The sequence below is a fragment of the Leucoraja erinacea genome, chromosome 1 (genome assembly GCF_028641065.1).
Source record: "Leucoraja erinacea ecotype New England chromosome 1, Leri_hhj_1, whole genome shotgun sequence".
Taxonomy (NCBI): Eukaryota; Metazoa; Chordata; class Chondrichthyes; order Rajiformes; family Rajidae; genus Leucoraja; species Leucoraja erinaceus.
This window is the reverse complement of record NC_073377.1, coordinates 128,771,897-129,060,254: the sequence shown is the minus strand read 5'-3', so window position 1 is coordinate 129,060,254 and position 288,358 is coordinate 128,771,897.

Here is a 288,358-nt window from a genome sequence, read left to right as displayed (position 1 = left end):
AGCTCGGGCTGTGGCCAAACTGCCACTTGTCGCCATAGCGGCCCATCGGGGAGATGATTCCTCTGGAGTTGGAGGGGGAGGGGGGTATTGTGCTTTTTGATCGCCCCCTGCTATCCCAGGGACAGGGAGACACAGCGGCTTTTTAGACTGGTGGGCAATCACTTCCAAAGTTCTGCCCACACAGTCAGTACACCTCTCCTACACTGCATTTCATACAAACATTTATTCTGCAAAAAAAACTATACTGAAGACTCAAACTCGCGACCGAGTAACTGCCATGATCGAGGCGCAAACTCGCGACCTAGCTCGGGGATTCAAGAATCCCTGAGCTAGTAGCCCCGCTAGGGTGACATGAGTGCGAGAGGTGATTCAATGCTGCGGGCACATTTACAAATTCAGGAATTCATTCAACACACTGCATTTCATACAGACATTTATTCTGCAAGAAAAAACGACATTGAAGACTCAAACTCGTGACCGAGAAACTGCCAGGATCAAGGCGCAAACTCGATATGAGCCGAGCAGTCTACCACAGAGCCAGCCATTAAAATCTACGCAAAAAAATTTCCATTCCGAAGACCGACAAATTCTGAATTACGAAAAGTGTCTGGTCCCAAGGCTTTCGGATAAAAGTTTGTGCACCTGTCGTAAATCTCCTCTGTACAATGGTGGCCGATTGGGAAAGGGGAGATGCAGCGAGACCTGGGTGTCATGGTACACCAGTCATTGAAGGTAGGCATGCAGGTGCAGCAGGCAGTGAAGAAAGCGAATGGTATGTTGGCTTTCATAGCAAGAGGATTTGAGTATAGGAGCAGGGAGGTTCTACTGCAGTTGTACAGGGTCTTGGTGAGACCACACCTGGAGTATTGCGTGCAGTTTTGGTCTCCAAATCTGAGGAAGGACATTATTGCCATAGAGGGATTGCAGAGAAGGTTCACCAGACTGATTCCTGGGATGTCAGGACTGTCTTATGAAGAAAGACTGGATACACTTGGTTTATACTCTCTAGAATTTAGGAGATTGAGAGGGGATCTTATAGAAACTTACAAAATTCTTAAGGGGTTGGACAGGCTAGATGCAGGAAGATTGTTCATGATGTTGGGGAAGTCCAGGACAAGGGGTCACAGCTTAAGGATAAGGGGGAAATCCTTTAAAACCGAGATGACGAGAACATTCTTCACACAGAGAGTGGTGAATCTCTGGAACTCTCTGCCACAGAGGGTAGTTGAGGCCAGTTCATTGGCTATATTTAAGAGGGAGTTAGATGTGGCCCTTGTGGCCAAGGGGATCAGAGGGTATGGAGAGAAGGCAGGTACGGGATACTGAGTTGGATGATCAGCCATGATCATATTGAATGGCGGTGCAGGCTCGAAGGGCCGAATGGCCTACTCCTGCACCTAATTTCTATGTTTCTATGTTTCTTTTTGTTGACATCCTTCCTATAATTGGGCGACAAAAATTGTACACCATACTGCAGAATTGGCCTCACCAATGCCTTGTACAATTATAACATTACATCCCAACTTCTATACTCAATGCTCTGATTTATAAAGGCGAACATACCAAAAGCTTTCTTTACCACCCTATCTACATGAGATTCCACTTTCAGGGAACTGTGCACAGTTATTCCCAGATCCCTCTGTTCACCTACATTCTTCAATTCCCTACCATTTACCATGTACGTCCTATTTTGATGTGTCCTGCCAAGATGTAGCACCTCGCACTTATCAGCATTAAACTCCATCTGCCATCTTTCAGCCCACTCTTCCAACTGGCATACATCTCACTGCAGACTTTGAAACTCTACTTCATTACCCACAACCCCACCTATCTTAGTATCATCTGCATACTTACTAATCCAATTTACCACACCATCATCCAGATCATTGATATACATGACAAACGACAGTGGACCCAACACAGATTCCTGTGGCACCCCACTCGTCACTGGCCTCCAACCTGACAAACAACCATCCACCATTACTCTCTGGCATCTCCCATTCAGCCACTGTTGAATCCATCTTGCTACTCCACCATTAATACCCAACCATTGAACCTTCTTAACCAACCTTCCATGAGGAACCTTGTCAAAGGCCTTACTGAAGTCCATATACACAACATCCACTGCTTTACCCTCATCAATTTCCCTTCAAAAAATTCAAGAAGATTAGTCAAACATGACCTTCCAGGCACAAATCCATGTTGACTGTTCCTAATCAGACCCTGTTTATCCAGATGCTTATATATATTATCTCTAAGTATTCTTTCCATTAATTTGCCCACCACTGACGTCAAACTAACAGGTCTATAATTGCTAGGTTTACTCTTAGACCCCTTTTTAAACAATGGAACAACATGCGCAGTACGCCAATCCCCCGGCACTATTCCCGTTTCTAATGACACTTGAAATATTTCTGCCATAGCTCCTGCTATTTCTACACTAACTTCCCTCAATGTCCTAGGGAATATCCTGTCCGGATCTGGATACTTATCCACTTTTATATTTCTCCAATGTGTCAGTACTTCCTCTTCTTTGAATCTCATAGTTTCCATAGCTACTCTACTTGTTTCCCTTACCTCACATATTTCAATATCCTTCTCATTGGTGAATACCGAAGAAAATAAATTGTTCAATATCTCCCCCATCTCTTTTGGCTCTGCAGATAGCTGTCCACTCTGACTCTCTAATGGACCAATTTTATCCCTCGTTATCCTTTTGCTATTAATATAGCGGTAGAAACCCTTTGGATTTACTTTTACCTTACTTGCCAAAGCAACCTCATATCTTCTTTTAGCTTTTCTAATTTATTTCTTAAGATTCTTTTTACATTCTTTATACTCCTCAAGCACCTCATTTACTCCATTCTGCCTATAATTATTGTAGATCTCCCTCTTTTTCCGAACCGTGTCCAATTTCCCTTGAAAACCATGGCTCTTTACAATTTTTACGATTTCCTTTCAACCGAACGGACATAAAGATTCTGTACTCTTAAAATGTCACCTTTAAATGTACTCCATTTCTCTTCCACATCTTTCCCATAAAACAAACTGTCCCAATTTACTCCTTGTAAATCCTTTCGCATCTCCTCAAAGTTAGCCTTTCTCCAATCAAAATTCTCAACCCTAGGTCCATTTCTGTCCCTCTCCATAATTATATTGAACAATGGCAGTATAAAGCATTGCCTAATGGTCTAACGTCAGCCCCAAGACTGTTTACACAGATATTAAAACCGGCCTAAGCAATATTAAGAAAGCAAAAGCATATTTTCATGGCCTATCTTGATAATATTTTGATAGTGGGCAAAACCCTGGAATTAGCTAAATCAGCGGTATTAGCTACCAAACATTTGTTTGAAACTCTGGGGTTTGTCATAAATCCAGATAAATCTAAGTTGATGCCATCCTCAACTATGGACTATCTGGGATTCACAATTAACTCTGTCCACATGTCTGTAACGTTGCCAAAAGAAAAATCAGCAGAATTGGTGCAAGCCTGCATCAAATTGATAGTAACCAATCAACCAACTATTCGACAGGTGCCAAGAGTAATTGGGAAATTAATAGCAGCATTTCCAGCTACTCAACTTGGACCTTTGCATTACCAACATTTACAAAGAGAAAAGTTTAATTGGGGAAATTTGTTTTTCTATGCCTTTCCCCCCTTCTGCCTGATCAGTCGGGTCCTACGCAAAATACAGATGGACTCTGCTTCAGGTATTTTGGTAGTACCCAACTGGCCTACAAAGCCATGGTTCCCTGTGGTCCTTGACATGGTCACTGAACCACTCATGACCATTCCCAAAAGACCAGATCTGTTGGTCCACCCTGTTACGGGAAAAAGTCATCTGTGCCATGACAGGATAAGTCTGTTGGGTTGCAGAATTTAAAAATGCCACTATTGGATCTAGGACTATCAAACAGGACCATGGACATGATCACGGCAGCCTACCGACAATCACCCAGTACCTCTCCAGCATCCGGAATTGGGAAGCATACTGCTCGATGACTGGGGTAGCATACAGAACAGCTACAATAATGAACATCCTGGAGTTCCTATCCAGCCTTCACTTCGATGAAGGGCTGTTACAGCACAATTAATAGTGCTAGGAGTGCTCGGTCAGCCTATTTATGGCAGGCACCAGGACAGCAATCCATAGGATCACATCTACTGGTGGCCAAGCTAATGAAAGGTATTTTCAATACCAATCCCACTAGACCAAGGTACACCCAGATCTGGGACATCAGTGTCGTCCTGTTATTACTAAGGGGTTGGTCACCAGCCAGATCCCTGTCTCTGGAACAGCTCACTCTGAAAACTGTAATGCTGATGGCTTTGGTCTCAGCCCAAAGGGTCCAGTCCCTACATTATCTAAGACTGGACAATATGGTCACATCAGCTGACCAAATTACATTCAAAATATTGGAGCTGGTCAAGCAGAACAGACCGGGAACTTCGGGACTGACGTTGGAATTCCGGGCGTACCCACCTGACCCCCGTTTATGTGTCATGTCACATTTGCTGCTGTACCTTAGCACAACGAAAACATTAAGAGGGAGCGAAATGGCACTATGGGTGAGCTTCAAAAAGCCAAAATGGTCGGGTGTCGGTACAATCCATCTACAGATGGCTCAGACAGGTATTGGGAGCTGCTGGGGTGGATACTGACATTTTAAAATCTCACTCCACCAGGGCAGCAGCAACATTGCCGGCCAGGAATATGGAGGTACCAATGGACCATATCCTGGCAACAGCGGGATGGTTCACGGAAAGGACTTTCCAAATATTTAATAACAATCCGATTGCCAAACCTTCGGCAGTGAGTGAAGCATGGACTGTTACATGAAATCACAGAGCTTTAAAATCTTCATGTAGTCACTCACGTGACTCCGAAGTAAAATAGTAAGATTAAACGAGAACTTACCAGTTTGAAGTTTGATCTTTATTTTATGAGGAGTTACGATGAGGGATTACGTGCCTTCCACTCCCGCCCTCAATTATAAAGGTCACCTGGTATCCTAGTTCTTCTTATCTTTACTTTGTTTATTTCAATTACTATTTCTGTGATTCCACACCGCTGCTTTGAAGAATGTCACACATGCGTGCTGGTGGGGTCTTCACGTAATCCCTCATCGTAACTCCTCATAAAATACAGATCAAACTTCAAACTAGTAAGTTCTCATTTAATCTTACTATTAATGACCAAGTCAACCTAAATGAATAATGTTTAAATTGAAAAATGCAAAGTTGCCCTACATACTGAGGAGTTAGTGCAAACTGTATGTCAAATATTAAAATATTTTTGTTTATTTTCATATCAATTATTTCTGTTTTCATTTGTCCCCTCTTAATCTAATCGTTGTGATCCACTTTCCATCTGCACCTTATTCAACTTTAAATTCAACCACTATAATTTGCCCTTTTCCTCCGACCTTCCTCTGCTTCTATCGCAATCATTACAGCACACTGGTTAAAGGCATGCACTGTTGATCCTGTCATCTATTCCGTCTTATCAGCTCTAGTAAACTGTAGAACAAAACAGTTTTAAATTGAAGGTAACTCCCAATACATGCTGCGAAATGCACAGATCCATCAAATTCTGGACTAACCGTTTTGGATTCAATATCATTTTGTTTAGAAAAGACAAAACAAGCCTCCTCTTGCATGACCTGGAATTAATTATACATTGTCAAGTAGATTATCAGAGATGGGGTGTGGCTCATCCTGTATTTATTAACTAACCTACAAACAACCCCCCCCCCCCCTTCTTCATCCCTCTCCCTTCTCTGTACCGCACTTGAATTCACACCTTCCCTCCTCCTCCCCCCCCCCTCCCATCCCACCTATATTCATCCCTCTCGCTTCAAAATGTGGACATCTATCCTTATCTCACACTTTCTGTCATCTTATCTCAGGCATTTGTCCTACCATATTATCATACAGCAAAGTAAAAGATCCACAAACTAAATGTTGTTTGGAAACTATTGGTTTATGTGTCCTTTCAGAAATTGGGACAGAGTGTTTGGGTCTTATTGATTGACATTTTATTCTACATCCCCAACTGACATTGCCAAACATAATCCATCATGGACAAACCTTGAGTGACATTATAGAGTAACTGCCAACTCCTAAAAGGATTACTATTTGTCACTTGTAGTTGCAGTGATGTTTACAAACCAATAGTCACTCATAGGAAGGATGCAGAACTTGAAATGTTTAGTTACATTATTTCTACTAAGTAAGGAATCATATTGTATTATGCACAAGTAAACCATTTGTACCTACTGAGCCGCATCTATCATATTCCAAGAATTCACATAACATACCACATGTCCTGTAAACGATATGTACACCAGAGATGTAAGTTTTAAACTGCAATTAACAAACAGAGTACTGGTAAGAATAAGATGTAATGTATATTACATATTATGGTCTCTCACAAATGAATGTAAGGGGATCACAAAAGGTGTTTTTTAGAACATATACTGTTTTCTGGTTGCAAACCCCCCCCCCCCCCCCCCCCATAAATCTGTAACAAGGTAGGAATGGAATAGTGTATATTTAAACGGCATAGATGTCAGCACACTGTGACATTCATTCAAATGTTCTTTCACCTTCAAGCTCTTCTCCCACATGTGGCAAAAAACCTTAACTCTTAACTTTTAATTGGATGTTTTCTATATCCCCATCCATTTGGAGCCAGTGATGCACCAAACAGCACATTCTTGGCAGAGGGAGCATATCCAGAAACACCAGGTTAGAGATTACCACTAAACTTCAATAGGCAGCATTTTCGGTATGCATATATAATAATCATCAATTCCAAAAATAGCATAAAAAACATCTGCAGTTCAAAATGATCAAGTAGGTTCGAAGATAAATGCAGCTAAGAAAATCTTAAAATAATCAAAGAATTGAAATCTCAAATATCTCCAGATGCATGAAAGTAAATAAGTCTCTTGGACCTGATCAGATATATTCACTGGTTCAATTGTGCTTTATTTGTCACACCTGGTTTCCCTCAGCGCAGAGGGAGAACAAGGAGGGAAGAGACAAAGACTTTAAGACTTTTGCCTTCCATCACAGTGAGGTGCCTGGTGAACTCACTGTGGTGGATGTTAAATTTGTGTTTATTGTGTGTTTTTGTTATTTTTATTATATGTATGACTGCAATGCACGACATTTCGTTCAGACCGAAAGGTCTGAATGACAATAAAGGATACTTTGACTTTGAATTTGACTTTGTATGCAACTGCACAGACATTTTTTTTTGCATATACTGTATAACACCTGCAAACGCCGCCATTTTTGATGCCTTTATTTAAAGTCCAAAGTCAGGTTGGCTCACATGCTCCATGTTGTAATGGAACCGTTCTTGTCAAACGACGTCCCTCTCCATCCCTCGTTCAGCCTTCTTTGTGTCCCAGGGGCCTCTCCTGCAGCTGACCTTGGCAGCACCTGCAGCTGAAGGCGCTGAAGGCATTACCCGAGTTCACCTTCCTACCGCCCCTTGCTCCTCGTGTCCAACGTCTTCAGCTCCCTCTCGATTATGCTGTCTGATGAGGCTGTGGAAATTTAGCAAACAAATTGCAGGAGTCCCGTCTAAGACATGTTAATTATCAATAGGTGAGGGTCTGGAAGACTGAGGGTGGATAATGTAGTGCCTCGATGTAGATGGGCCGCAAAGAAAAACCTGCAAGCTGTAGACCAATAAGCACAGCATTTGTTGTAGGAAAGTTACTGGAATGGATACGATATACATGCATTTGGAAAGACAGGGGTTGATTGGGGATAATTAGTATAGTTTTGTGCTCAAAAGATCTAAAAATTTGAGACCTCATATCTCAAAAATTTGATTGAGTATTTTGAAGAAAAAAACCAAGAAGGATCATGAGAGGAGCACAAATGTGGTCTATAAAGACTTAGCAAGGTATTTGATAAGGTTCCACATGGTAAATGTCCACTGGAAGATTAGAAAGGAAGGGATACACAAAATACTATTTAACTGGATAGAGAATTGGCTTCATGGCAGAAAGATATTGATGGTATAAGGTTATTTTTTACACTTGTGATTAGTGTTGTACCTCAGGGATCGATGCTGGGCCCTTTGCTATTTGTCATCTACAATGATGTGGATGAGTATATATAAGGCATATACATGCCTTATACACTCTCATCCACATTGTTGTCATATGTCATAATATATAAGGAATATAGAAGGCATATAAGAATATGTAAGTGCAGATTACACTAAAGTGGTGGTATTGCAGTGATAGCATCATAGAGTCATACCACACAGAAGCAGAGCCTTCAGCTCAAATAGCCAATGCCAACCAAGATGCCCCATCAATGCTATTCTCACCGACCCACATTTGGCCCATATCCCTCCAAACCATTCCTATACATGTACCTATCCATATGTCTTTATAATGTTGTTATAATACTTGCCTCAACTACCACCTACTCATAGAGTGATGCAAATTGGAGGAGCAGCGCCTCATATTCCGCTTGGGTAGTTTACACCTCAGCAGTATGAATATTAACTTTTCCAATTTACGGTAGTCCTTGTTTAATCCCTCCTTCCCCTCCCTTTCCCAGCTCTCCCACAGCCTACTGTCTCCATCTCTTCATTTCATTTTCCCGCGCCCCAACCCCCACATCAGTCCGAAGAAGGCTCTCGACCTGAAACGTCACAGATTCCTTCGCTCCATAGATGCTGCCTCACCCGCTGAGTTTCTCCAGCATTTTTCTCTACCTTCGATTTTTCCAGCATCCGCAGTTCTTTCTTAAAAAGTGTGGAAGCAGGCACTTCAGCCCAACTTGCCCACACTGGCCAACAATGTCTCATCTACACTAGTCCCACTTGCCTGTACTTGGTACATAACCCTTCAAACCTGTCCTATCCATGTACCTGTCTAACTGTTTCTTAAATGATGGGATAGTCCCAGCCTCAACTATTGCCTCTGGCAGCTTGTTTCATACACCCACCACCCTTTGTGTGAAAATGTTACCCCTCAGATTCCTATTAAATCTTTTCCGCTTCACCTTGAACCTATGTCCTCTGGTCCTCGATTATTCTACTCTGGGCAAGAGACTCTGTGCATTTACCCAATTTATTCCTCTGATGATTTTGTACAACTCTATAAGATCACTCCTCATCCTCCTGTGCTCCATGGAACAGACACAGCCTACTCTACCTCTCCCTGTAGCCCACACCCTCTAGTCCTGGCAACATCCTTGTAAATATTTCCGAACCCTTTCAAGCTTGACAATATCTTCCCTAAAACATGGTGCCCAGAACTGAATACAATATTCTAAATGTGGTCTCACCAACGTCTAATACAACTGCAACATGGCCTCCCAACTTCCATACTCAAAACTCTGACTGTTGAAGGCCAAAATGCCAAAAGCCTTTTTGACCACCTTATGCACCTGCGACTCTACCTTCAAGGAACCATGCGCCTGTACTCCTAGATCCCTCTGCTCTACAACACTACCCAAAGGACTACCATTTACTTTGTAGGTTCTGCCCTTGTTCGACGTCACAAAATACAACACCTCACACTTCTCTGTATTCCATCAACCATTCCTCCGTCCACCTGGCCAATCGATCCAGATCCTGCTGCAATCTTTCACAACTATCTTCACTATCGGCAAATCCACTCACTTTTGTATCATCAGCAAACTTGCTAATCTAAGTGGTCATGACTAAGTGGTCATTAGCAAGGCTAATCTTGCCCTGTATTGCCCTAATTTCCAAATCATTGATGTAGATGACAAACAGTAACAGGCCCAGCACCGAATCCTGAAGCACACCAGTAGTTACAGGCCTCCATTCCGAGAAGCAACCTTCCACCATCACCCTCTGCTTCCTTCCAATGGAGCCTATTTGCTATCCATTCAGCTATCTCTCCTTGGATCCTCTTGCAACTCATTCCATATACCCACATCGTCAGCGGAAATTGTCGCACCTAAGGTTGTAAGTAAATCCTTCCCTTCTCACCTGAAACCCATGCCCTCTGGTTCTAGATTCCACTGCCCTAAGTAAAACATATTTTGTGTATTTTTCCTTTCACCCTTTTTAAACATTTTTTTTTGTATGTTCAAAGTTTGTTTGGAGGTCTAATCTTTTTTGTGGAGGGGGGGGGAGGGGAAAAGTGCATTTCTCAGTCCCTACCTGGTTGGAGATGCAGCTTTTCTCCGGGCCGTGCCTTTGCCCCCTCATCACGGCCTACCACCGGGACTGAGACCGCTGACTCCAGCTATCATTGTGGCGCTTCCAGCCATCGCGACGCTGATTCTGAACACCACGGAGCCTCGGATCTCTCGCTGAGATCGCCAGTGTCAGAGCTCCGACCAGCGTGGCCTGTGGACGTCAGGAGCCGTGGTCTCTGACAGCAAGTGGCCGTTCCAGATGCTCCAAGCCACTGAAGAGTGTTCTCCCGACGCCAAAGCCCCATCAACGGCGAGAGGGCTTGAAAATCGGGCCGCTGTTGCAGCGACTGCTGAGGCCTCAAAAGGCCCGACCATGGGTGAACAAGGGGAAGAGGACTGGACTTTGTGCCTTCCCTCACAGTGGGAATCATTGTGGGGGGATGTTTTTATGTTTTATGTTCAATTCTTTTTTAATGTGATGTCTTACCTTTATTGGTGTGCAGCAAAAAAATCTGAATTTCCCTGTGAAGGGCTTAATAAAGTATTTATCTATCTATCTTATTTATTCCCCTCGTTATCTAATACATCTCGATAAGATCACCCATCATCATTCTGTACTGCAAACTAATAAAATCTTAGTCTACCCAATCTATCCTTATAGCTCATGCCCTTAAGTCCTGGCAACATTCTTGTATGTCTTATTTGCACTATTTCCAATTTAACACCATGTTTCCCATAGATGGTGATCAAAACAGAACCCAATACTCCAAATGCAGCCTCACCAACCGTAACATTACATCCCAATTGCTATACTCAATACCCTGACTGATGAAGGCGAATGTACCTGGAGCCTTCCTGACCACTCTATCTCTGACACCACTTTCAAATAACTTAGTACAGGTACACAACCTTTTATCCGAAAGCCTTGGGACCAGGCACTTCTCGGATTTTGGAATTTTTCGGATTTCGGAATAGAAGATTTTTAGCGTAGATTAGGTAGTTAGTGGGCGGCTTGAAAAGTCCAGAGTGGCTGCCTCCTCCCCGGAGACCGGGGAATCATTGTAAATCATTGATTAAATGTTAGTCAGTTAGTTTGGAGGGATTTTATGTGGGGGGGGGGGGTGAAGGGGGAAACTTTAATTCTTAATCGCCTACCTGGTCGGAGAGGCGGGGAGCGGGCAATGCCTTACCGGGTCGCCGTGCAGTAAGCTCCGGAGCGCTGTGGCCGCCGACTCCCAACATCGCGGAGCTGGGGCTGCGGGCGTCCGGCCGCGGGCGGCGCCTGTTGGAGCTCCGACCCCGGCGAACTCTACCCCTGGCTGCGCGCCACTCCAAATCCAGCGCCGCCCGTGGCCGGACGCCCACAGCCCCAGCTCCGCGAGGTTGGTAGTCGGCGGCCACAGCAACGGGATACCAGCGGGGAGCGGGCAATGCCTTACCTGGTCGCTGTGCGGTAAGCTCCGGAGCGCTGCGGCCGCCGGCTCCCAACATCGCAGAGCTGTGGCCGCTGGCGGCGGTGGATTTGGACGCCGCGCAGCCAGGGGTAGAGTTGCCAGGGTCGGAGCTACAACCGGCGCCGCCTGCGGCCGGTCACCCGCAGCCCCAGCTCCGCGATGTTGGGAGTCGGCGGCAACAGCGCTCTGAAGCTTACTGCACGGCGACCCGGTAAGGCATTGCACGCTCCCCGCCTCTCTGACCACGTAGGGGACTATGAATTAAAGTTTCCCCCTTCACCCCCGCCGCTTCACATAAAAGCCCTCCAAACTAACTGACTAACATTTAAGCAATGATTTACAGATGTTTAAGTGTCTCCCCGGTCTCCAGGGAGGAGGCAGCCGCTACAGTAGTACAGACCTGGGTTGACCGTGGGTCGTTTCGGTCAAGTTTGGCGCCAAACGCGAGCTTTGGTGTGCAGACGACATCCTTGAAAAAATGTCCGGTTTTCGGAGCTTTTCGGTTTCCGGAACTCCGATAAAAGGTTGTGCACCTGTACATGCGTTTCCAGAAACATCTGCTCTACCATATCCCCCAGACCCCTGCCATTCACTGTGAAGTTCTTACCCTGGTTAGACTTCCCAAATTGGAACACCTCACACTTGTATTCATTAAACTTTGTTAACCATTCCTCAGACCACTTGCCCAATAGACCAAGATCATGCTGCAAATTTTGATAACCACCTTCAATATCTACGATACGACCTACTTTAGTTTAATCTGCAAATTACTAATCATGCCTTCCATATTCTCATCCAAATCAAATGATATAAACCACAAACTACAATCGGCTCAGCATCGATCGCTCATCACAGGCTTCCAGTAAAAAAAAAAAAACTACCTGCCACCATCACCCTCTGCTTCGTTCCATTAAGGCAATTTTATATCCCGGCAGCTAGTTCTCATTGGATCCCATGCAAGCTAAACTTCGAGACAGCCTACCATGCAGAATTTGTATCAAATGTCTTGCTGAAAACCATATATACATCTACAGCTCTGTCATCAACCTTTCTGGTTATTTCTTTAAAAACATCTATCAGATTGGTAAGACACAATCTCCAACATACAAAACTATGCTGATTACTCATATCCAGTCCCTGTCTATCCAAATGCATATAGATATCTTTTGAAGTCTGAAAAAGGGTCCCCACCTGAAATGTCATCCTTTTTCTCCAGAGATTTTCCCTGACCCACTGCGTTACTCCAGCAGTTTGTGTCTATCTTTGGTATATACCAGCATCTGCAGATGCTTTCTATGCATATCTTCTCCCTTGGAATCCTTTCCATGGATGTTAGGTACACCGGTCCATAGTTCCCAGGCTTTTCATTGCAACCCTTCTTGAATAGATGCTCAACATTGGCCATCCTGCAGTTATCCAGAATCTCACCCATGTGTAATAATCTATATATTACTAAAAGTCTGATCTTGACCACATCCTGTTGTTCTGTATATTGATTTTAGAAAAAACGCTGCCACTTATGGCTGTGATTTTTGGACATCTTACTCAGAGTCCCTCTCCACTGCGCAGGACAAGAGGATTTTTCCCATCGATAAAAAATAAAAGAGTTATTAATGTTTAATAAATGTTGAGATTCTCTCTCCTAAAAGTTGAGCTTCTCTCTCCTGAAAGCTTTTATATTCTGAAGATAATATAAAACCCTGAAGTGTTGAGTGCCTCAATCAGTCTCTGCAAGATGGGGAAGCGAGAGGGTCACTTCTATCAGTCGAAGCTGTGAATAACACTGAACACATGTCTACTAAATTGTGAGTGGCTTTACTGACCTGTCAGTGCCCTTAATGTGGTTTGAAAATAGAGTTTGGAAATGCTAAAGCTGTGTTGCCTTTGGTTTGGAAATGCTAAATCTGTGTTGCCTAATTAAAGCTGTATTGCCTGATTAAAGTTGCGTTGCCTAATTAAAGTTGCGTTCCCTAATTAAAGATGCCTTGCCTAATTAAAGTTGAAGTTACCTTGCCTAATTAAACTTGACTAGCCCAATTAAAGTTGCCTTGTCTAATTCAAGTTGCCTTACTTAATTAAAGTTGCCTTGCCTTCTACATAATAAAAGTCTTATCTTGACCACTTCTTGTTTGCGCTTTATATTGATTTTAGAGAAAAAATACTACATGTATGGCTGTGATTTTTGGCCATCTTACTTAGTCCCCCTCCGCTCATCAGGCGCCGAGGATTTTTCCCATCAATGAAAAATAAAAGAGTTATTAGTGTTTTAAAAATGTTGAGATTCTCTCTCCTGTCAATAACGCCATGAAGGCCACGCCCCTTCTGGTGGGAGGGGGGGAGGGACTATAAAACCCAGAAGTGTGGGCGTGGCTCAGTCTCTGCAAGATGGAGGAGGGAGAGGTCATGACTCGCTGTCTTAATGACCTTGCACCCTGCTTGAAATGGTTAGAAACTGCAATTGAATTTGGAGGCCTTGCACCCTGCTTGTAATGGAATTTCAAGGAATAACCGTGAGTCAACTGCCAGCTCACCAGCCGTGAGTGAGTGAGCTGCCCACTTAGTGTTTCCTATATGTTAGCTTAGCTCCTTGTGGTCGGTCTGGATGAGTTGGGAAGTAGGACATGTTTCCATTCTGTGTGACTCAATGATACAAATTCTGGTGCTGCCTTTTTCCCAAAGCTTTTCATCAGGGAAATATGGGAGATGCAATGTTGGCATTTAAAAGACTTTTAATCCTTTAAGAGCAAAATTAATATACAGGGAATGGAGTGATATGGAACATGTGCTGGCAGAAGGAATGTTTATATAGGCCTCTTGTTTGGCACAGGGGTTGTAGGCTGAAGGTCCTGTCCCTCTGTTATATTATTATATGTTCTCTGTTTAGCAAGGGCAAAACTAGCCATCAGAAACGAATTTCTGAAGGTCTGAAAAAGGGTCTCGATCTGAAAACGTCACTTATTCCTTTTCTCAAGAGATGCTGCCTGACCCGCTGAGTTACTCCAGCTTTTTGTGTCTATCTTCGGTTTAAACCAGCTTCTACAGCTCCTTCCTACACAATCAGAAATGAAATATGGAATAAAATATTGCGATGATGTAGATTTAAAATGAATGATCACAATATGGTAATCTTAGTTTAGGAGTGTCCCTAAATGATTTGAATTCACATTCTCATGCTTGCATTTCCTTGTCTTTGTTCTATGGACATTTGGTAAAATTATTGAGATTTATGACCTAAATGATAAAAATAATTTGATTATTTTGCATTTCCTAATGGTTGAAGCAATCAATTTTATTTTCTCAGAAGGATAAAACTAATACAAAATTTTCTAAATGGCTGGATGACAGACTTAATGATTGATGCGTTTGTGCCGCTCATTCCCAGAACTGCAAGCAATAAATACAGAATAAGTTTTATGTGTTTGGAGATCATTCACCAAGAATTCTATTGAGAAATGAACAACTATCTCACTATTCCAATGATCAGAAGTCATTAGGCCTGCTTTTAACGAGTGGTGACAAAGTAGTAAGCTGTGAAGTGAACAGATGAATGCACACTCATTCTTACTAGCAGAAAGCTTAAGGGCCTGTCCCACTCGGGCATAATTTGCGTGTCATTTATGCAACATCCTAAAAATTGGTGGGCATGCCGTGACACGCATATGGTGAGGCGTGGTGGCGCATGCAGTGACGTGCGGTAACGCGTGGCGCCACAGGATTTTGTAATGCTGAAAATACTCGAGCGCCACCTGCGTGAAGTATCCCTTGTGCACGCTGACGTACTGATGGCGTACGCTGATGTACTGACGGGGAACGTGTAGCGCGTGGTGACGCATGGTTACGCACAGTGACGCACAAACATTGCCTATGCTAATTTATTATGCTTCACCGTGCATCAACGCCGTAACCATGTGACGCCCGTACACCATCGGTGCGACATTTGTGTGCCATTTGAGCGCCACACCATGTGACCACCCGGGTAAAAAGTGCTCGTAGTTTTGAAAAATTTTCACTGGAAAAATCCTTGCCACGGAGGTTGGACTAAGAACGAATAGAAACATAGAAATAGAAACATAGAAATTAGGTGCAGGAGTAGGCCATTCGGCCCTTCGAGCCTGCACCGCCATTCAATATGATCATGGCTGATCATCCAACTCAGTATCCCGTACCTGCCTTCTCTCCATACCCCCTGATCCCCTTAGCCACAAGGGCCACATCTAACTCCCTCTTAAATATAGCCAATGAACTGGCCTCAACTACCCTCTGTGGCAGAGAGTTCCAGAGATTCACCACTCTGATATTTGCAATGATATTGCAAATGGCTCCCAAAAGAAGCAGGGCCCTCAAGAGCACTTGGCGTGCGACTGTCGTACTGCTAGACGATTTTCGTGCATCAGTACTACCGGCCTTTAGTGTAAATGACACACAAATGATGCCCAAGTGGGACAGGTCCTTTAAAGTATTACAGGCAAAGATCTAATTCTTTTGACTTTAGAGATACAGTGTGGAAACAGGCCCTTCGGCCCATCGTGTCTATGCCGCCCAGCGAGCACCCCATCCACTAACACTATCCTACACACTAGGCTCAATTTACAATTTTACCGTAGCCAATTAATCTACAAACCTGTACATCTTTGGAATGTGGGAGGAAATCAGTGCACCTGGTGAACTTTGTCACAGTGAGAACGTATCGACTCCATACAGTCACCATTCATAGTCAGGATCGCATCCGGGTCCCTGGTACTGTAAAGCAACAAATCTACCACTGCGCCACTACCGGATTAACAGAGAGTGACAGAAATCAAATGGAAAGCTTGCTGAAATTTGCTGTTTCTGACCCTTTTGCCCATTTTCTATCCTGAAAAGTGTGAGGGCATGGTTAATGGAGAGAATAAATTAAACCCTTAAGTCTACAATAATTATAGCATGGATGTGATGCAAGGAGGATGTATTCCAGAAGAATTTGCCTGAACACAACTCCACTCTCTATTTTAGATATAGAACAATGGAATACAGGAACAGGCACACAATGTCTGCACCAAATGTGTTGCCATGTTAATCCCCTCTGTCTCCACATGATCCATGCCCCTCCAATCTTTGCATATCCATGTGGCCATCTAAAGGTATCTTAAAAACATCTATCATAAGCACTTCCATCACTACCCCCTGGCAGTGCATTCCATGCCCCCAGCACCTTCTGTGTAAAGAAAAACCTTGTCCTGCACATCTCCTTTCAACTTTCCGCTCTGACCTTAAAGCTATGCCCTCTCATCTTTGACATTTTCACCCTGGGAAAAAAGTTCTGACTATCAACCAAATCTGCGCCTCTCTTAATGTTACATACTTCTATCAGGTCTCCCTTCACCCTCCGAATTCTCGCTAAAACAATCCAAGTATTTGCAACATTCCTGATAACATTTGCCCTCCAATCCATGCAGCATTCTGTAAACCTCTTCGGCACCTCTCCAAAGCCTCCACAACATATTGAACAGTCAGTTAGAGAGCACTTTGGTATCGGTGACTATAATTCTATTAGTTGTGAAGTAATTGTGGAGAACTATAGGAATGTTTCACAAGTTGTGGAGAACAATAGGACTGTTCCTCCATATATCAATGCTGTTAAAGGTCTTGCCTTTAATGAATACTTTCGCCTTACATTCAACTTCCCAACGTTCAACCCCTCACACTTGTTCGCATTAAATTCCATATCTAAATCTCGCTGTATCGTTTATAAGGCTTCTGCACCGTCTGCAAATATCAATTTTACTTCAGAGTCACATGAGTGACTACGTGAAGAGCCCGCTCAGCACGCATGCGCGGCATTACGTTCAGCAGTGCAACAGCGGCCGCATCAGGAGTCAGGTGCTCCCGCTACAGGTGAAAGAACGGACCGTCAGGTAAGCTCTGAGGTCGGGTTTTCTTTCACAGGAAACCTTCTGCTTTCAGGCAGAGAAGAAAGGCTCATGGACAAACCTGTCCCCCGCTCGACTCCACGGAGGAACGTTCCATCTGGGGGGGGGGGGGGGCAGCAACAAAGCGGTAGGACCACTTACCCGGCGCTCTGCTATTCTCCGACACCGAGCCGAGCCCAGCCCGCTAGCTGGAAGTAAAGCCACGGAAGAGGCGTCCGGCCGGTAGCTTCCGACTTGTCGGACGGGGACATCTCTCCACACGCACGGGGGGAAAGACAGCCGCCTGAAAAGACCTGTTCACCGCTCGACTCCACGGAGGAGCGTTCCATCTGGGGGGGGCAGCAACAACGTGGTAGGACCGGTAACCCAGCATTCCGCTTTTCCCCAACACCGTGCCGAGCCCAGCCCGCTAGTGCCTGAGCAGCGGGCTGGAAGTAAAGCCACGGAAGAGGCGTCCGGCCGGTGGTTTCCGACTTGTCGGACGGGGACGTCTCTCCAGCCGCCCGGGGGAGAGACAGTCGCCTGAGCCGCATGGAGCGGCTCCTGGGGCAGGAGCTCCAGCGTGACGCGCTTCGTGAGGGGCGCTCTCGCAGGGGGAGTTCAGGCACTCCCTCCACAGTGCCTTGTGCACTGCCCATTGCTTCCTCCTTACCCGAGGGTAGCTTTGGTGAACAGGACTGGGCTGGTCAAGAAGAGGGGACAATGGCTGAAGATCTCGGGAGTATGCAAGGGGTGCAGGAACAGGAAGAGCTGCTAGGTGTGGTGGACCGCTACGTGGCAACCCCACGTGCAGGAGACCGTTAAAGGCCAAACTAGTGGCCAGCATTAACCACCTCTCCAACAGGCCCCTACAGGAGAGGTGGTCAATAAGGCTTAGAAAACTGCAGCTGATCCTCAGGCTCCTGACGTCAGCCATCACATCGTTTGCTCGTTCCGTGGACAAATACGGAGATGACCACAACCTTCGTAAACAAATCATAAAACCTGCCATAAAATCCTAAATTTGCGGGGTTGTGCATACCCCAGCCACTGAGCCAGACCCACTGCTCCTTGGCAAAAACCTCACAAAGCATATGAAGGATATGGAAGAGGCTTTAAAAAACTTTCGGTCTCATGAGGGCAGGCCCCGGGACGAGCAAACCAAAAACAATAATTCCTAAGCAGCAGCACCCCATCGCATCCATCAGTCGACGTCTACCATATGGGACTGGTGTAAAGCTCGGGGTCCGAATTCTATCCCCAGAAGTCTTCTTTAGACCAGGGCCCAGAGTGGACCCCATGGAAAATGTGCCACCCCCCAACATCACCGCCACGTCAGATGACGTGCAAGACTCGTTGGACCGGCAGGAAACAGAACAATACCCATAACCATGGAGATAGGTGGGTCTGGTTCCTACCAGCACATAGAAAATAGGTGCTTAATACTAGCAGGGGGCCGATTACACCTGTTTTAAGAAGCACGGGAGTCTATCACGAGTGATCAGTATATACTCAATGGCATTAGTGGATACACAATACAATTCATACTAGAAAAATTGCCATCAGTTCAACATTCACCCCAGAGGGTATTTTCCCTCTCCGTTAACGAAACGAGCTGAACTGGTGAGACTAATTACAAAGGGTATCATGGGAAAACATGAACCCTTGGAATTCGTATCAAATATTGTCACTAAACCCAAAAAAGATGGTGGATGTCGCATCATCATTGACTTAACTTCACTAATAATGTTTGTTAAGTATATACATTTCAAAATGTAAACGGTTGTTACGGCCAAACAACTAATTTCCAAAGGATAGTTCATGACAAGCATTGATCTTAAAGATGTTTACTATTTAGTACCATTCACAAGGATCATCGCAGATACCTGAAATTTACCTGGATGGGGCAGCAATGGCAGTTTAAGGCGTTACCCAATGGTTTCACATCAGTCCAAGATTATTCACCAAGATACTAAAACCAGCTCTGGCTATATTCAGAAGACAAAAACATATTGTCATGGCATATCTTGATGATATCTTAAATAATAGGCAAGACCATGGAATTGACTATGTTAGCTGTATCAGCTACAAAACAGTTATTGGAAACCCTGGGATAGTCTTACATCCAGATAAATCTAAGTTGAAGCCATCCACAATCATGGACTAGGGCTTCACAATTAATTCAGCCTACGTGACTGTAACATTGCCAAGAGACAAAACAATTAAATTGGCACAATCATGCAACAATTTAATGATTTGCACTGTCAAAACTTACAAAGAGCAAAGGTACAGGCACCAAAACGTCATTATGATCGTGTCATAAAGTTACCCACTGAAGCAATATCAGAACTACAGTGGTGGGCAAAAAACGTTTGGCATAGTTTCAGCCCTATTATCATCACTAACCCTACGTTAGTTATCCAAACAGATGCCAGTGCTCAAGGCTGGGGAGCAAGTAACTCTATATCCAGCACAAGTAGTAGATGGACTAATCCAGAGTCATCGTTACCACTTACACTGGGCATTAATTATCTAGAGATGTTGCGTGACTTTTATGGTTTAAAAGCATATGCACAAATATGCATCACTTGCATGTACGGTTACAAATAGATAATACTACGGTGGTGGCCTACAATAACCATATGGGCGGCATAAAATCGATATCATGCGATAAGTTGGTCAACACAATTTGGCAATGGTGTGTCGAATGATATATTTGGCTATCAGCAACTTACCTGACATGTAAGCTAAATACAGTGGCAGACACCAGGTCACGTAAATTTAATGACAACATCGAATGGATGTTAAACCCCAAAAGATTTGCAAAAGTTATCAAACAATCTGGCACGCCAGATATTGATTTATTTGCATCAAGGTTAAATCACCAGGTACCTATGTATGTCGCTTGGGAACCAGACCCTGAGGCATCAGCGGTAGATGTGTCCGTGCTGGATTGGGGAAATTCTTCTCCTATGCATTTCCTCCCTTCTGCCTCATCAGTTGGGGACTACGCACAATACAAATGGACTCTGCTTCAGGTATTTTGATAGTACCCGACTGGCCTACGCAGCCATGGTTCCCAGTAATCCATGACATGGTTGTTGAAACTCCGATGGTATTCCCCAGTGACCCAGAGTTATTAACACCCAATGTCGGGCACAAGCCACCCGTGCCATGAAAAAATCAAACTCCTGGGTTGCAGATTCTGCACAAACCACTTCTGGGACTGGGATTATCAGAACAAACCATCGACACCATGTCAGCATCCCTCCGAACATACACTAAGAAAACAGCACTTGTCCAGCATCAAAAAATGGGAGAAGTACTGCTTGGATACAGGGACCACCTACTCAACCACTACAGTTACCAACGTACTGGAATTCCTGGTGAACCTTCACCACAATGAAGGACTCAGCTACAGAGCCATCAACACAGGAAGTGCCCTGCCTGTCTATTTAAAACGAGCTCCAGGACAACAGGCCATGGGGTCCCACCCGCTGGTGGTCAAACTAATGAAGGGTATTTACAACTCTAACTCCCTAGACCAAGGTACACCCATATATGGGATGTCAGTGTGGTCCTGACATACCTCAGGGGATGGCCACCAGCCAGATCCCTCAATCTGGAACAATCTATGCTCAAAACACTCATGTTGATGACACTTGTAACTGCACAGAGGGTCCAGTCACTACACCTATTGCGACTGGACACCATGCTCACAGCTCCAGACCAGATCTCGGTCATTATCCAGGGACTGATCAAACAGAGCAGACCAGGAACACCTAATCCAGGCGTGGAATTCCGGGCTTACCTGCCTGAACCACAGTTATGTGCTATGACCCACCTACTATCCTACATAGACACAACCAAAAATATTCGAGGGAGATGAAAAGCCTTGTGGGTCAGTCATAAAAAACCTTATGGTCGGGTGATGAGCCAAACCATTGCGAGATGGCTCAAGCAGGTGCTAAAAGCTGCTGGGATAAACATTAACAGGTACAAATCTCATTCCACCAGGGCAGCATCCACGTCGATGGCTAAAAGAATGGACGTGCCTATAGACCACATCCTGGCTACAGCAAGATGATCGGGGGAAAGACTGTTCAGAAATTTTATATTAAGCCATTGGCAAAACCTGTTTTATTTGCAGAAAAGATTTTACAGACTGCAAATATTTAATTTAAGCCCAGGGGAGCAATTTAATTTCTTTGTTGTTATTGTTAAAAAATACCATTGTGTTTTTCTACAAACAGATTCATTGGTTGATTACGATAACACACTTCCTCCCTCAAGGACTTCGGCAGTGCATGAAGTAATACCTGTTACACGGTTTGAAATCACAGAGCTTTGAAGTCTTCACATAGTCACTCATGTGACTCCGAAGTAAAATAGTAAGATTAAACGAGAACTTACCAGTTTGAAGTTTGATCTGTATTTTATGAGGAGTTACAATGAGGGATTACGTGCCCTCCGCTCCCACCCTCAATAATATGGGTCAAACTGATAAACTGATGTCTCCTTTTCTTTACTATGTTTACTTCAATAACTGTGTCTATCTGTGATTCCACACCGCTAATTTGAAGTATGCCGCGCATGCGTGCTGAGCGGGCTCTTCACGTAATCCCTCATCGTAACTCCTCATAAAATACAGATCAAACTTCAAACTGGTAAGTTCTCGTTTAATCATACTATTTTGGTGTCATCTGCAAACCTACTCACCAACTCAACTACATTTTTGTATTAGTTGTTTATACTTCTCTCAAACAACAGAGTTCCAAGCAGAAGATAGAAACAAAATTCTGGAGTAACTCAGCGGACAGGGAGCATCGCTGGAGAGAAGGAATGGGTGACGTTCATGTTGAAACCCTTCTTCAGACTGAAAGTCACAGGAAAGGGAAAAGAGAGATATAGAACAAATGCATGAAAGATATGCAAAAAGGTAATGATGATAAAGGTAACAGGCCATTGTTAGTTGTTTGCTAGGTGAGAACTTGAAGCTGGAGCGACTTGGGTGGGGGAGGGATAGAGAAAGAGGGAATGCATTGGTTACTTGGTTGGAGAATTCAAAATTCATACCAGTGGTTTGTAAGCTGCCCAAATAAATTATGAGATGTTGTTCTTCCAATTTGCGTTTAGCCTCACTCTGACAATGGAGGAGGCTTAAGACAGAAATGTCAGTGTGGGAATGGGAAGGGAAATGAAAGTGTTTGGCAACCAGGAGATCAGGTAGGTCCAGGCGGACTGAATGAAGGTGTTCAGCGAAATGGTCACTGTTCTGAGCAGCGAACAATTTCCTAGCAGAGATCCATGTGGAACACCACTGGTCACAGTCTTTCAGTCATTGCTCTGTGGTGCCCGTCTCATTCATGTCCTCACATTTGAAGGAAGCATGGACGTATAATCTCCTGACTGAGAGTGTGTGGCCACAATAACAAGTGCCTCAAATACAAGCCATTTATAACATGATAAATCATTCAAAACATAACAGAATTTGACAGAGCCATATCTGACATAATTCAGGATTATGTACTTCTCATTAATATATCATCAAACTTTGGTGTACTGCCTTCGGAACAATGTATTCATCTTTCTTTTGAAAAGTAAATTGATGTATCTGTCATGCTATAACAAGCCATTTTATAAAATTTTAATCCTACAACACTTCTCCCATTAGTTTCATGAGTCTCACTTGCACTTTCATTTTGTTCCGTCTGCTTGATGGAACTTTTCACCATCTGTCTTGGTGAAACCAGAGACCATTTCCAATTGGTTTGCAAATATTTATCACTATGAAATCTGGTTTCTGTTTTTATTTAAAAGCAGACTCTGAATGTGAGAGCCGGTGAGTAGGGTGAGCATGTTACAGTGTCCAATTGGGCTTACAAATTCAATGAATGCTCATCTTACTGTGAATGAAGATGGTGAAGGGGTTAGAAGAGGCAAGTGGACACTATTTAGTATTCCAAACTGACAAGATATAATCTTGCGGTCATATGAATTAGCAGCAGTTACATGTCCACTATATCTGTTCAATATTTAGGAAGATGATTCTGAGTGAGCTGTAGGTCAGTGGTAATATTTTTTATTAATAGTCATGTACGCACTATAATTCCTTGGGTATATTGCAATGTGGAAAGGTTTGATCCAAAGTACAAACTGAACTTTGGATTCAGGAGCTGAATATTTTGAAGAGAATCTGAAACCTTTGCAATAAATGGATCAATTTTGTGTCTCTTCATGCAAAAAGAAAGGAGAGCTGTTTGAGGAACTCAATGGGTTAGGCAATATTTACAGAGGAAAATAGACAACCTACATTGTGGTTGAGACATTTCATTTAGCTGAATGAGTACAGGAGAAGCAGCCAGTCTAAATAAATAGTTTAGGACAGGTGTGTGGCAAGAGCTAGTAAGTGAGCATCGATTACATATGAGAAGGAGTTGATGGACAGATGGTAGTCAGGTGGGGAGGGAAGGGTGGAGATCATGAGAGAGTTTGGGAGCTGATAAGTGGAGAAACATTTGGCAGCCATTCCCCTTCCCATTCCAACTCCATACTGTGTATCCTCATCCTCCTTCATTACCAAGGTGAGGCCAAATGCCAAATACAAGAACAACACCTCTTATTCTGCCTCAGTAGTCTACAACCCAATGATATGAACATTGAATTATCCAATTTAAGGTAGCCCATACCCTTACTGTCATTTTTCTCTCCTCCAATCTACCCTAGTGCTAATGCACTACATTATCATACACACCTTTCTTCCTACATTATCCTCTAGCCCACCATCCCCTTGTTTCTTTTCTGTCAAGAAAATCTTTGGTGTTAAAAACATTCCCTGGAATCTTTAGAATTTGTAGACTCCTAAAGAGTGCGTGACAATGGGAAGATGGTGCAGGCAGTGTCACCTGCACCATTTACCTGCACAGGCAGTCACCTCTGCCTGCACCATCTTCTCATTGTCACACACAAAAATACCAATAATTTAAACAGCCTTCTGTAGTCAGAGTAAGGTTAACATTTTCATTTTGTTATTTGGATTCAAACCCGATCCTGGGTTAACTCTCACCATCACCTAATTTCACTGGCCAATCACTTTGATCTGCTGTTTAAATACAAATATTGTTTCAAACATTAGAGAGAATAATTATTTTCAGTTTCCCCCCCTGCAACATAATGGGTCTATGTGTCAATCATGGCTTAGGTTAAATCAAGTAAGAATGCTCAGATGCAATTGAAAGAATCATATTTATAGCATTTACTGTAATTATGATTTTTCATAAACAATGATGCAGGAATTATTTTATCTGTAAATGCCATTAGCTCACCTATTATTGAGAGGCTTGGCATCATCTTAACTAGTTGGCTGCACTTCCTTGGAGACCAGTCTGCAGCTTGCATTCATTATATGAAAGCATCTGCTTTCAGCAAATGCAAATGCTGTTTAAAATTCATTGACAATCTGCGTCAATCATGTTTATTTATTCTGTGCTGACAGTTAGATCTAGCACCCCGCCACTGCCTATTAAAAGCAGTTTAGCTTGATTGGGACGAATGGGGACCTTGACCATAAGACGTAGGAGCAAAATTAGGCCATTGGGCCCACATTCAGATAGCTCCACACTGGAGACAATTGGTCCTTTCTCCCAATCCACAATCACATTGACTTCATCCAGGTACCTTCTCAACTTCTCCACTAAGTTCCTCCCACATCCCAGAGATGAAGGTTGTTAGCATAATTTATTATATATAGAATTATCGCAATGTGGATGAGTGATATAATTAATGGGAATGTGGGGAGAATAGGATGCAGGGAAAATGTGTGTGAATAAATGGGATTGCTCTGTGAAACAGCAATGGGTTGAATGGCCCCTTTCTATGTTGCAAACAAAAGTCGTCAGCTCCGCTTTGTAGACAACTTGGCTGATGGCCCTTCCTGCCAATCTACAATCACATTTGGATGGCATGGTGATGCTGTAGTTACTGGTAGTCCTTACAGCACCAGAGGCCCGGGTTCGATCCTGACTACAGGTGCTTATCTGTACAGAGTTTGAACGTTCTACCCGTGACCTGCGTGGGTTTTCCTGGGTGCTCGGGTTTCCTCCCACACTCCAAAGATGTATAGGTTTGTAGGCTAATTACCTTGTAATTATAAATGATGTCTTGTGCGTAGGATGATGTAAGTGATAATTGCTGGTCAGTGTGGACTCAGTGGGCCGAACGACCTGTTTCCGTTCTGTGTCTCTAAACCAAACTCAACTAAACAAAACGTTAACATCAGCGGGTACAGCAGCATCTATGGAGCGAAGGAAATAGGCAGCGTTTTGGGCCGAAACCCTTCTTCAGACTGATGGGGGTGTGGCGGGGAGAAGGCACCCAGGTACCTTCTCAACTTCTTCTTTGGGTCTGGATTTTCTCTGCTTCCAGAACAATTGGAGTCAGTGCATTGCAGAAAATTTGACTGGATGGAGACCGCTGTAGGGCTGGCACTATGGAGCTGCTTACTGGAGAGTTACAGCTGTGTTCTCTGAGTGGAGCTTTTACATTCTCTTTGTGGGCATGTGGGCTTCCTCCAGGTTCCCCACACATCCCAAAGAGTTGCTGGTTGTTAGCATAATCAAATATATATAAAATTGTCCCAATGTAGTTGACCGATAGAATTAATGGGAAAGTGGGGGGAATAAGAGACTGGGGAAATAAGTATGAATAAATAGGATTGCTCGGTGAGCCAGCAAATACAATGGGTTGAATGGCCCATTTCTATGTTGCAAGGAAATGTGTAGTATTACCAATTCCTGACCCTTTTATCTGTTCCCCCTGATTTCTGGGGTAATTCCTAGACTGGTCAGATAAATGGGGATGCTGTTCAGGTCCCCAATTGCAGCTCCTTCCTTGAAAAGCATGACATTTCAAAACCCAGGTTTACCACACCACCACTTCCCCCTCCCTCCCAACCAATCTCCAAACCAACTTATTTCAGATGTACACTGCAGACTCCAGGAAGCTTTGCAGAATTACCTCCAGTGTCATTAGGTCCTAACTTGCCTCTTCACTTCCCTGCACCACGTGCCATGACCCAGCTGATTCTCGCCCATCACGGCCAACCAGTTAGCCCTACATTGGTAACATGGGAGGACCCACATTTGAGCATTATTGTTCAAGTTCCATTCACCAACAATTTATTGGATTTCCAATCCTTTTTGCTCTTTGAAGCAATATTTGTAATTGTTCATAAATCTTTGGGAATGTTGGTGTATGTTGGTAAAAGTCATGTATAGGAGGGAGGAATTCTCTGAAGGAACTAGATATGCAAAAGCAAGGTGCACAAAAATGCTGGAGAATCTCAGCGGGTGCAACAGCATCTATGGAGCGAAGGAAATAGGCAGCGTTTCGGGCCAAAACCCTTCTTCAGACTGATGGGGGGTGGCGGGGAGAAGAAAGGAATAAGGAGGAGGAGGAGCCCGAGGGCAGGAGGATGGGAGGAGACAGCCCGAGGGCCGAGGAAGGGGAGGAGACAGCAAGGATGCAGGATGCAGACTCCCCAAGCAGAATATGAGGTGCTGTTCCTCCAATTTCCGGTGTTGCTCACTCTGGCCATGGAGAAGACCCAGGACAGAGTGGTCAGATGGGGAATGGGAGGGGGAGTTGAAGTGCTGAGCCACCGGGAGGTCAGGTAGGTTCTTGTGGACCGAGCGGAGGTGTTCGGCGAAACGATCGCCCAGCTTCCGCTTAGTCTCACCAATGTAGATCAGCTGACATCTAGAGCAGCGGATGCAATAGATGAAGTTGGAGGAGATGCAGGTGAACCTCTGTCGCACCTGGTCCTTGAATGGAGTTGAGGGGGGAGGTAAAGGGACAGGTGTTGCATCTCTTGCGGTTGCAACGGAAAGTGCCCGGGGAGGGGGTGGTACGGGAGGGAAGGGAAAGGATGCGATATTCTAACCGACATCCACTATATGCAGGCGATGGACTTCTAACCAACATCCACTATAAACCTACTGACTCCCATGGCTATCTGGAACCTCAAGGTATGAAAAAGCAATGTTGATTTAAACCTCAATCAATCTGAACCTGAAATAGTTCTGAGCCGTGTTATGCTTTTTGCAGTTACTTCAGCTTCAAAGTGGATACAGTTTTCAGGACTTGCCTGGGCAAGAGAATCTGATGCTGTCATGCAGAAAACAATATCAGGACTTCCGGTGGCGCTATGGAGTAGGAGAGACTCGCGCCAACTAGCTCCGGGAAAAAACCCGCTAAAAACGGGGGAAAAAGACAGGTCCTACCTGCTGAAAACAGTACCGATTGTTTGCAGTAAGTTTGTGACGTCATCAGGCACACGACACCGGCAGTATGTCGACACAGCATACTCCCCTCCTAAGGCGAGAAAAACCGGCAAGGCTAAACAGGTAGGCCCAACTGAAGCCTCGGCCTCAGTTTTAACAGCATCCCAAGAAGATATCTCAAAGAAGAAAAAGACTGAAATGGAAGATTTAAAACATTTTCTTGCACAGGAAATCTCTAATTTAATGGAAGAACTAAAAAATCTTAAACAGAACTTCAAGGAAGAGCTGAAATCTTTTAAAAATGAAATTAAAGAACAAATTAAAGAAGAGGTTACAGATACTGTACATGAAGTTCTGGAAGACTGGAAATTAAATATAGAAGAAAATCCGACTCAAAATATTGAAGAAGTAAATGATAAACTGAATTCGATGGAATCTAGATTTGATTCTAAGTTGGAATCTATCCTCCAGACATTAAATCAACACCGAGATTGTAAAAGAACTAGAGGAAATTGCTGAGACAAGCACCGAAACTACAAAAAAATGTATCGCCGAGAACAAACGCCTATCAAAGTTATTGCATCAAATAACCAAAAAATGTACTGACTTGGAGGGACGACATTAAAATGTGGATTGTGGAAATGTCGGAGACCCTATATCTAGATAGAATTAGACTTGTCTTAATGGACAAACAAGAACGTTTTGATAAAATATGGGCTCCATTCATTAATTATCTGACGGGATAGATTGGCCCAGCACGAAAACCCAACTGAAACTTGAACTCAAGATTAGATGAAAAGTCATACTTTATAATCTATGAACCTATCTCCAATGACGTATTATAAGTAATCCATTCCACCTTTTCTGTTTTTAAAAAAAATATTTGTAACTCTTTATTCTCTCTTTCTCTCTTTTTCTATATTAAAAAAAAACACTAGAAGCAGAAGTAATCGACAATTGAAAATTTTAATAATGTATGACTGATGTTAATGAAAAGTTTATTTACTATAATATGTAACTATACTTTATAATGTCTACTTCCAATAAAAATATTATTAAAAAAAAAAAAAAAAAATTTAAAAAAAAAAAAGAAAACAATATCACCATGTACAGTAATTTGTCCAGCATAGATCAGAAACAAACTGCTCTGCATTGAGCTTGTGGGCTTCTGGGCTGTGTTCACAATCACAGTTACAAGCTGGCAGCTGATACATGGCTGGTCCAAGCCAACAGAAAGACTAATTGATGGCCCTGATGTAATCCAGAAATGCAATACTGCTATATGTCAAAGGATTAATCCCCATTCCCCATTAATATTTCTTTTAATTTTATTTCTACTCTGTCATCTTGGCATTGCCAAGAAGAAAAGTGAATCTAAAGCCACTGTGCATAAGCCTCACTTAACATTAAATATTTTGAATGATGCCCATCATTCTCCACTGCTGAAATTCAATAAACTCCAGGCATGAACTAATATAACGGACATTACAGTGGAGAGAAAATGAAATCAGGCCCAGTGTGTCTCCAGCATGTCAAGATTAACAGACAAACAAGGATTCATGGATAAAAAGCTTGGTTCAGTCTTTCCATGGCAAAACAACTTGGGATTGTAGAGCCAATTTAACAAAAAGATGATCTCCAGCAGTGGTGTCAGACATCATTTAAACCCAAGTCATGTATGCAGGTGCTTGATCAGCTGACTGAAAAAGTGGCAGCTTTTAAGAAAATCTTAAAGGGGCAGAGGCTAAAAATACAGAAGTTTCAATTGATTGCTTGTTTAAATTTTACTGCAACACATATAAACATTCAGAGCTCTCCAGACCTTCAGACCTGCTGGTACATTTAACTAACCATTAGTGGACTCAGCTGTTGCTGAAACTGCTATCTTTTCATACACAGCATTGGTCTCTTTATAGTCACTACAGCACATGTGGCAGCAGATCAAAATATTGTAAACATGTTTTTTTTTTCATCAATTTTTCCAGTTCTTTGACCTCTACAAATAAGGCATAGTGGGAATATGTGAGATCACCCCTTTTGAATATAAAGTGAAACGTATTGATTCTCAAAACATGGAGGTTGCTTTATTCTGTCAATTTTACTTCGGAGTCACGTGAGTGACTACGTGAAGAACCCCGCCAGGGGGCATGTGTGCCATATCGCTACACGCATTACGAAACAGTCAGGCGGGGTGAAACGACGTTCCCCCGCAGCGGCAGTTTTAAAAGCCGGAACCTGCAGGTAAGAGATACTCTGAGATCTTTTGTGTGTTCCCATACTGATTTACAGGTGGGGAGTCAATGGACAAGTCCAAGAATACAACGAGGGCTGCGACAAAACAGGCGGGGGAGGACCGCGGAGTTGCGGGCAGCCAGCAGCGGCCAGCGGCACATGAATCGCCCGTAATGGGAACAGCTGTGCCTGACTTCGCCTACCGCGGCCGGGCGGTAAGGCAAAACAAAAAACCAACAAAGTCGTTGACTCAGATCAGTCCGACTTAGAGCAGCCGCGAGCGGCCAGCGACCGTGAGCGCTGGAGCCGGATGGAGCGGTGTGTGGAGCAGTTGCTCCAACGTGACAGGCTCCGGGAGATGGTATCTAGTCACTGTGGGCACTATGTTAAACCCACAGCAGCACCCCTTGTAGGGCTGCACAGTGCATCTCCCTCGTCAGAGGGGAGTACTGGGGGTCAGTTCTGGGCTGATCCTGAAGAGGGGTTTGCAGAAGAGAAATCAAGTGTGCAAGGGGTGCAGGAACGTGAAAATCTACTGGACATGGTGTCCAAATTCATACAGCCATACCAGACTGGCCAAAACCTGGAACAAAAACTAGCTGCCAGTATAGATTATATGTCCTTTAAACAGCTACAGGAACAGGCTGTATTGGACACCACAGCAAGACACTTGGCACAGGGTAACTGTATATCCCTGAATGTTCCTGTTGTAAATAATTGCATATGGAAACATATCGGAGCAGGAGCTAGAGGCATGGATGTCAAACTCCAAAAGGTACTAAAGCTCCTAACAGCGGGAATAACAGCTTTCGCCCGCTGTAGCCTGTACCCTGATGAGCAGGTGGTCAGTGATACTCTCTAGTACAGCTGGTTGGTCAGGATCTGGGGGACAGGTGGGCTTTCTTGAGCCTCCTAAGGAGTAAAGGCTCTGCTGGTGCCTCAGCTTGGAGGGTGTTGAGGAACTTCCTCCGAGATATATCACTCCGAGGAATTTATAGCTGGAGGACCTCAGTCCCCGTTGATGATGGGGGTATGACTTCCTCTGTAGATGAGAAGGACATGTCGCAGGACCAACAGGATGCACTAGTACTGCTTTGCAACATCAGGAAGAGTGCCATCCGACCTGCTCTAAACCCAAAATTCGCAGGTCTGTGCTAACCTGGAAACGTAAAACCACCAATTATACTATTTGGAGGTAACCTATCGAAGCAAGTCAAGGAGCTCGATGAGGAGGCAATAACCCTGGGGCTCATAAAAGCGACTTCATCAAAAACCTACTACAGCCATAAACAGCACCCTTACGCACCCACCAGTAGAACAAGACAAATTGGTGAAAGCTCAAAGGTCCGGTACACCGAACATGGCTTTTTTTAGGCCATGGCCCAGGCCGGCCTTTTTGGAAAATACGCAAACCTCCAACACCAACCCAACCACAAACCCAGACACCGGTGCCTCAACATCAACGAAGGATTTACAAAAAGAAGTAAACCTGCCACTGGTAACTATGGAGGTAGGTGGGTCTGGTTCCTACAAATTGCAGGGGACATGGAGGTTGGGGGGAGATTACACTTCTTTCAAAGAGTAGGAGTAAACGGGTCCTTTTCACAATGGCGGGCAGTGACTAGTGGGGTACCGCAAGGCTCAGTGCTGGGACCCCAGCTATTTACAATATATATTAATGATCTGGATGAGGGAATTGAAGGCAATATCTCCAAGTTTGCGGATGACACTAAGCTGGGTGGCAGTGTTAGCTGTGAGAAAGATGCTAGGAGACTGCAAGGTGACTTGGATAGGCTGGGTGAGTGGGCAAATGTTTGGCAGATGCAGTATAATGTGGATAAATGTGAGGTTATCCATTTTGGTGGCAAAAACAGGCAAGCAGACTTTTATCTAAATGGTGGCCGATTAGGAAAAGGGGAAATGCAGCGAGACCAGGGCGTCATGGTACACCAGTCATTGAAAGAAGGCATGCAGGTGCAGCAGGCAGTGAAGGAAGCAAATGGTGTGTTAGCTTTCATAGCAAAAGGATTTGAGTATAGGAGCAGGGAGGTTCTACTGCAGTTGTACAGGGTCTTGGTGAGACCACACCTGGAGTATTGCGTCCAGTTTTGGTCTCCAAATCTGAGGAAGGACATTATTGCCATAGAGGGAGTGCAGAGAAGGTTCACCAGATTGATTCCTGGGATGTCAGGACTGTCTTATGAAGAAAGACTGGATAGACTTGGTTTATACTCTCTAGAATTTAGGAGATTGAGAGGGGATCTTATAGAAACTTACAAAATTCTTAAGCGGTGGGGCAGGCTAGATGCAGTTAGATTGTTCCCGATGTTGGGGAAGTCCAGGACAAGGGGTCACAGCTTAAGGATAAGGGGGAAATCCTTTAAAACCGAGATGAGAAAAACATTTTTCACACAGAGAGTGGTGAATCTCTGGAACTCTCTGCCACAGAGGGTAGTTGAGGCCAGTTCATTGGCTATATTTAAGAGGGAGTTAGATGTGGCCCTTGTGGCTAAGGGGATCAGAGGGTATGGAGAGAAGGCAGGTACGGGATACTGAGTTGGATGATCAGCCATGATCATATTGAATGGCGGTGCAGGCTCGAAGGGCCGAATGGCCTACTCCTGCACCTAATTTCTATGTTTCTATGTTTCTGGATGCATGGAGTATGTTAACTATATTTTAAGCAGTATCCAGGGATATACCATAGAATTTATACACAAATACAGCGCTCCAGTTCAGCATGTACTGAACCGAATGTTCGTACTTTCAGGTAAAGAAAAATCAGAAGCGCATGATGAACTGGAACGGCGTTACGCAAAAGGGGCAATTGAAAAATCCCACATGAATCGCTAGAATTCATGTCCAATATCTTTACCAAAAACAAAAAAAGATGGTGGTTGTCGCATCATCATAGATTTGACCAAATTGAATACATTTGTACAATATATTCATTTTAAAATGTAAACCTTTGTTACTGCAAAACAATTGATTTCCAAAGGTTACTTCATGGCTAGCATCGATTTAAAAGATGCTTACTATTCAGTGCCTATACGAGGTGACCACAGATGTTACTTAAAATTCAACTGGATGGGACAGTTCTGACAGTATAGAGCGCTGCCAAATGGGTTAACATCAGCCCCCAGGCTGTTCACAAAAATTTTGAAACCAGCCCTAGCGTTTCTACGGAAACAAAAACACATGGTCATGGCATATCTAGACGACATACTTATTGTGGGCATAACTTTGGAATTGGCCAAACAAACCGTCACAGCCACAAAACAGTTATTTGAAAAACTGGGGTTTATTATCTATCCAGTTAAATCTAAATTAACGCCTTCCACTACTATGGACTATTTGGGGTTCACCATTGACTCAGTTCACATGTCGGCGACTTTGCCAAAAGGAAAGGCTATAGACTTAAGAGAGGCTTGCAATAACCTCATTGACATCAGTAAACCGTCCATCAGATTGATAGCAAAAGTAATTGGCAAAATGGTAGCTGCTTTTCCAGCCACACAATTCGGACCTTTACATTACCAAAATTTACAGAGAGCAAAAATACGAGCACTCAAAATTAATGCAGGTCATTTTGACAGACCAATGAAGCTACCAATCAAAGCTATAATGGAACAAAAATGGTGGAAAGATAACATTCGGCTTTGTTTCAATCCAATCATTTTCAGCAACCCTTCTATGGTGCTACAAACTGATGCCAGTGCACTTGGTTGGGGTGCCACCAATTTCATCTCCAACTGTGGAGGTAGATGGACTGCACAGGAGGCATCATTATTACAAACACTGGACATAAACTACCTGGAAATGTTGGGTGCATTCCATGGCCTAAAGTCATATTGTTCTGGGTTATATCACCACCATGTTAGACTACAGATTGACAATACCACCGTGGTAGCATATATCAACCACATGGGTGGAAACAAATCGACATCATGTGACAATCTGGCTAATACAATTTGGCAATGGTGTATCCAGAGACATATTTGGATATCAGCTACTTTCCTACCAGGTAAACTAAATTTAGTGGCAGACACCAGGTCATGCAAATTTAATGAAAACACCGAATGGATGTTGAATAAAAAAGTATTTGCTGATACTACAGCACGGTATGGAACACCAGATATCGATCTATTCGCATCCAGACTTAATCACCAGTTATCAAACTATGTTTCGTGGGAACCAGACCCTGGGGCAGCGGCGACAGATGCATTTTCGCTGCATTGGGGGAAATTGTTTATTTATGCATTCCCTCCTTTCTGCCTCATCAGTCGGGTATTGAGGAAAATACAGCAAGACTCTGCATCTGGTATTTTGGTAGTACCCGATTGGCCTACTCAACCATGGTTCCCTGTGATACTCAACATGGTATTAGAACCATGTATCACCATCCCGAATAGACCAGATTTATTGGTTCATCCCGTAACAAGGGATAGCCACCCAGAGCGTCATTCTGTTGGGACTCACCCCCTGGTAACAAAATTTATGAGGGGAATTTTTAATACCAATCCCACAAGAACCAGGTACTCTCAAATATGGGATGTGAGTATTGTCCTGATGATGCTAAGGAATTGGTCTCCAGCAACAGCTCTGTCCCTACATAGACTGACACTGAAAACAGTCATGCTAATGGCTTTGGTCACGGCACAAAGGGTACAGTCGTTACATAAATTAAGACTGGACAACATGACTTCTTCATCTGGAAATATTACGTTTCATATTTATGAATTAGTTAAGCAGATCAGACAGGGATCAGCAGGCCTCAATATAGAATTTAGGTCTTACCCAATAGATGATCGTCTCTGTATAGTAAGACATTTGTTGTTATACATGGAGAACACGGAAATCATCAGAGGCAATGAGAAGGCACTTTTAATCAGCCACAAGCAACCACACAAAAAAGTGACAGTCCAGACCATCTCAAGATGGCTGAAACAGGTTCTAACACAGGCTGGGGTGGATACTAATAGTTTTAAATCTCATTCCACCAGGGCTGCAGCTACATCGGCAGCTATGCAATTAGATGTACCAATGGACCAAATCCTCAAGACAGCGGGATGGTCAGGGGAAAAAACATTCCAACTATTTTATCATAAACCAGTCATTAAACCTGGAACGTTTGCAGAAACAATTTTAAGTTCTGTAATTTAATTTACCCCATAAATAGGGGCTATAATTTGGTGTTAATAAATTTTTCATGGATTTCAATGTTGGATTCATGTCTAAATTATGTTGACACAATTCCTCCCACAGTCATTAAGGCAGATGTGATGCATGGACTCGTTTCCACGGCATGAAATCACAGAGCTTTGAAATCTTCACGTAGTCACTCACGTGACTCCGAAGTAAAATAGTAAGATTAAACGAGAACTTACCAGTTCGAAGTTTGATTGTTATTCTATGAGGAGTACGTTGAGGAGATACGTGCCCTCCGCTCCCACCCATGATCATATACTCAACTGGTATTTCTTCTCTAATCTTACTATGTTCAGTCATTAGTTATCTGTGATTTCACACCGCTGCTTTGAAGAATGACATGCATGCATCCTGGCGGGGTTCTTCGCGTATTCCCTCAACGTACTCCTCATAAAATAACGATCAAACTTCGAACTGGTAAGTTCTCGTTTAATCTTACTATTATACTCTGACAGGCAGGGTGAGAATGATTAATAGAATGCATAGGGCAAAATAAGTATTTCTTCTATGTTAGTCAACAGAAGAGTGGAACAGTTGCACAGCCTCATCAAAGCCCTGTCTCACGGTAGGAGCTGACCCACGAGGTGCCCCGAGTGAAAGACTCGTGGTTGTGTACGAGATCCCAAGTGTATGATCGTTTAACCGAGTTCCCACGGGTATGACAAGTTTGCCATTTTCTGCAATGTTCCAAGTTCATCTCCCGAGTTAAACCCCCTTTTCACGGGACGACTTGACGCAAGAGTTAACCAAAGTTGAACATCGTGGGAACCTCTTGCGATAACCGTACGGCATTCGTGGACCACCGTGGCGCTAACGGCAGGTACTCGTGTAACTTAGTGACTCGGGAGAAAATTCAAACAAGCTTGAATTTCTCCAAGAGTGACTTGTACACTTGTGATTGAATATTGCAACATTATATGCACGTAGTGGCGAGTGCAATATCTGTACTGACTCTTGCGTGTACCGTGGGAACTCCTGCGAACGGTGAACCCGGAAGCTGGACAGAGGGGACAGAAGGTGAGTAAAAATTGTCTTCTGTGGGATTGAATTTAAAAAATAAAGATTTGAATCCGCATATGGACATCAACTTATTCAGGAGTTATGTTAATGTGATTCAAGCAAATAACTATAATTTTTAAAAGGGACTTTTCTGAAAGGTCCCGCATTTTTATGGTCCGTGAGAATTTTTTCACGTACTTCTTTGAGAGATACAGCTCGGAGTCCTTGCCGACCAGCGATCGATGCCTTTCCGAAGCAGGAGTCGGAACGCTACCAATCAATGTTCTCCAGATACCCGTGTAAAGGAGTGAACTGCACATGCTGGTTTAAAACGAAGACAGACACAAAAAGCTGGAGTAAATAAGCGAGTCAAGCAACATCTCTGGAGAATAATAGGTGATGTTTCGGGAAGAGACACATCTTCAGACTCAATTCCGATTAGGATGTCTGAAGAAGGGTTGCGATTCGAATCGCCACCTAGACTTTTTCTCCAGAGATGCTGCCTGACCCGCTAACTTACTCCAGCTTTTTATGTTTTTCTTCCCAGACCTGACGTACCTGCTGAGTTACACCAACTATGAACATTGAATTATTTAATGTTAGGTCTCCCTCTCCCTCTCCCTCTCCCTCTCCCTCTCCCTCCCTCTCCCTCTCCCTCTCCCTCTCCCTCTCCCTCTCCCTCTCCCTCTCCCTCCCCCCCCCCCCGCCCCCACCAACACGCTTCATTCACATGAATACATGACACACATAATCCTCGCGTGTTGTGAACTTAATGCTGCCTGCCCGCTGAGTTAAAGAGTTCCCACGGTAGACTCACGATACACTAAGGTAAACACACGGGCCACTACATTCTTACAACGAGTTAAAATGTTTCAATTCTTAACCACAAGAATAAATTTGACTCGTGGAAAACTTTAAACATGTTTGATTTTTTTCAAGTTGACAAGTTTCACGGGTACCTGCCGTTAGCGCCACGAGTCTCTAAGTTGCGTCCACGAGTTCCAACATTACAGCTACGTTAATCATACGTTATTACCATGAGTTTTAACTCGGGGTAACTCGTGTGTCAACTCCCACCGTGAGACAGGGGTTTTACAGTGCCAGAGACCTCGGTTCGATCCTGACTACAGGTGCTATCTCTACAGAGATTATACATTCTCACTGTGAATACAGTTTCCACCTATATTAAAGAATTGCAGGTTTGTAAGTTTTTTCTTTTAGCTCTGTGAATTGTCCCTAGTGTGTAGGAGGGAACTAGCTCAGGGGGTCATTGTTAGGCGGCATGGACTCAGTAGGCCGAAGAGCCTGTTGCCACTCTGTAACACTAACACTAAAACTAAAACTAAATTAATCTAAATGATTGCTTCCGATGTTTTCTGTGTCTGTAGCTGGAGATTAATCAATTTCCTAAATGAATAACCCTAACCCTGAACAGTCCAACAGGATGGGTAATGGGTGTCATAATGTTTCAAAACATAGAAACATAGAAGCATAGAAAATAGGTGCAGGAGGAGGCCATTCGGCCCTTCGAGCCAGTACCGCCATTCATTGTGATCATGGCTGATCGTCCCCTATCAATAATCCATGCCTGCGTTCTCCCCATATCCCTTGACTCCACTAGCCCCTAGAGCTCCATCTAACTCTCTCATGAATCCATCCAGTGATTTGGCCTCCACTGGCCTCTGTGGCAGGGAATTCCATAAAATCACAACTCTCTGGGCGTAAAAGTGTTTTCTCACCTCAGTCTTAAATGACCTTCCCTTTATTCTAAGACTGTGTCCCCTGGTTCTGGACTCGCCCAACATTGGGAACATTTTTCCTGCATCTATCTTGTCCAGTCCTTTTATGATTTTATATGTTTCTATAAGATCCCCCCTCATCCTTCCAAACTGCCGTGAACTGCCTAGTCTTTTCAATCTTTCCTCATATGACAGTCCTGCCATCCCAGGGATCAATCTCGTGAACCTACGCTGCACTGCCTCAATCACAAGGATGACCTTCCTCAAATTAGGAGACCAAATCTGTACACAATACTCCACATGTAGTCTCACTAGAGCCCTATACAACTGCAGAAGAACCTCTTTACTCATACACTGAAATCCTGAAGGCCAAAATTCCATTAGCTTTCTTCACCGCCTGCTGTACCTGCACGCCAACTTTCAGTGACCGGTGTACAAGGACTCCCAGGTCTCGCTGTTCCTCCCCCTTACCTAACCTAACCACATTGAGATAATAATCTGCCCCCTTGTTTTTTTGCCGCCAAAGTGGATAGCCTCACATTTATCTATATTATACTGCATCTGCCATGCACCTGTCCACTCACTGAACCTGTCCAGGTCACCCTGCAACCTCCTCTTCACAGTTCACACTGCCACCCAGATTTGTGTCATCTGCAAACTTGCTAATGTTGCTCCTAATTCCCTCTACCAAATCATTAATATATATGGTAAACAGTTGCGGCCCCAACACCGAGCCTTGCTGAACTCCACTTGCCACTGCCTGCCATTCTGAAAAGGACCCGTTCATTCCTACTCCTACCGGTCCGCCAACCAAATTTCTATCCATGTCAACACCCTACCCCCAATACCATGTGCTCTATTTTTAGTCACCATTCTCCCGTGCGGGGCCTTATCAAAGGCTTTCTGAAAGTCTAGATACACTACATCCACTGGCACCCCTTCATCCATTTTACTTGTCACATCCTCAAAAAATTCCAAAAGATTAGTCAAGCATGATTTCCCTTTCATAAATCCATGTTGACTTGAACTAATCATTTTACTGCTATCCAAGTGCCCCATTATTTCCTCTTTAATAATTGACTACAGCATCTTTCCCACCACCGAAGTCAGGCTAACTGGTCTGTAATTCCCCGTTTTCTCTCTCGCTCCTTTCTTGAAAAGTGGGATAACATTAGCTATCCTCCAATCCCCAGGAACTGATGCTGAATCTATTGAACATTGGAAAATGATCACCAATGAGTCAACTATTTCTAGAGCCACCTCTCTGAGGACCCTGGGATGCAGACCATCAGGTCCAGGGGATTTATCATCCTTAGTCCCATTAGCCTACCTAATACTATTTCTCGCCTAATGAAAATTTATGTCAGTTTGTCTACCCCTTAGATCCTCTGTCCTCCAGTACATCTGGGAGATAGTTTGTGTCTTCCTTAGTGAAGATAGATCCGAAGTACCTATTCAACTCTTCTGCCATTTCATTGGTGCCCATAATAACTTCACCCATGTTTGCCTTCAAGGGACCCACATTAGACTTTGCTACTCTTTTTCCCTTAACATATCTAAAGAAGCTTTTACTGTCCTTTATATTCCTGGCCAGCTTCCCCTCGTATTTCATCTTTTCAGCCCGTATTGCCCGTTTTGTTTCCTTCTGTTGTCCTACGAAAGTTTCCCAATCCTCTGGCTTCCGGCTACTCTTTGCTATGTTATACATCTTTTCTTTTAGTTCTATTCTATCCCTAACTTCTCTTGTCAGCCACGGTTGCCTCCTACTCCCCTTAGAATCTTTCTTCCTTTTTGGAATGAAATGATCCTGCGTCCCCCGGATTATGCCCAGAAATTCCTGCCAAAACCTACCCTATTTTTGTTAGCTGAATAGAAACATAGAACATAGAACATAGGTGCAATCGTAGGCCATTCGGCCCTTCAAGCCTGCACCGCCATTCAATATGATCATGGCTGATCATCCAACTCAGTATCCCTTACCTGCCTTTCCTCTCCATACCCCCTGATCCCTTTAGCCACAAGGGCCACATCTAACTCCCACTTAAATATAGCCAATGAACTGTGCCTCAACTACCTTCTGTGGCAGAGAGTTCCAGAGATTCACCACTCTCTGTGTGAAAAATGTTTTTCTCATCTCGGTCCTAAAGGATTTCCTCTCTATCCTTAAGCTGTGAGCCCTTGTCCTGGACTTTCCCAACATCGGGAACAATCTTCCTGCATCTAGCATGTCCAACCGCTTAAAAATTTTGGAAGTTTCTATAAGTTCCCCCATCAATCTCCTAAATTCTAGCGAGTACAAGCCGAGTCTATCCAGTCTTTCCTCATATGAAAGTCCTGACATCCCAGGAATCAGTCTGGTGAACCTTCTCTGCACTCCCTCTATGGCAATAATGTCCTTCCTCAGGTTTGGAGACCAAAACTGTACGCAATACTCCAGGTGCGGTCTCACCAAGACCCTGTACAACTGCAGTAGAACTTCCCTGCTCCTATACTCAAATCCTTTTGCTATGAATGCTAACATACCATTTGCTTCCTTCACTGCCTGCTGCACCTGCATGCCTACTTTCAATGACTGGTCTACCATGACACCCAGGTCTCGTTGCATCTCCCCTTTTCCTAATCGGCCACCATTTAGATAAAAGTTTACTTTCCTGTTTTTGCCACCAAAGTGGATAACCACACATTTATCCACATTATACTGCATCTGCCATGCATTAGCCCACTCACCCAGCCTATCCAAGTCACCTTGCAGCCTCGTAGCATCCTTCTCACAGCTAACACTGCCCCCCAGTTTAGTATCATCCGCAATCTTGGAGATGTTGCATTCAATTCCCTCGTCCAAATCATTAATATATATTGTAAATAGCTGGGATCCCAGCACTGAGCCTTGCGGTACCCCACTAGTCACTGCCTGCCATTCTGAAAAGGACCCGTTTACCCCTACTCTTTACTTCTGAAGATTTCTGGTCCTGACATATTTATTTTGCATAAATCAAACAAATGTAGTTCATAGGTACTCCTAGACTTCCATTGGGGAAAGCACAATTGTAAGAACCACAACCAAACGGTTTGGCCCAGGATTTGTGTTTAATTCTCTCCTATCCATAGTCCTTTTAGAAAATACGAAAAAACATATTAATTATATTTTCAATTGATTGTCTCCAGTAATCCTGCAGAATCCCATCAGTGCACCCTTCTATTAATCTTTCTAAAAAGCTTAACCATTAATTTAGTGCAAGAAGTTCAGATGGAAATATGTACAACAGGTGTCATCCTTTAATTCTATCCTATTGCAGAATAATGTGGCCTTTTTCTAATTGACTCTAATTTCCCAATAATTAAAATAAAATCATCCAGTTCTTTAACTGTTACTTAACGCATTTTGCTACCAGTTACATTGATTCACCATGAGCAATTTCACAGAGGATTTAATAGCTTTCATTTTGTCTAATAATGGCTTAAGGAACTGAAATATTGCTGGAATATTTAGTCTTAGCAATTATTAACAGATCAAACAATTCTTAATAAAATATAAATTCTTTCAAGGTTACTATAGTATGGTATTACACGCAGAATCATGTAACCTGTCACTTTGAAGGCAAAATCCAAACTGTAGATCTTGCTAACACTGACCAAAGCTTCTGTATGAAGGGAGAAAGAGTCAGAACTAATTGGCAAAAAATTAATTCTGAAATCCCAATGGGTTCTGATTTTAATTCTCAGCCAATTTTCAATGAATGAACTCTATTCCAAAATTGAGTTTAGAGTGAATTAATTTTCAGCTCCACAGTTATACTTGGGAAATCACTTATTTCCACAAGTGCCCCTTCTCCTCGACCTTCACCAAATACCAAAGCAGCATTTCGTTAATGGACTTTAGTAGATGGATTCTTCCCCGAAAACTGAAAACTCATAACTGTGCAGGCTGTCTCCAGAGGCACCGTGCTACTCAATGTATTACTGTTGGTTCTATGTGCTCAACTAGTTCTATTAGGCACTGTGACGGGTCTGTCCCACTGCGGCAACCTAATCCGCGAGTTAAGAAGAGTGTCTTCTACCTTCAAGCTCGAGGGCACTCGCCTGGAAAACCTCGAGCTGGATCGACCGTCCGCATTGAAACCACGAGCTGGATCGACCGGCCGCACACACACCCACACACACACAGACACATCGCAAAGGCGGGGGCCGGGGAAAGCGGGGGAGCGCTGTCTGAAATTCATACCCGCGGTGAAGAGGTAAAAGACGGCTGCACAGTGTGCGTTGTCCTTTAGAGAGTGCGGGGGGGGGGGGGGGGGGGGGGGATGGGGGGGGGGGGGGGGGGGGGGGGGGGGGGGAGGGGGGGGGGAAGGAGATGGGGGGGGGAGAAGGGGGGGGGGGGAGAAGGGGGGGAGGGAAGGGGGGGAGGGAGAAGGGGGGGAGGGAGAAGGGGGGGGGAGGGAGAAGGGGGGGAGGGAGAAGGGGGGGAGGGAGAAGGGGGGGGAGGGGGGAAGGGGGGGGGAGGAGAAGGGGGGGGAGAAGGGGGGGGAGGGAGAAGGGGGGAGGGAGAAGGGGGGGAGGGAGAGGGGGGGGGGGGGGGGAGGGGAAGGGGGGGGGAGGGGAGAGGGGGGGGAAGGGGGGGGGGAAGAAGTGGAGACACTTTTAAGGAGTATAATAAGGTTTAGTGGGCGTTTTATCTACTGGTCGGTTTCCCTTGGTCCTGAAAATTCCAATGAACCAATCAAAATGCCCGGTCAACGAAGGAGATTGCCTGCGGCTGCCCTCGACTGCCTGTAACTAAATAGAGACCCCACTCCACTGCACTAAAAAGAACCATGCCGACCAAATTTTACTCACGGAAAATTTTTCAACATGCTGAAAGATTTTCCGCGGCCTCAGCTATAATAATAATAATCTTATTTATATAGCACATTTTCAGTCAACTTGCATTGACCCCAAAGTGCTTCACATAATTACATTACATTACACACAGGCAAAGGTGGGTGAAGTGTCTTGCCCCAAGGACACAACGACAGCTAGGTCGTGAGTATTCCTGTACTTCCCTCGAGCATGAAGGAGAGTTTCAGTGACCTCATAGGACCTCCTAGGACCATGTGTCGACCATGCTGCGAGTTTGCGTCGAGGGCAAACTCGTCTAAACTCGCAGATTAGGTCACTGCAGTGTTGACAGCCCCTTATGACACCATGTTTTGCCCTTCTCAAGGCAACATGTGGGAGATTAGGAAAGAACAGGATACTGGACCTGTTCATATGCCCATGAAGTGTCAACTCAGGGACTCATCTTTCCTGCAGTATCTATGCATTTCTACTTCATCCAGCTATCAACGGAAGGAATGTAGGCCCAAGCACTTTAAGCAGCTCTTCAAGTACCGTATTGGAGATTCTACTGACATGCTCTTCATCATTGCTCAGGATGCAAAAGACCATGAACACATTAAACCAAGAGAGAGTCAAATGTCTGTTTAGGTTTTTCTGAGTTTAGAGATACAGTGCAGGCCCTTCAGCCCACCGAGTCCATGCTGACCAGCAATCCCTGTTACACTAGCACAGCCTTCATACTAGGGACAATTTACAATTTTTACCGAAGCCAAATAACTTACAAACCTGGTCGTCTTTGGAGTTTGGATGGAACCGGAGCACCCAGGGAATACCCAGGCTGTCACGGGAAGAATATATAAACATACAAACTCTGTACAGACAGCACCTATAGTCAGGTTGAACCTGGGTCTCTGGTGCCGGAAAGGCAGCAACTCTACCGCCGCACCACTGTGCCATCTCTGCTGATGAACGCAAGGAAATAATGCTTTAAAGCCAGACATTTCTTGTTTGACTTTCTTGAAAGTGTTTGACTTTGACAAATGAGCTCCACATCTCACCTTTGGCTTGAAGAAACTGATGGTTACTTGATGGCAGAATGTATAGCCTGAAACAGCAGCAAGGGACTGTCTCTTCATCAATTCCTCTGGGCATCTGTAAGCCATGGCTGGAGAATGGGACTCGACGAGAGGAGAGATGGGGTATGGCAGGTATCTCTCAGGATAATTCACACATCTGCCCAAGTAAGCCAATCTTTTAAATGGACCGGACATATGATGGATTGTAGGAAAAAATAGTCACACTCTTGGAGAGCAGATCCATGGCCAACATAAAGAAGGGTAAAGAACATCAGTCATGACATGAAACCTGAATTTAGAGGCAGAGGCTGACATTGTGTTTACTACTTTCTGACATGTGCAATGGGAACACTAAGTTATCCAGGCAGGCTGCATATCAAAAACCCATAAAAAGGATAGGCATCAAACAAACAGAAAAGTAGAGTCACATGCTTAGTCCCAGTTCTCAGAGAAATACTGTAAAATCTTTGCAACTGCTTTAGGGTGCGATTGATTTTCAGAAAGGAAACATTAATGCAACATGTGGTGTGTGATAAAATATGTTATGATAGTATTGATTGCCAAGTATTCTTTAGGACTTAATACCTGTAATTGACACCATTCAATAGTGATGCTACCAGATAATGTGCAATATATTTATTGTGTAGACATTTTGATCTGCAAATATGATATGCTGTGCATGAAAGAGTAGGCAAAAGGCAGTAATTATCAACAATTGATTTAACAAAATAGGAACCAGAGCAGGTTATTTGTTGAAAAGTGTGATGAATATCCCTTTATTCATTTTTGATAAACCACCCACAGCTGTAGTGACGGGATCAAGTGATTTGTAAACATACAATTCCGCTACTGGGAAGGGAAAACAAGTTGTTAAATATAATGAAGCAATATTGATGGAACTCTGCACTTCACAACATCTGCAAGGTGACTTTATGACACTGATCAAGAATTCAGCAACGTATCTGGGGGAATGAGATGCTGTTGCAAAATGTTACAAACAACAAGCGTGAATGCAGTGGCAAATAATCCACAGTCACTAGTAGATGCCTGTATTCAGAATGATCTACGTATTTAAGATAAGAAACTGAGATATCGATACACCACATAATCATGAGAGGAATAGATTGAGTAGTTGCAAGAGTCTCTTGCCCATAGTAGGGGAATCGAGGACCCGATGACATAGGTTCAAGGTGAAGGGGAAAAGATTTAATAGGAATCCGAGGGTAACTTTTTCCACACCAAGGGTGGTGGGTGTATGAAACAAGCTGCCATAGGAGGTAGTTGAGGCAGGGACTATTCCATTATTTAAGAAATGGTTTGTTATATGGATAGTACACAAAAATGCTGGAAAAACTCTGCGGGTGCAGCAAAGGAAATAAGTAACGTTTCGGGCCGAAACCCTTCTTCAGACCTATATGGATAAGACTGGTTTGGAGGGATATGGATCAATCGCAGACAAGTGGGACTAGTGTAGCTGAGACTGTTGGCCCGTGTGGGGAAGTTGAGCCAAAGGACCTGTTTCTACGCTGTCTCACTCTAGAACTATCTATAACAAGGCAAGTGGAAGGGACGTTAGGATGTTAATGGGGTGTAAGGAGGGCAGAAAGAACATTAAAGTCAGAATGCTCTTCTACAAATGCACGGGGCTTTCGGTGAGGAAACACCAAGAGCACTGTTGGCTTTCTTATTTAAAGAACAATGTACTTGCCTCAAACTAGGCCCATGAAGGCTCACTAGATTGATTCCTGGGATTTGAGGAGTTGTCTAATGAAGAAAAACTGAGCAGAATGGGCTGACACTCTCTCTCGAGTTCAGTAGAATGAAAAGTGATCTCTTTGAAAGCCGTACGACTCCGAGGGGTTTATCAAGTCCAATACTGAGAACATGTCACTCCTTTCACAGGAATCTCAGGATTAGAGGTCAATCTAATTAAGACTAGAGTGAAAAAAGAATTCTGCCAGAGGGTTGTGAATTTATGGAAGTCACTAATAGTGCTAAGGATCTTTAATTTTACTCTATACTGAGATGGATATTTGAACAACATGAAAATAAATCAAGGGTTGAGGAGAACAGGCAAAAGATCAAATAAGCCATGATCTTATTGAAAGGTGCAGCGGATTCAAAGGACTAGAGGCCTGTGCCTGGCACTATTGTTTAAGTTATGTAATGCAAAATATGGGTGTCATCATTATTTGGACTATATATCTCAGGGTTGTATACCGCATGGAAACAGATGCTCAGGCCAACAGTACTTGTTCATGCTGACCAAAATGCTTTATCTATGCTAGTCCCATGCCCAAATTTAGCACATATCATTCTAAATCTTTCTTAGCCATGTACCTGTCCAAATGATTTTTATTTGTTCTAATAGTACTTACCTCAACCACCTCCTCTAGGAGCTCATTCCATATGTGTGAAAAGGTTGACCCTCAAATTCCTATTAAATTTTGCCTCTCTCACATTAAACCTACGTCCTCTGGTTGTTGATTTCTCTACCCTGACAAAAATATGTTGTGCAGTTGTAAACTGCTTGTTTCTAAGATTCCCCCTGTCTAGTTACAGTAAAAACACTGAATCAAGCACTTGAAACAACTAAATTTTATTTTAACATAAGCGTGTCACAGTTCAACTACTGTACCAATCCCACCACGGGTTCGATACTCGTGTCTGCCTGTTCAAGCCCTCTAGGCCTCGCTCAGACAGAGACACTCCAGAAGCTCACACAGTGCCAAGTGCTCTCCCAGAAGATCGATGCTGAATCTCGTGGTAGCGGGCTTTTATATGTCCCGGGACCTCGAGGGGCCAAACCATATGGGGTGGTCTCTTAATAACCCAATTACAGATATTGATTAACCTCATACATAACAGACATTTCCCTAACCCAATAATACAACAGCGCAATACATTGTATTCAAACCAGACTTTGTAAGGAAGCCAACTTAGAAACATTTCCCCTGATCTGCAAGAAACCCAGACAAGGCTCAATACCTCATCCAATCAACACTCGACAAAGTAGAACTCTGCAACATTATTTACAATTATTTACAAGGCGTCTGTCTGGTTTGCAGCCATCCAATCCATTCTATGCATTTTTCACATAAGTGACAGGGTTTGCATATGTTCTCCTTCTTTGCATGCAAATTGTATCTAAGCTCCAGACACACTGGCACCTCTTCACAGCTTATCCCAGCTCTGCACAGAGCAACTCCAAATGGAACAAATGTCCCTGCAACCCTGAAGCTTTTACCCCATTTTGAAGTCCTAGTATTTCCAATTTAGCCAGGATTAACATTCCTTTCTTTTTATCATAATGATAACACATCATTAACTTTATTTTGCCTTTCATCACAGTGAGGAATGTGTAGGAGTCACTGTGATGGATATTCATGTTAAAATGTGTTTTTGAGTGTGTTGCTTTAATTGTCTGACTGACCTGGCCAGTGAAATTCCTTGGATGATGGAAAACATACTTGGCGAATAAAATCTGATTCTGATTAATGATAACCAAAATGGCTCAATAATCATCTAACCAGATATACAAGCGTATATATCAGATATATAAGTGTGCTTTACATTTCCCATCTATCAGCAAAACAAGATGATGATGTTTCTTCCCCGAATCTTGTATTCTCAAATCAACTTTTCAATTAGGCAAGGCATTCTCAAACCAATTATTCAATTAGGCAAGGCAACTTTTACATTCTCAAACCAACTTTTCAATTAGGCAAGGCAACTTTTGCATTCTCAAACCAACATTACAATTTGGCAAGGCAACTTTAGCATTCTCAAACCAACTTTTCAATTAGGCAAGGTATTCTCAAATCAACTTTTCAATTAGTCAAGGCAACTTTAGCATTCTCAAACCAACTTTTCAATTAGGCAAGGCAACTTTTGCATTCTCAAACCAATTTTCAATTTGGCAAGGCAAATTTTGCATTCTCAAACCAACGTTTCAATAAGGCAAGGCAACGTTTGCATTCTCAAACCAACTTTTCAATTAGGCAAAGCATTCTCAAACCAAATGTTCAATTAGGCAAGGAATTCTCAAATCAGCTTTCCAATTATGCAAGGCAACTTTAGCCTTCTCAAACCAACTTTTCAATTAGGCAATGCAACTTTAGCATTCTCAGACCTACGTTTCAATTAGGCAAGGCACCTTTAAAATTCTCAAACCAACTTTTCAATTAGGCAAGGCAACTTTAGCATTCTCAAACCAACTTTTCCATTTGGCAAAGCAACTTTTGAATTCTCAAACCAAAAAACACTTTTGCATTTTCAAACCAAAAAACACTTTTGCATTTTTAAACTCCATTTTAAAATCACATTAAAGGCACTGACAGGTCAGTAAAACCACTCATAGTTTAGTAGACATGTGTTCAGTATTCTTCCCAGCTCAGACTGAGAATTGCAAGCTCTCGCTCCCCTCATCTTGCAGAGAACTGAGGCACGTCCACACTTCCGGGTTTTATAGTCGCTCCAGAAGGAGCATGGCCTTCAGGAGAAAAAATCTCAACATTTTTCAAACTTATATTCATCTTTTATTTTTCATCTTCTCTTGGCCTGACCAGCGGATGGGAACTCTGAGTAAGATGGCCAAAAATCACAGCCTTAAGTGGTAGCGTATTTTCTAAAACCAATATACAGTGCAACAGGAAGTGGTCAAGATGGGACTTTTAGTATATAGATGTACCTTCACTCATTGACCCTTTGACTCTACAACACTCCCTGAGACTCTGCCATTTACTGTGAAACATAGAAACTAGGTGCAGGAGTAGGCCATTCTACCGTTCGAGCCTGCACCGCCATTCAATATGATCATGGCTGATCATCCAACTCAGTATCCTGTACCTGCCTTCTCTCCATACCCCCTGATACCTTTAGCCACAAGGGCCACATCTAACTCCCTCTTAAATATAGCCAATGAACTGGCCTCAACTACCTTCTGTGGCTGAGAATTCCAGAGATTCACCACTCTGTGTGAAAAATGTTTTTCTCATCTCGGTCCTAAAAGATTTCCCCCTTATCCTTGAACTGTGACCCCTTGTTCTGGACTTCACAAACATCGGGAACAATCTTCCAGCATCTAGCCTGTCCAACCCCCTAAGAATGTTGTGAGTTTCTATAAGATCCCCCCTCAATCTTCTAAATTCTAGCGAGTACAAGCCGAGTCTATCCAGTCTTTCTTCAAATGAAAGTCCCGACATCCCAGGAATCAGTCTGGTGAACCTTCTCTATACTCCCTCTATGGCAAGAATGTCTTTCCTGAGATTAGGAGACCAAAACTGTACGCAATACTCTAGGTGTGGTCTCGCCAAGACCCTGTACAACTGCAGCAGAACCTCCCTGTTCCTATACTCAAATCCTTTTGCTATGAATGCTAACATACCATTCACTTTCTTCACTGCCTGCTGCACCTGCATGCCTACTTTGAATGACTGGTGTACCATGACACCCAGGTCTTGTTGCATCTCCCCTTTTCCTAATTGGCCACCATTTAGATAATTCTACTTTCCTGTTTTTGCCACCAAAGTGGATAACTTCACATTTATCCACATTATATTGCATCTGTCATGCATTTGCCCACTCACCCAGCCTATCCAAGTCACCTTGCAGCCTCCTAGCATCCTCCTCACAGCTAACACTGCCCCCCAGCTTCGTGTCATCCACAGACTTGGAGATGTTGCATTAAATTCCCTCGTCCAATTCATTAATATATATTGTAAATAGCTGGAAATTCCAAATCTGGAACTGTTGAAATCTTTAATAATGTAAATGGAGCGAGTTCTCCGACACTGAGAATCTCAGGAGTCGCATATTCTTTCAAAGTTGACAAGCTGGTGGATTGGTATTTGCGACTAGCTTTGTAACACAGCTTGCTTGCCAAAATGTTGCACTGTTAAATGAATTCAGAGTTTCTTGTTTCCTTTCAGTACATTATTCATAGAGTTGAGATAAAAGGGAGGTAAAGGCTTCTCAGTTGGTAGCATCCTCACCTCTGAGTCAGAAAAGTTGTGTGCTGACTTCCTGTTGTGGGTTTAATCGCGCAAGTTAGTCTGATACCTCAGAAAAGTGCTGGGGGAGGACAGCGATGACAAATGTGTTTCCTTTTAGATGAGACATCGAACTATCCAAGTCACCTTGCAGCCTCTTAGCATCCTCCTCACAGCTAACACTGCCCCCCAGCTTCGTGTCATCCACAAACTTGGAGATGTTGCATTCAATTCCCTCGTCCAAATCATTAATATATATCGTAAATAGCTGGGGTCCCAGCACTGAGCCTTGCGGTACCCCACTAGTCACTGCCTGCCATTCTGAAAAGGACCCGTTTACTCCCTCTTGGTGACAGCACGGACCGGTGCTGTATAATACATGATCAGTAAGTTTGCAGAGGCAACTAAATGGGGAACTATGGTAGATAGCGAAGATGATTATCAAAAAATGTCAGCAATTTATAATCTACGAACCTATCTCCAATGACATATTATAAGTAATCCATTCCACCTTTTTTGTTTTTTTTGATATTTGTAACTCTTTTTTCTCACTTTCTCTCTTTTTCTATAAAAAAATATACTAGCAGAAGTAATTGACAATTGAACATTTTAATAATGTATGACTGATGTATATGATAAATTTTTTACTAGAATATGTAACTACACTTTATAATATGTCTACTTCTAATTTTTTAAAAAGAAAAAAAAAATGTCAGCAGTATTATTATCAGCTGAGCAAGTGGGCTGAAAAATGGTTAATGGAGTTTAATGCAGATAATGTGTTGCATGTTGGGAAACCAAACAAGGGCAGGACCTTCAAGTGCTCCAGTGTGGGAACAAACTGGAGCACTTGGAAAAAACCCACACAGTCACAGGGAGAACATATAAACTCCATGCAGAGAGCACTCGTAGTCAGGATCGAACTGGGATCTCTGGTCCTGTAAGGCAGCAACTTTATTGTTGCGCCACTGTGCCGCCCCACACTGCCTCACAGGTTGTTATAGAAAAATAAAATAACAGAGAACACATGCAAGATATCAGGAGAGGAGATCAAATCTTTGACAGAGAGAAGGTTGTTAAGCAGCTTCTTCAAAGAATAAAAAAGTGGTTAAGAGGCTTCCAGTAATGTACCCAGCCACAGGACATAATGAAATTAAGTCATAAAGATGTTAAAGATTTAATGTAACAAAATGTTGGACTCAAGCAGGGAATGATTTTTGGCAAGGTTTAGCAACTAATGTATTAGTTAAATATAATTATTTTAATTGCATTGCGTTATGCATGCTATGAGTGAAGGGGGCGCTGTTCTGGCGGCAGCCATGGCAGCAGCGCGTCAGCCTTTCAATTTTATTTTTTATTTTTAGTATGTTTTAAAGTGTGTATTTAGTGGGGTTTTTTGTGTTTTGTGTGGGGGGTGGTGTGGGTGGTGTAAGGGGGAAACCGCTTCGGTCACCTCCTCCATGGAGAGGCGACTTTTTCCAGGTCGCCTCTCCCGTGGCCTACCATCAAGGATCATAGGAGGACGGCCAAACATTTTTGTGCCTTCCACCACAGTGATGAATGCTGTGGTGGATGTTTATGTTACATGTTGTGTCCTGTTTATGCATTTTATTATTTTGTTAACCCATCTTTATGCTTTGTATGGAACTGATTTTTAAATTATGTAAAGCACTTTGGGGTCAATTAAAATTGACTATAAATGTGCTATATAAATAAACTTATTATTATTATATTATTATGATAGCATAGATATTCTCTCTTGGGGCATTTGCCTTTTGAGAAAAATATATGATCTCAAATCTTAGCTCTGCTTTTAAGGCACAGGTAATATGGCAAAGGCAAGCCACTATCAGCTGAAAAATCCATGGCTGTTCTTGCTTGCTTCACTGGAGGTGGGTCCAGCCAAAGCATAGATTGTCTCATGCAACTGTTTGAGCACAGTGGCACAGGTCGTAGAGCTGCTGCCTCACAATGCCAGAGGCTGAGGTTCAATCCTGCCTTAAATGCTCTCTGGGTGGAGTTTGCGACATCGCCCTGTGACCATGTGAGTTTCCACCACATACACCAGTTTCCTTAAACACCCTAATAACATGTGGCTGTATAGGTTAATTTGTCTCTGTAAATTGTCCCTAGTGTGAAGGGAATGGATGCAAAATTGGAGTAACAGAAATAGTCTTGTTTGAATGGATGGTCAATGGCCAACATGGACTCGCTGGACCAAAGGGTCTATTTCCAGGCTGCATCGTTCAATCAGAAAAGCAAATTGGGGACTCTTACTCCAGCATACACCGTGGTTTAATTATTTATTTTTAACGGTGTAGGTATTGCTGGCAATGCCACCAGTTATTCCCCATTTCCCTTACTGGGGTGTTTATAATATATATATACATATATTAGACTAAGTGGGACCCGTTGGGAGGGCTGGTCACACAACACAATATACCACCTTTCCACCAATTTCAATATTACAGGACAGTGGGGGGGGGGGGGGGGGGGGGGGGGGGGGGGGGGGGGGGGGGGGTGCTAGTATGGGTGTGTGAGTCAAAGGGACTGGTTTCCAGAGGGCTAGTAGGGGCATTGTGGGCCAATTGGATTCTTGGGCTGGCAGCTCTATCACTCAGGCCAGGCAGTACAGTCACCCAGGTCTGGCAGTCTGGCAGCCTGGCAGCAGAGAAACTGCCAGGAATTCTGCCCAAAACAGGTGACAGACTCTGTGAGAGAGAAGGGGGAGAGGATGGACTGAATGGATTATTGGGCTGGCAGTTCACTCACGTACAGCTGTTGGACTGGCAGTTCAGTCACTTACAGCTGGTGGGCTGGCAGTTCGGTCACTTACAGCTGGTGGGCTGGCAGTTCACTTACTCACGGCTGGTGGGCTGGCAGTGCAGTCACTCACGGCTGGTGGGTTGGTAGTTCAGTCACTCACAGCTGATGGGCTGGCAGTATCCTTAAAAAAATCGCAAACCATACGTGGGTTTTGAATTACATTTTATCCTATTGAAAAGTGTTTAAGGACAAGGGTGTGTCAGGACATTTTATTATTTGCCAAAATATACATATCAATACCATAATGATCGCAAAGTTACTTTTCCACACACCACTCGTGGGTCCAGAGATTTTTTTAATGATAAATTTAGCTTCAGAAGTGTTTTCTTTTTGCATGTAAAAACCCACTACAGGACCATGGGCGATTTTGAAATTTTACAGCCATTTATCACTTCTGAAACTTTTTAGATACCAAAGGAATCAAGAAAAAACACAAATAATGCCTTACTGTTAATGAAATGCAGTGAGCAAACACGATAATTCCCAATATTTTAAATCTCGATATCTGCACGGCCAATGTTCGCCAGGCACTTTAGCTGTTGTTGACCCTTCAGCTCTCGCTTCTCTTAACCTTCCTTTTTCTTCACTTTTGGAATTCTGAAGTAGGATAGATGTCTCACGCAAGCCAACAAACACATTATCTGAAAGCCCTTTAAAAGCCAAGCCAACTTGGCAAACACGTTGCAAGCAACAAACACATTTTCTGAAGAGCCTTTAAAAGCCAAGACAATTTTGCAAAAACTTTACAACCACATTGAGGGGACTCACCGTGGAGTAGACGTGCGTTCAGTGTTATTTGCAGCTCAGAGAGCCGTGACCTGCTCGCTTGCTCCATTTCACAGAGACTGAGTGAGGCACGACACTTCCGGGTTTTATAGTCCCACCCCCGATTAAAAAGAAAAAACATTAACAACTCTCTAATTTTACATCGATGGGAAAAATCCTCTGGTCCAGTCTGGCGGAGGGGGACACTGAGCGAGGTGGGCAAAAATGACGGGCGTAAGACACGGCGTTCTCTCGGAAATCACGAAACAGGAAGTCGAAAGCGATCAAGATCTTAGTTTTAGTATATACTAGACTAAGTGGGACCCGTTGGGTCCCATGTTCACACGGGAGGGCTGGTCCCCGACGCAATATTCCACCTCTCCAACAATTCCAATATTGGTGGCCAGTGGGGGGGCTTACTGGAGTGCTGGTGTGGGTTCTTGGGGTGGCAGCTCAGTCCCTCAAGCCTGATCTGCTGGCAGCTCACTCATGGCTGGTGGGCTGGCAGTTGTCTCATGACTATTCCTTGAAATTCCATTTCAAGCAGAGTGCAAGTCCACCAAATTCAAATCCATGTTCCTACAATTTCAAGCAGGGTGCAAGTCCACCAAATTCAAATCCATGTTCCTACCATTTCAAGCAGGGTTCAAGACCACCAAATTCAAGTTCAGTTTCTTACCACTATGAGCAGGGTGCAAGGCCACCGAATTCAAGGGCAGTTTCATACCACTTCAAACTGGATCCAATGCTACCAAATACAAGTGCAGTTTCATACCACTTTCAGCAGGGTGCAAGGCCACCAAATTCAGTGCAGTTTTATTCCACTTCAAGCAGTGTCCAAGGCCACCAAATTCAAATGCAGCTTCATACCATTTCATGCAGGGTGAAACCACCATAAAACCACACAAAACACCAAACTCACAGTTCAGTAGACATTCAGTGTGTTCAGTTGATTCACAGCTCAGACAGAGTCATGACCTCTCCCTCCCCCATCATGCAGAGACGGAGCCACACCCACACTTCCGCGTTTTATAACCCCTCCCACTCCCACCGGAAAAGGTGTGGCTTTCAGGGTGTGATTTACAGGAGAGAGATTCTCAACATTTTTTTAAACACTAATAAAACTTTTATTTTTCATTGATGGGAGAATTCTCTGCACCTGCTCAGCGGAGGGGGACTGAGTAAGATGGCCAAAAATCACAGCCGTAAGTGTTTTATCTAAAATCAATATACAGTGCAAACAGGAAGTAAGTGCATTTGCAGTAGTGCCTTTTAACTTCAAGCCAAAGAACCCAAGCCGCCATTTGCAGGAAGTAGTGCCTTTCAACCTCAAGCCAAAGCACCCAAGCCACCATTTGCAGTAAGTAGTTCCTTTCAACTTTAAACCAAAGCTCCCAAGCCACCATTCGCAGTAAGTAGTGACTTTCAACTTCAAGCCAAAGCACCCAAGCCACAAATTTGCAGTAAGTAGTGCCTTTCAAATTCCCTCGCCACCATTTGCAGTGAGTAGTGCCTTTCAGCTTCAAGCAAAATCACATGCCACCATTTGCAGTAAGTAGTGCCTTTCAACTTCAAGCCAAAGCACCCACCACCATGTGCAGTAAGTAGCGCCTTTCAACTTCAAGCAAAGCACCCAAGCCACCATTTGCAGTAAGTAATGCCTTTCAACCTCAAGCCAAAGCACCCAAGCCACCATTTGCGGTAAGTAGTGCCTTTCAACTTCAAGCCAAAGCACCCGCCACCATGTGCAGTAAGTAGCGCCTTTCAACTTCAAGCAAAGCACCCAAGCCACCATTTGCAGTAAGTAATGCCTTTCAACCTCAAGCCAAAGCACCCAAGCCACCATTTGCAGTAAGTAGTGCCTTTCAACTTCAAGCCAAAGCTCCCAAGCCACAATTTGCAGTCAGTAGTGCCTTTTGAATTTTAACCCAAAATTCCCAAGCCACCATTTGCTGTTAATTGTGCATTTCAACTTCAAGCCAAAGCACCCAAGCCACCATTTGCAGTAAGTAGTGCCTTTAAGCTTCATGCCACCATTTGCAGTAAGTAGTGCCTTTCAACCACATGCCACCATTTGCAGTAAGTAGTGCCTTTCAACTTCAAGCCAAGCACCCAAGCCACCATTTGCAGTAAGTGGCGCCTTTCAACTTAAAGCCAAAGCACCCAAGCCACCATTTGCAGTAAGTAGTGCCTTTCAACTTCAAGCCAAAGCATCCAAGCCACCAATTGCAGCAAGTAGTGCCTTTCAACTTCAAGCCAAAGCTCCCAAGCCACCATTTGCAGTAAGTAATGCCTTTCAACTTCAAGCCAAAGCATCCAAGCCACCAATTGCAGCAAGTAGTGCCTTTCAACTTCAAGCCAAAGCTCCCAAGCCACCATTTGCAGTAAGCAGTGCCTTTCAACTTCAAGCAAAGCACCCACGCCACCATTTGCAGTAAGTAATGCATTTCAACTTCAAGCCAAAGCACCAAAACAACCATTTGCAGGCAGTGCCTTTTTACTTCATACCATATTTTCATTTTCAAACCACATTAAGGGTACACAGTTGTGTAGTCATTTGTTCAGTGTTATTCAGAGCTCAGAGCGATGTGACCCTTGGCTTCATCCATCTTGCAGAGACTTTGAGGCACACCACTTACTGGTTTTATAATCCCTCCCGCTCCCTCCAGCAGGGGCAGCAGAGAGAATGGTGATTTTTTAAAACTTCAAGCCAAAGCTCCCAAGCCACAATTTGCTGTTAATTGTGCATTTCAACTTCAAGCCAAAGCACCCAAGCCACCATTTGCAGTAAGTAGTGCCTTTAAACTTCATGCCACCATTTGAAGTAAGTAGTGCCTTTCAACTTCAAGCCAAGCACCCAAGCCACCATTTGCAGTAAGAAATGCCTTTCATCTTCAATTCAAATACCCAAGCCATCATTTGCAGTAAGTAGTGCCTTTCAACTTCAAGCCAAAGCACCCAAGCCACCATTTGCAGTAAGTACTGCCTTTCAACCTCAAGCCAAAGCACCCAAGCCACCATTTGCAGTAAGAAATGCCTTTCATCTTCAAGCCAATTACTCAAGCCACCCTTTGCAGTAAGTAGTGCCTTTCAACTTCAAGCCAAAGCATCCAAGCCACCATGAGCAGTAAGTGGTGCTTTTCAGCTTCAAGCAAAACGCCCAAGCCACCATTTGCAGTGAGTAGTGCCTTTCAACTTCAAGCCAAAACTCCCAACCCACCATTTGCAGTAAGTAGTGGCTTTCAACGCCATGCCACTATTTGCAGTAAGTAATGTCTTTCAACGTCAAGCCAAAGCATCCAAACAACCATTTGCAGGCAGTGCCTTTTTACTTCAAACAAACCATATTTTCATTTTCAAACCACGTTAAGGGTACTCACAGTTGTATAGACATTTGTTTAGTGTTATTCAGAGCTCAGAGTGATGTGACCCTTGGCTTCAACCATCTAGCAGAGAGTGAGCGAGACACACCAATTCCTGGTATTATAGTCCCTCCCCCTCCCTCCAGCAGGTGCAGCAGAGAGAATGGTGATTTTTTTAAACTTCAAGCCAAAGCTCCCAAGCCACCATTTGCAGTAAGTAGTGCATTTTGAACATTAAACCAAAGCTCCCAAGCCACCATTTGCAGTAAATAGTGCCTTTCAACTTCAAGCCAAAACACCCAAGCCAACATTTGCAGTAAGTAGTGCCTTTCAACTTCAAGTCAAAGCTCCCAAGCCACCATTTGCAGTAAGTAGTGCCTTTCAACTTCATGCCACCATTTTCACTAAGTAGTGCCTTTCAACTTCAAGCCAAAGCATCCAAACAATCATTTGCAAGCAGTGCCTTTTTACTTCAAACAAACCATATTTTCATTTTCAAACCACATTGAGGGTACTCACAGTTGTGTAGACATGTGTTCAGTGTTATTCAGAGCTCAGAGAGACGTGACTCTTGGCTTCATCCATATTACAGAGAGTGAGTGAGGCACACCACTTCCTGGTTTTATAGTCCCTCCCCCACCCTCCAGCAGGTGCAGCAGAGAGAATGGTGATTTTTTTAAACTTCAAGCCCAAGCTCCCAAGCCACCATTTGCAGTAAGTCGTGCATTTTGAACATTAAACCAAAGCTCCCAAGCCACCATTTGCAGTAAATAGTGCATTTCAACTTCAAGCCAAAGCACCCAAGCCAACATTTGCGGTAAGTAGTGCCTTTCAACTTCATGCCACCATTTGCAGTAAGTAGTGCCTTTCAACTTCAAGCCAAAGCACCCACACCACCATTTGCAGTAAGAAGTGCCTTTCAACTTCAAGCCAAATCACCCAAGCTATCATTTGCAGTAAGTGGTGCCTTTCAACTTCAAGCCAAAGCACCCAAGCCTCCATTTGCAGTAAGTAGTGCCTTTCAACTTCAAGCAAAGCACCCGCCACCATTTGCAGTAAGTAGTGCCTTTCAACCTCAAGCCAAAGCACCCAAGCCACCATTTGCAGTAAGTAGTGTCTTTGCAGTCTTTCAACTTCAAACAAAGCACCCAAGTCACCATTTGCAGTAAGTAGTGACGTTCAACTTAAAGCCAAAGCACCCAAGCCATCATGTGTAGTAAGTAGTGCCTTTCAACTTCAAGCAGAACACCCAAGCCATCATTTGCAGTAAGTAGTGCCTTTCAACGTCATGCCACCATTTGCAGTAAGTAGTGCCTTTCAACTTCAAGCCAAAGCATCCAAACAACCATTTGCAGGCAGTGCCTTTTTACTTCAGACAAACCATATTTTCATTTTCAAACCAAATTAAGGGTACTCACAGTTGTGTAGACATCTGTTCAGTGTTATTCAGAGCTCAGAGACGTGACCCTTGGCTTCATCCATCTTGCAGAGAATGAGTGAGGCACACCACTTTCTGGTTTAATAGTCCCTCCCCCTCCCTCCAGCAGGGGCAGCAGAGAGAATGGTGAATTTAAAAAAAACATTAATATATCTCTGATTTGTCATCGATGGGAATAATCCTGCGCACCCGTAAGGCGGAGGGGGGCTCTGGGCGAGGTGGCCAAAAATGACGGCAGTAGGTGGTGGCGTTCTGTCAGAAATCACAGCACAGTAGGCAAAAAGCAGTCAAGATCAGAGATTTAGTAATATACTAGACCACCATGTAAGAGGAGAGAAGTGGGAGAGTGGGGAGGAAGGGGTAGAGAGACTGGTGGAAGAGGGACAGAGTGGTAGGGGAAGGGGGTGGGGTAGAGAGGGAAGGGGGTGGGGTAGAGAGAGATGGGTGGCAGAGGGAGAGGGGTGAGGAGAGGGACACATAGAAACATAGAAATTAAGTGCAGGAGTAGGCCATTCGGCCCTTTGAGTCTGCACCGCCATTCAATATGATCTGTTTCCCCAACAGCGTTTGCGGGGGGGAGGGGGGTGGGGAGGGGGAGGGGGGTAGGGGGGCTGCGGCATCGCACTCAAATTAACCACCCCCCAAACTCACAGGTGGGGGGAAGGGGGGGGGGGGGGGGAGAGAAAGGGGAGGGGGGGAGAGAGGGGGGAGGGGGGGGGGTGGAAGAAGAGAGGGGGGGGAAGGGGGGGGAGGGAGTGGAGAGAGGAGGGGGGAGGGGGAAGAGGAAAGAGGGGGAGAGGGGTGGAGGGAGAGACGGGAAAGAGTGGGGAGTGAGAGGGAGGAGGAGAGGGGTAGGGGGGGGGGGGGGGGGGAGAGAGGGAAGGGGGTGGGGGGGGGGGGGAGGAGGGGAAGGGGGGGTGAGGGAGAGAGGGGGAGAGGGGTGAGGAGAGGGAGACATAGAAATTAAGTGCAGTAGTAGGCCATTCGGCCCTTCGAGCCTGCACCACCATTCAATATGATCAAGGATGATCATCCAACTCAGTATCCTGTACCTGCCTTCTCTCCATACCCCCTGATCCCTTTAGCCACAAGGGCCACATCTAACTCCCTCTTAAATATAGCCAATGAACTGGCCTCAACTACCTTCTATGGCAGAGAATTCCAGAGATTCACCACTCTCTGTGTGAAAAATGTTTTTCTCATCTCAGTCATAAAGGATTTCCCCCTTATCCTTAAACTGTGATCCCCTGTTCTGGACTTCCCCAACATCTGGAACAATCTTCCTGCATCTAGCCTGTCCAACCCCTTAAGAATTTTGTAAGTTTCTATAAGATCCCCCCTCAATCTTCTAAAATCTAGCGAGTACAAGCCAAGTCTATCCAGTCTTTCTTCATATGAAAGTCCTGACATCCCAGGAATCAGTCTGGTGAACCTTAACCATGTAACCATATAACAATTACAGCACGGAAACAGGCCATCTCGACCCTTCTAGTCCGTTCCGAACACGTATTCTCCCCTAGTCCCATATACCTGCACTCAGACCATAACCTTCCATTCCTTTCCCGTCCATATAACTATCCAATTTATTTTTAAATTATAAAAACGAACCTGCCTCCACCACCTTCAATGGAAGCTCATTCCACACAGCCACCACTCCCTGAGTAAAGAAGTTCCCCCTCATGTTACACCTAAACTTCTGTCCCTTAATTCTCATGTCATGTCCCCTTGTTTGAATCTTCCCTACTCACAGTGGGAAAAGCTTATCCACGTCAACTCTGTCTATCCCTCTCATCATTTTAAAGACCTCTATCAAGTCCCCCCTTAACCTTCTGCGCTCCAAAGAATAAAGCCCTAACTTGTTCAACCTTTCTCTGTAACTTAGTTGCTGAAACCCAGGCAACATTCTAGTAAATCTCCTCTGTACTCTCTCTATTTTGTTGACATCCTTCCTCTAATTAGGCGACCAAAATTGTACACCATACTCCAGAATTGGCCTCACCAATGCCTTGTACAATTTTAACAGTACATCCCAACTTCTATACTCAATGCTCTGATTTATAAAGGCCAGCACACCAAAAGCTTTCTTTACCACCCTATCTACATGAGATTCCACTTTCAGGGAACTGTGCACAGTTATTCCCAGATCCCTCTGTTCACCTACATTCTTCAATTCCCTACCATTTACCATGTAATTCCCTACCATTTACCATGTAAGAGGAGAGAAGTGGGAGAGTGGGGAGGAAGGGGTAGAGAGACTGGTGGAAGAGGGACAGAGTGGTAGGGGAAGGGGGTGGGGTAGAGAGGGAAGGGGGGGGGGGAGAGAGAGATGGGTGGCAGAGGGAGAGAGAGAGGGACACATAGAAACATAGAAATTAAGTGCAGGAGTTGGCCATTCGGCCCTTCGAGTCTGCACCACCATTCAATATGATCACGGCTGATCATCCAACTCAGTATCCTGTACCTGCCTTCTCTCCATACCCCCTGATCCCTTTAGCCACAAGGGCCACATCTAACTCCCTCTTAAATATAGCCAATGAACTGGCCTCAACTACCCTCTGTGACAGAGAGTTCCAGAGATTCACCACTCTCTGTGTGAAAAATGTTCTTCTCATCTCGGTTTTAAAGGATTTCCCTTTATCCTTAAACTGTGTCCCGCGTGTCCTGGACTTCCCCAACATCTGGAACAATCTTCCTGCATCAGACAAATGCAATTCAGGACTTTTCACTTCACAAGCAAAACCAGAATGACAGTTAGTGAAGAATTTGAATAATCGCTGAGCGTTCTCTATGGCAACAATGTATTTGAACATTGGGCATTGTGACATCACACGATGGAACGTTCACCGGGGCTGTGGCTCCTGCAAAGGCAGATGTAAATGAATCCATTCCGATTGGCCATCTGTGAGCATCGGGCATTGTGACATCACACGATGGAACGTTCACAGGGGGCTGCTTGTGTGGGTGAGAATCCAGTTTCTTTTTGAAATATTGAGGTGGTGGGGGGGGGGGGGGGGGGAAGGATTTGAGTAAAAAAGCGTACTTAAACACGACGAAATGTAATGAGGAGCGGATACTTAGAAAGAAAAGCGAAATCTCTACCGAAATGGAAAAGATGTCGGCGATTCTGCGTCCGGTTTCGGAGTTGCGGAGCATCAAAGGAAGAAACGCGGCCGGGAGCCGTACATGCAAATGGATCCATTCCGATTGGACGTCCGCGAGCATCGGGCATTGTGACATCGCACGGCGGGAATGAATCGAAAGGCAGGCAGGGATCCGTACTGCCGGCAGGCGGACTGATTTGAGTTTTATATATATATATAATATAATATGATATCCATATATATATATATATATATTTTATATTTGGCCCCATTACTGAGGAAGACTGTATAGGCATTTGCATTTCGTTGTCTCTGTACTGTACACTGACAATGACAATTAAAATTGAATCTGAATCTGAATCTGAGAGGGTCCAGAAGAGGCTTTTGAGAATGGTCTCAGGTATGAGTGGGTCAACATATGATGAGCATTTGACGGTGCTGGGCGTCTACTCACTGGAGTTTAGAAGGATAGGGGGAACCTTAATGAACCGTATTGCATAGTGATAGGCCTGGATAGAATGGATGTTTCCACTAGTGAGAGAGTCTAGGACCAGAGGTCATATCTTCGGAATAAAAGGATATTCCTTCAGGAAGGAGATGCGGTGCAATTTATTTAGTCAGAGCATAGTGAATCTGTGCAATTCATTGCCACAGAAATCTGTGGAGGCCAAGCCAATGGATATTTTAAAGGCAGATTATTGATTAAGACATAACAATGGTTATGGAGAGAAGGCAAAAGAATGCGGTTGAGAGAGAAGGATAGATCAGCCATGATTTAATGGCGTAGTAGTAACTGGGCTGAGTGGTCTATTTCTGTTCCTATCAAAATAAATATATATATATATATATATATATATATATATATATATATATATATATATATATATATATAATATAGACATCTATTACCAACCAACTGACTCCTGCAACTATCTCGACTGCTCTTCTTCCCACCCTGATTCCTGCAAAGACTATTCCCTATTCCCAATTCCTCCATTTACGCCGCATCTGGCCTAAGATGAGTTGTTGCATACCAGGACATCTGAGATGTCGTCATTCTTTAGGGTATGGAGGTACCCCTCTCCCACCAGAGATGAGGCCCTCACTCATGTCTCCTTGGTACCCCGTAGCTCCGCCCATGCTCCCCCTCCCCCAGTTGCAACCGAGACCCACTGGTCTTAACCTTTCACCCCATTAGCTGCCGCATACAACGCATAATCCTCCGACATTTTTGCTACCTCCAATGGGATCCCAACACTAGTCAAATCTTTCCAACTCCACCCCTTTCCTCCTTCCGCAGAGACTGTTCCTTCTGCAACTCCCTGATTAACATATCCCTTCCCTCTTAAACCACATCCTCTCCAGGTACCTTCCTCTGCAACTGCAGGAGATGCAACACCTGTCCCTATACCACCTTCCTCGACTGTCCAGGGAACCCAACAGTCCTGTGTTTAAGAAGGAACTGCAGATGCTGGAAAATCGAAGGTACACAAAAATGCTGAAGAAACTCAGTGGGTGCAGCAGCATCTATGGAGCGAAGGAAATAGGCAATGTTTCGGGCCGAAACCCTTCTTCAGATTGCTTACAGAAGGAAACCAACAGTCCTTTTAGTTTAGGCAGAGGCTCACTTGCTCCTTCTCCAAACTCATATACTTTATCTGTTGTTCAAGATGTGGACTCTTATACATCGGCGAGCCCAAACGTAGACTGGGCATCGCTGAGCATCTTCGCTCAGTCCGCCTGAACCAACCTGATCTCCCAGTTGCTAAACACTTGAATTCTCCTTCCCACTCCCACACTTAACTTTCCCTCCTCGATATCCTCCATTGTCAGAGTGAAGGGGCTGTCCCACTGTGACGACCTAATCCACAAGTTCAGAAGAGTGCCTTCGACCTTCAAGCTCGAGGGCACTCGCCTGGAAAACCTCAAGCTGGATCGACCATCAGCAATGAAACCATGAGCTGGATCGACCGACCGCACACACACACACACACACACACAAACACATCGCAAAGACGGAGGCCAAGGAAAGCGGGGTAGCCCTGTCTGAATTCACACCCGCGATGAAGAGGAAGGTAAAAGATGGCTTAAACAGTGTACGGTCCTTCCTTTAGATATAGTGCGGGGGGGGGGGGGGGGGTGCGGGGGGAGAAAAGGGGAGAGAAGAGGAGAGAAGTAGAGAGAAGGGATGAGAAGGAGAGGGAAGGGGAGAGTAGTGGAGAGAAGTGGAGAGAATTTTGCTGGCCCTCCCCTCCGCTCTGGATCACTTGGACAACAAAAACTCAAATGGCGATTCCAGTGGCGCCATGCTTTGCTAGCAGTCGCAAATTTTCTAGCTCCGCTGAAAAAAATCGCGATTTTTCGCGTTAAAATTGGGTCTGGAGGTCGGGACCATTTTTAAAAACTTACCGGAGCCTCATGTCGCTGTGCTGATGACGTCATCAGTAAGCGCCATGAATTTAATGGAGGGAAAGTCATTTTAAATGAAAAACGCGTCTCCAGGTCAGAGCCCACAGGGGAAAGTTACAAAACAACTGCTGAAGACACAGAAACCTCAAGAAACTGCAGAACTGACCTCTGGAGGGGTCTCTGGAATGGCTACACGATCTAAGACTGAGAAGGCCACAAAAGAGAAAACCGAAATGGAGGAGATAAAGAACTCAGTAAGAGATTTGAAAAATGACATTGCAGCTGGAAACTTAAACTTGATGGAAAACATGCAATCCATTAATGCCGGTAATGAAAAAAATACTTGCGGGCATTGGTGCTCTGCAAAAAAGAGTTGAGGATGTGCACGAAGAACTAACGGGGAGAATTAATAAGGTGGAGGAAGAGTCCACAAAGAAGTTTGAGGCTGTGCATGAAACTATTTCCGCAAATGTAACTGCAGTGAAAGATATGGAAGTTGTTGTGGAACAGATGGCCGGAGATATGCAGGCGATGAAGTTAGAATTAGACAGCTTCAAGAGCCAACTTACAAAAGTCTCTGATAAATGTGTTGACCTAGAAGCTCGCTCAAGACGTCAAAATATACGAATACGTGGAGTAAAAGAGACAATGCCTGTGATTTCACTGCCAATCTAATCAAACACATACTCAAGCTACCTGAGGCACCTGTAATTGAAGTAGCACATCGACTACCCAGATTTAAACGAAGATCTCAAGGAGACCAAGACTATCCACGACAGATCATAGTCAAACTTCGGGATATCTCAACAGTGGAAGAGCTGATGAAAAAAATTAAATACGGAGAGAAGATGATGTACAGAAATGATTCTATTAAACTCCTACGGGACTACCCTTACGAGATTGTGCAAAAGAGAAGAAAGTTCTCACAGACAAGAGAAGCTCTTTACGGTGTCAAGGATGTCATATGCGGAGTGTTTTATCTGGCCAGGATGCGTATTACTTTCATGGGAGTTTCAAAAACATTCACTAATTCGGTAGAATCTCTTAAATATACTCAAGAAATCGTGGCCAGGGTAGGAACAAAAGAAGATTAATCACGCCACCAAGATATTATGAACAAATTAATTTGCTTATTCCCCCAACGAGAATATTAGAAGAAAAGTGAAAAAACACCAATCATTAAAAATTATTAAACGCAACAGATTTTCCATGAGATGTGTCTAGACATTATTATTTCCCCTCGAACATTGTGGAATCTAACTCAAGGACACTTTGTGTTCAAACGAGGAAAGACTGATAAACATGGGAGTGACAATCTGCTGAGCTGAAAGTGGAAAACATTACAAGGCTTACATAGTTTTACAAAATATAGAGAATTAATAATAATAAATAACTAACAATACTAATATAGAAACAGTAATGGAAACTGATAAAAAATTACCTGCTATATAACGCAGACAACACTCTAACCACATGTGTTCCGCAGCCTGAGTGGGGAGTAAAAGAGACTCAGGCACCTGGCATAATTCCAGGTGCCTGACTCTGGTTAACCCTTTCACCGAACAGCTCACTATTAACAAAGCTAAAACCAATTATAAATAGTTAATAGATAAAGAGTGAGGAATGTATGTAATTGAATACATGATTAGATTTGATAAGTCGGAATGAAACATATATATATATACTGCAACTGGGTGAAATAGAACTGATTTGGAAATGGTACCGACCCCCTAGGTTTTGGGTAATAAAGGCAGCGGGGCTAACCTCATAACATCTACACCGGAAGCAGTATCGATGTCGAATCCCACAGACGAGTGGGACACTCACTACGGTGTCGGAAACTCAGACACTGTAAATTTACTTGATCTTTTTTTTTTAAATCACAATATTTCACATCTATGTGTTTTTTTTTACAAGGACAATGGCAGAGGTGAACTACCAAGGAAGTCTATAATATAAATGCCCCCCAAATAACCAGAGTCCTAAGGTATGGATGCACCGCAATAAATAAGGTCATTAAAATTGATAAAAATGCATGACGACAATCAAAAGAAAATGGGAGGAATATTAGAAGAAAAGTGAAAAAACCTATGTAGTTGGAATATAAGGGGTATTAATGAACCTATTAAAAGGGGCAAGATACTAGCTCAGTTGAAATCATACAACACGGTCATTTTGTTTCTACAGGAAACGCATCTTAAACATCAAGATCAGACGAGACTGAGGGCGAACTGGATAGGCAAAACATTTCATTCTTCATTCAATTCCAAATCTAGAGGTACTGCAATCATTATTCGTAAAGGAATTCCATTTAAATCAAAGAATACTATTTCAGATAAGGAAGGGAGATACCTTATAGTATCTGGAGAGATCAATACTACGCCAATTACGTTGGTACACATATATGCGCCCAATTTTGATAACCCTCAATTTTTCAATAACATTCTGAATATAATTGCAGAATTTAATTATCAAAATGTTATAATTGGAGGAGGCTTTAACTGTGTTTTAGACCCTTATCTGATAAATCGATGCAAAAACAAAAAGGTAATATGAAATCTCAAACCAGTGAGCTCTTAAATACATATATGAAAAACACAAATATAGCAGATGTTTGGAGGATTGCAAACCCGACGGGAAGGGATTATTCATTTTATCCAACGGTACACAAAACATACTAACGTATAGATTATTTCCTAGTGGATACAAAATTAATTCCACATACTATGAACCCTAAATACCACATTAATGCGATCTCAGACCACTCTCCGTTAACTTTTGTTTTAAAATTAGAAGGAATGTCTATGAATAAATCGTTCTGGAGGTTTAACTAGCAAATTTTAAAAGACCCACAAGGGAGTATATATATAAAAAAAACAGATGGACCTATTTTTTGAGATAAATGATACACCAGATATATCCCCCATGCTATTATGGGAATCCTTCAAAGCATTTATTAGAGGAGTCATTATTTCATTTCAAGCTTTTCAAAATAAAAAGAATAAGAATGAACAAAGACATGTAGAAGAACAAATAAAACAATTAGATACAGATAATGCTAAAGATCCAACTATGGATAAACATAATAAAATTCTACTATTGAAATTCAAGCTAAATAAATTATTGTCAGAGAAAGTTATAACACTATTTCAAATTACAAAACAAGAACACTTCGAATTCGGGGACAAACCCCACAAACTTCTAGCACGCCAATTGAAAAAACAGGAAAAAGAGAATGCAATACTAAAGATTAAATCAGATAGAGGGGAATTATTAACATTAACCAAGGATATCAATAAAAGATTTGCTCAATTTTACCAGAATCTATACACATCTAAAACGTCAATAGACAATAATAAAGTTTCAGAATTTCTGGATAATTGTAACCTCCCACAATTAGAATTGAGGGAACAAGAGGGACTGGGAGCACAAATTACTTCTAAGGAGATAGAAGACACAATAAATACACTAATGAACGGAAAAACACCAGGACCAGACGGATTCAGTAATGAATTTTATAAAGCTTTTTACGACATAGTTACCCCACGATTACAGAAAATGTATACATATGCTTTTAAAGAGCAAAGCTTACCTGAAACATTAGCAGAATCAACGATCACATTAATACTTAAAAAATATAAAAATATAGAAGAACCAGGATCATATAGAGCTATTGCTTTGTTAAATACGGATCAAAAAATAATAGCAAAAACACTAGCCAGAAGACTGAGCAGGTAGTCAATAGTCTATTTATTAGTCAATAGTCTATTTATTTGTCATTTGGACCCCTGGAGGTCCAAATGAAATGCCGTTTCTCAGCCATACATTACACACAAATAAACCCCAGACACAACATAATTACATTTTACATAAACATCCATCACATAGCTGTGATGGAAGGCCAAAAAAAACTTATCTCTCCACTGCACTCTCCCCCCCCCCCCCCCCGATGTCAGAGTCAAAGTCAAAGCCCCCGGCTGGCGATGGCGATTGTCCCGCGGCCATTGAAGCCACGCCGGGTGGTGCGAGGTCGCACACCGGGTCTTGGTGTTAAAGACCCTGGTGTGCGCTCGCATAGTCCCGCGGCCTATCCAAATCGCGCGGGGCAGTAATGTTAGGCCCCGCTCCAGGAGCTCTTCGACCCCGCAACTCGGGCGGGAGAAGTCGCCGTTGCAGGAGCCCCGAAAAGCGGTCTCCCTCCAGGGATCCGCGGGCTCCCGGTGCCGCCATCCGCAGACCCGCAGTAGCAGCCTCCGACTCAGCAGCAGCAGCGGCAGCAGCAGCAGCGGCAGCAGCAGCAGCAGCAGCAGCAGCGCTCCTCCACCGCTCCACCCGCTCCGGTCTCGGCCAGCTCCGCGACGGCGACGGTGAGTCGTAGCACCAGAGTCCCCGGCTTCTTCCTGTTGGAGGCCGCTCCTCGTTGCGGCCCCAACGACAACTGAGACCCGACGAGAAAAGGTCGGGTCTCCAGTGCAGGGAGAGATTCAAAAGTTCCCCCCCCCCTCCCACCCCCCCACACACACACCCCAACATAAAATAACAAAAACTACATAAAAACACAGACAAAAAATAATACAAACGCGGACAGGCTGCAGAGGCCGCTGCTGACCAGAGTCGCGCCGCCTACCGGACTGTCCAGTGAGATGTTAGTAGACTAATAAATGAGGATCAAACAGGATTTATACCTGAGACACTCATTCAATAATTTGAGATGCTTGCTTAACATAATGCACTCGCATAAATCTCATGACCAAGAGTTATCTATCATCTCACTGGACGCAGAAAAAGCATTTGATCAAGTAGAATGGGATTATATAATTAAAGTATTGCAAAAATTCCAATTGGGAGAGAACTTCATCGCATGGATAAAACTATTATATAACAAACCTACGGCTAGAATACTAACTAATAATATACTATCCTCAAAATGTGAATTATCAAGGGGCAATAACAAGGATGTTCGCTATCACCGCTGTTATTCGCTCTGGTAATTGAACCCCTTGCTGAAATAATAAGAACACACCCGGATATTTATGGTTATAATACAAAATATTCAAATAACAAAATATCCTTATACGCCGATGATGTACTACTGTACATCACAAAACCACAAATTAGTATACCAAACATATTAAATTTAATTGAGGACTTTGGATCCTTCTCAGGATATAGAATAAATTGGAACAAAAGTGAAATTATGTTGATAAAACCAAAAGACTCAACACACCTCCGGAAATTCCCCATTAAAATAGCCACAGAAAAATTAAAATATCTGGGAATTGAAATTACTAGAAACTACCATGATATGTTTAAAGCCAATTATGATCCCTTACTTAAGATACTAAATAATTTGATTAAATTCTGGAAAACACTGCCGATGTCCCTAATAGGCAGAATAAACGCTATAAAAATGATCTTCTTACCACAAATCCTATACCTATTTCAATCAATACCTATATATCTCCCAAAAATGTTTTTCAAAAAATTGGACTCAGACATTACAAATTTTATATGGGATTATAAATCCCATAGAATACAAAGAGCACACCTTAATAAACGAAAAGAGTTGGGGGGTCTAGCGCTCCCTAATTTTATGTATTATAATTGGGCAGTAAACATTAAAAATATGATTCACCTGCTGGACAACTCTGCCCAGCAGGTGGACTGGATTGTAATAGAAAGAGGGGACTGCTCTCCGTGTAATATAGGAGCGACTCTCCTCTCACCAATATATTTGAATAACAAAAATTATAATAAAAATCCAATTATACATAGCACAATTAGAACATGGAAACAAATAAAACAGAATCTAAAATTAAGAAACCTCTCTCTTTTAATACCAATAGTTAATAATCCATCGTTTAAACCATCAATTATAGGCAAATCATTTATACAATGGGAAAGAATGGGAATCAAAACACTCGAAGATCTATATGAATTGGGAAAATTACTATCATTTCAACAACTACAACTGAAATATAATTTGAAAAATAATCAATATTTTAAATATCTTCAAATTCGTGATTATCTGAAAAAATATACAAAAGGCTATCATAATATGCCTACCGACTTACTGGATGAAGCAATGAAGACAAAGGCGGAATCAGCTAATCTAATATTGTACCTATATAACATCATCTTAAACATAGAAATACCCACAACTGATGGAATTAGAAGAGACTGGGAACAAGAATTAGCTATAAAAATTTCAAAAGAGAGCTGGGATAATCATTTACTACAGGTGCATAAATGTTCGATCAACGTACGACATACTCTCATCCAATTCAAAACACTACATAGACTATATTATTCAAAAACTAAAATAAATAAATTCTTCCCTAATGTCTCACCCATCTGTGATAAATGTCTGTGTCAAGAAGCTACCATAGCGCATTCTTTTGTTTTTTTGTACAAAAATCCAAAAATTCTGTTATGAAATATTTGATATCTTTACAAAATTAATCAAAATGAAACTGGTACCAAAACCAGAATGGATCATTTTTGGAATATCGGAAGGTAACCCTGAACTAAACGTGTTTCTGAAGAATTTACTCAATTACGGGCTAATAATGGGAAAAAAGCTCATACTTAAATTCTGGAAAAATATGTTTGAAACACTACATCTGGAAAGATGAGATTCCTCTTAGCAGGTAAAGCAGACCAATTCCAAAAGACGTGGTCTACGTTTTTGGAACTATTACAAGCATGAGGTGCAATAGTAATTTTAAAAATAAATAAATAAATAAATAAATAAATGGTATCAGGATCTGGCAAAAAACAAAAACAGATTTGGTTGGTAGTCCCCTTTCTGCAGAGTTTAATGTTATAATAGAGCGATTGTTTCTACTTTCTTTTTCCTTCTTTTCTAGGGTCTACTTTCTTTCTTTACTTCCTTCTCCAACTTCTTTTCTAAGTGCTTTCTTTTCCCAACAGTCTCTTGCACCTTCACGACTCTTGCACACTTTCATTACTTCCTTTACTTCTATCTTTTTCTTAAAGCTCAAAAAATGAAGCGGTATTAAGACATATGTGTTGTGTATTATTGTAACTTACCTTACATCTAATAAAAATAAATTAAAAAAAATAAAAATAAATAAATAACTCATATGGCATCGATTACAGCTTGGCATTTAACACAATCATCCCCTCCAAGCTGGTTACCAAACTCGCAGATCTGGGTCTCTGCGCATCCCTCTGCGATTGTATCCTCGTCTTCCTCATTCACAGACCACAGTCTGTTCGTATTGGTGGAAATGTGTCAGCCCCGATAACAATCAGCACGGGTGCACCTCAAGGCTGCGTGCTCAGCCCCCTGCTGTACTCACGCTATACTCATGACTATGTAGCCAGTCACAGTGCGAACTCCATCATCAAGTTCGCTGACGACACCACTGTTGTGGGACGTATCACTGATGGGGATGAGCCAGAGTGTAGAAGAGTGATCGAGCAACTGTCCATATGGTGCCAGCGCAATAACCTGGCCCTCAACACCAGCAAAACCAAGGAACTGATTGTGGATTTTGGAAGTAGTAGTAGGGGGACCCACAGCCCCATTTATATCAAGTTGAAAGGGTCAAGAGCTTCAAATTCCTGGGTGTGCACATCTCTGAAGATCTTTCCTGGTCCGAGAACACTAATGCAATTATCAAGAAAGCTCATCAGCGCCTCTACTTCCTGAGATGATTACGGAGAGTCGGTTTGTCAAGGAAGACTCTCTCTAACTTCTACAGGTGCACAGTAGAGAGAATGCTGACCGGTTGCATCATGGCTTGGTTCGGCAATTTGAGCGCCCTGGAGAGCAATATACTGCCCAGGCCACCATCGGCTCTGACCTTCCTTCCAACGAGGGGATTTATCGCAGTCGCTGCCTCAAAAAGGCTGGCAGTATCATCAAAGACCCACACCATCCTGGCCACACACTCATCTCCCTGCTACCTTCAGGTAGAAGGTACAGGAGCCTGAAGACTGCAACAACCAGGTTCAGGAATACCTATTTCCCCACAGCCATCAGGCTATTAAACCTGGCTCGGACAAAACTCTGATTATTAATAACCCATTTTCTGTTATTTGCACTTAATCAGTTTATTTATTCATGTGTGCATATATTTATATTATGGTATATGGACACACTTATCTGTTTTGTAGTAAATGCCTACTATGTTCTGTGTGCTGAAGCAAAGCAAGAATTTCATTGTCCTATACAGGGACACATGACAATAAACTCACTTGAACTTCAACTTGAGAAGGGGAGAGAAGGAGAGAGAAGGGGAGAGAAGGGGAGAGAGGGGGAGGGGGAGGGGTAGGAGTGGAGACAGTTTTAAGAAGTCAGACAATGTTTAATAAAGTTTAGCAGGCATTTTACTTACCGGTCGGTTTTCCTTGGTCCTGAAAACTCCAATGAGCCAATTAAAATGCCCGGTCAGCGAAGGAGATTGCCTATGGCTGCCCTCGACTGCCTGTAACTACATAGCGACTCCACTTCACTGCACCACATGTTAAAAAGAACCATGCCGACCAATTTTTACTCGCGGAACCCTTTTCAACACGCTGAAAATTTTTCTGCGGAAACTTCCATCAAGCATGAAGGAGAGTTCCATTGACCTCATAGGACTTCCTAGGACCACGTGTCCACCATGCTGCGAGTTTGAGTCGAGAGCAAACTCTTCTAAACTCACAGACTAGGTCGCCGCAGTGCGACAGCTCCTTGAGGCTAAACTCAAATTGCAGGAAAAGCATCTCATTGGCAGCTTACACCTTAATTGTATGAATATTGATTCCTCTAACTTCAGGTAACCCCGGCATTCCCTCTCTTTCTATCCCTCCCCCACCCAAGTTGCGCCAGTTTCTTGTTTTCACCCAACAAACCGCTAGCAATGATCATCGTTACTTTTTTGCATATCCTTCATTCATTGTTCTTTATCTCTCTACATCATTGTCTATATCTCTCATTTCCCTTTTCCCTAACTAGTCTGAAGTAGGGACTCAACCTAAAATGTCACACATTCCTCCTCTCCAGAGATGCCTGTTCCTGCTGAGTTACTCCAGCTTTTTGTGTCTATCTTCGGTTTAAACTGGCATCTGCTGTTCCTTGAATAGATATATAGTAAATTCCAGACAATTCATGAAGAGCTTTTGAAAAAATTGCATATGGTTCATTTAAACTCCTTCTCTTGTTTGTGATGTTGCTGCATGCAAGATTTTCATTGTACCCATACCTCAAACTAATTATGCGTATGGCAATAATCTCAACTTGACTTCTATTGCATTCTTAATGGCAGTCCATCTGTTCCCTATTCCCTATCACCCCCAATCCTCTATATCTATTCGCACACACGTGATGATGACGCGCTTCGACACAGGCTGCGGGGGGGGGGGGGGGGGGGGGGGGGGGGGGGGGGGGGGCTGGGCAAAGGCATATGTAAATGGATCCATTTAGGGGGGAGGCGGAAGAGTGGGATGGGAGGGGGAGAGAGGGGTAGGGGGGGGGGGATAGGGGAGGGAGAGAAGAGGAGGGTAAAGAGAGAAGGAGGGGGGAGGGAGAGGGGGGGGAGAGGGTTGAGGGGGGAGAGAGGGGGCAGGGGGAGAGAGGAGGGGGAGAGAGGAGTAGGGGAGAGAGAGAGGGGGGGAGAGGGAGGGAGGGGGGAGGGGGGGGGGGAGAAGGGGAGGGAGGAGAGGGGGGAGAGGGAGGGAGGGGGTAAGGAGGGAGGAAGAGAGGGAAGTGCCCCCCCAAGGGGGGAGGTCCAGAGAGGGAGGGCCAGAGAGAGGAAGAGAGGGGGGGGAGGAGGAGAGGGGGGGAGCAGAGGAGGGAGAGAGAGAGAGAGATGAGAAGGAGGGGGAGAGGAGGATAGGAGAAGAATGAGAGGGGAGAAGAGAGAGGGAGGGAGAAGGAGGGGAGGAGAGAGAGAGAGAGGGGAGGAGTGAAGAAAGAGAGAGAAGGAGGAGGAGGAGAGGGGAAGGGAGAGAGGCGAGGGAGGAGAGGAGAGGGGAGGGAGGAGGGGAGAGGAAGAGGAGGAGAGGGAGGGGGAGGAGGGGGAGAGAGCAGGAGGGAGGGAGGAGAGAGGGAGGGGAGAAGAGAGGGGAAGGGACGAGATCGAGGGGAGCTGGGAGGAGAGGAGGGGGTATCCCATTAAAGGTAGAGAGAAGAGGAGGAAGAGAGAGAGGGAGAGAGGAGAGGGGAGTGACTCTCTCGAGAGAGAGGGGGAGGAGAGAGGGATAGAGGGGGGGAGAAGAGGGGAGAGAGAGAGGAGGAGGGTGAGGGAGAGGAGAGGGGAGAGGGAAAGGGGAGAGAGGGAGGGTAGACTAAGGGGGAGAGAGGAGGGCAGAGGGGGAAGAGTTGGAAGGCTGGTGAAGGAAGAGAGAGAGGAGGAAACTGAGAGGGGGAGGGGGAGAGTGTGAGTAGAAGAGCGAGAGCTTGAGAAGAGAGGAGAGAAAGGGAGAAGAGGGAGGGAGAGAAGGAGGGAGAGGGAAGGAGAGAGGGAGAGAGAGGGAACAGGGAAGACGGCTGGAGAGGAGAAGAATGGTGGAGAGAGTCAGGGGAGAGAAGAGGGTAGAAAGGGAGGGAGGAGAAGAAGAGGCGAGGGGGAAGAGAGAGGGAGAAGGAAGAGGGGAGAGAGGAGGTAGAGAGAAGAAGGTGAGGGGCGGGAGATATGAGAGGAGAGGGAGAGGGAGGGAGAGGGGTTTGGAAGGTTGAGGGGAAGAGGGGGAGGAGAGGGAGAGAGGGTGAGGAGGGAGATAGAGAAGATGAGAGAGAGAGGAGAGGGGGGGGTGGAGAGAGAGGTGGGGAGAGTGGGGGGGAGAGGAGAGTTGGGAAGAGGAGAGAGGGAGAGAGAGGAGGGAGGAGAGGGGGGGGGGAGAAGGAGGGGGAGGAGGAGAGGAATGAAGGGGGTGGGGGGGAGAAGAGAGGGTTGAGAGAAGGAGGGAAAGAGAGAGGAGAGGAGGGGGAGATAAGGAGGGGGAGAGGAAGGGGACTGAGAGGGAGGAGAGGGAGGGGGAGGAGGGGAGAGGGAGGAAGAGAGGGGAGAGAGAGGAGGAGGGGAGGAGAGGGGGGAGTGAAGAGAGAGGAGTGGAGAGGGAGGGGGGAGAGGGGAGGGAGAGGGGAGGAAGAGGGATGGAGGGAGGGAGAGGGAGAGAGAGGAGGGGAGAAGAGAGGGGAAGGAGGAGATAGAGGCAGAGGAAGGGAGGGGGAGGAGGATGAAGAAGGAGAGAGAGTAAGAGATAAGAGAGAGGAGGGAGAGGAGAGGGGAAGAGGGAGGAGAGGAGAGGAGGGATGGAGAAGAGAAGGGAGGAAGGAGGGGAGAGAGAGAGGGAGAGAGAGGGAGAAGGAGAGAGGAGAGAGAGAGGGAGAGAGAGGGAGAGGGGGATATATGTATATATATATATAGAGAGGGGAAGAGGGAGGGAGAGAGGGAGGGGAAGAGAGGAGATGGGGAGGGGGAAGGAATGGAGGGGGAGAGGAGAGGAAGAGAGAGAGGGAGAGAAAGGTGGAGAGAAAGGGGAGAAGAGGAAAGGAGAGGGGAGGGGAGAGAGAGGGGGGGAGAGGGGGAGGGATGGGGGGAGGAGAAGGTGGTGGGGGGAGGGGGGGGGAGAGAGGGAGGAGGAGAGGGGGAAAGGGAGATAGAGAGGGGAAGAAGATGGGGGAGAGAGATCAGAGAAAGAGAGGAGGGGGGAGAGAAGGGTGGAGGGGGAGGAGAGTGAAAGAGGAAGGGGAGGGAGAGAGGAGAGAGGGAGAAGGGGGGCGGGAAGAGAGAGAGGAAGAGAGAGGAGGAGGAGAGAGGGAGAGGGAAAAAAGGGGAGGGGGAGGAGGGAGGGGAGCGGGAAGAGGGAGAGGGAGAAGTGGGGGAGAGAAGGGAGAGGGAAAGAGGAAGAAGGGGAAGGGGAGAGAGAGAGGGGGGGGAAGAGAGGGTGGGAGAGAGGAGGGGGAGGGGGAGGGAGAGGGGAAAGAAGAGGGGGAGGGGGGAGGGAAGAAGAGAGGAGGAGAGGGGGGGGGGGAGAGGGGAAGAGAGAGGTGAGGGGGGGAGAGAGAGTGGGGCAGAGAAGGGAAGAGAGGGGAAGAGAGAAGGGGAGAAAAAAGAGATAGAGGAGAGAGGGATAGGAAGAAGAGGGGGGGAGAGTCTTCAGAGGAGAGGGGGGAGAGGGGGGAGAGGGGGAGAGAGAGAATGAGAGAGAGAGGACGGGGGGGGGGGAGAGGGAAGGGGGGTTCAAGAGAGGGAGGGGGAGAGAGAGAGAGGGAGAGAGAGAGGGGAGAGAGGGAGAGAGAGGGGAGAGAGAGGAAGAGGGGAGGAGAGGGGGAGAGGAGAGAGGGGGGGGAGGAGGAAAAGAGGAAAGAGAGGGGGGAGAGTGGGATGAGAGAGAGGGGGAGAGGAGAAATCTCTAAGAGGGAGAGAGGGGGGAGTGATGGGAGAGAGGCAGGGGGGGAGGGAGAGGGGGGGAGGGGAGGAGAGAGGGGGTGGAAGAGAGAGGAGAGAGGAGAGAGGGGAGGGAGAGGGGAGAGGGAGAGGGTGAGAGAGGGGGGGAGGGAGAGAGGGGGAGGGGTGGGAATGGAGGGGGAGGAGAGGGATGAGAAGGAATGGGAGAGGGAGAGGGAGCGGGAGGGGGAAGGAGGAAGAGGGAGGGGGAGGGGAGGGGGAGGGGAGAAGGAGGAGGGGGGAAGAGGGAGAGGAGAGGAGGAGGAACAGGGGGAGGGAGGGAGGGGGAGAGGGGGGAGAAATACGTGGATGTATATTGATGCATGTCATATATGTTTTAGACTTTCGCAATGTAACAATGTTTTTTTATCATGCCGATAACGTGTGAAGAGTTGAATTGAAATTGATAGGGGAGAGGGAGAGAGAGAGAGGGAGGGGAGGGGGGGGGAGGATAGAGAGGGGGAGGAGAGTGTGGGGAGGGGAGAGGGAGGGGGGGGGGGACAGAGAGGGGGGGGGGAGGGAGGAGATTTTGGGGGGGTGGGGAGGGGGAGGGAGGGGAGGGGAGGAAGAGGTGGGGGGAGGGGAGGGGGGGGGGAAGGGGGGGGGGGATGGGGGAGGAGAGAGGTAGGAGAAATAGTGGGGAGGGGAGGGAGGGGGAAGAGTGTGGAGAGTGGACGGGGGAGGGGTAGGGGGAGTCCATCTGTTCCCCATTCCCTATCACCCCCAATCCTTTTTCTCTATTCCCACACACGTGATGACGCACTTCGACACAGGCTACGGGGGTCTGGGGCTGGGGCTGGTGCAAAGGCATATGTAAATGAATCCATTCCAATTGGACATCTGTGAGCATTGGGCATTGTGACATCACACAATGCCAGGCAGAAAAACACACACACACCCAGCCACAGAGGATAGATAGATAGATAGATAGATAGATAGATAGATAGATAGATAGATAGATAGATAGATAGATAGATAGATAGATAGATAGATAGATAGATAGATAGATAGATAGATAGATAGATAGATAGATAGATAGATAGATAGATAGTGATAAATGTCTTTCTCAAAATGCCAAGATTACGCACTCATTTGTCTCTTGTTCAAAACTTTATAAATTTTGGTGTGATACATTTGATATATTCTCAAAGCTATTTAAGACAAAAATGGAACCTAACACTGACATGATTATATTTGGAGTAAGTGGAGATGGGAACAAATTAAATACACGCCAAAACTCATTTTTTCAATTATGGGTTAATAACAGCAAAAAAAATTATACTTAAATTTTGGAAAAATGCTAATATACCAACATTTGAAATGTGGATCAGTAATATGCTGGACACAGCACATTTGGAAGAAATGAGACTCCTCCTAATAGACAAACAAGACCTATTCTTAAGGAGTTGGTCCCCATTTATTGATTTAGTTGATTCATGTGGTGACATAGTATCATGAAAACCAACAGTTTCAGGTATGGGTGAAAGATGATTTAGAATATTTAAAAAAAAAAATCTCACTGTGGCAATGGAATAATCTCCCTCCTGCTTTCCTTCTTCACTTATTCCTTCTCTTTCACTTTCTCTTTATTGGTTTTTCACCCACGCTCATTAATCTATTCTTCACTTCTCACAACCTCTTTTTCTTCTCTCCTTTCTCACTTCTCTCTTTTATAAAAAAAGGGAAGTTGTACAGAGAATGTAATATGTTAACATCGTTTTTGTACCAATGCATTGTACTCATTTCTAATAAATAAATTAAAAAAAGAAAAAAATAAATTAAAAAAAAAAGATAGATAGATAGAATAGATAGATAGATTACTTGGCAGACCATCTTGGAACTGAAAGTACCAATAGATTGATGCTGAAATTCCTCAGCCTGAATGTTTATTACAGATTTGGTCCTTTGGACAGTTGATTCCTTTCCTTTATACTGGCTCAAAGGCAAGTTTTACTCAGTCAGAAGGTTTCCCTTTAATCTTGTGCTGGAACCACTTCAATTTTTTCTAATTACGATGGTAATAAATGAACATGTTTGACTGCAGATGCTGACCCGTAGACAAAGATTCTCTTAACTCTTTGATAAATCTTATCCATAATGCATTTAGATGCCCAATAATGCAACTTTCAAAGGCGATCCTTATATAACTGTCATTGTAAAGAAGATAAATAACAATAAATTCTGCAAGAAAATGTATCACTATTTATACCCCACCCCCTTATCATATCTAATTACATAGAGCTGGAGCTGCTGGAGGATTATTGCATGAATACTTTTATAACAGCTTAGCTTAGTGTAAACATTATATCCGCCAGCCAGATTTATCTCCTTACTGAAAAATGTACGCTGAATCCACACTGCTCCATTGCCACAAAAGGATATGCTAATTCTACATCTTCATTCCAACATGTTTACCCTTGCAGTTACTAAAGAAATCAGTCATTTGTTTAGGTAACGGGAAAGTTAAACTATGATTGAGTTATATTCCCCTGAAGGAAACCACTGATATCAGATTCCACTGTGCTGAAGGCAGGATCTAGTCAAATACAATCAATCCTTTCCCACAAGGGAAAGACATCAAGTTGTACTGCTGAATATCCGATTTCAACAAAAAAATGTGTCTTACTTAATTTAAAAGTACAAAATAAATGTGGTTTTAATTAAGCGACATCTTTGTGTTTTTGAGGAGTTTTTTGAAGCAACACTCAGTCTTGCAAGCACAATTCTAACTGAGCCAGTCAGCAGCCAGGTATTTACCTATTTGTGGTATTTTTGGATGTTAGTTGCCTTGATTTAACGTTGTAATTAAGACTCATTTCCATCATGTAAAATAAAAAGTTGGAAATAATAATATCTATTGGTTTATTTTCTTTCATAAGTACACACCATTCAAAAGTCAGGGTATCATACATCAGAGAGGTGGGATCCCGTCACAACTGTCCATACCACCCATAATGCTCCAACTAAGCCAGTCCCATTTGCCTGCATTTGGTCCATATCACTCAAAACCTTTCCTATCCATGTGCATGTCCAAATGTCTTATAAATCATAGGGGGCGCTGCCCTGTGCATGGCTGCCCAGTCAGCAGCTGTCTGTCTCTTCATCTTTTTATTTTTTATTTTAGTTAGTCAAGTGTTTTGTTTGGAGGGGTAGACTTTTTATGTGGGGGGTGGGTGGGGGGGGGGGGGGGGGGGGGGGGGGGGGGGAAGGGGGAAACTACCTTTCAGGGTCCCTACCTAGTCGGAGAGGCAGCTTTTCTCCGGGGCTGCAGCTTCGACCCGTCCTCGTGGCCTACCAGCGGCCTGGAGCGGCGTTTCCTGTCGGGGACCGCCCAGAACCTTGGCTTCGGCGGCGGCACAGCGCTGGAGCGCTATCGCGGAGCGGGCGATGCCTTGCCCAGGTCGTCGCGCTGGAGCTCCGGTGAGCTGAGGATCGCTGGGGAAAACATCGCAGAGCTGCGGGACTGTGGAGCGACCAGCTGCGGGCAGCGGCGCTGAACTTTACGCCGGGAGCCTGGGATCTCTAGATGAGATCACCAGTTGTGGAGCTCCAACCGGCGCGGCCTTGTTGGCTTCCGAAGCCACGGCCTCCAGTGCGGAAGCGGCCATTCCATGGTTCCCAGGCCGCTGGGAGGACTCTCCCGACGCCGGAGCAACATCACCCGGCGAGAACGGCCTGGAACATCGGGCCTCCGTAGAGGCAACTGTGGAGGCCTCAATGGGCCCGACTATGTGTGAACTGGGGTTGGGGACTGGACTGTGTGCCTTCCCTCATGGTGGGAGCCATTGTGAGGGGATGTTCTTTGTGTTTAAGACTCTTATTGGTGTTATGTCTGTTTTTTTTTGTGTGCTGCAAAATGGCAAGAAGCATTTCACTTCACTACACCTGGGTGTATGTGAATGTGACTAATAAAATACCTTTGATACCTTTGAAATGCTGTTGCTATACCTGCTCGATTGATTCCTCCAGCAGTTCACTCCATATACCCACCATATAACCTGTGTAAAAAAATTTCCTCTAAGATTCCTGTCAAATCTTTCCCCTCTCTATTTAAACCTATGCCCTCCAGTTCTTGATTCGCCCACCTGGGAAACAGGCACTGTACATTCATCCTATTTATTCCCCTTGGAAGTTTATATGCCTCCACAAGATTACCCTTCAGCCTCCTGCACTCCAATGAATAAAGTGCTTGCCTGCCCAATCTCTCCTTATAGCTTGGGCCCTCGAGTCCTTGTAACATCCATATAACTTTTATCTGCACCTTTTCATTCTTAATGGCATCTTCCTATACCAGGGTGACCAAAACTGAACAAAATACTTTATTTTTGACCTCACCAACATCACATCTCATCCAGACCAGAAATGCAACCTACCCAAGTTTTCCAGGGATGCTGCCAGACAATGACCAAGATGATCCCTGGTCAATTGGAGGAGCAGCACTTCATATTTCCCTTGGGCAGTTTTCACTCCAGAGAATTTTAGGTAGTCCTTACTTTCTCCTCCCCTTCTCTGCTCCCCTCAGCCCTCTTCCTTTCTTTCTTCCACCTGCCCTCCCACCCTCGCTTCAGTCTAAAGAAGGGTTCCGACCCAAAACGTTGCCTATTTCCTTTGCTCTATAGATGCTGCATCACCCTCTGATTTTCTCCAGCATTTTTGTCTACCTTTGATTTTCCAGCATCTGCAGTTCCTTCTTAAACATGCTGCCTGACCTGCTGAGTTACTCCAGCATTCTGTGGCATAACGTTCAAACTCCTATTCTCAGTTCCCTGACTGTTGAAGGCCAAAAAGCCAAAAGTCTTTTTCACCACCCTCTCTACCTCTATTGACACTTTCAAGAACTAACTACATATTCCTAGATCAATCTGTTCTACAACACTTGCCATTGTGCTATCATTCATTATGAAGGTCCTGCCCTGGGTCACTTCCCAAATTGCACTTAACACTTCTCTGAATTGAATTCCATTAGCCACTCCATGGCCCACTTGCTGATCATGATCTTGATTACCATCTTCACTGTCTACGATACCATGTATTTTAGGTTACGAATCAGGTCTTGTAGATTCTCATCCAAATTGTTGATAAACAGCAATGGGCCCACCACTGATCCCTGAGGAACACCTCCAGTTCGAAAAGCAAACTTCCATCACTCTAGTTAGCTAGCTCTCCCTCTCTGCTATCTAACCTTCCAAAATAACCTACCATGCGGAACCTTATAAAATTCCTTGCTGAAGACTATATAGAGTATGTTTATGACCCTCCCCTCATCCACCTTCGTGGTTACCTCTTCAAACAACTCAAGTTTGTGAGACACAATGTCCCATGTGCACAACCCTGCTGACTATCTTTAATCACCCCTTGTCTTTCCAAATGCATGTATATCTTATCCCTCAGAATCCCCTTTCCCACCATAGATTTTAGGCTCACTGGTCTATATTTTCTGAGATTTTCTTTGCAGCCCTTCTTAAATGGAGGCACATTAGCCATTCAGCACCTCGTCCTTCCAGCAACTCCCCCGTGTCTAACGATGAATCATATATCATTATGATTTTAATTATTGCCTATTTTATGTCCAATTGAATCAATTTAATAATTTTCAAAATTGTTTCTCTTAAATTCCTTTCAATAAAACAATGTTCATTGAATGAATGCAAATCAATTTTAAGATACAGTGGCTTGGATTTTATTAGGCCTCACCATCACCTCTGCTGCAAACTGCTGGTACTTACCTAGAAAATAACAGCTAGATTCGGAGTTATATCTTAGTTTAGTTTAGAGATATAGTAAATTTCTTGATTAGTACAGATGTCAGAGGTCATGGGAACAAGGCAGAAGAATGGGGTTAAGAGGGAGAGATAGATCAGCCATGATTGAATGGCGGAGTAGACTTGATAGGCCAAATGGCATTATTATACTCCTGTGGCGCCACCCGCCACAATGCAAACTCGCGGCAGTTGGGGGTAGGGTCACGTGACTGGGTAATGGCGGGAAGGAGTTGTCACTAGGTATAGGGGTGTGCCCTAATATATATAATGAACCCCAGATCAACCTTCCCCCATTCACGTGTGTGTTCTCTTTGCTTTGTATCCATTGTGTCATTTCATCGGCTTTGTGTATTGCGCACCCAGGAGAGATGCTGGACATGCTGCTTACAAATTCAAACAAGTGCGCTCAAATTGAAATCCCACATTAACCATGTTCCCGAATGTAAGAACGATTTATACATGTAATACATGATATACATTTATACATGGTTAATTAACTGGTGGCATTATTTCCCTGTCCTAACGGCCTTTGTTTTAGCCGGTGATTATATCTATTCCATCCCTCCCTCGCAAAGATGTGGGATTTCAATTTGAGCGCACTTGTTTGAATAGTTGAAAGCGGCATGTCCAACTTCTCTCGTGGGCGCACAATACACAAAGCCGATGAAATTACACAACTGTCTCACCAAAGATACACACAAAATGCTGGAGTGACTCAGCTGAAGAGGCAGCATCTCTGGAGAGAAGGAATGGGTGGCGTTTTGGGTCGAGACCCTTCAGACGCACTCTGAAGAATGGTCTCGGCACGAAATGTCACCCATTCCTTCTCTCCAGAGATGCTGCCTGTTTTGTGCATGGGAGCTTGGGTGCGTTCCGCAAATACCGTGACGTTAACATATAAACCGTCTGTCCCCGCGGCCGGGGTGAATAACCCTGGTGTGGGTGTCAAAGACCGGGGGTCGGAGGGGGGAGGGGGGTGAATCACCCTGGTGTGGAGGTTGGGGTCCGATGGTGGTGCATCACGGTCAGTGACTGTGGGACGCTCCCATGGGTGTAGACGGAGGAGAGAGAGAAAGGGGAAAGGAGAGAGAGGGAGAGAGAGTGGGGGGGGGGGGGGCATGGGACAGAGAAGGGGGAGAGAGAACGAAGGGGGAGAGAGAGGGGGAGAGAGAGAGAGAGAGAGAGAGGGGAGAGAGAGGAGGAGAGAGAAGGGAGAGAGAAGGGAGAGAGAGGAGGGAGAGAGAAGGGGGGAGATGGGAGCGTCGGGTTAATTTTCCCACCCAAGCCATAGGTGACTGGGCAATCTGAACCCAAGCACCAAGTTGAAAGCGGCCGAAGGTGTGCATTCCTCGGGACAGCCCCCAGTCTCCCACGGCCCCCACTCTCCCACGGCTGTGGGTCGGGTGGAGCGGAGGTTTTGGGCAATGTTCATGCCTTCATGGTGATGTGATGGACCAATCACTGACAAGTCCCTTCCCCCCGGCAACTGAAAAGTCCATTATAGGACTTTTCAATTGATCGGTCCTTTGGCCTGTAGGCACCGCGACCTTTCAGGTAGGTGGCATATCGACTGAGCGGCCATTCGGTAAGTTTGCTTCTAGGCGACGCAGCCTTTCGGTTCATAGGCGTTTGGGCGTCCCGCCCTTTTGGTTAGTTTACATTTAGGCGTCCCATCTTTTCGGTTAGTAGGCATTTCGTCTTCGGGCTCTTTTGGTTCATTCGAGTTTCGGCCTCGTTTCTATTCGGTTCGTTGGCTTTGGCTTCTTTGCTTCGGCCTCTTGTCTGTCGGCACCGCATCCGAGTACCCTGAAAAACTCTTTCCAGTTATTTGATCAGTCAGGTGAAACCTAAGCCAACTACATACTCTCTGTGTGGTGTTTGCACATTCTGCCTATTACTCTGTGTGATCTAATTTCCTCCCACATGCCAAAGACGTATGAGTTTTTAGGTTTAAGAAGGAACTGCAGATGCTGGAGAATCGAAGGTACACAAAAAAGCTGGAGAAACTCAGCTGGTGCAGCAGCATCTATGGAGCGGAGGAAATAGGCAACGTTTCGGGCCGTCTGAAGAAGGGTTTCGGCCCGAAACGTTGCCTATTTCCTTCGCTCCATAGATGCTGCTGCACCCGCTGAGTTTCTCCAGCTTTTTTGTGTACCTTTGAGTTTTTAGGTTATTTGGCCTCTGTAAATTGCCCCTTAGTGTGTAGGGCGTGTAGGATTGTCTCTGGAGTGTAGGATTAATCCGGTTTCAAAATTAGATAAGCTGCATTGTTCTTGAACAGAGGTGCAAGCTTGGCGGAAAGGGTTGTGATGGTAGGCACCATAGGGTGGACACATAGTGTGTTCCATATGTCTTTACTTATTTGGTTTTGAGCATAGTAGAATGTATCAGACCAGATTTGCAATCTATCAAGCTCCTTTGTAATTCAGCAACTGTATTATCTCATCCTTTGGCATTTTCCAATAGGGTGGGATTACAACCTCCTCAAAAGGAGGGCAGTTTAGTTGAGAGATACCGCATGGTCAGTCTGAAGAAGGGTCTCGACCCGAAACATCGCCTATTCCTTCGCTCAATAGATGCTGCCTCACCCGCTGAGTTTCTCCAACATTTTTGTCTACCTTCAATTTTTCCATCATCTTCAGTTCTTTCATAAACACAAAGATCTAAATCACTGTACACATTTGTAAATGTACAGTGACATTTTGCTGGATGGAGAGAGGAAAACTGATAATTGTTCTACATCTACATTAGCGTAAGCAAGGATTTCTCCTGAGCAAAGCTTTTGACAGAATTTATATCTGGGATTCCCCTTGTTTCACAATGTTGCCAAATGGAAGAGGGAAAGCAAAAACTGATTTTTTTGTTTCTTATTTTACCTTCACGAACTTTAAAAAAAAAGCCACACTGATTTGCCAAGAATAAAGAAGAGCAGCAAAATGTGAGGAATGGTTCAGAAGAGTGAGCAAGAAGTTGGAAATAATTGTTAGGGATAGATTGTTAACTGTATATCAAATTCATGTTTGTTGGTAGGTTTGAACATTATTAACAGTTGTTTGTGTCATTGTCATGGAAACCATTAATTAATATTACTAATTCTTAAAATAATTAAATTATGCAGTGTTTATAAAAAAAACATCATCACATCACACCACCCGTTACTGGATCCCTTTCAACCGCATCAACTTTCATGACTTTGTGTCAAAGACAAACATTTCCCTTCTTGGCTTATTTACATCATTGCCCCACCTTGGATTTTCAACCAAGTCTTGTATTGTAGCAGATTGGTCTCTTGCTACCTCATCCTTAGACCTTCTTCCAGATTCACGGATAGCACAACAATTGCCATCTGCAGTTCCATAGAGGATCCCCCTTTGTCTTCTGTGCCATTATGTAGTGGATAATTAGTCCATCTACCTTGTTGCCCATTTTGTATATCGCAGGTACATGATGGCTTATTTCCTGCATGTAATAATGTTTGTTTTAGATATAATTTACTTAACTTGCTATATGCTACAAGTCATAATCTGACATGGGAAATTTTAGTAAGTCCTAGGAGCAGCAACTCATGTATTAATCTCAATACCCTAATTAAGACAAGGTACTGTAAGTAAATTGTCTAATTGCAGTGTTGCTTCAGAATAATGATATCCCTTACAAAATAGACAAAAATACAACTGAACATACATCATAATAACATGAACCAGTCCCAATACTCAAGGAGAAATATAAACCTTACAATCAAACGACATCTTATCCAGATTTTAAAAAGCTCCCAGTAGAAAATTTGTTAAATATGCTTTGGTGCTTGCAAACAGAAATATATCAAACTTATTTACAGCTGAAGAGATTTCCTAGACTTCCTTCCATCTCACTTTTATTAATAAATCAGCCTAATTTTCCTTATATTCTATGTTTAGGGCAGAATAGATTATTTTATTATTTTGCCCTTTATAGTTTCTGAGTCTCTTTTGTGAGGTTTAAGGTCCCTCACTATCTCATCTTTAATGTTGGTTGATTATTATACTATGTAGCCATGTGAGCCAAAATCTATAATCATCATATGAACTCCCTTCTCAAAGTGTTAGTTTAGTTATGAAATTTCAATTTCTTCCACAAAATATCACTCTCACTGTATGAGAAAATGTCGCGTTAGCATTAGAACAGTAAATTATAACCTTTTCAAGATCCAGATGAGAGGATTGCCAATAAAATCTCCAGCATCATACATCTGTGTTCTTTAACCTCTGACAATTAAATTGAAAGAATCAAACATAGTACTTCATACTTACATGAAGAAAAATAACGTGTTCTTTTCCTCATCAGAATTGACCTTTATTGAATTACATCTCATGGATACCAGTTACATCTTGTAACTTGGTTTACATGACTATCAACAGTAATTCAAATGCACAGTCACCACCGCTGAGATTGTTCTCACCCTCAATGGCTTTTAATGCATGTCCTTTCAACAGAGGTCACTTCACAGTCATTGAGACTGGAAAATCTGGCTCATTGTGTCCTTCCAAACAGATGACTAGATGTTGTAGATTCATAGGATTATGCAGCATGGAGACTGTTTATTTTAGCGCAATTCATCCACACTCACAAGGAGCATCCTTCTGATTTCCATTCCATGTCCCCCACTTGGCCCATAACCTCTTGTGCCTCCACAATTCAAGTGCCATGTAGATACTAAAATATTGTCAACAACCCAGCTTCAACCATTCTCTCAGTCAGTTCATTCTACATATTTAACACTCCCTGGGTGAAGAAGGTTCCCCTCTTATCCCCAATAAATATCTTCCCCCTACCCTACATTGATGTCCTCTACCGATATGGGGTTGTTTCAGTAGTCCACTATATCTATACCCCTCACAATTTTACATGCCTCAAACTTGTCCCCTCTTAATCTCCTCCAGGGTGAATAGGCGTAACATCTCTAGTTTATTCTCGTAACTGAACTGCTACATTCCAGGCAGAATCTACTCTCTCCAGTGTTATCACATCCTTCCTCCGGAATCTTGACAAGATACGCACTCCAGCAGAGGTCTGACTAAAGTTATATAAAATCGCAGCATAATTTCCCTAATTCAATGATTAATAAAGGCAGTATCTCGTATAACTTCATAACCACTACGTGGCCACCTTCAAGGATTTATGGATGTATTCTGAGGACCTGCCTTTCTTCAATATTGCCTGTGACCCTATTATTCGTGGTGGATGTCTTCGCCTCATTAGTGTTCCCAAAGTGAATCATATCAGATTTGTCCTGATTAAACTCCATCTGCCACGTTCAACCCATTACACTTTTGCTATCTCTATGCAGCCTAAGACTACTTTCAACTCTATCAGTAACTCTGCCAATCTTTGTGTCATCCACAAACTGATTGTGCCTACCATATCCATCTCTAAGTCATTCATTACAATATATATTACAGACAGCAGAGGTCCCAACATCAATCTTTGTGGGATGCCAATAATCATGGGCATCCTATCTCAAAAACAAATCTCTATCATAGAACATAGAAAATAGGTGCAGGAGGCCATTCGGCCCATCGATCCAGCACCGCCATTCATTGTGATCATGGCCGATTGTCCCGTATCAATAACCCGTGCCTGCCTTCTCCCCATATCCCTTGACACCACTAGCCCCTAGAGCTCTATCTAACTCTCTCTTAAATCCATCCAGTGATTTAGCCTCCACTGCCCTCTGTGGCAGGGAATTCCATAAATTCACAACTCTCTGGGTGAAAAAGTTTTTTCTCACCTCAGTCGTAATTGACCTCCCCTTTATTCTAAGACTGTGGCCCCTGGTTCTGGACTCGCCCAACATTGGGAACATTTTTCCTGAATCTAGCTTGTCCAGTCCTTTTATAATTTTATATGTTTCTATTAGATTTCCCCTCATCCTTCTAAACTCCAGTGAATACAAGCCTAGTCTTTTCAATCTTTCCTCATATGACAGTCCAGCCATCCCAGGGATCAATTTCGTGAACCTACGCTGCACTGCCTCAATCGCAAGGATGTCCTTCCTTAAATTAGGAGACCAAAACTGTACACAATACTTCAGATGTGGTCTCACCAGAGTCCTATACAACTGCAGAAGAACCTCTTTACTCCTATACTGAAATCCTCTTGTTATGAAGTCCAACATTCCATTAGTTTTCTTCACTGCCTGCTGTACCTGCATGCCAACTTTCAGGACCGGTGTACAAGAACACCCAGGTCTCGCTGTACCTCCCCCTTACCTAACCTAACCTAACCCCATTGAGATAATAATCTCCCCCTTGTTTTTGCCGCCAAAGTGGATAGCCTCACATTTATCTATATTATACTGCATCTGCCACCATCTGCCCACTCACTCAATCTGTCCAGGTCACCTTGCAACCTCCGAACATCCTCTTCACAGTTCACACTGCCACCCAGCTTTGTGTCATCCGCAAACTTGCTAGTGTTGCTCCTAATTCCCTCTTCCAAATCATTAATATATGGTAAACAGTTGCGGCCCCAGCACCGAGACTTGCGGCACTCCACTCGCCACTGCCTGCCATTCCGTTCACTACTAACGTTCACGTTTGCTTCCGGTTTGCCAACCAATTTTCTATCCATGTCAACACCCTACCCCCAAAACCATGTGCTCTAATTTTAGTCACCAGCCTCCCGTGCGGGACCTTATCAAAGGCTTTCTGAAAGACTAGATATACCACATCCACTGGCACCCCTTCATCCATTTTACTTGTCACATCCTCAAAAAATTCCAGAAGATTAGTCAAGCACGAATTCCCTTTCATAAATCCATGTTGACTTGGACTGATCCTTTTACTGCTATCCAAATGCCCCATTATTACCTCATCACCTTTTGTCTCCTAGTGCCAGGCTAATTTTGGATTCAGTTTGTTAACTTGCTCTTGATCCCATTGGCCATAATCTTTTGAACCACTTTCCTATGTGGGACTTTAACAAAGGCCTCACCGAAGTGCTTGGAAATCATGTCAACTGCTCGCATTAATACATTTGTTATTCTTCAAAGAATTCAACCACATTTTTCAGACGGGATCTGACCATGACAAAGCCTTGTTGGCTGTGTTTGAATTGGTTCAGCCTTTCTATGTGATCAATAAACCTCTTCCTCAGAATTATCTCCAATGTCTTCCGTGCCTAAGCTGACAAGTCTATAGTTACCACACCTTAGGGGGGGGGGGGGGGGGGGGGGGGGGGGGGAGCATGTGTCCTGTTCTCCAGTCATCTGGTACCTCACTTGTCTGGTACACACCAGAGACTGAACTTGGTTCCTTGATTTCTACGTGGCACTTGTATAAAAACAATGGATTTTCAGGAGCACCAGGAAGTGCCCATCATCCCACTCTTACGGCCCCTCGGACCATCAGTTATTGCAGATTTTAAGATCATTTAAAAGAAAGGGTGCATTCTTGATCCTCTCAGGTGAAAAATGTGACCACTGATTCTCAAAACACTGTCTATACCTCAGAGCTCTTGCAGTGCCTCATGTTATTCAAGGGTTTCATTAAATATAATGTTTCCCTTTTTCCCTCTCACTGTGTTCACATTAATGAAATAAATGATCTGAAGTGTGACTGATTGCTGCCTTCTGAATTATTCAGATATTGTACATTCATTATGAACTTGATATGGACGAATAGGATACCCTGCCACATTCCTATTTCCTAGTCAGCTCAGCGACAATTTTAATCATGGAAATCTGTCAAATTCCTGAATGAGTTTAATCAAGAGAAGATATATATTCTTTGAATAAATATATAGATTTGCATCTCTGACAGATATCACTTTACTAATAATTTTCAAAAGAATAATGACAACAATTTTGGTTTATAGCACGTTAGATGCTAATACTGAAAACATTTTTCAATTCCCCATGTGGAAGTACTGACAAGCTCATTCAATGTAGGAAAACAGCTCTTAACTGAAATACATGTCTCAGATTGATATTCTATAAGCATTTTTTTTAATGTACTGGGTTTAGTGGGGGGTCATTCATTGTGCTGTTTATAATATATTTTTGTTTAATATTGCAGAGAATGTTCATCACATTGCAGGATTACTGATCCAAGCAGCAAGATAGAAAATATCACACCTCCTCCTGTATTCTTTTGCCACTATCATCACAGATATCTTGAGGTGCACCAATGATTTTTTTTATGTCCAATTCTTTTACAGCTACATTATGTAATTTGAACAATGTATATGTCTGTCAATTCAAGACAACATTGACAAAAATATAAAAGTGCCGGAAAGCTTCTATCTGACGATGGCTTATCACTACTTTAAAAAAATAGTTGATAACATCAGTAACTCGAACTGAAAGTATTGATTTGAAGAAAGGAAAAAATAATCCTGAGCTAAAAGAAATACCAAGCATGAAATTTGTCTTCCCCGCAACACAACGTGGTCCATTGCTTTTGTATAAAATTAACTGCTCAAGACTCGGGTCTCATTGTTCCTACATCCATAAGGAAAGTAAGAATGAAAGGCAATAACTTTATGCCTTGGAATGCAGGAGGTTGAGGGGTGATCTTGTAGAGGCGTATAAAATCTTATGAAGGTGTGATCTTATGGATGTCACACTTGCCACACCTCCAGACATTTGAGGCTCTTTCCACACTCCTCCACTGAGCTTTTTGGAGTTTCACCTGCATTTAATCTGCTCCCCGAATCTTCCACTTGGTATAAATACCTGAGATCATCACCAATTGGGTGCTGACCAACATGTTCTGCATTGTGTTGATTTGATAGCAGTTATGAGATTTGTTGGTTCCAGGTCTATATCTTTTGGTTTTTCTTCAGTACTTCTCGGTGACCCTGCATTTGAGTACTTTCCATTTCTGAGCCTTCTGACAGATTTTTCGGCCAGCATAGACTCGGCAGGCAATTCTGGTCAACTCGACGAGAGTTTGGATGCCCCCTGTTCCAGGACTGAAGAGATATTGGATCATATTTACAAAGCTGTTCAACACAAAGGCTCCACTCTTGGCACCCATGAGGTTCGAATTGACCAACTTACTGGTCGAATGGGCCGACTTACGTATACCGTCGAGCAGTTAACAACCAGTGTCAACCAGGTCCTGGTACACCTCGCACCGCTGCCAATTCCTCCTGTCTCCGCAAATGCCTCTCTGCCTTTGTCCACTTCCAGCCCATTCTGGAACCAGTTCTTCCCACCATGGAGAGGCAACATGGCAATCCTTTTAGCTCCGGGTCATTCCTATCCCAGTGCTCCTTGGTTTTTGAGCTACCATTGTCCCGCTTCTGCGCTGAAAGCTCCAAAGTAGCCTATGACATCTACTTGCTGTCAGGATGTGCTTCATCCTGAGGTACAGCTGCCTGGGAGAGACAGGTAGACTTCTGCAAGGACTTTGTCTGTTTGGCAGCAGAGCTGAGAAAGATTTTCGACCACCCTTTGGTCGGAAGGGAGGCAGCCCAGAGGATCCTGCATCTCCACCAGGGGATATGTTCTGTTGCCGATTACGCTATTGATTTACGGACCACCGCTTTAGAGTGGGGTTGGTGTGATACCGCTCTGCTCAGCATCTTCATCCATGGCCTCAAAGAGAACCTGAAGGATGAGTTGGCCTCTCGGGAGCTTTGCTCGGATCCGGATGCGCTGATTAATTTAACCATCCAGTAGATAACCGGCTCCGAGAGTGAAAGCGAGATAAGCTATCAGCAGCTCTCAAACAATGTCCTTGCCCATCACACCTCTTTTGCCACAGTGAGCCGATTGTCTCACTTCCCTCGGGAGGCAGACGCCCCACACAGCCCGGTCCTGAGCCAGTGGAGGGGGAACCTTTGCAGATTGGCCGCAACATGCTGAGCAAGGCCGAACACCAGAGACGCATACGAGAGAGGTGTTGTCCCTACTGTGGAGGTCCCAGACACTTCATCGCTGCTTGTCCGGTAAAAGCCAATGCTCCCCAGCAAGAGAGGGATTATGGGTGAGCAAGGTTTATTTCCCTCTTATTTCCACCAGACTCATTCTGATTACGGTACGCTTTGGAGACAAGCTATCAAAACTTGATCCTCTGATTGACTCAGGGGAAGATGATAGCTTCACTTTTGGAAATTTCTGATTCCCACCGTTAAAGTAGAAGAGCCCCACCAGGCCAGTGCACTTGATAGAAGAATAATTGGGATGGCTTCACTTTCTACTCTCCCTCTGGAACTTTGTGTCAATGGGAACCACCTAGAGAGAATTCAGTTGCTCCTGCTAAATTTACCTGGTGTCCCTGTCGATCTGGGTCGACCTTGGCTGACTACTCACAACCACACCCTAAACTGGTCCATTGGCAAGGTCTCCACTGGTGGGGAGGATCGTCACGTTAATTGTCTTCCCCTCACCTCTGTGTCTGTTGCTCCTAGTGACAAAATACCATCCAAGTCTCATGATCTGAAAAAGGACTTCTGCAAGTTTCGAGCCACCTGTTTACCTCCTCACTGCCCTTATGATTGTGCCATTGACAAATTATGCGGAACTTCTCCACCTCTGTACTCGCTCTGTGCTCCGTGACTAACACCATGGAGAGATACATTTCGGAGTCTCTGGCAGCTGGTTTAATTTGTCCATCCTCCTCAACCGCCAGAGCGTGATTTTTCTTTGTGAGTAAGAAGGATGGCGACCTTCGCCCTTGCATTGACTATCGAGGCCTGAATAACATCACTGTCAAAATCCATTACTCATGGCCACTCATCTCCTCTGTCTTCAACTGCCTGCAGCATGCCACCATGTTCACCAAGCTGTATCTACGCAATACCTACCATTTGGTTCACATCAAGGAAGCAGATGAGTGGAAGTCAGCCTTCAACACACATAGCGGACCGGCTGTTTTCGTCAACGCAGAGCAGTGCGAGTTCCCCAGCCCACGGTGTGTCTGTCTCCTTCTGCAGTGGCTATGGGAGAACCGGCTGTTCGTCAATGCAGAGCAGTGTGAGTTCCCCAGCCCACGGTGTCCTTCCTGGGATACATCCTCTCTGGCCATGTCGAGATGGATCCAGGATAGGTGAGAGCAGTGGTAGGATTGGCCTGAGTCTACCAGTCGGAAGGATCTACAACGCTTCCTCGGCTTTGCCAATTTGTACCGCCACTTTATCTGCAACTACAGCATCTTGGCTGCTCCTCTCACGTCTACCTCCTTCAAGTTTGCCTGGTCCCCTGCTGCTGAGAGGGCATTCCAGGACCTTAAGCAATGCTTCACTACCGCCCTCCATCCTGGAGCATCCTGACCTGCCCATCAGTTTGAGGTGGAGATTGACGCCTCTGATGTTGGAGATAGGGCGGTGTTTTCCCAATGCTCCTCCTAGGACCAGAAGATGCTTCCCTGTGCCTTCGCCTCTCCCCGGCTGAGAGGAATGATGACATCGGCAACAGAGAGCTGCTGGCAGTGAATCTGGCGTTGGTGGAGTGGAGGCATTGGTTGGAGGGCACTGAGCAGCCATTCCATGTCTGGACGGACCACAAGAACCTGGAGTACCTGCATTTGGCGAAGGGGCTCAACCCCCGTCAAGCCTGGTGGGCCCTGTTTTTCATCCGGTTTAACTTCACGTTGTCATACCGACCTGGGTCCAAGGATGTCAAGCCCAAATCCCTTTCCCGCCAGAGCCGTTCTGACCAGGACAACCATTCCCACTAACCTATTCTGCCTCCCACCTGCCTGGCGCGCTCCATCACCTGGGAGATCAAGACCACAGTTCGCAATACCCAGCTTCATCACCCCGTTGCTGGTTCTGGACCCCCAATAAGTTATTTGGCCCGGTCTCTGCCTGCTCTGAAGTACTCCAGAGGGCTCATTCCTCTAATCTCGCCTATCATCCTTGCGCCAGCCACACCCTCTACCTGCTGCGCCAGACCACCATGGAGATCGACACCCGGTCTTATGTCTCCACCTGCTCTGCCTATGCACAGAATAAGACGTCCCGTCAGCCTCCCTCTGGTCTCTTTCATCCCCTGCCTGTTCCCCGCCATCCCTGGTCCCACATCATCCTGGACTTCTTCACCAGCTTGCCTCCGTCCAAGAGTAATATGATTATTCTCACCATTTTTTCACAGCTGCTCATTTCCTTCCATTTCCTAAGCTTCAATCAAACAACACCCTGTCTCAAGGCAGAACCATTCAGAAGCTACGTGTTTTCAAACTTCCGTACCTTCTGCCATACGAGAGCAGGGAGAAGAAGGATAGACCAGGGTGGGACAAGTCTTTGATTATGTTGAAGTAAGATTATGTTGAAGAATGTCTGAAGAAAGGTCTTGACCCGAAATGTCGCCCATTCCTTCCCTCCATGGATGCTGCCTCACCCTGCTGAGTTAATTCAGCACTTTGTGTCCATCTTTGATTATGTTGGCTGTTTTTCTGAGGCATCATGTAGTGTAGATGGAGTTAGTGATGGTAAGTCAAGTCTGTGTTAACAAGAGCTTGGTCTGTCTTTAGTTGGTGCATAAAGGGAGTATTAATCCAGTGTATCTAAATGGTAATCTCATCCAATAAACTGTTGTTGGGTATCATAGGCAAAGGTACATGGCCATGGCATTAATTGCCCATTTTATTTTTTTTCTAAAAAGATGGTATTAAGCTTTTTATTTCAAACTGATGCAGTATTATGCTGGTAAACCAATGGTATATATATATTAATAGCAAAAGGATAACGAGGGATAAAGTTGGTCCATTAGAGAGTCAGAGGGACAGCTATCTGCAGAGCCAAAAGAGATGGGGGAGATATTGAACAATTTATTTTCTTCGGTATTCACCAAGGAGAAGGATATTGAATTATGTGTGGTAAGGGAAACAAGTAGAGTAGCTATGGAAACTATGAGGATCAAAGAAGAGGAAGTACTGACACTTTTCAGAAATATAAAAGTGGATAAGTCTCCAGGTCCAGACAGGATATTCCCTAGGACATTGAGGGAAGTTAGTGTAGAAATAGCATATGGGCTATGACATAAATATTTCAAATGTCATTAGAAACGGGAATAGTGCCGGAGGATTGGCGTACTGCGCATGTTGTTCCATTGTTTAAAAAGGGGTCTAAGAGTAAACCTAGCAATTATAGACCTGTTAGTTTGACGTCAGTGGTGGGCAAATTAATGGAAAGGATACTTAGAGATAATATATATAAGCATCTGGATAAACAGGGTCTGATTACGAACAGTCAACATGGATTTGTGCCTGGAAGGTCATGTTTGACTAATCTTCTTGAATTTTTTGAAGAGGTTACTCAGGAAATTGACAGTGGATGCTGTATACAGGGACTTCAGTAAAGCCTTTGACAAGGTTCCTCACGGAAGTTTGGTTAAGAAGGTTCAATGGTTGGGGATTAATGGAGGAGTAGCAAGAGGATTCAACAGTGGCTGAATGGGAGATGCCAGAGAGTAATGGTGGATAGTTGTTTGTCACGTTGGAGGCCAGTGACTAGTGGGGTGCCACAGGGATCTGTGTTGCGTCCACTGTTGTTTGTCATGTACATCAATGATCTGGATGATGGTGTGGTAAATTGGATTAATAAGTATGCAGATGATACTAAGATAAGTGGGGTTGTGGATAATGAAGTAGATTTTCAAAGTCTACAGAGAGATTTATGCCAGTTGGAAGAGTGGGCTGAAAGATGGCAGATGGAGTTTAATGCTGATAAGTGTGAGGTGCTACATCTTGGCAGGACAAATCAAAATAGGATGTACATGGTAAATGGTAGGGAATTGAAGAATGCAGGTGAACAGAGGGATCTGGGAATAACTGTGCACAGTTCCCTGAAAGTGGAATCTCATGTAGATAGGGTGGTAAAGAAAGCTTTTGGTGTGCTGGCCTTTACAAATCAGAGCATTGAGTATAGAAGTTGGGATGTAATGTTAAAATTGTACAAGGCATTGGTGAGGCCAATTTTGGAGTATGGTGTACAATTTTGGTCACCTAATTATAGGAAGGATGTCAACAACATCCTTGCGGCGTGACTCTCGTCAGCAGCGGCCTCTGCAGCCCGTCCGCGTTTTATTATTTTCTGTCTATGTTTCTATGTAGTTTTTGTTATTTTTTGTTGGGGTGTGTGTGTGGGGGTGGGGTGGGAGGGAGGGGGAAAACTTTTAAATCTCTCCCTGCACGGGAGACCTGACCTTTTCTCGTCGGGCCTCCGTTATCGTTGGGGCTGCAATGAGGAGCGGCCTCCAACGTTGCGGGGCTGGCCGAGTCCGGAGCGGGTGGGAGGAGGAGCGCTGCTGCTGCTGCTGCTGGCTGCTGCGGCCCGACCCGACGGGAGAGTCGGTGGCTTTAACTGCAGGTCTGTGGACGGCGGCACCGGGAGCCCGCGGGTCCCTGGAGGGAGACCACTTTTTCAGGGCTCTCGCAACGGCGACTTCTCCCGCCCGAGTTGCGGGGTCGAAGAGCTCCTGGAGCGGGGCCTGACATCACCGCCCCGCGCGGTTTGGAATGGCAGCGGGACTCTGTGAGCGCACGCCGGGGGCTCCAACATCAAGACCCGGTGTGCGACCTCGCACCACCCGGCGTGGCTTTAATGGCCGCGGGACAGTCGCCATAGCGAGGGGGGGGCTTTGACTTTGAGGCTGACATCGGGGGTGGGGGGAGAGTGCAGTGGAGAGATAAGTTTATTTGGCCTTCCATCACAGCAATGTGATGGATGTTTATGTAAATTGTGTTGTGTCTTTGGTCTATTTGTTTGTAATGTATGGCTGCAGAAACGGCATTTCGTTTGGACCTCAAGGGGTCCAAATTACAATTAAATGTATCTTGTATCTTGTATCTTGTAACAAAATAGAGAGAGTACAGAGGAGATTTACCAGAATGTTGCCTGGGTTTCATCAACTAAGTTACAGAGAAAGGTTGAACAAGTTAGGGCTTTATTCTTTGGAGCGCAGAAGGTTAAGGGGGACTTGATAGAGGTCTTTAAAATGATGAGAGGGATAGACAGAGTTGACGTGGATAAGCTTTTCCCACAGAGAGTAGGGAAGATTCAAACAAGGGGACATGACTTGAGAATTAAGGGACAGAAGTTTAGGGGTAACATGAGGGGGAACTTCTTTACTCAGAGAGTGGTGGCTGTGTGGAATGAGCTTTCAGTGAAGGTGGTGGAGGCAGGTTCATTTTTATCATTTAAAAATAAATTGGATAGTTATATGGACGGGAAAGGTATGGAGGGTTATGTTCTGAACGCAGGTGTATGGGACTAGGGGAGAATACATGTTCGGCACGGACTAGAAGGGTCGAGATGGCCTGTTTCTGTGCTGTAATTGTTATATGGTTATATGGTTATACCCAAGCTCTTTAAGGTGTGACATTCCCAGGTATTGGCCTAGCAGAATGAATAAAGGTGTAACCTTAGTTTAGACGAAATGTTATAGGAATTGACTAATCTTCTGGAATTTTTTTGAAGATGTGACAAGTAAAATGGAAGAAGGGGTGCCAGTAGATGTAGTGTATCTAGACTTTCAGAAAGCCTTTGATAAGGGCCCGCACGGGAGACTGGTGACTAAAATTAGAGCACATGGTATTGGAGGTAGGGTGTTGACAAGGATAGAAAATTGGTTGGCAGACCGGAAGCAAAGTGTAGGAGTGAACGGGTCCTTTTCAGAATGGCAGGCAGTGGCGAGTGGAGTGCCGCGAGGCTCGGTGTTGGGGCCGCAACTATTTACCATATATATTAATGATTTGGAAGAGGGAATTATGAGCAACACTAGCAAATTTGCGGATGACACAAAGCTGGGTGGCAGTGTGAACTGTGAAGAGGATGTTAGGAGGTTGCAGGGTGACCTGGACAGGTTGAGTGAGAGGGAAGATGTGTGGCAGATGCAGTATAATATAGATAAATGTGAGGATATCCACTTTTGCGGCAAAAACAAGGGGGAAGATTATTATCTCAATGAGGTTAGGTTAGGTAAGGGGGAAGTACAACGAGACCTGGGTGTCCTTCTACACCGGTCACTGAAAGTTGGCGTGCAGGTACAGCAGGCGGTGAAGAAAGCTAATGGAATGTTGGCCTTCATAACAAGAACATTTCAGTATAGGAGTAAAGAGGTTCTTCTGCAGTTGTATAGGGTTCTGGTGAGACCACATCTGGAATATTGTGTACAGTTTTGGTCTCCTAATTTGAGGAAGGACATCCTTATGATTGAAGCAGTGCAGCGTAGGTTCACGAGATTGATCCCTGGGATGGTTGGACTGTCATATGATGAAACACTGAAAAGACTAGTCTTGCATTCACTGGAGTTTAGAAGAATGAGGGTGGATCTTATAGAACCATATAAAATTATAAAAGGACTGGACAAGCTAGGAAAAAATGTTCCCAATGTTGGGTGAGTCCAGAACCAGGGGCCACAGTGTTAGAAGGTCATTTAAGACTGAGGTGAGAACAAACTTTTTCACCCAGAGAGTTGTGAATTTATGGAATTCCATTCCACAGAGAGCAGTGGAGGCCAAGTCACTGGATGGATTTAAGAGAGAGTTAGATAGAGCTCTAGGGGCTAGTGGAGTCAAGGGATATTGGGAGAAGGCAGGCACGGATTAATGATAGGGGACTATCAGCCATGATCATAATGAATGGTGGTGCTGGCTTGAAGGGCCGAATGGTCTCCTCCTGCAACTATTTTCTATGTTTCTATGATTTGCAGTGGAGGTTTGAAGTGATGGCGCTTCTGTGCATTTGCATTATATATGTGTGTGTGTGTGTTGTGTGTGTGTGTGTTCGCGCGTGTGTGTGTGTGTGTGTGTGTGTGACACACTGTGTGTGGGTGTGTGTGTGTGTGTGTGTGTGTGTGTGTGTGTGTGTGTGTGTGTGTGTGTGTGTGTGTGTATGTATATGTGTATTTATATATATCTCGCAAGAATTTAGGAGATTGAGGGGGGATCTTATAGAAACTTACAAAATTCTTAAGGGGTTCTCTGCCACAGAAGGTAGTTGAGGCCAGTTCATTGGCTATATTTAAGAGGGTGTTAGATGTGGCCCTTGTGGCTAAAGAGATCAGGGGGTATGGAGAGAAGGCACGTATGGGATACTGAGTTGGATGATCAGCCATGATCATATTGAATGGCGGCAGGCTCTAAGGGCCGAATAGCCTACTCCTGCACCTATTTTCTATGTATCTATGTACCATATATATTTGTGTGTGTACAATACATGTATAAATATATATGTATATGATATACATGCATACACTATATATACACACATGTACATAGCAATGTTACAAAATTTTAAGATTTTTAAAATCAAGCCTGAAATTTATCCCATCAGATAAAGCATAAAATGAAGTTTAATTTGACACCTAATTAACTTTCATATCTTCAGTATTAAAAAAGTTATGGCCATTTTCATACTCGGAAATTAGCATCTTGTTCCCTAATACTTTTCCATTGACTTAACACAAAAGCTGAGATCGAGGACAGTCAAAAGCCCAGAACTTTCTTAAAAATCAAGAGAACTGAATGACATTTTCAGTTATTATAGATTGATGCATTCTGAAACAAATATAAACTATCTTACTTGGATGACCTGAAATTAAAGCATATAATAGTAAGATTAAACGAGAACTTACCAGTTTGAAGTTTGATCTGTATTTTATGAGGAGTTACGATGAGGGTTTACGTGAAGAAGCCCGTCCCAGGACGCGTTGCGGCATACTTCAAAGCAGCGGTGTGGAATCACAGATAGACACAAGTATTTGAAGTAACATAGTAAAGAACAAAGAGACATCAATTATCAGTTTGATCCATGTAATGAGGGTGGGAGCGGAGGGCACGTAAACCCTCATCGTAACTCCTCATAAAATACAGATCAAACTTCAAACTGGTAAGTTCTCGTTTAATCTTACTATTTTACTTCGGAGTCACGTGAGTGATTCCGTGAAGATTTCAAAGCTCTGTGATTTCAAACCGTGTAACAGTTTTACTACACTCACTGCCGAAGTCTTTGAGGGAGGAAGTGTGTATCGTAACCAACCAATGATTCTGTTATAGCAAACCCAATGGTATTTTACAATAGACACTGAAGAAATTTAAATGCTCCCTTTGGCTAATTTGAATATTTGCAGATTGGAATCTTTCCTGCAAATGAAAAAAAAGGTTTTGTCAACAGTTTATAATAAATTATTTCTCTGAACGTTTTACCCCCACTATTCTGCTGGAGACAGGATGTGGTTTATAGGTACGTCCATTCTTTTGCCGTTGACGTGGAAGCTTCTCCTGTGGGATGACAACTTTGACATGTTAGTTTTATCCCAGGAGCTTTAACCTGCTTGAGCCATTTCAAAAAAGGCTTGTTACCCGACCACAAGGTTTTTTGTGACCAACCCACAAGGCTTTTCATCTCCCTCGCATAATTAGGTTGTGTCTATGTAAGGTAAAAAAGGGTCTTGGTACATTACCGTGTTTTCTGGCGGGTAAGCCCGGATTTTATGACTGGATAAGGTATTCCTGGTCTGGTTTGACCATTCCCTGGACAAATGATAGAGATCTGGTCTGAAGCTGTGAGCATGGTGTCCAGTTGAAATAGGAGTAGTGACTGGACCCTCTGTGCTGCTCAGTGTGCCTTTTAACATATGTTTTTAGTGCATAGAAGGTTTATGTTTATGCTCTGGCTGGTGAGTATCCCCTGAAGTATGGTTAACAATTGTGACATCCCAACATATGGGTGGACTAGGTCTAGGGTTTTAGAGTTTAATACCTTTCAAATTTACCCCCAGCCAGTGACCCCATACCTGTTGTCCTGTAGCTGTTTCGAAAAGAACAGTCAGGGCAATTCTAGCTGTGTTGATGGTACTGTAGCCAAATCCTTCATCTTGATGATGGTTCTCCAGGAATTCCAGTTTGTAGTACCTGTATCGGATGAGTAGGTTTTCCCTGTATCCTTGCAGCACTTCTGTTGATGCTGGACAAGTGTTGTAGTCCAGTGAATGTTCAAAAGGATGCTGACATGGTGTTGATTGTTCAGTATAACAATCCCAGTCCCAGAGGCTTGCGCAGAATCTGCAGCTCAGGAGCTTATTTTCTCATGGCACAGTTGATTTGTGCCCGGCTCCGATTGTTAATAATCCTGGGTACTGGAAAAACTCCATGCAAGTTCCAACAATCATGTCATAGCGTAAGTTCTGAAACAGAATCCTTTTGTACTGTGCGTTGTTCTCGATTGGTGAGGCAGAAGGGAAAGAAATACATAGAATTAATTTCACCAATGCAACATGAACGCATTTGTCTATCAATATTATAAATATATTGTTGAATGACAACATGACCTATAGGTCAGAAAAGTTAATATATATAGCTGACAAGCTTTCTGCTGGAACTATCTGTCCCAGAGAAATTTTTTTATATATATGAGGATTTCACTGCCCCAGGGTCTGGTTTCCCCCTGCGACATACATAGGACATCCCCGAACCCCTGGTGATATAGCATTGATGCAAATAATCGATATCAGATTCACATTCCATTTTAATTGTCATTGTCAGTGTGCAGTACAGAGACAATGAAATGCATCGTATAGTTTGATAGTTTTGTTAAACTTTATATGAAAACATCTACTTGATGTTGTCCTTAATTTTATGTGACCTGGTGTCTGTCACTGTATTTTGCTTACCAGGCAGGTAAGTTGTTGATAGTCCAATACCTCTATGGATATACCATTGCCAAATTGTTTTGACCAACTTGTCATATGATACCGACTTTATGCTGCCATATGGTTAATATAGGCCACCTCCATAGTGTAGTCTATTTATACCCATACATGCAAGTGCTTAAACTCATAAATTTCACCCGAGCATTTTTTAGATACTTAATGCCCAGTGTAAGTGGTAACCCCACCACTGTCTTTCTGATATTATTTCAGTCGGTAACTTCATGAGATGCTCAATGACAACCTATATGTTGTTTTTGATACTAACATCTGAATCATGTAGACAGAAAATGGTACAATTTTCCCCCAATTACTCTGTTATTTGTCGAGTAGTTGGTAGTTTGACCATTAATTTGTTCCTTGTTTGTGCCAATTCAACTATGTTGTCTCTTGGCAACATTATAGTTACGTGGACTGAATTAATATGAAAGCCAAGATAGCCCAAGAAAGCGCTCTATATGCTGGTAGGAACCAGACCCACCTACCTCCATGGTTATTGGCGGGGTTGTGATTTTTTCTTTTTGAGTGTTCTTCCCTGTCGACGTGCTGGCGATGTTGGGGGGAGGCGCATTTTCCAGGGGGTCCGCTGCAGGCCCTGACCTAAAAAAGGTCTCTGGGGATAGTGCGGCCCACAGCTTTGACCAGTCGGATGTTCGGGCCGCCGACTGGTAGATACAGTGGTGTGCTGCCGCCTGGGTGGAATGAAGAGCTTTGGTATGTTCACTGCCGGTGGTGCCCTCATGAGGCTAAAGGTCTTGGACGCCTCCTCCATCTCTTTGAGCTGTTTGTTCAAGTCCTTCCCAAATAAGAATGAGTCGGTCTCTACTGATGGAGTTTTGCATAAACCTGCAAATTTAGGATTGAGGGCCGGCTTGATGTTGTCTCTTCTTAGGTTATTCAACTCATATTGTGTCGTGCACATGAGTGCCAGGACATCCTGTTGGTGAGTGGTCATCTCTACGGTCTCGACTCCCCGCGCATAGGCTGTTATAGCCGCCGTGAGGAGGCGAAGTATGCGCTGTAGTTTGACCTCCTGTCTCCGAATCTGTCCCTGCAGAGGTTTGTTGGAGAGATGATTTATGCTGGCAGCCATCCTTGGCTCCAGCGGTGCTCCAACCCGTGGGGTAGCGACAAAGCGGCTTACAACCCCTAGCAGCTCTTCCTGCACACCCTGCTCTCTTTCGGCTCCTTCCGCCTGCCCCATACTCAGACCAGCCTGCCCCTGGTCACCAATGCTAACCTCCCATTCCTGGTCCGAGGTCGCAAAGGGAGGTGCCGGACTCAGCACCATGGAGGGGGCGCCTGTCCTGTCTGTCCGAGAGCGCTGCTGCTCTCGGTAGACCATCCCCTCCAATAGCTGCTGGATGCAGCTTAGGCGGCTGTCTCTCCCCCGCTTTGGGGTGGACATTTCCCCACCTCCGACGAGTCGGAGACGACCGGCCGTTTGGCTTCCTAGCCCCTTTCCCAGTCCGCCGTGTAGGCTCTGGCGAGACTGGCTTGGCTCGGTCTCAGGGATAGCGAAAACGCTCTGCGAGCGACGCTGCCGCCGGTTGCTGCCCCGCTGGTAGAGTTGGAGCGGGGCAGTACCTCTTTGCGAGTTTTGCGTTGTGTTCCTGAACTATGTAATAAAACACAACTGCAACCTTACCTTTGGAATTCCCAAGAGCTGCTCCTGTAGTTCAGGCGGCAGTCTCTCCTCCTCCTGGGTGGAGAGACTTCCCAGTCCGATGTTGGCTCCACCGCCGGGTTTTACACACATCCAGCCCGTTGCTCAGGCGCTAGCGGGCTGGCTTGGTCCCGGTGTCGGGTTTGTGGACCGCCCCCTAAGCGGTCCTACCGCCTGTTGCTGCCCAAAGACGTCGTTTCGTCGGGCAGCTTTTCTCGTTTCTGCGGGAGCCCTGTCTCCCACGCTGCCGCTTGGCCTGCTGAAACGTAATGCCGCAACGCGTCCTGGGACGGGCTTCTTCACGGAATCACTCACGTGACTCCGAAGTAAAATTAGTTAATTTCCTAATTGTAGTTAATTACAAAATTGACCGTTGTGACGGAAATAGTAATAAACGCCCAGACTGCCTTGAAAATTCAAAATTGTGATATTCTCAAGATCAAAAGTTTAATATTATAGTATTATATGCTGTAAATCCATAACAGATAGGTAAATAACTAAAAATGTCCAGCAAATAGGCCAAGTATTTATGGAGAAGATCAGTTGCTAGCTGGTACATTGGCATATCATAATCTGTAGCATCATCATACTCCTCAGATTGTAACCAATAAGCAACTCTGTACACCTTGTTTTTCCTCAACTTTTCAATTTTGACATTGTAAATCACATGTTTTTGCTCTTCAAACCACACATGACATGCCTTTCAGCCCACTACTTTCCCATTAAGAATGTCCCATAGATTCAATTTCTTAAGAAAAGGATATTTAAAAAAAAAGAACCTAAGTATCCAAATAACATACTAATTCCATTCACACAAGAATTCACAATATAACATGATTTTTAAATCTCACTGCCATGAATTTATATGCCAGATGGAAGGAATTTAATGTTTAATTCCCATAAATTAATCTAGAAACATCCACTCAATATAATTTTTTTTTTTTTTTTTGCACAATACATGGGACTAAAACTGATATTTAGTATAAAAATATTGACTATGGGTAGACATAACACACAATATAGAAGATTTAGATGTTCTTATGACATGATTGTCCAAAAAAAAAGAGCATTTAAATAATCTTACGAGTGGGTTTTTCTAGAATGCGATCGATTCGAACGTTGCATTTGCGGTGAATTTGAACCCCATATTGGCAGGAAAAACACTGTTGGTTCGTATGGGGCCCAAATTACATTTTCACATCGTAAAATTTGATTAAAGCCATCCCAAGAAACAAGTTTATATGTAAAATATACGACTTACATTTTGTTTTGGCCCGTTCATGCGATCCGTCACGCTGTAGGCGTTGAGGGCTTTAGAAGTCGCTTGTTATTTTAATGTAATTATTAAATTGTCCCGCGACTAAATTAAAAAAAAAAAATGGAAGTCCGATCGATTATTCTTCAGCAGCTGGCAGCCTGAGGAAGTCTGCCTCCTCCCCCCCCCATCAAAGGCGTCAAAGTCGCGCACACGGCATATATATATATATATATATATATATATGTGTGTGTGTATATATTTATATCTAAGAGACTGACACTCTCTCACACTCACACTCTCTCTCACACACTCTCTCTCTCTCTCACACAATTTAGCTCATATATATGGATTGCCCAGCAAAGTAAATTATCTGATTCAGCATTTTGAACATCAGAATTCTAGACACCTATATTTTGTGATGGAGGAATGGTGCTCTGGGACTTCATTCAGTTTCAATAGCTGAATGGCGGAAATTTTATTTGGAAACTTTAGTCATAATTTAGTCTAACATTAAAAAAAGTTGCACTAAATAAAGCTGCCAAAGATAAAACACTACCATTAATTGTTTGGAAAAAAAATGGATTTGCATTAATTCTGCAAATAATTTGGGACGGCAGACTATACGACACAAATTCTCCTAAAATGCATGCATTGAATTGAATTGAATACCTTTATTGTCATTCAGACCTTGCGGTCTGAACAAAATTTTGTGCCTGCAGTCATACATACAATCATACAATAATAAACAACAATAAACACAAATTAACATCCACCACAGTGTATCCTCCAAGCACCTCCTCACTGTGGTGGAGGCAAAAATCTTAGGGTTACTGCCTCTTCCCTCCTCTTCTCCCTCTGCGCTGAGGTGATTCCCCACCGGGCGATGGCATAAACAGTCCCGCGGCTCACCGAACCCCGCAAACGGGCCGGCTCAAACACCATGGCCCGGGGTGGTCGAAGCTGCCGCCCTCCAGTCCAGCGGACTCGGCCGCTGGCCCGCAGCTGAACCCAGGACTCAGGTCACCGCCGCCAGAACGCCGTCCCAGCCACCGGAGCACCGTTCCAGCCCCAAGCCGGATCGCCCTCACATGAGTGCCGTTCCTCCCTCGAGCTGGGCCACTCCGATGGGAGTGCCATTTCACCTCGGGCTGAGCCACTCCGAAGGGAGTGCCGTTTCACCCTCGGGCTGGGCCACTCCGACGGGAGTGCCGTTCCACCTCGGGCTGGCCACTCCGATGGGAGTGCCGTTCCACCCTCAAGTTGGGCCACTCCGACGGAAGCGCCACAGCCCCTCATGGGAGAGTCTCAGCCCCTCGCCAGGCCGCCCGCACGGGAGCATCTCAGCCCCTCACGGGAGCGCAGTTCCAGCCCCGAGCTGGGCCGCCTTCAGGGGAGCGAGCCCAGGGCGAGTCCTGTCAGGCTGCCTCCAGAGCCTCGAGGTCGCTAGCTCCGCCATTAGGCCTCAGTGCAGACGGAGGCAGAGGAGGGGGATATGACAAAAAAGTCGTATTCCCCCGAAGGGAGAGACAGCAAGCCCCTTTTAAATCCGCCACCCCTGTTTCAACCCCCCACTTGTCACATGTGACAATAAAGTATTCAATTCAATTCAATTCAATTCAATTCAATTCAATTATTGTCCATACCTTTACGAGTCCTTGGCTCTTTAGTTATCTCCCCAGACCTAACCTTGTCACTCTTTTTTTAAGAACTTGCATAAAAACCTATCTCTTTAATTAAGAATGTAATCATCTCTTCTCAAGTCATCATCTATTATGTGTTAATTTTATCTCATTACTCTACTGCAAAGCACCCTTTTAATGTTTTAAATCCTTTGTGTCAATGCATGCTCTCAATCTCTCTTTGCAGTCCAGTTTATTCTATCTGATCTTTACTAATACTGCACTTTTCAGAGACTGGATTAGATCAGTTTATTGTCATATATACCAGGGTGGAATAAATTGTCTTGGTAACATGAAGCTGACAGAGTAAACAATTTCATAGTATGCATACAGCAATGATAAGTACAACATACAAAATACAAAAATGAATGCAAAGCAGAAGAATCCAAATTGTGCAATCTATATAACTAAAATTTGCACCTTGACCACTTCCTGTCTGCGTTGTATATTGATTAAAGAAAAAAACACTACCCTATATCACTGATTTTTGGCCATCTTACTCACAGTCCACCTCCACTGAGACAGCCCCAAGGACTTTTCCCATTGATTAAAAATAAAAAAGTTATGAGTGTTTAAAACATCTTGAGATCAGCTGATTGGTCTCCTCGCCTGTCAATGACCACAATCACCAGTTAACACCTCTTCCGGGGGGGGGGGGGGGGGGGGGGGGGGGGGGGGGGGGGACAGGACTATAAAACCCTGGATGCCTGGACGTCAGTTAGTCACTCTGGAAGATTGTGAGGGATAGTCCACGACTGTGATTCTAAGCTGTGAATAAACTGAACTGTGAGTCTGCAATGTACTTGTAATAAATGATTTGTTAGGAGGTTGAAATGCTATGAAATTGAATTTGCAGGCCTGCACTCTACTTCAAATGCTATGAGATTGGATTTACTGGCCTGCACTCTGCTTGAAATGCCATGAAATTGAATTTTCTGGCCTGCACTCTGTTTGAAATGCTATGAAATTGACTTTGCTGGCCTGCACTCTGCTTGAAATGCTATGAAATTGAATTTGCTGCCTCTGCTGAATGCTGAGCAGAGTGCAGTGTATGGCCAGGTGTGCAACTCATTGAAAAGGAATCTCTCTTCAATGTTTTTCATTGATTGACCAGGAGGAACAGGTAAAACATATTTCACCAATTTGATCCTCTCCAAAGTTAGAGGTCAAGGTGCTGTGGCTATTGTTGTATCATCCTCTGGGATAGCAGCCTGGTGGAAGAACTGCTCATTCTCGATTCAAGATACCCATCCAAGTGGACGAGGATACATTCTGCGATATTGAGAAGAACTCTAAGACCACACATTTGATGAGGCAAGTGAAACTCATTGTTTGGGATGAATGTCCAATGATTAGGAGAGAAAGCTTTGAAGTGGTGGACAGAACTGCTCAAGATGTACGCAGCAATGCTAAGCCTTTTGGTGGCATTCTTATCATTTGTTGTGGCGATTTTCGACAACTCCTTCCTGTGTCAAAAGGGGAAATGATGCTGATGTTGAAAATGCCTTGTGGAAACTTTTCACCAAGTTTCAATTGCAGACAAATATGCGATTGACAGGGTGACTATCCTCAATTTTTCTTGAAAGTTGGAGAAGACGACATTTTAAAGAATGAAGATGATGAAATTGAAATGCCACAAGACATGCATCCATCAGCAAAAACACTGGAGGGTTGTATTGATTTAATCTATCCCACATTTGATAATCCTGCAGAATTATTCTCCAACAATTGTATCTTGGTCCCGCACAACAATACAATGATAAGGATCAATTCCATATAACCATATAACAATAACAATTACAGCACGGAAACAGGCCATCTCGACCCTTCTAGTCCGTGCCGAACACGTATTCTCCCCTACGCCCATATACCTGCACTCAGACCATAACCCCCCATTCCTTTCCTATCCATATAACTATCCAATGTATTTTTAAATTATAAAAATGAACCTGCCTCCACCACCTTCACTGGAAGCTCATTCCACACAGCCACCACTCTCTGAGTAAAGAAGTTCCCCCTCATGTTACCCCTAAACTTCTGTCCCTTAATTCTCAAGTCATGTCCCCTTGTTTGAATCTTCCCTACTCTCAGTAGGAAAAGCTTATCCACGTCAACTCTGTCTATCCCTCTCATCATTTTAAAGACCTCTATCAAGTCCCCCCTTAACCTTCTGCGCTCCAAAGAATAAAGCCCTAACTTGTTCAACCTTTCTCTGTAACTTAGTTGCTGAAACCCAGGCAACATTCTAGTAAATTTCCTCTGTACTCTCCCTATTTTGTTGACATCCTTCCTATAATTAGGCGACCAAAATTGTACACCATACTCCAGAATTGGCCTCACCAATGCCTTGTACAATTTTAACATTACATCCCAACTTCTATACTTAATGCTCTGATTTATAAAGGCCAGCACACCAAAAGCTTTCTTTACCACCCTATCTACATGAGATTCCACTTTCAGGGAACTGTGCACAGTTATTCCCAGATCCCTCTGTTCACCTGCATTCTTCAATTCCCTACCATTTACCATGTACATCCTATTTTGATTTGTCCTGCCAAGGTGTAGCACCTCACACTTATCAGCATTAAACTCCATCTGCCATCTTTCAGCCCACTCTTCCAACTGGCATAAATCTCTCTGTAGACTTTGAAAATCTACTTCATAATCCACAACCCCACCCATCTTAGTATCATTTGCATACTTACTAATCCAATTTACCACACCATCATCCAGATCATTGATGTACATGACAAACAACAGTGGACCATACACAGATTCCTGTGGCACCCCACTAGTCACTGGGCTCCAACCTGACAAACAACCATCCACCATTACTCTCTGGCATCTCCCATTCAGTCACTGTTGAATCCATCTTGCTACTCCACCATTAATACCCAACAATTGAACTTCTTAACCAACCTTCCGTGAGGGACCTTGTCAAAGGCCTTACTGAAGTCCATATATGCAACATCCACTGCTTTACCCTCATCAATTTATCGAGTAACCTCTTCAAAAAATTCAAGAAGATTAGTCAAACATGATCTTCCAGGCACAAATCCATGTCCATGTCCATACACAAATCCAGGCACAATTCAACATGCATCAGACTCTTCTCTGGAATCATTAAGGAGTACTTTTCTTTCAATGCTGTCTCTGAAGAACTCATGCTACTCACTTCCAAACAGAATTCTACGATTCATTCGAGATCTCTGCATTACCACCGCACAAATTGGAGTTGAAAAAAGGATCTCCAATCATATTAATGAGAAACTTGGAAATACCAACGCTATGCAATGGAGCGATGATGATTGTGGAAAAGCTACACAATCATCTGATCATTGCTAGAATCAATATGGGAGCCTTCAAAGATTACTTTGTTCTCATTCCTTTGATAGCTCCTAATTTAACAGAGGGTGAAGACATTCCTCTTCAGCGGACTCAATTCCCCATTCAATCAAGTTTTGCTCTGACGATCCATAAAGGTCAAGGACAAACAATGCAGAAGGTGTTGATCTACCTCGGCAAACCATTATTTCAGCATGGACAACTATATGTAGCCCTTAGCCGAGGAAAGATGAAGGAAAATGTCAAAGTTTTCCCGAAGGATGGAACATCGACCAAGAATGTTGTTGTCATTAAGAGTGTGCTTCGTTGAATGATTACTTTTGAGGTAAATTCTCAGATTTTCTTTGTTAAAATTTGATCGCTCAATCTCTCTATATTAAAATTGTCCCTTTTTTTAATCAACAAAGAATCATCAAGAGGCAGTGAGCAGCAGAACAGAACAAGAGACACCACAAGAAAGAACCGAATTTAATAAATCTCCTCTTTAACTTTTAAATAGTTGTTACATTTTAAGTCATTCACATTTTAAACTTTAATAAATCCTTTTTCCACTTACCATGCCTGAGTGTTCTGCATCACAATGGGAACCTAATAGGCAGGAATGGCTGCACTGTTGGAGAGCCACTAAGAGTGCATAGGGGGGGGGGGGGGGGGGGGGGGGCGTTGAAGGGAGATGGACTGAATGCGTGGGGGAGGAGGGGAATGGCAAGGAGCAGAGTGGGGGGTGAAGGGAGGAGGGGTGACACTGCCAGCCCACCAGCCGTAAGTCTCTGAACTGCCAGCCCACCAGCCATGAGGAAATGAACTGCCAGCCCACCCACCGTAAGTCACTGGACTGCCAGCCCACCAGCCATGAGGAAGATAACTGCCAGCCCACCAGCTGTAAGTGACTGAAGCGCCAGCCCACCAGCCATGACTTAGTGAACTGCCAGCCCACCAGCCATGACTCACTGAACTGCAAGTCCAAGAAACCATTCAGTCCACAATGTCCATACCAGCCCTCTGGAAACCATTCCCTTCAACCCATAACACCCATACTAGTGCTCCAGAGATCCACACAAGGATAGACTTTCCTCTTTCATTGCTGTGATCTGAAAACAAAGATGAAAATGTGTAAAATTGATTCTCCACCCTCTCCCCCTTCTCTCTCACAGAGTCTGTCACCTGTTTTGTGCAGAGTTTCTGGCAGCTTCTGAGCTGCCAGCCCACCAGGCCTGTTACTGAGCTGTCAGCCTGCCAGGCCTGAGTGACTGAGCTGCCAGGCCACAGTGACTGAGCTGCAGCCCAAGAATCCATTTGACCCACAATAGCCATCTGGATACCAGTCCCTTGGCCCACAACACCCATGCTGACACTCCAGAAACCCACCCCCCTCCCCCACTGTCCAGCTATTTTTGGAATTGGTGGAGAGGTGAAATATTGCGTTGGGGGACCAGCCCTCCAGTGTGAAGCTGGGGCCCAACGGATCCCACTTAGTCCAGTAATATATATAAAAGTGAAAGACCGGAACAACCAAATTACACGGAGTTAAGAATAAGGATTCATGGCAGCACCTCTGGGGATGGTATGTGAAGAGTTGATTCATTCAGGAATTGGATAACAAGAGGGGAGAAGCTATTTTAAGTTTTGATTCTTCAAGATTTTCATGCTCCTGTTTCTTCTCCCAGAAGTTGGTGGTGAGAGAAAAGGGAATGTTCAAGGTGACAGGCATCCTTGACCATACTTCCAGCCTTTTTGAAGCAGAACACCATGATGAAGGAGTGGAGGAAGGAAGAAACAAACCTGTGGTGGACTGGGTCGTATTCAACATCCTCTGTAGTTTTAGGCAGAGCAGAGTATTTGCCAAACTGAGATGCATCCCATCGGAATGCATTATTTGCACATTTGTAACAATGAAATAATCTTTGTGGACATACTGCATCTTCTCAGATGTCTAAGAAAGTAAAGATGCTAAAGACTTTTCTTGATCAGTGTGAAGGAGCCTGGTTAGATTGCTGTTAATATGAATGCAGAGGATCTTGAAGCTGTCCACCATTTCTACAACAGCCCCATCAAAGCAAGCTTGTGTTCATCTCCCTTGCTTTCCAAGGTCAACAAACAACTATTCCATCTTACTGACATTAAAGGCTAGGTTGTTGTCCATGACGCAAGCTTCTTGGTCACTTTCCTATAGGTCTGGGTGATAATAGTGATATTATTAGTGAACTTCAAAATTGAGTTGGCATTGTACTTGGCCATGTAGTCATGGGTATACAAGGAGCAGAGCAGGAGACTGAGCACACAACCCAAAAGGATGACAATGTTGAGGATCAGGGTAGAGGAAATGCAATGACAAATTAATGACAGAGGTTTGCCAATCACAAATCCCCAAACCAGTTGCAGATGGAGGCCCCAAGGTGTATGGTTTAGAGATTATCTTATTTGGAATAATGTTTTTAATGATTGAATTGGAGTCAATTAATAGAATCCTAACATCAGTATTCTTATTGCCATAGTGATCCATGGTTGAATGTACTGTGTTGCATACTTGGGAAACTTTTTTTTTCTGTAGGTGAATTGCAGTGGGTCTCAATTGCCTTGAAGACTGGCACAAATGTGGATCATTATCAATCTTTGAAAGTATGTACTTATGGTTGATAGTCTCTTCCATTTACTCCATTTACACCTCACGCTGCCTCGGCAAGGCCAGCAGCAGAATCAACCTCTCTGATGACCCATGGACTATCTGTGATCAGACTTTGCTGGCATTACATTGCACTAAATGTTATTCACTTATCATGTATCTATACACTGTAAATGGCTCAACTGCAATCATATATTGTCTTTCCGCTGACTGAATAAATGCAACAAAAGCTTTTCACTGTACCTCGGTACACGTGACAATAAACTGAACTAAACTGAACCAAACTGTAAAATGCACTAAGCTCATCAGGTGGAGATCCATCATTACCAGAGATCACCCCCGATTTCAGCTTGCAACCCGTGATACCACAGCTGCCTGGCATCCATTTGATTAAATAAATCCTCCAGTTTATTTCAGAAAACTCTCTTGGCCTCATCCCTGATAGCTATGCTGAGATCATACTTAGTTGCATTCTCAGTGCGGAATCATCCTTCTTGATAGCCTTGGATCTTGTGATGTCTGTGATGTATTTGCAATCAATGTAACAGAAACTCGTGCATGAGCCTCGTGACTGAGGTCAAGTGACCTTCAAGATAAAAGGCACTGATTGCAGAATAAACGGGCTCTTGCTCTGGAACACAAACCCGGTGTGGACCTGTCCTTTGTGCTAGTCACAACTAAGCCTTACATCAGATGAGAATACCTTACATGGTGTCAGAAGAAAAAGAAAAAAAGGGAAAGAAAGTAGAGGAGAGCAAGCCTCAAGCCTCCATGGAAGAGAAGTAGTAGAGGAAGGTTCAAATAGGACAGTGGAGCCACTACCGGCGTCGAACAAGACCGACGAAACAGAGTGAGCCCGACAGGAAGGAGTGTCAGCCCGGTCGTGAAAGCCCCGACGCAGGGGAATGAAGTAAAGAGGAAGGTAAGCAACCAGCAGTATCGGAGGTCTGGAGTGGCTAGCGGTGGAGCGAGGTGCAGTCACGATGCAGGGGAACGGTCCCGAAAAGCAGCGGGCCCGGCCCCAAGAAAAAACGCCGCGAACGGGGTGTAGGGTAAAAACGGCCGTGAACGTACCCATCCCCGACAACCAGTCCTGACGCCCGGCGCAGGGGAGAGAGTTGTTACCCTGAAGAGAGGTGCAGTCCCGACGCAGGGGAGAGAGGTGTTACCCTGACGAGAGGTGCAGTCCCGACGCAGGGGAGCGAGGTGTAGCCCTTACGAGAGGTGCAGTCCCGACGCAGGGGAGCGAGGTGCAGCCCCGACAAGAGGTGCAGTCCCAACGGGAGAAGTAGCGACTGGCATGGCAGCAACCAGGTGAGCCCGAGAGCCAACGATGGGCAGAGAAGCGGGACCTGCAGAGAGGTGCAGTCCCAACAGAAGATGCGAAGAGCAAAGACACAGACACAGGTGGAAGTGCTGTAGAAGTGCTGTAAAAGAAATTATATTGAAATGCTGTATGACATGCTGTAAGAAATGGGTCTTTCCCAATTGGGTTTTGTTTACCTGATATATACAGCCTCGGTACTCTTGCTCTTTTCCACAGATATGTACTGCCTCGGTTCTTTTGGACGTAAAAATAATACAGAACCGTGTGATCAGTTCGCTTTTTTCGACAGAAATTCACTGCACTTGGTACTGTTGTGATAAAAGATCATTCCTTCCATAAGAAGGGGAGATTATTTTGTTCTTTACTACTGATATACACTACCACTGTACTGTGAGTTAAAAGACTGCATTTGGTACTCTTGTAATAAAAGGAACATTCTTTCCAGGAGAAAGGGGGAATGTAAGAACAAATGTAAGAATACTATAGAACGGGGTTCTATTAGTTATTAGTGTTCAGTCTGCACAGGTAATTCGGGTGTACTAATTGGGGGGCAATCAATGTTTTGTCTTGAACATGCAGTTCATTATCTTTTCTCTTCTCCCTCATCGAGGCCAAACTAAGTTTGTGTCTGTTAATTGGGTTTTTTCAACAGCTGCAGGTGATCACCGCAGTTCATTATCTCTTCTCTTCTCCCTCATCGAGGTGATCAACCAAACTAAGTATGAGTCTGGTTGATGGAATAAAAGGGGAACCCCGTTTGGCAGTGTATAAAAAAAACCCTCGATAGCCGTGGATGGACCATCAGTAGTCAGATGCCCAGATGGGAGAAACCTGGACAGAGGAGCTGGTCTTCCAGAATCCAGCAGTAGTCTCCCAGAAGGGTCTTTAAGTAGGAGAAACCTAGTCAGAGGAGCCAGTCTCCCAGGGTTGAGAAATGGCCAGAGGAGCCCGTCTCCTAGATGCCAGAATAAGTCCCCAGAAGCCTAGCTAGACGAGAAGTGGGAGCCAGTCTCCCAGTCGCAGCAGAAGGCAATTGAGAGAGGCCCTTTGCTAGAGTGTAATATAAAGTGGATATCAGGGGAGATGATAAACAAAGTGAAAAGGGGGAGATGTATGATCTGTAAAATGAAGAGGGAGATATAAAAGTAAAGAGGGAGATGTATGATCTGTAAAATGAAGAGGGAGATATAACGTTATGTAATAAATGTAATATGTATATCATGTAAATACAAGTGCCTGTAACATCTTAAAAGTAAAGAGGGAGATGTGATGTCTGTGATGTCTTTGCAATCAATGTATGAGCCCCGTGACTGAGGTCAAGTGACCTTCAAGATAAAAGGCAGTGATTGCAGAATAAACGGGCTCTTGCTCTGGAACACAAACCCGGTGTGGACCTGTCCTTTGTGCTAGTCACAACTAAGCCTTACCTTACAGATCTGGAATTCAATCGAGAATGTGGCTTGATATTCATCCTAGGTTTCTACTTAGGATTAACCATAGTTGTCTTTGTTGGGATGTAGTTTCCACTACGTTTCTTGATTAAACTGATGACAACAGAGGTACGTATATTCATTCTGGCTGAATGAAGTGGTCACGCACATGTTCCTGTCTCAAGGCAGTCCTGAAGTTCAACCCTCTGCCTGCACTGGTCACTGCTGGATTATTCTCTTCATTGGTGTTTCGCGTTTCAGTCTCTGGCTTTAAGAGAGCGGAAGCAATACCAACAGACAATCAGATTAGCTGAAATGTGGGCTAGAGATCAAGCCTCTGGCATAATTGATCATGGTGCATCAGTGATCAAGAGTATTAATGCTGCTAGATGGGGCAGGAGACACGCAGATGGTATTTGGGAAGTATGTCCCTGAAATGAGCTTGATTGAATTAACCAACAATGATGAACATGGCATCAGGATTTGTTTTCTCAAGAAAGTTGACATCAGAGTATATAACCCAATGCCACCTTATTGTTAGCCTGGAGTGATATGTAGACTGTCAATTATTACCATTTTCCCCATCCTTTTTATTTTGTTTGCTGATTATGGTTGCTAAAAGCAAAATACATTGATGAAATTTGTTTAAATAAATCTGTTTCTCTTAGAAGAACATACTGGCAAGCTGGAAATGGAATGGCTGATAACAGCTATGGAATTAAATAATGAAAACATCTGACTGCTGTTAATTTTATTAGAAAAGCAACCAGGGTGCAGTGTGAAATGGTCGCACACTCATTCTAAAGAAGGGTTTCGGCCCGAAACGTCGCCTAGTTCCTTCGCTCCATAGATGCTGCTGCACCCGCTGATTTTCACCAGCATTTTTTTGTGTGCCTTCGATCTTCCAGCATCTGCAGTTCCTTCTTGAACACAGCACACTCATTGTGCTTTGACTGCTTAAGAACAATCTCAAATCTACTGTTTTTGTTATTGCACATCATTTACATTGTTATTAGTAATTTTCAATTCAAAAGGCATTCATAGTAGGTTTATTAGGTTAACTGATGAGCCTTCCCGAGGTGTTGTGGGCCTAAGTCAATGAAACAACAGTGAAAGGTGGTGCCCACTTGATAACCCCAATGATATATTCTTGCATATATCATTAGGGCTATCTTGTTTTAGCTTGTTAACATGTAGGTAGCTGTTTATTGCATATGGAGTTAGTATTCTCCTTCTTATTAGTTGGTATATTCAGTTTAGATAGTACTTTGGCTTTGGGCTTGGTTTCCTTAGCTGAGCGCTTATCCTGGTGATATAGCATGTTTTAATTGTAATTTCATTGTGGTTATTTGTGTTTTCTAAACGTCCAATCCAATCATATAGAGCCACATAGATTTATAGCACTCTACAGGGACATCAAAGGGGGGGTTTTGGCAATCCTAAGGGAGTGTTACAGTAAATCTGTTTTCCTAAGGAGAACAGATGTCAAGATAATATCCAGTTCAGACAACAGGGAACCAATCAAGGTATTTGACGGGAAATCTCCAAGGAATATTGAATAGAACATTATAGTGATGAAGAGAATAGTAATTAATTTGCACAGTGAAGTGGGGAAAACTTACTTACAGCAAGTTTAACATCTCAGATTTTTTTTTAGCAAGAAAGTTAAGTTCAGAATTACTTGTTATTCAGTGGGAAGCCAACTTCTAATTTGATTATTCCTGTATCTTATTAGGATTCTGTATTTGATTTATGTTGATTAAATAAATGCTAGTTAGAATTTCTAGTGCTGCTATGATCAATGACGATTCATTTTTTGACCTGAAAACATTTTCAAAGATATTATATGCACATACTGTATACATTTAAACTTATGTGACTGAAATCAGCAATGTCATTTTGCACTGTAACCGTGCTATCTGTCGATCATTTTTTTGGGATACATGCATCCCTAGACATTCAAAGTCACTGTGTTCCCACTAGTTCTCATTACTTTCCAACAATTATTTTTTGCTAGCAAGCTTCTTTATGAATATCCCATCATTCTCTCAGGTAGCTAGTTGTTTGAGCATATCTTAAATAATTTACTTGCATGATTGTTTATTTTGTAAATATTAAGCCCACAGAAGATCAACAAAGCCACTTCAAATCATAGTCATTGTCTCAATGCTGTACACTAATTAATGGGGACAAACCACAAATACATATTGGGAAGGCTTATAATTGGCACCGCTCTGAGTTGATTTAGTGGTTGGCTTATAGGTTTCACTGCCCATATTAAGTGGCTATGTCAAATGGGCCACTAGTTTGTTTAAATCAACTGATACCATGTTAAACATTTTCGTTTTATGCTTTGCTTTGATTCACATTGAAGCTCCCGGAAGAGGAATAGGTCGTCTGTCAGAGATTACAGTGGAGATCCATGGAGTTCCTATGAACCTGTGGAACATTCCTGCTTCTCGAAACACAAGAGGAACCTTAAACAAATAATTTAGAAAATACTAAACCAGACCGCAATCGCACATATATTTTTCTGAGGCAGAGCAGAGACAAAGTGCATTAATTTAACCTACGGTGTAAAGGTGCGCAACCCAAAATGTCTTAATTAAACTGTAGTTTAGGTATCTATTTTAGGCTCATTCTTGTCAAGTTGCAGAAAGATAAAATCTATCCTATTAATTGCTATGCTATGCTATCCTATTAACAACCACACACAGACACCCTCTTTCTCTCACACACACACACATTCACACACACACACACACACACACACACTGACAGCCACCCTCCATCTCACACACACACACACAAACACTGACTCACACACACTGACTCACACACACGCACACAACACACACACAACATATATATATATAAATGACAGTAAAACTCTCTTGAATCTACTCACGCAGCTGAGCACAGCCTTTTCACTGAGTGGGACTTCCGGAATGAGCAGGACATCCGGAGAGTGCGGGACATCCGGAGTGTGCGGGACCGAGCACAGCGCGGGCCAACGATTCAATCCATTCCATTTCAAGTCAAGCATAGTGCACGGCCGACATCTCAAACCATTCCATTTCAAGTCAAGCACAGTACAGGGCCTACAACTCAAATCATTCCATTTCAAGTCAAGCAAAGTGCAGGGCCAATAACTCAATCCATTCCATTTCAAGTCTAGCACAGTGCATGGCTAACAACTCAATCCATTCCATTTCAATTCAAGTGCAGTGAAGGGCCAAAAACTCAATCCATTCCATTTCAAGTCAAGCACAGTGCAGGGCCAACAACTCAATCCATTCAATTTCAATTCAATTGCAGTGCAGTGCCAACAACTCAATCCATTCCATTTCAAATCAAGCGCAGTGCAGTGCCAACAATTCAATCCATTCTATTTCAAGTCAAGCACAGTGCAGAGCCAACAATTCAATCCATTTAATTTCAAGTCAAGCACAGTGCAGGGCCAACAATTCAATCAATTTCATATCAAGTCAAGCACAGTGCAGGGCCAACAATCCATTTCATTTCAATCAAGCACAGTGCAGGGCCAACAATTCATTTCATTTCAAGTCAAGCACAGTGCAGGGCCAACAATTCAATTCATTTCAAGTCAAGCACAGTGTAGGGCCAACAAACCAGGAACATGTGGGAAGGCATCCGGGCCATAACAAACTACAAGGCCCTTCAGATGTCTTGTAAGGATGACACAGACTTTCTAAATTAACTAAATAATCATTTTGGCAGGTTTGAGGCACTGAACACCACTACAGTGAGGAAATTAGAGCCACAACCAGGAGAACAACACTGTCTTTTGAAACTGCTGAAGTCCGCAGAATCCTGGAGGGCATTGACCAGCGAAAGGCAGCCGGACCGGATAACATACCGGGGCGTCTGCTTAAGGGATGTGCCGACCAGCTGGCTCTGGTTCTGACAGACATTTTTAACATCTCCCTGAACCAGGCCATTGTTCCATCATGTTTCAAGACAGCCACCATCATACCAGTTCCCAAAAAGTCTACAATAACCTGCCTGAATGATTATCGCCCCGTTGCACTCACACCAATAATGAAGTGCTTTGAGAGGCTTATTAAGCAGCACATGGTCTCTAAATTCCCCTCCAGTTTTGACCCGTTCCAGTTTGCTTATCGCCCGAACCGCTCCACAGAGGATGCTATCTCCTCTGCAGTCCACCTGAGCCTACAACACCTGGAGGAGAGGAACACCCATGTGCGAATGCTGTTTGTTGATTTCAGCTCAGCATTTAACACAATAATCCCCCAGCATCTGGTGAGCAAACTGGCACCCTTAGGATTCAATACCAGACTATGCAACTGGATCCTGAATTTCCTTTCTGAAAGACCCCAGTCTGTGCGGGTGGGGAAGAACACCTCCTCGGTCATCACACTGAGCACCGGCTCCCCTCAGGGCTGTGTCCTGAGTCCGCTGCTCTTTACATTGATGACATATGACTGTGTCGCCAGGTCCACTACTAACCATATCATTAAATACGCGGATGACACAACAGCAGTGGGCCTCATCCGCAATAACGACGACCAGGCATATAGAGAGGAGGTGGAACAGCTGGTGAGCTTGTGCAGCAGGAACAACCTTCTCATAAATGTGAACAAAACCAAGGAGATTGTCGTCGATTTCAGAAGGAAAATTCAGCCCAGTCACACTCCACTTTGCATCAACAACAGCAGTGGAACAGGTGAAAAGCATCAAGTTCCTGGGGGTGCATATAACGGACACCTTAAACTGGTCCACAAACATTACATCTCTGGCAAAACGGGCACAGCAGCGGTTGTACTTCCTCCGCAGGTTGAGAAGTTTACACCTCCACCCTCACATCCCCGCCACTTTCTACAGAAGCACAATTGAGTCGGTCATGACCAGCTGCATCTCTACGTGGTGCGGCAGCTGTACAGCTGCGGACTGGAAGTGCCTTCAGAGAGTGGTGAGGACAACGGAAAAAATCATTGGGACTTCTCTTCCTTCCATCATGGACATGGGGTACAAGCGCTGTCTGATTAGAGCTAAGGGCCAGAGCCCCCCCACACCCACAATTTGGACTGTTTATACTGCTTAACTCTGGGAGGAGGTACCGCAGCATGAAGAGCGGGCCAACCAGGTTCTGCAACAGCTTCATCCCCCAGGCCATAAGATTACTGAACAATCAACAAAACCGAGGCTAGAACTTTTTAAATATCGACACTTTTTAAAAACTTTTAATATATATTTATTTTGCAGAACCATGCACATGAGGCATGTTTATGGATGCACCTAGCACTTTTTACTATTACCTGACTTTGGAGAGTCAAATGTAACGAAATTTAGTTCAAGGTGCACTGTGTCTAGATGTATATCTGAATGACAATAAAGTTTTCATTCATTCAAATCAATTCATTTCAAGTCAAGCACAGAGCAGGGCCAACAATTCAATTCATTTCAAGCATAGTGCACGGCTAATAATTCAGTTCACTCACGGGGCAGTCACAGTTCAATTCATTCACGGGGCAGGCACAGCTCAATTCACTCACAGGGCAGGCACAGCTGAGTTCACTCACGGGGCAGGCACAGCTCAGTTCAATCAGCATGGAGCAGGCACAGTTCGATTCACTCATGAGGCAGGCACAGCTCAGTTCAATCAGCATGGGGCAGACGCAGCTCAATTCACTCACGAGGAAGGGCACAGCTCAATTCACTTATGGGGCAGGCACAGCTCTATTCACTCACGGGTACATTTAAGACACTTTTGTATATGAAGGGAATGGAGTGATATGGACCTTGCGCCGGTTGATAAGAGATGATCTTGGCATCATGTTCGGCACAGACATTGTGGGCCGAAGGGCCAGTCGAATACTTTGCTGTTCTCTGTTCTATATATTGAATTGAATAACCTTTAATAATCCTTTACAGGAAATTACAGTGCCACAACAGCTTCAAGACATACATAACACCACACATTTACACAGATAGCTTCAATACTTAATAAGTTAAAATACAATGAATGAATACTAAAAAAAATCCAAAATTATTTTTGTGCATTATAAAACCGTATAGCAGCAGGTATACAAGACTTCCTATATCTCTCCGTTTTGCACATTGGTGCAATCAGTCTCTGACTGAAGATGCTGCACTTGATCACCTTCAGGGCGTGGAGTGGGTGAGTGGGGTTGGTCATTATTGAACCTAGTTTGTTCAGAGTTCTGGCCTCTGCCACCTGCTGGACCGTTAGTTGCTCAGCCCCAACCACTGAGTCTCTAGCATATGCCTCTAGCAACATCTCCAGACACAGCATGGAGACTCTGAGATAGATATCATATTTATAGTGTGTTAACACATCTCTTTTTCTACTTGTGTAACAATGCACTCACAAATTTATTTTATGCACGCGGTGGGTAATGCCAAAGGAAAACCAATTCTCCCTCATATTAACTTTCCAGAAAGATAAATCACGTAGGACATTAATCTTAATACAGAATTGTATACCCAATCTCAGCTATCTAAGCCACACATATTTGCATTCAAAAGCTGATAGAATGGAATATAATTTCTCACAAAAATTAAACAACAAATATATCATCTGTCCCAGCAGGCTGAGTGTTTGTCTGGAACTTGAAACAGATGAAAGTTTTTTCATCCCTGCCAAACATGAATAAATGGGAAAAACAAGTTAAAATAGTAAGATTAAACGAGAACTTACCAGTTCGAAGTTTGATCTGTATTTTATGAGGAGTAACGTTGAGGGAATACATGAAGAGCCCGCTAGTACGCTTGCGTGTCATTCTTCAAAGCAGCGGAGTGAATCACAGATACCTGTAATGACTTAAGAATAGTAAGATTAGAGAAAAGATACCAGTCGTGTTTATGATCAAGGATGGGAGTGGAGGGCATGTATTCCCTCAACGTTACTCCTCATAAAATACAGATCAAACTTCGAACTGGTAAGTTCTCGTTTAATCTTACTATTTTACTTCGGAGTCACGTGAGGGACTCCATGAAGATTTCAAAGCTCTGTGATTCAAGCCGTGGAACGAGTCCATCATCACGTCTGCCTTGGTTTTGGGGAGAATAGTGATAACATATTAAACATCAATATGATATATATAAATATCCATAAAGTTAATAATAATTGATAGCCCCTGTTTTTTTTGGGGTAAATTATGGTATAGAAACTTAACAATGTTTCTGAAAAAATTCCAGTTTCCATTACTGGTTTGTTATAATCTTTAGAATGTTCTTTCCGATGGCCATCCTGCAGTCCTGAGGATTTTATCCATAGGAAACCTCCAATTTAAATGCTGCCGACGTTGCTGCAGCCTGATGGAGTGAGATTTTAACCCAGTTAGTGTTTACACCAACTTTGGTCAATACTATGTTAGCCATTTAGCTGGCCTGGCCTGTTATTCTTTAATGAGGCTGTCTGTAGTTGATGAAAAGTTCCTCTTCTGTGCCACTGATGGTCTTGGTTTGTTCCATGTATATTTGTAGATGTCTCACAACAGTCAATCATCTGTAGGGTAGGCTCTAAAAATGTTATGTTAAGGCCCGCTGACCCCTGTCTGTTTTGTTCCCTAATTCCTGAATATAGAAGTGTAAGTTGCCAGGTGAACTGGTCTAGTTATCCAGCCTTAATTTGGTAGCGACTGAGTCCTTAGTGCCGTGACCTAAGCCATCAGCATGATAGTTTTGAAAAAATGTCAAAACCTGTAATGACAGCGCTGTGGCTGGAGCCCAGTTCTTTAACAACGTTAAGACGATGCTGATGTCCCATATTTGGGAATACTCGGTCTTTGGGGAATTCCCATAAAATTGTCATCGATAAGCTGTTGTTCCGTTCTCTTGCAATAGGTAAGTAGATGGACCACTTCTGGCACAGTTGACGTCACTAATACTAAGCCCCCGTCGGTTAACAAAGCTGCCAAACAGGCTGGATGATGTATTATGGTTGCAACACATCTCCCATTAGTTTATGTATATTAGACACTGTCTTTAGGTTGATTGTCTGTGGCCCGCTGTGATCATGTCCATTGCTCTGGCCGTCAGTCCTAGATGTAATAGCAGCGCTTTCAGACTCTACGATTTAAGCGATTTATATGTTCATGGCACGGGTGGTTTTCCCCATTCTTCATCGTCTGTTTAGGATGGTGCTGCATGGTTCTAATCTCATTCCCAGTACCGCCGAGAATCATGGTTGGGTAGGTCAGTGGGGTACTATTAAAAACACCCCTACGGATGAGGTTGCCAAATTGTGTTGGCCAGATTGTTACATGATGTAGATTCCCTTTCACCCATGTGCTACCACAGTTGATATGTGCTACCACAGTAGTATTGTTAATTTATAATCTAATAACCTGTTTAACATATTCCAGAGCAACATGACTTTAGGCCATGAAAAAACACCCAACATTTCCAGGTAGTTATGCCCAGTGTTAGTAATAATGATGCTTCCTGTGTATTCCATCTTCCTCCACAGCTGGAGATGGAATTGGTAACACACCATCCTAGTGCATACCATGCATATGTAGGACCATAGACTGGTTGCTGACAATGATAGGATTGGAGCAATGCCCAATGTTATCTTTCCACCATTTAGTTCCAATATGGCTTCTGTATGGCTTCATCATTCTATCGAAATGATCACCATTAATTGTAAGAGCTCATATTTTGGCCCTCTGTAAATCTTTATAATGTAAGGGTTTGAATTATGTGGCTGGAAACCCATATTCCCAGTACCACCTGTTGCCAAAATTCTTGCTACCAGTCTGATGGATGGTTTATCCTGATGTCAATGATTTTGCTGTATGCCTTTGTTAAGGTTGTAACCTCTGTTGGCAAAGTTACTGACATGAGGAACTGAGTTATTTGTGAACCCCAAATAATCCCTTTAGTTTGAAGGCTTTAATTTTTATTTAATTGGATTGATAACGAATCCTAGTTTCCAATAATTTGTTAAGCAGTAACAAAGGTATCTATTTTGTCAGATCTATGATGATGCGATTACCATCATCTTTTTGTTTTGATAGATATATTGGACACGAATTTTAATGGTTCGTGTTGAGTTTTCTCAATTACACCTTTTATGTAAAGCCGTTTCAGTTCAGCTTGCGCTTTTGATTTCCTTTATCAGAAACACGAACATTTGGTTCAGTATATGCTGAACTGGAGGGCTGTACTTGTGTATAAACTCTGTTGTATATCCCTGGATACTGCTTAAGATGTAGGTATTGGTTTTTATCATGCTCCATGCATTCAGAAGAGAGTGTATCTCCACCCAAATCTCCGTGCCCACTGTTTGTAGGGAACCAGACCCACCTACCTCCATGTTACTAGTGGCAGGTTTACCTTTTTGTAGGTTCTTCGCTGTTGTTGTAGCGCTTGGTCTGGATTTGCAGTTTGGTTGGCGTTGGAGGTCCCGCATCTTCTAGGAAGGCCGGCCTGGGCCATGGCCTTAAAAAGACTCATGTTTTGAGTACCGGTCCTTCGAGCTTTCACCAGTTCTCTGGTGGGTGCTTGGGGGTGCCAGTAGGTTCGCTTGTTCCTGCACCCCCTGCACTCTTGTCTTTTCTTCTGCGGACCCCTCTTCCAGGTCAGCCCAGAACTGACCCGCAGTGCTCCCCTCTGATGGGGTAGAAGCACTGTGCAGCCCTCAAAGAGGTACTGCTGTGGGTTTATCATAGGGCCCACAGTGACCCGACTCCATCTCCCGGAGTCTGTCACGTTGGAGCAAGGCTCCATACACCGCTTCTTCCCGCTCCAGCGCTCTCGGGCACTGGCCGCCGGCGGTTATGCAAAGTCGGACCCCTCTGAGTCCACGACCTTGTTTGTTTTGTGTCTAGCCTTACCGCTCGGCCGCATGGATCTGGCCGGTGCGGGGGCGACATCGGGCACAGCTGATCCCACTACGGGTGATCCAAGTGCCGCTGGCTGCTGCTGGCTGCCCGCTGCTCCACGGTCCTCCTTCTCCAGCTTTGTCCTTCCTTCCGTGGAGTGAATATGGCTGGTGTGGAGGACATCTGGCATAGCTGATTCTATCTAGCCCACCAGCTTTGTCGCAGCCCGTTGTTTCTGCACCTGCAATCACCATAGAAATGTAACAAAAAAACGCAGCTCTTACCTGCAGGTCCAAGTTGTTGCTAGGGGTGAGCGTCGTTCCACCCGTCTGCTGCCGTTATTGACTGGTCAAATCAACGGCTCTATTTGAATGGTCTCCCGCCCGGCCGTGGTGTTCTGGCTGGTGCGGGACCAGGTCAGCACTGCTCGCCTTATAACGAGAGTTAAACGTGCCTATGGCGGCTGCTGCTGCCGGCTGCCTCTGTCTTCCCCAGCCAGCTTTACTAGCAGCACTATGGACAGTCCTTTGTCCAGCTTCCCCTCCTGTACAGACCCAGTGTGGGGAAACAGTTTTCTTTTTTGCTCCCTCTCCCGCCCGTTGCGGGAGCGAGTCGGGAGCGAAAGTTGGGCACAGCTATTCCTATTACGGGAGCCAACTCCGGTCGCAGCTGTTGTCCCCTGTTGCGCTTACTCCACCTGGCTTAGCCACGGCAGGAGCGCAATCTCATATTGTCCCCTAATTTTTAAAAAGGGGGCAGAGCACTAATACAACCTACTGTTGTGTAGGTTATTGGCTCCGTTTTTCTCCACCCGTATGGGGTGAAGTTGGCACTCGCTCCCGTTTATGGGAGATAGTGGTGCCGACGTCCGTTGCTGGCTGCCTGCTGCTGTTCAGCGGCAGCTCGGCAGTCTTCCTGGAAACAAGAAGAAAAGGTAAGGAAATTTCTTACCTGTTCCGCAGCCCCAGACCCATGTAGCGTCGGTCCTTGGCTGTTGTCCGAGTTGTCGGACTGACGGCTCCGGAGTACTTCCTTGTCGGCGTTTTCTCCCGGAGCTGAAGTCCATTTTATCCCCTAATTTTAAAAGGGGGCAGAGCACTAATACAACCCACTGTTTTGTGGGTTGTTGGCTCTGTTTTTCTCCACCCCGTATGGGGTGAAGTTGGCACTCGCTCCCGTTATGGGAGACAGTGGTGCCGACTTCCGTTGCTGGCTGCCTGCTGCTGTTCAGCGGCAGCTCGGCAGCCTTCCTGCAAACAAGAAGAAAGGTAAGGAAATTTCTTACCTGTTCCGCAGCCCCAGGCCCATGTAGCGTCGGTCTTTGGGGCTGTTGTCCGAGTTGTCGGACTGTCGGCTCCGGAGTACTCCCTTGTCGGCGTTCTCTTCCCGGAGCTGAAGTCGCACGAACTCCCGCTAAGGGAGACTGTCGTGCCACCAGCCGTTGCTGGCCGCCTGCTGCTTGCAGACTCCTCCCCTGCCAGCTTTCAACAGCCTTCTGTAGAAAAAAGGTAAGTATGGAAACGATGTTCCCTTACCTTACTGTTGCAGGTTCGAAACCCTGCCGTTTGGGAGGAACGTCCTTCCTCCCGACAATGACGAGTTGCAATGCGTGTAGCGTAATGACACGCAAGCGTACTAGCGGGCTCTTCATGGAGTCCCTCACGTGACTCCGAAGTAAAATAGAAATGGTGTTGTCTATTAAGATGTGCCAGCAGTTTGTATGGTTAAGGCAGTAACCAAACTAAAGAGAAGGTGAGGAAAGGTATCATTGTCCCAAAGTATTTTGTTTAATTTTTGTCCACATTGCACGGCAGAGAGAAACTGAGACTATACTGAATTTCGATTTCAAGAAAATATCTTTCCAGTTACTTTGAGCTCATTAGATGCACATATATCAGGTGCCGCCTTCCAGATTATCAGCTGCTATTACTCAGAAAATAGTTACCATTTGGCTTGTGTTGTGCAGAAAAGTCTGGACAATGGAGTCATGTCATAATGAACATAAGAACCAAAATGAATACTTCAATGTGAGTTAATGTTTTTCTGGATGCTCTATACACAATGTCCACTTGCTGAAACCATGCCAATTGTGTCTGGCTGGATTATTATTTAAATATTGTACCATTTAAGTATAATTTTCAAAGATACAAAAGCAAGATACATATGGGAATATATTAACGTATAAAAAGGTTTATGTTCTGCCTGTGTTTAACTACAGAAATGAACTTTGAGGGGTGTATCACAGGGAAGGCAAAAGATTCTGGGCTTAGAATCGGTTAAGCACAATGGTGTATAAAAACATAAATTGTTAAAGGTATTCAACAGTTCATGATGCCTCAGGAAGGCAGCCAACATTATCAAGGACTGTTCCCATCACGTTCATTCCTCGTTCTCCTCACTTCCATTGGGTTGAAGCTTGAAAGTGCTAGGCTACAGACCAATTCTCCTCTACCTCATTGCTGACATGGACTTTATCTTTGGAACAGATAGGTGAGAACTGTATTCTGCACTGTATCTTACCCTTCACTCTATCTATAGTACTCTCTAAAGTAGTAAACACTGCCCAGTCCATCATCGGCTCTGACCTTCCTTCCATCGAGGGGATTTATCGCAGTCGCTGCCTCAAAAAGGCTGGCAGTATCATCAAAGACCCACACCATCCTGGCCACACACTCATCTCCCTGCTACCTTCAGGTAGAAGGTACAGGAGGAGCCTGAAGACTGCAACAACCAGGTTCAGGAATAGCTACTTCCCCACAGCCATCAGGCTGTTAAACCTGGCTCGGACAAAATTCTGATAATTAATAACCCATTTTCTGTTATTTGCACTTTATCAGTTTATTTATTCATGTGTGTATATGTTTATATCATGGTATATGGACACACGTATCTGTTTTGTAGTAAATGCCTACTATGTTCTGTGTGCTGAAGCAAAGCAATAATTTCATTGTCCTATACAGGGGCACATGCCAATAAACTCACTTGATCTTGAACTTGAACTTGAACTTGAACTTGAATCTAATTGTATTGGATAGCATAGAAACCAATGCTTTTTACTGTACTTCAGTACACGTGACAGCAATAAACCTAAAGAGTTTGGATAGTATCAGTGGAGATGGAACATAGGATTGCTCTGTTTCTCTCTCAACAGATGTTTTCTCACCTGGCAGTATTGCCAACATTTTATGCAACATTTCCAGCTCCTGTAGTTTTATGCTTTTCTGTGTACTTAATAGATGTCACATAGAATTCTCTAAGACATCGTTTCTATTCTTGTTTGCTCTTCCCTGCTGGGTCAAGTGTTTGGGAAGCAATGACATCACTCTTAACTGTGGTATAATTTCCATCAGCAGAACTTCAATGAGTAAGTTTTCCTCAGTTTCTCGACAAGCAAGATATTCAGCGTACATGCCAAGAACATTTTTTTAAATGTCAGGTAGGAATGGATGATGTGCACTTTGAAGGAAGGCTGCATTTTCTCTTCAGGAAGTAACAATGTTATAGACGATAGACAATAGGTGCAGGAGTAGGCCATTCGGCCCTTCCAGCCAGCACCACCATTCAATGTGATCATGGCTGATCATCCCCAATCAGTAGCCCATTCCTGCCTTCACTCCATATCCCCTGATTCCACTATCTTTAAGAGCCCTATCTAGCTCTCTCTTGAAAGTATCCAGAGAACCAGCATCCACTGCCCTCTGAGGCAGAGAATTACAACTCTCTGTGTGAAACAGTGTTTCCTCATCTCCGTTCTAAATGGCTTACACCTTATTCTTAAACTGTGGCCCTGGTTCTGGACTCCTCCAACATCGGGAACATGTTTCCTGCCTCTAGCGTGTCCAAACCCTTAATAATCTTATATGTTTCAATAAGAACCTCTCTCATCCTTCTGAATTCCAGAGTATACAAGCCCAGCCACTCCATTCTCTCAGCATATGACAGTACTGTCATCTAGGGATTAATCTTGTAAACCTACGCTGCACTCCCTCAATAGCAAGAAAGTCCTTCCTCAAATTAGAAAACCAAAACTGCACACAATACTCCAGGTGTGGTCTCACTAGGGCTCTGTATAACTGCAGAAGGACCTCTTTGCTCCTATACCCAACTCCTCTTGTTATGAAGGCCAACATGCCATTTGTTCTTCACTGCCTGCTGTACCTACATGCTTACTTTCAGTGACCTATAAACAAGAACCCCCAGATCCCGTTGTACTTCCCCTTTTCCCAACTTTACACCTTTTATAATAATAACCTGCCTTCCTGTTTTTGCTACCAAAGTGGATAACCTCACATTTATCCACATTAAACTACATCTGCCATGCATCTGCCCACTCACCCAACATGTCCAAGTCACCCTGCATTCTCATAGCATCATCCTCACAGTTCACACTGCCATCCAGCTTTGTGTCAACTGCAAATGTGTTAATGTTACTTTGAATCCCTTCATTTAAATCATTGACATATTGTAAATAGCCACAGTCCCAGCACCGAGCCTTGCGGTACCCCACTAGTCACTGCCTGCCATTCTGAAAGGGACCCGTTAATCCTTACTCTTTGTTTTCTCTCTGCCAACTAATTTTACCGGAGTCATGTGAGTGATTCCGTAAACAACCCGTCCAGTACGCATGCGCGGCATTACGTTTCAGCAGGCAACAGCGGCAGGCGGGAGTCAGGCGCTCCCGCTACAACCTGAAAGACGAAGCTTTAGGTAAGTACTTACCTTCACTTTAACAGCCCCTCGCGTCTGTTTGTTCCCCGTTGGACTGCGGTCCACGGACAGGGAGCTGTGCCGGTGCCACTCCACACGCAAGCGGCCCCCTTGGACTCCGGGGAAGGAGTGTTCCGTTCGCGGAAGGGGGGAAAGACGCCACCAGGACCGCACACGCTGCGGTCCACGGACAGGGAGCTGTGCCGGTGCCGGTGCCACTCCACACAGGGGCGGCAACGGTGAGAGAGAGACCTGTCCCCGCTCGAGCCCATTCTCGCGGGGGCAGCAACGAGGGAGACCTGTCCCCGCACGACTCACCTTTATCCAGGGGGCAACAACGGTGCAGTCCTGCCCCCGCTCGACTCCACGGAAGACCGTTCCATCACGGGGGCAGCATCACCGCGGCAGGACCGCTAACCAGCGCTCCGCTCCCGACACTGCGCCAAGCCCAGCCCGTCAGCGCCTCACAGCGGGCTGGGAAGAACGCCACGGAGGCGTCGGGCCGGTGGTTCCGACTCGTAGGACGGGACGTCTTCCACCCCCAGGTGGAAAGACAGCCGCCTGCACCTGCCCGCTCGACCACGGAGGAGCGTCTTCATTGCGGGGACAGCAACAGGCGGTAGGACCGCTTACCGGGCGGTCCGCTACCCCGACACCACGACCGAGCCCAGCCCCGCTAGTGCCTGAGCAGCGGGCTGGATGTATATGCAAGAACCGGCCGGTGGTTCCGACATCGGACGGGGACGTCTCTCCACCCAGGAGGGGGAGAGACAGCCGCCTGAGCTGCAGGAGCGGCTCTTGGAGCAGCAGCTCCAGCGAGATGCGCCCCAGGAGGGGTGCTCTCGCAGAGGGAGGTCAGGCACTCCCTCCACAGTGTTTCTGCACTGTCCATTGCTTCCCCCTTCCCAGAGGATAGCTTTGGTGACCAGGGCTGGGCTGGTCAAGAACAGGGGCAATGGCTGAAGATCTCGGGAGTATGCAAGGGTGCAGGAACAGGAAGAGCTGCTAGGTGTAGTGGACAGCTACGTGGGAACCCCTCGTGAAGGAGAGGACTAATACGGAGAGACCACAACCTTAGTAAACAAGTCACAAGACCTGCCACAAAAATCTTACAAACCATATGAAGAACATGCACAAGGTTTACAAAACTTTCAGTTCATGAGGACAGGGCCGGGACGAGTAACCAAAAACAGTAATTCCTATACAGCAGCACCCTATCGCATCCATCAGTCAACGTCTACCATATCGGACTGATGAAAGCTTGGAGCCGCATCTATCCCCGAAAGTCTTCCTTAGACCAGGGCCCGGAGCGGACCCCCTGGAAAATGTGCCACCCCCCAACATCACCGTCACGTCAGACGACGTGCAACATTCATTGGACCATAGGAAACAGAAGAATACCCACAACCATGGAGGTAGGTGGGTCTGGTCTTTCCAGTGTACAGAGCAATACTAACATGGGAGTCTATCACGAGTGATAGTATATACTCAATGGCATTAGTGAATACAATTCATACTAGAAAAATCCACCAGGTCAACATTCACCCCAGAGGGTTTTCCCCCCCTCTTTGTTAAAGAAAGGGACATCATGGGGAAACTTGAACCCTTGCAAATATATTCACTAAACCCAAAAAAGATGGTGGATGTCGTATCATCATTGACTTTATTTCACTAAATATGTCTGTTAAGTATATACATTTCAAAATGGAACGGTTGTTACTGCCAAACAACCAAATTCCATAGAATACTTTATGGCAAGCATTCATCTTAAAGATGTTTACCATTTAGTATCATTCACTAGGATCATCGCAGATACCTGAAATTTATCTGGATGGCGCAGCTATAGCAGTCTAAAGTGTTATCCAATGGGCTCACATCAGCCCAAGAGAGTTGGCCAGACATTAAAACCAGCTCTGGCAATATTCAGAAGACAAAAACATATTGTCATGGCATGTCTTGGTGATATCCTATATGGTAGGTAAGGCCATGAATTTGATTTTGTTAACTGTTTAACTAACAAACAGTGATTCGGAACCCTGGGGTTTGTCTTGCATCCAGATAAATCTAAGTTGAAGCCATCCTCTTTTTTGGACTATCTTGGGCTTCATAATTAATTCAGTCTACGTGACTATAATGTTGCCAAGAGACAACATAGTTGAATTGGCATAAACGTGCAACAAATTAATGGTCAACAAACTACCAACTACTCGACAAGTAACAGAGTAATTGGGAAAATGGTAGCATTTCTGGCTACATAATTCGGACCTTAGTATCAAAAACGACATACAGGTCGTCATTGAGCGTCTCATGAAGTTACCCACTGAAGTAATATCAGAACGACAGTGGTGGGGTTACCACTTACACTGGGCATTAATTATCCAAAAATGTTTGGGTGAATTTTATGGATTTAAAGCACTTGCATGTACGGTTATAAATAGACTATACTACGGTGGTGGCCTACATTAACCATATGGGCGGCATAAAGTCGGTATCATGCGACAAGTTGGTCAACACAATTTGGCAATGGTGTGTCCAAAGACGTATTAGACTATCAGCAACTTACCTGCCAGGTAAGCTAAATACAGTGACAGACACCAGGTCACATAAATTTAATGACAACATCGATTAGATGTTTTTATAAAAAAGTTTCACTAAAGCTATCAAGCTATATGGCACGCCAGATATCGATTATTTGCATCAAGGCTAAATCACCAGGTACCTATGTATGTCGCTTGGGAACCAGACCCTGAGGCAGCAGCAGCAAATGCGTTCGCGCTGGATTGGGGAAATTATTTTTCTATGTATTTCCTCCCTTCTGCCTCATCAGTCGGGGACTACGCACAATACAAATGGACTCTGCTTCAGGTATTTTTGATAGTACCTGACTGGCCTACGCAGCCATGGTTCCCAATACTCCATGACATGGTTGTTGAAACTTCGATGGTATTCCCCAGTGACCCAGAATTATTAACACTCGGAGTCGGGCACAAGCCATCCGTGCCATGGGAAAATCAAGCTCCTGGGTTGCAGATTCTGCACAAACCACTTCTGGGACTGGGATTATCATAACAAACTGTCAACACCATGTCAGCAGCCCTCTGAACATCCACTGAACTACAGCACTTGTCCAGCATCAATATATGGGAGAAGTACTGCTTGGATACAGGGACCACCTACTCAACCGCTACAGTTACTACGTATTGGAATTCCTGGTGAACCTTCACCATGATGAAGGATTCGGCTACAGTACCATCAACACAGCTAGAATTGCCCTTCCTGTCTTTTCAAAACCAGCTCCAGGACAACAGGCCATGGGGTCCCACTGGCTGGTGGTAAATCTACGAAGGGTATTACAACTCTAAACCCCTAGACCAGGTACACCCATATATGGGATGTCAGTGTGGTCCTGCCATACCTCAGGGGATGCCCACCAGCCAGATCCCTCAACCTGAACCATCTATGCTCTAAACACACATGTTGATGGCACTTGTAGCTGCACAGAGGGTCCAGTCACTACTCCTATTGCAACTGGACACCATGCTCACAGCTCCAGACCAGATCTCTATCATTGTCCAGGGAATGGTCAAACAGAGCAGACCAGGAACACCTAATCCAGTCGTGGAATCCGGGCTTACCCGCCAGAAACACGGTAATGTGCCATGACCCTATTATCCTACATAGACACAACCTAAATATTCGAGGGAGATGAAAAGCCTTGTGGGTCAGTCACAAAAAACCTTGTGGTCGGGTAACGAGCCATTTTGGGATGGCTCAAGCAGGTACTAAAGCTGCTGGGATAAAACTAACATGTACAAAGTTCATTCCACAGGACAAGCTTCCACGTCAACGGCAAAAAGAATGGACGTGCCTATAAACCACATCCTGGCTACAGCAGGATGGTGGGGGTAAAACGTTCAGAAAAATTTATTATAAGCTGTTGACAAAACCTGTTTTATTTGCAGGAAAGATTCCAGTCTGCAAATATTTAAATTAAGCCCAGGGGAGCATTTTAAATTTCTTCGTTGTTATTGTAAAAAATACCATTGTGTTTTTTCTACAAACAGATGCATTGGTTGATTACGATAACACACTTCCTCCCTCAAAGACTTTGGCAGTGATGTAGTAATAACTGTTACCCGGTTTGAAATCACAGAGCTTTGAAATCTTCATGGAATCACTCACGTGACTCCGAAGTAAAATAGTAAGATTAAACGAGAACTTACCAGTTTGAAGTTTGATCTGTATTTTATGAGGAGTTACGATGAGGGATTACGTGCCCTCCGCTCCCACCCTCATTAATATGGGTCAAATTCATAAACTGATGTCTCCTTATCTTTACTATGTTTACTTCAATAACTGTGTCTATCTGTGATTCCACACCGCTGCTTTGAAGTATGCCGCGCATGCGTACTGGACGGGTTCTTCACGTAATCCCTCATCGTAACTCCTCATAAAATACAGATCAAACTTCAAACTGGTAAATTCTCGTTTAATCTTACTATTTTCTATCCATGTCAGCACTCTACCCCCAATACCATGTGCCCTAATTTTGCCCACTAATCTCCTATATGGGATCTTATCAAATTCTTTCTGAAAGTCCAGGTACACTACATCCACTTGCTCTCCCTTGTCCATTTTCCTAGTTACATCCTCAGAAAATTCCAGAAGATTAGTAAAGCTTGAACTCCCCTTTGTAAATCCATGCTGACTAGGACCGATACTGTTACTGCTATCCAAATGTGCCGCTTTTTCATCTTTTATGATTGACTCCAGCATCTTCCCCACCACCGATGTCAGGCTAACTGGTCTATGATTCCCTGTTTTCTCTCCAGCCTTTCTTAAAAAGTGAGATAACATTAGCTACCCTCCAATCCACAGGAACTGATCCTGAGTCTACAAAACATTGGAAATGATCACCAATGTGTCCACGATTTCTAGAGCCACTTCCTTAAGTACCCTGGGATGCAGACCATCAGGCCCTGGGGATTTATTTGCAGGAACCAAACACCACAAAGCAGTGAGAATACAGGTTTACATTATTGTGTGGTACAATCATATGATATGATATAAGTGTCAGTATTCAGGATTACTTAGGCAACTATTTTTTTTTAGATCACCACTGCTTATTCATACTTTAAATTAATCTTTAAAAATCTGGATGTCATAGAGCTATAGTCATAGAGTCATACAGCGAGGAAACAGGCCCTTCAGCCCAACATGTCCCATCTACACTAGTCCTACCTACCTGCATTTGGTCCATATCTCTCTAAATACATCCTATCCATGTATCTGTCTAAAAGTTTCTTAAACTTTAGAAGAAAAATGCAATGGTTAATATTGACCAAGAAACTGTCAGATTATCTAACAATTTTCATTTATTAACATTTGAGAAGAAAACATTGAGCATAGGCAAGCTGGTTGATATTCTCTCCCAATCCAGACTTTCTCTCAGGTTCAACAATCTGGTTTCAGAAGAAAGATTGGGGGTCTGGGTTGACTTTGAGCAGAAACTCAGGGTAGAAGGTATGGTCTGACATGATTCAGCCCAACATGTACCTTTCCTACATTGTCTGATATTAAAACTATAGCTAGACAGCTATTACTGTGACTATCAATATTAATGGAATTAATTAAATCGCTTGATCCCTGGAGAGCAAATGGATTTGCAAATCGAGTGAGAATACAAATAGTTTGACTGGTCAAAAAGGGAATTAAGTTGTTAGTCTGTCAACTCATATAAATTCTTAAAATTGTTCAAATCAAAAATATCAATAGACTAAGTGCATCTTCACACTGTCTTGTGCAGTGGTCTTCAGGTGCTGTCTGGACAGAGTTTGTACGTGCTCCCTGTGGCCTGCATGGATTTTCTCCAGGAGCTCCGGTTTTCTCCCACACTCCAAAGACATACAGGCGTGTAGGCCAATTTGCTTGGTAAAACTGTAAATTGTACCTAGTGTGTGTAGCATAGTGTTAGTGTGCAGGGATTGCTGGTTGGCGCAGTGGGTTGAATGGCCTGTTTCCACACTGGATCTCTAAACTAAACCAAACTAAAGTCAAGCTTTCAGACCGAATCAATGAAGTATCAATTAAACGAGAACGTTAAATGTTTAAGTATTGTGCTCTTATATTTAAGGTAGTTGACAGGTGCCTACAATCACTTTATATACTCTTTTAAGAATCTGTCCATCTTTGACCATTTGTTGACGACAAGTGCTTAACTCACTATCATATTTACACATGACTCCTGCAAACCCAACCTTCATCTATACCAATAATGAACACTCCATAATATCTTACAGACATTTTCCTATTTGAAACAAAGACTCAAAAAGCTTTATTCAAACACCTCCAGGACAAAGTTCCTTATTTCGTGAGGATACCTGCCAAGTAATCCATGCAATTCGAAGGGGAAAAACATTGATAATTCAATGAATACTAATTTTGTTATTGGGACGACATCAGCACTATTACACAGCACAATTAAAAGAATGTTAATGCATTTATCACTGTAGTGATGCAACTCCTCAAAAAGAAGCATGCCATTAATCAACTGTTCAATATGTTCAAACAGGAAGGTTATATGTTAGTTAAGAATTGACACGTTGAGTCCATTCTCTCTATCATTCAGTGATTTTTCATTATCCACTTTTCTCTTCTTTAAAATGACTTCTTTAAAAAGCCACATGGAATTACACATTTTCTAATTATCAGTGAAGATGTGAATGATTAGAACATCACAGATGCTTATATGTTTGATCTGTAGAGTGAAAATAATCAAAAACTAAAATACATTTTAACATTTTTGGTAGTCAAGGAAACGTATTGTCAAGATGGGAGGAATGGGATAATGGGATAACTTGTATGGCCCCCTTTATTCTTGACACCATTTCACAGCTTAGAATTGTCACATGTTTTGTTATGCAACATTAACAAGAGGAGTGTTATAACAAGTGGAGTTGAGTATAAGTGCAAAGAGGTCCTTCTGCAGTTGTACAGGACCTTAGTGAGACCACTGCAGTATTGTGTGCAATTTTGCTCTCCAAATTTGAGGAAGGACATTCTTGCTATTGAGGGAGTGCAGTGTAGGTTTACAAGGTTAATTCCCTGGATGGCGGGACAATCATATGCTGAAAGAACGGAGTGGCTGGGCTTCTATACTCTGAAATTTAGAAGGATGAGAGGGAATCTTATTGATTATTAAGGGTTTGGACACGCTAGACGCAGGAAATGTTCCCGATGTTGGGGGAGTCCGGAACCAGGGCCCACAGTTTAAGAATAAGGGGTAAGCCATTTAGAATAGAGATGAGGAAACACTTTTTCACACAGAGAGTTGTGAGTCTGTGGAATTCTCTGCCTCAGAGCGCGGTGGAGGCCGGCTCTCTGGATACTCTCAAGAGAGAGCTAGATAGGGCTCTTGAAGGTAGCGGATCCACGGGATATGGGGTGTAAGCAGGAACGGGGTACTGATTGTGGATGATCAGCCATGATCACATTGAATGGCGGTGCTGGCCTGAAGGGTCGAATTGCCTACTCCTGCACCTATTGCCTATTGTCTATTGTCTATAAGATGAAGCTGTGAGGTGTTCCCAAGGACACATCCTGAAGTAAACACCACATTTTCTGGAAGTCCTTTAATTCTGTGAAAGTTGTACTTTGGTCTAACAAGGACTTGTTAACCTTCCGTTGTTAGGAGGGATCTGCAGATGCTGGTTTATACTGCAGATAGACACAAATGCTGGAGTAACTCAGCGGGTCAGGCAGCATCTCTGGAGAAAAGGAATAGGTGATGTTTCGGTTCGGAAGCCATCTTCAGATTTTGTCTTTGGCCTTCTATACTGTTCCAATGAAATCTAACATTAACTCAGGGAATTACATCAGTGTTAATGTAAGGTCATGCACCTGTGACAAACATCTAAGTTTTCCCCCTCATCAGATGCTGCCTGAGTATCCTCAACATTTTCTACTTGAATTTCTGGGACATCACTATGTGTTCTTTTCAATTTGCAAAAGGTAACATAAAATCACAGTTATACAGTACGGAAACATGACCTTCATGTCGACTTGTCCATGCTGACCAAGATTCCCCATCTACACAAGTCTCACCTGCCCTTGTTTGGCCCATATCCTCTCCATGTATGTGTCCCAATGTCTATTGAATGTTGTAATAGTCTCTGCCTCAACTACTTCCTATGGCACCAACACATAACTTACACTGGAGAGTGCAAAGGAAACTAAGGTTCTCTTTATGAAGATACATTCTTGCGTTTTCTTTGCTGTTGTAAGCCAAGAAGGATGAGAATCAACATGTTTCTGCTCATCAATAGGCTTTCTGTTAATATAGTGTATACATTTCCTGGCAACAACCCTGGAATCTTAATCAATCACAGGGGATAACTTTGCACAATGACAGGAATAACAGTGGAATAATAACTGGATAACTTTTCAGAGGAATCCTTTCCCTTCAGTTAACGTAAAATAATGACACCGCAAATTGATAATACACACATAGGTGCAAAATGTGCCACTTTCCATCAAATTTCCCAATGTATTCTTAAATGTTGATCTCTAATCTCAAACGTGTAGTCAAATCTAAATGGTGGGTTTAACAAATCAAACGTTTCTTCGCATAGTCACAAGATGACTATGTGACTATGCAAAGAAACTTGCCCATCCTGCACAAAATGGATATAGATCTTTTTTTCTACATTCATCACAGGAGAACAAGACAAATGCTATGATTTCAAAAATCTGCAATTCATTCTTCAAGGTCAGTAAAAGGATTGGCCAAATGTTCTTGTCACCAAATCCAAGTTGATGAGGCATTTTCTAACTTTGTGCATTTGGTGAGTCCCTCACAGTAGCTGCACGGTCTGAAATGTTGGACCTTGATGCTATCATTTTAAAGAAAATTAAACTGTTTCAGTAGGGCAAATATGAATTATAAGACCTTGCTTTCAACTAAGACATTTTAAACGGCAACTTATGAATTTGTAAATGTTGTCCCTCAGGTTTGGTACCAGGAGCTTATTAACTCCAGTATCACAAACATTACCTTCTATGATTTGAACTGATTCAGAATATAGTGTAATGAATTGCAAATGAGGACCATATAATTTTTGTACTTGGATGAATTGAATTAATGAAACAGAACCGTAGATGGGTGCAAGTTTGTTTGGTATGTAAATTTCAAATATTCTTTGATATTCAGCAGGACATCTGACATTTGCAGAAATGTTAGTTGTTAGTTGACAAACTATAAAATTGATTATTTTTGGTAAATTATTCTGCACTACAAGCGTACTTGGTCATGGTCCAAACTGTTTGATTTTTGCAGAAGAAGAGTTCATTTTCCCTCAAGATTAGATTGTGAGATCTATGTCAAATGTTAAAACTTTTCAGAAACATCATATAATGTTTAGTTTCTACCCTCTATGGGGGAGGCTGGGATGGTGTAGGGTAGTCAAATCAGTTGAAAAATCTGTTCACCTTAGCAGCACCTTATCATAGGCCTTCTGAAAATACGAGTACACAAACTGTAAATAAGTCTAAATTGTCTTTCTTGCTTCGCCCCATGGCGATATTACACGTTCCCATAATTTTGTTTGCAACAAATCTTCTCAAATGTTGTTCATTTATAACTTTGCAGCTCCCTTACTTTTTTTTCTGTTCTTTTTTTAATACAGCAGGTTCATGTACAGTACCAGGAGAAAAATGCTTATTAATGTTGTAGGTTGAAGTTTGACAGCTAATCAATAATATCCAGACCAGCTGAGAGGAACACTTTGATGATATGTACCCTCACATTAGAAAATTGCAGTGTGGCTCATTAACCAGGCCTCACTACACAGTGCAACAAATCCATGATGTCCCATTTGTTCAAAGAACAAATGCAACCACTGTCTCCTGTGTGAATGTGACTTAACTCTGTCCAATATTCACATTACATATGGAAGCTGAAAGCTGGATTAATCTTCGACCAATTTTTTGCTGGATGCTTATGTATGTCCCTGGCACAATTTCATGCCACACCATGCAGTGTAAAGATCTGAAGAATTTTGGTGCTTGGAATTACAAAGATTTCCTTGACTTGAGCTTACTACGTGATGGATAGAGTGACATCCACATACAGCAGGTGATTAGAGTCAGCCGTCTCCCTTTCGTACCCTACCAGACTGATTCCTGGGATGTCAGGACTGTCTTATGAAGAAAGACTGGATAGACTTGGTTTATAATCTCTAGAATTTAGGAGATTGAGAGGGGATCTTATAGAAACTTACAAAATTCTTAAGGGGTTGGACAGGCTAGATGCAGGAAGATTGTTCCAGATGTTGGGGAAGTCCAGGACAAGGGGTCACAGATTAAGGATAAGGGGGAAATCCTTTAAAACCGAGATGAGAAGAACTTTTTTCACACAGAGAGTGGTGAATCTCTGGAACTCTCTGCCACAGAGGGTAGTTGAGGCCAGTTCATTGGCTATATTTAAGAGTGAGTTAGATGTGGCCCTTCTGGCTAAGGGGATCAGGGGGTATGGAGAGAAGGCAGGTACGGGATACTGAGTTGGATGATCAGCCATGATCATATTGAATGGCGGTGCAGGCTCGAAGGGCCGAATGGCCCTACTCCTGCACCTAATTTCTATGTTTCTATGTTTCTATGTACTTCTAAAGTATGGGCTTTGTCACTGACCAAGGGATGATCTTGTATAACACAAGCACCATCGGAGGCAGTTTGGATTTAGATTACTACTAGACTAAGTGGGTCCCTTTGGAAAGCCTGGTCCCTCAACACTACCCATTCCCCAACACAATATTCCAGCACTCACCCTTTCCTCCAATGCAACCCTTCCCCAACGCAATATTCCACCACTCACCCATAGCCCCTAACTGCGCAGACGCGGCTCATTTACCCTTAGCCCCCAGTACTACGCTATTTATAAGATCCCTATCTAGCTCTCTCTTGAAAGCATTCAGAGAACCTACCTCCACCGCCCTCTGAGGCAGAGAATTCCACAGACTCACCACTCTCTGTGAGAAAAAAGTGATTCCTCGTCTCCATTCTAAATGGCTTACTCCTTATTCTTAAACGGTGGCCCCAGGTTCTGGACTCCCTCAACATCGGGAACATGTTTCCTGCCTCTAGCGTGTCCAAACCTTTAACAATCTTATATGTTTCAATGAGATACCCTCTCATCCTTCTAAACTCCAGCGTGTACAAGCCCAGCTGCTCCATTCTTTCAGCATATGACAGTCCCCCACCCCGGGAATTAACCTTGTAAACCTATGCTGCACTCCCTCAATAACAAGAATGTCCTTCCTCAAATTAGGGGACCAAAACTGTACACAATACTCCAGGTGTGGTCACACTAGGGCTCTGTACAACTGCAGAAGGACCTCTTTGCTCCTATATTCGATTCCTCTTGTTATAAAGGCCAACGTGCCATTCGCTTTCTTCACCGCCTGCTGTACCTGCATGCTTACTTTCATAGACTGATATACAAGGACCTCCAGGTCCCGTTGTTCTTCCCCTTTTCCCAACTTGATGCCATTTAGACAGTAATCTGCCTTCCTGTTTTGGCTACCAAAGTAGATAACCTCACATTTATCCGCATTAAACTTCATCTGTAATGCATCGGCCCACTCCCCCAACCAGTCCAAGTCACCCTGCACTCTCATAGCATCCTCCTCGCAGTTCACACTGTCACCCACTTTGTGTCATCGGCAAATTTACTAATGTAACTTTGAATCCCTTCATCCAAATCATTGATGTATATTGTAAATAGCTGCGGTCCCAGCACCGAGCCGTGCTGTACCCCACTAGTCACTGCCTACCATTCAGAAAGGGACCCGTAAATCACAACTCTTTTTTTTTCTGTCTGGCAGCAACTTCCCTATCCATGTCAGCACTCTCCGCCCAATACCATGTGCCCTAATTTTGCCCACTAATCTCATATGTGGGACCTTATTAAATGCATTCTGAGTCCAGGTAAGTGGCGGGAGGGGGGGGTGGGTGGGGGTGTGTTGCGGGGTGGGAGTGGAGGTATTAATGCGTTGCATCTCTTGTTGTGTTCTGTAGCCGGTGAAGGGGATCGGCTTCAGGCGGGGGCTGTCGGGGGGTGGTGGGGGGGGGGGGGGGGAGAGTGTCCTGCAGCTGGTGGATGGAGACAGATTCAGGCTGGGGCTGTCGGGAGTCGGTAGGGAGGGGGGATGGTCCTGCAGTCGGGGCATGGGGGCAGTTCCAGGCGGGGGTGTCGGTGGCCGGAGGGGGGGGGGGGGGGGGGGGGAGTGTCCGGCAGCCAGGGGAGGATATCTGGTGGGCTAGTACAGGTGTTGTGGTCCGAAGGGACTGGTTTCACGAGGGCTTGAACCGATATTATGGGCCAAAGGGACATTTCTTGGGCTAGTACAGGCGTTGTGGGCTGGAGGGACTTTTTCCTGAAGGGCTAGTAGAACGGTGGGCCGAATTGACTTTTATTGGGCTAGTATGGGTGTTGTGGGCCAAATGGACTGCAGCAGGTGGAGATGGCTTCAGGCGGAGGTGGGGGGAGGGGGGGGGGGAGCATCTTGCAGCCCGGGGAGAAAGGATGGCTTTGTGTGGGGGCTGTCGGAGCCGGTGGGGGAGTGGAGAGCATCCGGCAGCACAGGGAGGGGGGGGGGGGGGGGGCGGGGCGTTGGGGGGGGGGGGGGGGGGGGGGGGGGATGTGGTGAGAGCGAGTGACCTGCAGCTGGGGGAGGGGCATCCTGCAGCCGGGGGGATGGTAACAGCTTCAGGCGGGGGCTGTCGGGCCGGTGAGGTGGGGGGGGAGTGTCCTATAGCTGGGGGAGGGCAACAGCTTCAGGAGGGGGCTGCCAGGTTACGGGGAGGGTGGGGGGGAAGCGTCCTACAGCCAGGGAGGGGGGGGCGGCTTCATGCGGAGGCTGTCAGGGGCCGGCGGGGGCGAGCGACGTGCAGCCGGGTGAGAGGGGGGCAGTGTCTCCTGCAGCGGGGATGGCTACGGTTTCAGGAGGGGGCTGCCGGGGGCTGTGGAGAACATCCTCCAGCGGGGGGAGGGGGACAGCTTCAGGCGGGGGCTGTCATTGCGAGACATACAGCCCGGGAGGGAGGCAGCTTCAGGCTGGGGCTGTTGGTAGCTGGTTGCGGGGGGAGGGGAATGTCCTGCAGCCGGGGGGAAGGCGCCTGTTCGCGCCAGTGCCCAGCCCCACCAGCGCCCGGCTCCCTCAATCCCCTACTCACACTCCTCACTTCCCCAGGATCTCGATGTTGCAGCAGTCGGTCTTGCAGTCTGCCAGGCTCTGGGCCGCTCCAGGCAGCTTCGAGACAGGCGGCTTCGGGGCAGGCGGCTTCAGACCAGCTTCTGGACTCAGCCCGGCCTCTGGGGCTTTATTCCCTTCACCCAGGGATTGACAGCGGGTGCTGGAGCGGGCATTGCCATCCCGGCGACTGACAGGAGAGAAGACCAATCTGCTGATATTACAATTTTAAACCTTCATAACTTGTAATATTCCAATGATCGGAACAAAACTTGGTGCACTTGTAGTACAGGAGAACGTTGAGTAATGTGCCAAAAAAAGCGTAGGGCTATCTGGTACAGGTTTTGCACAAATGAAAATAAAACGCAAACCGGAAAAGGACAAGATGAGAGTTTTAATTAAGGATAGAAGATAGATAGATAGATAGATAGATAGATAGATAGATAGATAGATAGATAGATAGATAGATAGATAGATAGATAGATAGATAGATAGATAGATAGCTAGATAGATAGATAGATAGATAGATAGATAGATAGATAGATAGATGTACTGTATACAAGTGTAAAAAAGCGTGGTTTGATGGTATCTTGTATTCATTTATTTGTGGCTAGACTTCAGGCCACTCTCTCCCACTTGCTACAGCTGAAACTTAGTTTTGAGTCTCTATTCTTCAACGCCCTCCACAAAACTCTTTGCTTCTACCAACTTAATGATTAACTTTCCCACTTTTGTTGCATGGTTTGATGTCATTTACTTTTGTGAAACACCTTCAATCATTTAAGACACTATGTAAGCATGCTGGCGCCGTACATGGCAGCCGTGCTAACAGCCTGTCTCGTCTTTTCCTTCTTTTGCTGTTTTGATCTGTGTTTACTGTGTTTACTTGTATGTTTTTATTTCATTTTAGTTTTTGTATTATGTGGAGGGGTTTGGGGGAAAACATTTTTTAATCTCTTTCCTCAACGGAAATGCGACTTTTTCATCATATCTCCGTCTGCAATGCAGCTTTAACTGGCGGTCCCTTTGTTAGAGATCAACTGGCAAGCTTGTTGATTTGTAGTCTTTGTAATAATAATGGCCTCACACCATGTCAGGTTATATAGAATTTATTAGGAACAAGCAACACAAGTTCTCACTTACGAGTTCACTTTAAGACTAACGGAATGCAGCAGACCGCGATGCTAACCAGCTAGCGGGTGTAACTACAAATGCATGACTCATAGCATGAGCTACTAATCTACAGAGTTCCAACCGCAGGAGCTTCGACTGCCCCGATCATGGTTGCTTCGATCGCCCTGATGTGGGAGCTTCGATCGCCGACTGTGGGAGCTTTGATTGCCCCAACTGTGGAAGTTTCGATTGCCCCGACCGCGGGAGAAAAGGAGGAAAGAAGGTATAAAGTTATTTGCCTTCCATCATAGTGGGGAATGTGAGGTCGCCGAAAAAACAAGATGGACGTGCTGCCTGCACTGGTGAGGACTCGGAGTGGGTGCCATGCTCTCGGTGTTTTGCATGGACATGGCTCCATGTGGACATCCAGGAGTCTTGTGCGAGTGTGGATGGCTTTCTGACTGTTCGGTTGGACAGGGACTGCAGAGTGAGTGACAGCAGACGGTACAATTCTGGTCACATCATGGTGAAGGAGCGTGTGTGGCCTGGACATTGAACTGATGGCTGTGGGTCTCTGCTCATACTGTGTGTCCTGGGGATTCTCACACACTGTTGTGGTTGCTGATTAAGTCGTTATTTATTTTTTATGTGGTTATGTACCTTGTTGCTTTTTTGTATAACTGTTGGCAAATTAAATTCCTTGTATGTTTACATATTTTACTAATAAATTAATTACAATTACAATCAATTACAATAAATGCAAATTGTCATGTTATATTCAAGATTTTATTTGGGAGCTTATAACCTTAAAGTAACGTTATGGCATAGACATGCAGTTACAAAGCACTAATAATTTCAATGCCTTGCATCTGATTAAATTGCACTTCACTGAAAATTCAACCAGCTACTTCAAGTCTCAAACCCCATTCACTCTGATGGCACAATTTCCTTTGGTGAGATGCCCTTGAAATAGAGTCCAATTTCTCCAGAACAATCATGTTTTCAAAATACTGCATGATCTTCAATAGGCCTATCTGATGATGACAGGCACATACTCAGCGAGTTGATAGATCTGTTTCATTGCTGTTGATCTCTATGGTTCTATGACTCAATTTCATACGTTCATGTTAATAAGTTGTAAGAGCAGAATTAGGCCATTAAGCCAATCAAGTTTACTCCGCCATTCAATCATCTATATTACCCTTTCAACCCCATTCTCCTGCCTTCTCCCCATAATCCCTGACACTAATACTAATCAAGAATCTATCAATATCTGCCTTAAAATATATCCATTAACTTGGTCTCTACAGCCTCCTGTCGCAATGAATTCCACAGACTCACCACCCTCTGACTAAAGAAATTCCTCGATATCTCCTTTCTAAAGGTACGTAATTTATTCCGAGGCTTTGGCCTCTTGTCCCAGACTCGCTATTGGAAACATCCTCTCTATATCCACTCAATCCAGCCCTTTCATTATTCAGTAAGTTTCGATGAGGTCCTCTCATTCTACTAAACTCCTGAAAATACAGTCCCAGTGATGTCAAATATTAATCATATGTTAACCTAATAATTCCTGTGATCATTCTCAGATAGGGAGTAGTAAGGAATAGTTCATCCTCAAAAATCAGATAAATTCTCAGGGCTCCAGGTTTCCTCCACCAGTATACGATTTCTGGACCGACTCCTTCAACCACTCCCACCATGGTTCCCAACTGCTGAGTACTATTCCCCCAAAGAATCTGGTATTTTGGAACTACTACACTCAGCCCCAACCTCTCACCACCCAATCTCCAGGTACCTCCACATCTCCAAGCTCAAAATCTCTAATGAAATCAGGTTAAGACCAATGAGTGGTAACCAATGCAGTGGAATTAAATTATATTAACATTTCTACAGTTTGCACACAACTAAGGCAATTTCTGGCATGCCTATTCATCACCTTTAATTCCACCAATAAACATGCATGTGAAATCTCAGTCTATGTCCCTCAGTGGCATGTATTCAAGAATTATCGAATACTAGCTCACCTCATATTATTATTATGATTAAGTGATGCTTCAGAGAGAGATTATTTTATTCATCAATTGCATGGCATAACATTTCAACAGAACAAATTTTATTTCGGGTCCCAAGACAAGTTGTCAGCTGGATAATAAAATAATGTTTTCTTATGGCTCATCTTTTATAGTTCAGCTTGAATGATCTGAAATTCCATTACTAAATGCTGGAAAGTAAATCCCATCCTGTCATACATTGGCCTGGAATTCGGAGTGTGGTATTCTCTCCAAGAAGATATGCAGGAACTGGATAAACACATAGTGTTTTACTGCACCAAACAAATTGCAATTTGAATTAAGTTACATTAAATTAATTATTTGCGTTTATTTGGACTGTTTTTAAATAAGGTCTGAAGGTTATTGGTGTTTTAAAGTAGCAATGCCTCAGGATTCGTCACCTGAGGCTTAGTCTCTGCTTGTGGTCCATTTAACCTTGCGGGACACCCTGGATACTTGATCCCACAGGTCTACAGAAGATGGGCACTGATTTGGAAAAAAATGTAGAAGTCCAAGTGTAGATTGTGGGTTGGTTTGAGTGGAATCTGTCTTGCTGTTAATCTTTGTATATTCAAGAAATAAATATTATATTAATTTACATTATCGCTGATGTATGCATATTAATATATGCATATTAAGCCAATAACATTTAAATCGATTATATGAAAGCATAGCAAAAGGATTTTACATAAAAATATTTCAATACAAACAAGATAATGAAATAAAATCCCAGAATCACTATTTGCTGAACATTAAAAATAATAATCCTGATGCATCTTCGGGGCTATGGTTTCCATCTGTTGATTTCTACTCTTTTGTTTCTACTGAAGTTAATCACAATTAACAATGTTGGACCAAAAGAAAGACTTGCCCCTATTAGCATCTCAGCTGATTGTTTACCGCAAATGATACCCAATCAAAGCACAGAAAGCTCCCACAAACATCATGAATTGTCCTGTCACCAGCAACACCAACATTTATTTAGACACAAAATGCGGGAACTCAGCGGGAATGGCAGCATTTCTGGATACAAGGTATTTGTGACATTTCGGGTCAAGACACTTCTTCATCTGCAGTTCATTCCTAAACCAACATTTATTTCATGGTTCCAGATGCTGTTGAATCAAACGGCATGCTGGACAATATCAGAGGGCAGTTGAAAGTCAGCACATTGCCGTGCGTTTAGAGTTTCACATCAGTCCAGTCAGACAGATATCTTTTCTCAAGAGACATGAGTAAAGCAAATTAATTTTTCCAACAATCCGGTAGTTTTGTGGACATCATCAATAATATCAGCCTTTTCATTCTGAAATTTATGGAATTGGAATGCATGATGCTTGGTGATGACTGCAGGATTCTGGATGACTGGATGACAATATTTTCATACAACTTGACCACCCTTGGCACTACATTCAGGAAACGATGTACTTTAGACTTTATTTTAGACATACAGAAAGGAAACAGCCCTTTCGGCCCACCATGTTCACACTAACCAGTGATCTCCATACTAATGTACACACACAACAGACATTTTTTACAACTTACCAAAGCCAATTAACCAACAAACCCATACATCTTTGGAATGTGGGAGCAAATCAGAGCACCCGGAGAAAGCCCATGCAATCACAGGGAGAATATATAAACTCCGTACAGACAGCAGCTGAGGTCAGGATCGAACCTGGGCCTCTGACCAGAGCCTCAATATTATTTGTCATCCAGTTCCTGGAGCATTAAGCTGCCAATTCTGTCCCTCCCTTAGTCATGCTTCTATCATGGTTATAATATCTCAGTGCCATGTACCTATCCATGCCATCCATCTTACTTGTCTGGATACTTGCATTTAAATAAAAACAATTTAATTCTATGGTCTTTCCATGCTACCTACCATGCCGGTCTTATCTATTGAACTTGCTCATAATTGACTTCTGTAGTAACAACTCACCATCCTGGAGCCCTGTTTGCGGCCACAGAATCTCCTGCCTGTCCCTGAAACTATTAAGTCTTCAATCACTATAGCCATGTCCAATTTCATCCTTCTCTACTGAGCTTCTGAGCTAGTCTTGGTGCCACAGACCTGGCTGTTTTCTCCATTATCCCCCAATGATCCCTAAAAAGTATACTCGTTTTTGAGGTGAATGTCCAGGGTCAAAAGAAACCTCTCCACATAACGGATCTCAATATAGTGAATCATGGTTATAGCGGACCGAGGCTCCCGTTGCACCGCCCTCTCTCTTCCGCCAGGTTTCACCATGAAGGTATATACAAACTCCGCACAGACAGCACTTGGGTCTTTGGCGGTGTAAGCAATGGATCTACTAGCTGCATCACTATCTATGAACGTGCCTCTGCAAATCTTCTATCAATGAAACTGAGTTCAGTTTCTCTTGACAAGCTAAAATGCTGTTTATTATAATCCACCCCTGTTCATTATAATCCATCTAACAGCATGGATTGGAGTGTCCTTTCCCAGAGTCAGGCCCAAGAGCTTCAGCAGCGGGTGCAGTGCAAACCTTTCCATTGCAGAGCGGGTGAACCCTTGCCGGGGGTTGCCATAAAGGAGGGCTCTGATCGCTGGCCTGGTGACTTCGGCACCAAGCGGCTGTGGTCTGCGGAGCTTCTCACCGTGGACGGGGTGTGGACTTACTATCCGTAGTGTGGCATCCTTGCAGGGGATCGCCAGAGATGAGCTCCAACAACCGGCCTGCGGCCTATAACATCCTGAAGCCACTGTCTCTGGTAGGAAAGTGCCGATTCGGGCATTCCAAGCCGCGGAATGTGTTCGATCGTCCCGACGTCAGAGTTTAGATCATCCCAAGGAGAGGGCCTGTACATCGGGCCGTCCATAGCAGCGACTATGGAGCGTTCATGGCCTCGACTACGGATGAACAAAGGAGGATAAACTTTATTGCCTTCCACCACCGCGAAGAATGTTGTGGTAGATGTTTGTGTTAAATTCTTTTGTGTACCATGTGTTCTTTTTTTAAGTGTATCGCTGCTGGCAAATTTATTTCACTGCACCTCCAGGTGCATGTGACGAATAAATTTGACTTTGACTTTGACCCCGCCGGACATGAATAAAAGGGCTTTCTCACCGTGCGACCTGACGCAAGGCTTAACACGAGTTTAACATCGTTGGAACCTCCTGCGATAACGGTACAGCATTCGTGGACCACCGAGGACCTCCGTGGCGCTAATGGCAGGTAGTCGTGTAACTTTGTACGGTCGGGAGAAAATTCAAACATTTTTGAATTTCTCCAAGAGTGACTTGAGCACTTTTTGGTGAGCGTTGCAACATTGTATGAACGCAGATGCCAGTGCGATATCCGTGCGATAACCGTAATGACTCTTGCAGGTACCATGGGAACTCCTGCGAACGGTAAACCCGGAAGCTTGACAGAGGGGACATAAGGTGAGTAAAAAAGGTGGTCTCAATATCGCCAATGGACCATGTGTCCATCGAGGACGTCCCACCTAATTGTCATTGTTTGGGAATCCTTTTCACAGTAAAAGACTTGCAGAGATGCCTCTCAGAAAAGCGCAAAGAAAGTGGTCAAAGAAAGTCAGAAAGTTTTTAGCCATGCAGGTAAATGAGGAGGAGACTCAGCAAGAGAGACAGGTGGAGAGGCAAGAGGAGATGCCAGAGATACCACTGCCTGTGGGCTCCTTGGAGCAGGGAGAGGGTGATCAAGGTGGATTTGAGATTGCCTCCCCAGTAGCTGTTGCCTCCCCAATAGCCTCAGCAGACGATAACATAAAGGGAAGATGGCAGAAGGTAAGGCTATATAACTTCAACAGGGAACAAGAGGGGGAACTGGTGGAGTGGTACCAATGCAATGAGATTCTCTATGACAAATCCAGAGAGGATTATAGAAATAGGGAGAGAAAGCGCAACCTGCTGGAGACGAAGGCTGCGGAGTATCCCGGGTGCTCATGTGAGTATCTATAACAATATATTAGTTTATGTACAGGAGACCAATTCAATGTTATCCATGATTTAAAAACATACAATGCTACAGATGTAAAAGTGCTGCTTTTGCAGTTACCTTTAATTTATCTTATAAGTCTGTCTGTTCCCTGCAGCTGCAATGTAAAAGTAGTGGCAGACAGCTTTTACACCCTCTTTGTTTGAAGTAGGAATCATGTCTCTAAGAGCCATAAAATAAATTAACAACCAATAAAATAACAACCAGCCTGTACTCGAACCAACTTTGTATAGGCATGTCTGCAAATGAGCCAATTCTACGAACGGAGGATATTTATATATTGTGTGAAAAAAAGTGACATCATTTGTGCCACATGATTAACTACACTACAGTCCACGATGTTCATTCACGATTAACGTGAAAGATCGGGAGATGGACAAGTCACTCGCACAAATGACAGAATTGCCAAGTACCGTGGGAACTCTTTATCTACCCCCGGTTATATCGTGCGGAACTCGTGCTGGACCACGACCACTTCACTCTGGTGACATCTTGCGTCAGGTCGCACCATGAGAACCGGCCATAAGGAAATTAAAGAAAGTGGGGTTAAAATAATTTTAAATTATTAATTTGGGACAAGAAAAGACAATTTGATTAATAAGCTTGACCTGCTATTCAATATGATCATAGGTAACTATAACTCAATCCCGACACAGACAATCTAACTATAACCACATCGTCACATTCTTACCTATCCGTCATTTCACACCAGTCCTTATCAAAAATCTCTCAATTTTTTAATTATTCCAATATTGTGCTTTTTGAGCACCTTCAAGGAAGAAAATCCTGAGAAAAAACAATATGCCTCATCATTGGATGTCCACCTTATTTTTTATATTTTTAGTTCTACGAGAGGAAATATCATCTCCATATCCAACCTGTCAAGACCCATCAGGATTTAAAGATTCAATCAATATTTCCTTGTATTTTTCTAAACTTTGGCAGATAAAAGCCCAGTGTGTCCAGTCTTTCTTTATAAGGCAACCTTCACATTCTAGGTTTCACTCAAGTAAACCTTCCCTGAATTGTTTCCAAACCTTTAATATCCTTCCATAAATAAGGGTGCCAACATTGTACCACACCCCAGATGTAGTCTCATTAATGGCTAAATCAACTGCAACATAACCTCCTTCCTTTTGTAGCCATTCATCTAGCAATAAATAACATTATGTTACTTTTTTCTAATTCATTGCTCTACCTACATACCAGTCAAGTCATGCATTAGAACACCCAGATCCCTCTGTAAGTTAGTTCTCCAGTCCCTCCCCATTAAGATAGTATACTTATTTTTCTTGTCAAAAGGGAAAATTTCATATTTCCGCACATCATGTTCAGATTCGGTTTCTACTGAATGCTATTTTACTACCACAAAATTCACTATTCTAAATATGTGCATACTCTTCAACAAATGCATGTTGTGGGTACAGCATGTATAATTACCTAAAGAGCATTGCATGTATTCATCAAAGCTGCTCCAACACCAGCTCCTCAATCCATGATCGACGCAATCATAGTTGTTGTCTAATAAAAAGGAATAGCAGATGCTGGTTTATACCAAAGAGAGACACAAAATGCTGGTGTAACTCAGCGGGTCAGGCAGTATCTCTGGAGAAAATGGATAGGTGACGTTTCGGGTTGGAGCCTTCTTCAGACTGATTGTGTGGGGGTGGGGGTTCGATATATAAATGAGTGTGTGTTTGTGTTTATATTTATATACACATACATATGCGCACAGACACACACATATATATACATATATATATATTTATATATATACATATACATATATATATACATACACACATATATATACACATATATATATATACATATATATATACACACACAAATATATACACACACATACACACACACACATACACACATATATATATATATATATATATATATATATATATATATATATATACACATCTTCTATTATATTACTAAAAGTCTCATCTTGACCACTTCCTGTCTACGTTGTAAATAAATTTTCAAAAAAAACGCTACACTATATTGCAATGGTTTCTTCGCCACATTACTCACCGTCTTCCTCTCCTCCAACTGCCCCAAGGTTTTTTCCGATTGGTGAAATAATAAAACATATATGAATGTTTAAAAATGGTCTTCTAGCCTGTCAGTCATATTATAATGGTAACGCCCCTTCCGGGGGGCCAGAAAAATAAATCCCCTGAGTCCTGACGTGAGTCAGTCATCCCAGAAGACCGTGATTGAGAGTCCAGAACTGTGAGTCTATGCCGTGAGTGAGCTGAATTGTGAGTCTACTCGATGCATGAAGTGAATAGTTGGTCTGCAGTGTGCTGCTTGAACTGAATTGAAGGTTTGGTCTGCACTGTGCTGCTTGAACTGAATTGAAGGGTTGGTCAGCACGATGCTGCTTGAACTGAATTGAAGGAGGACTTCCAGTGGCGCTATGCAGGGGTAAAGCCACATGCCAGCTAGCTCCGAGAAAACCCGACTAAAAGGGGAGAAAATCGGGACGGGCCTGTTGAAACTTACCGGCTGCTTGAGGGGTGCGTGACGTCATCAGAACGCGACTCTGGCTGTTTAAATGTCGGTAAGGTGCACACCCCCGCGGAAAAACATTACAAGATGAACAGGCCCGACTGAAGCCTTGGCCTCAATTTCAGCGCCAGCCCAAGAAGAAGCTTCTATACAGCTTCCAATGTTAAAGTAAAAAAAAGTCGGAATAGAGGAATTTCAAAATATAGTTGGGGAAGAACTTTCAACTATGAAGGAGGAATTGAAGAATTTGAAGGCAGAAATATCAACTAGCATCAGTAAAGAAATGTCATCATTAGTGAAAGAAGGATTGAAGGAACAATTGTCATATTTTCTCCGGGAAGGACTATCCACTGTGAAGGACAAAATATTTGGAAGAATGGACGAACACATGGTGGAGTTAAATTCTAATCTTTCAAAACTTGAAATTCGAATTTAATAGCAAGTTTGATCCTATTATCGTTACGGTGAAGCAACATGGTGAGGCTATATGTGAATTGGAAACACTAGCTGAGTCAAGTGCTGATACAACAACAATGGTATTAACAGAGACTCAGTGCCTATCTAAGTTATTAAGTAAAGTTACTGAAGAATATATTGATTTAGAGGGATGCTCTAAACGTTAGAACTTAAGGATTGCTGGACTTACAGAGGGCAGAGAGAAAGATAAAAACATCTGTGATTTTATTGCTGAACTTCTACAGCACACTTTACAACTGGATGCAAAACCTCTGCTGGACTGAGCACACAGAGCATTGAGAGCTCGACCGAATGCTGACGCTGCCCCAAGACATCTGATATTGAAGGTGCACTACGAGCGTGTTTTAGAAGAATTAGCACCAACAGAAATTTAACATTCCAAGGCAATAACATTTGTATTTTCAGAGATTACCCTGCTGAGGTTGTTAACAGAAGAGCACTTTTTAATGACACAAGAGCAATTCTCAGGAAGATACAAAACCTAAGATTTGGACTGCTGTACCCTGCCGAGTTGCGAGCCACCTACACGAATACATTAACCTTCTTTACTGATCACAAGAAAGCACTCAAATTCGCTCGGAAGACAGAAAAATCCTTGGCTGGATATCGTCCTATGGCTTTAATAGCCGGCAGAGAATAGACTGGACTTTAAGTTATTATAACCTAAGATCTAACTTGGCAGAACAAGTTAATTTGCTATTAATTATTATTAACTATTACCAGTAAAAATTTATCATAAATTACTATAAATAAGAAATGTAAGCAATACTTGAGTTATGTTTATCTTTAACATTTAACTAACAATTTTTTAAGATAAAAAATGTCCTTCTGTTGGATTAATTTCACTTGGACCTGTCCTGTTTGCCTCCCCTTTTTTTAATATCATTTTATATTGGAAATGTTTTGGGTTTTTTTAAACCGGAGTTAGTGTTATTTTTTACAAAAGCTACGGAAGTCGGCAGATTTTTTGCCACATTAGGGTGGCTCTCACTAACTGTAGATGTAGTTTTAGTTGTTTTTATTACTTTTCCAGCACCCTTTTAATTATCTTTTTTTAGGAGACACTTTCGGGAGAAAGATCAAATACATCCAAAACCCATCCATCCTACAGTCAGGTGAAATGCCGTGTTAAACCATTTACTTTTCTACAGACTATTTAACCCATAAGATTCAAGACACTACTTTGAAAATTGGGGTTTACCATTCAAACATATCTCATCTATCATTGATACTGAAGGTAGATATGTTATATTAGTGGGTGAATTGCACTCAACAAGATTGATATTGGTTAATATCTATACACCAAACTTTGATAACCCATTATTTTTTAAGAAAATATTTAATACTATCCCAGAATTCGGACAGTATAATTTGATAATCGGCGGAGATTTAAATTGTACATCAGATCCCTATTTGGACAGATCGTCAACTCAAAATAAAATCAAATCCAAGACGTGTGAACTATTAAATTCATATATAAACACTGCCAATATTAAAGATGTTTGGAGAATTGAAAATCCCTCGGGGCGAGAGTGTTCATTTTATTCTCCAGTGCACAAAATTTACTCAAGAATTGATTATTTCTTAGTGGATTCCAAACTTATTCCCTACACGTATAACTCAAAATATCATAACATTAATATTTCCGAACATTCTCCCTTAACTTTTATGGTAAAAGTACAAGGAATATCGGAGAAGCAGACACACTGGAAATTCAATCCACAAATTCTATAATGACAGGGCATGTTATGACTACCTCAACACGCAGATCAAAATGTTTTTTCAGATGAATGACCTTCCAGAAACATCTGCTTCCCTTTTATGGGAAACATTTAAAACATTTGTCAGAGGGTGTCTTATTTCATTTCAAGCTTCTCAAAACAAGAAGCATCGTGCTGAACAACATGAAATAGAAAGAGAGATAAGACAGTTAGACACATAAAATGCGATCGCTCCTTCTATGATAAAACATAACAAAATTGCTGCTCTCAAATATAGGTTAAACTATATACTCTCAGCTCAAATTTTAAGGCTATTCCAGCATACTAAACAAATACACTTTAAATTTGGCGATAAACCACATAAATTGTTGGTGCGTCAATTCTGTAAATTAGAGGACGAACGAACAATCTACAAAATCAGATCAGAGAAGGGAGATTTTCTCACACTACCTAAGGACATTAATGATAGATTCTTGCAATTTTTCCAGACACTATACTCAGCAAAAACAACAGCTCAGTGAACATGCAACATTTTCTGCAGAAATGCAACCTCTCAGGTTTAAATGAGAGAGATAGACTTATTGGGCGCAGACCATTAACATATTGAAGAAACTATCAGATCTCTGAAAAATGGGAAGACCCCTGGCTCCGACGGTATGAACAATGAATTTCATTTAAAAAAAATGAGTGGCCTGGTCGCCCCACGTTTACAGGCTCTATATAGTTACGCTTTTAAACAACAGATATTGCCACAAACTCTGACTGAATCAACAATAACACTTATTCCAAAAAATGATAAGGATCTTGAAGACCCAGGCTCATAGAGAGCCATAGCCCTTTAAAACACTAATCAGAAGATACTAGCCAAAATGTTAGCTCACAGACTAAGTTTGGTGATCCACAAGTTAATACATCCCGACCAATCAGGTTTTATCCCAAAACAATATTCATTCTATAATCTAAGACATTTGTTTAATATAATATATTCAAATGGAATATTAAATGAAGATTTATCAATCATTTCATTAGATGCTGAAAAAGCATTTCATCAGGTGGAATGGCCCTACTTCTTTTCGGTGATGGAAAAATTTAATCTCGGTGAAACTTCTGTTCATGGGTGAAACTCCTATATACAAACCCAACAACTAGAATATTGACAAATAAAATGTTGTCACCTAAATTTAATTTATCAAGAGGGTGTAGAAGGATGTCCACTTTCCCCGCTCTTATTTGCCCTTGTCAGAAAACCACTCGCAGAGAGCATTAGATCCCACTCAGAAATTCATGGGTATAACACTAAACATACAGTTAATAAAATGTCTTTATATGCAGACGATGTATTATTATACATCACAAACCCAGAAATTAGCTTTTCGAGTTTCTCATAAGTCAATTTGGTTCATTCTCGTGATATAGAATTAATTGGAATAAAAGCAAAATTATGCTAATAATGGAACAAAACCTGCTTATACTTCAACAGTATCCTTTTAAAATTGCCTACGCAAAATTTAAATACCTTGGAATCTATGTGACCAAGAAATATACTTCTTTATTCAAATCCAATATTCCCCCTCTACTTACTAAATTACACAGAAATATCCAATATTGGAAAACATCCATTTCGTTAGTTGGTTGAATTAATGCTATAAAGATGATTTTTCTCCCACAATTATTATACTTATTCCAATCAATTCCGATATATCTCCCAAAATAATTCTTCAAAAAAATTGATTCAATTGTTACAAATTTTATCTGGGACAGAATAAATAAAAAAAAAACACTTATGCAAGTCCAAAGTTAATGGAGGATTAGCTCTACCAAACTTTCTATTTTATTACTGGGCAGTTAATATTAAAAATATAACCTTCTGGCTGGATGACATTGATCAACAGCCAGACTGGCTAAAGATGGAGAAGGAAGACTGCTTACCTTTTGAAATAGGCTCGATTCTTTTAGCTCCGATTAATTTGAATAAAAAAACATACGGAGGAAATCCGATTATACATAGTGCTATACTTATGTGGAAACAATTAAAACCCACTCTAAAATTGAGTAATTTATCGCTTTTTCTTCCGATTGCAAATAACCCTTCTTTTAAAACGTCTATTTTAGATAGAGGATTTGTCCAATGGTAAACCCATGTAATTAAAATGGTGGGAGACCTTTATCAAAAAGGCATTTCCCTCTCATTTCAGGAACTACAGCAGAAATACAAGTTACACGCTAATAATTTTTTTAGAAATTTGCAACTTAGAGACTATGTAAAACTATACACACAAGACTATAGATGTAAGGGTTCAGAAAACCTTGATGATTGTTTGAATAGACATCCCAATACAAATAAATTGATATCATATATCTATAAGATCCTCGTAGATACTGAGGTTTCGTCTTCAGAATCATACAGACGAGCAAGGGAGAACGAGTTGGCTCAACCCATAATAAAAGACACATGGGATGAAAGCTTACAATATATAAATCACTGTTCGTTAAATGCTAGACACTCGTTAACCATATAACCATATAACAATTACAGCACGGAAACTGGCCATCTCGGCCCTACAAGTCCATGCCGAACAACGTTTTTTCCCTTAGTCCCACCTGCCTGCACTCATACCATAACCCTCCATTCCCTTCTCGTCCATATGCCTATCCAATTTATTTTTAAATGATACCAACGAACCTGCCTCCACCACTTCCACTGGAAGCTCATTCCACACCGCTACCACTCTCTGAGTAAAGAAGTTCCCCCTCATGTTACCCCTAAACTTCTGTCCCTTAATTCTGAAGTCATGTCCTCTTGTTTGAATCTTCCCTATTCTCAAAGGGAAAAGCTTGTCCACATCAACTCTGTCTATCCCTCTCATCATTTTAAAGACCTCTATCAAGTCCCCCCTTAACCTTCTGCGCTCCAGAGAATAAAGACCTAACTTATTCAACCTATCTCTGTAACTTAGTTGTTGAAACCCAGGCAACATTCTAGTAAATCTCTTCTGTACTCTCTCTATTTTGTTGACATCCTTCCTATAATTGGGCGACCAAAATTGTACACCATACTCCAGATTTGGTCTCACCAATGCCTTGTAACATTTTAACATTACATCCCAGCTTTTATACTCAATGCTCTGATTTATAAAGGCTAGCATACCAAAAGCGTTCTTTACCACCCTATCTATATGAGATTCCACCTTCAAGGAACTATGCACGGTTATTCCCAGATCCCTCTGTTCAACTGTAATCCTTGATACAATTTAAAATACTATATAGATTACATTATTTTAAGGCAAAATTAAATAGGATTTTTCCAAATATTTCCCCTCTCTGTGATAAATGTCAATTTCTAGAAGCCAAATTAACGCACACCTTTGTAGTATAAAAATTCAAAATTTTTGGGCGGACGTTTTAAAAATTATTTCTCAAGTTATCAATATCCAACTGGACCCAGATCCAAAATTAATAATATTAGGATTATCAACACATAGCACAAACTTTACGATAAGTCAGAGACAATTTCTTGATTACAGTCTAATAACTATGATAAAATTAATACTAACATTTTAGAAAAACCAGCAGCCCCCACAATTAAAATGTGGATTACGGAAATTAATGAGACCTTGCATTAGAAAAAAATAAGATTTGTTTTAATTGACAAACCAGAATTATTTGTTAGAATATTGAATGTATTGAATTCTTGATAAAAGTGAATTTGTTTAACACAAAATCAGGGTTGAAACCAGAGTTTGGGTTTGGATGAAAAGTTATACTCAACATTTCCTGGATTTTGGCCACAATCGTGTCATTGTTAGTTTCCTATTTTGTCCCGTTTTTCCCTCTATTAGATTTTAGTTTCTCTCATCTTTTTCTCTCTTTATCTTTATACTTAAAAAAAAAATGTTTAAACTGAAGCTATATAAGAAATGTAACAAAGGGGACTATGAAGGCATGAGAGGGGAGCTGGCCAAGGTAGACTGGAAAGGGATCCTGGCAGGAATGATGGTGGAACAGCAATGGCAGGAATTTCTGGGCATAATCTGGAAGACACAGGATCATTTCATTCCAAAAAGGAAGAAAGATTCTAAGGGGAGTAGGAGACAACCGTGGCTGACAAGAGAAGTTAGGGATAGAATAAAACTAAAAGAAAAGATGTATAACACAGCAAAGAGTAGCCGGAAGCCAGAGGATTGGGAAACTTTCATAGGACTACAGAAGGAAACAAAACGGGCAATACGGGCTGAAATGATGAAATACGAGGGGAAGCTGGCTAGGAATATAAAGAAGGACAGTAAAAGCTTCTTTAGATATGTTAAAGGAAAAAGAGTAGCAAAGTCAAATGTGGGTCCCTTGAAGGTCGACACAGGTGAAATTATTATGGGCAACAAGGAAATGGCAGAAGAGTTGAATAGGGCCCGGATCTGTCTTCACTAAGGAAGACACAAACAATCTCCGAGATGTACTGGAGGACAGAGGATATCAGGGCAGAGGAACTGAAATAAATTTTCATTAAGCGAGAAATAGTATTGGGTAAGCTAATTGGACTGAAGGATAATAAATCCCCTGGATCTGATGGTCTGTATCCCAGTGTCCTCAGGGAGGTGGCTCTAAAAATAGTGGACGCATTGGTGATCATTTTCCAATTTTCAATAGATTCAGGATCTGTTCCAGTGGAATGGAGGATAGCTAATGTTATCCCACTTTTCAAGAAAGGAGCGAGAGAGAAAACGGGGAATTACAGACCAGTTAGCCTGAATTTGGTGGTGGGAAAGATGCTGGAGTCAATTATTAAAGAGGTAATAATGGGGCATTTGGATAGCAGTAAAAGGATTAGTCCAAGTCAACATGGATTTATGAAAGGGAAATCATGCTTGACTAATCTTTTGGAATTTTTTGAGGATGTGACAAGTAAAATGAATGAAGGGGTGCCAGTGGATGTAGTGTATCTAGACTTTCAGAAAGCCTTTGATAAGGTCCCGCACGGGAGACTGGTGACTAAAATTAGAGCACATGGTATTGGGTCTAGGGTGTTGACATGGATAGAAAATTGGTTGGCAGACCAAAAGCAAAGAGTAGGAGTGAACGTGTCCTTTTCAGAATGGCAGGCAGTGACGAGTGGAATGCCGCAAGGCCGCAACTATTTACCATATATATTAATTATTTGGAAGAGGGAATTAGGAGCAACACTAGCAAGTTTGCAGATGACACAAAGTTGGATGGCAGTGTGAACTGTGAAGAGGATGTTAGGAGGTTGCAGGGTGACCTGGACAGGTTGAGTGAGTGGGCAGATGCGTGGCAGATGCAGTATAATATAGATAAATGTGAGGTTATCCACTTTGGCGGCAAAACAAGGGGGTAGATTATTATCTCAATGGGGTTAGGTTAGGTAAGGGGCAGGTACAGTGAGACCTGAGTGTCCTTGTACACCGGTCACTGAAAGTTGGCATGCAGGTACAGCAGGCAGTGAAGAAATGTTGGCCTTCATTACAAGAGGATTTCAGTATAGGAGTAAAGAGGTTCTTCTGCAGTTGTATAGGGCTCTGGTGAGACCACATCTGGAGTATTGTGTACAGTTTTGGTCTCCTAATTTGAGGAAGGACATCCTTGTTTTTGAGGCAGTGCAGCATACGTTCACGAGATTGATCCCTGGGATGGCGGGACTGTCATATGATGAAAGATTGAAAAGACTAGGGTTGTATTCACTGGAGTTTAGAAGGATGAGGGGGTATCTTATAGAAACATATAAAATTATAAAATGACTGGTCAAGCTGATGCAGGAAAAATGTTCCCAATGTTGGGCAAGTCCAGAACCAGGGGCCACAGTCTTAGAATAAAGTGTAGATAGAGCTCTAGGGGCAAGTGGAGTCAAGGGATATGGGGAGAAGGCAGGCACGGGTTATTGATAGAGGACGATCAGCCATGATCACAATGAATGGCGGTGCTGGCTCAAAGGGCCGAAAGGCCTCCTCCTGCACCTATTTTCTATGTTTCTATGTTTCTTTGTAATTGAAGAGTTGGTCTGCACTGTGCTGCTTGAACTGAATTGAAGAGTTGGTCTGCACTGTGTTGCTTGAATTGAATGTCGCACCCATTCTGGAAGTCCCACTCAGGAGAGAGGCTGCGCTCAGCCACGTGAATAGATTCAAGAGAGTTTTACTGTCATACAGTGGCTTGCAAAAGTATTCATACCCCTTGAACTTTTCCACATTTTGTCACGTTACAACCACAAATGTAAATGTATTTTATTGGGATTTTATGTGATAGACCAACACAAAGTGGTGCATAATTGTGAAGTGGAAGGAAAATGATACATGGTTTTCAATTTTTTTTACAAATCAAAAACTGAAAAGTGTGGTGTGCAAAATATTCAGCCCCCCTGAGTCAATACTTTGTAGAACCACCCTTCACTGCAATTACAGCTCCAAGTCTTTTGGGGGTATGTCTCTACCAGCTTTGCACATCTAGAGACTGAAATTTTTGCCCATTATTCATTGCAAAATAGCTCAAGCTCAGTCAGATTAGATGGAGAGCATCTGTGAACAGCGATTTTCAAGTCTTGACAGAGATTCTCAATTGGATTAAGTCTAGACTTTGACTGGGCCATTCTAACACATGAATATGCTTTGATCCAAACCATTCCATTGTAGCTCTGGGTGTATGTTTAGGGTCGTTGTCCTCCTGGAAGATGAACCTCTGCCCCAGCTCAAGTCTTTTGCAGACTCTAACAGGTTTTCTTCCAAGATTGCCCTGTATTTGGCTCCATCCATCTTCCCATCAACTCTGACCAGCTTCCTTGTCCCTGCTGAAGAAAAGCATCCCCACAGCATGATGCTCCCACCACCATGTTTCACAGTGGAGATGGTGTGTTCAGGGTGATGTGCAGTGTTAGTTTTCCACCACACATAGCGTTTTGCATTTAGGCCAACAACTTCAATTTTGGTCTCATCTGACCAGAGCACCTTCCTCCACATGTTTGCTGTGTCCCTCACATGGCTTGTGGCAAACTGCAAACGGGACTTCTTATGGCTTTTTTTCAACAATGTCTTTCTTCTTGCCACTCTTCCATAAAGGTCCGATTTGTGGAGTGCACGACTAATAATTGTCCTGTGGACAGATTCTCCGACCTGAGCTGTGGATCTATGCAGCTCCTCCAGAGTTACCATGGGCCTCTTGGCTGCTTCTCTGATCAATGCTTTCCTTGCCCGGCCTGTCAGTTTAGGTGGCCGGCCATGTCTTGGTAGGTTTGCAGTTGTGCCATACTCTTTCCATTTTCGGATGATGGATTGAACAGTGCTCCGTGTGATGTTCAAAGCTTGGGATATTTTCTTATAACCTAACCCTGCTTTAAACTTCTCCACAACTTGATCCCTGAACTGTCTGGTGTGTTCCTTGGGTTTCATGATGCTGTTTGTTCACTAATGTTCTCTAATAAACCTCTGAGGCCATCACAGAACAGCTGTATTTTTACTGAGATTAGATTACACACAAGTGGACTCTATTTAGTAATTAGGTGACTTCTGAAGGCAATTGGTTGCACTGGATTTTATTTAGAGGTATCAGAGTAAAGGGGGCTGAATACTTTTGCACGCCACACTTTTCAGTTTTTTATTTGTAAAAACAATTGAAAACCATGCATCATTTTCCTTCCACTTCACAATTATGTGCCACTTTGTGTTGGTCTATCACATAAAATCCCAATAAAATATATTTACGTTTGTGGTTGTAACGTGACAAAATGTGGAAAAGTTCAAGGGGTATGAATACTTTTGCACGCCACTGTTTATGTGGTGTATGAGTGTGTGAGAGTTTGTGATGGATGGTGTGAGTGTGTGCGTGGGAGATGGTATGTGTGTGAGATGGAGGGTGTGTGTGTGTGTGAGAGATAGAGGGTGTGTATGTGAGGCTGTATGTGAGATGGAGGGTGTGTGTGTGATGGAGTGTGTGTGTGTTTGTATGTGTGTGAGATGGATTGTGTGTGTGTAATGGAGGGTGTGTGTGTGATGGAGGAAGTTTGTGTGTGAGCCCAACAGCCGTGAGTGTGTCAACTGCCAGCCCACCAGCCGTAAGTGTGTCAACTACCTACCAACAGCCATGAGTGAGTCAACTGCCAGCCCACCAACCATGAGTGAGTCAACTGCCAGCTGACCAGCCATGTGTGAGTCAACTGCCAGCCCACGAGCCACGAGTGAGTCAACTGCCAGCCTACCAGCCGTGAGTCAACTGCCAGCACCCCAGCCATAAGTGAGTCAACTTCCTGCCCACCAGCCGTGAGTGAGTAGGCTGCCAGCCCACCAGCCGTGAGTGAGTCGGCTGCCAGCCCACCAGGCCCCTGAGTGACTGAGCTGCCACCCGTCAGGCCCAAGTGACTGAGCTGCCAGCCCCCAGGCCCGAGTGACTGAGCAGCCAGCCCACCAGGCCTGAGTGACTGAGCTGTCCTCTAGGAAACCAGTCTATACTAGCCCTGTGGAAACCTGTCCCTTTGGCCCACGACATCCATACTAGCGCTCCAGAAAGCCCACTGCCCCCCCCCCCCCCCCCCCCCCCCCCCCCCCCCCCCCCCCCCCCCCCCCCCCACCACTGGCCACAATACAATATTGGAATTGATGGAGAGATGGAATATTGCATTGGGGGACCAGCCTTCTCATTTGAACATGGGACCCAACGGGTTCCACTTAGTCTAGTATATATATAAAAGGGAAAGTTTTAATAACAACCTGATTGGAAACTTTTCAACTCAAAGGGTGGTGGGTATATGGAATCAGCTAATTTGCTGCCAGTGGTTGTTGTTGAAATAGGTACAATAACAACATTTAAAATACACTTGGACAGGTACATGGATAGGAAAGGTTATGAGAAATGGACCAAATATGGACAAATGGGACGAGCTTAGGTGGGTCATCTTTGCTGGCATACATTGGCCGGTATGGACAAGTTGGGCTGCAGGGCATTTTTTGTCATTCTGTATGGTACTATGAATACTTAGGATCAGAGCAGTAGGAGCATAAGAGTCTTGTTAGTACTTGCTAATTCCCCTGCAGGTCATAAACTATATCGACTCAGGAATATATAGCTACATGTAATGTGATACTACACCAGAGATTTAAGAAGGGCAACAAGAAATGCTGAACTTGCCAGTACCTCCACATCAGGTTAATCAATTAAAGAAAAACAATTTTCCCTTGAGAGAGGGTTGAGAATCTAGTCATCGTTCCAGTCACTTATATTTGGATTGAAACATTCTTACTCAAAGGCAATCTTCCTCCCACACATTGGAACACACTGCTGTGACCATCACCTCCAGGGTGGCCTCAGAGAACTTGAAGGCCGGCATCAGAAACATTTTCTATGAATAAATCTTCTAGCCGAACTCATTCAAAGGGAAACGCAAGAGAAAAGCTTTCAAGATGTTGCTGTGAAAAGGCAGCTGGACTTCCTCAGAGATTCACTTCAGAGCCTACACATGAAATGGGATATTATTTGAATAACATTCTCCTCAGCTGAAGCACCCGTGAGAATAGTGCTACAAGAGATTCAATGACTTGACAAGGGCAGAAGGGTAATGCTTCAGTTCTCTCCCTTTTCTTCCTTCAACTATCCAACTGCTCCGACCTATTATAATCGTCAACCACACTTGGTTTCGGAAAGATTGGAAAGTAAAAGGGAGTAAAATAGATTTATACAAAAAAGGAGCTTTGTGCAATCTCAGGGTAGCGCAAGAAGCTAACAAAAATCAATGAGATACTTTTGAAGTGCAGTCACCATATCACACAAGAAACGTGATACAAATTTGTTTATCATAGCAATGCGATAATTAAAAACATTGATTTGTGGGGCAGGAGATAAATATTTGCCAGAAATCTGAAGCTAACTCCACTGCTGACCTTTGAGACCACATCAAGCAATATTTCTGTTCATCTGTGGAAGAGGCAGAGGTTCTGTTCTGTCTGATGTGAACGTTACTGTGCTAGAGAAACAGACTGGAATTTCATGTTCAAATCTCTCAAGTAGCTCTTGAACTCAAAGCCGTCTGACTCAGTGCCAAGATTATGACCAACAGAAACACTGAACCAAAACAATACAGCAGCACACTTTCAATTTAACAAAGGTTTTGCACTCTAGAACTGCCAAGGGGGTATTGAAGTGAGCCGACATTGCCAATTGTATCCTGATCAGCATGAAAGCAGCCGATTTGCACAACTTTCAATATGGGCTAGAAACAAAATTATTCTCATTTGTTGAAGCTAGTTTTACAAATCCTAACCATTTTTTAAATTACCTTCATACAGGTTTCTTTATATTTAATACTATCTTTGAAAAGCAATGACATTAAAAAAAACAATTTGCAGGCTTGTTTTGGAATCTGTAGTAGATGAAAAGAGAGTCAAGAGTGAGTCAATTGAGAGTGTTTTTATTGGCAAATGTCCCAAAACAGAACAATTAAATTATTGCATGCAGGCCAAATGCTGAGGCTAGAGACTTAGGATTTTACTTCGGAGTCACGTGAGTGACTACATGAAGAAGGTCGTCAAGGCGCCTGCGCATTATTTTCTTTACATCTGATGTGTGTGCAACGGTTAAGGTGTGCTGCTCCTGCCAGCAGTAAGTTTAAACCTGCAAGGTAAGTTTAAAACTTATTTCTAGGTTTGTTTTTTGTATTGCAGGAAGCTATTTATAGTTTGCCTGCTGGATTTGGGGCGAGTCGGACGGTTATAGACTGTGGGGAGTCTCGGTCTGGACCGCGGAAGCGCGGGTAGCTGGCGGCCGTTGGGTTCGCTTCCCAAGTCGCTGACAAGGAGGTCAGCGACACCCAGGAGGGGAGTGCGAGTGGTGGTTCCCCAGGAAAGGGGGTAGACCAAGAGAAAGTTGATCTCGCTACCCCAGTAGCGACAATGGGGTCAGCAGCTCCCACACCACCATGGTTCCCCAGTAAACGGGTAAAACCAGCAGAAAACCGGTCTCCCTACCCGAGTCGCTGAGAGTGGGGTCAGTGGCTCCCAAACCGCAATGGTGCCCCAGAGACGGGGTCAAACCACGAGGAAGCCGGTCAGGCCTTGGGACTCGGGCGAGTCAGGCCAGGACGGTTCCCCTCTTTCAATGGGTATGTCTGCGGATCCCTTAACGCACATGGAGCACCTGATGGAGAGGTGCCCCATAATGATATACTCCAAAGGAGGGAGTTATCAGCCCGGGTATTATGGAGAACCCGCAGGCAGCGGCACCTGTTTCTGGGCTACACAATGTCTCCCTCTCTGAGGAGGGGAGCATTCAGGGTCAGTTTCAGTCCGACTATGAGCAAAAGTCCTGATATAGGTCCGTAGGAGGGGCCATGTCAGCGCAGGTATCCTCAGGGGCCTGCGGCAGCACCTGTTTTCAGGGCTGCCTACGAATCTCCCTCTCTGTGGAGGGGAGTGTGAGGAAATACTCGCAAGCAAAGGGATTACTGCCAGAAGAATTGGTTCCAGCCGTTGGCAGGAAACCCGGAAGGGGCCAGAGTTTCCACTCACGCTACAAGTGCCAGCAGTGAACAGCGCTATCATGGGTGACATGGAGGAAATGAAACCAGCCGCCGATTGTCTTCAGGTAAGAGGTATCCAACAGGTATACCTGGATGAGGAAGGTAAAGCTGGTGGACTGATCAAGGTACAAACGTTCATCGTATCGGCGACGACACACCCCACGCCTCATCGGCAGTAAGCAGTTCACCGAAACTGGTGGCAGCTTGAAAGCTGGACAGAAGCCTTTCAGGCCAATGTTAAAACTGGTCTCAGGAAATATGGAATCAACATACACTACCAGGGCCGTTGAGCTTTCCATAGACCACCGGTAACCATGGAGGTAGGTGGGTCTGGTTTTTCCGAAACATGGGGTAAGTGGAGCATTTACAAGTTGGTAATATTTACAATTGCTTTTGTACAAAAGAAAATGATAATATGAGATTGGGATATGATTGCACAGTATACAAAGGTACCAAGCTTGGTTTGGAATTGGGGCCAGAGTTGTCTTTCGAGGCAGGCTCAGTATTACGGCCAGGATTGCCTTCTGAGACAAGCTCAGGAATTGGCCAGAGTTGTCTTTCGAGGCAGACTCAGAATTATGGCCGGAGTAGCCTTTCAAGGCAGGCCCAGTATTATGGCCAGAGTTGGCATTCTAGGCAGGCACAGAATTATGGCAGGCGTGGCCTGTTCATTGTGAAAGATGGAGGATGTCGGTTCATAATTGATTTAACTTGCATGTGCAACATAGATTTTTCAGTATATGAAACGTTGTAACTGTCTAACAAACTGATTTCCTTAGGATCTTTATGACATGCATCGATTTCAAAGGCATACTATTAAGGTCCCATTCACAGGGATCCCAGGAGACATTTGGTATTCATCAAATTCATCATAACAGTTAATGCGTTGCAAATGGGTTACTTCAGCTCCCAGGTCATCTACCAAATTACTAAACCGTTGCTGGGACTGCTCAGAGCTCAAAAACACTTGTTATGGCTTATCTGGATGATATTCTAAACACTGTGTTCAACTGTTCCAGGCGCAACTAGATTTGAGAAATTGAGGTTTCCTCATCCATCCAGTTGATACCAACTACATTTATTGATTATTTGGTTTTACCTTTAAATATGAATTTATCTGTGACTAGCCCTGGGGCAGGAGATTGGAATCAATAGAAGCCTGTAACAACCTTGTTATCAAGCAGTCTTCTATTCATCAAGTGTAATTGGTGGCAATTTAGCAGCTGTGTATCAGCTGTGTAATTGGGCCTTGCATATCAGAACTTACAATGTGCAATGTAGTAATCTCTCAAGGGCCATATAGGTAATAGTTAACAGACCTATGCTTTTTCCAGCTGAAACCACCAAAGTCACAATGGTGGACAAACAATATTCAGCATTACTCCAGCAGTTTTGGTCAATAAATCGTCAGTTATATTACAGACTAATGCTAGTGCTCAAGATGGAAAATTATGAATGTCATCTCTAGTTACGGAGGCGGATGGGATTTGCATGAATTACCCATTCTTCAGTTATTGGTATCAACTACCAATAGACATTAGGTGCATACTATGGGTTAAAGGGTCATTGTGCGGATATGCATGATCTGCATGCTCAGTTCCAGGTTGATACACTGTGGTGAAGGCATATGTTGCTCACATGGGTGCTATCAAGTCAAAGTATCCTGTCATAATTCACACAACCTTATTTGACGCTGCTGTATCATCGCGTAAAATCAATGACAACACAGAATGGATGTTGGATCACAAAATACTTTATGACATTATGGCTCGATGGAACACCGAATATCGATATGTTTGCATCCAGGCCCATTCACCAGTTGTAAAGACATGTGGCATCACAGTGACGAGAGATACATTCTCGCTACACGGGGGAGGAAAAGTTTATTTTATGACGTTGCTCCGTTTTGCCTCATCAGTCGGGTATTGCAATAAAGTCAGCAAGATCCCGCTTCAGGTTTTCGTACTGTCTATCTGGCCTATGTAGCCATAATTTCCCGCAAATGTTGGGAATTATAGTATAACCTTATAGGGGTTTTCTAAACATAAAACTTTGCTGGTTCAGCCTGGGACTCGGGGAACCAGCCTCTGCATGATTAATCAATTCATTGCCTTATAGAATCTGAGAAGACAGGTCCTGCGGCTTAGGTTGTCAGACCAATCCATGTTTGTGCTCACTGCAGAGTGCAGGGATAGCACCAATAATGCAGGACATTTCCTCTTTAGGAGATGGGTAGCGTTCTGTTTAAATGCTATGTTACATATAATGCGACACGGACACTGATGTCTTAGAGTTCATTTTCAATGGGCCCTTGTCAATAAATTAAGTTATAGTCCCAGTAACTGTGCCCAACGTGCTTTCTCATCATTTTTGCTGCAGCGAACAGGCCCCTCACCCTCTGATATCCAGTTTATTAAGGATATCTTTACACTAGTTCTCCCAGACCCAAGTACGGAAGTATGGGATCTTGACATTGTGTTAACACGACTTCACCAGGGGGCTCACGCTATATCCCTATCTTTGGCTCAGCTCTCATAAGGTAGTTATCCCCTTGGCGCTGTTCTCAGCGTAACGGGTCTAGTCATTACAATTTGCAACTGGACAGGATGGTTATACCTGCTAACAATATAATATTTCATGTTTACGATTTAGTTAAGCAGGGCAGCCCAGGGGCGTCAGGTCTCAAACTAGATCTCATGGCATACCCCATGCCATGGCCAAACGTCGCCCGGCATGGCTTAAACGGCCACAGGACTTACCATCACCTGCCGGGGGCTTTAACATCGGAGCCCCAGTTTGCCTCGATGCTGCAGTTGGAGAAGAACAAAGGGAAGAGACAAAGACTTTGCCTTCCATCACAGTGAGGAGGTACTGGAGATTCACTGTGATGTATGTTTATGTAAACTGTGTTAAGTGTTGGTCTTGGGGTTTTTTTGTAATGTAAAAAAACTGTAGAAATGAAATTTTGTTCAAACCAAGGTTTGAATGACAATAAGTAGCATTCCATTCCATTTCATCCATTCCATTCCATGCACCTTCGGTTGTGTGTGGTCACTCATTTACAACATTACGTCAAGATCATCTAGAGCCTTAGAGGCTCTGATTCTAACATGTTTGTTAGTTACCAAATAAATAAATAAATAAATAAACCTCATAAGAAGGTATCAGTTCAGACCATCTCCAGGTGGTTAAAATGGGCTTTTGGCTTATACATGAGTAGATACAAATTTTCTAATCTTACTCCACCAGGGCTGCTACAACATCACGGCATGAAATCGCAGAGCTTCAAAATCTTCAAGTAGTCACTGACGTGACTACGAAGTAAAATAGTAAGATTAAACGAGAACTTACCAGTTTGAAGTTTGATCTTTATTTTATGAGGAGTTATGATGAGCAATTACGTGCCCACCGCTCCCAACACTCGTAACATAAAGATCTTCTGGAAGTTCTAGTCATCTTTAATCTTACTATGTTAGTTCAACAACTGTTATCTGTGATTTCACACCATTGCTTTGAAGATTGATGCTCATGCGCCTTGACGGCCTTCTTCACGTAATCGCTCATCGTAACTCCACATAAAATAAAGATCAAACTTCAAACTGGTAAGTTCTCGTTTAATCTTACTATCTCAGTGCAATGATAATAGCACCTGCAGTGCATTCGGAGGTTCTTCACCAATTTTAACTCCATTCCTTATCTGTACAGGGCATCAGGTAAGTTATTGGACTCAAAATGCTGGAGTAACTCCAAATCAACGTTTCAGGTCAAAACATTTCTTCATTTGGAGAATGGTCTTGACCCGAAATATCACATATTCCTTCTCTCCAGAGATGCTGCCGGTCCCGTTGAGTTACTCCAGCATTTTGTGTCTATCTTCAGTTTAAACCAGCATCTGCAGTTCCTTCCCACACAGGTAAATAAGAGAGGAGTTATGAATATTGTGCAGATATGAGCTCTTTTTCCATTTTTGGCTCAGAATGATTACAACATGTTTAAACATAATAGAAACACTCAGTAGGTCAAGCAGCATTTGTAGTAAGAGAAACAAAATCAGCATTTCCATCATTTTCTGTCGTGTTTTTCTTTATGACCTGTCTGAACTACTGTGCATTTCCAGCAATCCAAATAAACTTCCTTATTTCAGATTTCTACTACCTGCAGAATTGTTTTGATTTTAACTGGATAGGATAGGGTTGGAGGGATATGGACCAAGCACAGGTAGGTGGGACTAGTGTAACTGGGACATGTTGGCCGGTGTGAGCAAGTTGGACTAAAGAGCCTGTTTCCACGCTGTATCACTCTATGACTCTATGACTAATGTTTAAACACTATCTTATTTGTTGATGGCCACTGGTTAGTTCACTGTGAACACTGGTGACCCAGGTTGCGACAGGTCTGGTAACCATTTACCGTTGCACAGCATACTTCCGAGAGGACGCTTAAATAGATATTAGGCCTGCCATGGATATAAGTCAAATAAGTTATTGTCCATTTAAGTTGGGGTGTGTTCTGCTTGAATATGGCCCTACGCAACATGACTTGGAACATACCCTTTGTAGTATCGCACTGAGTCCCACAAAACTAATAAGTTCGTCCCTATTTTCCTCCCAAGAAAATGGGGTCGAAACAGAAAACAATTTCTCACTTGATCTAATGGACAAGGTATGATTCTTTATTAAAATGGATGTTGAAATACAATTGATCTGGTTAAGATTTACTGTAGCGCACATTGAAGATCAATAACAAATGATTACGATTGGATAATTAGGACTGGTATGTAAATGTTGCATGAATTCCAAAATTAAATGACAGGTTTAGAATCACCCTTTTTTTAAACATATTTTAAATAACACGTATTATGGTTGCAATTAAAATTATAATAAGGCTTGTGACAGCTTAAAGTGATGCTAATATTTGGCTATAAGGAATTACTATCATCACAGCAGAATAATATTGTTAGGTGAATCTCAGGAGGAATTTAGAGTGGTTGGTAGAGTTGTCGTGGAATTGCTTGAAAATTAAGTGCCCAGGATACATATGTTATTTCAGAATATTTTTCAACCCATTACCCAATTAACAAAATGTTGGAAAGCTGGAACAATGGTACGATGGCCTTCTGTGCTGGAATAACTAGATGATTCTAATGATTCTATGAAACCCTATTCCAAAAAAATATATATATTTCCTATGTAACTGAGTGACAATTTTTCTGAGCTGCACAATCATCCATCCTCTTAGATCATGGTGACAAAATTTGCTCTTTGGATTTCAAAAATTAGAACTCAAGTTCCCTACCAAAACCAATGTCAAAAGGTAAAAACCACCTTCAAACACTTAAGAGCAAACTTCATCAAATTTGAAAACAAATTAAATCATTTATTGAAATAAATTTTCTATAGGCACATTTATAAATTGTAGGTCTGACCCCAAATTCCTATACAGGTGCACAACCTTTTATCCGGTGTTCCGGAAACCGAAAAACTCCCAAAACCGGCCATTTTTTCCAGGATGTCGTCTGCACAACAAAACTCGCGTTTGGCGCCAAACTTGACCCGAAACGACCCATGGTCAACCCAGGTCTGCACTACTGTAGCGGCTGCCTCCTCCCCGGAGACCGGAGAGACACTTAAACATCTGTAAATCATTGCTTAAATGTTAGTCAGTTAGTTTGGAGGGCTTTTATGTGAAGGGGGGGTTGAAGGGGTAAACTTTAATTCTTAGTCCCCTACCAGGTCGGAGAGACGGGGAGCGGTCAATGCCTTACCGGGTCGCCGTGCAGTAAGCTCCGCAGCGCTGTGGCCGCCAACTCCCAGCTGGGGCTGCGGGCGGCGCCGGTTGTAGCTCCGACCCCGGCAACTCTACCCCTGGCTGCGAGGCACTCCAAATCCACCGCCGCCCACGGCCAGACGCCCGCAGCCCCCGCTCCGCCAATGTTGGGATTCGGCGGCGTCGCAGCGCTGGGATACCAGCGGGAAGTGGGCAATGCCTTACCGGGTCGCTGTGCGGTAAGCTCCAGGGCGCTGAGGCCGCCTTCTCCCAACATTCGCGGAGCTGGGGCTGCAGGCGTCCGGCCGCAGGCGACGCTGAATTTGGAGCGCCGCACAGCCAGGGGTAGAGTTGCCGGGGTCGGAGCTGCAACAGGCGCCGCCCGCGGCCAGACGGAGCCCCCAGCTCCGCGATGTTGGGAGTCGCCGACCAGGTAGGGGACTAAGAATTAAAGTTTCCCCCTTCACACACCCACCCCACCACCACCACCACCACCACATAAAATCCCTCCAATCTAACTGACTAACATTTATGCAATGATTTACAATGATTCCCCGGTCTCCGGGGAGGAGGCAGTCGCTCCAGACTTTTCAAGCCGCCCGCGCTACCTACCTAATCTACGCTAAAAATCTCCCATTCGGAAATCCGAAAATGTCCGAAATCCGACAAGTGTCTGGTCCCAAGGCTTTCGGATAAAAGGTTGTGCACCTGTATAACCATATAACCATATATAACAATTACAGCACGGAAACAGGCCATCTCGACCCTTCTAGTCCGTGCCGAACACGTATTATCCCCTAGTCCCATATACCTGCATTCAGACCATAACCCTCCATTCCTTTCTCGTCCATATAACTATCCAATTTATTTTTAAATGATAAAAAACGAACCTGCCTCCACCACCTTCACTGGAAGCTCATTCCACACAGCCACCACTCTCTGAGTAAAGAACCACTCTCTGAGTAAAGAGAGTGTATAAACAAAGTATATAAACTCCCCATTTATATACTTTGCAACAAAAACTTTATTTGTATTATGTATTAAACCTATAAAAAACACTGGCTAATTAAACTCCTACTCCTCATTATAAAAAACACTGGATAAGCTGGATAAGCAGCTCCTTCTATGGTTCAGACTCCAAATAGAGCAAGAAAGGGCAGATGGTGGATCAGAAAGCAGTCAAATGGATTTAGCAGTTGTGAGATAACTGCATAGTGTCTTAGTTGAGCAGCAAGGCCTTAATTATCTTTATTGAACAAGAGATAGGGGATAGCTATTTCAGTTGAAGATTTTATTTCCTTTTGTGAGGTGAAATCAGCCGTCAACAATTTCAAGAGGTTGATGTAGTTATAAATTATCAGCTCATTTAATGACCTGATCTTTAGTCAATAAATCTCAGGTTGAATCAAGTCTTTCCCACCAAGGTCATCAGTTGCAACCTCTGCAGCACGACTGTGTTAAATCTTATACACTGACTAGTAATCACTCTCTAAGTTGATCTGGAAGCACCAATGAGTCTCAGAATTAGAACAGCTGAACACCTTTTTCTTCTAATCTCATCGGAAAAGGAAACATGTACAAAGACATGAGGTAGAACAACTGAAAGCCTAAAATAGACATTATGACATGGGGGACATGAAACATCATTCGCATCTATCAATTTGCAATAAGTTGGTCTCATTACATGAATATCAAAACTGCTCAACATGTTTAATTTCAGACTACTATGGGATAGATATTCTGCTTATTTGGTGATTTTCATCCCAGACTCTCTTTCAATATCCTATGACATTTACAATTGATTCTAATATATACAATAACAATGTCTCCATGGGCTTCTGGGAAATTACATTTTATTTTATTATGAACAGGTATTTAATTCTCTCTTTTGGGCATCCAAAGCACTTGCATTTATCAGTCAGTTTAGTTTATTGTCACATGTACAGTGAACAGCTTTTGTTGTGTGCTATCCAGTCAGCAGAAAGACAATACATGATTACAATTGAACTATTTACAGTGTATAGATTAAGAAAAGTTGCTGTAGGAATAAAGATTTAAGAGTGTGGAGTGATTGTATTATGAGTTTGTAGATCTGTTTCTGTGGCTAGCACACACATAGCCACCTGGGTTGGACACCATCTTGGTAGAATCTACTTCCTGTTCCCAAGAGAGCCTAAAGCCTGAATTATAGTGACTGTTTCAACAAAGGAAATCTTTACACAGCAAGATTCCACAAACAGCAACATTTCAATGATCAGATAAGCCTTGCAATGATATTGGTTGAGGATGAGTTGTTAATTGGTAACATCATAGCTCCAGTTTGGTGTACACAACCTGAAAAACAGTAACTGGGTCACTGATTGATGGCTCATGTAAAAGCCAGATGATGTTGGAGTCCTTTTGTAGTGCTCAAGTGGATCGTAGTGCACAAATGGATCATAGTGCTCAAGTGTCTAAAGTTGGATCTCAATCCCCAACTCTGTGATCCAAAGACAATAATGCTACCAGTTGAGCTATGGAAGATTATATGTGGATCACAATGGAATATATGTAGGCGTTTATCATTTTTATCCTGAAAATACAGTGGAACACTAAGTAAAGGAAGTTGAACATGGACAAAGCTTAGTGCATCTCAGCCTGCATCAAACTTTCTATTGGAAATACAATATAATTGTATCTGCTAGTAAAGAGAGCACCAGTGATCCCAAAACAACCAAACAATTATGCCATCTACAGCATCAGGAGTGGTTTTAAGATTGAGAACTACAGGATATCCAACAGATGCAGACAAAATGCTTCACTCAAGTCTCACTATATGTTCTCATCTCCTCTAAAGTAAAGGCCCTGTCCCACTTTCCCGAGTTACTCACAAACTCTCCTGAGTTTTCCCCTTGATTTGAACTCAGGGAATGTCAGAAGCGAGCTCGTAGGAGGCCATAGCAGTCCGTAGATGTTTTGTAGCGGCTCGTAATGCCAGCCGTGGGAACTTGGGATATCAGGTAAGTCGGGACATTTTTTCAACTTCGAAAAATGTTCACGAGTTAAAAAAATAGGCCCGAGTACCTACGAATGGCTATTACCATAATTCTTCGAGTTCGAATCAAGTGGAAAACTCGGGAGAGTTCGTGAGTAACTCGGGAAAGTGGGACAGGGGTTTAATTCACAAAGCATTTCTTAAAAATAAATGTTTTCCAACTAAAATCATATTTAAATGTAATACAACAATTTTATTGTCCGTTCTGACACCACATTGTGTAAGGCCTAACACCTGGAGATTGTACTTTCTTTTGGATAAGTTATGCCTTACCATACAGCTACCTGAAAAGCTGGCCCTCCTCTATCTTGGCTACATACAATGTGACCTCCTCTATCTTGGCCACATACTCTGGCCTCTGACTTAGAAATGTTTGGCCACAAAATGCTCTATTACCTGAAGATTGCTTGAGCTGTAATCTCAAACTTTTCAATCCCTCCAAACAATTGGGGTAATCACACTAGATATTATAATGGTCTATATTAAGGTAACTTTCTTCTCTATCCAAAAGAGCAATTTCATAAAAGAAAGAAACAAAAGAGGCATTCAAATGTAATACTGTAATTATCTTTATAGTTTCATATGTTCATTCAGTTTCCTAGCAATGCTCTATTTTAGTGTAATTGAAGCCACTGAATGGCTAACACGCAATATAGCTGTGAATGGTGGTGCATAATTACAGTAGAAGAGAGATGTTAGAAGCCAGCTTTTTCAAAGGAAAGTTTTAGAGAATCCTATTGTGATTTTACAAAACGCAATGTATTGATATAAGTAATTTACTGAAAACTCCTCACACAAACTCTTGACACAGTGGCATGTTGATTGAATCCTCCCCCTACCCCGATGTCCCCCAAAGTCTGCTGGATCTCTTAGTTGCTAACCATTTAAATTCTGATTCCCATGCCAACCCTTCGCCAGGTACTTACCCCATGCAACAGCAGAAGATGTAAAACCTGTCCCTATGCCTCTTTCCTCACATTTATCAATGGATTCCTGCTGACCATCCAGGTGAGACAGCTTCACAAGCACCTCATCTGGCCTCATCTACTGCTTCCGGTGTTCCTGATGTGGCCTCATTTACACAAGAGAGACCAAGCATAGACGAGGCAATGTTTTGTCTGCCGAGGTCCATTAGGCCTCCTGGCTGCAAATCATTTTAACTCCCCTTCCCATTCCCGTATTGTCTTTTATGTCCTATGCCTCCACCATTGCCAGATTGAGGCAACATGCAAACTGGAGGAACAGTACCTCTTATTCAACAGGATGAACATTTTAATTCTCTAATTTTAGGTAGCTAAACTACAATCTACACCCTCCCCCCACCCCCGCCCCCCCCACATTCTCCCCTCTCTTTTACCCACCCCCTAATCTACACTGTGAATCACCTAGACCTGCACCCATTTCTCCCCTCTCACCACCTCCTCCCCTTTCCTTTGCATCAATATTAATTCCTTCGCACTTCTTCCCATCTTATCTCACACTTTATGACTTTACATCTTCAGCCATTATCCAACCATCTGCTTATTAATTGCATCCCACCACTTACCTGTATCCACCTAATGCCAGCCCGGCTTTACCCTGACCCTCTCTTTTCCAGCTATCTATCCTCACCACCACAATCAGTCGGAAGAAGGGTCCTGACCCAAAATATTACCAATCCATACTCTCCAGAGATGCTGCCTTACCTGCTGAATTACTCTAGCACTTGTCTTTAAAAAAAACCCAGCATCTGCAATTCCTTGTTTCTCCATTTTTCTATCCTGGGCTTCTTTCTTTGCCAGAGTGAGGCCGGACACAAGCGAAGGGATCTGTATTTCGTATTCCACTTGGAGAGCTTTCAGCCCAATGGTATGAACAACGAATTCTCCAAATTTATGTAATTAATGAACAACTAACAACTACCCCCCCCCCCCCCCTTTTCTTCTCCATACCCCAATTTCTCCCACTATCCTGCCCCACTTTCCCTTACCCCCAACTACTTCCACATATCTGGTCCCACATTTCACAAATCTTCTCTCCTTATCTCGCAGCCTCTGGTCTCCTTTTCTTCTCTGATCTTTGTCCACCCATCTGTCAATCTACCCCCTAAACTGTACCCACGTCACTTATAGACACAAAGTGCTGGAGTAGCTCAGCTGGTCAGGCAGCATCCCTGGAGAACATTGGTTGTTGACGTTTCATGTCGGAATCCTTCTTCAGACTGATTGTGGGGGCTGGGGGATAGAGAAAGGTGGAAAAGAGGAGGGATAGGACAAAATGTAGCACGTCATAGGTGAACACAAGAGTGGGAGTTTTTGATAGGGAGATGGGTAGACAAAGGCCAGAGGTAAAGAAGCAGAAGATATGAGACTAAAGGATTGAAGAGTTGCATATTGTGAAGCCAGAGGAAGAAATGTAGGTGGAGTGAAGAAATAGGATTGTTAGGCCTTTGGTGTTCTACATCGACGAGACCAAGCATTAACTCGGCGACCATTACACAAAACACTTGCACTCGGTCCGCCAAGGCCAACTGGATTTCTTTGTTGTTAACCATTTTAACTTCCCTTCCCATTCCCACACTGACCTTTCTGTCCTGGGCCTCGCCCATTACCAGAATGGGGCCACATGCAAACTAATGAAAACAGCACCTCAAAGTTCACTTGGGTAGTTTGCAAATCAACAACATGAAAATTGAATTTTCCAATTTTAGGTAACCTCTATAAATCCCCTCGTCATTGCCCCTTTTATCCCCCACACAACCTTTTCTCCTCCCTCCCCACTCTCCTGTACCCCACCTAGGCTTGCATCTATTTCTCCCCTCCCCTTGCCCCTCCCCGTCTACCAACATTCCTTCCTCTTTACAATTTGTATTTCTTCAATTCTTTTGTCTCACAACTTTTGCTTTAAAAAAAATCACTAGCCATCTGCCTAATAAAACCCCCCTCCCCATCTGTGTTCTCTTATAACCTGCTACACTTTGCCTTGTTCCTGTTTTGCTCAATTAGTCCAGCACTTGGTGTCTTTTTTTGTGAACCAGCATCTCCAGTACCTTGTTTCTCCACCTGTCACTTGCCTGCCTTTGTTCCGCCACTACCTCTCTTCCAGGTTTCTCCCCTCCACTAGACTGAAGAAGGTTACTGACCCAAAACTTTGCCTGTCCTTGTCTGACCTGATGAGTTCCTTCAGCGCTTTTTTACTTTTTGCTCAAAATATCAGCATCTGGAGTTCCTTGCGTCTACTAAAAATAACACCACCTTTTAGTGAATATGACCATTTAACTGATTCACTGAGCTCTGAAACAAATGACAGCAATTGACACTCTGCAACAAACAGTTTCAAATCCCTGGGGCACAATGAATTATACTTATCCAAAGTAAAAATGCATTGCTGTGGCTAGTCATGACAGTAAAAAGATTTCACTGCAGAAAATTCAATGAATATATTCTACATTCTATTAGAGAAATAATTTGTAGTTCACTATGCAAAGTACAGAATATCTATCATGAAAGCCTTAACTGTGTATATTCAAAAAGTGGAGACCATCCAATAAATTAAATTACAACTATTTATGTAACTATAACTAACGTACGCCCTTTCACTATCCAAATTACCACGACTGTTAAAGTAATGGTTATAGAAGCTGCTCTCTGCCATTCACGGATCCTTGTGCCAATGAGACCATTGGTTAAAATGTTCCTTTGCCTCTCTGAATAAAACAAGTGAAGCAGATATGGAAACCCTCAGGAGAACAGCATTTGACTATTCAATGTCAATTCCACCACCCAGAGGTTGCAGCCAGAACTGCCTTGTTTAATTTGTTTGATTATTTTCTCCTTTCCCTTTCAGTTGTAAGTGTGAGAAACCCTTTTCAGTATTCCTCAAACCAATGCAATCCCTTTCATGCTTACTGCATGCCAGTTCCCCTCTTTGTTGATTAATTGGCACGGCACTCAAGTTTATAAACACTGATACTCTAACTTATTTTAAATGGCTCTCCATCTCTAGGCAGGTTGTCAGAATTGTTTACACAATGATACATTTTAGTTATAATTTAAGCACATGGCTTTAATGTTAACTTATCTAAAATTAAACATTTTAAATGCGCTCCCAAAATGCTGTGCATATGCATGTCACTTTTATTGTTAAGTACTGCAACACATAATTAATCAACTCACATGGCGAAACTGAGGCTTGATTTAAAGGTGACAGCTTCTTGCTTGTGTGTGTTTTCAGATATATGTGGGATGTTGCATTTTAAGAGGTCAAACCAGAACAAGTCTTTCAGAGTCAATGGTAGGGCTCTTGGGACTGTTGTAGACCAGAGCAACCTAGGAGTACAAGTACATATTTTTCTGAAAGTGGCATTACACGTAAACTGAGGTGGTGAAGAAGGTGTTGGCATGCAGGAGTACAGGAGATGGGGCATTATGTTACAGTTGTAGAAGGTCATACTTGCAGTTTTATATACAATGTTGATCACTCTGCTGTAGGAAAGATGTCATTGAGCTGGAAAGAGTGTAAAGTAGATGTTGTCCAGACTCAAGATCTTGAGCTGTAGGGATACACAAAAAGCTGGAGTAACTCAGTGGGTCAGGCAGCATCTCTGGAGGAAATGAATGGTGACATTTCGGGTCAAGTGCCTGTTTCAGACTGAGACTCTGGGGGAAGGGACATGAGTGATATAGGACAAATGAATGGAAGATATGCAAAAAGCAATGATAATTGAAGAAAGGTGGATCCACAATGGTCCATTGTTGACTGTGGGATAGGTGATAAGGAGTTATACAGACATTGGTTAGTATATAATTATATTTTTTAGAGCACAGGAACCTTAATGGTGACCTTTTAGAGTTGTATAAAATCATGAGGGGCATAAATAAGTTGAAAGTGCACAAGCTTTTTTGAAGGGAAGTGGAATCAAAAACTGGAGGCACAGAACAAAGGTAAGAGTGAAAAATATAATAGTGCCCAGAGGTGAACATTTTTCACATCGTGGCCATATATGCAATGAGGTGCCAGAGAAAGTGGTTGAGGCAGTTAAAAGGCATTTGGACAGGTACGTGGATAGGAAAGGTTTAAAGGAATCTTTGCCTAGTACGGACAAATAGGACTGACTAATGCACACCATTCGGCCAAATTCATGGATGAATTGGGCCGAAAGGTGTGTTTCCAAACTGTATTTCTCTAAATCTATGACTCTAAGTCTTCTTCTTTGAACCAGCACAATACAACACCATGATCACTTTCATGGTCTATGTTAGGACTCTCTATTTCCAAATGTTGGAATTCCCCAAAGAGTGATATGTGAGCAAGACTCTTCTGTGATGATCTCAGGAAGAAACCCCAATGCATAAATGCAATTAAATAAAACTACATATAACCATATAACAATTACAGCACGGAAACAGGCCATCTCGGCCCTACAAGTCCGTGCCGAACAACTTTTTTCCCTTAGTCCTACCTGCCTGCACTCATACCATAACCCTCCATTACCTTCTCATCCATATGCCTATCCAATTTATTTTTAAATTATACCAACGAACCTGCCTCCACCACCTTCCACTGTAAGCTCATTCCACACCGCTACCACTCTCTGAGTAAAGAAGTACCCCCTCATGTTACCCCTAAACTTCTGTCCCTTAATTCTGAAGTCATGTCCTCTTGTTTGAATCTTCCCTATTCTCAAAGGGAAAAGCTGATCTACATCAACTCTGTCTATCCCTCTCATCATTTTAAAAACCTCTATCAAGTCCCCCCTTAACCTTCTGTGCTCCAGAGAATAAAGACCTAACTTATTCAACCTTTCTCTGTAACTTAGTTCTGAAACCCAGGCAACATTCTAGTAAATCTCCTCTGTACTGTCTCTATTTTGTTGACATCCTTCCTATAATTGGGCGACCAAAATTGTACACCATACTCCAGATTTGGTCTCACCAATGCCTTGTACAATTTTAACATTACATCCCAGCTTCTATACTCAATGCTCTGATTTATAAAGGCTAGCACACCAAAAGCTTTCTTTACCACCCTACCTATATGAGATTCCACCTTCAAGGAACTATGCACGGTTATTCCCAGATCCCTCTGTTCAACTGTATTCTTCAATTCCCTACGATTTACCATGTACGTCCTATTGTGATTTGTCCTGCCAAGGTGTAGCACCTCACATTTATCAGCATTAAACTCCATCTGCCATCTTTCAGCCCATTCTTCCAAATGGCCTGAATCACTCTGTAGACTTTGGAAATCCTCTTCATTATCCACAACACCCGTTATCTTGGTATCATCTGCATACTTACTAATCCAATTTACCACACCTTCATCCAGATCATTGATGTACATGAGAAACAACAAAGGACTCAACATTGATCCTTGAGGCACCCCACTAGTCACCTGCCTCCAACCCGACAAACAACCATCCACCATTACCCTCTGACTTCTCCCATTCAGCCACTGTTGAATCCATCTTGCTACTCCTGCATTTATACCCAGCAGTTGAACCTTCTTAACCAACCTTCCATGAGGAACCTTGTAAAAGGCCTTACTAAAGTCCATATAGACAACATCCACTGCTTTACCCTCGTCAATTTCCCTAGTAACCTCTTCAAAAAATTCAAGAAGATTAGTCAAACATGACCTTCCAGGCACAAATCCATGCTGACTGTTCCTAATCAGACCCTGTTTATCCAGATGCTTATATATGTTATCTCTAAGTATCTTTTCCATTAATTTGCCCACCACTGAAGTCAAACTACCAGGCCTATAATTGGTAGGTTTACTCTTAGAACCTTTTTAAACAATGGATCAACATGCGCAGTACGCCAATCCTCGGGGACTATTCCCGTTTCTAATGACATTTGAAAAATTTCTGTCATAGCCCCGGCTATTTCTACACTAATTTCCCTCAATGTCCTAGGGAATATCCTGTCAGGACCTGGAGACTTATCCACTTTTATATTTTTCAGTTGCTGGAAAGCTGAAATAAAAGAACAAAACATAGGTAGGCCTGTCAGCGTCTGTGGAAAGAGAAACAATTACCACAGTTCAATGATTCAACTCCATTACAGTTTATCAGAAATGGGAGAGAGAGAGTAAACAACAATTTTAGAGACGAGAGATGGGGAGTGGGTGCTGGAAATGGGTGGAACAAAATGATTTATCCAGAGAGGGTGAGACTGGATGATATAGTTACCACAGGCGCAGCCTGATCTGTAGAGTATTTCCGGTATTTTCTCCTTTTACCTCAATGTACAAATAGTGATTGGTTTCACAAATCTTCTTTCTACATGATGCCATTGAACCAAGGTGAATTGTGATTGATAACTTTTTAAATACTTTAAAAAAAGCACATTTTGGAAACAAAACTAAGTATTGATAGGTAGCAAAACAGCTAACTGGTCTAAGGATTTGAACCATTTTTACAGGGGAGTGGTTTGAGGGTAGAGTGATAGCTATTCATAATGTCATGGTCTCGTGCAGGGAGATGGTACAGCACCCATTGTACACTTTGTTCTGTCATCAACCCTGAGAAGTTACCTCCGTTTTTTTTTTTTCTCTATAGGTGTTGTCTGGCCTGCTGAATGTTTCTGCCGTTTTCTATTTTTATTTTTGCATTTCCACCATCTGTAGACTTTTGCTTTTCTTGTTGATAGTTTTGAATTAGGCAAAGGTATTTAAGAGTTGGATGACAAGAAGGTGCAAAACAACTGTAATTTAAATGAATGTCAAAGACCCAAAAGTGCTGCCTGTGAGCTGGGGTTCCTATGTTGCTCTTTCCACTGCTGGCAAAAGTAAAGTGGAGACCTGACCTGACCAGAGAATATGTTGTAGGCATTCCTCAATTTACAAAAGGGTTGCATTAATTGAAAACACCTTATTAAGTGAAATGTTGTAAATCAAGGAAGCCTTGGGAAATGTATTATGGGTATTTTGTACCCATAATGTTATCCTTTGGGAAAAGAGTGTTGTGATGTTTCTTATACCAAAACATAGATTTGTAAATTGAGGATATGCACTACAAACTGAAAATGGCATTGGAGCAAAAATCTGGAAATCAAATATTTATAAACTCATTAACATTGATATTTGTATACAATATTTGACAGAGGTAGAGTAATGGAGTGATACAGCATGGACACAGGTCCTTCAGCCTAATTCATCCATGGTAATCAAGATGCTGATCTGAGATAGTCCCACTTGCCTGCATTTAGCCCATACCTCTCCAAACCTTTTCTATCCATATACCAGTGAAAATGCCTTGTAAACATTGTAATTGTACAGTTTCTTCTGGCATTTTGTTTCATACATGCACCATCCTCTGTGTGAAAAGGTTAGCACGCTGGTCCCTTTTATAATGTTCCCCTTTTACCTTAATTCTATGGCTTAGAATCCCCTACCCTGGTAAATAAATTATATTTATTCACATTATCTACACCGCTCATGCTTTTATATACCTCAGTAAGGTTACTTCCCTGCCTCTTACTCTCTGGAGATAGAGCTCCCTGCCTATCTTGCCTCTCCTTGTAATTCTGGCTATCCACTCATGGTAATATCTTTGTGAATCTTCTTTGCACTCTTTCCAGTTTAATGACATCCTTCCTGTAGCTAGGTGACCAGAACTGTACACAATACTCCAAGTGTGGTCTCAGCAATGACTAGTGCAGTTGCAACCTGACAACCCAACTATTGTACTCAGAAGTCACACCAATGAAGTCTACCTGTGTTGCCGTTTTCAGGGATCTATGTATAACCATATAACCATATAACAATTACAGCATGGAAACAGGCCATCTCGACCCTTCTAGTCCGTGCCGAACACGTATTCTCCCCGTCCCATATACCTGCGCTCAGACCATAACCCTCCATTCCTTTCCCATCCATATAACTATCCAATTTATTTTTAAATTATAAAAACGAACCTGCCTCCACCACCTTCACTGGAAGCTCATTCCACACAGCCACCACTCTCTGAGCAAAGAAGTTCCCCCTCATGTTACCCCTAAACTTCTGTCCCTTAATTCTCAAGTCATGTCCCCTTGTTTGAATCTTCCCTACTCTCAGTGGGAAAACCTTATCCATGTCAACTCTGTCTATCCCTCTCATCATTTTAAAGACCTCTATCAAGTCCCCCCTTAACCTTCTGCGCTACAAAGAATAAAGCCCTAACTTGTTCAACCTTTCTCAATAACTTAGTTGCTGAAACCCAGGCAACATTCTAGAAAATCTCCTCTGTATTCTCTCTATTTTGCTGACATCCTTCCTATAATTAGGCGACCAAAATTGTACACCATACTCCAGAATTGGCCTCACCAATGCCTTGTACAATTTTAACATTACATCCCAACTTCTATACTCAATGCTCTGATTTATAAAGGCCAGCACAGCAAAAGCTTTCTTTACCACCCTTACTACATGAGATTCCACTTTCAGGGAACTGTGCAGTTATTCCCAGATCCCTCTGTTCACCTGCATTCTTCAATTCCCTACCATTTAACATGTACGTCCTATTTTGATTTGTCCTGCCAAGATGTAGCACCTCACACTTATCAGCATTAAACTCCATCTGCCGTCTTTCAGCCCACTCTTCCAACTGGCATAAATCTCTCTGTAGACTTTGAAAATCTACTTCATTATCCACAACCCCACCTATCTTAGTATCATCTGTATACGTACTAATCCAATTTACCACACCATCATCCAGATCATTGATGTACATGACAAACAATAGTGGACCCAACACAGATCCCTGTGGGACCCCACTAGTCACTGGCCGCCAACCTGACAAACAACCATCCACCATTACTCTTTGGCATCTCCCATTCAGCCACTGTTGAATACATCTTGCTACTCCACCATTAATATCCAACAATTGAACCTTCTTAACCAACCTTCCATGAGGAACCTTGTCAAAGGCCTTACTGAAGTCCATATATACAACATCCACTGCTTTACCCTCATCAATTTCCCGAGTAACCTCTTCAAAAAAAAGTGTACTTGTACCTTTACATCCCACTGTTCAACAACACTCTCCAGAGCTTCACCATATAACACGTAAGCCCTAACTTGGTTAAACTTACCGAAGTGAAGCACCTCACACTTGTCTGAGTTAAATTCTATCAGCCATTCCTTGGTCCACTTCCCCAGTTCATCTAAATCCTGTTGAAATCTTGCATAGCCTCTTCACAGTTCACTACACCACCAGTTTTGGGATCACCCGCCAAATTAATAACCTTGTTAACAATATTGTTATCAAAATTGTTAATATAAATGACAAAGAATGGACCCAGCACTGATTCCTGTGACACACCATTGGTCCTTTCCCTCCAATCTGAAATACAATCCTTCACCACCACCCTCTGACTCCTTTCACCAAGCCAATAATTTTATCCCATTGGCTAGCTCACCCTGGATCCAATGTGATCTAAACTTCCAGACTAGCCTACCATGCAGAAACTTGTCACAGGCCTTACTAAGTTCCAAATAGACAACATTTACCAGATACTGCTCATCAATCCCCTTTATCACCTCTTCAATAACTTTAAACAAATTTGTGAGATGTGATTTCCCATGTACATGCCATGCTGACAATCTCTAATCAATCCTTATCTTCCCATATTCCATTAGATCCTCCTCTCCGAGTCCCCTCCAGTACATTTTCCACACTGGTATGCACACTGTCCTGTAGTTCCCAGACTTGTCCTTGTAGTCCATCATAAACAAAGTGACACCATTAGCCACCCTGCCTTCTTACCTTACCTCACCCTTGGCTACAGATGATGCAAATATCTCTGCCAGGATCACTGCAATTTCGTCATTAGCTTTCTACAATGTCCTTGAATCCACTTGAACTGACCCAGGGGATTTATCTACTTTGACATGCCTTAATGCTGCCAACACCTCCATCGTAATGTGGATATGATCCAAAGCATTACTCTTCATTTCCTTTAATGCTTAGCTACTATGACCTTCTTCATGGTAAATGAAGGGGAGACATATTCATTTAACACCTTGCTCATCTACTGTGGCTCCACACATATCGACTACATTGATTCTTAAGAGGACTTATTCTGTCCTTAGTTACCCTTTTACTCTTAAGGGCCTGTCCCACTTTCATGACCTAATTCATGACCTCTGCCAAGTTTGCCTTTGACTCATATTCGCAGCATGGTCGTCATAAGGTCTTAGGAGGTCGTAGGAGGTCGTAGGTAGGTCGTAGCAGGCCGTGATGTTAGTCGTAGGTATTCGTGGCATAAAGTAGGTCGGGGCGTTTTTTCCAGCCACATGGAAAATGTCCACAAGTAAAAATGGTCGTGAATTAGGTCGTGAAAGTGGGACAGGCCCTTCAATAGGTGAAGAATCTTTTAAGATTCTCCATTACCTCATCTACCAAAGCTATCCTAAAGGGGTTGTCCCATTTGGGCAACCTAATTGGTGAGTTTAGAAGAGTTTAGGAGAATTTGAAAAAATGTCATATTGAAGACCTCTTTCGACTATGCAGAAGACCTCCTTCGACCTTCTTCGACTATGTTGAAGACCAGCTTCGACTAGCTATGACTCAGGAAAATTGAACACCGAATAGTGGAAAATGAAAACGACCTCCTTCGATCTCCTTCGACTTCCCTTCGACCTCCCTACTTCCCTTCAACTATGATGAAGACTATCTACGACTACCTTTAACTACCCTCGATTACCTATGACTAACATGCCGACCTACGACCGACTACGACTAAACCTACGAGTAAAGAAAGTATAGATTTTTTCCATGGCTATCTTTTTTTACTTGCGGGCATTTTTCAACGTTGAAAAATACGCTGCAACCTAGCTGAGGCCTCGAGTACATAGGGACTACTCTCGAGCACGAAGGAGAGTTACAAAGACCTCCTACGATCTTGTATTGACCATGCTGCGAGTATGAGTCGAGGGCAAACTCACTAGAACTCGCGGATTAGGTCGCCCAAGTGGGACAGCCCCTTAAGTCTTTTTCACAAGGCATGAGACATGAGCAGCTCTTTGTGATGGTAGCTGGACCACATACTTGCAGTCACAGTGATAGGTAAACTTGGATGTTTCTCTTTCCTCGTTTATTCCTACATTATGTTCAATCCCTTCTGAGAAATATGCCTTAATCAGCTGTAGAAGAGAAACTAGGTCTCTTTTGGTTACTGTGAGCCTATGATTAGAGCTGTTAAAAATTAAAAATAGTCCTGATAAGCTAAATGGAGTCAAATTATCATAGGTAACTGCTAATCTGTTTCCAAGAGACATAAATTATTACCAAAAGAGTCAGCCATTTTACACAGAGGTTTGTTAGGATAAGCAATGGTGGACAGCAGAAGCAATAACGTGTATTAGAATCCATTATAGCTTTAAAACAGGAGCTGGATACATATTTTAAAGAAAATAAAGAATAGAAAAAAGGCAGACAAATGGCCTAACCCATTCAGAGTTGGTACAGAAGTGAGAGAGCAAGTTAAGTCCTTGTAGCAAAAAGTCACTAGCTTCTTTATTAGGTACTAAATCACAGACATGGTCTGAAGAAAAAATATGAATTCCCTGAAGTTTTATCATCAATGTAATTATCATTTTGTATTTTCCTACAAACTGAAAGGCCATTTTAACCCATTAATTCTGCCAGCTCACAGAGCAATCCCACCCTCTCACTAAATTTCCCCAGAACCTATTCAACTCACATTCTACCACTTGACTACATGTAAGGGGCAATTTACAGCAGCCCATAAAACTGCCAATGCTCATATCTTTAGGAGATGGGAGCAAAACAGAGCACCATGAGAAAATAGTCATTAAGGGAAGAAGCAAACTCGATGCAGACAGCACCTGAATGTCACGATCTAATCCAGGCCATGGAGTTATGAGACAGAACTTTACTAGCTACATTGCAGTGCTGCCCCATGAATTAAAGCATCTCCAATGAGCCTGCACCTACATACATGACATGTCATTAGTAAACATATGAATCAAGAGACTTTTGGTGTAAAGGTCAGATGTTTGGACACTGTGTTTGCTATTTGGAGATGTTTAATGCTTTTGCACATACATCCGCTACAAATCACATCAGAATTAGTGACAGTGTTAGGATACATGTAGCTAGCGCACACTGCAGTTATGAAGAGCAGGATCATCATGATACCTTTCACCATAACATCATGATTCTTTCTTATGTCCTCTCCAAATCACACACCGCTGAAATACACAGACTACCCGACAGCCACTATTACCCAGTCACGAGTGAAGAGTTTGGGAAGAAATAGTGAAGAACAAAGGAGGAAAACGTGTGAGTTACAGATATTAGAGCAAATGAGCTAAAGCTTGGTAAAAGTAAACGGTTTTAAGGAGTATTCTCATGGTTAGATAGAGAGATTGAAAAATAGATAGAGGATATCAAGACAGAGATAGACTAAAGATAGAAATACAGACAGGGATAGAGATAGAGATAGAGATGAATGAATTAGAGAGAGGAGATGTTAAGAGAAAATAGCCATTTTGACAAGGGAGGATGTACCTAGTGCCAAGAATGGTTTTCTGGGGGTCGGGGATGGAAGAGTGTCATCCAGTGAGGCTAAATAGGGAACGTAGACAAAAGTGAATTATCATATTTCAAAGGATTATATTGTTGGTCCACCAATAGTCAGTGGGAATTAGGAGAGAGCAGATAGCTGTAAGATTAGTAGTGTAGCTTTAGGTTAAGGGGGGGACCTGATAGAGGTATTTAAAATTATGAGAGGGATAGACAGAGTTGATGTGGACAAGCTTTCCCCTTTGAGAATAGGGAAGATTCAAACAAGAGGATATGACTTCAGAATGAAGGGACAGAAGTTTAGTGGTAACATGAGGGGGAACTTCTTTACTCAGAGAGTGGTAGCGGTGTGGAATGAGCTTCCAGTGGAAGTGGTGGCGGCAGGTTCGTTGGTATCATTTAAAAATAAATTGGATAGGCATATGGATGAGAAGGGAATGGAGGGTTATGGTATGAGTGCAGGCAGGTGGGACTAAGGGAAAAAAGTTGTTCGGCACGGACTTGTAGGGCCGAGATGGCCTGTTCCCGTGCTGTAATTATTATATGGTTGTTATATGGTTTAGTGGGAGATTTTAACTTCCCTAATATAGGCTAGGTCACCATAGTGCAAACGGTTTGGACAAAGTGGAATTTGTTAAATATGTCAAACGTACCATCCTTAATCAATGCACAGAATGCAGTACGAAAGAGGGTGCAAAGTGGAATGCCTAAGAGAATGAGTTAGGGCAAGTGTCTGTCATATTAGTGAGAGAGGACTTTCGACCACACAGCCAAAATACTACTGGGTTTAGTATATTATGGAAAAAAGATACAACAAATCTATAAGTTAATGTTCTAAATTGGGGCAAGGCCAATTTTGGAGGCATTTGACATGTATTTGCGCAAATCAATGGCTATTGGCTGCGACTATTTGCAAAGGGATGTCAGGTAAGTGGGAAGCATTTAAAAGTATGATGGCAGGATTTCAGGGACACTATGTTCTTATTGAGGTGAAGGGCAAGGCTGGCAAATTTAGGAAATTCCAGATAACGAGATGTTAAGGGTCTGGTCAAACAAGTAAGGAGGTATACATCAGGATTATGCAGTTATTTTAGTTTAGTTTAGTTTAGAGATACAATGCACAATCAGACCCTTCAGCCCACTGAAACTGTTCTGACCAACAATCCTTGTGCATACACACGCGAAGGACAATACTACATTTACACCAAGCCAATTAACCTACAAACCTATAGGTCTTTGGATTGCGGGAGGAAACTGATTGTCGGAGGAAACCCATGCAGCCCATGGGGAGAACGTACAAACTCCATAGAGACCTCACCCGTAGACAGGCAGAAGCTCAACCACTAGCCATTGTGCAGTTAGCGCCGTGATTCCCTTGACGAGCACAAGAAATGTAGGAGAACTCTTAAGAGGGAAATCAAGAGGGTAAACAGCGGGCAAGAGTTGGATCTGGAAGGAAAATCCCAAGAGATTCTACAGGTATATTAAGTGCAAAAGGGTAGCGAAGGAGTGTACAGGTCCCCTTAAAGCTCAGCATGACCAACAGTGTGTGGAGAAACAGGACATGGGTGAGAATTTTAATCAATATTTCCCATTAACTTTTAACGTGGAGAAAATCAGGAAAGTTAAAGAATTAGCTGTTCTTTAGCTAAGATCATTCCTGTTATAGTGAAGGGCAAGACAGGCAAACATAAGGAGGCTTGGCTGACAAGGGAAATTGAGGCATTGTTCAAGAATAAGGAGGACTCATGGGACAGATATAGGCATCTGGGATCAAGTGCATCCTTGGAGGAGTTTTGAAAACTTGTTCTTGTTCGTCCTTCGTAGTCGAAGAAGACCATGACTTCAGTGTTTTTGTTTGTGGGTCCGGATGTGACTGATGAGACCGATCCGGGCCCGGAAGGTTCGCTGGCATATGGGACAGTTGGGTGGGTGCTGCAGTAGAAGTTGAAGTGCTCGAGTCTTGTGGCGCGCGTTTCCTCTGAGCTTCCGCTGTGCGCTTCTTCTCAGCTGCACGCGCTCCTGTGATGATCCTGCTTCGCCCAGTTGGGTGGTACGGGTCCTGAAGTCATGACTTATGCTTGACTTGGATTAAAGTGAGGGAGAGTTGTGCAAATTGTCAGCCTCACTCTCTCGTCCCGGCCTATCTGTATCCGGTGGCAAGACATAGGTCAGGATGCGGTGGATGGCCACCAGTGTCTACGTCGACATTGTGCCCTAATTCTGCTCCACAATGCTTTGCTGGGTCCACCTTCCTATCCGTTGGACTACCAAATGGTGGTCTCCTCTATGTATTCCACCGGATCCAGTATTCACCTTTCCTGAATAAGGTAATACCCACAAGGCAGTGGACGTTTGCATTTCGTGTTTTCCTTCACCCCTCCAGGGTGCTATATGGAGGATGACTGTGCGTGACTTTGTTTAACGTGGGGAGACTGGTGCACAGGCAGTCCTTGACAGATCTGGGTCAGGATCCAGTGACATGAAGTCCAAGATGATCGGAGACCCTTTTCAGCTGCAGCCTTCATCTGCCTTCCCAGCCTTTGTGACGCTCCACAATGAGCAGCCATCATCCTCTGCCTGTTCCACCTTTGAGGTCTTGGTTGTATTGCACTATGCCAGAGACCACCCCCTCGACTTAATGCCACTGGTGGCCCTACCAGGTGCATTGCTCCAGACTGCATCGCTCTCAGGATCTCAGGTCCACATAGGTTTCTCCACCACTACAAGGTGACAATCCATGGAGATAGGAGTAAAATGCAACACCTCACATTTTAGAAAACTAAGGAGTAAACTAAAGCAGGAAATCAGAAGGGCATAAAGGGAGCAGGAGATAGCTCTGGCAGATAGCATTAAGGACAACCCCAAGAGATTTTATGAATACATAAAGCGAAAAAGAGTAATTAGAGAGAGAGTGGGACCCCCCAGGAATCAAGGCGGCACCTCTGTGCTGAGCCACAGGCGATGGGCAAAGTCCTCAATAAGTATTACAATAACAAGGACCCAAGCAGTCGTTCCAGGTGCGACAGAGGTTTACCTGCATCTCTTCCAACCTCATCTATTGCGTCCGCTGCTCTAGATGCCAGCAGATCTATATCGGTGAGACCAAGCGGAGGTTGGGCGATCGTTTCGCCGAACACCTCCGCTCGGTCCGCAATAACCAAGCTGACCTCCCGGTGGCTCAGCACTTCAACTCCCCCTCCCACTCCGCCTCCGACCTCTCTGTCCTGGGTCTCCTCCATGGCCACAGCGAGCAGCACCGGAAATTGGAGGAACAGCACCTCATATTCCGTTTGGGGAGTCTACACCCCCGGGGCATGAACATCGAATTCTCCCAATTCTGTTAGTCCTTGCTGTCTCCTCCCCTTCCTCAGCTCCCCTGCTGTCTCCTCCCACCCTCCAGCCTTCTGGCTACTCCTCCTTTTCCCTTTCTTGTCCCCACCCACCCCCACCCCCGATCAGTCTGAAGAAGGGTTTCGGCCCGAAACGTTGCCTATTTCCTTCGCTCCATAGATGCTGCTGCACCCGCTGAGTTTCTCCAGCTTTTCTGTGTAACCTCCTCAATAAGTATTTCTCTTCTGTATTTACCGAAGAGAAAGACAGGAGGACAGAGGAACTTGGGGCAGTAAATGGAAGTGTTTTGAGAGCAGTCAGTGTTATGGTTAAAGAGGTGCTGAAGATACTATTGTGTATGAAGGTAGACAAATATAGTTTTTGAGTTTTTGAAGACATGTCCAAGAAGGGGGCAGAGCTGTAGATGTTCTATACAGTATATGGACCAGCAAAGCATCAACAAGGTTCCGCAAGGTAGGCTCCTCTGGAAGTTTAGATCGCATGGGATCCAAGGAGAGATAGTTGAATGGATAGAAAATTGGCTTCATGGAAGGAAGCAGAGGCTGATGGTGGAGGGTTGCTTCTTGGACTGGAGACGTGTAACTAGTGGTGTTCCTCAGGTTTCAGTGCTGGACCCATTGCTGTTTGACATCTATATCAATGATATGGATGAGAACATACATGGCAAGATTAGCAAGTTTGCTGATGATACAAAAGTGAGTGGTTTTCAGATAGGTTGTGAAAAAATGCAGCAGGATCTTGATCGATTGGCCAGGTGGGCTGAGGAACGGTTGATGGAATTTAATCCAGAGAAATGTGAGGTGTTGCATATTAGGAAGTCTGACGGGCAGGACCTACACAGTGAATGTTAGGGATCTGTGGAGTGTTGTAGAGCAGTGGGATCTAGGAAAGCAGGTGCATGATTCCTTGAAGGTGGAGTCACAGGTAGATAAGGTGGTCAAAAAGGTGTTTGGCACATTGAACTTCAGCAGTCAGAGTATTGAGTGTAAAGGTTGGGAGGTCATGTTGCAATTGTATAAGACGTTGGTGAGGCTGCATTTAGAGTATTGTGTTCCATTCTGGGCACTATGTTATAGGAAAGATGTTGTCAAGCTGAAAAGGGTACAGTAGGAATCTGAGGAGTAACTTTTGCACACAAAGGGTGGTGGGAACAAGCTGCCAGAAGAGGTAGTTGAGGCTGGGATTATCCCAACATTTAAGAAACAGTTGGACAGTTACATGGATAGGACAGGTTTGGAGGTATATGGACCAAACGCGGGCAGGTGGGACTTGTGTAGCGAGGACGTGTTAGCCAATGTGGGCAAGTTGGGTTCAAGGGCCTGTTTCTATGCTGTATCATTCAATGACTATAATTGGGATGTCTTTGACTATATATCAATTACCAAATAGGAGATAATATCAGTTGTAAAGCACATTAAGTGGGATGAATCCCCAGGGCCTGAACAAAAACACCATCAGACATGAGAAGTGAGAGTAGAAAGTGGAGGTCTGTTGCAGAGATATTTGCATTGACTTTAGCACAGATGAAGCTCCGTAAGGCAAGATCTCAAAGTGTTCCAGATATCTATTGTGCCTTTTTCTGCAGGATCAACCAGCCGCCTTCTTGGATTGAAGCAATCAACTTGGGATGCGTATTTTGAATAATATTAATAACTGCTGAATAACCGTTGATAACTACTAATAATGATGTGGTAACTACTGAGGTAAAACACTCAACGGATGAGTAATACTGACATAATTTATGCATTTTTTAAGTTAAATATATTAAATGTTTATATCAACTTAAAAGAAATACACATTTAATATGTTTGATTTTTTTTAATGCTTAAATTATACCAGTATTACTCATCTGTTGAGTAATAAGCTTGATGAATAAGCTTGCTTTTAAAAGACTGCTAGTAAGACTTCTAGTAATAAGACTGCTATTACTAAAGGTAAACATTAATGTTTCATAATTTTGGTGGTTAAATCCACAATTCAGCTGCAATTTTATTTTTGGTTCATCTTGTAGTTTAGGAAGCACCTTATATGTATATACTTATATCTATCTATCTATCTATCTATCTATCTATCTATCTATCTATCTTGAAAGCTCTGTCTGTGTGTGTGTGTGTGTGTGTGTGTGTGTGTGTGATTTTGCTTTTGAAACATATTTCCTCGAAAACCAGATGCAAAAACGCAGAGATTTTTACATATTCGGAAGGGATTTAACATGAGTTCAGAAATACACTCCTTTATTATTCAATTACTTCCCCAAATGTTGAATAAAATTGTTCACAAAACTCAATTTTTAAAATATAATTGCCACTTGCCAGCTGCTGACGTCACAATGCCAACATGCCCACAAATCGAGGCCCACCTGCCTTCTGGCCCCGCCCCCCGCTGTGGACTAAAGCATTGTTTATTTATTTTTTTCATAGCATTGAATTTTATTCTTTCTCTGTGTCTGTGTCCCTCTCCGTTTCTGTGTCCCTCTCAGCATTCTGCAGATCGGGAGGTCACTGGAGATCACAGCAGGTTACAGCTGGTCACTGGAAGCCACCGGCTTGCTCCTTAGCGGTTTTAAACAGCTGGTGTCCGAGGCCCACACTGCGCACTGTAAAACGGCAGTTATCAATGGTTGCGGGAGTCGTCGTGAGGCCGAGTTACGTCACACCCCCGACGCGCGCTGGCATTTGGATCTCCCTCTCCCCTCTCCCTCTCCGCCCCCTGATCCTCCCACCCCCTGTCTCACCCCCATCCCCTCTCCCCCCATCCCTTTCCATAGGGTACGTTACTCCACGCACCCTCCCAGTTCTTCAAAAGGCGCAGAAAGAACGAGAATGTTCTGCAGCAAAGATCCTATAGCTGCGCTCCGCGATAGTATCTTTGTTCTGCAGATCCGGAGGTGAGCGTCGCTCACGTGCTGAAGGAGGTTCTCCTTACTGTCTGTGTGCTGCTTGTGAAGCCATGCCCCTTCCCTCTCCCGCCCGCCCGCTCAGCCGCAAGTTTCCAGCTTTTCACAGCCCACTCACTCGCTCGGCTCTCCTCCACTTACCCCGCGTGTGTGTGTGTGTGTCTCTCTCTCTCTCTCTCTCTCTCTCTCTCTCTCTCTCTCTCTCTCTCTCTCCCTCTCTCTCTCTCCCTCTCCCCTCCCACCCTTAAACCCTCCGCTCCACCCCCTTCCCCACTCCCCTCTACCCATCTACCCCTCCCCCTGCCCTCCCCTCCCCCCACCCCCCCCTCACCTCTCCCCCTCACTTCCATCCTCTCCCCCCTCTCCTCCCCCCCCCCCCTTCCCTCTCTCCTCCCCCCTCCCTTCCCTCCTCTCACCCCCCCTTCTCTCTGGATAGACTCGGCTTGTATTCACTAGAATTTAGAAGATTGAGGGGGGTTCTTATAGAAACTTACATAATTCTTAAGGGGTTTGACAGGCTAGATGCAGGAAGATTGATCCCGATGTTGGGGAATTCCAGAACAAGGGGCCACAGTTTAAGGATAAGGGGGAAATCTTTTAGGACCGAGATGAGGAAAGCATTTTTCACACAGAGAGTGGTGAATCTCTGGAATTCTCTGCCACAGAAGGTAGTTGAGGCTAGTTCATTGGCTATATTTAAGAGGGAGTTAGATGTGGCCCTTGTGGCTAAAGGGATCAGGGGATCTGGAGAGAAGGCAGGTACAGGATACTGAGTTGGATGATCAGCCATGATCATATTGTATGGTAGTGCAGGCTCGAAGGGCCGAATGGCCTACTCCTGCACCTATTTTCTATGTTTCTATGTTTCTCTCCCTCTCTCACCCCGCACTCTTCCCTTCTCTCTCTCTCCTCCCCTCTCTCTCTCTCTCTCCTCCCCTCTCACCCCCTCTCTTAATAATAATAATAATGCATTTTATTTGCTGGCGCCTTTCTGGACACCCAAGGACACCTTACAGGACATAAAATCACAATGCATTTATCAATATTAAAATCAAGTTGATTAAAAACAAAAATTAAAAAAAAATTAAAAAATACACAAAACATTTTAAGTCATTAAAATCAGGGTGAACATGGTGGAAGTTATGTTGGGTATGCTAATCTAAACAGGTGTGTTTTGAGTTGTGATTTGAATTGATCGATAGTGTCCAGGTGACGGATGGGAGGTGGGAGAGTGTTCCAGAGATGTGGGGCAGAGCAGCTGAAGGCTCTGGCACCCATGGTGCTGAGTCTAAATGTGGGGACAGTTAAAATTGCAGCTGAGGAGGAACAAAGTGACTGGGAAATAGTGTATGGTAGCAGCAGGTCAGAGACGTATTGGGGAGCAAGGTGGGCTGCAGAGTTCTGAAAGCATTGGAGGCGATGAAGATGTTTATTGGAGGTGCAAGTGAGGAGGGTGTTGCAATAATCGATGCGGGATGTGACCAGAGCGTGGATGAGGACTTTTGTATTGTCTTTGGAGAGGGAGGGGCGGAGTCTGGAGATGTTGCGGAGATGAAAGTATGCAGAGCGTGTGATATTGCTGATGTGGGGGCCAAAGGAAAGTGTACTATCCAGAATGACGCCGAGACTTTTGACATGGGAGGAGGTGGGTATGGGTGAGCCATCAACTGAAATGGTGAACGGGTGGGTTTTGGAGAGTGTGGACTTACCCCTCCGCCACCCTCCCCCCTCCTCCCTCTCCTACACCCCCTAGCCTCCAACCCCCTCTCCCTCTGTCTCTGCCCCTCTCTTGCTGTCTCTGCCCCTCTCTCTGTCTCTGCCCCCTCTCTCTCTGCCTTCACTCTCTATCCCCCCCTCCCTCTCAAGACATGCCTGCGAGTTGGGGGCTATGCATCAGTGGATAGGGCGGAAAGGAGCAAATTAATAATATTAATATAATATCAGGGGGGGGGGGGGTAGTTAGTGTGTGTGACCCACATGTCGCCCCCCCCCCCCCCCCCCCTGGGGGGATGGACCCAATGGGTCCCCCTTTTTCTAGTAACAAATATAACCATAGCCGGACAGTGTAGAAGGAAATTGAGCATTAAGCTTTGAAAGAACACTGTCATGTTGTTTATCAATTAAAGGCAGTAGGTATAGAACCAAGTCAGCATTTTTGTTTTGATCGAAGCTCGCTAAGTGCTTTCTAAATTGGATCTCTAAAAATGCATCTCTACCTACTCAACACATTATAAACAGGCTCATGTCCAAATATGTGAGATCTACATTGACAAGCAAAAGCAATGTCATATGGTGCTCTGTTAGTTCCCTGTACACGTTTATGATGTAATGCACAAGGGACCCATTTTATTTGAATGACACAATGAAGGTGTTTTGCACAAAACTCACGCAAGTAACAAAGATATCAAACGACTGTTTTAATAAAAAATGATAATTAATGACTCACCAGTGCCTGCTATGAATATAAAAGGTGCTCAGCAACTGTACCAATTAGCAAACCTGAGAATGCATAGCCAACATTAAATTATGAATTCAGAGGATGCTAGCCTTGTTGTTTTATCCATAAATTGTTATGCATATTACGCAGATGTTTCTTTTCTTATCTTTATCGTGCATTTTTTATTCATCATCAAAATTAGCGTTACAACTGCCAAACAATGTACCATTTGTTCCCTAATTTAGTTTTTCTTTTGTCAACCTCTTGACTGTCCACATTTGGACCTGACTGGAATTTTCAACGAACATCTTCAACGGCTTGTTCAAACAAGAATCCACCTGGTTAGAATACCGTAATTAATACTTACCAAATTCGGAGCATACAGAACTGTGATATAATGAAGCCTTTCATTCAACATCCATTATAACATTTACATTTGACATAAAGCATCACAAAGAAATGAGAAAGCAGTCAGGCAGAATTCTAATTAACTAAGTTACTGCACCTTCATTGTGGTTTCATCTCATATAGAATAATCTAATACATAGATCTCAGCAAAATGCTTCCCCAGTAGCATATTTTGGTTAATTGCATTAGCATTCCTTGAGTGAAGTTTCTTGTGAAAACACTTTTTATGAAATCTAACATTCATTGAAAGCTCCATCAGAACAAAAACTTTAGACTTTAGAGATACAATGTAGAAACAGGCCCTTCAGCTCACTGAGTCCGTGCCGACTAGCCATCACCCCATACACTTGCACTATCCTACACATAGGGGACAATTTATAATTTTTACCGGCCAATTAGCCGACAAACCTGTACATCTTTGGAGTGTGGGAGGAATCCAGAGCACCCGGGAAAATGTCAGATGATTACAGCAAGAACATACAAACTCTGTATCGAACCCGGGTCTCTTGCATTGTAAGGCAGTAACTCTACTGCTGCGCCACTGTGCCGCCCCCAAAATTAAAGCCAAACCATAAAATGTCCATAAGTGATAATTATAGTACATAAAATAAACCCAGCTTCCTTGTTCATAAAGTGAGAGGGTTACATGAGAACCAGGCAGCAATTCACAAATGAATAACCAGCAAAATAATGTCACCCTTTAAAATTCCAGAAGAATGCTTTGAATGAAATCATAATGGAAAGAGTGCATTTGGTTGACTGTGACAAATTAGTTCAGGAACATTTGTTGCCACATCCACTCTCCTTTGGATTTGTAGTTTCATTCCCATCTGGACTTGCAGCTCCACAATGGAACAATGTCTACATAAGTATAGCCCAGCTGTCATAGAAACATATAAATTAGGTGCAGGAGTAGGCCATTCGGCCCTTCGAGCCTGCACCGCCATTCAATATGATCATGGCTGATCATCCAACTCAGTATCCCGTACCTGCCTTCTCTCCATACCCTCTGATCCCCTTAGCCACAAGGGCCACATCTAACTCCCTCTTAAATATAGCCAATGAACTGGCCTCGACTACCCTCTGCGGCAGAGAGTTCCAGAGATTCACCACTGTGTGAAAAAAGTTCTTCTCATCTCGGTTTTAAAGGATTTCCTCCTTATCCTTAAGATGTGACCCCTTGTCCTGGACTTCCCCAACATCGGGAGCAATCTTCCTGCATCTAGCCTGTCCAACCCCTTAAGAATTTTGTAAGTTTCTATAAGATCCCCTTTCAATCTCCTAAATTCTAGAGAGTATAAACCAAGTCTATCCAGTCTTTCTTCATAAGACAGTCCTGACATCCCAGGAATCAGTCTGGTGAACCTTCTCTGCACTCCCTCTATGGCAATAATGTCCTTCCTCAGATTTGGAGACCCAAACTGTACGCAATACTCCAGGTGTGGTCTCACCAAGACCCTGTACAACTGCAGTAGAACCTCCCTGCTCCTATACTCAAATCCTTTTGCTATGAAAGCTAACATACCATTCGCTTTCTTCACTGCCTGCTTCACATGCATGCCTACTTTCAATGACTGGTGTACCATGACACCCAGGTCTCGTTGCATCTCCCCTTTTCCTAGTCGGCCACCATTTAGATAATAGTCTGCTTTCCTGTTTTTGCCACCAAAATGGATAATCTCACATTTATCCACATTATACTGCATCTGCCAAATATTTGCCCACTCACCAAGCCTATCCAAGTCACCTTGCAGTCTCCTAGCATCCTCCTCACAGCTAACACTGCCCCTCAGCTTAGTGTCATCCGCAAACTTGGAGATATTGCCTTCAATTCCCTCATCCAGGTCATTAATATATATTGTAAATAGCTGGGGTCCCAGCACTGAGCCTTGCGGTACCCCACTAGTCACTGCCTGCCATTCTGAAAAAGACCCGTTTACTCCTACTGTTTGCTTCCTGTTTGCCAGCCAGTTCTCTATCCACATCAATACTGAACCCCCAATGCCGTGTACTTTAAGTTTGTATACTAATCTCTTATGTGGGACCTTGTCGAAAGCCTTCTGGAAGTCCAGATACACCACATCCACTGGTTCTCCCCTATCCACGCTACTAGTTACATAACCATATAACATAAATATAACCATATAACAATTACAGCACGGAAACAGGCCCTCTCGACCCTTCTAGTCCGTGCCAAACACATAATCTCCCCTAGTCCCATATACTTGCGCTCAGACCATAACCCTCCATTCCCTTCCCATCCATGTAACTATCCAATTTATTTTTAAATGATAAAAACGAACCTGCCTCCACCACCTTCACTGGAAGCTCATTCCACACAGCTACCACTCTCTGAGTAAAGAAGTTCCCCCTCATGTTACCCGTAAACTTCAGTCCCTTAATTCTCAAGTCATGTCCCCTTGTTTGAATCTTCCCTACACTCAGTGGGAAAAGCTTTTCCACGTCAACTCTGTCTATCCCTCTCATCATTTTAAAAACCTCTATCGTCAAAGGGGAGATTATGTGTTCGGCACGGACTAGAAGGGTCGAGATGGCCTGTTTCCGTGCTGTAATTGTTATTTTTTTTTTTTGAAAATATTTTTTATTGGAGATAGGTACATAACCTATTACATCATTACTGTCTTACATTTTAAAATTGATAATATTGTCAGTTATTATTACATTGTCTCCAATACTTTTTGCCTTTTTCTTCATTTTTTTTTAAACTAGATAGAACTAAAGAGATAGATGAAGTAAAGGAAGAAAAGAAAGGAAAGAAAAACAAAAACAAAAAAACAAAAAAAAAAAACAAAAAAAAAAAAAAAAAGGAAAAAGATAGTTAAAGAAGAATGGAAAAATTTATTAAAATAAAAAACATCGTTCGAGATATGTTCGTACATTTCAGAGTATAGCATTTCATCCAATCTTTAGCCCGAGTGCTAGTCAGGTTCCTGTGCTGAACTATTCTGACCCTTTAAGTAATCAATAAAAGGAGACCATGTTCCAACGAATAATTCCTGTTTGTCCAACAGGGAAAATCTGATTCTTTCCACGTTTAAGGTCTCCGTCATTTCTATAATCCACATTTTGATTGTGGGGGCCGTAGGGCCTTTCCAAAATTTTAGAATTAATTTTTTTCCTGTTATTAAACTATAATCAATAAAGTTTCTTTGTGTTATTCTAAATGTTTGATTTAATTCTAATATTCCGAGTATTATTAATTTTGGATCTGGTTCCAATTGTGTGTTGGTTACTTTAGATATTATACTAAAAATATTTACCCAGAATTTTTTAATTTTTGTACAGTTTGCAAACATATGCAATAATGTAGCTTCTAAATGTTGACATTTATCACATACAGGTGAAATATGTTGAAAAATTTTATGTAGTTTTGTTTTTGAATAATGTAACCTATGTATTACTTTAAATTGTATTAGAGAATGTCTGGCGTTTAGTGAACACTGATGTATGTGTTGCAAACTTTCTTCCCAAGTATCTTTCGTTATTACTTGATTTAATTCTTTTTCCCATGTTTGTCTGTGTAAGTCCGTCGAAGGAATGTCACTGTCTAATAAGATATTATATATATAAGATATTAATTTTTCTGTATTAGGATGTTTGTTCCAACATTCATCAAGAATTTCTGAGTTTCTAATTCGAAAATTTTGCGAGTTCGATTTTACATAATTTCTAAGTTGAAGATATCTGAAATAATCATTTCCTCGAAGTCCATAAACCTGTTGCAACTCCTGAAATGTCAGAAAAGTGCCTTCCTTGTAAAGTTGTCCCATATTTTTAATTCCATAATTCTTCCATTGTGTAAAACCCCTGTCTAACCATGAAGGCTTAAACAAAAGATTATTCACAATTGGAAGAAAAAGTGATGTTATCTAATTTTAATGTCTTTTTTAATTGTTTCCAAATTCGTATAGCACTAAATATTATAGGGTTTTCCCTATAAATTTTTTTGTTTAATTTAGACGTAGCAAATAATATCGAACCGATATCAAAAGGTAGACAATCTTCCTTTTCCATTTTTAACCAGTCTGGTTGATGATCTATTTCTTCCAACCAGAAATTCATATTTTTAATATTAACTGCCCAGAAATAAAACAAAAAGTTAGGTAAAACCAAGCCTCCATTTCTTTTTGATTTACACAGGTGTCTTTTGTTTATCCTATGATTCTTATAATCCCAGATAAAATCATTAACAATAGAGTCCAACTTTTTAAAAAAGTTTTTTGCCAGGTATATCGGAATCGTCTGAAAAAGGTATAATATTTGTGGTAAAAAAATCATTTTTATGGCATTAATTTTGCCAACCATTGAGATAGGTAGTGTTTTCCAGTATTGGATATTCTTATGTAGTTTGTTCAGTAATGGGGGGGAAATTTGCTTTAAATAATGATGTATATATCTTAGTTACATAAATACCTAGATATTTAAATTTTTCATTTACTATTTTAAATGGAAATTGTTGTATTATCTGTTTGTTATGTTCCCTTATTGGCATAATTTCACTTTTATTCCAATTTATTCTGTATCCTGAAAGTGAACCGAATTGGTTTATTAGCTTTAATAAGTTTGGGATACTAATTTCTGGTTTTGTAATGTAAATTAATACGTCATCTGCGTATAGAGAAATTTTATTCACTGTGTCCTTAGTGTTATACCCATGTATTTCCGGATGCCCCCTAATTCTTTCTGCCAATGGCTCAATAGCAAGCGCAAATAATAATGGAGATAACGGGCATCCTTGTCTACAACCTCTAGATAGGCTAAATTTAGATGACAACCTTTGGTTAGTAAATATTCTAGTCGTGGGATTTGTATATAACAGTTTTATCCATGTACAGAATTTCTCCCCTAGTTGCATCTTTTCCATCACCGAAAATAAATAAGGCCATTCGACCTGATCAAATGCTTTTTCAGCGTCAAATGAGATTATTGCTAATCTTCATTAATAATTCTCTTGGAATATATAATATTAAATAATCTTCTTAGATTATAATATGAGTACCGTTTCTGAATAAAGCCTGTTTGGTCAGGGTGTATTAATTTATTCATCACTGTACTTAATCTATGCGCTAGTATTTTAGTTAATATATTCTGGTCTGTATTCAGAAGTGCAATTGCTCTGTATGATCCCAGGTCTTCCAGATCTTTATCAGCTTTAGGAATAAGTGTTATTATAGATTCATTTAAAGTGTCTGGAAGTTTCTGTTGAGTATAGATATACTCGTACAGTCTTTGTAAACGTGGGCAAAGCAAATCATAAATTTTTTTGTAAAATTCGGAACCTAAACCATCTGGTCCTACTGCTTTACCATTTTTTAGTGAGCCAATAGACTCCTCAATATCCTTTATCGTAATCTCCTTTTCTAATAGTTCTCTATCGTTTGAATCTAAACCTTTTAGATTACATTTTATTAAAAAATCTGCTATTCCTTCTGACTGTGCTACGGTTTTAGTTGAATAAAGGTTATGATAGTATTGGAGAAATCTATCATTTATATCCTTGGGCATTTTTAATAATTCTCCTGTCTCTGTTCTAATTTTATGAATTATTTTTTCCCCTTCCATTTTTCGTAACTGGCGTGCTAATAGTTTTTGTGGTTTGTCTCCAAATTCAAAATGTATTTGTTTGGTTTTTTGATAAAGTTTTATTACTTGTTCTGAATACATTTTATTTAATTTATATTTCAATACAGCAATTTTATTATGTTTTAACGTAGATGGTATTCTCGCATTTTCTATATCTAGTTGCTTGATTTCACTTTCCAATGTTTGTTGTTTAATCCTGTTTTCTTTATTATAAAATGCTTGAGCAGAAATTAATGCACCTCGAACATACGCTTTGAACGTTTCCCACATAAGAGAAATAGGTGTGTCAGGGTTGTCATTTACCTCAAAAAATATTTGAATCTGTTTAATAATATATTCCTGGCATGATCTTTCGTTCAAAATGTGTGGGTTAAATCTCCAATATGCTTGTTTCTTGGACATTCCATTTAATTTAATCATGAATGTTACAGGTGCGTGATCTGAGATTATAATGTTATGGTATTTTGAATTATAAATAAATGGGATAAACGTAGAGTCAACTAAAAAATAATCTATTCTTGAGTATGTTTTGTGTACTGGTGAGTAAAATGAATATTCCCGTCCAGTTGGGTTTTCTATTCTCCAGACATCCTTAATATTAGTGGTATTAATAAATGAATTTAAAAATACACTTGATTGAGATGTTGCTTTTTTTTGCCTTGATGATCTATCTAAGTATGAGTCTAATGTACAATTGAAGTCTCCTCCAATTATTAATTTATATTGTGTGAATTCCGGAATTTTATTAAATGTTTTATTAAAAAACGTGGGGTTATCAAAATTAGGCCCATAAACATTAAGAAGGATCAATTTTTCTCCATTTAACTCTCCAACTAATATAATATATCTACCATCAATATCCACTATTGTTGAAGAGTTCGTAAAAGGTATTCCTTTACGAATTACTATTGCAACTCCTCTGGACTTGTGGGAAAAGGAGGAATGATATGATTCAGCAACCCACTTAGCTTTAAGTCTATGTTGAGATTCCTTTTTAAGGTATGTTTCTTGAAGAAATATTATATCTGTTTTGATTAAATTTAGATGTGCCAAAACTTTACTTCTCTTAATTGGTTCATTGATTCCCTTGACATTCCAACTACAAAATGTTATTCCCTGACCCCTTCTTGTCATGTTAACATCTTGCATATTGCTTCTAAGGTGGTCTATAACCGAGCAGAAGGTACAACACATAGAACCTGACCCTGCTCCCGAACCTCAAATAGATGAATTTAAAATCATATACATCGCTCTTCCGAACACATCTCCTTGTATTAGTCTTATTTTTCCATTCAAACATTGTTATAAAAATATTTAAAGTGAGAAAAGTGATAGAGTTGACTAATGTAGGGTGAAGGAAAAAGAACTACATCTACAATTAGTGTAGTTAGTGATAGCCACACTAACGTGGCTAGAATTCTAAAGACTTCCGTAGCCTTTGTAAGAAAAATAAATTCCCAGCTCCGTGCCTGAAGAAAAAAAAAAAAAAGATTATTTCTAACATTCAAATAACTTCTTTGGGAGTAACAAACTTATTTACCTAGCCATACATACACACACACAATATATATACATACATATATATATATATATATATATATATATACATATACATATACATATATATATATATATATATATATATATATATACACACATATATGTATATATATATACCCATATGTATACATACATAAACACGTAACCCTGCAGAAAGGTTCAAGAACAGCAAAATAATTTTAAATTGAAAAATAAAGAGAAAAACCATCAAATTTTATTATGATATAGGTTAATTTACCTCTTACATATCTTCCTATATAATATAAGTATGTAATTCATTTCTACGTTAATCGAAGACTATTAATTATTAATCATTGTTATCAATCATATACAGTATTAACTTTTTATAAGAAATGTTAATGTTAATAATTTTAGTGGAAATATGGATATTTAATAAGTATTAGTTGTTACATATATAGTTAGATATGAATATACATATAATAACAATGATTAGTAAACAAAAAAACAAAAACAAAAAAAAACCCCAAAAAATGTTTTTTTTTTGAAAAAAAAAAAATTACAAAGATCACGGTTTTATCCAATGTCCTCCATCGATTTCGGTTTCCGAGTGTCCTTAAAGCTCTTGAAAGAATTTTAAAGGTCCTTTTAGATCTGGCCGTCCTGTTAGTCCTTGACTCCTAAGGAGTAATGTAAATTCTTCAGTCTATGGTCATGTTACCGACTTCTTTGGCATATTCCAGTGCTTTTTCGTGGTCTGTAAAAAGAGCTCCTTGGACTTGTAGGAGACTCTTAGTCTTGCGGGATAAAGCAAGCTGTATCTCAAATCAGGTACATTCTTCAATATTCTTTTTGTCTCAGTGAACAGCGCTCTTTTCTTGAAGACTTCTGCCGGGTAATCTCGGTAAATACTGAATCTCACACCTTCAAAGAGGAGCTGTCCGCCTCGAACAATTTTCTTCATTATATCGTCAAATTCATGATCCAGTTGCACTTTTACGATAATTTGTCTTGGATGGGCATCATCTTGTGTACGACGTCGCTGCGCTCTATGAGCTCGACCGAGTGAAGGTTTGTGATCCAATTTTAAGGCTTTTTGTAATAGGTCTGCCACAAAATCCCGAGTGCCCATTTCCCTCTCACTTCCTTCTTTCACCCCTACAATTCTTAAATTCTTACATCTTTGACGCCCCTCCAAATCGGTACATTTATCACTTAATTTGATCACCATATTGGAGAGGCGTTGGTTTTCAGTAAGGAGTCGACTTACAGTTTCCGCACTTGTCGTCGCCCATTTCTCAAGTTCGGTTATCGCTATTCTATGTTGATCAAGTTCGTGATGAATGGGGTCCACCTCCGTTTTAACCTTCATTTCCACCGAAACGAGCATGGCTTCCAGCACTTCCATCTGATCCTTGACCTCTTCCTCCCTCGTCCTCTTCCAGATTTCCAGCATTTGTTGAACGGTAGCATGCATTTCTGCTTTAAAATCTACCTTAAAAGCGTCAAGTACCTTTTTAAAATTCTCTCCGAAGGTTTTCATTTCGGCAGCGAGAAAGGTTTTAAGATCCTCCATTTCAGACGTTTTCTGTTTCGTTTTCTTTGGAGGGTCTTCCTGGGCCATCGTTGTAACTGAGGCCGAGGCCTCTGTAGGGCCTTCCTCTTCCATCTGGGGTTTACCTTTAACCGTTTTTTTTTGTATTCCACGGGGGGGGGGGGGGGGGGGGGGGGGGGGTAGACCGCCAGATCTAAAAGGACCTTTAAAGTTCTTTCAAGAGCTTTAAGGACATTCGGAAACCGAAATCGATGGAGGACATTGGATAAAAACCGTGATCTTTGTAATTTTTTTTTTCAAAAAAAAAACATTTTTTGGGGTTTTTTTTTTGTTTTGTTTTTTTTTTTGTTTACTAATCATTGTTATTATATGTATATTTTTTAAACAATAAAGCCCTAACTTGTTCAACCTTTCTCTGTAATTTAGTTGCTGAAACCCAGGCAACATTCTAGTAAATCTCTCTATTTTGTTGACATCCTTCCTATAATTAGGCGACCAAAATTGTACACCATACTCTAGAATTGGCCTCACCAATGCCATGTACAATTTTAACATTACATCCCAACTTCTATACTCAATGCTCTAATTTATAAAGGCCAGCACACCAAAAGCTTTCTTTACCACCCTATCTATATGAGATTTCCCCTTTCAGGGAACTGTGCACAGTTATTCCCAGATCCCTCTGTTCACCTACATTCTTCAATTCCCTACCATTTACCATGTACGTCCTATTTTGATTTGTCCTGCCAAGATGTAGCACCTCACACTTATCAGCATTAAACTCCATCTGCCATCTTTCAGCCCACTCTCCCAACTGGCATAAATCTCTCTGTAGACTTTGAAACTCTACTTCATTACCCGCAACCCCACCTATCTTAGTATCATCTGCATACTTACTAATCCAATTTACCACACCATCATCCAAATCATTGATGTACATGACAAACAACAGTGGACCCAACACAGATCCCTGTGGCACCCCACTCGTCATTGGCCTCCAACCTGATAAACAACCATCCACCATTACTCTCTGCCATCTCCCATACAGCCACTGTTGAATCCATCTTGCTACTCCACCATTAATACCCAACCATTGAACCTTCTTAACCAACCTTCCATGAGGAACCTTGTCAAAGGCCTTACTGAAGTCCATATACACAACATCCACTGCTTTACCCTCATCAATTTCCAGAGTAACATCTTCAAAAAATTCAAGAAGATTAGTTAAACATGACCTTCCAGGCACAAATCCATGTTGACTGCTCCTAATCAGACCCTGTTTATCCAGATGCTTATATATATTATCTCTAAGTATTCTTTCCATTAATTTTCCCACCACGGACGTCAAACTGACAGGTCTATAATTGCTAGGTTTACTCTTAGACCCCTTTTTAAACAATGGAACAACATGCGCAGTACGCCAATCCTCCGGCACTACTCCCGTTTCTAATGACATTTGAAATATTTCTGCCATAGCCCTTGCTATTTCTACACTAACTTCCCTCAATGTCCTAGGGAATATCCTGTCCGGACCTGGAGACTTATCCACTTTTATATTTCTCAAAAGTGTCAGTACTTCCTCTTCTTTGATCCTCCTAGTTTCCATAGCTACTCTACTTGTTCCCCTTACCTCACATAATTCAATATCCTTCTCCTTGGTGAATACCGAAGAAAAGAAACTGTTCAATATCTCCCCCATCTCTTTTGGCTCTGCAGATAGTTGTCCACTCTGACTCTCTAATGGACCAATTTTATCTCTCGTTATCCTTTTGCTATTAATATAGCGGTAGAAACCCTTCGGATTTACTTTTACCTTACTTGCCAAAGCAACCTCATATCTTCTTTTAGCTTTTCTAATTTATTTCTTAAGATTCTTTTTACATTCTTTATACTCCTCAAGCACCTCATTTACTCCATGCTGCCTATAATTATTGTAGATCTCCCTCTTTTTCCGAACCAAGTGTCCAATTTCCCTTGAAAACCATGGCTCTTTACAATTTTTACGATTTCCTTTCAACCGAACAGGGACATAAAGATTCTGTACTCTTAAAATTTCACCTTTAAATGTACTCCATTTCTCTTCCACATCTTTCCCATAAAACAAACTGTCCTAATTTACTCCTTTTAAATCCTTTTGCATCTCCTCAAAGTTAGCCTTTCTCCAATCAAAAATCTCAACCCTAGGTCCAGTTTTGTCCCTCTCCATAATTATATTGAAACTAATGGTATTGTGATCACTGGACACGAACTGTTCCCCAACGCATACCTCTGCCACCTGACCCATCTCATTTCCTAACAGGAGGTCCAGTACCGCCCCTTCTCTAGTAGGTACTTCTATGTATTGTTGCAAAAAACTATCCTGCACACATTTTACAAACTCCAACCCATCCAGCCCATTTACAGAATGTGTTTCCCAGTCTATGTGTGGAAAATTGAAATCTCCCACAACATATCTGCAATCTCCTTACATATTTGCTCTTCCAATTCTCGCTCCCCATTTGGCGGTCTATAATACACCCCTATAAGTTTTGCTAACCCTTTCCCATTTCTCAGTTCCACCCAAATAACCTCCCTAGACGAGCCCTCTTATCTATCCTGCCAAAGCACTGCTGTAATATCTTCCCTGATAAGCAATGCAACACCTCCACCTCTTGCCCCTCCAATTCTATCACACCTGAAGCAACAAAATCCTGGAATATTTTGTTTCCAATCACAGCCCTCCTGCAACCATGTTTCACTGATCGCCACAACATCATACTTCCTCGTGTCAATCCAGGCTCTAAGTTCATCCACTTTTCTTACAATGCTCCTAGCATTAAAATACACACATTTAAGAAACCCACCCTCTCTTATTCTCTGATTACTTTCTTTTTCTTCTCTCTCCCCTACATTTTGGGTCAGAGTGCTACCATTCTCTGCCCCCTGCTTCACACACTGACTGCTAGCTTTCCCAATTTGAGTCCCTCCCCCCAACCATACTAGTTTAAAGTCTCCCCAGTTGCCTTTGCAAATCTCCCCGCCAGGATATTGGTCCCCCTTGAGTTCAAGTGCAACCCGTCCTTTCTGTACAGGTAGCACCTTCCCCAAAAGAGGTCCCAATGATCCAGAAACTTGAATCCATACCCACTGCACCAGTCCCTCATCCACGCATTTATCCTCCACCTCGCTCCATTCCTACTCTCACTGTCGCGTGGCACAGGCAGTAATCCTGAGATTGTTACCTTTCCAGTCCTTCTCCTTAACTCTCTACCTAACTCCCTAAATTCTTCTTTCAGGACCTCTTCTCTTTTTTTAGCTATGTCGTTGGTACCTATATGCACCACAACCTCAGGCTCCTCTCTCTCCCATTTCAGGATTTCTTGGACACGTTCAGACACATCCCTGACCCTGGCACCAGGGAGGCAAACTACCATCCGGGTCTCCTTTCTGCGTCCACAGAATCGCCTATCCGACCCCCTGACTATAGAGTCCCCTATTACAATTGCCCTCCTCTTCTTTTCCTTACCCTTCTGAGCAACAGGACCGGTCTTTCTGCCAGAGGCCTGGCCGCTGTCGCTGTCGCATCCTCGAAAAATTCTATAAGATTCGTCAGACACGATTTACCTTTCGTAAATCCATGCTGACTTTGTCCAATGATTTCACCACTTTCCAAATGTGCTGTTATCCCATCTTTAATAACTGACTCTAGCAGTTTCCCCACTACCAATGTTAGACTAACTGGTCTGTAATTCCCCGTTTTCTCTCTCCCTCCCTTCTTAAAAAGTGGGGTTACGTTTGCTACTCGCCAATCCTCAGGAACTACTCCAGAATCTAAAGAGTTTTGAAAGATTATTACTAATGCATCCACTATTTCCGGAGCTACTTCCGTAAGTACTCTGGGATGCAGCCTATCTGGCCCTGGGGATTTATCGGCCTTTAATCTATCCAATTTATCCAACACCATTTCCCGGCTAACCTTGATTTCACTCAATTCCTCCAACTCCTTTGACCCGCGGTCCCCTGCTATTTCCGGTAAATTATTTATGTCTTCCTTAGTGAAGACGGAACCAAAGTAGTTATTCAATTGGTCCGCCATATCCTTGTTACCCATGATCAACTCACCTGTTTCTGACTGCAAGGGACCTACATTTGTTTTAACTAATCTCTTTCTTTTCACATATCTATAAAAACTTTTGCAGTCAGTTTTTATGTTCCCTGCCAGTATTCTTTCATAATCTATTTTCCCTTTCCTAATTAAGCCCTTTGTCCTCCTCTGCTGGTCTCTGAATTTCTCCCAGTCCTCCGGTATGCTGCTTTTTCTGGCTAATTTGTACGCATCATCCTTCGCTTTGATACTATCCCCGATTTCCCTTGTTATCCACGGATATACTACCTTCCCTGATTTATTATTTTGCCAAACTGGGATGAACAATTTTTGTAGTTCATCCATGCAGTCTTTAAATGTCTTCCATTGCATATCCACCGTCAACCCTTTTAGAATTAATTGCCAGTCAATCTTGGCCAATTCACGTCTCACACCCTCAAAGTTACCTTTCTTTAAGTTCAGAACCATTGTTTCTGAATTAACAATGTCACTCTCCATCCTAATGAAGAACTCAACCATATTATGGTCACTCTTGCCCAAGGGGGCACGTACAACAAGACTGCTAACTAACCCTTCCTCATTACTCAATACCCAGTCTAAAATAGCCTGCTCTCTCGTTGGTTCCTCTACATGTTGATTTAGATAACTATCCCGCATACATTCCAAGAAATCCTCTTCCTCAGCACCCCTGCCAATTTGATTCACCCAATCTATATGTAGATTGAAGTCACCCATTATAACTGTTTTGCCTTTGTCGCACGCAATTCTAATTTCCTGTTTGATAGCATCTCCAACTTCACTACTACTGTTAGGTGGCCTGTACACAACACCCACCAGCATTTTCTGCCCCTTAGTGTTTCGCAGCTCTACCCATACCGGTTCCACATCCTCCAAACTAATGTCCTTCCTTTCCATTACGTTAATCTCCTCTCTAACCAGCAACGCTACCCCACCTCCGTTTCCTTTCTCTCTATCCCTCCTGAATATTGAATATCCCTGGATGTTCAGCTCCCAGCCTCGGTCATCCTGGAGCCATGTCTCCGTGATCCCAACTATATCATAGTCATTAATAGCTATCTGCACATTCAACTCATCCACCTTATTACAAATGCTCCTTGCATTGAGACACAAAGCCTTCAGGCTTGTTTTTACAACACTCTTAACCCTTATACAATTATGTTGAAAAGTGGCCCTTTTTGATTTTTGCCCTGGTTTTGTCTGCCTGCCACTTGTACTTTTCACCTTGCTACCTATTGCTTCTACCCTCATTTTACTCCCCTCTGTCTCTACGCTCACAAATTTAAGAAACCCTTTCCCTTTAACTCCATCCTCCACTATCCCATTCGACACCCCACCCCCCTTATTCAGTTTAAAACCACCCGTGTAGCAGTGGCAAACCTGCCTGCCAGAATGCTGGTCCCACACCTGTTAAGATGCAATCCGTCCCTTTTGTACAGTTCCCTCTTACCCCAAAACAAATCCCAGTGATCCAAGAATCTAAATCCCTGCCCCGTGCACCAGTTCCTCAGCCACACGTTCAGGTCCCATATCTCCCTGTTCCTGCTCTCGCCAGCACGAGGAACTGGAAGCAAACCGGAGATAACAACCCTGGAGGTCCTGCTTTTCAGCATTTTTCCGAGCTCTCTGAAGTCACGCTGCAGAATATTCATCCCCTTCTTTCCGACATCGTTTGTGCCGACATGCACTAGCACTCCCGGATGTTCACCTTCGCACTTGAGGATTTTCTGCACTCTGTCCGTGACATCCTGGATCCTGGCACCAGGAAGGCAGCACACCATCCCCGCATCTCGTCTGTTGCCGCAGAAACCCCTGTCCGTACCTCTCACAATGGAGTCTCCCATTACAATGGTCTTGCCTGCCTTAGGCCTTTTTGGTTTTGGCTCAACAGCCCTATTCACATCGCAAGCCAGTTCGCCGCTCAGTGTAAACATGTCTTCTGTCCCAACAGCTTCTAAGCAGGTGAACCTGTTCACAAGAGGTACAACACCCGGGGATGTTGGCATTCCATGCTTCCTTCCCTTTCTCACTGTCTCCCACCTTCTCTCTTCCAGTACTTTAGGTGTAACAATCGTACTGTAGGACTTGTCGAGGAACGACTCCGTTTCTCGGACGAACTGGAGGTCATCCACTTGCTTCTCCAGTTCCCCAACACGGCCCTTCAGGAGCTCTACCTGGATGCACTTCTCGCATTTGTAGCAGCCAGAGGCACCAGCGGTGTCCTTGACCTCCCACATACTGCAAGCATCACACTGAATCAGCTTGCCTGACATCTCCTTCTTTCGTCTCTACCTCTCAAGCGTATTGCCTGGTCTCCTCTTGTCAGCCTACTCGCCGAAGACTCTCGAGCCACAGACAATTCAATTCAATTCAATTTATTTGTCATTTGGACCCCTTGAGGTCCAAACGAAATGACGTTTCTGCAGCCATACATTACAAACAAATAGACCCAAGACACAACATAATTTACATATGGAAGGCCAAAATACTTATCTCTCCACTGCACACTTCCACCCCCCCCCCCCCCGATGTCAGAGTCAAAGTGAAAGCCCCCGGCTGGCGATGGTGATTGTCCCGCGGCCATTAAAGCCACGCCGGGTCGTACAAGGTCGCACACCAGGTCTTGATGTTGGAGCCCCCGGTGTGCGCTCGCAGAGTCCCACGGCCATTCCAAGCCGCGCGGGGCGGTGCTGTGAGGCCCCGCTCCAGGAGCTCTTCAACCCCGCAACTCGGGCAGGAGAAGTCACCGTTGCAGGAGCCCTGAAAAGCGGTCTCCCTCCAGGGACCCACGGGCTCCCGGTGCCACCGTCCGCCAGACCCGCAGTTGCAGCCTCCGAATCGGGCCGCAGCAGCGCTCCACCACCACTCCACCCGGGACTCGGCCAGCTCCGCGACGGTGAGGTGAGTCGTCGGCACCAGAGCCCCCGGTCTTCTCCTGTTGGAGGACGCTCCTCGTTGCAGCCCCAACGACAACGGAGACCCGACAAAGAAAAGGTCGGGTCTCCCATGCAGGGAGAGATTAAAAGTTACCCCCTCCCACCCCACCCCCCCACACACACACACACCCCAACAAAAAATAACAAAAACGACATAAAAACATAGACAAAAAATAATAAAAACGCAGACGGACTGCAGAGGCCGCTGCTGACGATAGTCGCGCCGCCTACCTACCGACTCACACTTTACTCACAGGGTACTCCCCTCACTAGGGCACTCCCCTCACTGCCGTTCGCTAAGAGCCGTCTTGCTTAAATTGACTGATAGATTGCCTGATTTACCAATTTACAACCCAAATTCCTCAGTTTTCAACTGCTTTTCACCCCTCTGACTCGCTTCTCTCCTCCCACTTGGGCTAGAGCCAATCAGTCGTTTCTCTTGCTAATCTCCTGCTGCTCCCAAATCTACAGCAGTTCTGAGTAAAGCCTGAATGTCCTTGGCCTCTACTTGAACTGTTTTCACCCCTCTGACTCGCTTCTCTCCTCCCACTTGGGCTAGAGCCAATCAGTCGTATCTCTTGCTAATCTCCTGCTGCTCCCAAATCTACAGCAGGTCTGAGAGTCTTGTTACTGACTGGCAGATGTAGGTGAGGAATGTTGTAGATGAATCTGTTTGTCATTCCAGAAATACCCTGCCATGGTCTGAGGTCAGTAACAAACCCTTTTATGCCAATCATTTTATAATCCAAATCCCTTGACATTACTGGAGCAGCTAAAAATATAGGGTAAAGGGGCTGTCCCACGTTCCCGAGTTATTCACGACTTGTTAACACCTGTGCATACATTTCAAACAAAGATTAAGAAATTGAATTCAATCGATGCACAACAATAAATAAAATACTGGATCTATGCAAATGAACTTCCCTTATATAACAAAAACCTTAAATAAAGCATGCAATTCCTTCGGTTAACATATAGACATCAACAGTCACATTATAAACGATGAGCAAGAAAACTCTGTTGTATTTGCTTAACAATAGTGATCAAAATTACACATGACTTGAAAGTGAACCACTTGTAATTATCTTAGGTGTGAAAAAATTCCATCAATTCCCCAGAAGTTTCCTTTGTTCTCAATGTCAATCATTAGCAATCGCTGTTTAGCGATCCTGTTTCTTAAAAAAGCAATTCCAACAATGGTACCTTCCAGAATGCAAAAGTGGGCAATTTTGCTGTCATTATATGTTTGAATATAATTTTCCAAAGCTAAATATGCTAGCTGATTCTCCGTTCAGATTATACATGAATCACTTGATACTGATTTTATTTTCAAAATGCAACTTGAGGATGAGGATACTCTAGAATTGGATGGTTGATGTACAGAGAGACCTTGGGGTATAAATTCATAGTTTTCTGAAAATGATCACACAAGTGGTGAGAATGGTGGAGCAGACCCGATGGGGCGAATGGCCTTATTCTGCTCTTATGCCTTATGGATCATAAAACCGTTAGATATAAAAGCAGAATTAGACCATTTGGCCCATCTGCCATTTGATCATGGTTGATCTAATTTTCCTCCTCAACCTCATTCTCCTACCAACCTACTCCTAACCTTTTATGCACTTACTAATCACATGCCTACTAACCTCCGATTTAAAAAATACCCAGTGACTTGTCTCCATTTCTGTCTGCGGCAGTGAATTCCACAGATTCAACACCCGCTGGCTAAATAAATTCCTTCTCATTTCCCTTCTAAAGGTACATACCCTCTGGTCCAAGACTCTCCATTAGTGGAAACATCCTCTTCACGTCCACTCTATCTACGCCTTTTATGATTAATTTTAATGAGATCCTCCTTCATCTTTCCAAACTCCAGCGAGTAATGGCCCAGAGCGTTCATAAGCTCCTCATCCATTAAGCCAGTCAACTACAGGATAGGAGAGTGCAGAATACATTTGGTATATTTGCCTTCATAGGCTGAGATATTGGGTACAAGAGTTGGGACATCATGTAACAACTGTACAAAATTTTGGTTAAGCTACACGTGGTAAAGCCTCTGATCTGCTTGTGCAATATACACATACTTAACTTTTTTTCTAGATCATTATATTGTTTACAGTGTACTATGTTTACATATTGTGTTGTGCTGCTGCAAGTAAGGGTTTCATTGTTCTATCTGGAACACATGACAATTAAACTCATTTGACTCTTGACAATCATGGTATTTATGGGGAAAGATTAATTTAGTTCCCCGTCTATTGTGACACCTAGGAAGTTACTGGTGTGGCATTTGACAAAGTTTTGGTTAAATTGGTGGAAATCATTCCAATGAATCTAAAGAATAAGTGGTTAACTTTCTCTTGTTGGAGATGTTCATTATCAAGAGGTTTTGTGATGTAAATATTACTAGTCATTTATCACTCCACATTTCTAAATCTTGCTCAGTGCAGACAAAATGTTTCAATTGTTGAGATGCTCTGAATAGAATTGAACACTGTGAAATCATTAGCAATAATCCAACTTCTAACATTATAAAGAACGATCATTGATACCACATTTTTTGCAAGTAGAATATTTAAGGGCCTGTCCCACTTTCCCGAGTTATTCACAAATTCTCCCGAGTTTTCAAACTCGCAGAATGTTCTTAACGAGTCCGTAGGAGGTCGTAGGAGTCCGTGGATATATCGTAGCGGCTCGTTATGCCAGCCGTAGGTACTCGGGGCTAATAATTTACTCATGGACATTTTTCATCATGCTGAAAAAACGTCCCGACTTACCTGATGCCCAGAGTACCTACGGCTGGCACGAGAGAATTCGGGAATAACTCAGGGGAATAGGCAGGAATCGAATAATATTCGATCATTCTAAGAAAAAAACAAACTCTCAAAAGCTAGCTTTCATGAAAGAACCAACTTAGCTTTCAGCAATTTTCAATCTATTGTTACTGGTACACTACCGATTTTTCCAGCAGCTGGTGGTCCGGCACCTACTTTAATCCAGACAAAATGACAAGAGCGCACTTGAAATCCGCCCCCCATAAGTCACCCCGAAAATGCGGCACCTAGACCGATCTCGATCACACTGCACACTGATCGACGGGTCAAATTTGTTCTCTGTAGTCGAGGCTCTGGCCCACTGGCCCAGCCAGAGTCGGCAGATCTGTGCCCATAGCTGACTTCCCAGAGCGACTTTGCGGGACGGTATCTTGGCTCCACAGCTGGCTAAGCGGACTGTTCCAGTACCGAAGGACCCCTCTCGGAGGCTGTGACCCCTGTCGGTCTGGCAAAATGGATAATCCTGAAAAGTTCTGGAACCAAGGATGCCAGAAAATCGGTGGTGGACCTGTATCTATTTTCGGTCTATACAAAGGCGCACTGGAACTTTTTCATCTTCAGGGCTGTCAAATACATAAGTGTAATTGTAACTTTAAGAACTGATTTAATAGTATGACAATGACACATTGTTCTACCAGGCTCAGCTGTGCAGTTAAAAGCAGAGCCTTTGATAATAAATATCCTTAATTGAAGGATATTCAAATAGCTTCACAAAGGAGTCCACGGGCAGTACATTGGTGACTAGAATAGGATATTGCATAACAATGATCTATTGTATGTTCAAAAAAATGAAGAATGGGTCTCTTTAAATAGAGCAGTAGTGATAGAAACATAGTTATATCTCTGCAAGAGATCTCACACATTCTTCCCTCACTTCCCATAAGGTCTGAGGATGTTTTGTTCAGCCCCTGGGGATTTATCCCACTTAATTACAACTGCTAATATCTCCTATTTGGTAATTGGTATATTGTCCAACACATCGCAATTATAGAGATAGAGTCATTGAGTGATACAGCATAGAAGCAGGCTCTTCGACCCAACTTTCACACACTAGCCAACATGTCCCAGCTACACTAGTTCCACCTGCTTGCTGATGCCAAACCTGTTTGGTGCCAAACCTGTCCTATCCATGTACCTGTCTAACTGTTTCATAAACATTGGGATAGTCCCAGCCTCAACAACATCCTCTGGCAGCTTGTTCCATACATCCACCACCCTTTGTGTGAAAAAGTTGCTCCTCAGATTCCTATTAAATGTTTCCCTTTCACCTTAGCGGGTCCTTTTCAGAATGGCACACTAATGGGGTGCTGCAAGGCTCAGTGCTGGGACCCCAGTTATTTCCAATATATAGTAATGACTTAGAAGAAGGAATTAAATGTAAAATCTCCAGGTTTGCGGATGTCACAAAGCTGGGTGGCAGTGTGAGCTGCAAGGAGGATACTCCAAGACTTGGATAGGTTGGGTGAGTGGGCAGATGCATGGCAGATGCAGTATAACGTGGATACATGTGAGGTTATCCACTTTGGTGGCAAGAACACAAAGACAAATTATTATCTGAATGGTGTCAGATTAGGAAAAGGGGTGGTGCAACAAGACCTGGGTGTCGTTGTACATCAATCACTGAAAGTAAACATGCAGGTACAGCAGGCAGTGAAGACAATAAATGGCGTGTTGACCTTCACAGTGACAGGATTTGAGTATAGGAGCAAGAAGGTCCTACTGCAATTGCACAGGACCCTGGGTAGACAGCACGTGGAGTATTGTGTGCAGTTTTGGACTCCTAATTTGAGGAAGGACATTCTTGCTATTGAGTGAGTGCAGCGTAGGTTCACCAGGTTAATTCCCAGGATGATGAAAGAATGGATCGACTGGGCTTATATTCACTCGAATTTAGAGGATATGAGAGAGGATCTTACAGAAACATATAAAATTCTTGATGGATTGGACAGGCTGGATGCAGGAATAATGTTCCCGATGTTGGGGGAGTCCAGAACCAGGGGTCACAGATTAAGAATAAGGACTGAGATGAGGAAAATATTTTTCTCTGTCACAGAAGGTAATTCTAGAGAATTCAAGAGAGAATTAGAAAAAGCTTTTAGGGCTACCGGAATCAAGGGATATGGGGAGAAAGTGGGAACGGGGTACTGATTTTGGATGATCAGCCATGATGATATTGAATGGTGGTGCTGGCTCAAAGTGCCAAATGGCCTACTCCCGCACTTGTTTTCTATGTTTCTATGTTTCTAAACCTGTGACCTCAAGTTCTTGATTCCCCTACACTGGGCAAGAGACTCAGTGCATGTACCCAATCTATTCCTCTCATGATTTTATGATGGCAGGCATTGGAAGTGTTCGATATGCTGGGCACTTGAAGGGGAATGAGCAGCCTCAAGAGTTCTCGGAAAAAGGTATAGGAGCCTGAAAACTGAAGTCCAGTTAAGGAGCAGCTTCTTTCCTACAACCATCAGGCTATTAAACTCTGCAGCCTCCAAATAGGCTTTGAACTAGGGGGACATTATTTTTGATTTTGCACTTCTATTGTCTATTTATTTGTATGTTTGTTTTCTTACATATACTGAATTTTATTTTTGTTTATTATAGTGTTTACAGAGTACTATCTTTACATAACTGTTGTGCTGCGACCAATAAGAATTTCATTGTTCCGTTTTGGGACATAAGACAATAAAACACTCTTGACTCTTGACTCATACTCAGCCATTCACCCTGTACATGGAATGAGTGGAAATGTCCCTAAGGACCAACAATATTATTGAGGAGAAAGAAAAGTGATGATATACATGGAGAGAGTGACAAAACTGTTGCTGGTGATGGCTAAATATACGTGAGCAAAGAACAAACTGCTGGAGTAACTCAACGGGACTTGCAACATCAGTGGAAGGAAATGGGCAAACAATGGTTCAAGTTAGGTCCCTCCAGAGATGCTGCCTGACCCGCTGAGTTCTTCCAGTAATATGTTTTTTGATCAGGATTCCAGCAAATGCAGTTACTTTTATCTCCTTTGAAAACACGTGACATTTTTGAGATCACAAACCACATATAAGGTCTTACATCCTTAGAAGTAATGTCGGGTATGTCTCCAACAACTCTCAACAACTTCTACAGATGTGCCATAGAAAGCATTTTATCGGGATACATCACAGCAGGGTTTGGGAACAGCTCCATCCATGACTACAAGAAATTGTAGAGGATTGTGGACACAGCCCATACCATCACACAAACCAACCTACTTTCCATTGACTCTATTTACACTTTACGGTACCTGGGCAAGGCCACCAGCATAATTAATTAAATGATTCTCACCCCAGTCACTCCCTCGTCTCCCTTCTCCCATCAGGTAAGTCGTACAGTAGTGTGAAAACGCACACTTCCAGATTCAGTGACAGGTTCTTCCCAGCTGTTATCAGGCAACTGAACCATCCTATCAACAACTAAAGAGTGGTGCTCAGCAACTATCTACATCATTGGAGACCCTCAAACTATCTTTAATACGACTTTGCTGGACTTTATCTTGCACTAAACATTATTCCCTTTATCATGTATCATTTATACACTGTGAATACTTCAATTTTAATCTTTTACAGTCTTTCCGCTGACTGGATAGCATGCAACAAAAGCTATTCACTTTACCTCGGAACAATTAATTAGACTAAACTAAACATGGAGACATACTGAATGCTTTGTAGGGACATTTTAATCCAATGGTTTTGGAGATTTTCAAGAGCAACAGGTGTAGAAAGCACAACAAGGGAAGAGAAGAAAGGATTGGTGAATGTCTGAATAAGATAAATGTTATGGAAAAAATAATAATTTCCTGACCTTTCTGGACTTGCATAAACCAATCACTTATCACTGGAGTATTGCGTGCAGTTTTGGTCTCCAAATCTGAGGAAAGACATTCTTGCCCTAGAGGGAGTACAGAGAAGGTTAACCAGACTGATTCCTGGGATGTCAGGACTTTCATGTGAAGAAAGACTGGATAGACTCGGCTTGTACTCACTAGAATTTAGAAGGTTGAGTGGGGATCTTATAGAAACTTACAAAATTCTTAAGGGGTTGGACAGGCTAGATGCAGGAAGATTATTCCCGATGTTGGGGAAGTCCAGAACAAGGGGTCACAGTTTAAGGTTAAGGGGGAAATCTTTTAGGACCGAGATGAGAAAACCATTTTTCACACAGAGTGGTGAATCTCTGGAATTCTCTGCCACAGAAGGTAGTTGAGGCCAGTTCATTGGCTATATTTAAGATGGAGTAAAGGGCCTGTCCCACGAGCATGCAACTCCATGCGGCAAGCACGACCTAAAGGGCTTGTCCCACGTTCATGTTACTGCATACGGCGAGCGCGACCAAACCGGAAGCGAGGGCCGCGCAAAGGTCGAGTGAGTGACATGAAGTTCGAGCGAAGTCCATGGGAAGTTCACGCGTGACTTACGGCATTGAGGCGGTGTGTACGGCATCGAGGCGGCTGCGGGCCTGCAGGCCATTGCCGCGCGGAATTTTTTAACACGATCATTTTATCGGAGCCCTGCGCGATGTCGGGACTAGCTCCGCACAACTCCTTACGGCTCCGGCGATCGAAGTGGGACCGGCCCCGTGAGGCCGTACGGCTCAAGCGACCACGTTAGGTCGCGCTTGCCACATGGAGTCGCATGCTAGTGGGACAGACCCTTTAGATGTGGTCCTTGTGGCTAAAGGGATCAGGGGGTATGGAAAGAAGGCAGGTACAGGATACTGAGTTGGATGATCAGCCATGATCATATTGAATTGCGGTGCGGGCTCGAAGTGCCGAATGGCCTACTGCTTCACCTATTTATATGTTTCTCTGTTTCTATGTGCGGAGTGACAATTGAGAGACAAATATCCCACCCTCCCTCATGTAATGCCTCTACCAGTTCCTCCATTTCTGTTATGTTTGCTCCAAAAATGGGACTTTCTTTGATATCTCTGAAATTTCTTCCATCTTTCCAAACTCTGGCTTCCCCTTGTACCAATTAAGGTACAGTGAAACTAGAATTTCACTGGAAATTCTTCACTCTTCAACTGGAAAAGTTAACCTCCCCACAGGTGTGGCCTCGCCTGCTCAATATTTCCAGTATATTTTGCTATTATCCTTTGAAGTGGGGTGATAATGACAGTGAATAATATTAACAAATGAAATATTTATAGAGACATAAAGAGAATACCAAAGATGTCCTTTATGTCATTCAGTGCTAAACGTACAGGTGATAGACCTGGTGTAAGGCTGTAATTTGTCAATTTGGTCACTTGTCAAAATATGAAGAGTTTTTTGCATCAGTTGGCTGTGGAAGGATATAAGGTGTTTATTAAAAATATGCCGGTGGAGGTATTTGCATGATTGAGAGATAGATTTCAAAGCAACTTAAAAAATTAACTGAGAAATAAACTTGTGTGAGATGCTCTGGGCCAGTGGAAGAAAATTTATTTTGAATTGGTTGAATCAAATGTATCCCTTGTTTGGCAATTTTCAGAGCAATGGATCTGTTTACAAAATAAAAATGCCGTCAATTTAGATGAAGTGTTTGGAACGTTGTGAAAGGGAGAGTTCACAGAAGCCTCTGGACAAATGCCAAGTCACTACAAAAGTCTTCAGACAAGAGAAATCCAATCAGGCTGCCACCCAACACCAAGTCAGTGTACAAGTATTAGCAAAATCCTGCCTCTGTCTTCACCTTCAACTACCACCACCACCACCACCATCCTTCCACTTGTCACCCATCTGCCTCTGTCTCCCAATTCTACCCTCCTCTCCTCTACATAGCTCCATCTGCACATCATCCCGCACCTCTGCTCAGTTTAGACAGAGAGAGGTGAATCAGTGGAACTCATTGCCACAGAAGGATGTGGAGGCCAAGACAATGGATATTTTTAAGGCAGAGAGATAGATTATTGATTAGTACAGGTGTCAGGGTTTACGGGGAGAAGGCAGGTGAATGGGACTAGGAGGGAGAGATAGATCATCCATGATTGAATGGCGGAGAAGACTTGATGGGCTGAATGGCCTAATTCTGCTCCTATTACTTATGAACATATAAGCTTATTAACATGAAGTTCATCTATCACCTACCAGCCCCCTGTCTTATCCCCTCCATCATTCCTCTTTATACCAGCTACATGCTCTCTTCACTTGAAATCCTGGTGCAGGGTCTGAACCCGAAAGGTCAACAATTATTTTCCCTGCGCAGGTTCTGCTTAATCCGCTGAGCTTCCCCAACAGTTAGGGCAGCACAGTGGCGCATTGGTTGAGTTGCTGCTTTACAGCACCAGAGACCCAGGTTCAATCCTGACTACATGACTGTATGGAGTTTATACGTTCTCCGTGTGACCAGATGGCTTTTCTACGGGTCCTCTGGTTTCCTCACACATTCCAAAGATGTACGAGTTGATAGGTTAATTGGCTTCTGTAAATTGTAAATTGCCCCTAGTGTGTATTAGAGGGCGAGTGTGCAGGACGATCGCTGGTCGGCATGCACTCGGTGTGCCGACGGGACTTTACGCTACATCTCTAAAATCTAAAGTTTGCTTTTTGGTGAGTGTATTTACTATAAAGCACCACTTGCCGTCTAATTCCCTGCAATTCTAGTTAGCTGGTTTCACCAAGTCAATTCCACTCAAATCATCATCATAGCCTTGGATCATTTAGACTTCTGGACTAAATTCCAGAGTGAGGTGAATGTGAGTGTCCTTCATATTAAGGCAGCATTTGACTGACTGTGGTAATATACATCCCTGGTAAAACTAATACCTGGGAATATCCAGGAGAAAACAGACATCCAGCTTACTCTAAGAGCAATTTTGATAGCTTTGAGTGTGGCTAATGTGCCTTATTTAAATAGGAGTACAAGGGGAAGTCAGGGAACTACAGGCTTGAGAGCCTAACATCAGTGATAGATAAATTACTGGAGGGGATTTGTTGGGATAGTATATTCCAACATCTGCAAAAGGCAGGGACTGTGTAGGGGTTGTCAGCATAGCTTAGTGTGTGGAAAATCAAGAGTCAAGTCAAGAGAGTCAAGAGTCAATTTAATTGTCATTTGGACCCCTAGAGGTCCAAACGAAATGCCGTTTCTGCAGCCATACATTACACACAAATAGACCCAGACACAACATAATTACATTTTACATAAACATCCATCACATAGCTGTGATGGAAGGCCAAAAAAAAACTTATCTCTCCACTGCACTCTCCCCCCCCCCGATGTCAGAGTCAAAGTCAAAGCCCCCGGCTGGCGATGGCGATTGTCCCGCGGCCATTGAAGCCACGCCGGGTGGTGCGAGGTCGCACACCGGGTCTTGGTGTTGGAGCCCCCGGTGTGCGCTCGTAAAGTCCCGCGGCCGTTCCAGCCGCGCGGGGCAATGGTGTTCGCCGTTGCAGGAGCCCCGAAAAGCGGTCTCTCTCCAGGAATCCGCGGGCTCCCGGCGCCGCTGTCCGCAGACCCGCAGCAGCAGCCTCCGACTCAGCAGCAGCCTCCGACTCAGCAGCAGCAGCAGCAGCAGCAGCAGCAGCAGCGCTCCTCCACCGCTCCAACCGCTCCGGACTCGGCCAGCCCCGCGACGGCGACGGTGAGTAGCACCTGAGTCCCCGGCTTCTTCCTGTTGGAGGCCGCTCCTCGTTGCGGCCCTCAACGACAACGGAAACCCGACGAGAAAAAGGTCGGGTCTCCAGTGCAGGGAGAGATTTAAAAAGTCCCCCCCCCCCCCCCCCCCCCCCCCCCCCCCCCCCCCCCACACACACACCCCCAACAAAAAATAACAAAAACTACATTAAAAAACACAGACAGAAAATAATAAAAACGTGAAAATATGTCTCATGAAATCAGGATATGAAATAGAATGCATTACCTCCTGGCCTACTGAGTTCCTCCAGCACTTTGCTTTTGGTTCAATATTCCAGCATCAAAGTTGTGAAGAGAATAATGTTAAAACATCAACTGCAGAACAGTGTGAGACCTGATATGCCTGAGGCCTCTTTGAATTAGTGCCTGAAGCGGCTATTTCAGAGTTGACACGTCCAACTAAAGTGAAGAGTTCACTTCCTAAGAGATGAAACAATCGAGTCAATTTATTGTCAATTGAGATGTTCTTGTTGGACAACAGTGTTTTGAAACATGGAATCAGTATGTCCACGTGAATATTGAATACATCCTTTCAAGTGAATGTCAACAGAATTGGAAGTTCAAAGTAATCGGCCATAACTAGTTAACGTAAGTGTCTGCCATTGTGATGTACCACCCATTGCTTCAGTCCTCAGACTTTCAAAACTTTGCCTTAATATGTCTGAAGGGAGAAAGCTGAACTGCTTGTCATGCATGCCCTTGTCCATAATGGAGGGATCTATAGCTGTATCAATTTGCATCTCAAATGGATTTCCATCAATCAGGTCTGTAAGTATTGTCATCACACCAGACAGTTGTGTGGAGGATATATGTGATACAAAATAAATGTGGTGTTATCTGCAGTAACTATATGTTAATACCGTACTTGTGATTTCTAATGAGCAATGAGTTATTTGTGCTGACATTGTATGTGGGACACCAATCTTGTCAGTTGTTTTTCATTTTACAAACGACTGTTATATGCCCTTTCCCCTGAGTGGAATACATTCAGACTCTTTAAATAATCTTTTGAGTGGGGAATGACCATTGGTACATCTGTAACAAACACCAGTCTCACTTGCGGTTCCAACGTTGTCTTTGTTTTGGAAGCAAAGCTTTGGTAATTATCAAGTAGTAGAAACAAGGAACTATGGTGGAGAACATGGATAGGTGACGTTTTAGGTCAAGACCCTTCTTCTGAAGTCTGAAGAAGGGCCTCGAACTGAAACGTCACATATCTATGTACTACAGAGATGCAGCCTGACCTGCTGTTACTCCAGCACTTTGTGTTCTTTGGGCATTGCCTTTTACCTACAGACTATTGTTGATGTTTTAGCTGGCACAGAATGGATTTGTATTCCAGATTGTCATCTCCATTGTCATCATGATCCTATGTGGCAAAATTAAACATAAGGCTCTTAGTGCATAATAGAAACATAGAAACATTGAAACATAGAAAATAGGTGCAGGAAGAGGCCATTCGGCACTTCGAGCCAGCACCGCATTCATAGTGATCATGGCTGATCGTCCCCAATCAATAACCCGTGCCTGCCTTCTCTCCATATCCCTTGACACCCCTAGCCCCTAGAGATCTATCTAACTCTCACATAAATCCATCCAATGATTAGGACTCCACTACCATCTGTGGCAGGGAATTCAATAAATTCACAACTCTCTGGGTGAAAAACGTTTTTTCTCACCTCAGTCTTAAATGACCTCCCCTTTATTCTAAGACTGTGGCCCCTGGTTCTGGACTCGCCCGACATTGGGGACATTTTTCCTGCATCTAGCTTGTCCAGTCCTTTTATAATTGTATATGTTTCTATAAGAGCCCCCTCATCCTTCTAAACTCCAGTGAATACAAGCCTAGTCTTTTCAATCTTTCCTCATATGACAGTCCCGCCATACCAGGGATCAATCTTGTGAACCTACGTTGCACTGCTTCAATCACAAGGATGTTCTTCCTCAAATTAGGAGACCAAAACTGTACACAATACTCCAGATGTGGTCTCACCAGAGCCCTATACAACTGCAGAAGAACCTCTTTACTCCTACAGTGCATTCAGAAAGTATTCAGACTCCTTCACTTTTTCCACATTTTGTTAGGTTACAGCCTTATTCTAAAATTGATTGAATTCATTTTTTTTATCAGCAATCTGCAAACAATAGCCCACAATAAAAAAGCGAAAACAGGTGTTTAGAAATTTTTGCAAAGTAATTAAAAATAAATAACTGAAATATCACATTTACATAAGTATTCAGACCCTTTACTCAATACTTTATTGAGGCACCTTTGGCAGTGATCACAGCCTCAAGTCTTCTTGGGTATGACACTGCAAGTTTGGCATACCTGTATTTGGATAATTTCTCCCATTCTTCTCTGCAGATCCTCTCAAGCTCTGTCAGGTTGGTTGGGGAGTGTCGATGCACAGCTATTTTAAGGTCCCTCCAGACATATTCGATCGGGTTCAAGTCCAGGCTCTGGCTGGGCCACTCAAGGACATTCACAGACTTGTCACGAAGCCACTCCTGCATTGTTTTGGCTGTGTGCATAGGGTCGTTGTCCTGTTGGAAGGTCAACCTCCGCCCCAGTCTGAGGTCCTGAATGCTCTGGAGCAGGTTTTCATCAAGGATCTCTCTGTACTTTGCTCCATTCATCTTTCCACCGATCCTGACTAGTCTCCCAGTTCCTGCTACTGAAAAACATCCCCACAGCATGATGCTGCCACCACCATGCTTCACCGTAGGTATGGTATTGGCCAGGCGTTGAGCGGTGCCTGGTTTCCTCCAGACGTGACACTTGGCATTCAGGCCAAAGAGTTCAATCTTGGTTTCATCAGGCCAGAGAATCTTTTTTGGGTGCCTTTTGGCAAACTCCAAGCGGGCTGTCATGTGCCTTTTACTGAGGAGTGGCTTCCGTCTGGCCACTCTACAATACAGGCCTGATTGGTGGAGTGCTGCAGATATAGTTGTCCTTCTGGAAGTTTCTCCCATTTCCACAGAGGAACTCTGGAGCTCTTTGTCAGAGTGACCATCAGGTTCTTGGTTACTTCCCTGACCAAGGCCCTTCTCCCCCGATTGCTCAGTTTGGCTGGGCGGGCAGCTCTATGAAGAGTCCTGGTGGTTTCAAAGTTATTCTATTTAAGAATGATGGAGGCCACTGTGCTCTCCGGGACCTGCAATGATGCAAAAAATGTTTTATACCCTTCCCCAGATCTGTGTCTCGACACAATCCTGTCTCGGCGGTCCACAGATTCCTTCGTCTTCAAGGCTTGGTTTTTGCTCTGACATGCACTGTCAACTGTGGGACCTTATATAGACAGGTGTGTGCCTTTCCAAATGATGTACAATCAATTTAATTTACCACTTGTGGACTCCAATCAGGTTGCAGAAACATCTCAAGTATAATCAATGGAAACAGGATGCACCGAAGCTCAATTTTGAGTGTCATAGCAAAGGGTCTGAATACTTATGTAAATGTGATATTTTAATTATTTATTTTTAATTATTTTGCAAAAATTATTAAACAGCTGTTTTCGCTTTTATATTATGAGGTAATGTGTGTAGATTGTTGATTTTAAAAAAATGAATGTAATCAATTTTAAAATAAGGCTGTAACGTAACAAAATGTGGAAAAAGTGAAGGGGTCTGAATACTTTCTGAATGCACGTATACTGAAATCCTCTTGTTATGAAGGCCAACATTCCATTAGCTTTCTTCACTGCCTGCTGTACCTGTAAGCCAACTTTCAGTGGCCGGTGTACAAGGACGCCCAGGTCTCGCTGCACCTCCCCCTTACCTAACCTAACCCCGTTGAGATAATAATCTGCCCCCTTGTTTTTGCCGCCAAAGTGGATAACCTCACATTTATCTATATTATACTGCATCTGCCACGCATCAGCCCACTCACTCAACCTGTCCAGGTCACCCTGCAACCTCCTAACATCCTCTTCACAGCTCACACTGCCACCCAGCTTTGTGTCATTCGCAGACTTGCTACTGTTGCTCCTAATTCCCTCTTCCAAATCATTAATATATATGGTAAACAGTTGCGGCCCCAACACCGAGCCTTGCGGCACTCCACTCGCCACAACCTGCCATTCTGAAAATGACCCGTTCACTCCTACTCTTAATGGTTCAGGTTGATTATTTTATATCTCAATAGTCAACAGAGTCAAGAGTGTTTTATTGTCATATGTCCCAGATAGGACAATGAAATTATTGCTTGCTACAGCACAAGAGAATATGTAAACATATGTAAAGGCTGCTTTATCAAAGGGAGCTGAGGGAATGCTCTGTGTTCTGTTCCACAGAGACATGGCTCACACCTAGCTCCTCAGACTCAGCGGTCCAGCCTGAAGGGCCCTCCATCACCATATGGACCGTACCCTGGCATCCGGGAAAGGGAGTGGAGTCTGCCTCATGGTCAACTCTGCATGGTGCTCAGACGTGGCAGTCCTGTCCAACTCCTGCTCTCCGCACCTGGAACATCTGGCGGTGAAGTGCCGTCCCTACTACCTCCCAAGGGAATTCACCTCCATTATCCTGACCGCGGTCTACATCCCACCCCAGGCAGACGTCCGTCTGGCACTGGAGGAGCTGCACGCCGTGGTCAACAAACACCAGACGTCTTACCCGAGGCATTCACCACCATTGCTGGGGACTTCAATAAGGCAAACCTAAAGAAATTACTCCCTTACTTCCACCAACATATCTCCTGCTGCACCAGAGGACTAAACACCCTCGACCACTGCTACACCACCATCACAAATGCCTATCGCTCTATCGCTCGCACTCACTTCGGTAAATCCGACCAAACCGCGGTGCTGCTTCTTCCTGCCTACAGGCAGCGATTGAACAGCGCACCCCCAAAGTTGAGGACAGTACAGAGCTGGTTATGCGGGGGTGGGGGGGGCAGTGGAACAACTCCAGGAATGTTTTGATTCTGTAGACTCGGCAAAGTTCAAGAATTCGGCAACGGACTTGAGCGAATACGCCACAGTCGTTACAGACTTCGTAAAGAAATATGTGGAGGACTGCATCCCTACAAAAACCTTCCGAGTGTTTCCCAATCAGAAACCTTGGATGAAATTTGAGATCCGCACTCTTCTGAAGTCCAGACACAGGGCATTCACGTCCGATGATACAGTGGCCTACAAGAAGTCCAGATACGACCTTGGTAAGGCCATCAAAAAGGCCAAAAGGGACTTCTGCTCCAAACTGGAGGATGAGACAGATGTTCGTCAGCTGTGGCGGGGCCTGAATGCAATCACCTCCGACAAGGCGAAACCAGGAGGCAGCTCGAATGTCAGCGAAACATCACTCCCTGACGAGCTCAATGCGTTCTACGCACGCTTTGATAGGGAGAATACTGATGTGCCTTTCCGAGCCCCCATTCACTGTGATTGTATTTCAGTCTCAGTCACAGAAGCCGACGTCAGGAAATCCTTCATAGCGGTGAACCCCCGAAAACCGCCTGGACCTGATGGTAAACCCGGTCGTGTTCTAAAAACCTGTGCGAACCAACTGGCTGGAGTTTTTATGGACATTTTCAACCTCTCACTTCTGAGGTCTGAGGTCCCCACCTGCTTTAAAAAAGCATCAATTATACCAGTGCCCAAGAAGAGTAAGGTGACGTGCCTCAATGACTATCGACCAGTGGCGCTAACGCCGGTGGTGATGAAGTGCTTTGAGAACAAATCAACTCCTACCTCGACAAAAACCTGGACCCACTGCAGTTCGCTTACCGCCACAACAGATCAACGGTGGATGCGATCTCGCTGGCCCTCCACTCCGCTCTGGATCACTTGGACAACAAAAACTCATATGTCAGGCTGTTATTCATTGATTACAGCTCGGCATTTAACACAATCATCCCCTCCAAGCTGGTTACCAAACTCGCAGAACTGGGTCTCTATGCATCCCTCTGAAATTGGATCCTCGACTTCCTCATTCACAGACCACAGTCTGTTCGTATTGGTGGAAATGTGTCAGCTTCGATAACAATCAGCACGGGAGCACCTCAAGGCTGCCTGCTCAGCCCCCTGCTGTACTCACTCTATACTCATGACTATGTAGCCAGTCACAGTGCGAACTCCATCATCAAATTCGCTGACGACACCACTGTTGTGGGACGTATCACTGATGGGGATGAGTCAGAGTATAGAAGAGAGATCGAGCAATTGTCCATATGGTGCCAGCGCAATAACCTGGCCCTCAACACCAGCAAAACCAAGGAACTGATTGTGGACTTTGAAAGGAGTAGGAGGGGGACCCACAGCCCCATTTATATCAACAGGTCGATGGTTGAAAGGGTCAAGAGCTTCATATTCCTGGGCGTGCACATCTCTGAAGATCTTTCCTGGTCTGAGAACACTAATGCAATTATCAAGAAAGCTCATCAGCACCTCTACTTCCTGAGAAGATTACGGAGAGTTGGTTTGTCAAGGAAGGACTTTCTCTAACTTCTACAGGTGCACAGTAGAGAGCATGCTGACCGGTTGCATTGTGGCTTGGTTCGGCAATTTGAGCGCCCTGGAGAGGAAAAGACTACAAAAAGTAGTAAACACTGCCCAGTCCATCATCGGCTCTGACCTTCCTTCCATCGAGGGGAGTTATCACAGTCGCTGCCTCAAAAAGGCTGGCAGTATCATCAAAGACCCACACCATCCTGGCCACACACTCATCTCCCTGCTACCTTCAGGTAGAAGGTACAGTAGCCTGAAGACTGCAACAACCAGGTTCAGGAATAGCTACTTCCCCACAGCCATTAAACCTGGCTCGGACAAAACTCTGATTATTAATAAACCATTATCTGGTATTTGCACTTTCTCAGTTTATTTATTCATGTGTGTATATATTTATATTATGGTATATGGACACACTTATCTGTTTTGTAGTAAATGCCTACTATGTTCTGTGTGCTGAAGCAAAGCAAGAATTTCATTGTCCTAAACAAGGACATGACAATAAACTCACTTGAACTTGAACTTGAAACATAGTACATAACGGGTGAACAAAAGTTCAGTGTGTATATATACACATACACACATTCTCAATAAATAAACAAATATAATGCAATAATAATAATAGTCTGTTGTAGTTCAGAGCGTATTTGTTGTTGTGTTTAATAGCCTGATGGCTGTAGGGAAGAAGCTGTTCCTGAACCTGGACCTTACAGTTTTCAGGATCATGTACCTTCTTCCCGATGGCAATGGTGAAATGAGTGTGTGGCTAGGATGGTGTGGGTTTTTGAGGATGTTGGCTGCATTTTTGAGGCAGCGACTTCTATCGATCCCTTCGATGGTGGGGAGGTCAGAGCCGGTGATGGACTGGGCAGTGGTCACAACATTTTGCAGTCTTTTCCGCTCCTGGATGTTCAAGTTGCAGAACCAGGTCACGATGCAATCAGTCAGTATGCTCTCTACTGTGCACCTGTAGAAGTTCAGGAGAATCTTCTTTGACATACGGAATCTCCGTAGTCTTCTCAGGAAGTAGGGGCGCTGATGTGCTTTCTTTATAATTGCATCAGTGTGCTGGGTCCAGGAAAGATCTTCGGAAATATGCACGCCCAGGAATTTGATTTTGACCCTCTCCACCATCGACCCATTGATATATACAGGATTGGGGGTCCTCATCCTTCCCTTTCCAAACTCCACAATCACTTCCTTCGTTTCTCTAATAGGTCCCTAAGACCTTACATAAATAAGGCCCCTAAGCCCTTACATAAACTTGCTACTGAGGCACAATGTAATATCTTTCCAAAGTTATGATACCTTAATTGGTTTCTAAGTGCGATGATTTAACTACTAGTTTCTCTCATTTTTTTTTGGATATGTCAAATAATGGAGGTAACTCAAATGGCTGAGGGCTGCAATACTCTTCCCTGCTTCAAAGTACCTTTGCAAATAAGACCTTTAAATTTCAATGGTGCGATTAAGATGATGTATGCATTACACCAGAACTGAATTCTTAAAGTAATCTTGCTTCTTTATGTTGCCTCTTCCAGCTCAAGGATAATATTGGCCTCAAAAAATATCTTTACACTCAATGAAGTATATGACAATGAGGCCTGTATTGTACATGAACAGCCACTTTTCTTCTTTTATTATTAAAATGGTCTTGGAGAGCTCAAGCTTCTTAAGAATTTGCACTTTAACTTTCACCATGTTTCATTACATGCAAACACATGATACATTTTCTTTAATTTTACCTCATAGGTGGGTTGCAGTAGCTATAAGAACAAGTGTGGTCTGAAAAACAGAAGCAGTTACCGGAAGTATTCCGACTCCCGGGGGACCTGTGCAAATGAACTCAGAGCCTGCGGTCAGACGTTTGAAACTGAGGGGCTACTTTCTTCAGTCATGTAAACATACAGATGGAAACATGCCTTTTGGCCTACCAAGTCCATACTAACCGTCAAACTAATCACTTTCATTAATCTTATAGGAACCCCATTTTTGATTTATCTGCATTCCCCTCAATTCCTCCCAGATCTTACCACTCATACCAAGGGCAATTGATAGTAGTCAATTAACCTACCAACCTGTATGACTTTCTGATTTTGTTTTAGCCTGCAGCAACAGAATTTTCACAGTGTACATGCAATATGTTTGTAGTGTGGGTTGTTAAAGGTGATTTTTTTCCTGGATAATTATTTTTAGTATTTTACTTAAGGTGGGCCAAAAAGCCCATTTCCACGCTGCAAGGCAGCAAATTTCTGCCTAATATTTGGTACAATTATACTCAATGAAATATGAATAAGTAGATTTAATGGCTGGATAGTATTGAAATGAAAACAAAATGTTCACAACTAATAATGCAAATCAATTGGTTTGCAAACAAAACAAATTAATATGGGGTGGCATAGTGGCGCAGTAGTAGTAGTTACTGCCTAGCAGCGCTAGAGATCTGGATTCGATCCTGTGTGCAGTCTGTAGAGAGTTTGTACGTTCTCCCTGTGACCATGCGGGTTTTTGTTGGGTGCTCTGGTTTTCTCCCACTCTCCAAGGACGTACAGGTTCGTTGGTTAGTTGGCTTCTGTAAATTGTAAATTTTCCCTAGTGTGTTGGATGGTGCGAATGTATGGGTGATTGCTGGTCGGCGTGGACTTGGTGGACTGGTGGTCTGATTCTGCGCTGTATATCTAAAGTCTAAACTCTAACATAAAGTATGTATGTTTGTACATTTATGGGCCTTCTTTCTGTTCAGCATCATGTTTTGCTTTGTACATTCAGCATGAGGAAATTATATCAATGAAATGTTTTATTCAAAACTCAAAACATGCAGAACTTTAATTTAAATTGATTATTCAACCCTTTACGTGCCCCTGGCATGCCTTCTTGTACATATGATCATACATTATGGGTATTGTATCTTTGGTTGAAACTTGATGTACACTTCCAGCCTGCCATATTAGATCAGGGCTTCTGCCTGGAATCATTGTAAAATTTGCCACATAACATTTTCCTTTGGGATTGCAAATATCAACTGGAACTTGATCGTTGAAGTGAATGAGCAGTGTTGATTGGGTTGGAAAGGAAGGAAAAGAAATGGAATTGGTCACACAGGCAATTCCAAGATTTAAACACTTTTTGGTCAGTAAAGATTAGTTAAATTGGTGAAAATTTTTATGGATGACAGTCACTGTTACATCAGAGATAATTGAAAACACTTTTTTTTTTCTGAAATCGCATCTTATCTTGTTCTTAGTACGACCTAGAAAGCAATATATTATTTTTAAGGTGTAGTCACTATTGCAATGTAGACGGGAGCAGCAGTAATGGTTTTTGTCTGAGTCTTCATTAACAGGATGTGGGTGTTGATAAGAGCAGGATTTTATTGCTTATCATATTCCATCACATGGAATAAGTGCAGAAACAAAGAACTGCTGATAGACACAAAGTGCTAGAGTAACACTGTGGGTCAGGCAGCATCTCTGGAAAAAAAAGATGGGTGATGTTTTGGGTTGGGACCCTTCTTCAGAATGAAACTAGATAATGGGGGGGGGGGGGGGGTGGGGTGGGGGGGGGGACTGGCCACAAATTACCTCAGGCAGGGCGTTGCCTGATAGGTCCATTGTTTCAGGCCATTCCTGGCCTGAGCCATTATCTTCTTCTGTCTGTCACAAGCAACATTACCTTAACATTTGTATGTATCCGAGACAAATATTGAAAGTTAACTTTCCAGCGGGAGACTGCATGGAAATTGCATCCATATCACTTCTGAACATTTAGCAGAAAGAAGAATTAAAATAATAAATGCCCATTTGATTGATGAATTATGAAGGCAGGAAAGAACTGATTAGAAGTGAAAATGACAGGATTTAGTAAAGTGGGAAAAAATAATTGATGGGTGTTTTCTACAGATATAACTTTCATGGGTCTCACTCGAGATGCAAAGTGAACAATTCTTCATTATAACATCTTGTCAAGGTAATTAACAAAAGTTTCAAGTATTTTTGTGACATCTTCTCCATACATATAATGTCCATTCCAACCTGGAGTTTAAACTTCCTGTTTGTATGTCTGACAGATCTGTATGTAGTTTCTGAAATCACCTGATAGTAGATATGTGAAATGATTCCTTGCTTTCTCTCATATATAAATCCAGTATTTTGATCTTTCTCACTGCAGCACAGATGAAATCAGAAACATTCTGTGGTTTGATATATTGTGCAGAAAATTGTAACTGATTGTGGTTACTTCCAATATTTACCACCCCACCCCCTCCCCCGTTCTATGGTGTATATTTATTTTGAAATAGTGTCTATGGAACCTAGAACAGTGAAACACAAGAACAGGCCCTTCAGCCCACAATGTCCACGCTAAAAATGATCTCCTCTGCCTGCATGTAATCCATATTCATTCCCTGCATATCCACGTGCTTATCCAAAACTCAAAGAAAGTAATTATTGCGTAATTGCGAGTTTATGTACAGGGACATATCTATCCATGCACTGTATATTTGTATTTATACTTATGCATTTTAAACATGTATGTCATGTTTTATACTTTGGCAATATAACAATGTTTTTTTTTATCATGCCAATAAAGTTTTTTAATTGAATTGAAAATTGAATTGAATTATAATATTGTAAGTGAAAATATAACTTAATCATGTCAACCACTAACACAGCTAACATGCAAAGTTTCCAGTTGTGCTTTTACCTATCAAAAAAAAAGAATAATTTGGCACCAGCGGTCAACAACTTAATTGCAATAAGAGCCAAAGTGCTGATTTGTCTCACCTATATGGGTTACTCACAAAAAATGTATTTTAACCATGGAAAAACAAATATTGATATTTTTAGTCACTTACTCGAGAATACAACTGCCAGAATGTATTAACACCTAGTTTCTATTCAGGTTGCTATAAAAAAAAACAACAATCTTATGATTATGTTACGTAAATGCAGAGAACTATAACCTGCTTTATTATGTGTGTTGACAGCATAATTTATCAGCATGCTTCAAATCATTTTTTAGACCCCTTGTTCGTGATCCAACGGCATCTTATTATTAATTCCCAAATATTTCTGCTTAATGAGTTGAATTATGTTTCAATTGGGTTTTTTTTTTAAACACCAATTTGTTTTGTGAAAATGCAAATAATAATTGCATTGAACTTCAGGGCTCTCCCAGTGGTTTTGGGAAATTAAATAACATGAACATTGGTGGTGTTGGTGTGATTAGTATCAATATCTGCAGTAAACTACAGTAATAATTCCTGCCGTCAGTTTAAATTCCTATCCAGTACCATCTCACTACATCAAGGACACTGTCTCTTTCCCAACGTCAAGTAGATCCTACTTCCCCACCCATTTCCCATCCCAACTATCACACCATCCGGATGGTGGAGGATCGCAACACCTTCCAGGAGCTCATAGTTGTGATTTTTACTTCATTGAATGCATGTACCGACAAGCAAGACAAGCACTAGGCTGGGAATATTGTAAAAAAAAATTCTGATTGTATCATGTTAATTTGGAGTCTGCAGAACATTCCTTGGGTGAGCTGGCGGGATGGTTGCCAGATTCTGACACATGTTTCAATGACGGAGGGGTTGGTTTCATTTCAACGATAAATCCATTCACTCCGAGATGAAGAGTTCTGCGATTAGTTAGTAAAAATCGCGTTTTAGCGGACCTGGCTGTGGGCAGATTCCCAATGACGATTCAGGTAGGTTTTGTAACATACCTACCTTCCAGGAGCTCATAGTTTGTGATTTTTACTTCATGTACCGCAAGCAAGACAACAAGCATCATGGACAACCAAGCATAAAACCACACACCATTCACACGATTTTTAATTTAAAATCTATCAACAATTCATTTACAGACTACCTTACCAAAACATCGCCCTTTGTGTCCTCCAGAGCAGTTGCCTGACCCATTGAGTTACTCCAGCACTTTGTATTTGTTCCAGGAGCCGTTCTTCACACTTGTCTGTGGAGTGGGTCTCTGGAGGCCCTGCAACAACCGGACGATCGCGTGGATTGGGCACCACCGGATGCCCCATACTGGCTGTGCTTGAGGATCGGATGTGATCTGTAAAAACACAGAGCGGCAGAGCTGCAGTGGAGAATACCAACAATATCGCCGGGCCAGGCTGACCCCTGCAGCACCGACCCAGTGCTGCCACCAGAAAAACGGGCCTTTAAGATAAAATTCTATTTTAAGAATTTGAAACATGAAGGGCACAAGATGGTGCCAGAAAAATGATGCCTCTTTGCACACTTCCTCAGTGATGTCTACTATTTTAACACTGCAATCGTACGATTTATGATTGTGCTTATGTGCAGTATAATTTTACTGAATTGTATGCAAAACAAATAATTTTACTGGATCTACGTGCATCTGGCAATATTGAACCAAACACAGAAAATGCTACAATTAGTTGCTTATCAATTTTTACAAATAATTCCTCATTTAAATTATTGTCACTTCTGCCTATTCCCACTCAATGCCGTTTGCGAGTTAATTTTTTATGCTGTAGACATTTATTTGACGTTTAAAAACTGGATTAGTTTACCTTGTGTAAAATCCCAATTTGGTTATTTTCTCAGCAGCATATTTAATAAAATATTGTATTATATCAAATATCAAATTTGGCTTTCTGATTAAAAACATTTTTACTCATTTGTGCAATTTTTGATCTGAACATTATTCTTTAAAGGGATTCATTCATCTTTAAGGAACCCTTTCAGAAAGGAATAAACACCACTCACCAATCAAACAATCTTAGAATAAAGAATAACAATAAGAACAACTGATCTTTGCCCTTTGTGATATCTTGCTCCCGAAGCAAGAATTAGCTGAAAATATCGTGATATGCTTATGGATAATAAATATTAATTTTTAGCTAAAGTCCAATATTGTCTTCCATGAAGTGCATTATAACATTTTACTTGCCTCAATGTCATGTGTGTTTATTATTTTTTTAAGAATAGTAAATCGGTCACTTGGCTTAATGAAATCCTTGGAGTAGCTCAGCGTAACAAGTAGCATCTCTGGAAAGAAGGAATGGGTGACGTTTCAAGTCAAGACCCTTCTTCAGACTGCTCAGTCTGAAGAAGAGTCTCGACCCAAACCGTCACCCATTACATCTCTCCAGAGATGCTGCCTGACCCGCTAAGTTACTCCAGCATCTTGTGTCTATTTCCAGTGTAAATCAGCAACTGCAGTTCCTTCCTACACATTAATTAAAATCTTGTTGTGTATGGGTGAGCTTAAGAATTGTGGTTACTTCACACCCATTTTCAGTGTAATAAATATGCTTTGATATATTATATGGCACAGCCAGGTATTTCGTCTGACAGAGATCAGGCCCATGGTTCATTTTCATTTTCAACTGTCCTACAAAAATGCTGCCTTGCTAATATAAGCACAAGATGTCTACCATTACTGGCTTGTATAACATGCTGCTTTCCTTATTTGCTTTATATTGGGTTGCTGCTGACATGAAGTCAATCATTTCTCTATCGATAAACATATGTCTTTTGGTCTTACCCCCGTCCCCCAATACAAATTGTGCTGCTCCTGTGATCAGCAAATATTATCTTGAGACACATTACACTCTGCAGTATGGTGATTATCTCCTTATCTTTCAGGAAATCTGACACTGCTTTGTCTTTCGCTGTCTGCAGTGATCACAAGAACATATAGGGTTTTTAACCAGACAAATACAAAGTTCCACCCTATTGCCAATTGGCTTTGGTTCCTTGAATGAAGAAAGTTGATTGTATTTCCAAGTGCCGGCACAACATCAACCGTCTCAACTTCCCTAACTCGCCTCATACACTCTAATCTCACCTTGTCTGAACGCACAGCCCTCCGCACACTTACCAGCAAAGCCAACGATGTTTTTAAACCCGCCGACAAGGGAGGTGCTGTTGTAGTCTGGTGGGACGACCTCTACCATGCTGAGACAAGGTGCCAGCCCTTGGACACCTCCTCATACCTTCCCCTTGATCATGACCCCACAGATGAACACCAGCCCATTATCTCCCAAACTCGCCTCTGGTGAGCACCTCTCCCAATGTCCAACCTAACCATTCCCCAGCCCCTCACTGCCCACTTCCAATTCTGGTCTCCATAAGGGTCTTTACCTGAAATGTCATCTATCCATTTCTCTAGAGATGTTGCCTGACCTGTTGAGTTATGCCAGCACTTTGTGGTATTTTGTGTATTAACTAGCATTTGTAGTTTCACTTTTCTATATTCTAAGATAATTCCTTGTTGATTCAAATGAATCCAAAGATGAAAATATTCCACTGTATATGGTGTAATTTAAGAAAAGGCAATAAATTATTGCAAATTTAAATTGTTCATAAAAGTCCTATTAGATTATTAATCAGTTTAGATTGTAAATTCACCTATTTTATGCTTTCTAGAAAAATAACCTGAAATGTTTCAGAAACATTCAGAAATGGTAAAGATAATAGGCAGCTAAGTTAATGAGTCATTAAAAGGTAATGTTGATTCAGATTGATTTAATAAACATTAAAATATTCAATATTGCATACTTTAAGACTTTAACTATATCAGTGAGAAGAGGAAGGTAGGAAAACAGTGGCAGAATTTTGGGGAAGAGATTCCAGGAAATAGAAATTAGATGCTTTAGACTTGGTTTGAAATAATTGTTTAAATCAAGGTGGCTCTAGTCAAGGTAATGTAAGGTAAAGTAAGGTAATGTAATGTCAAGGTGATGTAAAAGTGAATTGTCTATTGAATGAGATAGTGGGTTAAGGTTCAGATTCAGATTCAGATTCAGATTCAAGTTTAATTGTCATTGTCAGTGTACAGTACAGAGACAACGAAATGCATTTAGCATCTCCCTTGAAGAGCGACATAGCAAACGATTTGAATTAAAAAAAATAATAAGTGTTATAGGCCGGTTTAGAGATCTTTTACTGAATTGAAGTGGAATATAGTCAGTTGAGTTTATAACGGATTAAGTTATAAACGTTCACCTGAAAACCAAGGAGAAGAAAAGAATAACACGACGGTCAATCCCCAATGTCACAAAGCCACCAGCAGTATAGTAATCTCCTGTGAAAGTGAAAAAAGCAATGAATTCTGTACAGTCAAAACATTGTTCTACCTCTTGGGTGAACATAACATATATCATGGCTCCATTTTACTTCGGAGTCACGTGAGTGACTACGTGAAGACCCTGTCAGAACGCATGAGCGACATATCGTCTCACTCATTGCACAGCGACGGGCGGGGAAGTGCTCTCCCGCGGCAACGCTTAAAAACGGGACCTACAGGTAAGTTTCTCTTATTCTGAGGTCATATTTCTTTCCCTTGTTGTGATTTGTGTTATAGCAACAATGGACAAGGGGAAGAAGGCAAAGAGGGTTGTGTCGGGGGCGACCGGCGGCACCTGGACCGCAGTCTGTGCGGTACACAGTCACCGACGTTAATCCTGCTCACCAGAGTCCAGTGCCGCGAGCTGCACAGCCCGAACCAGCGCAGCGGGCTGGAGGCAAAGCTAAGCAGAAGTCGGACCGGCCCGTTGACTCGCATGAGTCGGGCCAGGAGGACGTGCTGCCCGAGAGCAGTGGAGGTGACCGCCTTTCCCGCATGGAGTGGTTGATGGGGTAAATGCTGCTCCAATGCAAGCTCACTATGGGAGTCTTTGCACTCCCCATAACAGCACCTTATCCAGGGCTGTCCAATGCATCTTCCTCGACAGAGTGGAGCATTGCGGGCCAGGGCTGGGCTGGTCCTGAAGAAGGGGACATGGCTGAAGAACCCGACAGTGTGCTGGGGGTGCCTAAAGAGCTGCTGGGAGTGATCACCATATTTGCAGTACCACCGCAATCGGAACAACCATTGCAGACCAAACTGGCGGCCAGCATCGACTACCTGTCCTTCCATCCTCTGCAGGAACCGGTAGTTAACGAAACCACGGAGAAGTATATGCCTCCTGAGAAATGTATTTTGTTAAATGTACCTGCAGTCAACAGTGCGATCTGGGGATACATTGGGACTGGCATAAGAGCCCAGGAGGTCAAACAACAGAAGATTCTAAAGCTTCTGACATCGGGCATAACATAGTTCGCTCGTTCTGTCGATGGTACTGAGATGACAGACGCTCAGTAGGACACACTGGCATTGCTCTGCAATATCCAGTATAAAATCAATTGCTTAAGGAAGAGCACAATAAAACCTGCATTAAACCCCAAATTTGCAGGGTTGTGTAAAACAGCTACAACACAACCACAGATACTGCTGATTGGGGGAAACTTGTCTAAACAAGTAAAAGAGCTCGATGAAGTGTCTAAAGCCGTCGGGCTCATCAGGGTGTCATCAGGAACGAGCAAGACCGCACACCCCAGACGGCAGCACCCCTATGCATCCACCAGCAGGCATCGACACCAGGATGCTGGTGAAAGCATGAGGGCCACGCAGCAACCACAAAGGTCTTTTTTAGGCCAAGGCCCAGAGCGACCCTCATGGAAAATGAACCAACCCCGCACTCCGGTGCCTCGTCAGCAGAAGAGGTAGAAGCCAAAGAAGTGAATGTACCACTGGTAACCATGGAGGTAGGTGGGTCTGGTTCCTTCCAGAACATAAAAGGTGTAGAACCTGTACTAACAGGGGGAAGGTTACACTTGTTTTGGGAAGCATGGAGGTCTATTACCACTGATAAATATATACTACAAAGTGTTCAGGGATACGAAATTGATTTCATCCAAAAAGGTATGCCACCAGTTCAACATGTGCCTAACCGTAAGTTTGTACTCTCACAACATCAGAAGTAGGAAGGACATGCAGAACTAGTGAGATAGTGTAATAGAGAGGTCGGCACATGACTCTCTAGAATTTGTATCCAATATATTTACGAAAACCAAAAAAGATGGTGGATGTCGCATCATTATTATAACCATATAACAATTACAGCACGGAAACAGGCCACCTCGACCCTTCTAGTCCGTGCCGAACACATAATCTCCCCTAGTCCCATATACCTGCGCTCAGATCATAACCCTCCATTCCCTTCCCATCCATATAACTATCCAATTTATTTTTAAATGATAAAAACGAACCTGCCTCCACCACCTTCACTGGAAGCTCATTCCACACAGCTACCACTCTCTGAGTAAAGAAGTTCCCCCTCATGTTACCCCTAAACTTCAGTCCCTTAATTCTCCTGTCATGTCCCCTTGTTTGAATCTTCCCTACTCTCAGTGGGAAAAGCTTTTCCACGTCAACTCTGTCTATCCCTCTCATCATTTTAAAAACCTCTATCAAGTCCCCCCTTAACCTTCTGCGCTCCAAAGAATAAAGGCCTAACTTGTTCAACCTTTCTGTGTAACTTAGTTGCTGAAACCCAGGCAACATTCTAGTAAATCTCCCCTGTAATCTCTCTATTTTGTTGACATCCTTCCTATAATTAGGCGACCAAAATTGTACACCATACTCCAGAATTGGCCTCACCAATGCCTTGTACAATTTTAACATTACATCCCAACTTCTATACTCAATGCTCTGATTTATAAAGGCCAGCACACCAAAAAGCTTTCTTTACCATCCTATCTACATGAGATTCCACTTTCAGGGAACTGTGCACAGTTGACTTAACAAAACTGAATACTTTTGTAAAGTATACTCATTTCAAAATGCAAACATTTGTTACTGCTAAACAATTAGTTTCTGAGGGATACTTCATGGCATGCATCGATCTAAAAGATGCATACTATTCAGTACCCATACATAGGGATCATCGTCAATACCTAAAATTTAACTGGATGGGACAAGAATGGCAGTATAAAATGTTGCCTAATGTGTTAACATCAGCCCCAAGACTATTTGCCAAGATATTAAAACCGGCCTTGGCAATACTTAGGAAACAAAAACATATTGTCATGGCATATCTTGATGATATATTAATTGTGGGAAAAACACTGGAACTAGCTAAATCAGCAGTTTTAGCTACCAAACATTTGTTTGAAACACTAGGTTTTATCATCCATCCAGATAAATCTAAGTTGATGCCATCCACAACTATGGATTATCTGGGATTCACAATTAACACTATCCACATGTCTGTAACATTGCCAAAGAATAAAGCAGCAGACTTGGTGGAAGCCTGCAACAAATTTGTTGTTACTAATCAACCATCCATTCGACAGGTGGCAAGGGTAATTGGGAAGCTATTAGCAGCATTTCCAGCTACTCAATTTGGACCTTTGCATTATCAAAATCTACAATGGCAAAGGTGCAAGCACTAAAACAACATGCAGGACATTTTGATCGACCTATGCAGTTACCAGCCAAAGCAATTTTGGAGTTACAATGATGGAAGAAAAATATTTGGCATAGTTCCAGCCCCATCATTATTAGTAACCAGTCATTCACGTTACAAACGGATGCCAGCGCTCATGGCTGGGGAGCTACTAACACTATATCCAGTACTGGGTGTAGATGGAACATACAGGTACCATTGTTACTACAAACACTGGGTATAAACTATTTAGAGATGTTGGGTGTGTTTCATGGACTAAAAGCCTACTGTTCAACAATGCACAATCTGCATGTCCACTTACAAATTGATAATATCACTGTGGTGGCATAAATTAATCATATGGGTGGGATAAAATCGATATCATGTGGCAATCTGGCCAATTCAATCTGGCAATGGTGTGTCAATAGACATATTTGGCTATCAGCAACTTACCTACCAGGTAAGGCCAATACAATGGCAGACACCAGGTCACGAAAACTTAATGACAGCACCGAAAGGATGTTGGACCACAAAGTATTTGCTGATATTACTATGCGATATGGTACACCAGATATTGATCTCTTTGCATCTAGAATCAATCACCAGTTACCAACATATGTCGCTTGAGAACCAGACCCTGGGGCAACAGCGATGGACGCTTTCTCGCTGAATTGGGGAAAATTGTTTTTCTATGCTTTTCCCCCCTTCTGCCTCATCAGTCGGGTCCTACGCAAAATACAAATGGACTCAGCATCAGGTATTTTGGTAGTACCCGATTGACCTACACAGCCATGGTTCCCTGTGGTCCTTGACATGGTCTCTGAACCATATATGTCCATCACTAAACTACCAGATCTCTTGGTCCATCCTGTAACTGGTGAGAGTCATCCGTGCCATGACAAGATCAATTTGTTGGTTTGCAGAATCTAAAAAGACCATTGCTGGATCTCGGATCCTGCGGACAGGACCATGAACATGATCACGGCGGCCTATCGAGAGCCAACAAAGAAGCAGTACCTCTCCAGTATAAGAAAATGGAAATTGTTTTGCTCAAGGACTGGTGGAGCGTATAATACAGCTACAGTCACCAATGTCCTGAAATTCCTGTCCAGTCTTCATTTTGATGAAGGATTGAGCTACAGCGCTATCAATTGCGCTATGAGTGCTCTGTCAGCATACTTGTGGCAGGCACCAGGACAGCATTCCATGGGGTCCCACCCTCTAGTTGCCAAACTCATGAGGGGTATTTACAACACTAACCCTCCTAGAGCGAGGTACTCCCAGATTTGGGATGTCAGTGTTGTACTAACATTGCTAAGGGGTTGGTCACCAGCAATGTCCCTGTCCCTAGAAAAGCTCACATTAAAAACAGTAATGCTGATGGCACTGGTCTCAGCTAAAAAGGTCCAGTCCCTACATAAACTGAGACTGGACAATATGATGATATCAACAGACAAGATAAACTTTCGGGTCTTGGAGTTGGTTAAACAAAATAGACCAGGAACATCAGGACTGAATTTGGAATTCCGGGCATACCCATCTGCTGCCCGACTGTGTCTAGTGACACACCTTCTGCTATACCTTAAGTCTACTAAAACCGTAAGAGGTAGTGAATTGGCTCTATGGGTCAGCTATAAACAGCCTCGTGTCCAGGTATCAGCTCAGACCATCTCTAGATGGCTCAGACAGGTTTTGGGAGCTACTGGGGTGGATACTGACATTTTTTAATCTCATTCCACCAGGGCAGCAGCAACAACGGCAGCTAGAGGCATGGGAGTGCCTATGGACCATATCCTGGCAACATCAGGATGGTCTAGAGAGAAGACCTTCCAACTCTTTTATAATAAACCGATCGCCAAACCTGTGGTGTTTGCAGAAACAATTTTAAATTCTGCAATATAATTTAGCCCAAGGGAGCATTATTTTTTTGTTAAAATAAATTGTTATTGTTTGAATTTTGATTCATGTCTGAATATGATAACATACTTTCTCCCTTGGATGACTACGGCAGTGAGTGAAGCATGGACTCGTTCCACGGCATGAAATCACAGATCTTTAAAATCTTCAATTAGTCACTCACGTGACTCCGAAGTAAAATTGTAAGATTAAACGAGAACTTATCAGTTTGAAGTTTAATTTTTATTTTATGAGGAGTTACGTCGAGGGATTACATGCCCTCCACGCCCACCCTCCATTACAAAGGTCAACTGGCATTCTAGTTCTTCTTATCTTACTATGTTTATTTCACATACCGTTGCCTGTGATTTCACACCGCTGCTTTGAAGAATGTCGCGCATGCGTGCTGGCGGGGTCTTCACGTAATCCCTCGACATAACTCCTCAAAATAAAGATCAAACTTCAAACTGGTAAGCTCGTTTAATCTTACTATTTTAAATGGGTGCAGTTGAGTTCTCCCTAATGTCCTTCTCAATATTTATCTATATTACTAAAACTCTGTTCTTGACCGTTTTGGCTTTCTGTGCTGCGGTTTCCAAGAGTACGCCGCCACCTACGGCCGTCATTTTTGGTCACCTCGCTCAGAGCCCCCCTCCGCCACATGTGTGCCGAGGATTTTTCCCGTCGATGAAAATTGACAGAGATATTAATGTTTTTACAACATTCCCCATTCTCTCTGCTGCCCCCGCTGGAGGGAGAGGGAGGGAATATAAAACCAGGAAGTGGTGTGCCTCAATCAGTCTCTGCAAGTGGTGTGCCTCAATCAGTCTCTGCAAGTGGTGTGCCTCAATCAGAGCTTTGAATGACACTGACAAATGTCTACAGCACTGTGAGTACCCTTAATTTGGTTTGAAAATGAAAATATGGTTAGAGTTAAAAAAGCACTGTCTGCAAATGGTTGTTTGGGTTTGGGTTTGGGTTTGGGTTGAAGTAAAAAGGCACGCTCTCCCCCCCCCCCTATTCCCTCTCTCTTTGTCTTTCTCCTCTCCTCCCCCTCTCCTCCTCCTCTCCTCCTCCTCTCTCCTCTCCCCCTCTCATCTCCCCCCCTCGCCTCTTCCCTCCCTCTCCCTCTCCCCCCTCTTTCTCCCTCCCCTCCTTCCTCCCCCCCCCTCCCCTCCCTCCCCCCCTCTCCTCCCCCCCTCCCCCCCCCCCCCTCTCCTCCCCCCCCTCCTCGCTCCTCCCTCCCCATCTCCTCCTCCCCCCCCCTCCTCCTCCCCCTCCTCCTCCCCCCTCCTCCCCCTCCCCCCCCCTCCTCCTCCCCCCTCTCCCCCTCCCCCTCTCCTCCTCCCCCCCTCCCTCCCCCCCTCCCCCATCCCCCCGCTCTCCCCCCCCCCCCCCCCCCCCCCCCCCCCCTCCCCCTCCACCCCCCCCCCCCCCCCCCCCACCGTCCCTCCCCTAAACCCCCCCCTCCCCTCAACACACCCCCCCTACCCCCTCCCTGCTCCCCACCTCTCCCCGCCCCTCATCTCACCCCCTCTCTCAGCACCCCATCTCTCCCCCCTCTCTCCCCCCTCTCTCTCTCTCCCCCTCTCTCCCCCCCCCTCTCTCTCTCCTCCCCCCTTAACGTGAGTGCGGGGGGGGGGGGGGTAGTTAGTGTGTGATGCTGCATGCCGCCCCCCCCCCCCCCCCCCCCCCACAACCGCACGCTGGGGAAACAGACCCAACGGGTCTGCACTTGGTCTAGTTCCTTGATAAAATTTAATTAAACAGATTATCTTGCTAGTAACAGATTGCTATTTGTAGGTACTTGGGTAAATTGTTTGTTTATAGGTTGGATATTACAACATGGATTATATTTCACAGTACTTCAATAAATAGCAGAGAAATGGTTTAGGAATACCCAAAAGCTGTGAGAGATATCTTATAAATGCTACTCTTTCTCTCAGTTAGAAATGTCCTCTTTAAAGACTTGCAGTGTTAGCATTGTCTTTAAACAAATTAGAACATTTTCTAAAGTTGATGACCCTCTGCAAAATAATAACTCTTTGACATCAAATCAAGATTAAACGAATGTCCACTGGAATTCACTGACCTAGTTATTTCCAATTCAGTCCAGTACTGTCATTATTTTGAAGACCACAATAAAATCTCTCTAAACCCTACAATTTTCAACCATGAAATGACTCGAGCTCTCTAAACCTATTAAGGCATCTAAAGGCTTTTAACATGTGGATCAATTTAGTGGCCTTTCATAAATTTAATTTCAAAGCTTTTATAACATGCAAAGTATGTTAACTTTTATTTTGTAGCTAGCGTACTAATGAGGAAGATTAGAGTTTAATGAAGGCAAGAGGTGATTTTTGTATAATATTCCTTCTACAAAACTGGGGAGTGGAGCCACTTTCACTTTTTCATATGGTTTTAATTGTCTTCTTTCTGTATGCATTTACAATACAATGACTATCACACCAAAAGCAATTCTTCTCCAGATGTTCCAACAAAGATCTATCATAATTCAGGATTTTTTGTTAACCTTTTCCATAACTAGAAGTATGCTTACACAGTAAGTTTTTATTTATTGACATCTTACACAGCTTCTGTGTATTACCTTGATTGTAAATCAAGTTAAAGTGTGGGAATTTTTAATTAATTTAGGATTAATAATAACTCAAGAGGCAGTACCTGGGGAGATATTTACAGATCAAATTATTGGCCTAAAATGGTGACCATTGCTCTTACCGCACGTAATGCCTGTACTGCTGAATAACTCTATTCATGTTTCAGATTTCCAGCACTTGCAAATATTAACCAAACTACCATGGAGTGTATCTGGTGAAACTGGACTTCTTGGCCACTTCATGCACTGCATGATTTAAATTCACTGTAGATTAAGATCAAGTGCGTGCATGTAAGAGGGGAACTGAACTCATAGAGTCACCAAGTTATACAGAATGGAAACAGGTTCTTCTGCCCAACTGATCCATGCTGACCTACTTCCCTTCTTCAGCTAGTCCTATTTGTCAGCACATGGCCCATATCGCTTTAAAACGTTCGTATCTATGAAGCTGTCCAATGGCTTTTTTAATGTTGCAGTTGTGCTCACCTCTCCCACTTCCTCCAGAAGTGTGTTTCATATACCCACTAACTCGATGTAAAAAATCTGCCCCTCAGATCCCCCCCTTCGCACCTCAAATCAGGTTTTAAATTCCCCTACACCGAATAAAATACTGTGACCATTCACCTTATCTATGCCCCTTTACCTTACTCAAATCCTTGCTATAATAGGGCAACCAGAACCACACACACTATTCCAGGTGTGTTCTCAGCAACATCCTATAAAGATGTAAAATGGCATCCCAACTCTTGTACTAAATGCCCCATGTGATGGAGACAAGAGCATCTTCTTTACCGGTGTCACCAAATTCAGGAAAATTGATACTTGTGCCATGAGGTCTCTCTATTCTACCACTTTCCCCACTCGTTTTACTGTATACATAAGTTCCCCCTTGTTTTAAAGGCATAATTTTGCACTTGCTTAAGTTCAATTGGCATTCCTTTGCACATGTTTCCAGTTGACAACTAAATCATATTCCTGAAACATAATTTTGCATGGACAAAGTCATGCTGACCATATCTTGATAAGTGTTTGCCTTTACAAATACAGATAGATCCTATAGCTCAGAATCCCCTCTTGTAACTTCCCCACCACTGATGTTAGACTCACTAGCATGAATTTCCATGGCTTGTCTTTTTAAAATAAAGGTACAGCATTAGTCAACCTTTGCCTGTATGGTTCAGGAAGAGATGATAATCTCTGTCAAGGTCCTACATGATTGCATGAGTTTCTGGGGTCCTGGTATTTACTTAGATAGTGGAATCTGAATTACCTAAGAAAGCTACATTTCACAGCAAGTGATGCCACCTCCTCCTTCCTTCCCCTCACGATAAAATAAACTTATTCAGCAACATCAGTCAGTGGTAATGAGAAAAATAATTGGGTTGCATGCAGAGAAATGAGGTTAAAAAATGAGAAGAAATTGCTTGTTGATTAGAAGAACAAAAGATATGTGCCATCAGTACATAAATATGTGGATCCAGATCTTTATCAAAAGGAAAGGTGGTTGCAATGCATGAAGGACTCATGCATACACAGTACATTGTCTAATATTGTGTAGTAGCTGGCAGTTCAATTGGCAGTGCCTAGTATGCCCTATTCGGATGATAGCTCAAAGCTGCATATTTGATAGTAACCAACTTAATTTGATGAGGAATAAACCATCCATGAATGACAATGGTGGGACTGTTACTCAATCCCTGGTAATCAAATTGCATTACATGTTACTCCAGTGCTTCAGTCCCGAAATGGTTTTTTTTTGCTTGTTGAGTACTGCAAAGACGAATTTTGAGCTTTTACAGATGAATCCAAAATCCAATTACACCTGAGCGCTCATCAGTCCATGTCAACACAGTAACTGAAAGGAACATCCTTGGAGTTCAATTAGGATGCTATTTTTACGCATCAATACATTGATTTCATAAATGGAATAAAGCCACCAGCTTTCTTCCTAATAATATTCATGCACAACAAAGCAATCTAATTCTGAGCTTAAGTGGATACCTGTCAAACAATGTTTCACATCCTACAACATATAACACAGGGCATTTTAAAAGAAAAGCACATTAACAGACATGCGCATTTGATATAATGTTAAGGAGAAAAAACTAGGAGCAATTGCTGATTGATATTACAATATCCTGCTGGAAAAAAGGAAACAATAAATAAAAGCTGAAAATGCTGAAAAACATTTGCCAGGTAGTATCAGTTTACCTCTCCACAGATGCTGTCTGATCTGCTGAATGTTATCAACATATTCTTTCATTTCAGATTTTGAGCATCTGCTGTTCTTTGGTGTTAATGATAAAATAATCATATTAAATGCATATAGAGAAATCCAACTAATGAAGTGGATGTGCCGTGGTCCTTCAGACTGAAGAAGAGTCTCGACCCGAAATGTCACCCATTCCTTCTCTCCAGAAATGCTGCCTGTCCCGCTGAGTTACTCCAGATTTTTGTGTCTATCTTCGCATTTAATCTAATCACCAGATTAATCCTTTTGAATCCTGTGGGCTTTGTTGTACAAGGAGTAATATAGCAAATTATGTGTTTACTCTGTCAAATTTAGGCAATTGAGAAATGATCTCAGTGAAGCCTGCAGCATTTGTAAGGGCCCAAACACAGCAAGTGCAGTTGATGACTTCCCTGGCTGTGGACCAGGGATCTAAGTTTCAAAGGTTAAACTTTTCATGACAGAGATGAAAGGCTGTTTCTTTCCTCAGAGATGTTGCAATGTGGAGACGCAGTAATTGACTATAATCAATCTAGATTACTAGATAGTAAAATAATCAAGGAATAAAGGGTTAAGTAAAGAATAGGGTACTATTCTTATTCACAGTGTACTATGTTTACATATTCTGTTGTGCTGCAGCAAGTAAGAATGTCATTGTTCTGCGACATATGACAATAAAACACTCTTGACTAATATCAAATGCCGCTGAATGGAGCAGTCACTGGCTGTGGCTGAAGAGAAAAGATGCTGTCTGGGCTGCCACGTGACCATCTAGAGGCTAACCACAAGACACACACCCAGGTCTGAACACCCTGCGGTGGGCCTGCCTCGACCGATAAAAGGCCGAAACACCCAGTGACGTTGAGGTACACAACTGAAGATGTGCCTGATGGTTAGCAAAATCACCTAGTGGTCATCCCCAAGAATGTCAATTGTAGTGAAAAATCTTAGGAATTGTAACATCCAGTCCTACTAATCAATCAGCTGATCTTACTGAATGGTGGATCAGATGCAAAGGGATAAATAGCCTATCCTGTTTATGTTTCTTATGTCTAAATGTTAATTGCAACAAAATATCCATCAATTCCTTTTGTCCTCATTTTTATTCAAATAACCCTAGAAGTATAACTTCACCCATCTCTGTGGTAGCAAATTCCACATATTAACCATACCCTGATGATTTTTCCTGAACACTATGTTAGATCTTTGAACCCAAAGTCTGTTCTGCATGCACTCTATTCTTAATCTTCAAGTTTTTTTTTAGACTTCTCCACAATATTTTCTTTTCGACAGTTGCGACACTTATGAGCAGCACAGTAGCACAGTCGATAGAACTGCTGCCTCACAATGGCAGATACCTGGGTTTGATACTGATTTTGGGTGCTGTTTGTGTGGAGTTCACACATTCTCTCAGTCACACGTGGGTTTCCATTGGGTTCTCCAGTTTTTTTAGATTTTAGACTTTAGAGATGCAACATGGAACCTGGCCCTTCAGCCCACTGAATCCATGCCAACCAGCCATCACCCTGGACATTAGCACTATCCTACACGTTCGGGGAAATTTACAATGAACATAAACCAATTAACTTACAAACCTGTACATCTTTAGAATGTTGGAGGAAGCTGGAGTAAGAAAACCAACGTAGTCACAGTGGGAACGTACAAACTACGTACAGACATACAGACAGCACCCATAGTCGGAATCAAACCCAGGTTTCTGGCGCTATAAGGCAACAACTCTACCGCTGTGCCACCTTGCCATCCAAATCCTTCCACATCCTAAACATGTGTGGATTTTCAGGTAAATACCACTGTAAATTCCCCCTAATGTGATGGGAGTAGATGCGAAACTGGGATAATATAGAACTAGCGTAAACATATGATTGATAGTTGGTAGACACAACGCTGGAGTAACTCAGCGAGACAGGCAGCATCTCTGGAGAGAAGGAAGGGGTGACGTTTTGGGTCGAGACCCTTCTTCAGTTAGTTGGCATGGAATCGGTGGGCCCAAGGCCCTGTTTCCATGCCTTATCTTTAAATGCATAAAAGGAAATAAGTGGGCGTGGTTATTATAACACTTTCCCCTGAATTTTTATTTCAATTGTCCATTCAAGTGATGTGGGTGTCAGCAAAAAGACAATGTTAAGCGGTCAATAGTAAAGGCCCTTAAACTGAGTACTTATATTGACATATAAGAGATTAATTATATTACTTATGAGTTACAAATGAGTTAATATTAAACATATAAACATAGAAACATAGAAAATAGGTGCAGCAGGAGCCCATTCGGCCCTTCGAGCCTGCACCGCCATTCAATATGATCATGGCTGATCATCCAACTCAGTATCCCCTACCTGCCTTCTCCCCATACCCCCTGATCCCCTTAGCCACAAGGGCCACATCTAACTCCCTCTTAAATATAGCCAATGAACTGGCATCAACTACCCTCTGTGGCAGAGAGTTCCAGAGATTCACCACTCTCGGTGTGAAAAAAAGTTCTCCTCATCTCGGTTTTAAAGGATTTCCCCCTTGTCCTTAAGCTGTGACCCCTTGTCCTGGACTTCCCCAACATCGGGAACAATCTTCCTGCATCTAGACTGTCCAACCCCTTAAGAATTTTGTAAGTTTCTATAAAATCCCCTCTCAATCTCAATCTCCTAAATTCTATAGAGTATAAACCAAGTCTATCCAGTCTTTCTTCATAAGACAGTCCTGACATCCTCAGTCTGGTGAACCTTCTCTGCGCTCCCTCTATGGCAATAATGTCCTTCCTCAGATTTGGAGACCAAAACTGCACGCAATACTCCAGGTGTGGTCTCACCAAGACCCTGTATAACTGCAGTAGAACCTCCCTGCTCCTATACTCAAATCCTCTTGCTATGAAAGCCAACATACCATTCGCTTTCTTTACTGCCTGCTGCACCTGCATGCCTACCTTCAATGACTGGTGTACCATGACACCCAGGTCTCGTTGCATCTCCCCCTTTCCCAATCGGCCACCATTTAGATAATAGTCTGCTTTCCCGTTTTTGCCACCAAAATGGATAACCTCACATTTATCCACATTATACTGCATCTGCCAAACATTTGCCCACTCACCCAGCCTATCCGTCACCTTGCAGTCTCCTAGCATCCACCTCACAGCTAACACTGCCCCTCAGCTTAGTGTCATCCGCAAACTTGGAGATATTGCCTTCAATTCCCTCATCCAGATCATTAATATATATTGTAAATAGCTGGGGTCCCAGCACTGAGCCTTGCGGTATCCCACTAGTCACTGCCAGCCATTGTGAAAAGGACCCGTTTACTCCTACTCTTTGCTTCCTGTTTGCCAGCCAGTGCTCTATCCACATCAATACTGAACCCCCTGATCGTCCCCTATCAATAACCTGTGCCCGCCTTCTCCCCATATCCCTTGACTCCACTAGCCCCTAGAGCTCTATCTAACTCTCTCTAAAATCCATCCAGTGACTTGGCCTCCACTGCCCCCTGTGTCAGGGAATTCCATAAATTCACAACTCTCTGGGTGAAAAAGTTTTTACTCACCTCAGTCTTAAATGACCTCCCCTTTATTCTAAGACTGTGGCCCCTGGTTCTGGACTCGCCCAACATTGGGAAGATTTTTCCTGTATCTAGCTTGTCCAGTCCTTTTATAATTTTATACATTTCTATAAGATCCTTATAAGATCCCCCCTCATTCTTCTAATCTCCAGTGAATACAAGAGCAGATTTCCATGTGAATGAACCAGCGGGTGTTTTTTTTACAGTATTCGGCACTGTTGAAATTAACTTCATTTTTTGGTTTAATTAATATATCGCTGCTGGGTGAAATTTGAACTCATATCTCACTCTTAATAGTCAAGGTTTCTGTATTATTAGTCCAGTAAAATAACCACTATGTTACTCTACATTTTACCCGAATGCAATTTAAAGGGGAGGGAAAGAACAATTGAAGAGGAAAATTAATTAGCACATTGTTCCCCTGTATTCCTATCTCTGTGTCATATGCGTACGGCTTTACTATGGCCAATCTGCCAGTGTTTTGGGTGTTTTATTTGGAAACAATTATTGACAAAAATGACTTTGAGTAGAGTAATGAGTCAGAAAATGAGAAACTGTTGTCTCCTGTTGTGATGTATTAAATAACGAGCGACTTCAGATACAATCTTTCTCAACACATCTTCCCATTTAAATTTGCATTGTGTGCTCAATGAATTCCAGTGTTATCCAAGCAATAATAATTATTGAGATTTACAGCAAGAAAATGAGAACAAAAATATTGTTCCTTTGTTGTGCATACCAATGCAGATACAAAATCCGTTGGATTCAAGAATAATTAGTAAAAGTAAATATTAATTTTCCTTAATTGTGGTATTTATTATTTGAACTTCCCCGAAAACTGCAAAAAGAAGCCTTACCTTCGTCACCATTTTAAAAATCAAATGAATTACATGGCTTTGGATCATTTCACTTCATTTCTACTGAAGTTTAGAATATTCTTATTTCTTGTTTCAGTTTCATAAACTCCAGTTAAGATTTCAGGAATGTCTGAACAAAACACATCTTCTTTCCAGTTTTTTCAAGTGACCTTAAGATCATACCTTGTTTTGCTTTGAATGATTAACTATTAACTATTAACTTAATACATTTTATCTGCCAAAATAAATGTCATTACATTACCATGCATTTGCAAACCAACAGCTTTCTTTATCGTTGCCATGGTTGTTGGTTAAATAAGGCAATGCAACTAAATACTGAAGAAGAGGGAGGAAATGGTCCAAAAGTCTTACAACATCTGAAAAAAAGTGTTAAATCTCCAGTGTACAATGGATTGACATATAGAAAAAAGGAACTGCTGGTGCAGGTTTACAAAAAACTCACAAAGTACTGGAGTAACTCAGCAGGTCAGGATGCACCCTGGACCCGCTGAGTTACCCCAGCACTTTGTGGCTTTTTGCAGAGTAATATATGTTTTGTTTGTGGCTCCATCACTACTAAATTCTATTGCACATAAGGCTGACGACAAATTAGCAGGTCTTTCAAGACTAACATCCTCACTTTCATAGCACTATAGCTGTGATAGGTTGTGCATTCATGGTAGAGAAAGGTCCAGGGTTGGAGTGAGTGGCTTTCAATGCTACTTAGATTTTAGTTTAGTTTAGAGATGCAAAGAACTTATTTTGTTGCTCCCATTAGCTTGAAATGTACCAATTCGATCAAATAGGAAATTATATTCCTGTGCCCTTTAAGAATTAGTTTAGAGATACAGCGTGGAAACAGACCTTCAGCCTACCAAGTCCTCGCTGACCAATAATCCCCATACACAATAATTCAACATGGCGGCGCTGTTGAACAGCTGCGGCTCGCCTGCAGTCCGTCTGTTTTTACTTTTTTATTTTGTTTTTTGGTATTGTTTTAGCTAAATTTTAGTTTATTAGGTTGTGTTATGGGGGGGGGGGGGGGAAACATGTTTTTTTGTCTCTTCCTTCGGGGGGAATGTGACTTTCTTGTCATATCCCCCTTCTCTACCTCCGTCTGCGCTGAGGCCTAATGGCGGAGCTGGCGGTCTCCAACCTGCGACCGACCTCGAGGCGCCGGAGGCAGAGCCAGCCAGGACTTACAATGCAAGGCTGGCTGTCTTCGGGGCTGAGGCAGCGGTGGCCCGACTCGCTGATGTGGCGTTCCAGCGGCCCGGAGCTGAGGCTGCGGGACTTGGAGCTGATTCAGCGGGACTCGGAGCTGAGGCAGCGGGACTCAGAGCTGATGCAGCGGTGGCCCGACTTGCTGAGGCAGAGGGACTCGGAGCTGAGGCAGCGGGACTCGGAGCTGATGCAGCAGTGGTGACCCGACTCACTGAGGCAATGGGACTCGGAGCTGAGGCTGTGGCGGGCCGACTCGGAGCGGAGACAGCGTTCCGGCTTTCGGCAGCTGCGACATCACCACGGAGGTCCGCTGGACTGGAGGGCGGCATCTTCGGCCTGGGTCGCCTCAGTGCAGAGGGAGAACAAGGAGGGAAGAGACAGAGACTAAGATTTTTGCCTCCATCACAGTGAGGAGGTGCTTGGTGAACTCACTGTGGTGGATGTTAATTTGTGTTTATTGTATGTTTTGTTATTTATTATTATTGTGTATGACTGCAGGAACGAAATTTCGTTCTGACCGAAAGGTCTGAATGACAATAAAGGAATCAAATTCAAATTCAAATTCAAAATTCTAATACTATCCTACACACTAGGAACAATTTACAATTTTTACTGAAGCCAAATTAACCTACAAATCTGTACATCTTTGGAGCGCGGGAGGAAACTGGAGGACCTGGAGAAAAACCACATGGTTACAGTGACAACGTTCAAACACCATACAGACAGCACCCATAGTCAGGATCAAACCTGGGTCTCTGGCACTGTAAGGCAGCAACTCTACCGCTACTGGATGTTAGACGGGTTGGATAATTGGAAACTAACTGATGATGGCATAATATGATGGTTTGCAATGATTAGCTGGTGGACTGGACGTCAGACTGATTCTTGAGTTTGTGATGTGTTACTGGGATGTGGGAAGTGGTGGGTATGTGGTATTGATTGATGGCCTGAGCACAAAGCTCAACAAGATCTAAGTCTGACACCTAATGTTTACTTACCTGCAACGGTGCTCAATGGAAGTCTTCTCAGGCATGCCTCCTTTAGTTTGCTAAAGCATAATCAAGGACGAGTCTCACCCCGGTCACTCACTCTTCTCCCCTGACCCAACAGGCAAGGGATTATAAAAGTGCAGAATCGCATACCTCTAGATTCAGAGATAGTTTCTTCTCAGCTCTTATCAGGCAACTGAACCATCCTATCAATAACTAGAGAGCGGTCCTGAGGAACTATCTACCTCATTGGAGATCGCCGGATTATCTTTAATCGGACTTTACTGGACTTGCAGTAAATGTTAGTCCATTTATCATGTATCTGTACACTGTGGACAGCTCGATTGTAATTATGTATAGTCTTCCCGCGGGCTGGTTAGCACACCACAAAAAGCTTTTGGACTGTACCTCGGTACATGTGACAATAAGCTAAACTAAACTAAAGTAAGCATCCCATTTGCATAAGTGCCTCATGCCAATTTTTGAAATAGCACCTATGTGGTTGTGACATGGCATTGGGTACCGCTGCACACATCCAGGCACCCTTGGTGCAACAGTGCATCATATGTATGCAAGATTCTGAGGGGAAATCACATGAAGGATCCAGTAAGCAGGAACATTTAAATTGATGCAGTTAAGTCCAATTTGATCTGCTCTTCAATCAGACTCAATAGTCAATAGTCAATAGTCAATAGTCTATTTATTTGTCATTTGGACCCCTGGAGGTCCAAATGAAAATGCCGTTTCTGCAGCCATACATTACACACAAATAGACCCCAGACACAACACAATTACATTTTACATAAACATCCATCACATAGCTGTGATGGAAGGCCAAAAAAACTTATCTCTCCACTGCACTCTCCCCCCCCCCCCCGATGTCAGAGTCAAAGTCAAAGCCCCCGGCTGGCGATGGCGATTGTCCCGCGGCCATTAAAGCCACGCTGGGTGGTGCGAGGTCGCACACCGGGTCTTGGTGTTAAAGACCCCGGCGTGCGCTCGCACAGTCCCGCGGCCGTTCCAAGCCGCGCGGGGCAGTGGTGCTAGGCCCCGCTCCAGGAGCTCTTCGACCCCGCAACTCGGGCGGGAGAAGTCGCCGTTGCAGGAGCCCCGAAAAGCGGTCTCCCTCCAGGGAGCCGCGGGCTCCCGGTGCCGCCGTCCGCAGACCCGCAGCAGCAGCCTCCCAATCTCCGGAGGTCGGGCAGCAGCAGCAGCAGCAGCAGCAGCGGCAGCGCTCCTCCACCGCTCCACCCGCTCCGGTCTCGGCCAGCTCCGCGACGGTGAGGTGAGTCGGCACCTGAGTCCCCGGCTTCTTCCTGTTGGAGGCCGCTCCTCGTTGCGGCCTCAACGACAACCGAGACCCGACGAGAAAAGGTCGGGTCTCCAGTGCAGGGAGAGATTTAAAAGTTTCCCCCCCCCCCCCACCCCACCCCCGCTCCCCACACACACACACACACCCCCAACATAAAATAACAAAAACTACATTAAAACACAGACAAAAAATAATAAAAACGCGGACAGGCTGCAGAGGCCGCTGCTGACCAGAGTCGCGCCGCGACTCTTTCATGTATGTAAGTTATTGGGGCAAATCCTCCAAAATCATGGAAGAACTCTGATAAGGACATGGACATTTTAAAAAGACAAATTTGCTGGCTGCAACGGAATAACCCCCAATCCACAAACCTGTCTGGCATGTGGACTTGCGCATCAAACAACTGGGCGAATGGTGTGGGGAGGAAAGGCTGGGGAGGAAAGGCTGAGATGGAGAAAACAAGATTATCTTGGATACACAAAGGAAGGAACCAAGCCTCAGCAGGATGACCCATCCATCGAGACAATAGGAGCCCGTCCAGGCGATGGGATAACGATCAGGCTGAGGGATCATGACATCAGCAAACCCCTTATCATCGGAAGCCTATTGTTCATGCCAGATCGAAACTGGGAATCATCAAAAGAACCCTTTTCATCCAGAGGAGCACCTGGGGGTTTCAAAGGAAGCTCAGGTATAAAACAGAAGTCAAGCCAGAACTCTTTCTCTCTTCTTCCTGCTCTGCTGGACGGCTCGTGAGCCCAACTATAACTCTTTCTGTCTGCCCTGCTGGACGGCTCGTGAGCCGAAAGTGTAAGTATCCCAGTGAACTGGTGAAATTCCCGAAATAGTATAGAGAGTGAGGAGAAAGGGATAAGGGGAAGTAAAAGTGTGTAAAGTAAGTTTTACGATGTGCCCGATAGTTTTCCGTCCATAGTCTTATTTTAAAGCATAAGTTTAGCCACGTATTATGTAGTGTTGGTGAGATTCGATTTCTCATTGTTCAATAAAGCCTGTAAATTTTAGACTTGCTTTGAGTCCATCTTGGTTTCTGTTTTCCCTCATCAGCACACTCTGGTCAATTCAACCTTTTATCATATCCCACCATAATTCCGAGGTCTAGAACCTAGGGGAATCCCTTTTGTTGTATTCTCTCTCTTGGAAACCGCTCGAGTGGAGTGGTGGCCGTTTGACCCTCCGACAAGGGAGAGAATAACTCGGGCAGTTGGGCCCGAAGGGAAATAAAGGGAAACGCAAAACCCCTACAGAATGGCGACCATGGCAGGACCTCGGTGGTTTGGGATATGTGATTTGCCAGAGGGGGTGAGAGAACGTAGCAAGATGGAGGAGAGAATCTCCTCTTATCTGTTTAAAAAGATCAATCTCACCAAACAATGGGTGATAGCATTGGTGACAGCACAGCAGCCTGCAGTAGCTGCTGCTCAATGGACGGAAAGCAAGGCGTATAATAAAGGGCAGGAAAAGGCAGTTTGGCTAGCGTGCCTATCACAGCAGGTAGCAAAAATGCAGAGACAGGCAGATAGACTGGAAGAGCAACTGAGAGAAGCTAGGGCCAGCGCTGAAGAAAGCGCTAGAGAAGGGGAAGGGCTATCTGAGGAATGCAGTAAAGCCAGGCAGTGTATCTTGCAGGCGAGGGAGTCCCACAGAAATGCCCAGGAATTCCTCCAATGCCAGGTGATCGAGGCAAAGGAGAGGGAACGGAACGCCCAGGAACTCCTGGCTCAGAGTACACAGAAGTGCAGGGAGCTGGAGGGAAAGTTCCAAGATATCCAAGCAGCATACAGGGTGGCCCGTAGCGAGCTAGGGGATAGTGATCACGGGCCTTGCCAGGCGAGGATAGCGCAGCTGGAGGAGACTCTGTCCAAGACCAGGGGACGGGTTCACCTGGTAGGACCAGGGGGGTCCCCGGGGGCAGAGGGCTTCCCTCAGCAGATGATTCCCCAGGGGCAAAGGGGAATAGACCGCCTCCTGAGGCGCCGGGGATAGGTCCGGGTCGGCAGGTGGGGTTCGGGTTGTCCGGGGAGGGACAGGCCCAAGGAGGGGCGGGAGAGCACCCTCAGTTAGCGGCTTCCGCGCCATGTGTAGCACACCATGAGGTGGTGGGGTTACCGATCATGGTGGGAAAGCCGGGGGTAAATGGGCAACAGCCCCGGGTAGGGCAGATGTGCCCAGTACGGCAAAGGAAATATGGTCCCTGGTAGGGCAGGCAGATAGGGGGCCCATAGAGAGTGATATCATCATTCCCCATGGGGCACATGTGCTGAGGGGGATGGTGGCTCACTTTCCCAGGTTAACCAGGGCGGGAGACCCGTCATTGCATTTTATGGAGGTGCAGCAGGCAGCCGACATAAACGATTGTGATGAGGTAGAACGGGTAAAGCTGCTGCTGATGACCCTAGATTCATACCTATGCAAGGCGGTGACCTCCAGGGAAGGGGGGAGACCTGAAACATGGGTAGCGGCACAGACAGCGGTTCTGGAGGCCATGGGGTTGAATCAGGGTAGTCCTTTCACCAGGGTGGGGGAGACGAAGCAGCAGGTAGCTGAGTCCCCGGACATGTTCGCAGACAGGCTGTAGGCAGTGTATGAGGGAGCGTGTGGGATGCCTTTAGATAGGCAGAATTTAGATGAGAGAACAGCTCACTGGCTGAAGACTCTGGTGGCAAACTGTCTCCCGTGAGTTAGGGCAAAGGTCGAGCACTGGTTCGACCCAGCTGACCCAAACCTTAACGAGGCGGAGGTGATCAGGAAGCTCACCCTTGTGTAGCGCAATGGGGAGAGAAGTGAGGAGAAGCCCTTTAAGGGCAAGGTGCATGAAATAATACCGGCACCCCCCAAAGGGAGGCAGTGGAAACAGGAAGGCAGCCGGACCTCTTCCGAGATGAGGCCGGTATGCTACGGGTGTGGGAAGCCCGGGCACTACAAGAGGGAGTGCAGAAACCTAAGTAGAGCAGTGGGGGATAGGACCCCGGTAACAATAGATATAAAAGATCTAATTACCTATTTGCAGTCAAAGGCGGGAGGGTCCGGACAGGTAGCCATGGCAACAGGCCAGGGCGCGCCCATATCCGCACCCCCGGCATCTATATGACTGCCAGCGAAACAGCCCACATTCCTATGCCCGTTAGAGTATGGCCCAACATCCACTCTATCTAGTGGGGCGGCCTATAGTCCACGGGGTGAAGGAAGTCAGAGGGTGGATCGCTTGGCCAGGGAAGGAGCCAGGAGTGGGAAAGCATGGGACCCCTATGAGGAAGGACAGGTATCTGCAGCCAGGGAGCAGCCTCGAGAAAAGGAGAGTGCGAGAGTGGTTTTGGCTCCGGACCTGACCACGGTCCAGGCACAAGACCCTATTTTAAAGGCTGCCTCAGCAGCCATTTGCAGGCAGGAGAAAATAGAGGGACCGTATGGGGGTAAAGACATGTCAGTAAAGGAAGGCATGTTATTCAAGGGAGATAAGTGGGTAGTGCCTTCCCTGTACAGAAGGGAATTTTTAAAACTAGCCCATGAGGGTCCAGGGGCAGGTCACCCCGGGCCAGAGACCACATGGCAGCGAGTAGAGATGGCAGGATGGTGGCCAGGGCTCAGGGAAGACGTTCGCGACTTTTGTGCAAGTTGTCTGGTTTGCGCAGCAAACAACCCAGACCCCCAGAAAAGGAAGGTTTCCATGGGACACATCGGGAGGGTGGAGACCCCATGGCAGTCGATTCAAATCGACTACATCGGACCCCTTCCAACCGCTCAAGGGGGTTACAAGTACTGCTTAGTCCTTGTGGATGTGTTCTCAAAATGGGTAGAGGCCTTCCCTTGCAGAGCAGCCACCGCTATGGGTACGGCAAAAATCCTGGTTAGGGAGGTGTTCACCAGGTGGGGACTCCCACAGTTCGTGGAGTCAGATCAGGGGAGCCATTTCACAGGACAGGTCATGCAGTCCACCCTTAGAATACTGGGCATCAAGGCCAGGTGGCATGTGGCCTACGACCCCCAGTCCTCGGGTCCGGTAGAGCGGTTGAACCGGACACTAAAGGAAAGGATAAGGAAGGAAACAGGGGACTCACCCAATCGGTGGGTGGAGGTTTTACCCCCGGTCCTTATGGGGATTCGGGCCAGCCAGTCCAGGAGTACGGGGTACTCTCCCCATGAGCTTATGACGGGCCGGGTCATGAGAACGCCTATGCACGTTATGGTCCCAGCCCTAACAGAGGGACAGCTCAGGGAAGTGAACCGGGACAAGTTTGCCAAGAGGCTATTTGAACAACTTAGGCAGGTTCACTGGCAGGCAGCCAGAAACATGGGGGCCCAGCACCAAAGAAACAAGCTACTGCTGGAGCCTCACAGGCATTGCGAGTGGGCAGTGGGAGACCAGGTAATGGTCAGGAGATATGCTAGGGTAGGGGTGTTTGAACCCTTGTATGCGGGCCCATACAACATAGTGGACAAAGCCAGTCCCATGGTGTATGCCATTCAGCTTCCCCGTAGAGTCAAATGGTTCCACATCAACCAGTGTAAATTGTTTGACCCCACAAGGGCAGGGAAAAGTAAGAAAGGGGTACATGTCAGAGAACAGGATCAGGAACAGACCCGGGTTGATGTGGAAACCGTAGGGGAGCCAGGCGAGTCCACAGGTAGTCAGCCTGAAGTAGCCGTCTGTGTCCCAGGGCAAGGACTGGAAGCAGCGGAGAAGGAAGCTGACTCCAGCCCTCCGCAGGCAGGTACCGTAGACTGCCTAAGAGAGGCAGAACTAGCAGAAACAGAGGAGATGGAGGTATCACCTCTGGTGTGGGAACCCCCGGTCAGACGTAGGAGTGACAGGGTCACTAAACCCCCAGTAAGGTGGTCCCCATCCCTAATTAAACCTAGAGCTAGGGCCGACCACAGGAGGGCTGGGAAGGAGAGTGGCCGAAACAGGGCACTTCGGAGTGCGGCTGAAGGGAGCCCAGTCTCCACAGGGAACGTAGGGGTATCTCAAAACCCCGTAGTGAAAAGGGAGGTGAGGGGCAGTCAGGCCCCTCGACTGGAGGAGTTCTGGCCTGCACGGGTGGGCCCACCAGAGGGGTGGCCCCAGCGTGACGGGGACCAGTTATGAGTTGGCCACCCGGAGACGGGTGGCGGTGTATATAGCATTGGTTTGTCTGTGGTTTTGTGTAGTTAGCGTTTGGTAATTAGATATAGGGTTTTGTATAGCTACAGGGTAGTACAGGGACAGACAGTATGGGATCGAAGGGATGTGCTGTGGAAAAGTAAACCACAACAGACAAAATCAAAACCCCAAATGCCATTTTAGGCGGATAGCTTTGTGGAGGCAAGGAGGTGTTTTGCTTTGTTTTCCAGATGGGTAGCCCCGCCGTATGGATGATGGCAACGATGTGCCTCCGGATGTGCGTGGCGCGTCGCGGGGACACGGAGGAGTCCATCGTATATGGGTGCTCAGGGGACAGAGCACCCCTCGTGTCTACTGGGCAAGGAAACCTGGTAGCGGATACCCAGGCCAGATACTCCCATGAGGGGAGATGGCCTGGGTGGCTGGGGTCGAACTCGACCAGGTTCTCCAGCCACAGGAGCTTCGCCTACGGGGAAGCATCCATACCCTGTGCCGAGATACAGATGGCTACCGACCGGGTTAGGGTGACTGAGGGCAGGCGGGTGTGTTTAACCTGTAAGGGGGATGTTCCTTTGGGGAGATGGTGGTGGCTCAGGAAGCTGAGCTCGGACATGAGGGATCGATCCTCGGACTGGGAAAGACTGGACAATGATACCTACCGGACCATCACGGGGTCACCGGGAGGGATCACTGTATGTTGGGACAAATGGTGGGCCTATGACCAGGGGCTTTATTTATGTCTATGGGGGTCTGCCAAGGTGTGTCCGGTAGGGGCATCAATAACTTTCGTCAAGTGGTGGCAGGACCCCGGGAATGGGATAGATTGGGACCGCAGTGGGCAGGCATGTGTGGCCCCCAGGACTGGGATGACAGTAAAAGCCACCGAATTGCTGGTTCAGGTGAAGAAGCCCCTACCCACAGCCCAACCGATCAACCCTCACAACTGTCCAACCACCACCAAAGGGCCGGAGAATGGGTTAACACTTGTCCCAACCAAAAGGGTGCTGTACCAGGGAGTGCATTACGCTGTGGCCTCAGTAGTATTAAATTTGACTGAAGTGCGGTTACCCGCATGGTGCCCCCGCGAGATGGAATTATTATATCAGGTCCTGTTAAAAGACATGTTCCAGAAATTCCACAACCTGGATTTTGGGGACATAGACATAGAAGGGATGTACCGCGTGGGAGGGGATTTCACTTTGGGGTCCGGTAGGCAAAGACGAGGGGTGGTTAACGACGGGTTTACAGCATTTAACACGGGGACGTCTATTATTAATAGCATGGACAACGTAGAACTGGCCTTGCAGATCAATCAGTTGAAGGGCCAGTTACGAAAGGTTCTGGGGGAGGAAAATGCGGTGGTAGGATCGGGACTGCACGAAGAGGTGGCAATGACTCTACATCTAAAAGAAATCATAGCACAATTGGAGACACATGCAAAAACGATAAATGCTTTGATTAAAGAGGACCGGAATGCGTCCGATCAGGCTGCACAGAATGAGGTGTGTGGGCTGTATGGTGCGTGGTTGTTGGGGGAGGGGAGAAGCAACCTGGAAGACCTGAGGCAAGGTCGGGTCCCCTCCTGGATAAGCAACCAGCACCTAGCAGCGCTACACCCTTATAACAGCACTTTGAGTCCTTGTCAGCTTCGTGTGGCTTCCGAGGCCTACCCGGTACCGGTGGATTGCGGAAAATCCAATCACTCCATAATGGGAGTGGTCGTAAAAATCCCGGTGATGAGAACCTCAGCACGGCCAGCTCCTCTGTACCGAGTGGAGAACGTGGGAGTTGTTCGTGGGGGGGGTGCATATTCGCTACGGGAAGGTCCCGCCCTATGTCACAGTGAGGGAGCAAGCTGTGACAGGCATTGACCTTTTGGGTTGTCGGAGCCGGGGAGCACAGGTAATCCTGTGTCCCCAGCACATGGGCGCTGAGGCTAGGCCTCAGTGTGGGTTCAGGGCTGTTGGGGCACAGCCTATAAACTGCACCATGGAGGCGATGGCGGCAGACCATGTCCCTCCACAGGTGGCATATATAGGCAGTGGGACGTACTGTGCCCAGCGGTATCAGCACGGATCACAGCTGTGGTGCCCGATACCGCACAGCAGCTTCTGCTTTAAACCCAGGGCAGAAGTCCATGTGGCACAGCAGCGAATATTACCCATCCCGGAACCTTCTTCGGTTCACCTCTCGGTACGAGAAAATGTAACTGACTTATTTAACTATGTTGCCCATTTTGGGTATGATATTCCCCCAGTGAATGAAAAATTAAAAGAGTTGCTGGTGGCGGTCGAGTTGTCGCACAAACACTTCTTCTCCCTGGAACAAAAGACTCTGGATATCGCCAGGGAGATCGAAGAGATCAAGTCTCCAAGTTGGTGGGACCTGGAGTCCTGGATCATAGTTCCAGCATGGGTCCGCATCGTGTCCCATGTTCTGATCATCTGCCAGATGATAATTGTGCTGTATTTGCTATGCATTAATTGTAAATTTAAAAGGCGGAGGAGGATGGCCAAATTACAACAGCTGGTAAATCGAGCCGCCCGACGTCACCATAATGACACCCCATCACTGTAAAATGTCTGTACTCTAGTGCAAGTTTTTGTACATATGTTGTAATTCCTGCATTTTCAGGGAATGGTCGTGAGGGTACTGTATGGTTTGTGGGATTGATGTAAAGTAAAAGGTGTATAGTGTGTTAATGTGCTTCGAGGGTCTAGTTTAGCAATTAAGGGGGCTTTCGGGGTACATAATTTCACCTTCTCACCAGGAGTGTTTACAGCTCTTGAGGCTGGAGGATTGCCCACTAACTTTGTCAATCGATACGGTCCATGCAAGCCTGGACGTATCGTAGGGGCATGTAAGTTATTGGGGCAAATCCTCCAAAATCATGGAAGAACTCTGATAAGGACATGGACATTTTAAAAAGACAAATTTGCTGGCTGTAACGGAATAACCCCCAATCCACAAACCTGTCTGGCATGTGGACTTGCGCATCAAACAACTGGGCGAATGGTGTGGGGAGGAAAGGCTGGGGAGGAAAGGCTGAGACGGAGATAACAAGATTATCTTGGATACACAAAGGAAGGAACCAAGCCTCAGCAGGATGACCCATCCATCGAGACAATAGGAGCCCATCCAGGCGATGGGATAACGATCAGGCTGAGGGATCATGACATCAGCAAACCCCTTATCATCGGAAGCCTATTGTTCATGCCAGATCGAAACTGGGAATCATCAAAAGAACCCTTTTCATCCAGAGGACCACCTGGGGGTTTCAAAGTAAGCTCAGGTATAAAAACAGAAGTCAAGCCAGAACTCTTTCTCTCTTCTTCCTGCTCTGCTGGATGGCTCGTGAGCCCAAACTGTAAGTATCCCAGTGACCTGGTGAAATTCCCGAAATAGTATAGAGAGTGAGGAGAAAGGGGTAAGGGGAAGTAAAAGTGTGTAAAGTAAGTTTTACGATGTGCCCGATAGTTTTCCGTCCATAGTCTTATTTTAAAGCATAAGTTTAGCCACGTATTATGTAGTGTTGGTGAGATTCGATTTCTCATTGTTCAATAAAGCCTGTAAATTTTAGACTTGCTTTGAGTCCATCTTGGTTTCTGTTTTCCCTCATCAGCACACTCTGGTCAATTCAACCTTTTATCATATCCCACCATAATTCCGAGGTCTAGAACCTAGGGGAATCCCTTTTGTTGTATTCTCTCTCTTGCAAACCGCTCGAGTGGAGTGGTGGCCGTTTGACGAGAGAATAACTCGGGCAGTTGGGCCCGAAGGGAAATAAAGGGAAACGCAAAACCCCTACATGTACTACAGAAATTTTCTGGCACATAAGAACTACCAAGGAGGTGGTAATTTTAACTACTCACCGTAACGTTTCCCTCCACTGACATTTGCAATCAAGGCTGCTTAATGCGCATGTTTCAAGTGTTAAATCAAAATCCTCCAAATGATGCTGACAAGAGGGCACTACTTTTCGATGGAAGGGGCAGCACTCAGTACATCGGTTGAAGAGGTAACACTTGGATCAAGAGTGCAAGCTGGCAGGCTACAGAGTGTAAGTCAATGTATGGAGATATGGCCACAGGGAGACACATTTCCGCCTGTGTCGAAACCATTGGCATACTAGCCGCATACTGACTTCTCAGCATAACATGATCTTGGTCATGTGTGGGAAGGAACTGCAGATGTTGGTTTAAACCTAAGAAAGACAAAAAAAAACTGGAGTAAACTCAGCGGGACAGGCAGCATCTCTGGAGAGAAAGAATGGGTGACATTTCAGGTGAAGACCCTTCTGTTTCGACCCAAAACGTCACCCATTCATGATCTTGATCATGATCTCAATATGTAGGCCCAAGCACACACAACGTAAAGGAATCATTTTTTCAGCTTACTGGATAGCTTATGTCCAATTTCTGGTTATTCTTCCAGAGTTTTAGTTTAGTTTAGTTTTGGTTCGGCCCACTGAATTCACGCACCCCATCGATAACTGTTCTATGTTAGTTCTATGTTATGCCGGGTCACGGGGAGTATGTGCAAACTCCACACGGACAGCACCCAAGGTCAGGATCGAACCTGGATCTCTGGCACATTGAGGCAGAGTATCATACTCATAGAACAGCACTGGAGAGAAGGCCATCTGTGCAAGAAGTACGCAAAACCAGTTTTCAAGAGCAATTTAGTGTCTCTTAAATTAACAGTGATTCTAAAGGGAGAGATATTGTTGCTTTTAGAATGCTATTGCTAATTGCATGACAGGAAAGCTTCAAATTGTCCAGCCTGTCTTTGGAAATAGGATAAGATTGAGAGAAGTTACAAAGATACCACAGAGTTGAGAAGCTATCAAAAACATGTGAGGGGTGGGGGTTGGGGGTTGGGGATGGGGGAGGGGGATGGGGGAGGGGGTGGGTGTTGGAGGTAAGGGAAGAAGGAGGAAGAGGCACAGAGGTAGACGGGTGAGGAGATGGACATCGGTTCGCAGGATGATTCAGTCGTCCAAAGATGTGATGGCTGGAGGCCCTGCAGCAGCCTGGGGTTCACGTGCATCAGGCACCATTCCGAAGGCCTAGAACGTAAACTAGATTTTGAAAATGGCGCCAAAACCTGACGCCTCTTACATGTGGTCTCAGTGGACTATTTCTGTACATTTTGGTACTCAGGGATTGTACTAAGGTATGGCAATAGGTTACTGAACTGGGGGCATAAAATGAATTCCATGGAACATTTGCACAGGACAATAGAGCACCATTGACCATTGACCATTGAAGACAATAAACAGGAGACAATATTCCAAGGAAGTCTTTAGTGATATTTCCTAACATTATTGAACATGATCACATGGTAACTTTCCTTCACCAAGAGGGCTATGATCAATCTAAGTCAGTGGCATTATCTGTAACTATTATCTCATATTGTTAGCAATGTATCACTCCCTCATTATAGCAAACCCAACCAGTTTATGTGCCTAAATTACAGCAGTGGGGTCTGAACCCAAACTCAGAGGTAAGGTGGTGTTGGCAAAACAATATTTTAACTGTTAATGAGATATTATCCAATAAATGGCAGGGTACACTCACAATGAACCCAAGTAAGTTTGAAGAAGGGTCTCGACGTGAAACGTCACCTATCCATGTTCTCCAGAGATGCCGTCTGACCCTTTGATGTCACTCCAACACTATGTCTTTTTATGTCAACCAGCATCTGCAGTTCCTTGTTACTAACCTGAGTGAATAATGCCTTTTGAAGAATGAGATCATAACCTCACTTTCAGTTTTGCAGCCGTGCACTCTGCTGAAGGTTCTTTGCAGCCGAATAAAAGTAAGTAATGAACAAATCTGAACTATCCTACTGTTCAGCTGGGCTGCTAGACTGTCAGTCCTAGTTTAGTTTTGAGATACAGCATGGAAACAAGCCCTTTATCCACCGGATCCACACAGACCAACGTTCACCCATACATCAGTTCTATCTTAACACTAGAGTTAATTTACAGAAGCCAACAAACATACAAACCTGCACATCTTTGGAATGTGGGAGCAAACCAGAGAACCGGAGAAAACCCGCGCAGTCACAGGGAAAACGTACAGCACCCTTGGTCAGGATAGAGCCCGGGTATCTGTTGCTGTGAGAAAACAACTCTACCACTGCACCACTGTGCCGCCGAGTCATGTTCCACGAAGAACTAAAGAGAATTGTAATTCAGCTTGATTAGTACTGTAGATAAATGTGAGGGTTTAAAGGAGCAAAGGAGAGGCTGGTCATCTGAATAAAGATCATGACTTGTAGAGAAGCTCTGCAGCCATCTGATTTTAATTTTGTACACTGGTTACTTTAGATCAATTGAAATGACCATACTCAGTGCACAGTTTCAGAGGTTCTATTTGTAGTTGCCACGCATTGATTACTTAAAGAATTTGCATACATTAATCTATTGCAGATTAACATTAACAAAGAACTATGATGGTGGAGCATCCCTTTGAGGAGTCTTTGAAGCCTTTCATTTTGACTGTAAAAGAGGAATCATAGAGATTCTGCTGTTTCTCCTTTTACCTTCCCGCAGCCTGACGTCTACAGTACTTAGTGTATAATTGCACAGTAACCTGTTGTCAACAGAAAAGTTCATGAAAATAACTTCAAAATCCCAGCAGCAGCTCACAAAAAAGTCTTAATTGAAGTAAATAATGACAAATACTTCAGACGCAATAGCAAAATGTAATCTCCAATTATTGGGCATTCAAGAATAATAATTGAACAGTATTCCATCTTGAAACATAATTGATTGCAGGTAGAATTTGGCGGTAGATATAAAGGAAGTGCAAACAACATTGCCAAATCTCCATAGTAACAGTGATGATTGGTAAAATGAAACAAATTGGGGGCATCCCTGCTGCCAACTCGATTTAGAATTATTTCTATTTTTTATTCACTTGACTCGAGTTTAATTTGTCTTGCTACAGGATTATATTGCCGAGTATGATGTTTGCTGTAATAGCACAAATTATTATCTCAAATATCATTTAAAAGTATCATTTTATTAACCTGACAAAACAAAATTAAATATGCCACCTATAATGTTAAAGTACATTTATTTTGGTTTGCTATTTACTGATGTAAATTTGAGAATCAGTGTGTTACCAGTGAAGAAATGTTAGTAATATTAGTAGCACTGGGAAACATTGTGAAACGGTTCTTTTACTACTCATAAATGTGTTTTTCCAAGAGCATACATTAGAAAGAATATAAAGTTATGTCAAACACTCAATAATCAGGAAAGAATCAACATAGCAGAAATTCGTAAATGCTATTTAATTTCTTGGAACTAAATCTTTATACAGGGACAGTAACATAATTTGTATGAAGTGATCCCTTGTAACAGATACAATATGTGGTTAAGTACCTTCCAGAAATTAGTGCAAATATCAATTTAAATGTTTTTAAATCAATTTAAAAAGTTTTCTGTGCGCAATAAAGTAATATAATCACAGTTTGGATATTATTGCCTCTCAGAAACTATAGCTTTGAGCATTGATAATTCTGAGTATCAGGAAGTTATGTTTGGATGAAATTTAGCCTTAGGAAATATTATCAAGATAATGAAGAAAATTAAAGGATATAGTCAAATTTTACTTCGGAGTCACGTGAGTGACTAGGTGAAGAAGGGCCGTCCGTCTGCGTGTGCGTCATTACGTCTGAACGCAACACGCACGACGGACTAGCAGGCACTGTGTCCTCCCAGCCGTCGGGATGATCAGGTAAGGAAAGTTGAACCACTTACCTGCGTTCTTTCGGGCTTGAAGCTGTTTTGTAGTTTCAGAGCCCAGATGTCGAGGAGACGGCCCGCGGGGATGTCGGCTGCCGAAGACCGCAGCATTCCAAATAGCGGGCGACGGTCTTGTTCCCGACATTAGCGCTGACAGCAGAATCGGCAGGAGACTTTGTGCGGGAGCAGGAGCTCCATGGTTGTCCTGCGGGACGTAATACCACCCACAAGTCTAACAAACCCGTTGACTCAGATGAGTCCGGGGAAGAGGGATACCCTCCCTCAAACGAGAGTGTCTGAGGACGACTTCTCCCACATCGAGCAACTTATGGAGAAGTTGCTCCAACAATGATCTGCTCCAAAGGAGGGAGCAGTATCAGCACGGCCTACAGCAGTGCCGGTGCCGGGAGCCTCACACATTGGGCAGACCAATGTCTTCCCCATTGGAGGGGGAACTACATATGGAAGAAACCACTCTGAATCAGAGTACAAAAGCAGAAGAGGGGGGGGAAACCTTCCCACGGACAAGCAGAAGAAAGAAAGTAAGTAAGTAAGTTTTACTTATAGTGCTCTCCTCAGAGCATTTTGGTGTTGACATAAACACCAAAATGCTTTACATAAAAGGTATAATAAGCTTCCATACAAACAACAGAAAATAAGTACTTCTGCAATTATCCAGGTTCCACTGGGTGCTTCCCTGGATGGAATTAGATGATCAGCCATAGAATGGCGGTGCAGGCTCGAAGGGCCGAATGGCCTACTCCTGCACCTAATTTCTATGTTTCTATGTATAATAAGCTTCCATACAAACAACAGTACTTCTGCAATTATCCAGGTTCCACTGGGTGCTTCCCTGGATGGAATCTAGCTATCGACTGCCCGGGTATTATGGAGAACCCGCAGGCAGCAGCACCTGTTTTCAGGGCTGCACAAATGTCTCCTGCTCTGAGGAGAGGAGCATTCATGGTCCGTTTCAGTCTGACCCAAAGCTAGAACCTCATTTAGGTCCACTGGAAGGACCATGTCAGCACAGGTCAGCACATGAACATACTGAAGCACATGCATATGGCCTCAAGAGCCAGCAGTTGGCAGAATATCCGCACGCTACAAAGCAGGCAAGGGAGCGCTATCAGCCGCTGAATCCTCTCTTCAGGTAAGACCAGAAGAAGGAAGCAAAAACTGTCGGACCAATCAAGGTACCAACGACAAGCAAATCATCAGTAGGCGACAACACACCCCACACCTCCATAGGGGGTAAGCGGTTCACTGAATCCGGTGGTAGCTTGAAAGCTGGGCACGCAAATATGATCAGAGTCGTCTTTCAAGGCAGACTCAAAATAATGGCCAGAATTGTGCTACAAGGCAGGCTCAGTATGATGAGGTTTTCAGACCAGACCCAAACAGAGGTCAGGAAAAACATGGAATCCACACTCCCTACCAGTCCTACTCCCAATCAAGGAGAGAAAAGGAATCCGCATCAGGGGCCTTTGGGCTTACCACAAGACCATCGGTAGCCATGGAGGTAGGTGGGTCTGGGTTTACTGAAACAAGGGATTGTGGACCAGTGACATGTTGGTAATTTACTCTGTGATGTGAGCGTGGTACTAACCCTACTTTTACAGTGGGGACCGCCTATAACAAACCCTGAAGGTGGTATGCTGACAAAGAGTCCAGACACTGCAAAAGCTACGGTTGGACCACATGACCACCAATATGAGCAACATAACATTCGTAATCAGGAACCTGATAAAACATAGCAGGCCAGGAATGCCAGGGATGGAGATCCAGTTCTTGGCATATCCAGAGGACCTACAGTTGTGTGTGTGGTAACATACTAACGCCACTATCTGAGAGATACGGAGAACCTCAGAGGCTCAGAACAATCGGTCCTCATCAGCCATAAAAAATAAAAAAAACATTTTAAAAACCACACCAGAAGGTGTCAATTCAAACCATCTCCAGATGGTCAAAGGGGGTAATGGCGGTCACAGAGTGAACATTTATATGGTTAAATCTCACTCCACCAGGGCTGCATCTACGTTGGCAGCAAGAGCAATGGACGTGCTTCTTGACAACATCCTAGTGGCTGCAGGATGGACAAATGAAATAACGGTCCACAGGTTTTATAACAAACCTATTACCAGACTGGGGGTGTTTCCACGTACCATTTTAAGTTCTGTCCCTTAGTTTACCCCCAAGGTTGGGAGGGTTAACTAGTTTTTAAAAACTTTCCTTTCATTTAAAGCATCAGTGTCTTTACTTAACTACGTAATGTCTGAATGCTTTAATGATTACACGCATCCATGGTCAATCCATTCAGTGTGTGACGCCTGGATTCGTAACCGGCGTAAAATCACAGAGCTTTGAAATCTTCACGTAGTCACTCACGTGACTCCGAAGTAAAATAGTAAGATTAAACGAAAACTTACCAGTTTGAAGTTTGATCTTGATTTTATGAGGAGTTACGATGAGCGATTACGTGCCCACCGCTCCCACCCTCATACTATCAAGGTCACATGGAAGTTCTAGTTTCTTCAATCTTACTATTCTCAGGTCTTCTTTTTATCTGTGATTTAACACCGCTGCTTTGAAGATTGACGCGCACGCAGATGGACGGCCCTTCTTCACGTAATCGCTCATCGTAACTCCTCATAAAATCAAGATCAAACTTCAAACTGGTAAGTTCTCGTTTAATCTTACTATTATTCACCGTGGGAAAGGATTCTGAAACCAAGAAGTTTAAAACCATTAAATTAAGAAATTAGGAGGTTAAACAAGATGATAGGGCAGCACAGTGGCACAGTGGTGGAGTTGGTGCCCTACAGCTCCAGCAGTCCGGGTTTGATCCTGACTACGGGTGCTGTCTGTACAGAGTTTACAAGTGCATTCTCCCTGTGACCGCGTAGATTTTTGGTAAAGATTGTAAATTGTCCCTAGTGTGTCAGATAGTGCTAGTCTAAGGGGATGGACATGGAGGGCCAGAGGGCCTCTTTTCGACTATCTCCAAATCTAAAAATAAAATTTGCCTTGCTGATTGTGTGCAATATCAGCAATGCCAACTTCCAGTGCGTCACATACAACAAATTCCAGGTTTCGCTGAATTTAGAAGCTTCTCAGTCTCTTACTATTAAAAAAAAATACCCTGCAACATGAATAATATCTGTTTAATCTATTTTGGTAAGCGGAGTGAAAGATATGCTTTGGTCAGAACAGTGATGTAATGCCCCTTCTTCTGTGAATCAGTAGCATGTGATTTTGTTTTAATGCACTTGAAAGAGCAGACAGATCCTCTGAAAAATGGCACCTACCTCATGCCTCCTGCACTGCATCTCATCATAATCCAGTTAAATCTGGAGTGAGCTTGGAAACCTGTGGTTCACTCTCACTGCTGGAAAAAGTCAGTGACACATATTAGCAGGAGAAATGATTGAAGGAGACATGATAGATGGGTTCAAGCAATAAAATATATTTCTGAATTGAACAATCTTAAGGTTGTGTCTTGAATTTGTGTTTAATAGCAACGTCAGAGATGACATAGAAATTGCTGGGAAACTACAAATAAGCAGAAATTGGCGTGTTATTATTCTTTACTATATATATTACATATGATAAATACATATGTGCTATATAAACCTGTTCCCCATCATTAAAAGAAGAAATTCAAAATCAGAGCAAATTTCCTTTTCGAAATATTGATGCCCACAAGTTCAATTTCGTCCGTTTTTGGTGCACAAAGTGGGTACTGAGTTTTGCCTCATCCCAAAATGTGCTTTTTAACAAAAAATTAAACAAATTTGGGGCCTCTTCACTTTAAGAAATTGTAGTTGTGACTTTCTATTTTTTCTGTCTGTGATGGGATCAATCAATCAATCAATCAATCAATCAACCTTTATTGTCATCTTGCAAGCAACAGTTGTTACAGTGCAAAATGAAAAGACGTTTCCCAGTGAATAGCGGAGCATCGCACATGAAATTTAAACACTTCACACATAATAACACTAAAAACAATCCAGTCCCTGATGGAACAGTATAAATAGTTAAAGGCCGGTTAAAAAAAACACAATGTTAAAATTCAATAAACCAATCATAAAAAATGTCCGGGGCCGCTGATTTTAGTGGCCAGTGCCAGTATTAAAGTGTCCGTGCCAGCCGCAGAGTCAAGTCAAGTGACTGTGGGTGCAGAGTGACTGTTTAGCAGCCTCACAGCCTGTGGTAGGAAGCTGTTTAGCAGCCTCGTAGTCCGGGCTTTGATGCTACGATATCTCTTGCCTGATGGCAGGAGATCCAGGTGTGTGTGGAGGGGGTGCAGTTTGTCCTTGGCAATTCTCTGTGCTTTCTTCAGACAGCGGCTCTGGAACAGTTCTTGTACCGAGGGTAGGGAGACGCCAATGATCCTCTCTGCTCCCCTCACTACCCTCTGCAGAGCCTTTCTGTCCGAACAGTTGCAGGTGCAGCACCACGTATTTATGCAGTACGTGAGTACAGACTCCACCGTGCCCCTGTAGAAAGTACTGAGGATGTTGGTGGGAAGTGAGGCCTGTTTTAGTTTCCTCAGGAAGTGCAGTCGCTGATGGGCCCGTTTGACGGTCCCAGTGGTGTTCCTGGACCAGGTGAGGCTGTCCGTTATTTGCACACCGAGGAACTTTATGCTCTCCACTCTCTCCACTGCAGTGCCACTGATGTTGAGCGGTGTATGCTTTGGCTGCGCCCTCCTGAAGTCGACAACCATCTCCTTAGTTTTGTCGACATTCAATTCTAGGTTGTTTTTGCCGCACCAGTCCACCAGTTGTTCTACTTCCTCCCTGTACATTGTTTCGTCATCTCCACTGATGAGTCCCACCACTGTAGTGTCGTCCGCGAATTTTATGATTTTGTTTTCCCTGAATCTGGCAGCACAGTCATGTGTGAGCAGAGTGAACAACAGCGGGCTGAGCACACAGCCTTGAGGGGAGCCGGTGCTCAGCGTGATCGAGCCTGAAGTGTTCTTGCCAACACGGACTGACTGCGGTCTCTCTGTCAGAAAGTCCAAGATCCAGTGACACAGGGTGGTGTTGAGGCCCAGCAGGGTTAGTTTCTCCACAAGTCTCTGTGGGATGATGGTATTAAACGCTGAGCTGAAGTCAATGTACAGGATTCTGGCGTATGTGTTCTTGTGTTCCAGATGAGTGAGTACTGTGTGCAGCGTGGTAGAGATGGCATCCTCTGTAGAGCGGTTGGGGCGATAGGCAAACTATAGGGGGTCTAACGATGAGGGGAGGCTGGCAGTAATGTGGGGTTTCACCAGGCGTTCAAAACACTTCATTATTATTGGGGTCAGGGCGACAGGGCGGTAGTCATTTAGGCAGGCAACCACTGGTTTCTTCGCTATGGGGATTATCGTGGAAGTTTTGAGGCATGTGGGGACAATGGCCTGACTAAGGGAGATGTTAAAGATGTCTGTTAGCACATCTGCTAACTCCTCAGCACATTCCTTTAGCACACGTCCTGGGATGTTGTCGGGTCCGACTGCTTTCCACGGGTTGACCTTAGACAGGATTCTCCGTGTGTCCATCGGGTCTATGGTCAGGACTGGCTGGTCAGTTTGTAGGCAGGGGCTGGCTCTCCTCTCCCACATCAAAACGTGCAAAGAAGTTGTTTAGTTTATCTGGGAGAGAAGTGTCCGTGTCGGTTACCTGCTGCCTTGCCTTGTACCCCGTCAGTGTTTCGATTCCCTTCCACATCCTCCTGGTGTCTCCTGTGTCGCAGAGGTGTCCCTGGATTTTCCCCGCGAAGGCACGTTTCGCTGCCCTGATTCCTTTTCCCAGTGCAGTCCTGGTGGATCGGAGAGCGGATGTGTTACCGGCTCTGTAGGCTGCATCACGAGCCCTCAGCAGCGAGCGCACCTCTGCTGTCATCCATGGCTTCCATGCATCCCAGGCATCCATCAAACCAAATTGACACAGCTGCTTGCAATGCAGAGTCTCTTGGAGCAGGGCAAGGAACAGGTACATTGAGAGAGATAGGAGAGAGAGGTTAAATTGAGAAGAAAGATAAGTTGGAAGGCTGGGAGTCAAGATTCTAGTGGCGTAGTGACATGCAATGGCATTTCCTAGATTATAGATCAGCCTAATAAACCCCCATGCTCCATATTTCAATCATCAATTGCCAATCGGGATTATATTAATAGTCTCATTAAACCAGAGATGCTGTGATCTTCATTGGCACTGCCTTTCAGTAAAAATGAGGCACAGCTGAATCAATGTAGGGAAGTCAATAAAAGCTAAACGTCAGTTTCCTCCTTGTTCAATTCATAGAGTCAAAGCCATAGTCATACAGTGTGTAAACAGGGCCTTTGGCCCAACGTGTCCACACTGATCAATATGTCAAATCTACACTTGTCCCACCTGCCTGCCTTTGGCCCATATTCTCTAAACATATCCATACGATATCACTAAGGAAGACACAAATAATCTCCCAGAAATACTAGGGGACATAGGATCTAGTGGGAGAGAGGAACTGAAGGGAATCCACATTCGTCAGGAAATTGTGCTAGATAAACTGTTGGAACTGAAGGCAGATAAATCCCCAGGGCCTGATGGTCTGCATCCCAAAGAACTCAAGGAGGTGGCCCTAGAAATTGTGGATGCATTGGTGATCATTTTCCAATGTTTTATAGACTGTGGATCAGTTCCTGAGAACTGGAGGGTAGCCAATGTAACTCCACTTTTTAAGAAAGGAGGGAGAGGAGAAATGAGGAATTATTGACCAGTTAGCCTTACATCGGTAGTGGGTAAGATGCTTGAGTCGATTATGAAAGATGTAATAGCAGCACATTTGGAAAGCAGTGACAGGATCGGTCAAAGTCAGCATGGATTTATGAAGGGGAAATCATGCTTGACTAATCTTCTAGAATTATTTGAGGATGTAACAAGTAGAATGGATAAGGAAGAACCAGTTGATGTGGTTTCAAAAAGCCTTTGACAAGGTCCCACACAAGAGATTAGTGTGCAAAATTAGAGCACATGGTATTGGGGGTAGGGTATTGTCATGGATAGAGAACTGTGTAAGGAGGAACTGCCAATGCTGGTTTAAACAGAAGATAGACACAAAAAGCTGGAGTAACTCAGCGGGACAGGCAGCATCTCTGGAGAGAAGGAATGGGTGATGCTTCGGGTCAAGACCCTTCTTCAGACTCTGGGTCTGGATCCGAAACGTCACCGATTGCTTCTCTCCAGAGATGCTGCCTGTCCCATATAACCATATAACAATTACAGCACGGAAACAGGCCATCTCGGCCCTACAAGTCCATGCCGAACACTTATTTTCCCCTAGTCCCATCTACCTGCACTCAGACCATAACCCTCCATTCCTTTCCCATCCATATACCTATCCAATTTATTTTTAAATGACAAAATCGAACCTGCCTCCACCACTTCCACTGGAAGCTCATTCCACACAGCTACCACTCACTGAGTAAAGAAGTTCCCCCTCATGTTACCCCTAAACTTCTGTCCCTTAATTCTGAAGTCATGTCCTCTTGTTTGAATCTTCCCTACTCTCAATGAGAAAAGCTTATCCATGTCAACTTTGTCTATCATCATTTTGAAGACCTTTATCAAGTCTCCCCTTAACCTTCTGCGCTCCAAAGAATAAAGACCTAACTTATTCAACCTTTCTCTGTAACTTAGTTGCTGAAACCCGCTGAGTTACTCCTGCTTTTCCTGTCTATCTTTGGATAGAGAACTGGTGGGCAGACAGGAAGCAAAGAATAGGAACTAATGGGTCCTTAACAGAATGGTAGGCACTGACTAGTGGGGTGCCACAAGGCTCGGTGCTGGGACCACAGTTATTTACAATATATATTAACGATTTAGACGAGGGAACTAAATGTAACATCTCCAAGTTTGCGGATGGCACAAAGCTGGGTGGCAGTGTTAGCTGAGGCTGCAGGGTGACTTGGATAGGTTGGGTGTGTAGGTAGTTGCATGGCGGATGCAGTATAATGGGGATAAATGTGAGGTTATCCACTTTGGTGGCAAGAACAGGAAGGCATTTTATTATCTGAATGGTGTCAGATTAAGAAAAGGGGAGGTGCAACGAGACTTGGGTGTGCTCCTACTTCAGTCACTGAAAGTAATGATGCAGATACAGCAGGCAGTTAAGAAATTAATGGCATGTTGGTCTTCATTGTGAGAGGATTTGAGTTTAGGACCAAGGAGGTCATACTGCAGTTGTGCAGGGCCCTGGAGTATTGTGTGGAATTTTGGTATCCTAATTTGAGGAAGGACATTATTGCTATTGAGGGAGTGCAGCGTAGGTTCACCAGGTTAATTCCCGGGATGGCGGGGCTGACATATAATGAAAAAATGGGTTGACTGGGCTTGTATTAATTGGCATTTAGAAGGATGAGAGGTGATCTTATAGAATCATATACAATTCTTAAAGGATCGGACAGGCTATATGCACAAAAAATGTTCCTGATGTTGTGGGAGTCCAGAACCAGGGATCACAGTTTAAGAATAAGGGGTAGGCCATTTAAGACTGAGATGAGGAAAAAACAACACTCGGAGTTGTGAATCTGTGGAATTCACTGCCACAGAAGGCAGTTGAGGCCAATTTACTGGTGGTTTCAAGAGAGAGTTCCCAGGGCTAAAGGAATCAATAAATATGAGGAAAAAGCCGGAACGGGATACTGGCTTAAGATGATCAACCATGATCATATTGAGTGGCGGTTCTGGCTCGAAGGGCCAAATGGCCTACTCCTGCACCAATATTTCTATGTTTCTAAAAATGTCCCTGGCTAAATGTTTCTAAAATGCTGCGATAGTACTTGCCAACTGTGGGTGAATAAATAAATGGTGACCTTTAGCTCTGATTTCTATGAATAAGTATATTTCTTCTGGTGCTTCGCATTTACCAATAGGCAGTGCTGATGAAGATCGCAACATCTCTGTATTAAGGGGACTATTAATATCAACACAATTGTAATTTGACACGGTCAGAAATGGATATTGTGCAAGTTGTAGTTCACTATTCAATGCATAAAATATGGTCCATTTCCTCTGGAGATCCCTACTATCACAAAACCAACCAGAAATCATTATTTCCTTTGTATCAAAATCTCCTGGGTCACTGAAGTCTTGAACATACGATAAAATATAACTTTATTTATCCCAGGGGGGAAATTGACCTGCGAACAGTCATAAAACACAAAATATACGTGGAACATGAAGTTTGGTGAATGGGGAGAGGGTGAAACTGCACTAAACTGCTGCAGATACTGGATATATTTGAAACGAGGATAGCAGCATTAGAAAAATGCAAAGGACTAAAAATACTGCAAGAGTCAACGACAGAGACGGACCATGAACACGTCCTTTAGGATACAGTGCCGATGGGTGAGTTAGCTGAGCTATCTCCGACAAACACACAACTAAATGATGACGATGAAAGCTACATTATATCCTTCCCGAAACTGGACAGTTCCAGCTGCCTCTTACTGGCACCAAGTCGGCGCTAAGCCCAAACGGAAAACCACAGTGCATCAACAAGTTCACTCGACGCCAAATGCTAGGCTACCCAAAGCTAAAGTAGCACGTACCAGTTGGATTAGCCCGTCCCCGAAGCTAACTCTGCCGCTGAAAAACAGGTTCCTGCCACTACGAGAGTCCACGAACGACAGCCCGCAGAAACGTGATGAGAAACGGAGACGGAACACGTCGCCAGGCAGGCAAGCTGCCGCGAGCCCCGAGATGCGTCCGGACAGACGGCGCAGACAGAGACGGACCATGAACACGTCGCCAGGGAGGCGAGCTGCGCATGGGTCCGCCACCGGCACCTCAAGCCCCGGGGCGCGTCCGGACAGACGGTGCAGACAGAGACAACAAAGGCCCATCACACAGAAAGCGGATGAACCAGACACTCTGATTGTAGGAGATTCAGCCATAAAGGATATAACCAGTAAGAAGATCAAAACATGCTGCTTCCCAGATGTGACGGTTAGTGTAGTCAACCAGAAATTAGCCACAATTATACTGGAAAACCCAAAAATCCCACAGGTAATTGTGCATGCAGGATTTAATGATATTTGAAAAGAACAGTCACAACTTTTAAAGAGGGATTTTACTGAACTATTAAATACACTGGACAAATTAGACATTAAGTCATTCATCAGTGGTCCCATACCAGCAGTTGACAGGGGAATTAACACATTCAGTCGGCTACTTGCACTGAATACATGGCTTTCCAGAGTCTGCAATGAAAGAGGAAGGAGCTTTATTGACAACTTTAACTTGTTTTGGGGGCGCAAATATCTTTTCAGAGCAGATGGTGTACACCCAAACAGGTTCGGCTCAAGACTGTTAAGGGACAATCTTCTCTTCTCGCTCTCCCACAAATCTACCCTGCCGCGGTCTGACACACAGGCCGTAGTCAGACCACAGGTAGAGAGGCAAGGCAACAGCCCCCCCCCCCCACACATCTACCCTGCCACTGTCTGACACACAGGCCGCAGTCAGACCACAGACCTTGAGGAGAGACAACAGCCCCATCCCCATCCACCCATCCCCATCGACGCGCCCTTACCCCCCCTACCATCCCCCACTGCTGATGCTGGCTTGGAGAGGAACGGCCACCACCCTCCTCTGCACTCACCCATCGACGATGACCTCCACCCTCATCTTTCCCATAGCCATAACAACACCAGCTCCACTGTTTCCTCCCATTATGATTTTCCATATGAATTGAAGAAACAGGAAAAAGGTGGCATTAAACTTGCATCTCTGTCTATGATGCCCAGCCCACGCCCCATATCAGTAACATCGCCACGTCACGGCTGCAGGGAGATAACAACCAAGCGGAGGGCGCCACAGCCCCCCTCCTGTATTGATGGCAGTCCTGAATATTATTGAGACAAGAAAGGGTTCAGCCGTAGACACATTACGAAGGAAGTTCCGCATAATCAGCTGAACCCAAGGTCGCCTACGTCAAACTATGGCACCTTCTGCATTCCTGTTGTGGCTACTAAGAGAGTAAACAAAGGGAAACTTAGACACACTGCTAACCTAACAAATCTAATACCTATTACCTCCAAACCAAAACCAACCATAAAGCCTATCAATAATACCATCAGGATGGGTCTGCTTAATGTTAGGTCTCTTAATAACAAATCATTTTTAGTCAATGATTTTATTACCACCTCTAAACTGGATTTTATATTTTTAACTGAAACATGGCTTGAACAAAATAACAGTGCAACCATTCTGATCGAGACAGCTCCTCCCAACTATAACTTTTTTGATGTATGTAGATTTGGAAAAAGAGGTGGAGGGGTTGCTGCTATATTTTAAAATGTATTTCAGGGGAAACAGATATCACTTGGTGATTTTCCATCATTCGAATACCTTTGTGTTGTATTGAAATGTTCCCCCCGAGTTCTCCTATTAATTATTTACAGGCCTCCTAAATATTATGCTAATTTTTTCGATGACTTTACAGAATTGTCTAGCATCTCCACTGACTTTGACTGTCTAGTTATAACTGGTGATTTTAATTTTCATAATGATGATTTGAATGACAAGGGTGCAAAATAATGTTTTACTATTTTAGACACATTTGAACTGTCTCAACATGTGAAAGGGGCTACTCATTGTAAGGGGCACACTCTGGACTTGATTATCACAAAGGGTCTCAATGTTTCTGATATTTTCGTGACTGATCCTTCATTGTCTGACCACTTCTGTGTTTTCTTTAATATATCTTTTATTCCCGACATACAGACAAAATCAAATACTGTCAAAAAACGGTATATAAATGAACATTCTAATGTACTCTTTAAAAATGCCATCTCCTTGTTACCACCTCTAAACCCATGTTCTGCTGATGATCTTGTAGATAACTTTAACTCCAAAATTGTGAAAGTTATAGATGTCATTGCACCTGTTACGGTTAAAAACGATTTCTGGTAAGCAAAAGGCACCCTGGAGAAAAGCTGCTTTTGTAACAGCCCAGAAAAGAGAATGCCGGAAAGCTGAGCGCTTCTGGCGGAAAACAAAACTTCATATTCACCATGACATCTATAAAGAGAGCCTCCGTGCCTACAATTTAGACTTAAAAAGTGCTAGAGAAACATTTTTCTCCAATATCATTAACAACAACACTAATAAGGCAAAAACCCTATTTGCAACTGTTGACAGACTGACTAACCCCCCAACACAAATACCACCTGAACTCCATTCCACGCAGAAATGCAATGAGTTTGCATTATTTTATACAGAAAAAATTGAAGGCATCAGACGTGCCATCAATATCACCGCTTCAAATAAAAATGTTGGATCACCACCCTATTTAGGCAAAGGTAATGTGGCAATGATGACATGCTTTAATGTCATAGACTCTAAAACTCTTGTGGAATCGGTGACACAACTAAAGCCATCCACCTGCTGCCTTGATGCTTTACCTACCAACTTCTTTAAGAATGTTTTTGACTGCCTAGCAATAGACATACTGCAAATAATTAACAGCTCTCTTCAATCAGGCAATTTCCCAAAAGCCTTGAAAACTGCAGTTATTAAACCTCTTTTAAAAAAGCAGAGCCTAGATGCCTCTATTATTAACAACTATAGACCAATATCAAACCTATCTTTCATAAGTAAAATCATTGAGAAAGTTGTCCTCCTGCAACTTAATCACTTCCTGGCTTCAACTGGCTGCTACGACAACTTCCAGTCAGGATTTCAACCTCTTCATAGCACCGAGACCGCCCTTATTAAAGTTGTAAACGACATCCGTCTTAACACAGACTCTGGCAAAGTTTCAATATTAATGCTATTAGACCTCAGTGCTGCATTCGACACTGTTGATCACTCAATACTTTTGGACAGGTTGGAAAAATGGGTGGGGCTCTCAGGCACAGTCTTAAGTTGGTTCAGGTCATATTTACAAGATAGGAACTATTTTGTTTCCATTGGTGACTTTGTATCAGAACCAACCAACGTGATGTGTGGAGTCCCGCAAGGTTCGATCTTAGGGCCCTCTTTATTCAACATCTACATGCTCCCACTAGGGCAAATCATGCAAAATAATAATATTGACCACCACTTCTATGCCGATGACACTCAAATCTATGTAGCGCTATCACCAAATGACTATCGCCCCATAGATCTGCTGTGCCAGTGCATTGAGCAAGTCAAAGACTGGATGTGCCAAAATTTTCTCCAACTAAATAAGGACAAAACGGAGATAATTGTTTTTGGTGCTAAAAAAGAAAGGCTTAAAGTAACCCAACACCTACACTCTCTGACCCTGAAAACGTCAAACAAAGCCAGAAATCTTGGGGTCATTATGGATTCAGATTTAAATTTCGACAGTCACATCAAATCAGTAACAAAATCGGCCTACTATCACCTCAAAAACGTAGCAAGATTAAGAGGACTCATGTCAGCTCAAGACTTAGAAAAACTTGTACATGCCTTTATTAATAGCAGGCTAGATTATTGTAACGGTCTCCTTGCAGGTCTTCCTAAAAAAACTGTCAGGCAGCTACAGCTTGTTCAGAACGCTGTTGCTAGAGTTCTAACAAAGACCAAAAAATTTGAACACATTACACCAATTCTTAAATCCTTACATTGGCTCCCTGTATGTCAGAGAATTGATTTTAAAATCCTGCTGCTCACCTATAAATCACTACATGGTTTAGGACCAAAGTATATCACTGACATGCTTCCACTATATAAGCCTTCTAGACCGCTAAGATCTTCTGAAACCAATCTGTTAGTGATTCCCAGAGTAAATACAAAACATGGGAAAGCAGGATTTAGTTACTATGCAACACATAGCTGGAATAAACTTCCTGAAGATTTAAGACTTGCCTCAACTTTGACCACTTTTAAAACAAGACTGAAAACTTTTATGTTTACTTTAGCTTTCAGTTAAATCTTAACTACATTGCACTTTTAACTTTTGCACTTTTTATAATGCATTTTTAATGTTGCTTTTCTTTTCTTTTAGTTTTATTTTATTTCATTTTATTATTTCATTTTATTGTATGACATGTTTTTATGTGAAGCACTTTGAGTCTGCCTCGTGTATGAAATGTGCTATATAAATAAAGTTGCCTTGCCTTGCCTTGCCTTGCCTTGCCTTGCCTTGAAACCAGTCTGCTGCTGAAGGTACTTCTCAGGTTGACCAGTGTGTCTTGATTGAGACATGGAGTCCAGTGGCAGGACTGGCTGAAGAAGGGTCCCGACCCAAAATGTCACCTATTCATTCCCTCCACAGATGCTGCCTGATCCACTGACATAGCCCCCAAGGTTTGTTTTATTTTTCAAAATTCCAGCATCAGCAGTTTCCTGCGTCTCCTCAGCCTGAACAAGGGTCTTATCCTGAAACATCATCTGCCATTCTCTCCACAGATGCTACTTGACCCACTGAGTTCCTCCAGTAGTGTTGTTTTTTTGCTCAAGATTCCAGCATCTGCAATTTCTTGTGTCTCCAGAAATTATTGGATGTGCAAATACATAGATGCTTCATCAGTGGTTAACATTGAAGTCAGGTTATGACCATCTCCAGCAATAGAAAGTTCACCCACTTTGAATAAAATGATATTGCCATCACTCAGTCAATCTGCAGGTCATCTTTGACCTGCAGCTCAAATGGATGCAATAAAGGCTATGTGACCAGATAACCTCCCACCTCTATTATCGGAGACCTACAATTGAGAAGTATATTTACAACTCTTGCCATGCTGTTCCAGTACCGTTCTGACCCTAGACTCTACCTGACAATGTAGAAGATTGTGCTGTTATTTTCTGTAGCAAAAAACAATCTGGCTAATTACACTCTGTCAGTCTACTATTGATCAACAGCAAATTGGCGGAAGATATCATCAACAGCTCAGTGCATAAACCATCCATAACCCTGAGCTTTCATACATTCTCCTATACTCACACTGAAACTGCAGTGAATGCCTTCTTTGAAATGGACTGCAGTTACTTATCCAGGGTTGCTCCAACTGCACCTCGTAAACCTATGACTACAAAGGATAAGGGCAGCCGACACATGAGAAAATCAATACCTGTCCAAAGTTTCCCTCCAAGTTACGCACCATCCTGACTTGGGACTATGTCACTTTTCCTTCATAGTTGATGGGTCTGAACATTGATACTTTTCCCAAAATGTTTTGCAGGAATGTCTTCATTATATAGACTTCAGTGGCTCAAGAAATTGTCCCACGATCACCTTTATAATTGGAGGATCGTCAATATAATCCAGTCTTGCCATAATGGTTACATCTTGAAATATCATATACCAAATAGAGCATTCAGATACATTGTAACGGGTGGCACTTAGTTCTGTTTCTCAATGGGTGGGACCTGCTGAAAATGGCACAAAAGCTTCAAAATATGCAAAATCCTCTTTATGTTCGAATGTATGCATTAAAAATATACCATTGATTTTTTTTTCTCACCTAGTTTCTGATTGCAATCTTAAGCCTTCAATTACGAAAATTCAGAAGAAGATAAGGTAAATTTCCCTGAGGGGTAATTAAAATGTTGAAATAACTCTCACAATCAGCAGGAGATAATTTAGTAATGAAAGATCTGATCCTTCTCACGGAACCTCAGAATTACCATGGCAGTTTTGCTTTAAGTGTTTCAACATTAGTCTTGCTGGGAATGGACTTCAGGCCATACATCATATTACCTTGCCTTTATTACAGTAAATATTACTCATCAGGAGTGCCTTAATACAAAATTTGTAGGAAGGAACCGCAGATGCTGGTTTAAACCAAAAAAAGACACAAAAAGCTGGAGAAACTCAGCGGGACAGGCAGCATCTGTGGAGAAAAGGAATGGGTGACGTTTCTCGACCCGAAACACCACCCATTTCTTCTCTCTAGAGATGTTGCCTGTGTCGCTGAGTTACTCCAGCATTTTGTGTCTATCTTTGTGCTTTGATACACATTTTGATGTAAAAGGGGATTTCAGGACAATTAATCAAAAGTTTGGTCATAGTCATGGGGTTTTGAGAGAAATTATAAGGAGGAGAGTGTGATAACAGTATAGAAAATATAGAAAAGAACAGCACAGGAATAGGGCCTTCGGCCCACAATGGTGAACTAATCTCATCTGCCTGCCCATGATTCATATCCTTCCATTCCCTGCATATTCATGTGCCTTCTAAAAGCCTCTGAAAATTCTACTATCATATCTGTCTCCACCATTACTCCTGGCAGTCACCTAACACCCTTTGCATAAAACAATCTTTTCCGCACACCTCCTTAAAATGTTGCCCCTTTCAAATTAATTCTAATCCCAGTAGGCTTTGACATTTCCATTTTGGGAAAAATATTATTTGGATGAAGTGACTGAGGGATGAAAGCTTTGATCTTAAGATCTGGACAATTGGAATTTTGGCCACCGTTGATGTCACTTTGGGAAATTATTACATGCAAGTTAAAAAAAAATTGAGGAATATGAAAACCTAGGACATTTGTACAACCAGAGGAGATTGCACAAATAGTGAGGGGTGAGGTCATGAAAGTTGTTTTATGACAAAGATAGGAATTTTAAAACTGCTACATCATTTCATTCTCAGATTTTTTTTTTAATAAACCAGCAATACACCAATTAATAGACACAAAGTGCTGAAGTAACTCAACGGGTCAGGCAGCATCTCTGGAGAAAAAGGATTAGTGACGTTTCGGGTCAGGACCCTTCTTTAGACCCTTCTTAAAATGTTGCGTGACACACTGAGTTACTCCAACACTTTACGTCGACCTTTGGTATAAACCAACACCTGCAGTTCCTTTCTACGCAGAGCACCAATTGAGTTGGTCTTTGCTGAGAACAGTTTAAACAGAGGAAGTGAAATCATGAGACATCTTTGTGTGCTTTTCAGCAAGACATATCACTTTCCACTCACGAGAAACCAAATTAACTGCTTGTTTATAAAGATTATAAAAAATACAAGGATTAGCAGAACTAAGGAAAATTGGTTAAACATCAATTAACATACAATCTACATGCAGATACTTTATAAATGTGAATTGTAGTGTATTCTTTACTTCTGAAATTCAGTGGTTACATAAATTAACTTCTATAGTTTTGACTTTCTTAGATCTATAAACGTGTCCTTCAATATCAAGAAACAGTTGTATTAGTGAACTGAGGTTTACAAATTAATCATTCTACTTTCTTTCTCAGTTCCCTTTTCCCCACAGCTGGGTTAATATTTTTGACTTGTGTATTTTGTATTTGAGAAGTATGAAATAAATATATTTATAATTAAATGATCCCCGATAACATTGACGACTGCGTTAGTGCTACCTCCTCGCGCATGCAGAACACATGGAGTTCATTAACTTCACTAGCAATTTCCACCGTGCACTCAAATTCACTTGGACCATCTCCGACACCTCCTCCCTTTTCTTGATCTCAACTTTTCCATCACTGGAGATAGACTATCGACTGAATTCCATTAAAAACCTACTGACTCCCACACTATGTGCACTACACCAATTCCCACCCTGTCTCCTGCAAAGACTAACTCCTACTCCCAATTCCTCCATCTACGCCACATCTAAGTCCAAGATGAGGTGTTCCGTACCAGGACCCTCATTCTTTAGGGAACAGGGGTTCCCATCTTCTAGCAAAGATCAGGCCCACACACGTGTGGTACCCGTCTGCTCCACTCTTGCTTCCCCCTCCCCCCAGTCGCAATAGGGACAGAAACCCCTGGTCCTTACCTTTCACCCCAACAGCAGTCGCATACAACACATAATCCTCCTACATTTTTGCCACACCAACGGGATAACACCATTTCTGCCTTTCATAGAGACCATCCCCTCTGCAACTTCTGGTTAACTCATCCCTTCCCATCCAAACCCCCCTCTCCCCATGTACTTTCCCCTGCAACCACAAGAGATGCAACACCTGACCCTATGCCTCCTCCCTTGACAATGTACAGGGAACGTGACAGTCCTTTCAGGTTAGGCAGAGATTAAATTGCACCTCCTCCAACCTCATCTACTGTATCCATTGTTCAACCATATGGACTCGTACATCGACGAGACCAAACGCAGACGGGACGATCGTTTTGCTGAACATCTTCGCTCAGTCTGCCTGGGCATATGTGATCTCCTGGTTGCCATCCCCTTCCTATCTGACCTTTCTGTCCTGAGCATCCTCCATTGTCAGAATTAGGCCAAATGCAAATTGGAGGAACAGCACCTCATATTTTACTTGGGCAGCTTCAACCCAGTGGTATGAATATTGAATTCTCTTACTTCAAGTAAGATTTTCCTCTCTTCTCTCTCCATCCCTCCCCCACACTTGTCATTGCACTATTTTCATTGTTGTCCTGGTGAGTTTCATTGTCTCTATAACTTGTTTTCAGCTAGCCCAGTCAACAATGGCCCATTTCCTTTTTCATTACTTTTTTGCACATTTTTCATTCAT